A 288,358-nucleotide genomic window follows, 5' to 3' on the forward strand; every position below is an offset into this window, starting at 1 on the left:
TAGAGGTTAATTTATTAAATTGTTAACTGGGGAGGAATTTCTTAAGGTGCTTTAAGAAACCTTTTAGAAGAAGGTTTTGTAGGGGGGTTTAAAATGGAAGAACCTTCTAAAGGTCCTCAATGATCTTGTCCTTTAAACAGTGAGCTGTTGTTGAGTATAGTGCATCTTCTGTATCTAGATCCTGGCTTTAGTACTTGGCAGTATATAAGCTTAGACAGATCTTTGGATCTAGCCTATTTACACTAGCTAGGGGATATTAGAGGAGTGAACAGCGAGGCAGTTCTGTAAATCACTCTGGATCAGAGGATCTGCTAAATGCCATAAATGTTAGCGTAACTGTAAATCCATACTACAAAGAAAATGACAAAACCTAGTACAGCATTCCAGCCTTCATTACTGGGAGGACCTCTTTCCAAGACAAAGTAACCCCAATGTAATTTAGCTCATCCAATCATGCTAATGCAGCTACCAATGAGAGGAGGCTACTGTTCAACAATTACCCTGATGCCATTTGCATTATGTTAATTGGTAGAATTTCACTGTCACTTATCTGTTTTAGCCACAGTAGCGTTTTTAACTGAGCCTCTGCTTTAATGATTTACATGCAGCTGTTACGATCCAAAATACCATAAACATACAGGAAAACATACACATCATTTATTTTACTGGGCACGGCTATACTGAATACCATGTCATATATGCTTGCACTCTATAAAAATTATGTATTTGTGACTACATGCTTTCATTTCAGAGAACCAGCACACCTGACTTGAATTGTTTAATCAATTACATTTATTACATTTAAAAAAAAACTCAAAAATGTAATTTGAATAGAACATTTGTTCCTTGAAAGTTTTTCATTTAGTAAATTAAATGCAGCAATATTTCTTTGCCCCGTTATCATATAAGGTGATTTTTGGGGCACTTGTTTTAGACCAGGGGTGTAATACCGTGTTCTGTAATACTGTACAGATTCTCAAAAATGTAATGATTTTCAATTATTAATTTACATACAGTCAGATCTGTCGGAGTCACTAGCCATACTCTGATGTTCACATTCTCTGAACTCCATAAATCCACACTAACTAAATCCATCTCTTTACCTTAATGACTGCCCACCTGTCCGCTCTGACACGAGTGGAAGACTGTCTGTTGCAACCTGCCCACCCTCCAGCTACTGCTATCTGAACTAGTTGCCCTCCCACTATTACAGAATATGTTGAAGTTTACATGGACTCTAACTGCTGCTACTGTTATTGTGATTATAATCATTATTGTGATTGTAATATGATGTTATCAGCAAACCTGAGCAGAAGAACAGTCTTATGTGGTGGTACGGTGAGTTTATCAATAATTAAGAAATAGTTCTGAATAGTTCTGACCCATCCTCCTCTTTTTTGGATTCAACCAACTGAAACTTCGTCCAGTTTTCTTGCCACTGTCGTCTTTTGGCTTGCTCACAGGGTTTGTTTTTTCAGGTTTTTTATGTTTTGTTGATCTTCTGTTTCATTACTAAGTTCCTGTTAAGCTGCTTTGCAACAATTTCATATACAACATACATAAAGATTGGTGGCAGACAGTTGTTCAAGTTATGAAGCATTTAAACCCTGACCACTAAATGACAGTGTTGTACTCTGTCCTCAGATCCCACTGATCTAATTGCATAAACAATCAACTTTTATATGATGGTGTGTTTTTTATACTATGACATTTTTTTTATTTGACTGAAACAAATCACAGTAAATAGCCTTGCTTACAGTATCGCAATACATTGAATTGTAACCCCTGTATTGTGATATGTATCACCAGGTTCTTGCAGCCCTATTTTAGACTCGGGCTCTGGTTCTATTCTACAATATGAGTTCATTCTTTATGCACAGAGCTGACTTTGTAACATCACGCATAAAGTTATATTCTGCATCATTTGCAAATTGGTGAAACCATTAAAAGAATCTGCTACTTCGCTAAGTAACTATTCTTGTTGCCTCCCCAAAGCCGTGCTGAATATTCCTACACTAATCTTGCAATTATGTACAGATTTTCTGATATTCACATAATTATGTTTCACATATGCTGTGTCAACTCTTGCATGCACACTTAAATAAACTAACAGTCTAAATATGGAAAGTTTCAACCCAGCATTAAAGCTCTGTAAATACACTCTTTAAAATAAAGGTTCTCGGTTTGAATGTGATTCTATGTGAAATTATTATAAAAAAAACAAAACAAAACAAAAAGAAAAACATCCATTGAAAGGTTTAGGGAGTCAAAAGTGGTTCTTCAGATGTTTTATGGAGTGTGTTCTTGATGTAGTCTTAGTAAACCTTGAGATATCTTCCTTCACAGTATCTGAGCTTCCCATGCTTTAACTTCCGCTGCAAAGGCACCCCCTTTGAAATGACGTTCTGTGAGTCAATGCAGGAAGTAAATGGCAAGCCAAATGTGTGTTCATACCCAGACTGTTATTTTCTTGAAGAGAGGTTGATAGGTTATTCTGGATTTGCTGTATAATCATGTCCTCAAGCACTCACACACAAGAGTGAAGAAATCCTGCTCATCAAATAATTACAGAAGCCTTTGGTTCCATGTTTTTTGTGACCCATTCTAAAAGGCAGATCTCTTTAGTTGTGATGTGCTGACCATTGTGGTATTTGTGGCATGCTTTGGAAATCTTGGTGTTAAGGTTAGAACAAAGACATTGTGGGGGTGAGGAGGCAGGAGAAGGCAGAGGGCCCGCCCACGAAGCCATCCTACTCTGCCCTGATGCCGTTCACCTGTGGCAGTTCAGTCTAACGAGCCCCGGTTAACGCTTAAAAGGGTAGGTTCAGTCCTACACAATGGGTGAATGAGGAGAGAATGAGAACTGAGCTGCCAGAGACGAGTAAAAAAATAGTGCATGTGTCTAGAGACTATTAGAGCCCCTCTATGGCCATTATGTTTCATTCGTTTGGGTGTGGTGGAGGGTGCAAAAAATAAAGGTTGGTAAGTCACTTGAGCCCAGTGTTTGTGTTGTCTCTGAGCCTCACTGCCTACCAGGTCAAGGTGGCAAGGCCCTTTCCCCAGGGTCGAGCCACAACATGCATATAGCGGAAATGAGGGCTGTGTGTTGGCAAGAAACTGGTGAGACAATATGTCATGATGCAGAGGTCATCATGTATGCCAGCTAATTGATTGGGTGAGAAGCATTCTATTTTGCCGTATCGGCTCGGTTAGAATGCTTCTTAACCAATCAGCTTGCATGACTGGAACTAACTGTTGCATTTTTGTCCCCAAAAACTATCACTCTTCTAAACACACTGTTCTGTGAATAAATGGGGTTTGTTACTGTGACGTAGTGAAACGTATTAATTAATTTCTTTTCTGACCTGTCGCATATGTAATGTCTCCCCCTGCTGATCTCAGTGGGGAGCTCTTGCACAGGTCATGTGCTCCAGTGTGTATGGGCTAAGCTTCGCCCTTCACCTGAGGCTAATCTCCAGCACACACGTGCTGTTCATAATTGGACTGAATAGGACTCCTCTTAAGCAGAGTTTTGGGTGTGTTGTTGTGGCTCTTTGCTGATTATTCCGACCCTATTTTGACCATTTTCCTTGTATTCTGACCTAGATTATGGATTTGCCAGTATTGTACCTGCCTGCCTGTTTCCTGACCTCTGCCTGTCCTGACAATGAATATTACTATAGCTCTAATAAAGTTTCTCTGCACATGCAGCCTGCATCAAAGTATCATGTAATTTCATAACACCCTCCCTCATGTTCTGTAGCTATAATATATTTCAATATATTGTCATTTTTAAACCAGATTTTTGAATAACTGGGGTATAAGAAGCACATCATATACCTACATGAGTAAAAAAGTTGACTTTTAATCCAATCAGAACAGTGGAATCTCAAGAGCGTGGTTGGTGTGGCGCAACAGGTAACACCACTACCTGCCAGTGAGCTACCACACCATGTGGGAGACTGGGGTTCGATTCCTGGTCTGGGTGGCTGTGCTGCGCTACACCAATAAGAGTCCTTGGGCAAGACTCCTAACACTACATTGGCCCTCCTCTGTAATACGAGTAACCTTGTAAGTCGCTTTGGATAAGAGCGTCTGCTAAATGCCGTAAATGTAAATGTAATGTAAAGAGCATAACACTGCTATCTACCAGTCGGGGTTTCAATGAACCACTGTCTGACCAATCTCCATATGTAAATATTAATGGAAAATATACATTGTATTTTGAGAATGGATACAGTATTGCAAAATATGATATACATGAGAAACCTCAGTGACCTGATGGTGTTGGAAAAATTGATATTGTGATTGTGACTTCTCATAATTAATTCGGTCTTAGTTATTCTGGACTAAAGCTACTGCAGAATGCACAGTTGTAAAGTGTGTCCCTGCCTTGTCCTTGTGTGTTCCCCTTCCTGGTCTCGGTGTCTGTGCTTTGTTTTGGTGTTTTTGATGCTCTGTGAGCATTTCGTCTTGTCTCTGCCCTCGTCCCTCCCAGTCATTAGTGTTCCCACCTGTGTCTCCTTTGTAGCACGGTCCTCTCGTTTTCTTACCTTGTCAGAGTCTGTGTACATATAAAGTCCCTTTTTTTCCATGTTCCTGGTCAGGTGTTGTATCTGAGTACATGTCACTTATGTGTCTCACTGCCTTCATATTTGGACCACTGTCTGTTTTGTTGTTCTTGCCAGTTTGCTTCTTAGTTTGTTCCTGTGTTTGTTTTTGCTTTTTCAGTCTCGTATTTTGCTTTCTGTCAATAAAACCATTACCTTATGTCTACGTCCACCTCATCCCTGCCCGCCACCCAAACAAGACAACAGTGGATAATGTGTCTCCTTTTTATTGTATTATTGTTTGAAAAATAACAAGAACCAATACTACCTACATTACGTGGTGTGTAAACAAGGACAGTAATTTTTTTTGTAAGTGCTTTGTAAATTCTTGCAGTGCTGCACTTTAGGCCATGTTATAAAACCAAAACTGCTTTGAGTTGGCAGCTGGTCCAAACCACAGCTAAAATATTTAAAAACAATATATTTATTTATTTATTTGCAACTGCAAACTCCATCGTCTGTGACCTTTTCTGAACTAATAAAATCTGGTGGACTGAAACGCAGCAGTAAATAAAGCGCCGACATCTTGAAAGCCATTGATCACTTACAAAAATCATCCATAAAATTAGTACCACCTGCCACAATCTGAATACGCGAGGCATGGAGTCAACAAGACCTTGTGGTATCTGGCAGAAAGACGCTATCAGCAGATCCTGTAAATTGTGAAGTTGGGCCTCCATGGACTGCATCAATTAGCCTTGGGTGCCTATGATTGTCTCCGGTTCACCGGTTGCCTTTTCTTGGAGCACATTTGGAAGGTATTGACCACTGCATACCTAAGCAAGACCTCTGAAGGCGTCCTGTGGTATCTGGCACCAAGACACTAGCAGCAGATCCTTTAAGTCCTGTAATTTGTGAGATGAGGCCTCCATGGACTGCATTAATGAGCCTTGGGTGCTCATGACTGTCGCCACTCCTTTCTAGGAGCACTTTTGGAAGGTATTGTCCATTGCGCACCAAAATACCCACCTGCTTGATGTTTTGGAGAAGTTCTGACTATCTAACCATCTAATCATCTAACCATTACAGCTTTTGTCAAAGTGGCTCAGACCCTTATGCTTGTCTATATTACCTGCTGTTAACACATCACCTTCAAGATCTGACTGTTCACTTGCTGCCTAATATATCCACCCCTTGACAGATGCCACTGTAGATGAAGATAATCAGTGTTTTTTCACCTCACCTGTCAGTGGTGCTAATGATATGGCTGATCTGTGCATTTCCAGCACAGAGCAATTAGGCAGCCAAAAACCAAGTTGTTGTGTGACAGTAACAATATTTTTCTATGTGAGCTTCACCAAGAATTTGTGTATTCAATTGAATCAGTTGCTAGGTGATTGCTGCATGGTCCCTAGGGTAAATTGGTTTTTTTCAAGGTAGTTGCTATGTCATACCTGGTGGTTGCTATGGAGTTGTCAGGTAGTTGCTAAGTGGATACTATGATGTTGCTAGGTGGTTGCTAAGATATTTGAGGTGGTGTTGCTAATGTTGAATATTACATTTGTTAACATCTGATGGTCACTAGGTGTACCAGGAACGCAGACTTTCTGGAGATACTAACAGGTTACAGGGTCGGAAGCTTCAGGGTCAGTCAGATACCTAGATTGTAAAAGTCCTAAAGATTGACCATCTGTTTTAAAGAATAGACATTGCTGCCCCTCCTTAATCAGAATCATAATCAGATTTATTGGCCAAGTATATTCACACACACAAGAAATTTGTTTCCGGACAATATACAGCTACTCTACATATTATTTACAGACAAAACAGTAGCTGTAAAGCTGTAAACCAAATATATAGCTGTGTACTGAGACTGAATGAATGAATTTAGAACTCTGGTACAGACAAATTAAACAACTTCATTTCTGAACCCCTAAGTCTCCAGCTCATATTCTTCTTCTCTGCATGAAAGTACAAGTATACACTTACACTAAGCACCAGATTCACACAAGTGTGAGAAACAGCAAAATTGAAGATACTAGGTTTTTGTGTGATATAAATAAATAATGGTACCCTTGGAGTTGTTCAGCTAAGATCCAGGGCACATATACAGCACATTCTATGAATAACATTGAGATAGAAAAGCAGCTATCAGATTTTTGGGACAATTTGTCTTGCATTCATTGCTTGCCTACACTGTGCTTTGATTCGATGTCTTTTTCTTTGCCGTGTTTGCTCTTCTCTGACTTCCAAACAGACCAGCCAGTGTGAAGAGTGGAGAAACGCGTGATTCACAGCAGTGATTATTTAAACATTGTTTTCCCTGATTAATTGTTAGCCAGTGTGTGAATATGAATGCTAATCAATGTTTTACCTGAGGCTCTGGAGGAATCCGTCCTCTGCGAAGAGAATTCGATATTTGTTCAACATCCTTCAGTCTTTTAACAAATCCAAATGGTCACGAATGACAAACTGAAGTATGCAACGGCCACAGCAAGACATTACTGTCTACATCTTTTGTGAATAGTTTAGAAAAGCATCTCATAATGTCTCTGTATTGACTCCCTCTGAATTGGTTGTCCATGTTTCTGAATACTAGGACATGTTTGTCCCAACATTAAATCAAGTTAAAATCAATTTTAATACGGTGGAATACATGCAATCTCAGTGTAGCAGAACCGCAGGCAGTGTTCAAAGCATGTCTTACATATTTGAACAATGAGGGAGCTACAGTACATGAAAGCCCAGCAGCCTTTTCAAGGTCACATGTGCAGCTCTGGATTCCTTTTTACAAATAAATAAAATAAAGTGAAATAAAATATGACTGAATATTCTCCTGCCGCCGACGTGACAGTAAATTCTTCTGGATAATAGTGATTGTAGAGGCAGGAAGACTTTGCCATATTTCCCAAGGCAGTATGACACTGAGGATCACATGAACACACAATGGAAATACATATAGTAGCGCAAATATAAATTACAGTGATTTCCAATTATGGAGCGCTGAAAAACCACAGTGCGTGACGTCGTTCCTTTTCATTTTCAAATGTGAGGGTTCACTGATGCAGGAAACAAAAGGTTATTCCCTCATATCCCCTCTCAGATCATTTTTATGGAATTACCAGAAGCAGTATACTGCATATATATCTATATATACACACATCTCTGATAAACCTTCAACCACAGCACAATGATTAGAAGTGAAAATCCTTTGTGATCTACTTCTAGGTGTCAAGCAAGAGTTCACCCCATCTACTTACAAGGCCAGATATGCAGTGCTTCATCTGGATATCGTAGGTGTCTGTAATTGACTTGGCTTAGCTAATGTGTCCACTTCTCCATTGTCCATTAACGGCCACTGAGGATTTGTTCGCACTAATTTAGTGGTTTATTAGATCAGGGTGCAAAGAAAGTCCTCAGAAGCTGTAATCCTTATTTGTTGTCTAATTTGTATTCAGGAAGGAGTAAACTACCCAGTCTTCAGTTTTTTTAATGGGATTACTTCCCTTTATTCCTATATTTTTCCTGTTTGTTGAACAGATAGTTTCCGTACATTATGCAAAATTGTTAGCATTCATGGCTCGCTTATATGTCCTTGAATTTATAAAATGTCCTTGAAACATATAATGGCTAACTTAATGTAATGGAAGAGCTCACCCACACTGAAAATGAAATAAATAAATAAATAAATAAACACTGAAAAAAATAAAATATGAAATGCAGGCCAACTTGCCGCTGAAATTGATAAAAAAAAATATTGTGGAAGATGTTTAGTCTGCGTTCCCACTACAATCTGTACCACCTCAATTTGCACACTGTTTATTTCCATCTACAGGTTAGGATTACCCCCTATTCTCAGACTCTTGACCACAGAGGGCTGTGGTGTTGAAGGGATTTGTACGTATGATCTCCTGTCTGTTGAGAAGCAGGCAGTTAAACAGTGGCTCCACCCTGGAGCTGTGAAAGTATGCATTTTACATTTCTGTGTCCGAGAAAGAACAGAAAGGTCAATTTACTTGTAAAGAGTGAGGAGATCATAAGTTCAAATCCCAGCAAGGGCTCGGCACTCCATTGGCAAAAGCCTCTCAGACTGGGGATGTCATGTAATATGAGGAGTTGTATCCTGCAGGTGGGAATAACCAGGAAACAGACTAAGGAGTTGAAACAGGCTAAACACCTTACACAATATTTAATAATGTTCAGCTGAAGCTCATTTACTGATGCTTTCAAAGCTTAACTCGGTGTGTATTGTTGACCAAACTGAGATGCAGTAACTTTACAATTTTTACAGTGTACAGTGTACCTAACAACGAGAGGAAACAAGCATTATTAGCAGTTTACTGACTGTGCCATTGCTTCACCTACTTACAGGAAGCACATTCCATAAACAATAGGGCCAAAAGCATATTTTATTCAGGAACCCAGGGACATGTTTTTTGTGGTTTTGCGCAAATAAATTTATGGCTTAAAAGATAAATTTAATTTATTCAGATAGGTTTCCCCAAAGGGACGAGGGGAGGAAGAGCTAGAGGCATGGCATAAGGGCACATTAAATCATATGCTTACAGAAATTGAGGACAGCTGTAATAGATTTTCAGGAAACGGGTCACTGCACCAGCGTCCTGCCAGGGTTTCACCAGCCTTCATAATGCTCACACGAGGCAAGAACCCAACTTGGAATTTCCGCAACATTTTAAAGGTGGCTCTCGGCTCACAGACCCTCGGCTTGGTACAACACCAAGAACACACTTCCAAATCAAGATGCTGCCAAGGGTTCACTCCTATGACATTTAAAAGGCCTTTGTTGTACATTTTGGTTTATACCATCATAATTCATTTTTACATTAACCTTTTTTGAAGCTTTTCTATCCCTTTGAATTAGGCAGGCTGTTTTTGTTGCAGTGTGTTTAAGACTCAGCTTGGTTCTGATAGGGGGCTTATACCATGTTTTATTGAAAAACAGCCTGGGCTGCAATAGTCCTTGCAAGTTCAAGGTGAACCATCATTCATTCATCTTCCTATCTGCTTCTTAGTGGAGTGTGTGTGTGGTACCCTGTGATGAAATGATGCCCAGGGGGTATTCCTGCCTTGTGGCCAATGATTCAGGGTAGGTTTTGGACACACCGCGATCCTGACTTCACCAGAACAGATGGAGCTAAACTGTTGACATATGTCAGTCAACAAAATGCAATAAAAAAAATCAGTGTATGAACTGAATGTGATGTTTTTACAGTGCTACATTGCTACAGTGTTTTACTCTAGATGTGGTTTTCCGTGACATCCATTCATCTTCTTATCTGCTTCTTCCTGGTCAGGGTCATGGTGGCTGGTGTAGTACAATGGCTCACAGCTTGGCTGTCCCATGGCAGATTAGGGTTCGCTTCCACACTGCACCAATAAGAGTCCTTGGGCAATACTCCCAATGAATCCACATTCTCCCACACCTTGAGTAACATTATTCAAATGGAAGTTGCTCTCGATATGAGCACCATCCAAATTGCATAAATGTAATTGGTGGCCTACCCAGAATCATTGAGCAGAAGGCAAGAGTACCCCCTGATCAGGGCTTTAGTTCATTTCAGGGTACCACACACACACACCTAGGGGGTAATGTGCACAGCCAATCAATGTGAGTTTTTGGGAGGAAACCATAGTATCTGGGAAACCCACACAACACACCAAACTACCCCAGGAGTAATACATACACTACCTGCTGGGCCAACATGCCCCCTTTTTAATGATATGGATGCTTTAATATCTTGAATATATCATGTTCTCAAGTTTGCCAGATAAAAAAAATAAACTGATAAGCTGATGTCTCAGAATGGAGACGATCTTAATGATGTCTAATAAAGTGATGGTTTTCTATCATATATATGCACTGACAACCCAAAGTCACACTTAGTCATGCGCCCATCCTTCCAGAAAATAAAAAAAAGCACACTAGATAGACAGCAGTGTGTATATTCTGTCAGTGTGAACAGATTCAGAGCCAGACCTGATACCTCAGCCGTGAAGTTAAGTAGAAGCTCAGGGTGTTAATGATTCTAATGAGAGAGGGTAAAAAAGTAGATTTAGCAACTTCCTCCATCTTACCTTCTGTGCTTTTCTGAACTTCAGCTAAAGCTTTAACGCTATAATGCAAATGAGAAACATCAATGTTCAACATCTTCTCCTCAGATATATACTTCACTTCATCTTCATGCATCCAACACGGCAAGCGTCTCTCTCTCTGTGTGTGTGAGTCATCACTCGACTGTTGGCTTCTATCAGAAAAGAGCAATGTCTGAAGGGCAATATAATTTCCATGTGCTCTGAAGCATCTCTGGTTCAGAAGTTCCGTGCGGCGAGGCAACTGGTTCAGCCTCGCCATTAGCGTCAGGCCGCATTATAGGAAAATACTGAGGATCTGCTCTGCATGCCAGGCCCATCTTCCTCTCACTGTTCTGTCCTTATCGAGTCACAAAGAAGAGCAAGATAAGCACTCGTGTCCAATGGCAGCAAATTACTGTAGCTGCACCCACTTTGTCACACCCCCCCATCAACTACGGACAATTACTGAGCGCAGATATATTTAATGGATTATTCATTTTCAATTTTCAGCATACATAGGATTCGAGGTCTGGGTGAATCACACAAAAATTGAAATTGAACAACTGCATGTGGGGACCGCGCTAGAATGTTAACGACCACCCTCGGCATTAAATTCAAATCTGTCATGCTAGAAGCAGTCAGCGTTTTTTTTTTTTATGATGTGTTCATTACAATGCTGTTGTTTTCATTAAAGGCAGCTAGTTTCCATGCATATAAAAGAGGACCAGAAGGAGGAACCAGATGGAAGCTTGCCGACTTATGAAATATTTTATTCATACCTCCATTTTAAATGGATAATCGTTACTTAACCTATAGTCTTATGGGCACTGTGAAACATCTTGTCTGAACAGAGATACATTTGTGATACTTTGAAGTCTGTCTTTTTTCGGGAGAAATACTGCTGTTAGCAATTTGTCTCGACGAGATTGCTCCCACAGAGATTGCCACACAGTACACGCAGTATTCAAACCAAGCACAAGTGTTCTTCCTCAGAGTTGTGATCTGTGAGGACTTGAAGTGAAAAGCAGCACGATCACAGTCTTTGAGGCGGCTACTCCACTCCTGCACTACTTGCACAGGTTTCCTCAACTCTTTTGGAGGCCCTCCGAATCTCCTTCTGTTTAACCGCTTGAGTTCAGTTCTCACTCACCACAGTACAAATTCTATTCCACAGCTCAGTGATTATGCTGGAAATAGTCAACATGCAACTTTGTCTGTTGTATTTGTATGCAGTTTTAATGTAATTATGTAATTTGACATCTAATTACAGTACTGTAAAAGTCAGAGACCTTTATTTAGTTTTCAGTCAAAAATGGCCACTAAATACAAGTTTTCTATATATTGTTCAGAAGATATTTCTGACATACGAATGGAAAAAAGCAAAAAATCCAGTGCTGTGTAAAAGTCAGACCTTCATTTATTTCATTTTTGACCATTAGGTACATTTATCTTTCAGGAGTTAGAAGGTAAGAAGAAGGAAAATAAGCAAAAAAAATGTCAGAACTGCTCTAGTCTAGTCTTCTCTGGACAGTAGAGACAGTTGTTTCAAGAAAGAAAGAAAGAATGAATTAGCAGGTGTCCCAATACTTTTGGCAATATAGTGTATGTGTGTGGTGTGGATTGATTGTGCTATTGATCAAAAATGTCTTTGTTATTGCTGGTGAAAATGAAGACTTCTGTGGATTAAAACAGATAAAGCACTGTCATTAGATTATATAATGTTATATAGCTTAAATATAAAGTATACAATTTAGCTATATAATCATATAATGTAATTACAAATATAATTAAGCAACATAATGTGCAAACCTGACTGGTTTGTCATGCACATTGCATGCTTTACCTGATGGAAGCATGTTAGGCTGCATAACAGAAACAAGGGCCGGATGGGAGACCCTTCCTGTTGGGTTGAGAACCCGTACATATGTTCAGAATGATCCGAAGAGCTCCGCTGTACCTGGCGAAAAGATTATAATTTATGCATGAGAACTTGAAGTCTTTCAAGCGGTCAGAACCTGCATTCCCTGGTACTTTGATCAGATTGCCTTGTGATCAGACAAACGGTTATGGCAGTGCTAATGTAAAATAACAGTGAGCTTTGAGAAGAATAGGCTGAATGAAAGAGGATCTGACCGGGGGTGCATTAGCATTCCATGAGTTTGCGAGTGTGCTGTCATTCTGCCCGTGCAGACTGCCACTGCTTTTAGTCTGGGAGTAAAAGTGCTGTGGCTGAGGCTCAGAAGGGCCCTATGACACTCAAAGAAGAGGCTCTCCATGATTATCAGCCATTACATAGACGACCTGGGCTGAAGGAGAGGATGCACTGTGACATACCCTTGTTCGTGTTTGCATGCTAATGCTTTCATTTGCATTTGCATTTATGTCTCATTTCTCATCCACGCAAACGGAGTGATTCACGCTGAGTGGTTTAGTGCTACTTTTTCAGCCTTGCATAGAATTTCCAGTCTGCTTTGAAATATATCTAGGCCACTGGTTCTCCGCTATAGGGCTCTGTCTTGTTGCACACATATCTGAATTTCAAATAACGTTATACAGGACGCTAAATAAATCAAACGGCCGACATTATCTGAGTGTTTATGGGGGCACTTAAGCCGGTACTAAATGACGCATGGCTGCACCACTCTGTTCCATTCGTCAAGTCTCCACGGTTGCACAAAGCTGCCGAGCAGCTTAGAAATAAACGACGACGCCCGTCACAAGTGACAAATAGGTGTGGGAAGTAGATATGTTGTTTGATCCTAATGTTAACCTGCTTAGCAGTGGCTGGATGTCATCGTGACATGCCTAGAGTAAAACAGTCAGCTTTAGATGAATCAGCCGTAGCATGCAGTGCGACTGTGAAGGCTGTGCAGGCTGTGTACTTCACATTAGAGAAACAGATGTTTTCCCTCCCTTCAAACCCAACTCTGCGAAGACTAACATGATGGAGCAAAACAGCACAGTCTCACGTCCCACTTCTGTCACGATTGGTGTTTGTTGCCTGTTGCGGGTTTTACGGTTGCGCATTGCAAAAGCAATAGCAAAGAACTTCTCAGGTATATAGTTATCTGACTTCTAATATTCATCTTCCATTTTCCTAATGCCTTAATGCCTTTTATATTTTCCTTTCCACAGTTTTCAAGATATCAAAGAGTTCCAACTCAAATTGCATGATTTCGGCTTGTATCCAGCTTTTTAGCAGATGTATGGTTGGGAATGAATGGAGTGAAAATGTGTGCACTTCCTTATGTGGTATATGAGATACTACAGTAACCTACTACTAACAAGTCTGGGATACTATAGCAACTGCTATAGAAACACCATAGGAACCACCTAGCAATCATTTTGCTAGTATGGACCATACTAGAAGGCTGGATGACCCTGGGAGGCTGGATGGAAGGGCAGGCTTTTGGGCTACAGTTTTGGGGGAGTGTCTAGCTGAGATGAGCCATGGAGGAGAGGAGGGAGGTGCCGGGATGGAGGTGGATGAGAAGTTGTTTATCACAAAGGAATGGAGAGAGAGTGGAAGGTATAAAGTGAGGACATGGTCTATCTTCCAAAATGTAGAAACCAACTAGCTACCAATGAGCAAATCCATTCTAGCAACCACCTAGACAAAAAAAAAAAAGAGAAAAATCATCCTAGCAACAGCCCACCATCTACCTTGAAGAGGGGACCACTTGAACTGCCTTCATAAAATGTCTATAAAATAGACATATTTCTCGCTGTCACACAAAAAGTCGTATCTCCTATTTTTCTGTATTTTGCTGTTTTTAACATTTTGACATAATTTGAGTTTTAAGTTATAAGTTGTTCTTGACATTGGGTCAAAATTTCATGATGAACGAACCAACAGAAATGCTCCAAAATGACGTTGAATAAATACATTTGACTTTAAATTCCTACTTTTGACAGTTAAGACAATTTTGCCTTCTCCTGTAAATTAACATAAAATTCTAAACTGGTCCACAAATATGGCTATTTGGTCAAAATTGCACACGATAGATTTGTGGGCACAATCAGACATTGCACTTCAGTTATTGTCGCTCTGTTTCATTCTATATATCAGGTTTTCAAGATCTTTATTTTTACCAGCCTTTTAGCAGCAGCATCCCCCGGTCCTGTCAGAATACAGTATTGTGAATCTGCAGATCCGGTGACACGGTCCAGTAATGATTGAATGAAGGATGGGTGATTTAAAATAATAAAACTAACGAACATTATTTGTATGGCTAAAGCCTTGCGTAAAACTGGCTTAGCCTATGTCCCATTCATCAGTCAGTGCTTATACAACGTACTGGGCAGCTGGGGTTATAAAATGGTATAAGAATAAATAAATAAATAAATATATAAATAAATAAATCCCTTAACCCCTTAACACAGAAACACTTATTACACACTAACTAACTCACTAACTACAGGGACTTCTGTACAAACTGGTGGGGCTATTCTTTGATAATGGAAGTTTGCAATAACACTTACGACCTCCCTGCGGGACATAGGCTGTTTAAGGGGTTACAAACTGAATTTCACACATAGACTGTAAAGAATGCAGTGTAACATGGAGTGTTTTGTACTTTTCTGGTTCAACTGTTTTGGGCCAGGAAGTAATCTGTGATGGCAAACAGATCAATTCACTGAAAAACCAACTCTAAACACTCTACCCCAGTCATATTCACACTTTATGGCAATTCCTTTCTGCTCTCTCCTTGGCACCAGTGAAGTCTTTTGTAAAATGTCAGTACCCTAGATACCCTAGATTTTTTAAAGCTCGCCTTAATAAACATGTCAAGAGCATGGAAGACCATGAAAGACAGTCCTTGAGCAACTGTGCAGGCTTTTTTTTTATATTCCTCCTGCGTACATTCTGTGTGGTCTTTAAGACGAACAGTTGATTAAAAATAGATAAAAGCTGTAATGATGTAGTTGCCTGCTCAGGATACATAGAGAAGTGGAACAAGGTCCTTATAGTGTGGTGGAGCCTTTGGAATTCAGATGAGAAGAAGCTACGCAAATGTTGCTGCTATCCCTGGCAACGGCTCATTAAGCCATAGCATTCCAATGTGTTATTATGGTTTAAAGTGTGGGAAATGACATCAGGTTACGGGTTTAGCTGTTACAGTACATTGCTGCTGGCTTACTGATGAGCTTTACATAACTTAGCTTGACTAAAGTATTGGGACACCTGCTTGTTCACTGTTTCTTCTATTAAAAATAATTTTTCCTGCTTTTGTTGGAGAATTTCATTGCATTTAAAAACAATTACTGAGGCCAGGACCCTCCACAACCTCCACAACATATAACATATTATCAACACCAAAAAATGTCCCATAAACGAACTCTATTCTGCAAACCTTGTACTGATGTTTTACCACCCAGACTCATAATATGGACACCGCTGTCATGCAGTGGTGTCTTCAAGAAGCTCTAAAACACAGACATTGATCTAAGGTCATTCAGAGAGTGAATCATTCAGGCTGGCTGTCAGTTCTGTGTGCGGTGGACACACAGGCTAAAGTATGTCCGGAAAAAAAGGTCTGTCCATCCATTATTGATTAGAAGTGCCTCTTCATCCACTTCACACTCTGCATACTTGTCAGTTATAGCCTTCATATTCAAATAACTCTTCGTTTTTAAAAAAGCATCAGCTGCCAGTGTTAAATGAGAAGAAGCTGTGGGCTCATTATGCATGTAGCATTACAGTTTTTAGTTTTACATGCTTTTCCCCCTCCCTTGAACCCTTTTGGATTTGCAAGGCATTGTCATTGGTTGCAGGAATACAAACGAGTTACATCATATAAACAGGGTCAAAGCAAGTTTATTTACCAAATGCAAACAAATGTGGCTGATTTACACATCAAGGCGTAAACACTTGAAAAATCAGTGGACGGATGGATATGAATATTTCCCACAAACTTTATCTGACACCCACAAACAAGCATTTACATAAAAATATTGCGTTTAGTTCATACATTGTGCTCTTTGATAACTGTTTTGCTTTCATATTATTAGACCTAGATGCCCTTACACCACCCGGCTACCTTTACAGCATCAACCCCATGACTGAAACATGGTGACATATATATATATATATATATATATACACACACACACATCTGGTGAGACTCTGGAATAATTAAAATGTTTCTGTTATTAAGCTATATATATATATATATATATATATATATATATATATATATATATATATATATATATGCTTACATTTTACATTTAAGGCATTTAGCAGACTCTAATTCAAAATGACTTACAAAAGTGCTTTGCTATTTACCCAAGGATAACCTCAGCTACCAGTGCTGCTGTCCTCTCATGGAGTCCTCTCAGTGCTATGTGCTGTTAGCAAGCTGAAAAGATGGTAGCCAGTTTGCTTTTCGCCTTGAATCTTGAGTCTTCTGATGTGTTTTTAGGTTCTAAGTCTGGAAAGCTGATATAAGTTGGTTGGCTAGCATTAGCTTTTATCCCAGTGCGGATTCATATTTTCTTTCCTGTCATTTTGCCGATTTTGAGCCCCCATTCTGCTCATTCAGTCAGACACTGGCAGAGGAACGTTACAGTCACAAGGCCTGGTTCATGTAGCAACCTAGCTCTCTAGTATCAACTACATCATATTTTCCTGTCGTAGCTGTCAGGTTTTACCACAGTTTTGCCAGCTTTGACTAGGTTTAAGTGGACTGGGTTTATGTAAATTTAGGGGGGGGGGGTACAATGAGTCAAGACTTGAAATTGGCATGTTTTTAATAATGCTGGATTTTCTTAGAAAGGAGGAATAACAGTGTTTGGGGGTTCGCGGATTCTGATTATTCAGCTATACCAAGATAAATACAGTTTAATATTCCAGAGTACCTTTGATGATAACTGCGCTGCTTTCATGCCATTAGGCTCAGATACTCTCACAACCCCTGAAACCCCCTGCAATAGTAGTGTAATTTGTTGGTTATGTCTTCTTTCACATTTACTTGTACAGCTTTACCTGCTGCCATGACTTTGGAGGAAATTTACCACATGGGCTAATCTACATTACAAGAGCTAAACCTTGTTATTCCAGTGTGTGGAGTTTATTTGGGCTGTGCTGTCTTTTTGTGAGAGAGCAGGACAGCATAAGCGTACCCCCGCTGAGTCTAGAATCCCGATTCCGATATGTTGTAGCAGAGTAACACCGCATGTAGTGTCAAAAGAGGAATTTACTCTCCAGAGGCAGGGCTGTGAGGAATTAAATGTCATTCATGTCCCAACTGACAAAAAAAGTCATCATAATCTCCCTAGCTCACAGTAGATAGGAGCTATTCAGGTTGGTTGGCAGACATATTGAAGAATGTAATTCTTGGAGGATTCTGTTAAATCGTCTCTGCCGCTTTATGTAAAGAGCAAGAGTATGAAGCGATTCTAGTCCGAAAGTGAGAGGGAGGGAGAGTGTGTAGAAAAAAAATCAAAACTGGGCAACCTGCATTTACAATGAGTGGTGGGTGTTGTGAAAGACAAAATGGCTTGGCTCAATATTTGTTGTTACAGTCAATTCTTTTGACAGCTATGTCTTCTCTCAGAGCTCAACCAACGGCTCTTCATACGTAGGAGTGTGCTGCAATCCCTCACCAGCTCAGCTCTGCCATTACGTAATTCAAAAAAAAAATCTGGCTTGGGGGCTTCTTTCATTTTTGACTCTTCTTTTGCTTCGGTCAGGGTAGCCGAGAGGGCGTTCCAGTGAACGAGCGGTATTCCGAAACTCCTGTTCCTGCCAGACGCTATCTGAGATGTACCCTCGGCCCTGTGCAAATAGATACTACTGATACATCTTCAAAAGATTCATTTCCCCCTGCCATGAATAAGATCCTTGATGACATTTAATGCACTCATAATTCGCTTTGAAATTGCCCTTTCAAGCCAGCACGCACGTAAAGTGGGCTTATCGATTACTACTTAACAGGAAGCTGATCTGCACTTAAAATGGGCAATTAAATGGCTGGTAATTATATATTGATTGGACGCTGAGGCGTTTGTCAAAGGCTGGCTGTTTAATCCACGTTGGTGGGGGAGGAGGTTGGGCTGAGGGCTGAGGGCTGTGGGGAGGAAGTGGTTGTCATGCACTGTGTGAAATCCCCTCTGTGATCAGAAAGCAAACGCAGTGCAGGGTCTCCACCACCCTCCTTGCTCTGTATCCCATTACATAGACATGGCAGCACTATGCTCTCCCCACAGACGCCAAGACGGAGCCTTGCGATGGCCTTTTTGATACTTTTTTTTATTATAGTTCTGCTCTGGGGTAAGCAGTGCGCGATTACAGGGTCAGGGTAATTGGAACAAGGAGGCCTTCTTTCATTGCGCCATTTAGATGATGAGACAGCAGGATGTGGTGGGCCAAGAGGTCAAAGACATTTCTGGGGTGGATATATTGATTAACATGTGGCTGGACACTACCAGCTATGAGATTTGTCAAGATACTGCCTCGGTAGCCAATTACAACTTCAGTGGCCATGTACAACTTGCTCTGGGTGAAAGCAGGCTGATAGTTTATGCAGTCAAGATAATTCTTTGGTTCATTTAAAGGGCCGATATCATGAAAACCCAAATTTTACTTGCCTTTCTCAGATTAAATTGTTACAACAGATTAAAATCTTGTCTAAGCAGCTAAATTAGCCTATTGAGTCTGCATTGTTGTTGTGATGCCATTAAAACGGAAGCATCCTATTCAGTCTACAGCAGATTAGCTCTACTCATTCATATAGAAGTTATAAGGGGCTTTGCAGACTAGACTGCTGCTTGAATGAGACATAATACATGGCAACCAATGATGACAGTTTAGATTTTTTCACATTTTTAAAGGCACAGTAATGAGCCTAGCCTGTTTAGGGATTTAAAGAGACTGGGAAATGGCATGGGACAATGAACTGTGGCACAAAAACAACATAAGGACCAAAATCAAATACTAGACAAAGGATATGAACCCTTTAAAGCAACATATCTGGAAATCATGCCTTAAAATAGCAGCTTCAGAATCATGCTAATGCCTCACTGGCTGTATTTGGAGAATGACATCTCTGTCCGTGTCACTCCAGGCCAGAATGCTGCTACTGCACCATGGAACTTTGCCAAACTTGCACGAGACCTCTCTCCAGAACTGTGTAACACTGCAAAAACTCGATTCATATTATTGTAAAATCCTTTAATATTACTCTACCCTCTCAGTCCACATACTTATTTCCCTTCAAACATTGGTTCTGTATCCCCCAACTGTCCACAAGGCTCAAATCATGATTTGTATTTACAGCTGTGGTGTAAAAGTGAACTACACTCCCCACCAGGGGGAGCCCAGGAGTAAATAACATAAAATAATGCTGCTTTAAGTGAAGGAACTTGTGTTGAATGACATGCACTGTGATGGAACCGTTGCCCTAATCACTATCCCCTACCTGTGAAAATCCAGATTACATCCACAGTACTGAGCACTATTACAGGATTAACAGAATCTGACAAGTGACCGAATATTGGAGCCCTCATTATGTGTGTGTGTCACTGCTGTGCAACAGTAGATTGTGTTGCATTAGCAATCTGAATGTCCGTCTGCAAATTTTCCAACAATGCGATGAATTATGGGTTTTCCATGTCCTCTAGGGTACATTATTTGTAAACTACTTCCTGACATGCACTGTGGGGTTGTTATAGTGCACTATGTTTTCATACAGCACTACAAAATAGCGAAACCCCAAAAATAGGGCATTTATAGTGAATAGGGCACTGCTATAGCATTGAAACGCTTCAAACGAATCAAATTTGGTGGGGTTTTTTATGACATCATAAAATCCTTTATATCTTTATTTTTAAAAACATAGATAATATCTCTCAGCAATCATAGAGTACCAACCTGTCAAACACCCGTCTAACAACACATGAGGGCAAGTAGAACACTCCTATTTTGTGAGTATGTGTCTTTTACAGTACAGTAAGACTAACAGGATTGCTCAGGCAGTGGGAGTAGTGTGGATCTCTGAAGGCTTCACCTATTTCCCATGTGCAGGCAGCCACTACTGAAATGGATGATAAGAGCATATTTCGCACAGCCCACACTGCCTGTAGTGGGGGAGGATGTGGTCCAGTATTTATGCGGTGTTGCCAAGAGAAATATGACATGTTTCATCTCATTGTTATTTGTTGATTTGTCTGCAAATCTGTTCATTTAAATGGGTGGCACACATGCCTCGGCACACCAGCTGCAAATGGACAAATCATTTGCTCTTATTTATTTCCCTATTTCCCTGACATTCCTGTTTTCATTCTTGCCTTTTATCTGACTAACAAGTGGCATGAACATAATGATTGCTTTTATACCCCGCTATAATAATGCCAATGTAGAAAACATTTGCCTAGTGTATTACCACTTTTTCAGTGCTTTGTCAGCAAAGTGTTTACATAAACATAATTGGCCGAGTTGGGAGGAAAAGATAATAATAAGCACGTATGCTGTGGACTTTTTTTTCCCCCCAGAAAGGGATATGCGCATGAGAGTATGTGGTAAAAATGCTTATGTGTGTGAAGCAAGAGGCTAATATACCACAGAGCCTCACTGCGATGAATGGATTTGTGGTTTGCTCTAAAAAGCAGAAATATAAGTCCTGCTGACACCTTTAGGGCTTTCCGCATGGCCTGGTTTGTGCAAAACACCTTTTTTCGAGGTATGCAGCATCGTGTGCCTATGCAGAATTACAAAGTTTCTCACTGTAAGGAAATATTAGTGCTTGGTATATTATTTTCTAAGGAGAGGCACATGATCCTTTAAAAAAACTACCTGGATGGCAAAATGATATGTTTCTGTTGAGTGAGACGGTATTCACTGACAACAGGTCATGTTCAGATAGGTGCCAACTGTGGAGCAGGATTGGGTTTCTGGCCCCAAAAAAACTCAGGAAGGGAAGTAGTGCCTAGTAATCCTAGCATCCTAGCAAATCCTAGCAAAATGAGTAATGCAATGGTAGTGAAACCGCTAGAACAGTCTGAAAACTATATTTATCAATGTGAAAACAGTAGGGATTTTAAGATTCATGGTCACTATAGAAACCAGAAAACATGCTGCTTTCTGCATGTGCGTGTCTGACTCGTCCCTTTTTGAGGTTGCCAGATTTGCATTTCTTCAGCCAAATTGGACAAATATGAAAGTGCAGTTGCAGGGAAATTATAAAATCATCTTTTTTCTTTCTATTTTCAGATTCTTACTCTTTTCTTATTATAATTTTATCAAATCTTTTGATTTATTTCTTGTTTTACTATACAAATTTCTTGATTTCATTTCAATCCCTTCAGCTACATCCTAAATCATCCTCATTGTATTCCGAGTTTAAATTGTTAAAAGGTTGAATTGAATCGAATAGAATTTATGTCTACACGTGCCATGTAAATTTCTACATGAAAATAGTAGAAATTTAAAATGAATGAACTGATAACATGATAATATTGAGGAGCTAGCAACCTAAGTACAGCAAGGTCTTTAGGTATCACACCTATAATGTAAATATGCTACCAAAAGACTAGACCTGCTAAAATGTGTTTATTTGTACTGGGTTATATCAATATATATATTTATCCTTATAGTAGCTAATATTCACTTATTCTCGAGTTCATTTGGCAGCTAGCTTGAGCTGATATGCTAGTTTGCTGCTCTGTGCTGTTAGTGGTCTGAATGTGCAATTACCCATGTGGAACTTTTGCTCATCGCTTATGACAAGTGGACAAGTGGTCATGTGTGGTTTGTCAGACCCCTTATCAAATGCATAGCGATGCAAATTTACTGATTTGTTGCTGAGCCAACATGCCAACATTTAATCTTGTAGCTTTAGCTAGTTATCTACATTTCCCACAATGCTGCATTGCTAATGTTTTGCAAAAAAAAAAAAAAAAAAAAAAAGAGAGACTAATATTTTCTGTTTGAATGTTTTGCTTTAGCATGTGGTTTTACAAACCGCTTTCACAGCTGTGGGGGCACATAGTGAGTTAAACATAGCCAAGCGTACATTGCAGCCAGTGTGGTCTTTTAGTATGCAGAGAATAAGCAATTTAAGGGAAACCTTTAAAGAAGAAAGGAGAGGTGCCATTACTTCACTTTTGAAATAAAACTCAAAATATAACAAAATGAAATAAATATTGAATGGTTTAAATTATACATTTTAAAGGGCACAGCAGTGGAATATATTTGTCCTACTGAACAGAAAGCTTCTGCACAACAACAGCCAGATCTACTTAAATGTAGCAGACCTTCTGTCCTGATCCCTGAGGTTAAAGAGATTAGAAGAGAATCAGAATAACAGCAGATGCTCAAAGCACAGTGCAACCTTACCACATGCATGGGACATGTTGTGTTAATGTCAAAAACATCCACAAACACAGCTTAAGCCAGGATGATTAGTCTACAGGGTCTTTTCTGAATTATACAGTGCATCTAAGTTTGGTTTCATATTTGGGTTGCTTCCTCCTCTCTTGGCAATTCTGACATTTCTTTACTTGGCTACAAGGGGGCGCTAATTGTCGATTGATTTAACAGAGACATGATTAATCCTTACTTTTTAGTTTTTGTTCCCACCTCCACCTTTCTGTTTACCTGACTGTATGCTCACACATGAAAAATTCAGGACCCAATGTCTTAAGTATCTTCTTGTACATCTTTCTAGGATACTCTGCAAGTTGCATAAAATGGGGGCTTTTAAGGGGGTTGAAAGTGGAGTCGATGCCATGACATCAAACAGAGGACAAATAAACAAACAGTAATGGCAGTGATGAAAGACGTTTCACAAGCAGAAGAAATCGGAAATCGAACATTTGCCCTCTTTGACTATGATTATGAGCTGCGCTGCAGAGTCACTACAGAAACTAAAAATCTAAAAAAAAAAAACTTTTTCGTAGAGTTCTGTTATTTTTAACCAAACTAGACACATTTGGAACTGGAACTCGAACAGTCCTACACTGTGAAGTGAGAACGGGCAACCATGTGACATTTGAACCAATCACAAGATGTCTTAATACACCACTTCACCACTTGTATTTATGGTTTAGAATGGGCTCATATTAAAATCTATAATCACTAAATCTATAATCACTATCTTAAAAACAGCAACTTTACTGAAGAAAAATAAAAATAAAAATCTTCTTAAGTTTCAATAACAGCAATTTCATTCCAATCCAACACATCCAATCCACATTTCTGTTGGTCCATTCATCATAAAATGCAGACAAAGGGCAAAGGAAGAGGTTTTACTAGGATGGTGACAATATATATATATATATATATATATATATATATATATATATATATATATATTGTGATGTCAGTAGACATCACATATTTTCATATATCGTCGCTGTCTAATGAAAAAAACTGTATCTCCAAAATGGTGACTTTACAGGAGAAAGCAAAGCGGTTATTGAGGTTAAATGGAAGTCAATGTAACATAAGAGTTTATTCTAAGTAATTCAGAGCATTTCTATTGGTCCATTTATCCAGACGTATTTACACAGTATACAGAGCAGCTACAGGGTTCAATCCATACAGAAAATTAAAACAGACAGAAATAGAGATACATGTTTTTCTTTGGACAGCAGCGATATATTCAATGCATTCTGCCTATTCAGCTTATACTTCAACAGCTTATATGGGTTTAGTTATATGGCTAAACTGCTGTAGTAGCCCCACCCATCATAAACCATATAAACCCATATAAGTGGACATCAGGGAAAAACAGGCCCCCTAAAATGAACTCATAACGTGTTATCATTGCCAGTGTTGCATGGGGAAGGCGAATGCAATTTTCCTTTCTGTCCTCTCCTTTCTTTCATTAAGTTTCTTTCTGTTTGCTTCAGCTCTTCTCGGCCCCAGTGATTTTCACAGTAACTTTATAAATGGAATGAATACTCGCTTTTGTAAATAAAGCAGCATTTTTGCGCTTGAACGCTGTGGACGTATAAGTGGTGTCTGTATATTTTCTCGGTTTATGTTGCATGCTCTGCCAAGAGTGGCTTATGCTGTAGTCCTCCTCACCTTATTTCTCTGTCTTTAATTAGAAAGAAGCGAATGAATGAAACATTTATTGTCCTGGAAGGAATTTGTGTCGCACATCAAACATTCATTTAAAGATGAATAGGAACTCAAGCCGACTCTCAGCAACAGATAAACTAGCTTTTAACGGACAAAGCATTGAAATGCACGCTACCATCTCGTATATTACACCAACATTTTGATATCAAGTAAATGGTTCTGTTAATACTCAATAAATTGACACCATAGTCATACTGTAGCTAGTTCCTCACTAAGGCCAACATGTTTGCTGGGTAGATGTTTTGCCTCACTTCCTGCCCACTGAGAGAAATAAGGCGTATTGATAATACTGCCAATACAGTCTGCCCTAGCTTTACACAAATACAGTCAGGCAGCAGTCTATCTCAGCATCAGTTGAGTGTTGAGTATAAAGCCAAGTCCTGGACTACATCTTCCTTTCAGTTCAGAATATATCGTAGTCCAGTGAACTGATATTCAGTGTGATATAACAGACTAACCAAACCCATTCAATACACTTGGTGATAAGTTTTGTTTATAAAGGCGTCATTTTTGTCATGTTTTTAATGTAGACAAGGTTTTGCTCCACAGTTTGGACTAAACAGAAGGACCTGAATGCGAATGTTTCAGTTTCTTACTGTTATATATCACATATCTACATAACTGCGCAAACTAGCATATTAATTTGAATAGTTACTAAATTATTGGTATCACATTATCTTAAGGAGCACAAACTAGGGGTTATTCAAGTCTTGTTCTTTGTTCAGTTAAGCCAAAATAAAATGTTCAAAATTATTTATTTATATACATAACTGGAAGTGTGTTTCAATTATTAGTGGAAAATCACAAATAATTGCATTATTAGTTCTAATAATACACAATAAACACTGTTACCACCCTGTTATGCAAATGATTTAGTGCTGTTTAGTCACTAATGAGTGATTAGTAGAACCCATAGCACCTTAAATGTCCATTACACAACATCCAAGCTGGGGAGATTAGTTCATTGAACCCCTTTAACAATCAAATGCTGATAAACTAAACTCTCGTACGGAATATGTACCAACATAATGTGTTTTAACCAAAGTGCTGTAAAATGATACTGAATTAGTAATGTAACTTGACTCATTAAACACTTATTTAAAGCGTATTAAGCCTCTAATTAGTGATGAGTATAACCTCACTTACACTCATCAGTGGAGCAATGGAACACTTCTTGTTGTATTAATGAATTATTAATTAAACTCTTATTAATTCAACAAAATCACATAAATCAGCAAATCTGGAACTGTCTACAGCCCACCCAATTTAAAGTGCTGCCAGTTAGACTTACACACTGATAACAATAATATAGATTAACAGGGTGGTAACAAAGTATTTATTGTGCAAATTACCACTAATGACATTACAGACTTTTAGTTATGTGCAATAAATGATGAATAAAGAATAATGAATAATAGATAATCAATGAAGCTTAATTCACAGTGAATATACAATTCGGAAATGTTTAAATTCAGGCTTTATTGAAAAAAAGAGCAAAACTTTAATTAAAGCCCTAATTTCTGTTCCTTAATATAATGTGTTACCGAATCATTTCTAGTAGTTACTTAAGAGTAATAGCTAAATAATAAGCCTGGCATTGGAAGTGTTAACTGTTTTAGTAGACATATGGACTTTATTATTTAGTATTACATACTTTAGTATCACATGCTGACCCTGAAACATCTCATTAAACTGGTATTAATGTCTGTTGCATATTTAATCATGTTTAAACCGCCCAAACATCCAGATCTTATTTCTTCACTCTATTATGCCGTGATTATTTTACCTTATTAAAGGATATGTTTAATGCATTAGGATTACCATCAGAAAATACAAATCAGGAAATATGTTGAGCTTGTCATTTTAAATGTATGGTAAATTATCCACGCTTATGGTTTCTTCCATTGATATTCATGAATTCATTTCAAATACCCAGAGATAGAAAACAGGTCTGTTTGACATTGCTTTAAATCCAGATATAAACCTCTGTGAGGGCCAGGATGGTACACATATAAACAGATTATATATGAAGTCCCTTTGTTAGTTTGGATTTGGAGGCTCTATATGAAGATTGACATTGTAATGTTGATTCATGCTTATGTTTAAGTCCTGAGTTTTCTGCAGAAGCGAAGGCCGTACTACTGCTCACTCCAAACACAAGCTCACAAAAGCTGTTTTTGGATTTTTATGTATGAAGTACCCAAAGTGACTCACCAAAAAGTCTAATTTAAGCCATTTCTCATTTACAACAAATGTAGGCAATCAGACAAGACCGGTTTAGTCTCTCTTTTTTTGGTTGTTAGTTTGTTTTGCCTTAAAGTCTTTTTTTTTTTTTTTTGCTGACATAAAAGTCTATTACAATCAACATCCTGTGACATATTTCTAAGTGAAGTTAAGTTTCTTCACGATTGGTAGGGGTGGTAAGAGGGAGAACATGTTATATTAAAATAAATGTTAGGTTAAATTTCATATTTACTTATTTGTATATATATATATATATATATATTTCCTTTTTTATATTTTATTTTGTATATATATATATAATTATATATACAAAATTATATAATTATTTCTTTATTTATATTGATATTTTATATGTTAAGCTTAAGGATTATTACACACTAAATCATATTATTTAGTAACTACAGGGACCTGTGTACAAACTGGTGAGGCTATTCTTTGGTAATAGAAGTTTACAGTAACACTTATGGCCCAGAATCTGTTGAAGGGGTAAACAGAACAAATGAACTTGTTTAAAGCTGTTTTAATTCAGAAAAGGAAATAAGTGGAAATCCTCACCATCTGTCACTGGTGGAACTGTGTGATAGCGAGGGAATTACTGTTTCTATTTTGCTTACCTAAACACATGTAATGCTAAAAAATGTTCAAGACGTTTTGTATTAGAGACGTTTGAGTGGGGTGTAAACTGGAGCTCTCAAGTTGAAAAGCTGTGAACTAGATTGCTGTGTAGTAGGTCAGAGACATGAACCTACAAGGTTAAACATTTTATTTCATTTTTTAAAAACTTATTTACATTACAAGTTTATTCAATATTATTTTTTTACATATTGCCAGATAGACATATATATACCAGCAGCACACACCTTTCACTGATGTGTCATTTTGAACAGTCATTGAGCTGTGAGCAGGCTCACTGGATCAGCAGCTGATTAAATATGAAATAACAAACCATTGACACTGTGTCTTCACACATGGCGGATTCAGAGACTTTCCTGAATGCATGAGAGAACCCTGTTTAATTGGCTCAGTGGGGAACAGAATCCACTTCATTGCTGGCAATCTGTTTAGTCAATGAGTGAAATGAACAATACAGTGAGGTATTGATGAGTGCTTGATTCTGAAAAAAAAATACTGTACTTTAGATGCTGATTGTGAAATTCAGGTTTATTAAAAAAATCACTTTTCATTTAATCTCTTTAGTGTATGGTAATGATCTCTTTATCAATGTACATTTATATTAAATTATCTTCAAAAGTGTCCAATATATTTTCCTGGCTTACCAAAACATAAATTCTCTCAAAATAGAAAATAGAAAGCCAGTTATTCAAAATAGTATCTGGTGCATTGACTCATAATCTAGTATAGAGAAATTCCTTTCTGGACAAAATGGTAAATATTTGGTGGGATTCTCAATACAAAGTACGGCAATTTCGGACTGGTGTGCTTGGTAGTACTGACTTGACTGCAAGTTTGACTCGCGAGTACAAACTTCCAAGGACGGGAGGGCGCTGTACGGCCATTTTGCAATTGGAATAGGTGCATGGTGTGTAATGCATTCTGGGATTTTTGGCTGTGGAACTTTTGAAAGGAACAGTAGTGGGACTGCAACTGATGACGTTTCCCCAAGTCCACAGAAACACAAGTAACAGACAAGAATGCAGACTGAGAATCGGCCTTTATTCATTTCAAAATTGTATACAATGTATGTTGCTCCTTGTGGAAGGAGGTAGAAGAGCCTCAAAAGTGTAAAAGGAGGACACCACCAAGTGTAACCAATGAGCTGAGCAAACCTAAGGGTGAACCACAAACTACTCTTTGTGAGCTTGCCAATTGCTTTTGTCACAAAATAAATATGTAAAGATCATGATTTAAGAGCATGGATTTGTCCACAGGCAGTATTATCCAAAGCCTACCACTGGACAATGAGTCTGAATTACTAGGAGTGCTCCTCCTAGAGGCTCTTTGGCTAAGCACAGTTGTTTCTGATAAATCATTCAGTGCTAAAAAGCACTTAGCCAAGGTCAAAAAGGCAGGAAGGAGTGTTGAACAGAGGCTAAATGGCTGCAGTAGTAACACTCATAGGCATAGAGAAATGGAGTCCATGAATATACTGTTTACTGTGCTGTTAATTATAGAGTAAAGAGCTCCTTTGACTCATTGCTGCAGCTCATTTCCAATGGCCTTGGGGTGAGAAAGGGAGCTGGAAAGGCATTGTGGCTCCTCCTGGCTCTATTAGGCTTTAAATGTAAATATGCAGATATGAGTTTCTTCCCCTTCATATATGCAGATAAAGAATGGCTGTCTATACTTTTACATACAACAAGAATTTAACATTTTTAAATGTACAAAATCCTGTCATCAACTGGAAGAAGATCTCATTAAACATCATCATACATACACCATTGAAGTGCAGCCCAAGATATTCATAACATTTCTTACATATTTTATAATTCACAAGGAGCTCCTGTCCACTTGTAGTGCTGTTTGGTAAACACACACAGCCCAGCCAGTCATGTATTTATTTAGTGGACATTGTATGAATCCTAAAATGCTCTTTTAGTCACATATGTAGGAACCTAAGTTACTTACAATACTACACAAAAATATGGACATGCAGAAAAAAAGATATATACAGATATATCATGCAAATATGGACCAGCAGCTTCAGGTAATGTTCACATCAAGCATCAGAATGGGCAAAACATCTGATAGTTGGTCTAAAGGGCTGTTTTAAGTATTTCTAGGACTGCTGATCTTCTGGGATTTTCAGTACAATAGTCTCAGCATGGTGGAATAAAGAAACCCCATGCAGTGAGCATCAGTACTGCAGACTTATTAGCCTTGCTGATGACAGTGGCAGTGGAGATTGGTCAGACCGACTGGAGCTGACAGAAAGTCAACATTAACTCCGCTAACCACTGGAATTGGAATTGTAGTGAGCACAAAAGCATCTCAGAAAGCCCAGCACATCCAGTCTTGAGATGGATGGGCAACAGCAGCAGAAGACCATGTCAGGTTCCATGAAGTGTTTCTAATAAAGTGTTTATTGAGTGTATATTATAGCACTAAATTAAGCTACAGGATTTCATGTAATTAAAGACCTTACATATGGAAATGACAGGAAACTGTCACTGTCAAATGATGTTAAATAAAAAATAAAAATAAGTAGAAATAAATGTGGAAAAAAAAGGTTTGATCTGAGCCTGATGATGTGAAATATACTCTACATAATAACTTTTCCTATTACAGCCAGGCATTTGTGCTGCACATACTTTGTCAAATGAAAATGATGTCATTTTGTCCAGGCCATTTGGAAGTTTCACTTTTACCCATGAGTCCACTTTATGTTTTGAAGTAAATGAAGCATTAGGCCCGCTGCTTTAATAAGTCTGAAGGAGAGGACACCCAATAGGCATATCTCACCCACACAGTTAATCAGAAGCGAGCCACAAGGCTGACACAATGCTCCGCTTTCTTTGAAGTGCTTAAAAAAGTCGAATCTTTTCCTAGAAAAGACATGCAGCTCTGTAATTGCCTGGGAGTTGGATGCATTCGATTGCTTCTTTAAACCTCGTCTTCTATACCACCTTCAAAATGATCTCTGTGGGATGTGAAAGGGAATGCAATTTTGTTTCCAAATAACAAAAGAATGACTGAAAAAGACTTCATGTCAAAACATGCCTGACATGTTTGAGGATTTCTTTACAGTGTTTCATGTGGTTTTCAACCAGATCCACAAATCTACCTATTGTTTTTCCTTTATTCTTTAAGAATTTTATAATCAATGCTTTTGATGTGCTAAAAGCTTCTTTGATATTTTCCCCTCCGGTGTCAGTTTTCTATTAAGGATTTCATAGATTGTGAAACTCTCCCTACAGAAATAGTGTGCCAGCAATTTTGTAGTGTTGTTCAAAATCCCAACTGATTTTTTCACTCTCTATGTAGTTAACTGTTGCACACCCATAATGCACTGCAAAATGTAATGGACTTGGTAGCCTTGTTGATGATAGAGGTCAGTGGAGAATGCTCATAATGGTTGGAGCTGACAGAAAAGCTGCAGTAACTTTGATTGTGAACTTGATTGTATACTAGATGTACACTGGAATTTGCAGTGTATACCATAGTCGGGCGCCATATGGAGGGGAAGAGTTAGGATGATTCTAAGTGCCTATTATGGACAGGGGCCTTAAAATGTGTTAATTGAGTATTTTGGGGCCCAAAAACCAGCAAGCTGATCGGCTCTTTTTACTGAAGGGTGGGACTTTATCCTTAAACAGATGTCATGTTAAACATTATAAGAACTTCCATTAACATTTCACCTAGTGGCCAGTCTCTTTATTTTTAACGTCTCTGGTCAGACGTATCCCAAAGTGGCCCAAGCTGCCAGTTGCAAATACAAAATGAATGTAGATGTTTTTATATAAATAAACAGTGATAATAATAATACTGAATTGACAGTGCCATGAAAAAAAACATCAATTTCTTTTTCTAAATCAGTAACCTAGCTACTGTTCAACAGTTTAACAATAATGCAGTCGTGTTAGATTTATTTATGAGACAGCATATAAATGCATCACACACAAGTTGCTTTTTTAAAAAGCAGTGTGTTCAAACGTAGTGTCTGAAAATATTTGGTCATGCCATGTCAGTTCACTGTGTAGGAAACGCAAGATAATGAGTGAACTCTTCCGAATGCAGCTTAAGAGTTGTACACGTGCTGCAGTTAATATGCATTACCCACAGTGCTGATTGGCTGTCAGTATTCAGGGCTGGGATAGAAATATCTCAGGATTGAAATAGCTCAGCGCTCTAATGTGTTACCACAGCCTATCGCAAACTATTGTGAGTTCGAATCCCGTGGCTTGCTACGCCGCTCTGCTTGAGTCTAAGACAGCGCTATCTACTCTGGGTGTTAGTGCCATCTACTCTTAAGCGATGTTGGCTGGCACAGGCCTCAGCTGGTGCAGTGGAGCTGGGGACCCAGCCCAGCAATGTTCAAAAAGAGATGGCGGCTGGCTTCAGATGTATTGATGGAAACTTGTGTCAAGTCCTTACCCTCCTAGTGTCAGGGGGCACTTCTAGTGCTTGGGGGATTATTGGCAGTACCAAACTGGGAGAAAAACTTAAATATTTGCCAAATTTATGAAAAAAAAAAATGCAAGTGCATGAGCTACCTGTGTCCTTGTCAACATTTGTATGTGACAACAACCCAGCTAACAGAGAAATGTTCTAAGTACATTCACAGCAAAGTTTCAGGTAGCAGGAATGTTTTTGATTGCACCATTACAGAAAAATCTATCTAGAAATGTTCTGAGAGCAAGTGACAGAATAATGATTTGAATCCCAGCATCACTAGAACGTTTCTCACACAGCGCTCGCTGATGGACAAATACTTATTAAACAGTTATTAAATATGGAAATAATGAACATACAACACTACGCAGATATATTCTAATACCCAAAAAAGCTCAAAACATGAAAGAGATTTGACTGCTAATTTCCAGAGAATATCCTGAAAAAGTATTATCTGAAGACCTGCCCTTTCTTTCACTGAAGGAAATTCTCTAAATCTCACATATGCGTCAAGCTATGGGCAGCAAATTCACTAATAGGCTGTTCTTGTTTCCTCCCATAGCGAGAGTCAAGGTTAAGCCGTGGTGTCTCCAGTAAACAATATGGATTGGTGTTGTGAGTGTGTTTACTGAGGCGTGATGCAACTGTTTCTTACTTCCATACAGAAACAAAAGTTGAGAAAGTGCTTAAAAAAGTGTAAGCGCTCTAAAACAGTATCTGACTCTTTCTTTAAACATCCAAGCAGCTTGCAGTGCTCATAGACATCTCTCAGATGTGTGTGTATATTTATGCATACTGACTACAAAGACAGGGTACCAAAGACACAGCAAAGATAAATTCACCTCTGTGTGTGTGTGCTCAGTCAATGCAACTGGAAGCAGTTCACATAAATCTCACTACACTTCTAAACACACCTATAATGTCTACATATGAGAAGTTAAGTGATTTTACCCCCAAAAGCATGTAGAAATTGTTTAACATAAAATTAGTCAGCGACTGATTGTGCAAGTTCTCCTACTTAGAAAGATGAGAGAGGTCTGTAATTTTCATTATAGGTACACTTCAACTATGAGAAACAAAATCCAGGAAATCACAATGTAGAATTTTTAAATAATTTTTTTGTAAATTATGGTGGAAAATAAGTATTTGGTCACCCACAAACAAGCAAGATTTCTGGCTCTCACAGACCTGTAACTTCTTCTTTAAGAAGTTCTTCTGTCCTCCACTCGTTACCTGTATTAATGGCACCTGTTTGACCTCAGTATCTGTATAAAAGACCCCTGTCCACAACCTCAAACAGTCAGACTCCAAACTTAATCATGGCCAAGACCAAAGAGCTGTCGAAGGACACCAGGAAGAAAATTGTAAACCTGCACCAGGCTGGGAAGAGTGAATCTACAATAGGCAAGCAGGCTGGTGTGAAGAAATCAACTGTGAGAGCAATTGTAAGAAAAGGGAAGACATACAAGACCATTGCTAATCTCCCTCAATCTGGGGCCCCACGCAAGATCTCATCCCGTGGGGTCAAAATGTTCATGAGAACGGTGAACAAAAATCCCAGAACTACACGGAGGGACCTGATGAATGACCTGCAGAGAGCTGGGACCAAAGTAACAAAGGCTACCGTCAGTAACACACTACGCCGCCAGGGACTCAAATCCTGCAGTGCCAGGCATGTCCACCTGCTTAAGACAGTACATGTCCAGGCCCATCTGAAGTTTGCCAGAGAGCGTATGGATGATCCAGAAGAGGATTGAGAGAATATCATCAGGTCAGATGAAACCAAAATAGAATTTTTTGGTAAAAACCCAACTTGTCGTGTTTGGAGGAAGAAGAATGCTGAGTTGCATCCCAAGAACACCTTACCTACTGTGAAGCATGGGGGTGGAAACATCATGCTTTGGGGCTGGTTTTCTGCAAATGGGACAGGACGAATGATCCGTGTTGAGGGAGGAATGAACATGGTGATTTATTGTGAGATTTTAAGCCAAAACCTCCTTCCATCAGTGAGAGCATTGAAGATGGAACGTGGCTGGGTCTTCCAGCATGACAATGATCCCAAACACATCGCTTGGGCAATGAAGGAGTGGCTCTGTAAAAAGCACTTCAAGGTCCTGGAGCGACCAGGTGGCTCCCTCATTCATAAAACCACTGCCGCTGGTTTAACCTCATCTGTCATCAAGGGATGACCACGTATGCAGTTCAGTCACCTAACCGCTTGCTCTTGTGACTCTGAATGCTTTGAGTGTAATGGAAATAATGAGGTCTTTGCTGCAGGCTCTGTCCACTGTAGGTCGGGTTTCTAGATGTTTCTCTTGTATGGCATCTGTGTGAATGCGGTGATCAATGCAAGTGAGGGTAAAATAAAGAGAGCAGGGCACCTCCTGTCCGCATCGATCATGCTCTGAGGGGAGGCTCATGGAGCCCGCTCAGTGAACTCTATCGGCATAAAAGCAAAAAGGCAAACGGTCATCACATGCTAACAGCACAGTCATGCTGCATGCAGTTCTGCCCTCAGTGTATGAACAAGGGCAAAATGTACATAAGGATAGATAGACACAGACAGACAGATAGATGGATTTACTTTATTGATCCCAAGGGGATGTTTCTTGATGCAGGAAAGGAACACTCAATGCCATGTAAGGCATCAGTTCAAAGCCAAATGGTTTGTTTGATTGTCATATAAACACTGCAGTTAAGACCCCTCAGACTTTGGCCCACTGTAGGGTCGTAATTTAGGTAGACCCAAAAGTTTATGGACACTCACCAGTTTTGGCTTTCTCACATTTCTTATGAAATTAACTCTGAAATGAATTACTCTGAAAGTAACATCTTGGTGATTTTGGAACATTGCTGTGAACACTTGATTGTGTTCAGCCACAAAGTGGTAGTGAGGTCAGGTATGGATTTTGCAAGATTAGTTCTGGATCACAAGTCATATTAGATGTTGTTATATTAGAGTTCTGTCACTCCAGAGAATGCAGTCCCACAACCTAGGAGGCCTGAAACTCTATGTACTGTATACTATACACCAACCGGCCACTTCATTACAACCATCTTCTTGTTTCTACACTCACTGTCCTTCATATAAGCTCCACTTACCATATAGGAACACTTTGTAGTTCTATAGTCACAGACTTCAGTCCATCTGTTTCTCTGCATTCTTTGTTCACACTAGATGATGGAATCCTTTCACCCTGTTCTTCAGTGGTCAGGAGCCCACAGTCCACCAACCAAAAATATCCAGCCAACAGTGTTCTGTGGGCAGCAGCGTCCTGTGATCACTGATGGAGGACTAGAAGATGACCAACACAAACTGTGCAGCAACAAATGAGCTTCCATGTCTGACTTTACATCTACAAGGCGGACCAACTAGGTAGGGGTGTCTAATAGAGTGGGCAGTGAGTGGACACAGTGTTTAAACACTCCAGCAGCAACACTGCTGTATCTGATCCACTCGTGTTCGGTGGCAGACTAACATGCCACCATTACATCAGTGTCACTGCAGTGCTGAGAATGACTTACCACCCAAATAGTGGTTGGTGTGGCGCAACAGATAACACCACTACCTGCCAGTGAGCTACTACACCATGCAGCACCAGCTGATATAATATACAGTGGGTGTAGAAACAAGGAGGTAGGGGTATATATGAGCAACTGAAATCCTGTCTGCAGTGCGTCCATATCAGAATTCAGCTAAATTATTGAGGAAGTCAATAAAAAACACTTTAAATGGAAGATAATCCAACTTTCCATGTGTTAAACTCATGAATTACATGTTTACATAAATATATCTTGTGGACGCTAAATGCTTCAGTAGATACAGGTCATGAACCATCATATTTACAGCTGTTTATGCCAGACATTTAGACTTAATTTCCTTCCATTTTGGCTAAAACACCTGGAAACAACATGGATTCTGGGGTTAATAAACACAACTTAATGGACGACCCAAGTATCAGACATTTGGCTTTAGACCCATGATCCGAATTACTCACTTTAGAGGATTCCATTGGTTTTCTGCCCTTGTGCCCACAGTCTGCAGTCAATTCAGTGTCTGCTCTTAGGTCAGAACCAGTAATTTACTACTATCTCAGCTAGATACAGGCTACTGCTGTATTGTGTTGCACCACAGACCTGAAGAAATGCCTTCTCATTCCAATATATACAAGCCATAGCACTTCTTCAACTTGAACTTGAACTTCTAGATTCCACAACCCCTGGTAATTTACCTCTATATCAGCGATACTGGCTGCTGCTCGGTGTAGTGTTGTATAAGGTGGTGCTGTATTATGTTAGACCATAGGCCTGAAGAACCGACACCCCATTCAATCTATGGTTCCTATTACCACTACTGTGAAGAAACTTGGTATAGCGTTCGCAAATATGATAAGTAAATAAGTAAATAACACTGAATGGCTCCACACTAACAAATGGTGGAATTCCACCTTTATTAGTGCAGTGCTGTCTCCAAGCCTCCTCCTGGAGAGGTACCTTCCCACACCCCCCCCCCCCCCCATCCACCCACCCACCCACCCAAATCTCTTACGCTAAATCCAGCTAATCAAAATCCAGCTTCTACAAAGAATTATTAGCTGAATCCGGAGGTAGATTAGGCTTGGATTCGAAACACTTCAGGAAGCAGATCTCCAGGAACTGGAGGTTGGCTTAATGGTACAACATAATCCCTGCAATCAAGCAACCAAGGTTAATCCAGAACCGGACTCCATTAGAGACTTTTTCACACCCAGATTAGTCCTAAACCCAGGCTACGAATGACGTTCAGTGGTGCATCCGCACTGAGATTTTAATTGGGTCCAAGAAAGGTCCCATAAAGCAGCACCAGGTGTGTCCAAGTCAGTGCAGCCCTGTACGAGAGCCTGAAACTCCAGCTGAGAGTATAAGTTCACCTCGTGCTGCACACCTGCAGTCCGCCAGGCACCTCTTGGGCTTTGTCCACGATCATTACCGTGCCTGCTTCATGCTGTACCTCGTTTGTGCCATCCGGAGATCCACCCCCCTCTCCCCCTTCTCCCCCTCCCCCTCTCCCCCTCCCCCTCCTTTTTCACGCTCTTGAGTTTTACTCTGGTGCCTTCGCGCTCTGAAGCTGCACTGCGCATGCGCGTCGTGCACCTCGCCTCGGCGCTCCTTGTGTGTCTCTCTGGCTTGTTTTGAAACTGGAGATGCCAGCTGGACGTCCAGAGTAGAAACTGGAGACACGGGATTGCCAGCGTGCGCGCGCGCACGGATTCTCTGCGACGACTCTTGGATTGATTGGAAAAAAAAAAAAAATCCAAGGGAGCTCAATATGGGAATGCAGAGTTGAGCAGGAGCTCGAGCTCAACTGTGGGGAATATCTCTGTCGCGTGAGGCGCGTGAGGCTCGTTTGCAGCCCAACTTTGGAGGGGGAAAGCTGTGCGCGCTCTGCGGGGAGAGGGGAGGCAAGGCGATGCAGTTTTGCCCCACTTGCGCTTGCGTCGATTTGAGGGAATGAAAGAGCACGATGGTCCAGAGCGACCCGGTCCTAAAGGGCGTCTGTGGGAGCGAAGCTGAACGGGACAGAATGGATACGGTTCCACTTATCAAGGTAAGAGCAGCAGCTCTAACGTCTGCGCCCTCGATTTTTTTTTTGGGGTGTGTGTGTGTGTGTGTGTGTGTTGGGGGGGGGGAGTGCTGTTTTTAGCTCGTTTATCATGCTAAAGAGTGCCAAGCAGTGCCAGACGCATCTGAGATCTGATGTTGGCGACCAACAAGCTCGGAGGCTGGAGATAAGGAAAGTTGTCAGTGCTTGAAAAATACAACCTCTCTGGAGGGAGAGAGAGGTGTGGGACCGTGGATGGTTAAGGGTCATAAAAGATGCATTACTGTAGTACGTAGATTTAATGTCCCCTAATCTTGACGCGCAGTCCCACTGGGGTGCAGGCTCCCCATCGCTAGTAAAGTGCGTTTAATATCTGGAGGTGTGCTGTCAATCAGCTGTAATTGGGGTTTATTGGAAGGGTCTACTGAAATAAACCAATAAACCGTCGTGCAGAGCCAGCCTGGCTGCGTTATGAGCAGTGGGTGTAATGTGCGCAAATTGTCTGTTAAAGTGGTGTTGGGTCCGTTTAAGCTTGCCTGCGTTTCGCCTGGATTTCGTTGTGTTTAGTGGCTGTGAGTGTTCAGGTTAATGCATAATCCGCATTGAGTTCATTCTCCTGATTGACGACGGTTATGTGGCTCACTTTTCTCAGACGAACATGGCAAAGGTAAATGTGCGTCTGTTACATGCTGCACCTTTTTTAGGGAGTGGTGTGCGTATGTGTGTGTGTACGGGTGTGTGTGTGTGTGTGTGAGAGAGAGAGAAAGAGTGAGAGTAAGAGAGAAAGAGAGAGAGAGAGAAACGCAGAGAGACAGAGAGATCCTCCACATAGACTTCCATCTAGAAGGTGCTTTGATCAATTAAAAAGATCAAACAAGATCTAGCAAAATGTATGTTTTCCATATTAAGCCTAGCCCTGATTCTAAACTGCATCGTCTACAGCCGTCTAGTGCCACTTCTAATCCACTAGACTGCTTTGCTTGCCTTGGAAACCAGTGCTGAATTCAAGGAGGATTAATGGCACGTCACTGTTGGTTTTCAGGACCACGGACAGCACCAGCCTCTCGCCTGCGTTTTCTCTCAGACAATATATAAGAGTGAAATAAACTGTTTAGCATACTGTTTAGTTTAGAGTCTTTGAGATAAATACAGTATTAATAAGTGGAACTGCTGAGGTGCCAAATGAAACAGCAGGTTCTGTATACTACACATAATTGTTTGATGATTTGAGGCTCATTATTATATTCTCAAGGCCGTGCCATCGAGTCAGATCCAACTCCTGGCAACCATATGGATAGTGTTTAGTGTTTTTCAGATGCTTGTGTCTTCTGTTAGTTGTGGGGCACAGAATAATAGTATTATATCTATAATAAACAGTATATCCAGATTTTTAAGCAGCTATACAGTGATCAGCCATAACATTAAAACCAGACAGATAGGGTAAATAACATTGATTTTCTTGTCACAGTGGCGCCTGTCAAGCAGTGGGATTTATTAGGCAGCCAATAATGGATCTCAGCTACTTTGACAATGGACAAATTGTGACGGCTAGATGACTGACTCAGAGAATCTCCAAAAAAAAACTTGTTTTATAGGATGTTCCTGGAATGCAGTGGTTAGTGCCATTGATGTAAACCATGAAGGCCCAAACTCTCAAGTCAGAGGACTTGAAATATCTGCTGCAAACGTCTTTGTGGACCTTCAGAGGGCTTGTGGGGCTGTTTTGAGGGCACGAAGGGAACCTACACAATTGTTTTAATGTTATGGGTGATCAGTATACAGATTTGTTTAAACTACTACTACGTTAGATATTAATTGCTTGCATTATGGATTGGATTAAATGTATTATTTTATGCAAGAAATACTAAATTGAAAAAACGAATTGAAAATTGACAAAAATGGCATCTGATAGTGATAGCCCTAGTCAGGTAGTATGAGTTTTCACTTATACAAAATACAGTTTAGAACAAAGGCACTATTATAATGTTTACCATTAGTGGAATGTCTTGAATTATTGCCCTGCACCAAAGGTCGATCTTGGTCTTGACCTTGAAGTCTGTACTCTGCTAAATCATAAGGCAGTAGTGTGAATGGAGTACTGGAACAGACTGTTGAACAATTGAGCAGAAATGTACCTTCTCAACTCATTAATGTAAATTGCCCACTGATTGACCCTTCATTAACCTCTTATTAGATTCAAAGCCATTTCAGAGCCACAATGAGTCTGACTGATCCTACGCGTTATGCAAATACATTGGTGGACTTGACTGGTGCAAGCGTTGGTGTTTTTGTCCTGCTGTCTTTTCATGTACTGCTTAGTCTAAAGAACAGACACTATCTTTAGCTAGTGTAATCTCTGTCTCTTAGGCAATTATGACTAAAGCCCCTGCAAAGAACCTTCAAGACCATGGTGGCTGAACTGAATGTTTCCTCAGGAAAGCTTGCTAGAGACCTCTAAGCAACCCCTCTGACACATGCTATATCAGAGGCATACCAGGCCAGGAAAACTGTTGGGCTAATCTGAGAGTCTGGCATTGGAGAGCTTCACTGGCCTGCAGAGGATTAAGGAAATTTCCCTAATGAACTTAGAGTTAAAGCCTTTTCACCCACTGGACCCAATTTACTGAGGCTGCAACAGAGCATGCTGGACTTTGCAAGCAAATACAACTGTCTGAGGTGGGAATTACACTAGAACTGGCAGATGTTCTCTTAGCTTACTGCTGATTATAACTATTAAGATAGGTGGGCTCTGTAAAAAGTCTGTTCTTGTGCTCAGGTGTTTTTGAGATATCTATTTGTGGCTTTGTATATGTATTTCAGGAGGAATCCACCCACATGAGGTTGTATTTGAGTAGAGGAATTTCTGAACCATCAGAACACCATAAACCTAGGGATAATAGTGGGCCATGATTATAGCTTTTATAAATGACATCTTTGTTTGCTAACCTCTGCATTTTACCATTTCAAATGCCAAGAGTCTAAGTCAAGGTCAACCTAATGTTTGCTTATGCTTCTTTATGTTTAACTGCCATATTTGGGATTGCATTTACAACGTACATGTAGTAGCAAAAGCATCAAGGGGCACATTATGACCTGCAAATCCCTCTGCATCTCCCAAGCCTCATATGAACTGCACTGAAGTGCTGAAATATCATGAACATTCAGTCCTGATAACGTTCCCCTTGTCATGGTAGCTTTAAAGGTCAGATAGAAAGGAAGATATGATCTTTAAGGACTACAGAGTCAGTGTAACACCAGATGTAGCATTTACTCAGAGGCATTTAACCCAGAGCAGTTGGAAATAAGCTTTCTACCAGTACATCTAGCCATAACATTAAAACCACTGAGATGTGAAGTGAATAACATTGATTATCTTGTTACAGTGGCACCAATCAATGAGTAGATATTTCAGGCAGGAAGTAAACAGTCAATTCTTCAAGACAATGTTTTGAAAGCAGGAAACATGGGCAAGCGTAAGAACCTGAGCCACTTGGGCCAAACTGTGATGGATCGATGACTGGGTCAGAGCATCTCTAAAACTTTAGGCAAGTCGTGTGGGGTTTGTCTGGTATACAGTGGTCAGTGGTCCACAGTGACCAAAAGTGCTCAGAGTAAGGAAAAACAAGGTCATGAACTCATGGAAGGCCAAGGTGTATTGCCGAGATTCATGGAGGCCCCACCTTAGAATTCACAGGGCTTGTAGGATCTGTTGCTAACGTCTTGGTGTCAGATACCACGGGACACCTTCAGAGGTTCTCGTTGGGTCAGAGCCATTTTGATGGCACACAGGCCAAAATCTGAGCTACTTTGATTATGGCCAAATTGTGATGGCTAGAGGACTGGGTCAGAGCATCTCCAAAACATTAGGTGTTAGAATTGTTCTCTGTATGCAGTAGTTAGTGCCATTAATGCAATCCAAGGAGGCCCAACCTCGCAACCCACAGGTGAGTGCCAAGCCACAGATCTGCAGCAACCATCTTGGTGGACATTCAAAGGTCTTGTGGAGTCAATGCTTGATGGGTGTGGAATTGGTGTACATGTCTGTGTCTGGGCAAGTTTAAGCTAATAATTGACTTATTCGAGCCATCTGTTGGTTTTAGAGGACCATCAGGAGGCTCACCAGACCACAGACTACTTCTATCTGTTCACTGTAGGAAAGTGACTAATGTGTAATGTGATGTTGTGAATGTTGTTCTATGATGAATTACTTCAAATAAACAAATGCTGGCAAAATCCCATTCAGCGTAATGAATCTAGATTAGGAGTTTAGATCTGCTACATAACATTGAGCTTCCAGCTTGAATGCAGCTCAACCAAGTTGGACTGTCTTATTACAACAAATTAAAACTAGCCTGGTTGGAAACAAAAACACATCTGTCACCATGCTAACATTGGCATGAATACACACCACGTGATCTACAATATTTGTCCAAATGTTTGTGGACACCCCTTCTAACAAATACATTTAGCTACTTTAAGTTGCACCCATTGCTGACACATATGTGACACAGCTTGTCTAATCCTAGTAGAGAAGTATTGACTCTCTGGAGCAGATACACATGAACCTATTGGCATCGTGCCTTATGTCAGGTGTAGGCTAGATGGGTATGAAGTCCTCCAGCATTGAGCTGTGGAGCAGTGGAGCTGTGTTCTCTGGAATGATGGATGGTGCTCCATCCAATATTTTGCCATTAGTTAGGGATGAGGTGGGGTGGTGATCATCCAACATCCTGACCTCACTAATGTCTTCCATGGACAGTAGAGACAGTTACTCCAACAAAAGCAGGATGAACTCTTTCTTAATACCCTTTATTTTGGAAAAATGAATGAATGAGCAGGTGTCCCAATACACATTTTTCAAAAGTATCAATTGAAATTAATCACGCATTCTAAATCATTTTTACAAAAAAAAAAAGTGCTTCTCTTATTTATTCGAATGGGCCTTTTTGTGGATCCTGATGAAGGCCCGGGTAGGCTGTCATGCTTCACCACATTGTTTTAAACTTTATATATTATATAAAGTATATATATTTCCTCAGAGATAGAGTGTCTGGGATTATTTTTTGTTCTGGCAGTTATTGTTTATATCTTTTGGGATGTATATTGATTTCTTTACCTTAACAACTCCTAGTGTGAAGCCCTTGCTTTGAATTTGCATCAGCCATGCCAGAGGAGCACCTGTCTTTTCATATTTTTTCATAACTCCCTGCAGGAAATCTTCCCTTCTGTTTTTTTCAGACTTTAAAGCTTTCCCAACCTAGCAACGGCTAATAGAGGACACATTTGTGGGTGGAGCACGGATAGAAATTACTTCTCCTCTTTCATGTCAAATTAAATCTTTGACGGTGTATGATATTGGAGGACCCATTTCTGTTTAAGCTTACGATAATGATGGACTGGATCATTTTTATGTTTCTATTCATAATAAAATTGGTCTACAATTACATTCTAAAGTTTGGACACTCCTGGTAAAATGATATGTCTTGTTGATTTTGTAAGTGAAACTAAGAAAGTGAAAGTTCACACAGATAACATTCTTCAGCACATTTTAATTGGCAAGTATGGTTCATTTTCTTACTTTTTAATATTAGGAAAATAAAACATCAAGTGTGGCACATACAAATGTTATGGCACATGTAATATGCTTTATTGTTCCCTCAAGGCAAGAAGTAAATGAACACTAAATTTATTAGTCAGTTTGTTTCCTGTAGATTTGTTCACCTAGAAAACAAGCTTGTCCAAACATTTGCACAACCTATACAGTTGGTGACATTGCGGGTGTTACAGAGCCATAAGGGAACATGACCACATAACTGCAGTGCCATCACTCTGTAGTGTTAGTGGAGAGCAGAGTTATATTAGTGTGAGGAGTGGGAGTCTCATATGGACACGGGCTGAGTGTAAAAAGAAGAAATCCTCTAGTAAGACAACCCAGAGACATTATAAATGAGAAGACCGGTTACTGGTTAAAATATGAATGGGTCATTCTGGTCATGGATTAACTCCAGCCCTTCAACAAAAAGAGTTAATCAGTTTGCTGGTTATAAATATTTGAAGACTGGCCTGGCCAATATATTTATTATTTTATAGTTATATTGATTTATATTATCTGTAAATAAAAAAAAAAAAAAAAAAAAAAAAAAAATATATATATAAATATATTATCTTAATCGTCGTCATTGTTAGTTAGCAAATGCATTAAACAACTTCAAGCTAATTTTATAAGCTGATACCTACATATGAATAATTTGGTAACTGAGCAAATCATAATCCAAATAATTGATTATTTGTTTCAGTATTACATTTTGTTATTGCAGCCCCTCTTTACAGTCCACTTATGATGTTGTAACGGTTGGATTTCAGGCTTCTAACATATGTCATATTAGCTGTAGCTAATAGAAGTAGAAGGGTATAGAAGCAGGTTTGGGAACAGAAGGTTACTAGTTCAATCCCCTGAACTGGCAAGAAAATGTGGGTGGGGGAGTAAGGGAACAGAGCTTTTTTCAAGGTTTAAGTTCAAGGCAAGGTACCAAACCCCCAGGGCCCCCACTTGGAGTGTGTGTGTACATGCTGTAATTGCTTACTACAATTAGAAACCTACTTTACAGCCACTGAACAGCAGTGAACACACTAATAATCACACTCACACTAGTGAACAGGGCAGTAAGAACCTCAGCAGGAGGTAGAGTTGAGGAGCAACAGAGTTCAAGGGCACTTTCTTCACACCCCCTCCCAATCTTCAATTCTTGCCGGTCCAGGGGATTGAACCAGTGATCTTCTGGCCCAAAGCTTTCCAAGTGTTCACTGCCATGGATGGATAAAATGTGGAGGCTACATTTAGTAGCCCTGATGTTCACTTTCACTACAGTGGTGGATTGCATCAGTGAGCTTTAGGTGCCCATGGCCCTGGCGCCAGTTCACTGATTGTTCTTCCTTGGAGCACTTTTGGTAGGTACTGACCACTGCATAGGATGAACACCCTACAAGACCTGCCTGATGTTTTAGAGATGTTCTGACTCAGGCTCTTGTCAGAGTGGCTCAGATTCTTATGCTTGCCTATTGTTCCTGCTTTTAACACCATCATCCCCTTCGAGAACTGGCTGTTCACACACTGCCTAGTATATCCCACCACTTGACAGATGCCACTGTAGATGAAGATAATCAATGTTTTTCATTTCACTTATACTAATGTTATGGCTGATCGGTGATCCACTACAATGACAACACAAGTCAAGCGCTTGGGCAGGATGCAATTAAATAGTCATGAGTCAAAACTCTGAAGTGCATGGACTGGAGGTTAATAATAAATTGTTGTAGTGGACCGAAGATGACATACATATTGTGCTTGTCTTGCTTGTCTCTTGCTCTGAGGAAGGCTAATGCAGAGCCCCAACACCTAACGCTGATCTGAGGTCAGGCATGCTGTTGTGCTGATGATGGGAATGATGAGGGTGGGGATTGCGAGGGCTGATTCCTGACAAGAGCAGAGAGGAACTGGAGCAATGGCACCTCAGGGACAAGGAACAGAGCAGAGATGGACTGTGCCTGGCAGCCACACACTGAATTAGATGCCCCTCTTGGGATGCTGGAAAATGGTTCTCAATCTTACTGTGAAATATGAGAGTCTGACCATTAGTACAGCGTTTCAGCTGGCCATGTGACCCCGGTGCTCCTGAGAAAACGAAGGCCATTATTCTTGTGTTTAAGAATGAAGCACGGGCCGTTTTTAAGTCATGCAAACTGAAGCTCCGCCTCTGTCGGCTGAGAAGTAATGCCGAGCTTGACAGGCAGATGTGTCATCGTAGGCCTGATGAGAAGAAATATGTGGCTTGGCACTCTAATTTGGTGGCACTGGCTGTTAGCAAATGCTATGCGAGGTGAATGCATTGGTATTCAGCTTACTGTATGCATTATACAAATGTGCTGTTTTAAGTAGGAGTTTTCAAGGTATTTTGGTCAATGTATGCAAACAGTATGCATGTATTCACTTTTTAATGCATTTTTCGTGTGTTTGTTTTGTTGATGCTAGTGTTAATTTCTCCCATAAGTGGTTTTCTGCATCCAGTGGCCTACTTTCCACTCTCAGTGTGAGTGCAGAAAGCCTCTACTCCATGCATAACATCTCATCGCTATTTAGAGGGTTAAATTCAATTCTAAACGCCTTGGAAAAAGTGATTTATCATCTCATTATCACCATGAAGGCTACAAAATAATTGTTTTCTACCTCTTCCAGGGATCTTAAAATGTTTATGTATTCTTATATTTATATATTTATCAATGCTTAGCATATTGCTCCTCAAACATGAAAGTGGCAGACTGGGTGCTTACCCAGTTTTCCTCTATAAACGTTTTAATGCATTGCTCGTAGGCTCTTTGCAGGCAAATGCAATGTGTTATATACTACTGGTGTTAAACATCTTTCATATTTATGTTTAAAACAGGCAAGCCAAGCCTATTGGGGCTTAATTTCTCTGTACAGCAAAAGTCACAGACATTCAGAGCGGCTATTCAGAGACCACACAGCTTTCTTTGTAGCCGTGGTAAGCTCTATCCCCTTAGTGAGATCAGTGTGGGCCGCCTTTCTACCACTGCTTTATTAGTTAATTACATCCAGCTGGCTGAGGCTCTTTACAAAGTTACAGTGGCTGTTGGCTAGCCAAGCTGACACACCGCAAAGACCCCAGTTTTGTTATAAACAGTGTTTAAAATAAAGGTTCTTGGCTTGTATGTGCGGTTCTAGGAAAAATCTTCAAATTGGTATAGAATTGCTATATATGTGGGGGATCATACATCTTGTTTAGTACAAATCTATTAGAATAATAGCCTACTTTTAATAGATTATATAGGAAAACAGCAGTGTTTTTTCTTCACCCAATATTTTTTTAATGGCCCATTTACTACAGTTTTCTTGTATTTTATAGAAGTTCACATATGATGCTTTAATTGGTGAGAATTCAAACTTGTTTTTGCCTTTTTAAATGTCTTTATCCTTTAAAATTAAACAATCTGTATATCTTACTGGAACCTCTGATTAGCGGCCCTGTTTCGTGCCTCATTCAAGGAGCAATCAGGTCTCAAACATTCCTTATAACCCTAATGTGAATGTGGTGATGTAGGCCTACACAACAAGCTCAAGTGTAAAAAAAAATAAATTAAGGGAAGTTAAAATTATATGGGGCATTATTTTGATTGAAACATTCAATTAAAAAATACAACATACTATTATGACTGTATTGTGAGCTACAATATGCATATCCGTCATCTAAGCATTGTCCTGTGAAAATTGAGGTTTCGACTACTTTTGGAGATAACCATGTTTTCCATTCAATTCAACTGCAATTTATTTTGGTCAATTTTCTACAGGCCAGTCTTCAACTACAGACCCTCTGTAGTCCAATTCAGACAGGCTTATTGTAACACTGGATTCTTTTTCCATCTGGATTGGCCATGTTGGTAATTTTCTCCCTTCTTCCCTGAGAAAATTAGTGGCTAAATTACCTTCAGTCTTTCATTGAACTCAGCACTGCTCTCACCATTTGGGTCCTATCCAGACACACAGAGGCAGGAAAAGGGGTTTTTGACCACTGCTACTCACCATATGTAGTCTCCTAACGCACATATCAATATCAATATTTCGGAATTGCTAAACAACAGATGCTTTAGAAATGTCTCTACCGTGCACTTCTAGGTCTAGGTGGTTGAACTCATACCCTGTCCTCTTTACACTAGGAAAGCAGCAACATGAAGGAAAATACAATAAAGTTGACCAGAAAAGCAAAGTCCTCCAGGCTGATTAAAAGTCTGAAAACAAAGGCAACTACAGGTATAAAAGTGTACTTTGTCTGCACGATATCATCAACTAAAAGATATTTCTGATCACATGATACCAGGATCATGGTAAATACCCACCATAAACTCGATTGCCTTTCTGTCATTTTTATTGGTGTTAAAATGTATTTTGTCACTGAGGAAATATCCTACAGATACCTTATTCAGCACAAGCAGGACATGTGCAGTACTATGATTACTGTAATAGGAATTAATACACATTTTCTTTAATCAACTAGGGCTATAATGGTATGCAGAAGTCACGGTTCGGTTCATGGCGGTTTGGACCTCACATTTCGGTACAGACAGAAGCCCAGCCGCTAAGCTGTTTACCAATCCTGGGGATATCCATTCTATCATAATTTTTAAAACCTCCAAGGAGTTGATAAAGCTCAGGATAACATTTAGATGTACTTAAATAATTTGCAGCGCCCTAAGTGAGGAAGAGCGACAGAGTCACTGCTTCCTCCAAATGGAAAGCAGCCGTAACTGACAAAGTTAGCACTTAGCGTCATTCCCAGCACCCAAAGTGTGGGAGATAATCAAAAGATTGAATAGCAGCCAGACTTTACTTTTAGTTAACCAACCCCTAAAAGCTGTCAATCAAACATTGAGATATTCATGCCCTACTACTATCAGCACAACTGAAGACAGTAATCACAGTAATCCCATTGATGGAATTCACTGTAAACTGGGTGGACGTATATGAAAATAGTGGTGGTGTACGGGCTACGTAAGACATCAGTACCTCTATGAATGGTGTTGGGGGGTAATGGGGGGGGGGGGGTGTCAAGCCCTTAGGAAGGTGTTAAAAACAGTCTCGCTCTGTGGTGCCAAAATGGAGAGCTACTTGTGGAGCGGAGAGGTGATAACATTCAGGCTCGGCTGGGGACGTGGGCTCTGTGAGGAAGCTGTAATTTAGAAGGGATCTCAGTCTTATCAGCTGGCGTCCTGGTGTTAGGGAAGAAAAGGCGCAGGGAAAAAAAGAGAAAGAACTCCCAAGGATGAGTCATTTTGCAAGGGGAAACTTGCCTAAAAACATCCTCACCCAACCTCCCAAACCCAGAGAACAATTTCTGCCTAGTTTTTCACGGGTTAACGTCAAGCGCTGGTGGAGGATGCTCAATGGATGAGGCATAGGTCAGAAATGTGTGTACATATGTGTGTGTGTGTGTTTGCATATGCATGTCAGTGTGTAGCTGGGGGAGGTGGTGAAGAGAACGCCTTAACGTCTTCACACTCTACAACACACAACCAGTTATCTACATTTATTTTCCTGTTGGAGGCCTCTGGGTATTGACTGCGCTGGAAAACACAGACAGCATATGATGTATACCACATGTCTCGTTTCAGCAAAGCAAATGGGCTCTCTGGAGTATAGAGCCTGCCATGCTGCTCCAAGTTTGTGCAAAGCTGAGCGCCATGTGCACAACTGCTAATGAAGTATTTAACACGAATGCAAGCAAACACAGCTTCCACAGCACTAGAGGTAAAAGCATGCGAATCTTCGCCTATAAACATACTGTACTGTATGACTCCTCACATGGCACATCTACAAACACTGTTACGGCAAGGAATCTCAGTGGTAGGAAAGGTAGAATGAGTGGGCAGAGCTGAAAGCACTGAAATGTATGCAGTCTGATGGTGCTAACAGTCAGAACTAGATGCATGAGTTCCACTAAAACCACCAACAGACGTCCTACGATGGATATTTTGCCATTATTATGAATTCAGACTCTGGTGTTTCATTTCACATTGTGGAGGTGTCCAGTGGCCCAAGCAAAATATGGAGTGATGGGCCTTTTTTGTCATTTGTGGTGCCCACGTTAAGCCATGACAATCTGAGTTATTTTTTACAATGTATGGATTCTTCTCAAATCTAAAGGATCTTTACCAATTTAATGGTTCTTCACACTCACATCTCTTTTACAAGTATGGTTCTTTATGGAACCCGAAAGGATTCGTCCATGGTATCGCTTTAGAAACCTGAAGAACCTTTGCATTCACTTTATTAAATCTTTGATTCAGGTTCAAGTGTGTCTCTTTAGCAAAAATAGTTCTTTATAGGGCATCAACTAAACTGACTCTGGTGTTTCATTTCACATTGTGGATATATGTCCAGTAACCCAAGCAAAATATGGAGTGATGGGTCTTTTTTGTCATTTGTGGTGCCCATGTTAAGCTGCACACCAAAATCATTGCTGAGAAGATCAATCATTTAAGTCCCATTAAGACATGCATGGGACTTAAATGGTCAACATGGGCATGACAACAGATTTTGTACACTCTTAAAATAATAAAAAAAAATACTAGAACCATATTTGTAAAAGAGATTTGAAAGTGAAGAACCTTTAAAAGATCCTTCACACACATCTCTTTTATAAATATGTTTTTTTATGGAACCGAAAATGGTTATTAGTAAATAACCCTTTGTAGCACCATTATTTTTATAAGTGCCTTGGACTTCGGCTTACCAAAGATTTGTATGTATGTGCGAAAAACCTTTAAATTTTTTTTTATTTTTGTGAAAGTGATGTGAGTGTATGATAGAAGAACCTTTTAAAGGTTTAAAAATGGATGTAAAGGTTCTTAATGGAATTAAAATGGTTACAATGGAGCGTACAATGGACATTTTCACCATTATTATGAATTCTGACTCTGCTTATTAACTTCACAGTATGGACATGTCCAATAACCCAGGCACAATGTAGAGTGATAAGCCTTTTCCCTCATTCATCATGCCTATGTTAAGCTACATAGCAAAATCACTGCTGAGATTTAATATCCAGCACACACCAAACTCAAAATAATTACAATGAGTGAAAAAAAGATAGGCCTACCACCACAACTAGACTTCAACTCTGAACTGGTATTCACAAAGTAGCTAGGAGTTAGAGGACTGTCTTCACTTCTAAAGAGGTAAGCGATTTGCTTTGCAGTAATAAAATTCAAGGGTTCAGTCACATTTTACAGAGCTGTGCTCTCCGGCACCAGTGTGCTGACTCGTACAGGCAGGAGGTAGTTTGGTATATTAAGCTTTTAGTGCACAAGCCCTGCACAACATGTTTTTCCAAAGAAAAAATGCGCTTGTGGCAGCAATATGAGCAACAGTGCAGTCGGCAAGCTACTCTCGCAGTGTTGCAGTGATCATCGCCTAAAGGCAACTGCAAGTTTAACATCTTGCCCAGCCTTGTCTCTGTCAGTTTTCTCTTGCTTACATTGTACCTCATGTCTGACATGTACTTCCTCATTTTTGTTTTGATTCCTAGCTATGTCTGTCTTTCCTTTTGCTTGTGTGTATATATATATATATATATATATATATGTTAGGACTGCATGAGACACTGACATTGCAAAATGTTGTTGTTCAATATATATTGCAATATTAAAAAATACAGGAATTCTTCAGAAGCCAGTAATTCAAATTTAAATATACACTAATCAGACATAATATCAGCCTGGCATTGAGTAACTCCTTCTTGTAACGCCACAACAGATCTGACCATTTGAGGCATGGACTCCACAAGACATCTGAAGGTGTCCAGTGGTACCTGGCACCAAGACATTAGCAGCAGATCCTTTAAGCCCTGTAAGTTCTAAGGTGGGAACTCCATGCACTGCATCAGTAAGCCTAGTTGGTAGGTACTGACCACTGCACACCTGGAAACACCCCACAGGACCTGCCTGATGTTTTGAAGATGTTCTGACCCAGTCGTTTAAAAATCACAATTTGTTTCTTGTCAAAGTGGCTCAGATCCTTATGCTTGCCCATTTCTCCTTATGTAACACATCACCTTCAAGAACTGACTGTTCCCTTGACAGATGCTACTGTAGATGAAGATAATCAATGTTTTTCACCTCACCTGTCAGTTATAACTGATCGATGTATAGATAGATAGGTAGATAGATAGTGTGACAGTGATTATATGTGAGTGCTAATACAGCTCTGGAAAAATCACCACTCATTTTTTTTCTTAAATTTGCATCTCTACATGTATGGCAGCCATTTTATTCCAAGCATTTCATCCAGCAAAGCTGAGTTACCTGAATTAGCATGCTATGAATGGCATGAAGTCGCCCAACAGCAATGTGAAAGACTATTGGAGAGCCGACCAAGACATGAAAGCTTTGATTGGCAGTCAAGCTTATTTCAATATAGTGATTTTTGAATGCTCTCAAAGTTAAAATATTAATACTGTGTCATTTAAATTGAAATAATAACTTCTTTGCATTATAATTATTATAATATTTTATTTGCAGTTGTCATTTCTGCTAATTAATGCTCTAAATAGCAATGCTTGTATTTGGAATTTAGGGGAAATGTTGTCCACGATTTATACAACACAAATGTTAATTTCCCTAAACACATTGCCTAGAAATAGTACAACCAGAGAAACTGATAATGTAGCATGGTCACTTTTCCGGAGCTGTATGTTGATGTTTGCACCAGCAATATGTTCAGACAAATATATCTTGCAGTTGCTGATTAGTAGTCAGAGCTGTGCTGCACAGTCAGAAAACTGTTGTCCCCCAAAGCTACAAACAATATAAATGGACTCTCAGAGGTACAACAATGGTCCTAAAGTTTGACTTGGAACCTTAAATGATTTGTTAAAGTATGCTACAACCCACCGGAGAGGAGCATGTTTATATACTTTGCTAATTGAACTTCTTTCTAGCAGTACAATGAAACAAAAAAGCCGGGGGGTTGGACCAGGTTTATGGAGACAATGCAACTTAAAACAATAACCGCAACATAATTTCTTACAATTATGTTCATTAACTAAACCTACTGAAGATGTGCTCTCGAGGACACCGTTGCATAGACAGCATTGCTTTCAGTTTGTTGACTACTTGTTACTGCTGAAAGAAGAAAGCATTCAGAGATGTTTCTTAGTCTGCGAGTCTGGCTGGTAGGACCATGGCTCAAAGCCTGGGAGGATTTGTACTTTGTGATGTAGTGGAGCAGCTTCCTGCAATGCAGGGAGGGGGGCTGTTGGTCAGTTTGAATGGATGAATCACAGGGTGTTGGAAGGTGTGCAGTGATGTGCTGACTGCAGAATCCACTACTATATGTTTCAGAATGCGCTAATGCTTTAACAGGCATTGTAACTGCACAGTCACCCTTTTGTGTAATGAAATTGCTGTATTATAAATTGGCAAAACCCACCTTTGGCTGTTTGACCTTATTCCCTTCATTGAATCCAATTTGTAAAGCCAGTTATATCCAGTGGGTGGCAGTGTTGTAAAAGGATATCACTGTGCAAAAGCACAGAAAAAAAAACGGGTTCCCCAAAATATAATAAAATGATAGAATTTGATGTTTGATTATTACATTTTTGTTAAAAGACAAAAACAAGAAAATAGAATTTAACCACTCATTTGCATTGCCCATTTGGAGTAAACAGGACGCTACGATTAGCACAGAATAAACACTGCGCAAGCTAATACCACCAATTTTCTTGCTAGACTGAATTATATATGTCTTACCTTTAGATTGTCAAATCGTTTAAAGCCATTTACTCTTTCCACAACATTTCTGCCATAGCTATCTAAGCTGTGCCTCATTAAATAAGACAGCTATCTAGATAAATGTGGACACCCATTCTAATTAATGCATTCAGCTAATCATGGTTAAGTTGCACCCATTGCTGACACAGATTCATACAGCTTGTCTAGTCCCAGTAGAGAAGTACTGTCAGTAGAACAGGACTCTCTGGAGCAGATAAACATGAAACTATTGGCACCATGCCTAATGCCAGGTGTGGGCTAGAGGGGTATAAAGTCCCCCAGCATCGAGCTGTGGAGCAGTGGGACTGTGTTCTCTGGAATGACGGTATGCATCCAATACATTAAATTGTTTTGGGATGAGTCCTGACCTCACTCACTCAAATCCTCACAGCAATGTTCCAGAATCTAGTAGAGATGGACATTAGAGACAGTTACCCCAACAAAAGGAGGATAGAATCTATTAAAATACATTTGATTTCAGAAGAAACTATGAATGAGCAGGTGTCCCAATACTTTTGTCTAAATAGGTTAGGTAGCTATAAACAGTACTTTTTACTCTGACAAATATAACATGTATTCAAGGCTACAATTGAAATGATGCCATTTGTCTGTTGTTTTTTTAGCACAGTAAACGTGACTATTTTCTAATTCCACTGTATAACATTGACTCGTCATCCTAACTTGTGTATCTGCTTCCTGAAAAAATGCTAACCGAGGATCCAGAAACACCATTTTCCCCAAAACTATTTTTTGCAAATGTATTTCTAAGTGTTACTGTTAAAGAGTTCAAATTATTATGGTCTAAACCGTGCTGACATCTAAAGAAAGCATATTAAACAAATCTCTGCAGACTTTCTTCATTTGCTGAAGGATTATAGTTAACTGTCTTAACATGTAGTGAATTAAAAAGCAAGTCAAATGAGAAAGAGACCAGCCTGGCTGACCAACGCTGACAGTTCAGCCTGAAATCCATCCCTGGAAAACTACACGCTAAACCACGCCAGTGTTTATTAAGGTTGTGTATTTTTGTATTAGAAATCACATTATCAGGCTGCATATGGCCTTTTGGTGGTCAAGCTGTAGACACCCACTAGCAGCTGCAGGATTTCTGTGCTTGGGAAGGAAAATGATCAGCTATTTTTCAGTATTTTTCGAGTTATTTTGTCTGCATGAAAGTCTAATTACATCGTAGTTTGAAAATGTTGGTATTGGCTGGGAAAGGCGAGTGTACGTGAGCGTACGCAAGAGTACGAGAGTAGACACCATTAATGTGTTCATCATCAGTTGTAATAAACCTAGAGCTGCTGCTAATTGCCTGTCAAAGAATGAGAGGAACTTAATAGCCTTTTTGGATAATTTACAAAATACATAGATTATTATTCAAAATATGAATAACACCCCCCCCACACACACACACGCGCATGCAAACACACACAGACACAATACACAGTGTCTCTTCTGTCTGTCAGTCTTTCTCTCTCTCTCTTTTCACTGTCTGTCTGTCTCTCTATATTTCATGTTATTTCTGTCCTTGTTCTGTCTCTTGCTCTCTCTCTCTCTCTCTCTCTCTCTCTCTCTACCTGTGTTCTCTGTATGTCTCTCTTTCAGTTCATTTAAATTCAGACCTATCTTTCTCTCACATGCACGTTTACACACTCATGTGCAGTAGTGAACAGGAGTGAGGCCTCGCTGTTCTGCTGCCATCCAGCATGTCTCATTTCAAAATTGCAATTTTTCGCCTGCATGCTCCACAGTCACCCATCTGACTGGCGCGTGGGTCCTGTAGAGGTGTCAGCCCTGTGACAGCGATCGCAAGCAAGTTCCAAAACGTGAGTTTCACACCAATGACTGGTGACGTCTGATCGGCCATCAGGCGCCGTCGGCACTCCATGCATGCATGACTCATCACTGAAAACTCGTCTGTGCATCCGATCCTTTTAAACAGGAAAAAATGTCATTTAACGAGAAGCACGGCAGCTTAAAGAACTCTGGGTTGTCGCTGAGATTCTGTGTTAATGCAAAATATGACAATCTGCAGAACTATGGCTATAAATTATATTATTGCACTATTTTTAGAACGCAGCTTGTGAGCATTACATCGTCTTTCGTCTGTTTCAGTCATGTGACTTTTTATATCTCAGTGGTAGAGTGACGGAGAGTTTTTTTACTTAGTAAAATGTTACTTAGTATTCAGCAAAATACTATCTGAAAAAAAATCACTCCACATGCATCGTAACTTTCCATTATGAATTGCTATGGATACCAGCATCTGCTAAAAACGTAAACACTGGTTACATCCTTGTGTTCCAGTGAAACCCAAACAGAAACGTGATATGTGCCAAAAAATAAAAAATAAGAAATGTCCTGTTTATTTTTTTTTAATATGGAACATATATTTTAGTCATAATTTACCATATATGTTTGTCTGTGTTTTACTATTTGTTTTACTATTTATTTTCCATATATTAAACAATGTATGAGAGAAAATAAAATGATTGTTTACTCGTCACTTTACATAAGAAAAAAAAAACTTTTAACTTTTAATAGAAGAAGTCATTTTAGAGCATTTCTATTGGTCCATTTATCATAAAAAGTTTTAGAATTCCTAATATGTTTTTTGCGATACATTGGCGATATCATATATATATACTAATATGATACTAATACTAATATATGCTAATTATATATACTATAATACTATTATATATACTATAATTGACATTTATTATGTAGTACCTGTATAAAATAGATGTCCTTGTTTGCTAATACAGTCCCTTGTTGAAAAAAAACACAACATGCACAACATTATCACAAGAATATCATGACGATATTAGCTAATATATCAGTTATCATCTCAAGGCTATTTGTCACAATCGGGGGGGGGGGGGGGGTCACCTTTACTGGACCACTTAAAGTGCTCAGAATTAAAAAAAATATTGGGACCAACACTAAAATGATCTAAAAATTAATCAATAAACATTAATACTACTAAAATGATGTAACTAGCACTTCATTTTAACAGTCCCAATATTTATTAATTTAGGTAATCATTGGTTGCACTGTGGTCCATTGACTGGTGACTAGTGTCATCACATCCTCCAATTCCACCTGGTTTGTCCTACAGGGCATTGTTAGATGTGTAGAGAAAATCATTGGTTGCCAGCTGTACCCTCTGTATCCTCCACAGCCTCCAACCTATAGACCTGTTTTTCTCTAGAATGAGGAACAGGACGGGGGAAACATTGACTCACTCCTCACACCCCAGGCCAAGCTCTCTTCCAGCACCATCTCTCTGTTATTCAATATTCGTGCAAATGTAATTTAGGTTCAGGGCATTTGAAGTGTTGTAGTTCCACAACTACAGACATCCTCACCGACAGTTGGCAAAATAAGACACATCGCAGCTCCCTGTCTAATGCAGATCAACAGGAGAAACGCCAAGACTGCCTGAGATCTGATTTCACACTTCATCATGATGCCTTTGTTAGAACTGTAAAAACACTCATGCCAGCTTCTAGTCAACAAAGTACAGTCCAACTCTGTGAGCCTAGCATGAGCTGCGAAAAAATGAATTTACTATTTAATGTAATAATATTTCTGTTTATCAAACTGCTGTAAAATATTAAGATTAAGTAACATGTTTCTAGACATTTTGTCTTGTTTTTTTAAATGCTTATATTTTATGTTAGTTCCCTGAGCTACACTACCAACCTCTCAATATCTCACAGGCTTGAACAGCTTCCTGTTGTGTTTACACCTAAAATATGTAAATGAGCTCTGTTATGATTGTGCCATGTTCAAAAAGCAGTCTAGCCAGGAAGGCTATGATAACTCAGATAACCACTCTGTGCAGTTGTGAATGCACAATATCATGAACCTTGAGATAGATGGGCTACATCAGCAGAAAACCATGTCATGTTCCACTTCTGTCAGCCAAGAACAGAAAGCTGAGGCTGCAGTGGCTCAGCACAGGCTCACCAAAATTGGACAGTTAAACACTGGAAAAATGTAGGCTGGTTTTATGAAGCTCTCATAATTTCTGCTGAAGTTCACAGATGGTCAGAATGAAATTGCTATGGGGTCAGAATTCGGTCTAAACATCATGCATCCAGTGATTCAACTTACCTTGGTCTGGCTTTTTGGGCCAGTCAACTCCACAGCCTATTTGAACATTTTTGCTGACCATGTGCATCCCTTCCTGGTCACAATTGGCCCATTTCATACAGTTACTTCTAGCATGATGATGCACCATACCATCTCAAACTGGTTTCATATAGTTTAATAGTGAGTTCAGTGTCCCTCAGTGGACTCTCCAGTCACCCGATCTGAATTCAATAGATTTCTTTTGGGCAGTGCTGGAACAGGATCTTCAAGACAAAAAGTATATACAGGAATTGTGTGACACAATCACATCAGCATGGTCCAGAATCTCAGAGGAACGTTTCCAGCATCTTGTGGAATCCATGCTGCAAAGAACTGAGCGCTGTCTCACTTTTGTCCTGTTTTGTCCCGTTCCTGTTCTTTCTCTGTGTTTTTCCTCTGCTTGCTTTGCCTCTTTTTGTGTTGTTCTTGTCGCATCCCTTGTCTCCGCCCTAGCCCTTCCTTGTCATTAGTCTCCCTAAGGTGTCTCTCATTGTTAGCCCTGCCCTGTCTGTAACTCTTGTCAGGTGTTCCTCGTTAGTGTCTCTATATATCATAGCTGTCCAATAAAAAACATGCATCTCCAAAATGGTGACTTTACAGGAGAAGGCAAAAATAATCTTCTGAACAGAAGTCAATGTAAAATAAGTGTTTATTCCAAGTAATTTAGAGCATTTCTATTGGTCTATTTATCTAGATGAATTAACACAGTGTATAGATCAGCTACAGGGTTCAAACCATGGAGAAAACTGAAAACAGACAGAAATGGACATACAAACCCAGCTCATGGTGTATGTTAGCTTGACTTTGTTTGATTTTGTATCCAGTTCTTGTTTTATTTGAATCCTATTTGCCTTTTCTTTCATTTCTAATTAAATTTTTACTTGCATTTTTACATCCGCCTCTGCCCCCAAGCTTTACAACCGTTACAGGCTGTGTTAAAAGCAAAGGGAGACCCTGCACAGTATAGTGAGGTGTTCCTAATAAAATGATGCCATTACATCTTGGAAACAATTAATTGCAAACAGGCTGCAAATAAACAGTGTTTTCCACAAGTCTATGAATTGCTGAAGTTTTTGGAGAAATTCCTGAGGAAATCTCTGCAGTGAGAAGTTACAGCCCAACACTTCTCAGCAGAGACCAGCAGTGAGAACCATAAACACTCACCGCCACCGGCACAGCTTCTTACCCCAGGCCATAAATCGAATTCCCACAGCCCTCCACTGTGTCCAGTTGAATTTTTAAATTCAACATCTGCTTTAAACAGCCCTAATGTGGGTACTGTTAATGATTACGCAACTGCTTGTGCAGCAAGCACTGCATATCCATCACTGTACATGTTTATGTTAGCATATTCAACTGACATTCATAATACTGTATTTCCATAACATAATCACTTATCATTATTATTATTATTATTATTACTACCTCCTGCTCATTATATAACATTATATTGCACATCCACTTTGCACTTTTTGCACTTTTGCATGACAACTCATTTCTGCATTGCACATTTTTTTCTATTATGTGTAAATAAAAAGCTGTATCTTCTCTGCTTATCTGCTTATGCTTATTCTACCTTATTTTCAGTCCAATTGTTTCATGTGAGAAAACACTTATCAAAGCATTTCACTGCTAGTTGTACTAACAACTAGTGTGTAACTATGTATGTGAGAAGTAAAACTTAAAACTTAAACTTAAATATCCATATTCTTTATATATGTACTTTATGCACACAGTGTTTCCAAATGTAGTGCTGGAGGACTTTATACCTCACAAGCTGAAGCTTGGCATTGGGCTTGGTGACCTCAGGCGCATGTGTGGCTGTTCCAGAGTGTGCCTTTTTATTTGGCTATGCTTTTCTATGGAGATTAAGATGGGATTAATGGATGCTCCTTAAATAGGCTGAATTCATTCAGCGGTTTTCAAGATATCAATACTGTTCCAAGTCCAGGTTGTCTGGTTTAGGTTGTATGCAGCTTTTTGAATGGCCATTTGGTTCCCATATAGCAACATTTTCTCCAGTTGAAAGAAAGTGGGTGCAAAGGTTTGTGCACCCTTCATATTACAATGATATTACTACATGTGTAACACCCAATCAACTACATGGGGTGCCTACACTGGAACACCATAGCAACCACTTAGCAACAGCACAGCAACCAACTGGATTACCATAGCAACACCATAATCATCACCTAGCAGTACCATAATGACCATAAAGCAACTACTTAGCAGAAACTATTTCACCCTGGTGACCACATAACCAACAGCTGCCTGGAAATGGTAACTACACTGCACACTGCACTTGTATCTGCAGTAGTTGTGGTACTTGTATCTACAGTTTTCCTTACACAAACATTTATAAAATGTTGCTTCAAATATCAGTTTGAAATATCAGTTCAATCTTAACGTCTACCAATATGACTGCATGTATAACATTTATTACCACATTCCTAGATGTTACTAGGATGCACATTCCTAGAGTATTCTAACAGTACATTATTTAATTACCAAAACTCTTATGTATCAGCTTTTAATTTATTTATTAAAAGTGCCTTATTAATAAAATACGGTTTTAATTAACTTTCCTGCTAATATATCACATTATTAAAACTATAACAATATCTAAAACCAAGATTGTGCAAAATAGCAGCAATAAAATCTAACACAACTAAATAGGTTTTTTATATTTTTTGAATCAGCAAAAAAGAAGGAAGACAAAGTGAGACAGTCATTTTAGCTTAGTTTTAAGGTATTTTGTGTTACTGCTTGGTCTGTCTTACAGACTTTTATTTTGACACAGCTTGGCCAGAGCCACAATTACATTAACCGCTTGTGGCATAACCAACAAGCTGATTGCTTCTTTTTGTTAAACAGACGTCATGATGAGCGTTACGAGAACTCCCATTTCTATTTCAACCAGTGGCCACTCTCCTCATTTTTAACGTCTCTGGGTTGACTTACTTCAAGATATTCTCCTGTTTCCACTCAGCCCGTGTCCATAATGAGACTCCCACGCCTCACACTAATACAACTCTGCTCTCCACTCACACACTGGAGTGATGTTGCTGCAGTTATGTGGTCATGTTGCCTTACAGTTCTGGACCAGTTTTATCCACACTCTCCGTTCAGGTGGCAGACAGCTGCTCAGTCTGTGTGTTTTCACTGCAGCTCTGTGTCCAGATTGAGGGTAAAAAGTAACAGAGGCAGTAAAACTGGATTCCACACTGTTATGGATGCATTTTGGTGATTAATCCACGGTTCACGTCTGCCGTGAATGTCACCAACTACAACAACGACTGTCAAATTACTTGCCAACTAATTGGGTCGTCGATTTTAGTTGACTAAGTTGTTTAGTTGTTGCACCTCATGTGCAAATGATGTAAGTACGTAAGTAAATTCAATACAATGTTAGTTTTTATGTGCGTCTTATTTTATTAAGGAGCTCTACAGACTATTTGCTGTCCACCTGTTACTTGTATTGTTAGAGTGTTATTGTCTCGTCTCTGTTAACTTCCAAACAGAGAAGCATTCCTTGCCGTCTACATATTCCGAGTCTGAGAAATGCTAAAAGGAGTGACAGTACGACTTTGTGGCACGACTTAACGTGTTGACAGAGTACTTCTCCCGAGTGTACCTCTGTAGGGATTGCCGTAACTGCCCTCGACACACAAACCGCTATTCTGTGTCAGCTTGGTTTTGATGTCGGCGCAGCTGCGAAACACAAAAGTCCTCGACTGCCCGCGTCCAATTTACAGCCTCTCTGTTGGGCTTTGGCTGGCATGTTTGTGAGGATTAGTTGTCCCAGTAGTATGTCTTACTTTCTGACTCTCTTGCCATTGAGGGCTCGAATGAGAGAGATGTGCGACCCACTTTGATCAGCCGTGACATTCAAAAAGACTTTACAGGGCGCTGCTTTTGCATATTTAGGCATGTTCCACAACTGGCGTTATCAATTATGAAATGCCTGCACTATTGATTTCCGAGGGAAGATGATATGGAGGGTTCATTAGCATATCTGTGTGGGAAGTCTTCTCATCACAAGCGATATTTGCTGCTTTCTTCCCCTTCTAGAGTCTCTCTCTCTCTGTCTCTCTATCTATCTTTCTCTCTCTGTGTTCACCAGAGTGGTTCTTCTGGCCTGCTGCCACACCCCTACGGCACAACCAATTAGACACATGCACAGCTCTCCACACACACTCTCCGTGGTTCATCTGATCCTCAGTTCTTCAGCGATCGTCCTCCCCCCTCGCTTGTAGGGACGGCAACACTGTGATTTGGTTTATGGGACGAGACGTTTTGAGAAGATGAAAGGCTTCTTTATTCCGTTCTTAAACAGATTGGACATGTGAGTAATGTTTAGGTTTCTTCCATGTAAGTCTTCATGCTGAAAAAAAAAGGAACTCTAGCTCTAAAGATGCCGTTCTTCTGCCCTCCCCGAGTGTGTACGTGTGCATGTGTTATTCTTTCGGCACCCACATCTTTTTTTCTGAGGTTTGTGAGAAGCGTGGGCACAGCCAGTGTCTCAAGGACACAACAGGGGGATTCTGCATGTGGGTAGAAGAGCAAGACGCTTGCCAGAAGACTTCCAGGCGCATATGGTGACTACCCTGCGGCTTCATGACACCTTCCAAACAGCAGTGCGTTCTAGAATCCCGTGGTTTTATTTACTAACAGATCACCTACAGTGCAATGCCACGGATGGTGTGAGGTGGTGAGCACGAGGGCTGCAGTGTCTTGCAGAGGAACGTGGACACACACATGCAATTAAGCGTTCATTGAGATGTAGATGAGCGTTTTTTCTTTTTTTGAGGAGTAGCTCTATTTATTGCGGCGTTTATGCACTGGCCGAAAACCTTGTGGCGGTAATTGGCTGCCTGGAATTACTGAAGATTATCTTCAAAGAGCTATCAAAGACACGGCCGGCAGAGCACCTGCAGACTCAAAGGACAATCAGAGGGAAACGAAAGTGAATTCCTGCAAACTGGCATTTCTAAAACCTGCCTGTCTGTGTCCATGTTCAGTTTTTTTCGAAGACATGCAACATGTGGAAGATAAAATCAGCTTGTGTTCCTTTCATTGAGCTATTGCTGTGTGCAGTGCGTAGAAGGCTAGAGCATTAGTTTCAGGTTTGAAGAAACACGCTCGGCCTACAGCGCTCCCCAAAGCCCTATTCCTTACCTGGGGCATCCAGTTTGAAATATTGCTCACAGCTTGTGTTTTCCAAAGAGTCCCTTAACCCACATTCACGTCCCCGCAGGAAAATAAGCCACAAAATGAGATAACCAAAGGCTGCACTGATGCAAGTAGAACAACTTTCAATGTTTGCCTATTAAGCATTTTAGGGCCAGTTGATGCCTTTTAAACTGGTTGACTTGTTAGAATAACTTTATGTAGCATCTTTACCCCAAAATAACACTTTGATGCTCCACGGACCTGTAATTAGTGGTGGGCAATATGAAGATGTTTTATTGAATTGTGATCAATTCTGTTAGCGTGATACACAATATGCTTTAATGAGTATGTCGTTGATATTGTCAGTACTTATTGTCAGTACTCTGTGCACATTTCGTTACATTTCGTTGTGTTTCGTTTCGAGGGTGTAATTAGTTCTGTTTATTTGGATTGAGTTTGGATAGATATTTTTTGAAATCTGCAACTTCATGTAAATTTTGTCTGAATAACAAAATATTGTGATTAAATATGGTGTATTGTGAATATATCTTTAAATATCATGATACAACATTTTTACCATGTCGACCAGCCCTACCTATAATACAGAGAATACTCTTACTGGTATTGCTACTCTGGGCTCAGCACGTAGCACTACATAACTTTGGTGGTCAGGACAGCGCTCGTAATTCATATTTAAGTTCATATGTATATCACTTTTTACAACTAACATTGTCACACTGCAGCATTTCCAGTAATAAGACAACAGATTAATAAAACCTAAATGGCAAGGAAGTGGCAAGGAAAGACTCCCTCGGAGCTGGAGGAAGGAACACTCACAATGGGGACCCATCCTCCTCTGGTCAGGGCTACTAATAATGATTGATAAAGTCACCGTATCACCACATAAGACTGTTCTACTGCTCTCTCTCTCTCTGCTTGCCCAGAAATGCCTGTGTAGAGTGTGTCCTTAAGGGTTGGCACTTTCGAACTGCAGGGGCAGCCCAGGAGCTTTAATGCAGTTGAGCCTAGAAATGACGTCCAAAATAATCAGAAAATGCTGGGTCTGACGTCAGGTGGGAAAAAAAGAATGATCCTGTTACAAATAATCCCGAAATAGTTGACATTTTATTTCTTTATTTATGTATTTATTTATTTAGTCAGTCAGTTAGTTCACAGACAGGTATAGGATTGTAATAATAACTTACCTACTCTGAGTGATCTTAATCTCTGCATGAATTAATTTCGCTCATTTTTTCAGCCTCGTATCTCCAATCAAAGCATGAGTCTTTTTTTTTTTTTAAACAAACGTCTTTATATAACCCTTCATGTCTTTCATTCCATGTGCTCATATACTATATGACTCCTGGCAGAATGTGTAAATTGATCGACTGGATGCGTGCAATTGTTCATCTGATGTGTAAATTATTCATGAGCTGCAATTAAAGGTGTTGAGTTCATCATTTACCTTCTCTTTTATGTAAATCAGATGTAGAAGGGGTAACACTGTAACACAATGAGAACCTGATTAAATGAACACCACACCTTTTAGAGGTCATAGTTCAGAGTGTGACAGATCAGATTATAGGTGATGGAATGAACTGAACATAAAGTGTGGTATATATTTAATATAGGCACTCACTGAGGGCTGCACGGTAATCCTAATGAATGACTTTTAATTATATTCCCTGTTGTAAGTGATACACAGTGTAGTAGTGTTATATCTCACCTGCTATTGTAATTCCAGCTACTGTACTGCTGCTGTAATACCTGATCTTTTTCCCATTTGACTGGCGGTGTGAGCTGTCATCTGTCATATATGCACACACATTCTGCATATGGGCTAATTAGATTTTTTTATTCAGATAGGCAGACATAGTTGGAGGTACATTTCACTTCTTCTAGATAAACCTTTGATTATTATAGTCATATTGGGACAGGAGGGGGCCAAGTGAAGAGCATGAAATTGACCAAAATCTCTCGGTATGCTAAAGAATTAAGAGTTTCTCTTACTAGAACTAAGGGGCCAAACTCAACTTCTGAAAAACGACCCCACAACATAATCCCCCCTCCACCAAACTTTACACTTGGCACAATGCAGTCAGACAAGTACCGTTCTCCTGGCAACTGCCAAACCCAAACTCGTCCGTCAAAGCGCGATCCGTCACTCCAAAGAACACGTCTCCACTGCTCTAGCCCAGTGGTGGTGTGCTTTACACCATTGCATCTGACACTTTGATTTTTCCTTGGTGATGTAAGGCTTGGATGCAGCTGCTTGGCTCTCTGTTCTTGAGCTAATCTGAAGGCCACATGAAGTTTAGAGGTCTGTAGTGATTGACTTTGCAGAAAGTTGGCGACCAATGCGCACAATGCGCCTCAGCATCCACTGACCCCGCTCTGTCCAGTGTTTGTAGAAGCAGTCTGCATGCCTAGGTGCTTGGTTTTATTTTATACACCTGTGGCCATGGAATTGATATATGTATGTGTGTGATTTCAGTTAATAAAAACATATTTTTGTATATAGTTCTGTCAGTCCCGATGTTCTGGTCAAGTCAGTTATCTCTGTTATAAAACTGCATAAAACTCTGCAAATACTTCTAACATAAAACACATGAACAATATTCAGTGATGTTACTTCCATTTGTCCAAAATGTGAAAGACACACCAACTGTCTCTTAGATCTGTTATTGTCATTCAGAATTAATTGAATTATTTAAAAAAAATGATAATGTGTTGAAATTCCATGAAGACTATTTTTTAGATGTACCATGTGGTCTCTGCGGTTAGCACATGGAGTTAACACAGAATTTGCAGAATAACACTTAAAGAGTTTCGTTTAGTAAATCATGTCCATTTGGTTTTAGAATTAGAATCAGAAAAGCATTTATAGTTGTTCTAAACACAATGTGGAGTTATGACATAACTTAATTTTGGGAGATGGTCCACACCTTAAACTCCTCCCACTCAGTTCTATATAAGCCCTCCATTAATTGAACAACTGAACAACTAACTGAAGTCCTCTGCCTCCCTGTTCTAGTCTTTGAGGATATGGGGCATACTAGCAAATGAGTGTTTAACAGGTAATATCAATCATTGTGGTTCTACACTCAGTATTGGTTCAGTGCAAAGTGCCGTAAATGTAAATGTAGTAAAATGTAGCAATATAACCCGTTTTTTTTATATATATATATATATATATATATATATATATATATTATAACCCATTTTATATATTATTTATTTATACTCCTATAAACACTTTGAAACAATAGCAAATTTGATAAGCAAATGGATGAGATGAACAGTTCACTGAAACGCTTCACTTTTAACAGGTAAGTCATAGTGTGCTTACGCTTCCCAGGTTTCGACTGTCTGTGAGTGGCAGATCTTTCCGTGAAATGACACCGAAACTCTGGAATAAACTCCCACAGAGCCTCTCTAGCACCATCCCAGCCTTCAAATCCTTAAGACTTACAGTACCTTTTTACACGGTCCTATCCATCTTCTGCTGCTGCTATCTCACTGAGTTTTGCTGCTTTGTCATTGTCTTTAGCCTGTAGATGTTTCTTTTTTCTTATCTAATACTTTCACTGCTTTCTTTTGTCCTGTTTTCTGGGCTTTGGATTTAAAGGTAACACTTTCTAAAGGCTTCTTGGCCTGGGAGTGTGGTTATGGCAAAAATAGTGTAGAACCTTTCACGTATGTGGAGGTTCTCTATGCTTAACAAAGGTTCTTCACATTTGCACACTTACAGAAAAGGTATTTTAAAGAACCACAAATGTAAACGTCCTTTAGGAAACCAAAGGTGGCTCTTCTATATCATCCTGTCACATCCCTTTTGGCATCTTTATTTTGTTGGGTGTAGATCATTTGCAAGTGGATGGCATGGTGGTGATACAGGTAATGTGTGTCACACAGCTCCAGGGACCTGGGCTAGTCAGTTTGATCGTCACTCGGTGTCTGTCTCCCAAAAAATACATGGTATGTGAATTGGCTATGCTAAACTGCCTTTAGGTGTGAGTGTGTGAGTGACTGTGTGTGTGATCCCACAATAGACTGGTGCCCTGTCCAAGGATTATTCCTGCATTGCAACCAATGCAATACAATAACACTAATCTAGCAACCACTTACCAACACCATAGCAATCACCTAGCAAGACCACATCAAGTCTAACAAAATCAAACCAATATACCAAGCACTAAGCAGCACCATAGCAACTACCTAAAAAAACAAATTTAATGACCTAGCAAGACCATAGCAACTACATGGAATACAATAGCAACCGCCTAGCAAGACCATATTAAGTCTAACAAGATCAAAGTAAATATACCAAGCACTAAGCAGCACCATAGCAACTACCTAAAAAACATATGTATTGATCCAGCAAGACCATATCATCAACTTGGAATATCATAGCAACCACCTAGCAACACCATAGCAATCACCCAGCAAGACCATATCAAGTCTAACAAGATCAAAGCAAATATACCAAACACTAAGCAGCACCATAGCAACTACCTAAAAAAACATATTTAATGACCTATCAAGACCATAGCGACTACTTGAAATACCATAGCAACCGCCTAGCAAGACCATATTAAGTCTAACAAAATCAAAGCAAATATACCAAGCACTAAGCAGCACCAAAGCAACAACCTAAAACAACATATGTACTGATCCAGCAAGACCATATCATCTACTTGGAATACCATAGCAACCACCTAGCAACACCATAGCAATCATCTAGCAAGACTATATCAAGTCTAACAAGATCATAGCAAATATATAAAGCACACAGCAACAGCTTAGCAACTGCTTGGAGGTGGAAACAACTTTGTCTGTGCACCCATTCTGTGCTTCTGTCAGGAAATACACTTAAAAAAATACATAAAATAAAATAAAAATAAATAATAAAATTATAATACCTATTATTGTTGTTGTTGTTGTTGTTGTTGTTATTGATATAAAAGTCATAACCCAAAGTCATAATTAAAGTCTTAACGAATAGGCAAAACTGTGGACTGTCTCATGCACAGGTAAATCATCAGTATGTCTGTTAAAAGGACATGATTTTTAAACTTTGCCCCGACGTCTGCATAAATCAGGGCTTGTGTCAACAGACCACAGGATATTACTTGGAGACAGCTGGAGTCTGGCATCTATCTCTTTCAGCGCTGGCCCAACAGCGAGCAGCACCACTGCTGTCTGCAAGGTTGATGTAACAGCTATAAATAATACAGCGGCGTGTGGCTCTGGGAATACATGTATCTAAAACAATGCCTGTGCTGCTGTGCTGTGACTGCGCACGCAAACATCAGTGCATTACACATTAATGAGGCCCAGGGCTTAGAACCTGCTTTTATTCTTTGAAAGCTCAGATTCATGCATTATTTCAGGATCACTCTTTGGGTACGGGGCCTCTCAAGTGAACTTAGTTTGTGGGGGCGGTTTAATTACTGAGACTCTACAGTCTGCATTATGCCAATAGCTCAATGGCAGTCATTATTACCTACCTCATAAAGGCGTTATCATTAAATTTAGTACTGAAGTCATTTGTAACTGATACATATTTTCATAACGTGAACAGTTTCCATGGGGGCTGTGTGTGCAGGAGCGATAGTACCACTGAAGAAGGTCTGTATGCTGTTTATTATCAGTTTTAGCGTTATTGCTGTCAACGGGCACTTATTAATACATACATACAGACGATCATTTCATGGCAGCTTATAAACTTTGCTCTTAGGAGTTAGTTGAGTAGTGAATAACAGCCCAGAGGAGAATAGTTCAGTTCCTGTTTGGAGTCTTGGTTCCTCTCAGTGTTTCTTCTTCTTGCTCTTTGGGGGTTTCTCCTTTTGAGTCTTGGTTCCTCTCAGTGTTTCTTCTTCTTGCTCTTCAGGGGTTTATCTTTTTGAGTCTTGGTTCCTCTCAGTGTTTCTTCTTCATGCTCTTCAGGGGTTTATCTTTTTGAGTCCTGGTTCCTCTCAGTGTTTCTTCATCTTGCTCTTAGGGTGTTTCTCCTTTTTCTTGGTCTTGGTTCTTCTCAGAATTTATTGCTCATAAGAAGTTTATCCTTTACAGCTTGGTTCTTCCCAGTGTTTCTTGATTTTGCACTTGTGAGTCTTTGCTTTTAAGTGTTGGGTCCTTCTCATATTTTGCCCTCCTGTTCTTTAAGGTTCATCCTTTTGAGTTTTGATTGCTCTCAGTTTGTCTTCATTCTGCTCTTAGAGAAGTCTTTCCTTTTTGAGTCTTGGTTCCTTTCAGAGTTTCTTTTTTATACTGTTATGAAGGTTTTTTTTGTTTAATTTTGTCTCAATGTTTTTTATTTATGCTCTGAGGGAATGTTTGCTTGAGTGCTGGTTATTTTCCATGTTTTTTCCTTCTGTTCTTCTGGAGTCTTTCCTTTTCAGTCTTGGTTCCTCTCAGTGTTTCCTCTTTGGGCTCTTTGTGAGTTTCTGCTTTTGAGTCTTGGCTCCTCTCAGTGGTTCTTCCTCATATGCTTGGAGTTTTTCTTGCCACTCTTCCCCTTGGCGATGCTCATTAGGGGCTTGGGCCTCCATTTCCGTGAAGCAGCTTTGTGACAGTGTTTGTTTTGAAAAGCGCATATAAATGAATTGAATTAAACCGAATGGATTTTCTTTCCTTGAAAATGTGTTAAATGCTCAGATTTTCCTGCATTGAAATGAAAACCATAGGGGCTTAATTTCCATTTCTTTCTGCCCTGTTTTGGAAATAATTTTATGTCTCTAGTTAATTGGAAGCGTTTAAAAGCTCCCCTATTGTAAGCACATGCATAATTGAGGTTAAATAAATTATAGATTAATAAAGCCCATGTAGAGAGAGGACGTGTGTTTGTGAGAATGTTTGGAGCTCGGTATCCTTTCGGCTGTCTCTCTGTGACTCTGCGGCTGAGGATGATCTGAGCATGACGAGAGGATTTGACCCTAAAATAGTGTTATTCTTATCCGCAGTTAATAGGATGCATCTGCACGTTTGCTTCCAGTCCCCTGAACTGGGTTTTTATCTTGGCTTGCTTCCTACGTCAAATCCGGAGTCAAAAGAATTCACTTTAAAAGGCTTCATCTCACATATTTACAGCAAGTTTTTTTTTTAAACCATTAAATACATTTTGCTTATTTTCCTCCACTGTCAGTCATGGCCAAAGTGTGGTCATGTGACTTGGTTTTCTGTGTCTTGACATTAATAGAAGACATATTTCATTAGTGTAAACATCAGTGATGATAAATCTTCTTGCATGGCCTGCACGTAGATGATGCTAAATGATATTGCTAAAAATTAATATCTCAATGTTTTCCAAATATATTATGATAATAGACAGATAGAAGATAATAATTAAGTTCATACTTATTAACTCATTCTTTTTCAGGGATATCTCACAAACTCTGTTTTGAGAGTTATTTTATAACTTGTATTGAGGACTGCCATATTTTTAAGGTCAAAAACATGGTTTTGTATGATTGGAACTGCAATAATATTATATAAAGGGCATAAAATGGTAAATAAATAGTATAAAATATGATACAATAATATATATATATATATTAAAAGATATAATAGTGTAGAATAAAAACAGTGGTTTATTGTTTTAAATCACTTGACTTACCCTTGTCCTAAAGATCTATGAAGAAAGATAGGTGGTAAATCCGCAGTCTTGATTCAGTTATTAAGTATTTTTGCATTTATCTCATGATTTTATTTGTAGCTTTTTTGTTGAAGTCACTAGTATGTCCTACTTACATATTAGAGAATTGTCTATGTTCTTAACTGCTTCTTCCCGGTGGGTCCGGAGCCTACTCGGAATTGATATTAGGGAACTGTAAAAAATGGAATTACATAATTTAGTGAGCATACCATGATTGACAGCATTTGCTTTGATGCCAAGTTTTGTTAAATGCATTTTTAATGAAAATGATCACTGGTTACTGTCACTAGTGTCACCTTCCTCATCTTTAAATAAATACAAAAGATTAAAAATCATTAAGCTGTAATGTATGTGTATTCAAAACCAATGAGCTATGTAATTACATGGTCTACGTTTAAGTTTCCAAGTTGTCACGAAAAGAAATATGCTTGATGACCCTTGCCTGGTTTGTTCCATTACCACTATGTACCAATAAACCTAAAAAAATCTATATTATGACTCCAAAACCAATACACGGATATAAATGATATGTAGCCCAGTGTGCCACATAACCACATTAGACATGTTTCCCTCCCAGTGAGAGGACAGCTGGCTGCACTATTGCAGACCCCCAGGCCTTGGACTGCATGCAACCCCAATCAGACATGACAAACAAGAGGCACATGACACACCAGAGATAAGAGACCAAGAAGTTTGTTTAGAGATAACAATAATGTAGTTGAAGCATGGTTTACAGTGGGAACGTTTATTTTTCCCACTGGAGCAGCTCTCTGCTCTGCCTCTTCAGATAAACTGCATTGTCTGAGTTTCGAGTAGGGCCATTCACATGGAAGTTGTAAATAAACATATTAGACTGAGTGTCTGTTTTTCTTGCTCAGTGCCTGCCATGACATTTACAAGCAGTGCAATGAAAAGGGGAGCTGGCATAATATTTGGTGTAAATAAAATGATTTCTACACTGGAGCCATTCCTCTTTTTAACAAATGGAGGCTTTTACTTTTTGCTCCAAATGATGAATGCGGCTGTGCTGTCTGTGTAAATTGGGGGTTTAACTCGGCGTGGTTGTGAAGTGAGGCCTGAGGCACTGCTGCGTTTCTATAGGTTAGCCTATCCATTCTGCAGGGGCGAGGTCTACTGCACATCAGCAGGGAAATGTCCGTGTTGTTGGTGGAAAAACAACAGTAAATAAATTCTGTAGCTTCTAATTGGAAGGATACATATGTATAAACATTTGACGTATTTAAACAGGTTATGTCTATATTCCTAAGACGAGGATGAGATGTTTCATGACGCAAGTAATAGTGTATTGACATGCTGGTCCTAAAAATAACGTAACAGACTCTTCTGTTCTGTTTACAACCCTGTTATGGTGGCTCCAGAACTCACACTGCATCTTCAGCAGTTATGTCAGCAGCAACACAGGTCTCCTTAAAAACTGTTCATCAAAATAATAATACAAAATATAGCCAGAGGATGACTTTTTTTTGCTATAGAACAGACCATCATTTCAGCTTATGCTGATTTTGGAGAAGACTGTAAGAGATAGGGGAGAACTCTTTAATTTTTGGCTGGAATTTGGCTGGCTTCTGCTTTGTGGTGGAAAGCCAGTCCCCTCTCTGATAAGTGGAGCCAGGAATGATAGATGACAAGGTTAAAAGGGAGGTAGAGATGGAACAAGGTAGAGATGGAATTTATAGAATATTAGATTTGGGAGGAGGGGCTTCAGACATGTTCCTTCTCCGAAAATGTAAATCTCTCAACACCACTTACATAAACAATGTGTGTATGAAAAAAAAAAGTTCATATACCCTGAGCTCTGCCTGACTTCATATTGATGCTTCATAACAATGTTATTAATCTCCAATTTATGTTATTTTAGTATGGGAATTATGTCTCTTATGTCAATACAACGATTCTTTGTAATTCATATACATATACCGGCAGAGCTGACTAGCTTATGGATCCACATGGCTTTCAGATCAAGTAGAATCTAACAGAGAACCAATAGCTGGTTTCCTGCAGTAGTCTGACCTAATTATGGCCTTACTGAACTCCAAAAAAAAAAAAAAAAAACTAGATTTCTATACAAACTGGCCTGAAAATCAAAACATGCACAAAATACGCTTTTATTAACATATTTACTGACTAAAATATGATTTCAGTTTAATATTTATGTTTTAAAATATCTTGCAGTCTCTTGCCAACAGAACCACCACTCTACACAGCCTACGCAAACCACATGCTGAGTGCAGAGAAGCAGATCTCTGCTGGGGTGTCCAACAAATTAATAAATAAATAAATGAATACATTTAAAATAAATGATCTCTGTCATGCAGGGACGTTGCATCTCATTTTTTTGCATTTTTGTTTCATCTGACAGTTGTTCTTCATGATGAATGGACCAATAGAAATGAGACATTCCAAAATGACTTAGAATAAAATCTTCCATAAGCATATTTGTTTAGCATAAACTTTGTGTTCCCCTTACATATATGTTGCTGTCACTGCTTCAGAATTTTATAAAATGCCATGAAAATCACAATTATGAAAATCTGCAGAATGCTACGTTAAGTTAAAGCCATATGTAGATTTTAGAAAGCCACAATACATCACGTGCGACTTCATATTTACACAGAGAAAGGCAGCCAAGCCTAAGGCCAGGTTTCCTGAGCTAACGTTACTATCCTAGCTGTCAGCTCTGTCAGCTTGAAACCAGGCAGTTCACACTGGGGGAAAGAAGCCAGATGAATTAAATGAATTTAACTAATAAATTCCTTATTACCTTTTAACATTCATCTCCAGGGGAAGGGGGGCGGTCAGTCTGCTGAAAACAATCTGAGCGGACTCACTGGGTTTAGGCCACATCCAATTCCAGTCAAATCTGAATGCATATAAAGATTTTAGGAGCACTAAACAGATCTAGAAACAGATCCAGTGGCACTGTATTACACCGCCAGTTTTTATGTACTGTAGGCAGCCTTCGGCCCTTCACCCGTCTGCCAAACGCATAAAAAAGCTGGGTATGTGTCATTGCATAAGCACCGCGAGTGGCTTCACCGTTTCTTTGTCCTTTACAAACTGCTGTGTGCAAGAGTGTGATTTGCCCTTCAGGGCCCAGCCTTTGAATCTGCATTGTGTGTAGGCTTAACAAATGGTGGCATGCAGGTCTAATACGAGCTTGTTCTGAGTATGCATGTGTTGCAGATTTACAGTGCAGGCCTGTGGTGCAAATTGTGCTCTCTGGAAATCCTGTTGTCACACCTCTTCATGCTTTCTAGGGAAGCGGGGGGAAATATCAGATTGCAAGCGGCTGCGGCGCGTCCCGCAGTCAGCGTTAGAGGCTTTGCTGCCAACTACTACTGGTGAATAGGGATAATTTAATGAAACATTATGAGTGCTCTTCACACTCCTTAAACAGATTGCCTCTGCTTCTGCGGCTGCCGGGCTCCACTCTATTTGGCAAAGCCTGGAAAAAGTAAGGGCCAATGAATACGAGAATAAAGAGACTTCCATTGCGGATAGGGGATGTTTAGCAAGAAACGAGCTCATGGAAGACTAGTCTTGAGTGGGCGGAGGGGTGAGCCAGGCTGAGGGATTTAAAGGCTGGATTAGAGATTCGCTGCCACCCGGACGACATTGTCGCTGGCTGGCTGGCTGATGACTGAGTTAGCCATAGCGCTTAGCATTTCTGCCCCACATCCCTCCCCAGATGAGTACATATGGAGAAGGCTGGTGAGTTGGCATGAAGACGTAGAGGATGTGACATTGCTGAAGAGTTGTCAGACATGGTGGGGTGGCTGGAGACAGAGTCTAGCTGTGACAGCAGAGAAATCTGTTGTGCAGGACACCTCCCAGCAAGGCAGCCAGCGGAGCAAAGCTCAGAATCAGATTAATTAGAGGAAGACACATGACTTGTGGCTCACATGCAGGGATGGCAGAGACCTCTTGTTTGCACAATTGTTCTTTGCTCACGTTTCCCTTGTCTGTAGCTCTCTCCCTCTCTCTCTCTTTTAGCTCGGATCATTAGCATGATTTTAATATGCTTGCATCAAAACTAGCTGATATTTGCTTAGATGAATGACTGCATGATTTTGGACAAACTGTGATGGGATTTTATAACAGAAACTTGTAAGCCAGCCATGTGCCATTCCTTCCTGAATTTAAATGCTATGCATGAACATCTGTACATGTGTTAAGCCGACCTACCAGCCTGCCAAACCTTGGAACTCTCTGCCACAATCTCTATGTGACTGTTCTATCCTTTCTCATCCAACCTCAACCTCACATTTTGAAAAAGTTCAAAATTCGAGAGTTTGTAATTGAGCTGCACACTTCCTATGCTACTAAAAATGCTACTAAAACCAGGCTTTGAGAAAGACCTTCTCGTTATAGAGGTATTGATTGGTGCATTTGTTTGATACAGGATGAAATGAAGGTGGCAGAAACCTGCAGTGGCCATCCTAGCTTGTTTGGCACCCTGGGCAAACCCCCTGATCGCGTACCCCTTCCTTAAAAGCACCATTCTGTTACCACTGACAGGTGAAGTTAAAAACATTGTCTTTATCTACAGTGGTACATCTACAATGGGGGTGGATATATTAGGCAGTAAATGAATTAGGCAGTTAATGAATAGTCTTGAGGTTCTTGAAGGTGATTATGATGGCTGGGTTAGAGCATCCCCACAACATCAGACAGGTCCTGTGGGATGTTCCTGACATGTAATGCTCAGTACCTACCAAACATGGTCCAAGAGAGAACAACCTGTGAACCGAGGACAGGGTCATGGGCACCTAGGGCTCATTGATGTAGTCTATTGAGGCCCCGCCTCACAACTTACAGGACTTAAAGAATCTGCCGCTAACATGTTGGTGCCAGATACCACAGGAGGCCTTCAGAGGTCAGGTGGAGTCCATGCCTCAAATACTCAGATTCAGATCTGTTGTGGCAGCACAAGGAGAACCTAGTCAATATTAGATAGTGTGGTGATAATGTTGTGGTTAGAGGTGGAACATTTAGATAAAGATCCACACCAGTTTTGTTCCAGCTAGTAGATTTTTACTCAAATCTAAATCTAAAGTTTCCAACTCCAAGTTATGGGTGATTGGGGCATATATGAGTCATAAACACTAAAAAGAAAGATGAGTAGAACCACATTTTAAAATATAAATGCAAATAAAAAGCAGAATTAATTTAGAAAACAATTTTTAATCCAAATATGCAAGAAGAATTTCACACATATAAAGAGGAGAACCTAATTATTACACTACTGAACTTTAAATGAGAAACACACAAAATAATGTCCCAACTACATTTAAACCTGACCTTTCCTATCTTCTTTTATGCAAGTCAGTAATCATATCATCCCCTCACCCGACCCATCTCATAATTTCCAGTGGGAATTACGGCAGTAGCTCAGGTGTGGGTGGTAGCTCAGGCAGTAGCTCAGGTGCGGACAGGCCATTGGGAAGTTCAGGAGTTGTAAGTTCATTTTCCCGGTGGGCCGATCTTGTGAGGGCTAGTCATTTGTCACCAACACTGGCATTATGTAGCCTATATCTAGCACTCATTTCCGAAACTTGGACAGAAGGAGAAACCCTCGGACGGTGGTGCAGAGAAGGTGTGCCAAAAAAGAAATAAGTCTGCTGGTGTGCTAAGATAACAGCAGTCTCCAGGTGAGGATGAGGACCACCCACCCATGCTTTCCGAATTTTTATTGTGGGCGCCCCATTGCTGCCCGTAGTAGGACTCCATGTCAGCCATATGTAAATCCACCACTGACCTCATATGTAATTCCATGTTCAGTTTAAACACAGCAGTTTATTTGCCATAAACTAATAAACAAATATAGCAAATATATAATATATATTATTGGTCAGTTTGACTGTTGCTGTCATTATTTTGAGATATTAAATAATTATTTTGAGATACTTTCTTTACATACTAATTCATTACTTTTTAGATGTTAAGTCAATATTTTAAGATGCTATGTCATTATTTTGAGGTATTATCTCATTCTTTTGAGATATTATCTCATTATTCCTTTGAGAGTATTTTGTTATTCTCAGATGCTGTCATTATGTTGACATATCAAATCATTATTGTTCTTGAAATTGTACATTACTAATTCATTACTTTTTAGATGTTAAGTCATTAGTTATATTTTTATTATATCTCTATATTATATCTATTATATTTTTCTCAGATATTTCATTATTTTGAGACTCTTTATGCTTTTGAAATGAAAAATAAAAAATGAGAATGGATATGGATTTTCATAGTAAACCAATGGAATTAAACATAAACTGTCTGGCATTAATGTTTCAGAATCCATCTATGGCTGTGTAATAGAAAAGTTATCGTCGAAGGTCATTAATCTCTGTATATCAACAGCTGTTCTTAACTCTCTCTCTGTCTCTCTCTTTCTCTCCATAGCTCAACCCATAGCTTTTCTCGCATGACCATGTGAAGCTACAATACTGCCAAAGCTTCTAAATCCGTTTATCATATATTAGTCTATGCATATATCCCTCAAATACACTCTAACTGACATACCCTCTCTCCCACATACATTCACTCACTCACACTGAGTATCACTCCTTCATTTAAATAATTAAATCACACTAGGTGAAAATTACTCATAATCCTTACATAATATATTGAGTGAAGACTTATGTACCTCCAGGCATCAGAATGAGTGAATATGGGCAGATGCGTTTGTGACAGACTGGGCTGATTTACAGACACCTGTGGGTGGACAGCGCGGAAGCAGGAGATTTAACTTCCTCTAATCAAACTGTTTACAACCACAAGGCACAGTACTTATTAGTCATGACTGTTCACATAAATAACCCTCCAAAGCAATGACTATATATACACACACAGTGTATATATGTGTGTGTTGTGTGTGTGTGTATATATATATATATATATACACATATATACTTATATTTTCCCTTTAAATATATTATCTGTACAAAGATCTCTAAGTACATAGTATGAAACAATATACACTATATAGACAAAAGTATTGGGACACCTTCTAATTCATTGTTAGAGAATTAGCGAGGTCAGGATGTTGGATGATCACCACTCCTCACACCTCATCCCCAACTCCCCAACTCATTCCAAAAGTACTGGCTGGAGCACCAACCATCATTCTAGAGAATAAGCTCAACTGTTCCACAGCTCAATGCAGGGGGCTTTATATCTTTATATTTATATCTGGCTTCCTGTAGCTGCCCGCATCAGATTCAAAACCCTGACGCTGGCCTACAAAGCCAAGAACGGACCAGCCCCTCCATACTTGATGGCAATGGTCAAAAGCCGATCTGCACCCAGAGCTCGGCTCGACCCGACCCGCCATCCCTCAAAATCCAGGCTTTTTTCTGTCTTGGCACCAAAGTGGTGGAACGAAATTCCCCTGGGTGTCCGAACGGCCGAGTCGCTCGCTGTCTTCAAATGCAGACTGAAGACCCACCTCTTCAGAGAATACTTGTACGAATAGCAGAGTACTATGGTCACCTTATTGACTTGTGCTTAGTAATGTCTAAAGCTTAGAGGTATCTTTGAACTATTAGTCTATTCTAACTAGCTGAGGTTTTCTTGGGTTAATAGTAAAGCACTTTTGTAAGTCGCTCTGGAGAAGTAAATGTAAATATCCCCCTAGCCCACGCCTGGCATTAGGCATTATGTCAATAGGTTTATGTTTATCTGCCTGACAGAGTCCTTTTTTAGTGGCAGTACTTTTCTACATGGACTAGACAAGCTGTGTGTGTATGTGTGCACATTTGTGTCAGCAATGAGTGCTACTTAAAATAGCTTAATGCAGTCATTAGAAGGGGTGTCCACAAACTTTTGGATATTGGATTTGAAAGAACCATATTCCCCTTTGGAACAGATTCAGTCTATTTACTGGTGTACCCCATTTTTAGGGTTAAGGAATGAGGCAATGTTGCAATATACTGGTATACAGATCAGACAAAACTGACCATTGTGACTCTGACCCATCGAGGCATGGACTCCACAAGCCCTCTGAAGGCGTCCTGTGCATTTTTGGCACCAAGATGTTAGCAGCAAATCCTTTAAGTCCTGTCAGTTGTGAGTTGGGGCCTCCATGGATCCAACTTGTTTGTCTAGCACATCCTGCAATTCCTCAATTGGATTGAGATCAAGGGCATTTGGAGGCTACATCAATCACCTTTTGATGTTCTTTAAACCATTCTTGATCCTTATGATGTAAAGAACAGGTCAATCGTCAAACCAGACCATCTTTTTTCCACAGCTCCATGGTCCAGTTCTGATTCTCATGGGACCACTGTAGATGCTTTCGAAAGTGGACGGGGGTTAGCATGGGCACTCTGACCGCTGCTCAGCTATACAGCCCCATGCAAAGCAAGCTGTGATAGCCAATAATGTATTTTTCAGCAGTTTGAGCTACAGAAGTTCTTCTGTGGGAGATGGACCAGAAAGGCTAGCCCTTACTCCCCAAGTGCATCAGTGAGCCTTTGGCATCCACAACCCTTCCACTGGTTCAGTAGTTGTTCTTTGGAGCTCTTTTAGTAGGTACTGACCACATGCATAACCAGGAACACCCTACATGATCTTCTGTTTTGGAGATGCTCTTGCCCAGTGGTCTTACCATCATAATTTGGACCTTCTCAAAGTGATTTCTTTTTTTTTTGCTGCCAACTAGAGGTGGGAAATATAACAATATTTTATCAAAATCATAATAAGTGTTGTTATCATGATACAGGCGAGAGTATCATGGATATGTAAGGGCTTAAAGAACACTGACCACCTGCACATTTCATTACAGAGAGTGTAATTAGTGATGTTTAATTAGATAAAGGACAGCAGATTTTGAATGAAAATCACTGTACTCAGTATGGGAGAGTATTTGAATAGATTCATTTTGTCTGCATGTAAAGGACAGCGTTAAGTATTATGTATCGCGAAATTGCTTTAAATATCATGATATATTATATTATATCATGATATTATAACATATCGACAGCCCCTGAATGTTTCAATCGAACCCTTTGACTGGTGCTATTGTAATGAGATAATCAATATTACTCACTTTACCTGTCACAGGTTTTAATGATTTGGCTGATTGGTATATACTGCAATCTACATTCATGGAAAAATAAACACCTTTTTCAAATTCTACTACATTTCATTTGAAAGCCACACTGAAGCATATTTTTAGAGAATGTAATCATTCATAAGGCAGCAGAATGCACAGTGAGTCAGACCGTCTGATGAAAGCGCTCTCAGATTTCATTCTTATTATCAGAGTCTTCTGCATTTCTCTCATTTCGCCTTTCTTTCAAACTGAACGGAAAAGCATTTTCTAATTTATTTTCTCCGTAAACAAACATGTAGTACAATGTTTAAATGCCAGATTTTGTTAGAATCAAACTTAATTAAATCATTTAAGCATGTATAACTGTAATCTGCAGGTATATTATTTTAAAGACCTGCTTTAATATTTACATATATTTGATGTATATTTACAGTATAGAGTAAAGTATACAGTATATGGACAAGGTATTGGGACATCTGCACAATGACCGTATTCCACTGAAATCAGAGCTATTTAAAAAAGAGTTTATCCTGCTTTTGTTGGAGTAACTGTTTCTGCTCTCCAGGGGAGTGTTTTTCTCTAAATTGTGAAGCAGTGCTTCCCTGCTGTGAGGATTTGATTGCATTTAGGAACAAGAGCGTTGAGGAGGTCAGGATGTTGGATGAACCCCACCTCACTCCAATTCATCCCCAACTCCCCACTCATCCCAAATGTGGAGCACATGGAGGCCATTATTTCAGAGAGCACAGTTTCACTGCTCTGTAGCTCAAAGCTGGGGGGGCTTTACACCCCTTTAGCCCACGCCTGGCATTAGGCAGCATGGTGCCAACATGTTCATATTTATCTGCTCCAGAGTGTCCTATTCTATTGACAGTACTTCAATAGAATAGGGACTAGACAAGCAGTGTGTGTGTGCATATCAGCAATATGCATCAGCAATGGGTGTAACTTAAAGGAGCTGAATGTATTCATTAGAGGCTGGAGTGCAGATGTCCCAAAACTTTTGTCCATAAAGTGTATGAAATAATATAGAATACTGAGTAAGATTTCTGAGTAACATCAATACTATTGTTTTGAATTTTAGACCCCAGCTATTAAAGCTAGTCTTTATTTATGGTATAAAGGGTGAGAAAACGTCTATCTACAGTTATGCTAATTTCTTGCATGGCACTCAGCTAACGATGGCATGCAATAAGCATGTTCAGTCTGTGAACTGTGTGTTACTAACATAGGTACTGTAGTACTGAGTAGTCTGCAGTTTTTTTGGGTTTGTATGTAGTATGTTTACTTCCACCTCAGTTCTTTCTAGTTTAAGCCACACTCTCAAAAGTATCATTCAGGCTTTAGGGCTAAAGTCAAGGTATCGCTATAAGTATTGAAAATGGTTGAATGATACCAAGATCTCTTGCGAGACATCTTTCAGATAACACTTGATGTCGGAATGTCTAAAAGTAGGATTAAACAGAGGCGCTCATATCTGACACCACAACATAAAAGAACTACAGAGATGCAAGGCTTCACACTGATTCCTGAGTGAAATACTGAGCTTTCTGGCTCTGTGTCATGCTGGCGTGTCCTGCCGTGTGTTTCTTTCACTCACCTCAAAGCATCTTGAAGGTGACAAAGAACAGTGTCGTTGTTTTGACAGTGTGTCGCCTCTTGTTAATGACTCACAGAGCACTTTGTCATCTCTCCTTCCAGCCAAGCACTGGGTTATTTATTAATCTGATGAATACGTCATATCAGATGGCAAGGTTGAAAGAGAAGAGACAGTGGATGGAAAAGTTTAGAGGAACTTTTGACGGGATGGGGAAGGAGACAGTCAATTAGCTGGGCACAAGAAGTTTCATCTTGAAGAAAAACTTTTTGATGAAACGTGACAGGACTGGGGATTGTTTGCTCTTTATTTGTTTGTATTTTTGCCTTTTGGACAATTGTTTCCAAAGTTGTCACACAGTAAAACTTAAATATTCCACTTCAAAACATTCAGTCATTCATTCACAATGTTTCTTATATTAATATAGAAATAAAACGAAATAAATAAATAAAATGTATCATACAGTTTCTTTATTATGAGTTAAAAACCTTAGTAGTTTCTCTCCACAGTTGATCTTCATCTCTCTGTTGATGTGCTGTCCATTTAAGTGCATATTTAATGTATGGAACTAAACTGTGGTCCCTCTCACGACAAGTGGGGCAGAAAAAGTAGGGATGGGTGAATTCTGAATACACTTTTCTAGATGTCTTTAAACCTTTAAAAGGTAAAGGACTGTAAGTGGGCCCATACTTCAGTTACTATACAGTTACATATTGACATACTTACATACTTTACACATTTAGATGTTTGCAGTAGGTACTGAAAGTAAAGAAGTTTTTTTTGGGTTTCATAAAAAAAAACAAAAATCTCTCTTTTTTTTATCATCTGGTTCAGTCAACTGCTCCTCACACAATCCCCCAATCAGGATTGCTAGTAAATGCTACAGGGGACAAACATTTACACTTTTTGTGAATATTACAGGTCCTGCAACAAAGTTAGAAACACATTTTATCTGGTCAGCACAGTGATTTATCAGTCTACTCAGGCTTTAGTAGAGCTCAGTAACACTGAGATAAATAACTGATCAGTACAGTGATTTATCAGTCTACTCAGGTTTTAGTAGAGCTCAGTAACAATGAGATAAATAACTGATCAGCACAGTGATTTATCAGTCTACTCAGGTTTTAGTAGAGCTCAGTAACACTGAGATAAATAACTGATCAGCACAGTGATTTATCAGTCTACTCAGGCTTTAGTAGAGCTCAGTAACACTGAGATAAATAACTGATCAGCACAGTGATTTATCAGTCTACTCAGGTTTTAGTAGAGCTCAGTAACACTGAGATAAATAACTGATCAGCACAGTGATTTATCAGTCTACTCAGGTTTTAGTAGATCTGAGTAACACAGATAAATAACTGATCAGCACAGTGATTTATCAGTCTACTCAGGCTTTAGTAGATCTGAGTAACACAGATAAATAACTGATCAGCACAGTGATTTATCAGTCTACTCAGGCTTTAGTAGAGCTCAGTAACACTGAGATCAGTAACTGATCAGCACAGTGATTTATCAGTCTACTCAGGCTTTAGTAGATCTGAGTAACACAGATAAATAACTGATCAGCACAGTGATTTATCAGTCTACTCAGGCTTTAGTAGATCTGAGTAACACAGATAAATAACTGATCAGCACCGTGATTTATCAGTCTACTCAGGCTTTAGTAGAGCTCAGTAACACTGAGATAAATAACTGCTCAGCACAGTACTCAGGCTTTTCTGGAGTTTCTGACTCAGATATGCATATATTTGTATATATAAATATATATATAAATAAATAAATAAATAAATATATATATATATATATATATATATATATATATATATATATATATATATATATATATATATATATTGCATAATAAATCTGTTTTGATAGCAATAATATTGCAGAACCAAATCAATGTATGTGATTAATTTAAAAGAACATTAATTATCAAATGAGTGTGTATGTAGTGTATGTATATGAGTAATATGTCTGTTCAAATATTGTGCCAATTACAGCAGTTCAAACTAAATATTGTGGTATCACTTATTTTCATTGTAGATGCCTCTTAGATGCTCACCTGACGTTTAACTTTACAATTCAACTCTCTTAAATGCAACTGAACTCTAACCTCTAATAGACATTAACTTGAAAGTGAATGTCTAATAAATAACCCTACATCTAACCTTGAGCCTAACCTTACCCTTACCCTTTAAGGATTAAGTTTAGGGTTAGATTTAAGGTTACGGTTAGGATTAGGGTTAAGTGCAGTGTTATATTTAATAGACAGTCATTTACATTCCACTTAGAGTTTAGTTGCAGTTAATAAATATTCAGTGAAATGTCTAAGAGGCATCTATAATGGACCATCCAAGTAAAGCAATACCATATCTGTCTATTCAATGCGTATCTGGGTTATACTGCTATTTTAGCACTACTAAAATTATGCGTGCAGTGTTAAACAGATGTTTGGAGGCCATACATTACGTTCCCCACTGATCTGGCTTGGATTATTCTCCACATCTGATGAGGCACTCTCCAATCCAACAAATCTGTGAACAGGCAAAAACAACAGCTGTTCAGAAAAAGAAAGAAAAAAAGACCCCTTCAACTTCATGCTCGGAGTCCAAATGAGATAAAAAAAAAAGGGGTAGAATGGATTCTGATGGGACAGAATGGAAAAAGCAAGAGTCTTGGTTTTAAGCCTGCATCTTCAGTACTTACCTGCGAGCCAAACGGGGCCTAATGAGGGTGTATAAGTAGGCATATCTGTGCTCGGTATAATCCGTCCTGAGAGAGAAAAGATCCGAGTGCTGCCGCAGTGAGCTGTGCTCTCCCCTGCTCTCTGAATGATGAGTGGGAGCTGTGTGATTATAAAGACAGCTCGTCTTGACTGCCTGCCAGGAAGGAAGAAGGTGTACAGTACATCAAAGCCTTGACCATCTTGTGTCCAGAGGGTATTTAAACCGGCCTCTGCCTGTAAATGAGCTTTCTAGGCCCTCTAAACTAAACGGTCAAATCGTAATTTGGCTATAGCTGCTGGTTTGCTATTAGAATGACATTTCTGCTCCTGCTTAGTCATGTGAAAGGGCACAAAGTGAAGAAATAAGCCAGCTGCTTTTGGTTTACCTTTTCACAGTGGCTTCATATGATGTGTATACAGACACAAAGCATGTCGCATTTCTTGCCTGTGGAGGCCTTGCTAATTATGATGTATGTCAGGGTGTTTTTTGCAAGTAGGCATCCAAAATCCCTTGACATGAAGAAATCCTTCATTATGCTTTGTTTACCAGATCACTTCACTTTTTGTCCTTATGTGATATGAAACACGAATCTCTGCAGCTGGGAGATTGCTCCCGTTAGAGATTGGGCTGTATGAAAGAAAACATCCTGCTGCGAAAATCTTGATCAATTATTAATGTCTCCGCTAGCGTTGAAGCTAGTTTTCCTGGATTGGATTTCAACAATTCATATTGTACACGCAGAGAGAGGTACGAACCAGCACCTTCATTTCAGTCTCCACAGGAGCCCTGTGTTCACTTCCAGGGACTCTCCTTGATCCTTGTTTTCGCAAATATATCAGTACAAAGACCTACACCAGTGAACAAGGGGTGGGGTTGTGGTGGTATGTGCCGGGAATAGCAGCAGAGCAGATGTCACAAGAAAGGCTGAGCAACCAGAATGCCCACCATAGCCTCTGCTTACCTGGACTTGTGTACAATACAGCTGACATAACTGACAGCATATAGAATGTCAGCTGAGGGAAATATGAACCAAAGGTGCTTTGGGGATTTGCAGCACCAACACATACCGTTTTAGCTTTGGTCAAGTAAATGGGATTTCCATCAGAATTTATTTTAGCTGGGTCTGGCAATGATGTAGTGCTGATGCAGTGATGTGGAAAACTCAGAGACCACCCTCCAGTCAATGTCTAGGCAAAATGACATTTAGAGCAACACTATGTAGCATTTTTACCTTAAAATAACAGCGTTAAAATCACTGTGATGCTCCACTGACTGTAACAGGGAGAAAAGTGTCTCTATCGCTGCTACTCCGGGCTTGGCATACTGCTAACTGCCTTCTTTAACTTTGGCAATGTGGGCAGGACAGGTGACTTTTTGTCATTTTAGAGTACAATTCTGTATAATCACTCTACCACCTCAGTCCACATGGTTCTCTTACTTCAGATGCTGCTTCTGTACCTTTGGTTTGTCCAGAAATGCATGTGTGAAGCATTCATCTTTGGGAAAGATGAGAAAATCAAGCTCAACTCTCAATTTAGATCTCTTATTTAATTGACCCCCCCCCCCTTTTCTTCTAATGTGGTAGTAAATAAACCCACCCGTTTGCTGCTCCCCCTAGTACTAATATTAGGAGGGTTCTTTTCGAACTGCCACCAATGCAACATTGCCAGGCCGCTGACACACTCATAGCAGTGCCAGGTCCCCTGCTTCACTGCAGCAGCTTACAGACACCTGTGCCAGCCAACATTACTTTAAGAGTGATGTTGTCCATCCTCCCACTGTAAGAAGATGACTGAACACTGTATGACTGAATGGTGTATTGATTGGAGATGATCAAGAAGCTCTTATAGAGAAAAGTAAACAGACACCAGAGAAATATGTTTGTGAATTTAACAAAGAAGCTGCTGCTGTTCTTAGAGCTGTTGACTGTTCACCCCAGAGTCCAGACCTTAACATCACTGAATGTGTTTTGGATGATTTGGATGGTTGAGAAACCCTAAGCTTTTAAGATTGAACTGAGGGAAACATCACTTCTCTTCCAAGGAATGGGAGCTGCAAAGACAAATGATGAACAAACTGAATTAGGTGTAGTGTAGTTACTAATGTCTGTTCTTGCTGACTTTGAGGCCTTTGTATAGTGTTGTACATTTCACTGTACAATATGTCATATAATATGACATATAAATGCATTGTAGCTATTTATATAAATAAATATAAATAAATAGTACTGTCACCATTGCCTCTGTTAGGAATAAAGGAGAGGTGGAAAATTGTTCAGTAGAATTGTGGAAAAAATGACAGTACATCTGATATCACAAATATGTGTAATATTCATTCTTAATATACAGCACATGGCTGTCTTAAATATTACTGATTCATATCATGCATATCAATGACTATTAATATGCACATCAGGGCCCACCTAGCTAGCAGCTGAGAGAAGAGATGAGGTCTGACTGAAACCACTGAGCACCGGCCAGGTTCTGCTCCCAGCTTGGACTCGGCTCTCCTAGCTGCCGGCCTGTGGGAGGCTGACAGGGTGGCGTCCAGAGCCCTGAAGGCAGCTAAGCCATGCTTGCACCATTCACTTTCTGTCTAATGGAGCATTCTGCTCTCTGTTACCAAGCAAACTCACAGATCACAAACAAATGAGTGGGAATGGAAGCAAGCAGTGGGCTGTAAAATAGGCACCCGACTGTTCAGCTAAAATTGAGTAGAGCTGAATCGTTGTGCTGACTCATTTGGGTAAGTGAAATATCACTGCCTCTCCGGAAAGGCTTAATCCCTATGGCAACTGAGAGCTGCGCTTGGATGACGATGCTGTTTGCGTGATTGCAAGAACATTAAATAAATGAATTAAATACATAGGCATATGTACATACATGCACGGGAACCTGAGTAAAGTCTTATGTGTGGGTCGTACAATAAGTGGGAATTCTTTCTTTTAAAAGTGTTGTTTTGTGGTTGTTTATTGTCTTTTACTCTAAATGTGGTAAATCTGAAGGAAAAAAAAATCAACAATTTTTTGTTGATGTTATGATGCAAACAAATCTATCCTGTGACAAGAGATTAATGAAAAAAATATTTGATTAAATATATTATAAAAATATTTAAACATTATAATTGTATATATATATGTTACAATTAACAATATATAACAATCATAGTATATATATTCAACAGTTTTTATTATTTAAACAATTATTATTTATTAAAATAATTCTAAAATAAAATATATAATAAACATTCATTTAAAATTAATCAAAAAAGTAAATAAATTAAAATATGTTAATTATTACATATTTTATTTTATATATTATTAATATTATTTTAATAAATAATAATTGTTTAAATAATAAAATTATTGTTTTAAAATATACTAATTGTTCTAGTTTATTAATGACCTTGGGCATTTTCTGCACATGGTTGGATGGTTTCTGCATAGCAACTCATTCTTTAAAAAAGAAATCCCCATAGGAATGAATGGTTTGCAAAAGTTTTAGCACTGTTGTATATCACTGTGATACAAATACACCGGTAACACTCAACACATAGCACCTGCCACCTGGCAACACCCTGGCATACACCTGAGACACCATAGCAACTATCAGGGATACCACAGAAACCACGACCACCACTATACCACCAATCTAGCAAACACAAGCTACGAGCTACACCTTAGCAACTACCTGGGATACCATAGCAACTACCTGGGATACCATAGTACCCACCTAGCAACACTATAGCACCAATTTAGCAAGCACTTAGCTACACCATAGCAACCACCTAGTAATACCAGTTTGTGCAACAGCTTGTGCAACCATTCTTGCGTTTACTTCGGGACATGCACTTTTACAGTAGTAATCCTAATGCTGTGAAGGCATTAAGCAGAGCATGTGATGCATTAAAACAATACTCATTTCACCTTCTTTAATGATTACTGTAATTAATTTTCTTTTAGGCCTCAGATGTATTTCTAAACTTAGCAGCAGTTGTAGTTCCACTTGTCCACATTTTAATGGGTCAAATTATAATAAACTGAAGAGAAGCATAATTACTTCTGTATCATGACTCAGCTGACCTCTCTGCTTTTTGAAGGATAAAAATACACTCAAGTGCTATCTGCGGGGTTCAATTGGTGTCTTCTCATGCTGCTGGAAATTCACTACAAAGCCACAGAGATCAAGAAATAACTTATTTTCAGGAGGAATTTCTGTTCCTTAAATCATCGCAGAGTGATGAAAAACTGTGCCTGATCACTAATGCACCACTCTTATCCTCCCCATTAACCCTTGCTACTTCAAGTGATGCGGGGAAGGCTCCTTAAGGCTCATTTCTTAAATTACATTTGATTTCATACAATAAACACGTCAGATTCACTGATCCACCATAACGTTAACACCATTGCCTAATATTGAGTAGGTTTTCCTTGTGGCGCCACAACAGATCTGACCATTACGAGGTCTGGACTCCACAAGACCTCTGTGGCAATCTGCGAACAAGATCCTTTAAGTCATGTAAGTTGTGAGGTGGGGCCTCCATGGATCGCACCAGTGAGCCTTGGGGAACTTACCCAGCCGCGGTTAACCAGGAACATTTTTGGTAGGTACTGACCGCTGTAAATCTGGAATGTTCTGACCCAGTCATCACAGAGTGGCTCAGATTCTTATTATTTTGCTGCTTTTAACACCATCATTACCTTTAAAAACTGACTGTTCACTCGCTGATCGCTGGTGCTAATGTTATGGCTGATCGGCATATGTATAAACCATTTGACAGTGATAGTGTTAATGTTTTCAACAGTGTTGGGTGGTCTTGCTGTCATTGGCCTTAAGGTGACAGCATGATCCATACCGGCTTGCAGCTTCAGTGCATTCAGAGCATATGGTAGTGTGTACAGATGTTTTCAGTGCCATTAATAAAGACAATGAGGTATCTTGCAGAGTTACTGTTGGCTAATTACTTGATAAACTGTCAAAATTATGAGAGCCCTAAGTTGTAGAATCATAAGCAATGTGTGTGTAAGGGACTTATATACCTTTTAAAAACATTGTACATTACAACTACATTAGTACATTAACATATACTCATTACCAAATACCAGTATATACCTTTAATAGCCTATATAGCCCAATTATGTTCATAACAACAACAACAATAACAACAACAACAACAACAATAACAATAACAATAATAATAATAATAATAATAATAATAATAATAATTTAAACAGGTTACACTGTTGACAAAAGCACAGCTTCAACGTAACAGATTAAACTTCTGTTGAGAGTGTTGAGAGATCTGCCATTATTGCATCTGTGATTCTAACTCAGCTCTTTTATTCAGTGAGAAAATTGTATATCTTTGCACGAATGAGGACAGAATAAGAGTCTGAATAAAATACTACGTGATAAATGACTCAGTATAGTGTTAAATGCCATCCTTCTCTTCTCTTTATACATCACTGAGCAACTTCATTCAAATACCCTTCATTTAATACATTTTCATTTAATAGATTTTCACTACATAGATACTGAAGCTATGAATAGTATTTCCACAATGTGCACTGTAAAAAGTGTAATTCCACAGTTATCTACTCTAATTCATCAATAGTCGTGTAATAGATGACAAAATTCATGGTTTTGATTGGATTATTTTGGGATCTGCAATAAAACACTAAGACTGTAATTTTAGCTTTATTTGTATTATTAATTTTAATTTTGACATGGGCTGTTTGTATTAGAGACTTTTTTATTTAGATTTATTGATTTTTTATCTTGTATTACAGGCTTTTTTGACATGGTCTGCTTGTTTATTAGTGACTCTTCTGACACTGTTCATTGTTCATTTGAAACAGTCTATTTGTTTGCATTAGTGACTTTTATTTTGACCCAGCCTGTTAGTTGGTATTAGTGACTTTTATTTTGACCCAGTCTGTTAGTTTGTATTAGTGACTTTTATTTTGACCCAGTCTGCATGTGATGGTTGAGTGAATTGACTCCCGTCTTTTTTTCTTTCCTTCCATTCAAAGAGAATAGTGGAGTCTGACGCTCTGAGGTCGACTTACTAGATGATGCCCATGTCCATTCTAGACTCCCACGCCTCACACTAACAGAACTCTGCTCTCCACTCACACTCCAGAGCGATGGCTCATCAGTTGTGTGGTCGTACTAGATGTGTTGCCTTTTGGTAGAGGTAGGCTGCATTTCTTGGCTACTACTAAGGACTTGAAAGGCAACCTCGATTCAGAGTGATTTTGAGGACACGACTGATGTATCCATTCCAGCCCACTGAGCTTTAAGTGCCTAGTTCGTGTACATTTACATACTCATACCCAAGAGAAGGGGACAAAAAAAAAAAAAAAAAGCCTCTGGAGCAGAGATCATTTTAAAATGTTAGATTTGATTAATTTATTAATTATAATTATAGTCTAATACCACAATTGCAAGAGGTGCGACCTTTCGGCTGATCTTTTCACCACTAGCTGCCTGGTTAGACTGTTCCATTTGTGTGACCAATAGGCTACTAAGAAGGAGTGTTCACAGGACAGTCCTACAGAGAACCCGCCCTACCTCGGCTGCAGTCCAGGCTTTTGAAAGCGTCTACAGTGTTTACAGACAGTACCGGTTATATCCACATGCTCCGTCTACGTGACAGACAGCTGCTTAGTTCTGCATCCAGATTGAGGGAATTCTTACACAGTTAAAGTTAAACATTGGCGATTAATCCCTACCCGTGGGGGGCAATCCGTACGGATTACAGATAATCACACCACTGGGCAACAACACCTGAAACACACAATTATGTCGATATTTTAACCACGTAGACATTAGATTCACCTTTGAGACAAGAAGTGTGGTCCGGCCACGCTTAGCTGATGACTGTAGTGTCCCTGTACACACAGTGTCGGCCTTGTTTCCATTCCCTCTAACCTCTCAGATTACACTGTTTTTGACATTTCTTTATTCCCAGGCCAAGAAAAGGCTGGGGCTGTTTAGCAAAGCTGAAGAACAACTTCAGTCTAGATTGAGATAGCGGCATACAGAGTGACGCAGATATGTGGAAACCTTGGAGACAGCGATAGCAGTAACCTAATCACATGTATCTCCAGCTAGATAATAACGTTAAGTCCCTGGGGTTTGGATAGTGGCAGAAAAGTGACTTTCCTCAAGAACTAATATGGATGGCAGCGTTATAAAATAAGCGAGGGAGTGGAGCACTGGACTCGTATACTCACCAGCACTGTTTGTGTTATTATGGAAACAATTGGACCACTTTTCTGGTGATTTCAAGTCCTCTGTTGGAATTGTCCTTAAGGAATCCTTTGGAAACTGTGTGTGTGAGGGCCAGCATGCTGAAAATTTATTGAAGTTACTTGATTCAAATGCATACATCATTTGCACATGAATAAAATATAGGAGTAAGCTAAAACGAGTAAGCTTAAATTGTGCTACTGTCGTATATAGAGATCACCTATAGGAATATTGTGGGCTGATGCAGATGTCTAATTTTTTACCTATACATCTGCCAGTATACACACTTTAATATTAATATGTTGCAGAAATGCAGGTCTAAATCTACCTGGATTAGCGTTACAAAAAACTAGCATTTATTTTTGATTTCTTTTGAGTTACAAACACAGTAAAATGACTAAAATGCAGATACTTTAGTGCAGTAGACCAGCATCCAGTGAGGACTGGTTGTAATATTGGATGGGATCAATTGCTCATACACCGTAGCTTCACATTTGAGCCTTGTTTAATGCAATGAAGCTAGGACTTGAGCTGCCTGGTTAGCAACTGGTCACTTTTCTACATTGAAACCTTGACATCACCTACCCGTTAAACACCAAATGAACAAAATGTCCTATAAGGTCCTATAAGGTGCCTTTTTGGAAATTAGCATTGTTGCATGGGTGTAAATGGAATAAATACTCATGAGAACAATAAAAGTGTGTTAGCATTAAAACTGCCATGTAACCTATTGAATATTGCTTTAAAATATGTTGGTCACATTGAATAATCTGCCCGATACTGATCATGAAATTATGGGGGCAGCTATAGCCTGAAGGTTTCAGAAATGGGCTTGGGACCAGCAACCTGGTTTGATCCCCTGGACTGGCAGGAACATCAGTTTCTCCTTTTTCAATATTCACAGCTGTGGTGTGGTGTCCTTGAGCAAGCACATACCCCCCAACTGTTCCCTGGGTGCTGAAGTGCGTTCTCACCATAGACTGCATGCAAGATGGCTGGCTGCAGTACAACTGTTAACGCCACCCAATCCAATAAAAGTAAACAGAGTAGAGAGGAAACCTTCATTTAAAATTACTGCACATGTTTGGCTCTTCTGCACATGTTCATGGCTCCAATTGCCCTTTAATGCACCAGCACAAACAAGATGGTAGCTTCCATTTTGGCCATCTTTTGGCTTCAAAACCTTACAATGGGCGATACTGTATTCAACCTGTATACAATCTATGGTTCTCACCTCCAATCTACTAGTGTATGTTCACTGCCACGAATGGGTCGTAACGGATGGGTTAAATGCAGAGGTTGAATTCTGTTGTATGTGTTACTGATTTTTTTAAATTCTAACAATATCATTGTTTATATCTTGTACTGTATTTGATTGATGTGGAAAGGGCTTATCTATTTGGATCGAGTGCATTCAGTGCATTACCTTTCTCAGCGCTCAGACACTTGCTCGAGGTCGAGTTTTGGAATTGTACCATGGTCTGAAGCATTCGTCCCACTTTATATTAGTGACACGATTCACTGTGGCTCTGTAAACACCTGTCCAGAGGTAGCCGAATGTCTTTTTTTCTGTCTTGCAGGTGAAAGAGTGACCCAATGAAGTGGAATACTACCTTGTCAGTGTGCCGAAAGAGAAGTCACCTTGCCCCACTCCAGCGCAAGCGGAGGGAGAGAGAGAGACGTCTTTGATTGTTTGTTGCCAGCAGGGAGACGGGAAGGTCAGTAAACAAGCCTCGCTGCATTTCTGCCGCTGCTGTGTGTGTTGTGTGTGTGTCACCGCGTGCCGATCGGTTCCTGTGACTGCACCTCGGCGCGTCTGCATTGCTGCATGATTTATCGACGGAGGGGCTGCTGTCAAGCTAAATATTGCCTTGCAGTGCACTAGTCGGGAAAACAGGGGGTGGGGGGAAGAAAATCCAAGAAACACAACTTCAGATTTGGGTTTAAGGTGCTGCGAGTGGCTCGTACACCCGAGCTGAAGGTGTTGATTTACTTTCTGCGGAGTACATCTCTTTCTTGTCAGGGACTACATTTCCACCGGGGGAGAAGCTAGGGAAATGTGCTTTCAGTCTTTTCTGTCCTTGGAGCCATCGCGAATAGTGGAACCAAATGAAGTGTCCCACGGCCAACTGGAATTGCTGCCTTGCATGTCCTAGGCAAAAGGATGGCAGAGCGTTTATGGCTTATGCACTTGCAGTAGGCCCTGCATTCAAGGTTTTTGTAGTGTTAAATCTACACACAGCAGGATGCTGTGGGCTTTTAATTGCTTCCCCACAGATTGCTGCCTCACACAGAAAGTAGGTTAATTGTGTAGGATGGGAAAGCCATTCGGTGACCTTGATGAGGCGCTGCCAAGTGCAGTTACTGCAAAGTTTCTGTGTTTTCAGGTTAGCCTGTTACAGTGTATGAAATGAGCTGGGTAGCATCCAAGGTGTTCAGGGCCACTATATGAAACATACTGCAAATCAACATATCATATCAACACATTCATCTCATGCACAGTGACCCATTCCTTTGAAAAAGTAGGAGTTTTACAGTCTGTGACTTGCAAAGAAAAATGGGAAAATGCTTTTTTAAATATTAGGCTTGTCCAATTTGTTCCAAATGTAACTCAAACAGTTGGCACAGGTCCTGAAAACCATTAGAAGCGATTTTACATAGCCTTGGAATGGCCCCTCAAATTCCTCAAACAAGCTGAATTATGTATCACTGCAATGGGCCGTGTTTTGCTACGTCCTCAGCTCCTCGGTAAGTCTTCTGTGTGCATCCAGATTGTGGAAATGTTTAGCTTGTTGGACAAAGCATTAGCCAGTGACCCGCCAGTAGAGTGGCAAGACCACATGCGGTCTGCTGACAGACAGTCAGTGAGGCACTGTGCTCTTAGAGTGCCTGCCTGCCTGTCTGTCCACCACCTGACATATTTCTTTTTTGCTTCCACTCTGCCATCTGGCACGCCTCACTTCTCATTCCTCAGACGCGATTAGTCACACTCTTCCGTCACAGGAATGACAACAGTTTCACTCTGGAACAAGAAGAATAGGGAGGGAATAACATAGTTAGATATGATCAGAGAGGCTGATATTGGCTTGGCTCGGTTTTACGCAGCTTATTCAGGAGTAATCTACCGGCTAGGACTTGGTGATTCTTATAGCTTGCTATAGTCTGGAGATAGTACGCTGATACACAGTATTATAGGGGATGGGGATTTAGATGAGGTTGATTATGTAAACTGCAGAAGCTTTTTCATCGCAGGCATGAAGAAAATCTCATAAAAATCACAACGAGAAAAATATCAAAATATCATTGCAGGCATGCCGAATTGAGAGGAAATATACAGTACTGTGCAATGCACTTGAAAAATGATTTTCATCAGCAGTTAATCATTCATCAGCCATAAACTAAGTATTGGATACCTCTCTTTGCTCTCAAAACACCTATTATTATTATTGGATTTCTATTGGATTTAGATCCAGTGACTGGGAAGGCACCCAGGTTGAGATGGCTTTTGCTTTATGACCTATTCATGCATGATCATGCTGGAAGTAACCATTAGAAGATGGGTAAGCTGTGGCCTAGGAGAGGTGCACATGGGCAGAAACAGTACTCAAATAGGCTAAGGCGTTCAGGCAATGATTGATTGGTGTTAACGGGCCCAAAGAGTGCCAAGAAAACATTCTCCACACCCTTACACTGTCTCAGCAGATATTGAGATTCATCAGACCAGGCTACATTTTTCCAGGCCAGTTTTGGGAAGACTGTGCTCACTGTAGCCTCAGATTTCTCTTATTGACTGATAGAAGTTGGACAGGTTTCTTCATTGATCTCTCTCATAAATAAGGCATTTCCATCTGTAAAACTGCCTCTAACTCAATGTCTAGGCTGTCACTCAAACTCTAGGGTGTCTCAGGAGATCAGCCCTTCTGGCACCAACAATCATGCCACGTTTGAAATCATTGAAATCACACATTTTCCCCCAATTCTGATGGTTGATGTGAGCGTTATCCGACACTGCTGGACCATATCTGCATAATTTTGTGCATTGCACTGCAGCCACATGATTGTAGAAATAGATAGATAATTAGTAGATAATTTTGAGAAAAAAAAAAGTGTCCTCATAATACATTATAGACTATATCATCTACTAGAACTATCTGATATATATTTAGTAGTGCATTAGTCATCAGTCGTAAGATGAAATGTTGGTGAAATATAAATAATTTATTAATCTCATGGAGTCACTCTGACGAGGAATAGTTGAAAGTGTAAATATTCATGTTGGGTTCACTGAGACAGAATTTGTGTGAGAACTGAATGCTGCCCTGAATTATATATATAATTTCTTTGTACCAAACACAAACAAAGATCCTGGCCCAGTTTCAGATAAGATGCTTCCAAAAATAGAACAACCAACAGACAATGAACAACATGAGAAAGAAAAACGAGACACCAAAATAGACCAGTCAACTGCTCATAATGCACAAAAATAGATGCGTCTCAGGAAGAAGAAAGATGACTGTCAGTTTCATTCAGCCTCAGCGCAGGCTCGGTCTAGAAATCTTCCTTTTTTTGTTGTTTTGGGTTGGTTTAATGCACCATTCTATTTGAATGACATCATTTGCATCAATTGATAGCATTTGTTTTCTACATAGCCCTTGCTGCAATCACACTGCAGACAGATGGATTGTCAATGGTTAGTAATAGGCCAAAAACAGTGTGGAAGAAGCACATAACAACTTAAAGCTCTGCTTGCTAGTATGCAGTGCCTTTGGCCTGCAAATCTGTACCCTCGGGCCATCAGGACAAAGCTGGAATATGTGATAAGTGATGTCGAAGGTATCTGTAAACTGCACTGGATGTCAGGAGAATACCTGTCTTCAGTGAAACTGTGTAATCCCACTATATTACTGCAAATGATGATGTGCAGAGTGGGCAGTAACCACAGCTGAGTTTTATTAAAGCTGTCAGGTCTGACTGGACCTGACTGATCCAATGACATGAAGGCCTCATTCAAGACACATAACTTGAACCCAAACCTTCTGACTGCGTTTCATCACTCTGACCTATTGTGGTGCAAGTCCACTCGTCCTATTCAGTTTGACAGATGAGTGATTGGAGCACAATGCAACTTTTTTTGTTTTTAATGACTGGGAGTAACATGCATGTAGGGTTAAACTCTCAAAATACCCCGATTCGCCATGTCAGATGGTAATCACACGGAAGCTGGTAGCCTCCTTGAAAGCTACTTGTTACCAGCCTGGCCAGTCCGTACCGCTGGGATATTTCTCACCGCTTGCATCATAGAAGATGTAGTGTGTCTTCACTGATACAGAGTTACAGATGCCTTGCAATTTACATCATTTGTGTTAAGCATATGAGAGGTGGAGAACTGCATGGGCTTGGTTATGATCTCTAAGTGAGCTAAAGCATCTTAAGTAGCATCTTGTGGCGAGTGTTTATTAGCTCTGTATTTTGACATGCACGCCGCTGTGCCTTATACCAGCCCAACACCCACTTCTACGTTGGTGTCACCGCTGTGCTGAGAACAAACTATCATCCAAGTAATATCAGCAGTGACCCTATAGTGCTCCCTTTTCCTTTGATGGATGGCGGAGAGAGGGGGATGATAAATTGTGCAGGAACAGATGGGCTACAGTCAGAAACTATACCAGCAAAGTGCACCTCAAGTCAGAGATCACCCTTCATTTATTTCATTTTCAGTCAAATCAGCCATCAAGAACAAGTTGTTTTTCATTGTTCTTCATGTTTTAGCATATTTTTTTAGCTTATTCGGCTTCACCACTTTCAATGATGTTGAGGTCTGGAGTGGAATGTTTCCTTTTCTCAGTGTGAGCTTCTCGATCAGCTTCACATCCTTTCAGAGGATGTATAGAAACACCAGTGGATTGCTTTGTTGTCTAAAAGACGAAAGCTTTAGCTGCTTTTTACCAGATACGGACAGTTGTGGTGGACTACCAATGGTGGTCTTGCATAGTTGTCAGGAGACCCATTTTCTATTTTTTATTTTTTCCATCCAAAATAAAATCATGTTTTTTCCTCTTAATATCATTTGATGTTTCCCTTCTTAATAGAAGTGAGATATCTTTTATGGAATCTTCCCAGAAATACATTATATGGACAAAAGAATTGGGACACCTGCTCATTGATTATTTCTTTCAAAACTGAAGGGACTAATAAAATGTGATTCTGGAGCATTGCCATGAGGATTTGATTGCATTCAGTGACAAGACTATTAGTGATCAGGATGCTGGAGAATCACAGTTCCACTGCTATGCAGCTCAATGTTGGGACGCTTTTTACTTTTAGCATTAGGCATGGTGTCAATAGGTTGTGTTTATCATGTTTATCAGAGTCCTATTCTATTGGCAGTACTTGCTGTAGGGACCAGACAACCTGTGTGTCTGTGTGCATTTGCTCATCTGTGTCAGTTATGTTTTGCTGAATGTAATAGGCAACACCATTACTCTCCTAATGGCAGACTGGGGTTCAATTCTGGAAAAACCCACTATGCTATATTAGTAAGAGAGCTTGGGTAACATTTCTAATGTTACTTCCTCTGTAACAGGATCCTCTAGAACATTTTAAGTCACTCTGAGTAAAAGCATCTGTCAAATGCCGTAAATGTAAGCGTCTGCTTCCTATCAGCCTCAGTGGGATACCAATTTAATTGTTTTTGAAATGTAAGTATTGATTATTATTGATACTGCTGCTTTGATCTTGTAATCATTTCTATTATGTTGTAATCATGCACCCAGCATAACTGTGCTCAAGCTGGACTTTCACTGTCCAGTATGGTAATTTTAAGCAGGCAAAAATGACAAAAGCACAACACAGTGCATGGATTTTTTAATGAATAACCAGTGATTGCACTGGTGTACTGGCATGGGCTTCAGCTTTCTACTTACAATCAGTTTCATGAGTGGGACAATGGGTGTCTGTAATACTGGGTGTACACCAAATTCCATTGGTCTAAAATGCCAATTAAGCTTTGAAATGCCCAAACTATACAATGTCTTTTACATATATGAATTCTTAAAATTTACATATACATTTATTGCATTTAGCAGACGCTCCAGAGCAACTTACAAAAGTGCTTTACTGTTTACTCAGAAAATATCCTTAGCTAGTTTGTGCAGACTAGGATCCAAAGGTCCCTCTAAGTTTAGATACTACTAAATACAAAAGTCAGTATGGAGACCACAATACTTAGCATTACACCTCGCAAGTACTCTTGGAAGAGCTGGGTGTTTGAAGAGGGGACAGAAAAAAGACTGGATGTTTGTTCTACGTGGATCTTAAAGGATGGCGGGTCAAGCTGGGCCATACTTGAAGCTCAAAGGGCTCTTGGTACAGTTCAGGTTTTGACCATTACCATCCAAATGCGGAGGAGCTGGTCCAGTCTTGGCTTTGTAGGCCAGCATCAGGGTTTGATTTCGCAGCAGTGGAGAAGAACATGGCTGAACTTAGAAACGTTGAAGAAGACCCATGCCGCTGCATTCTGGATAAGTTGCAGGGCCCTGATGGTGCGCAAAGGAAGACCAGCCAGAGGAGAGTTGCAGTAGTCAAGTCTTGAAATGACAAGAGATTGAACAAGCACCTGGTTGGCCTCACTAGAGAGCAAGGGTCAAATTCTCTGGATGTTGAAAATGAGAAATCTGCATGATCGAGGCAGATTTGCAACATGAGTTGAGAATAACTGGTCATTTGATGACAACGCAAGGCTTTGTGCTTCTGTAGATGAAGTGACCAGTGAGTTCTCAAAGGAGATGGCAAGGTCATTGGGAGGTCTGGCAGTTCCAGGGATGTACAGCAGTTCTGTCTTTGTGGAGTTGAGTTTGAGGTGATGAGCTTCTGTGTGTCAGAAAGTGGGAAAGAAAGGATGAGCTGAGTGTCATCAGCGTAGTAGTGGAAATAGGCCCTTTAATATTGCATAATATATAACAGGCAATATGAATTGAATATTAACTGATGAACTGCAAATAGAACGATTGATTTGGGTTTATTAAAAGCATTAGAAGGAGCACTAAAATAAGACACTCAGAGATTAACTTAACCTCCTGGAAGGTTATATGTGTGCCATCTATTATCTGCTTGCAGTCAGCTGACTCATGGGAACAGAGGTATCATACATTTGTCCAGCGGTGGTGTAATTTACCGTTTGCTTTTTGTCCCGTTTTCTTTGAAGGGAGTGAAATCTAATCACAGTCTCTCTCTAGTCAATACTGTCATACTATACTTTTTGCAATTTTTCCATTTATTTTGATTTATTTATTTATTTTCCCCAAACAACCCATATTCTTAATCAGTGCACTGTTTGGCACTCAATATGCCGAAGCCATGGAATATGTCATTGGCACTATCGTGCTGGGCATCCACAATATTATTTGTTTCGTTTTGTTATTGATTTATTTAATGAAAGATGAAGAATGAACACCGCTCCCATCTCTCACGGTTCGCATGAAAAGGAAGAAAGCAGAAAAACAGAAAGTGCAAGAGCTGAAAAGCAGACGCTATTTCCCTGACACAAAAGCTGAATAACATTACCAACGGCGGCTCATAATTGCTATGCGGGTCACAGAGGAAACCATTTGATGGCTGAAACACATCCTCTCTAACTCGGCCAATGGGAGGAAATTGGAAAATTGGATTGTGAAGGCATGTGTCGCTAGAAGTTCACTCCAAACAAATAATTCTTGAATTAGTGCCCCTTTCTTCTCCAAATGTTATATTGATCACTATTATTACGGGTCTTTTAATCGCTCCAAAGGTTCCTCCCTGCATCCACTCACACACATACACACACAGTCTCACAAACACACTCCCTGTACCTATAATGTGTAAATGTAGTGAGAAAATGAGCAAATATGTATTTATAATTTAATTAAAGTTACAAATACATATACCTTGTACCTTCTGACAATAGGAGATGAAAAAAAACCTTCTTAAGTTAATTTATTTATATATATATATATATATATATATATATATATATATATATATATATATATATATATATATAGTACATTACAAATGAGAGTACATTGAACTGACATACTGTGAGCATCAACCACTGTTGTTCCATAACCAAAACAGGGCTGGACACCTGCCCAATTAGAAAACCCTAAAACTGTTACTCGACTGTCTTGACTCGTTATATTGACCTCTAAAATTTAAATAAACTGAACCACTAGCGAAAGCCCTGCTAGTCCTCATTGAAAATGGAAAAACAGTAAAATTATGACTTCAGGAGAATATGGTTTTGTTGATACTGGAGAGCAGCTCATCACCTACAGACTCTGCTAGTAATGGAAATACAGGTTACTATGTGAAACCGGCCTTGTGACTGGTCTTTTCCTGCAGAAGCAAAGTAAAAGCCCAAGGAGGAAATGGGGATCTGCACTAGACTTACGGCTATCCTTTTACCATCACTATTCTCTCCATTGTCTGCGCCCTTGAAAACAAACTGGACTCTATCAGCTGAACCAAACTGGAGCTGAACACAAGTCAAAAGGGAAAGTATCGGCTTATTGTTTTGCAGGTAAGACTCAAAAAGGCCAAACCTGGGGAACCAAGTAGTGACAGAGCTAGAAGCTAACTGGCTACAGTCTTTTTGTGTTAGTGTTAAAACTATGCTATAATATGCAACCATGGCAAGGTCCTACCGGTGCCATTGAAAGAAATAGCAAATAAAAGCAGAGCTTCTGTTTTTCCATAAAATTAAAATAAACTTGTTCATTCAGAGGGAAAATAAACAAGATTGTGAATTAGTGTGCTAAGCGACAACTTTTTACTATTTATACATCATAGAAAATATTAAAATACATTCCTTATCATCTTTAAATGATTCATTCTATATTCTACTATAAAAACCATGTTTTTATAGTATACCAAAAAAGACACCAAAAAGGATCTCACTGTTGTTCCACATCAGTGGAACCCACAAAATATAGAGCCCTTTTTGGCAAGAAGTGGATACTATCATAGTATATCTATACATACTTAAACAGAGTTTTTGATGTGCAAAAAAACATTGCCCTGACATCAGTCAAAGTCAGAAGAGGTTGTCTAGCTCTGAGTCTTGGCACTATGTATTGATCGGAAAGATTGCCTCCGAAATGGAGCCCTGCAGAACAGTCTGGGAGACGCCCACAAAACAAGAAAATAGCATCATTATGATTTTCTTCAATTGGATTCTGCTGGGCTGTTTGGTCTGTGTGTGAAACTCTGCTTCCTCATGTGGTGAGCATCTTTCCAATCATTTTTCATCCTTCCCCACAACCTGGACTTTATCTCAACACAGTGATGAGTCACTTCATTTGATTTGCAATCAGATGTTCCTAATTGCTCCTCTGATATTTCATTAAATGAGGGAAACATGTTGAGCACTGGGGTAATTCTCAGTGTGCTTAGTTTGGCTTTGTTTGAGGAAACATTTAAAATTGCTACATTAAAAACATCTTCTGAGATGTTTCACGTAAATCAGTGACTCAGAAACGGTAAAAAAGCTTATAATTGTGCAAATAAGCATAGAGAGTTATAGGCAAACATAAAGTTGGCTTGTTTTAGCAATGATGATTCCCGTCAATCTGTGAATTACTCGTGCGAGCCACCTCGTAATTACTTCTGCCTTTAACCTCAGATTAGTTTGAACTTCATAACAGTTTGCTGAAAGTTGGTGAGGCTGGAGAGTATAGACCTTCTCATGTCTGTACGTAAGCTGTACTACAACGCAGTGTGATTGAACTATGGCTCATTTTATCAGAAGGCTAATTATACTTCAGGAGGGTATGTTTTTTTATATAAAAACTGGAAACTGGCCTCTAGCTCCTTCCCTGAGGGTAATTTCTTACACCATCCTTATTATTGGAAGGGTATATTAAACGTAATTTTTTTTCTACAGTTTCAATCTTTGAGGAATTTCATACTCTCTTCTTCTTCTTGCTCTATAAATAGCTCACAATGACATGGATTTTCATTTGATGGTAGCTCAATGTGTGATTCCTAACTACGCCATCACCACAGTTGACAGCAAGTTAGGTTAAATTAACCATAAGTTCTGTAGCCGAACACATTCGCACAATCGATTCTTTTTCCTCGTGCTTTTGGACTTACGTTCTGTGTAACATTTGCTCTAACTATGCTCATATTCTCCTCTGGGCTGAATGAGTTTCAGTTCAGTGTTCGTTGGTCTTACCCAGAGAATGACAGTATAACATTCAGAGTCTGAGACTAACTACACAATCATGGCATACACATTGCTTGTTACTTACACTGGAATACATTCTTTGTTGATTTGCCCATCTTTTTTCTCATTGGACCCTCTTCCTTTTCATTTGTGTTGTCACTTTCATGCCAAAGTAATTCCACAAGTAAAGTCTGCTGAAGCCTGCATGCCATGTGGACTTTCTGAAAGATCACACAAAAAGTCTGCATTATCCCCCTTAGGGCCTAGATGAGTGGCGGAATTAGACAGCCCTGCAGCCCTGTGGACTTGAAGTCTGCGAGTCTCTGAATCTGGAGAAGACTGGAGATTTAGATATTAGCAATAGAGCCAGCGATTACTGTAGCTGACTTGAGGATTTTGGAGTAAACTTTTTTAAATAAATGTGCCAAAGAGGTTCTTTGGGCTAATGCCAAAGAAGAAGCACTTTAGGTAACCTAAAGTGGATTTTTGTAAATGAGAGGTGTGAGTGTGAACAATCGTGTTTTAATGTAACAAACACCCTCATAAGGTCTCTGAGTGGCTCAGAGGCACTGTCGTATCGGGGTCGCAGGTTCGAATCCCGAGCCATGCTGCTTTGCCATCAGTGTCTGGAGTATGAGATAGCACAATTTGCTGAGAGATGGCATTCTGCCCCCTTATCAGTCTTAAACAATGTTGGCTGGCACAGGTGTCTGTTAGCTGGTGTGGCGGAGCTGGGGAACCAACACTTTCCTCCGAGCGTATTGTTAGGGAGCATGGTTAGTGCTTGGGGGAGGCACAATGGTTGGGTTAATTGGCAATACCAATTGAGTGAAAAAGGGGAAAATTGTATAAATTTTACCATTTTATCATTATAAGACTGCAAGGGTTGTATACCTAAAGAGTGAATGGACATAAACATTTTTGTTAAAATGAGCTGAGGCTTCAACTTCATGTTCCTAACTATCAGCCCTAGGTCCTTCTCTCAGTAGGCCAGTGTTTAAAATGCACACAGAGAAAGCTTTTGCAGCATGGTATTTATTTGTATTTTCGCAAGGGACCATTATTTATCAAGTACACACATTAAAAAGTAACTTTTGTGCCACAACATGAGGTTGGATGTTTTTTTAATTTGTTTATTTATTTGTTTATTTTTTCTCAAAGGACCTGTAACGCTCATGAATGTAAAACAAACCAGAAGGTTTATTTAAAAAGCATCAATCCAAAAGAGAAAAGTCGATGCCAGGCAAAGTTATAAACAGGAAAATCAAAACACAATACATGGAACATGGCTAATTAGTGTGGTGGGTAAACCAGCTACAATCAAAACCACAGAGCAAGCAGACTAGCAACCAGAGTGAAAAACAAACAAACAAAAAAAAACAATGAGATATCGAAATAGGCCAAAACACCTGAGACTTGATTGGCACACACTAATAACAGAGCCAATAGCTAAGGTAAAACAGACAGGCTTATATAATTTATAAACATAAGTGAAATGCATTAGCATTTAGGTGACGATGTTCTGGAATCAGTACAGTTGGTTGGCTGAGGCATGTGACTCAGTTTTAAGTCCATTAGGTTGTAGGAGGAGTCCACTGTAGGAGGACCAGGAGAATCAGGAAGCAAGACAGAACCATAATATATTATGTACACATACACTATATGGCCAAAAGTATTAGGACACCTGCTCATATGTTGTTTCTTCTTAAATCAAGAGTATTCAAAATATCTGTCTCTACTGTCCAGGAAAGAGGTTTTACTAGATTTTAGTGCTGTGAGGATTTGATTGCATTTAGCAACAAGAGCATTAGTGAGGTCAGGATGTCCTCATCCCCAACTCAGCAACTCATCCCAAAAGTATTGGATGGAGCACCATCCATCCTTGCAGAGAACACACTTCCACTGCTCCACAGCTCAATGCTGGTGGGCTCTGCACTTCTCTAGCCCCTGCCTGGCATTAGGCAGCATGGCACCAAATGCATTCATTAGAAGGGGTGTCCACAAATATTTGGACATATAGTGTATTTAAAAAAACACCTTTTTTATACCACTATGTCAATATGCATACAGTGTGAAGAAAAATAATAACAAGTAAGTTGTGTATTACTTCAAAATGTTAAGTCTGGTTTGGGAGATGTCAAACTACTCTTAAGGTTTTTGGTCAGCTGTATGTTCTTATTAATGGCAATTTCTTGGTTATTATATACAGCCACTAATTTGCTGCTAACTTCTTTTGTTCAGCTGCAGAACTGAAATGTCAGTTAAATTAACCCCCTTCCCCTGTATGTAAGCCCACAATTTGTCACTCGTATAACTACATTGCTGCCATGATTATCATCATCTTCATAGGCCCCAAAATAGACCCCTGCGGGACTACAATATGTGCTAAACCAAACCAAACGGTTATTAAATAATTTACAATGGTTTCTGCATTAGGATTAATAACTTAATCATAAACCTAGGGATAATGGAGTTCACAGTAAGGAATCACTTTATACAAAAACATTGTATGTCCAAAAAATCTACTTTACAGAAGAAAGAAAAATCTTTCCAAAGAAGTCAATGCAAATCAATTTGGTGGAGCATTTTGATTGGTCCACTCTTCAGGAGATTTTGACACAACGAAAGAACAACCAGATTCACAAAAAGTGAAAAATGACAACAGTGGAAGGTTTTAGTGTGACAGTTGCGATGGGTATTTTGCATTAACCCCTTAAAACAGCCTGTAGTGTTATTACAAACTTCTACTACAATTTGTAGGCCCACCGATTTGTACAGGAGTCCCAGTAGTTACTGAGTAATACATCTTAGAGTGTAACAAGCCTTTCTGCATTAAGGGGTTTAAATGATGTAGTCGAATAACAGTACAATTATTATCTCTTTGTGTTTAAGGTTTTATAGATAAGATGAGTATAAATTAGATGAGTCTCCTCTGCTCTGAGGATGTTGTACAGTACATGGCTGTAATTAACACTGAATAAAGTTTCATTTTGAAGGAAAAAAGAAAAGAAATTGTGGCTTTATCATCCCGCTTCCAGCAGCTTCTCTATTCTGCATGTAGCGGTTCTGCATACTGTTGCAAAAGTACAATAAAATCTCTGTCTTTGTGCAAACAGTGCTTATGAGTTTCATACAGAGATTATTTTTACCATTTTGTTCTGACTTTATTCAGTGATAGTTTCAATAAACACATGGTTATGATCTTGGGAAGAGTATTATTTGACTGAATGATAGTGAAAACAGCTAATTTAAACAAATATTCTCTGCTGTAATTTTAGCACTGTGGAGAAATGCAAAGTGGATTGTTGCTGTGATACACATCAGCATACAGTACAGATCTACATTGAATATAGAAGTAAATAGAAAAGCACAGATGATTTTATCTGTGGGTTTATCTGTAAATGGGGTGGGGGGGGGGTGCAGGGTAGAAGAACTGTCGCGTAGAAGGCTATCAAAATTATCCCATCAGGGAAGCTACCCAGCTGCATTACTGCACAGAGTCATTACTGCCAGGGTTTGTGTAGTGGAGCTCAGAGAGTTCTATGGATTACTCAAGCTAGACTGGTAAACACTTGGCACTCCTGCAAGTGGGCTGAGGCTCAGACCTCATGTTCCTCACCATCAGCCCTGGGGCCTTCATTCAACAGTTCAGAATTTAACATGTACACAGAGAAAAATCCCCAGTGCTTTATGAACATAGGAGCAGGAGATGGGAATTGTATGTCCACATTATTTAAGGGACCAGAATGTGAAAGGAGGTCAATGTTTGTTGTATTGTCACAGTAATGATAACCTTGTATCTTCATTTATTTTATATCATTTTTGAGTAATTTATGTACTTGGCAGCCATTTTTATACATTGTGTCAACATTTAATTATGAATGAACCAATAGAATAGAAACAACTCCATTGACTTTCATTGACAGTTAAGAAGGTTTCTCCTTTTCTTGTATATCTTGCTGCTTTGAAGATACAAGGTTCTTGTGCAAAAGTGACCATATGCTATTTCAGACTTTTCAAGTGACATCTTTAATAACCTGTTAGATTTATAAGAAAATTTTGATTTAATTTCTTCAAATTTGCTTTGACATTTTGCATGTTTATTAAGATGGGCAATGACATCAGACATATATCCTCATTGGAATATAATTCATTTATTAATTAATGTTATATATTAAATACTATCTGCAATTTGACCAATATGTAAAAACAAAAAGTGTGTTACTGTGCTAAAATCTGAATTTTGTTCATTTTACTTTTATTTGTCTTTGTGCAAATCCAGGTGAATTCAGTCAAAAACTCTACATTTTATTTATTTTATATGTTTTGTATTTTATATTGCCAAATGTGTGCATGAAAAGTATTGGATATCAGCACAATTCCCATATCAGTGCATTCCAATTTATGTGAACCATCTATTTAGAACCTTCAATTAAATACCCCTACTTGCCCCCTTGATTTAATAACTCTTGATAAATTCCTCTACTTGATCCCTAGATTTTAGAACCTGTAATAAATTCCCCTACTTAAACCACAGGCTTTAGAACCCTAGATGAATTCCCCTATTGAACCCTGGATTTTAGAGCCCCATGAATTTCCATATCAGTGCATCCGTATTGAATGTGATAACAGTTGTTACCCATTAAACCCTTATTAAACACTTATTTGTCACCTAGTAAGAACCAGAATGTATTTTGGTCATTACTATGACGCATATAATAATGCATTTTTATGGCCAATCCCAATTTTAAATTTGTTATGGCTAAACTGACTGTATTAGCCTTTTTTTTTAGCCTGGCGCTCACAGTATTTGGGCTAAATAAGCACATTTACAGTACTTCCTATTAGCCAATGTTGAAACTTAGATAATATTATTTATTTTCTAATACTCACACAAGCATTCAAATAAAATGTTAGTGCACTGATTGCCTCATGTAAGTTACATCACACACAAAAAACAAACAAACAAACAAACAAACAAACAACCTACAGCTGCATTTATTTGGCTCAAACTTCTGCTAATATAAATCTTGGACAGTTCTGATTTGTGCATCCCTAATTACTTTAAAAGTGATGTGTACAGGAAGTGTGGACACCTACTGTACAGACCTTCAGGGTTTAAGGGATTAAAGCAGTGACTGAATAGAAGGGTGGGAGGCAACATTAAAAATGGTCACACTCGGGTCAAGAAGGCTTCTATGCCATTGGGACAGGAACATTTAAGCTTTCCGGATACTATGAATGGGGCTTATATAGTGACTGGATTACTCAGAGAATCGTCCCTTTCAAATTGTCCTGGTGCAGTACGGCAAATTGACTTTTTTAGGACATATCACCCAGATCACGGAGGCCTAGCACCACCACCCCAAACTTCTTTTTTTTAGTATATATCCCCACAGATCAGTTAAGTCCATTTGAACTCCTTCAGAGGGCCTGCTTAATTGAACCGCAAGAGGCTAAAGCCACACAACAATTACTTGATTTTTAGCAGAAGGAGTGTCAGGGGAACTGCTCCCACTGAAGCTCAAGTCTGTTGTAGCTGATGATGTACGGGTTGTGCCGAGCAGTTCTATTCAGACGGGATTACCTTGTGTGCTCTCCTGACAGATGAGTAACCATGGCAATCTGGGCAGTTCTGCAGTGGTCAGAGCCTTTCTTCCTATAGCCCTGGACATGTAACATAACCACCAGCAGAAGCAAGAAACAGAAATGTTCATAACCGCTGTGTAAACCATTGCTTTTGCATAAAAAGAAGCTATACCTGCCATTTAAAGCAACATTATGTCACAATTTTAACTTAAAATAGCAGCTTCAGAATCATGTTGATGCTCCACCAACTGTAACAGGGGAGAATGGTGTCTCTGTCATTGCCACTCTAAAAGTCTAAAACGCTGCTAATGCTCTAGGGAACTTCTGTATCTCTCAGCTGTTCAACAAATACATATTTAAAGCTGTCCAGGAGGGCGCGATCAAAGCTTGATTTGGATTTATAGCAGTGGTGTAAAAGTGAATTACACTATACATTGCAGGGGGAGCCTAAGAGCTAAAAATACCAACTCTCTCATACTGCTGCTTTAATCTACTCTTCTCTTGCAAGTGTGATGATCTAATGAAGCTGAATATTTCTGATTTTTTAATTTGTTTAACTTTTTAACCCTCTGGAGGCATTTTCTCGATTTATTTTTTCATTTACCTTTAAAGGCACATACATGTAAGATAAAACCTACATGTTTTATATCAAAATTGTTCAAAACAAACAATGGACCTGAACCTGAAATACTGAAGTAAGAATTTCTGGACCATCTTTATATGCTGAGATATTAATAGAAAATTTAAACTGTATGAACTGGTGCATTTTCTGATCATGTAATTTACATTAAGTATGCAATTAAATTAGATAGGAATGCTGTCGGACTCCACTGTATCTTATACTGATAACAATAATAATAATAAACAATAATGACTCATTAGTAAAGCAAATTCCATTCTTAATGTGTGTCCACACTCACTCAGAAACTCACAGTGCACCCAACACTAAAGGCAGCATTGTGCTTATTGCATACATTGATAGAAAACACAGTAGTGCATGGAAAGCTCCAGTTCTACATGCTGATCCATTCTACTTGAATGCAACCCTTTAACACTACAAGACTTAGATGCACTAATATGTATTACTCAGTAACTATAGGGACTTCTGTAAAAACTGGGGCTATTCTTTGGTAATAGAAGTTTGTAATATTACTTTCGGACTGCCAGTGGGCCATAGGCTGTTTAATGGGTTAAAGGGACTCTGAGTCTCTAAGCATACGGCCAATCATGTTTGGTTAGGGTTAATCCAATCTTTGAAAATCCTCAAACTATTCAAGAGCGTCTTGTACAGATGGTCATGGTTAACAACCCCCCAAAAAATATGCTAATGTAGTTAATGTACTTCTGGAGCCTTCTATGGGAACTTTGTTAGTGAGGTAGCAGGAATGAAATAATGTCCAGCATCCTGCCCCCGGGCGAAATGGGTAAGTAATGAATACAGATAAATCATGCAATGACTCAGTGGGTTGTTTTTAGGTCTAGGCATATGCAGATACTATAGAGCTCAGCAGATAATTAATTCCAATCCTCTGCACATTTATGAGAGACTGTTCTGATAGTGTTTAATATGTATTAATGATTTTACAAGCTTTTTCGAAGCAGTCCATTTCCCATTGAGTAGGGCTTGAATTTCAGATTATTGTGGATCAACTCTTTCCTTTCACTGCCATTATGAAACGTGCTGCTCAGGATAGTTTTTAGAGGCTGTTTCTTCCTATTTGACAGGTAGATTCATGTGTAGCTGTGTGTGCTGTGTGTAGAAGAGAAAAAAGGAATGTTGAAAAAAGAATAAATTACATTATCTGTCAAACACTCTGAGCAGCACCATTTTACTGTTTTGCGGCACAAATCAAATATGATTGTCATGTACAGAAAGAGAACGCAAATATTCAAGAAGACGTGTCTGGGGGGAAAAAAAAGAATGAAACAAGGGAAGCCCAGCAATTTAGCATGCTGCCTTGAAGCTCTAATTGTTTCATTTCAATTAAGTACCTGTCTCTTGTATCCAGACTGTTGGCCCGAATGCCTACAGCAGAGTATCACAGGAGCAGCTGTGTGTTTCCCCATTGTGCAACCGCCTGAAAAGACATTTGCACACCAAGGTCCATTTTTTTTTCCATTTTTTTTTTTTTTTGCCCACAGAGCCACTAAAGCTGTTTTCAGATGTAAATGATGCCATGTCTGGGGAATTATGGGATGTGGTGTAGGAGGTCAGAGTCTTTACGGGAAATGGCTCCCCGTGGTATCCATGTTCTCTATATCTCAGGTCAATGAAATTCAACACCACCGAATGATGTTCAAAAACAGAATGCATGAATCGCCATGCTGTTCCCACATTCACACACATTCTGCCCCTACTCTCCCTTAGATATTCTCTTCTGCAGATGTTCTGCTAGTTCAGTCCTTGCAAGCCCCTGTGTGAGGAGAGAATTAACCCAATTAACCTTTAAAGGAGCATTAGTCAAGATTCAACAAACACCACCTCTAGTGGTTAAAAGGCAGTGAACACAACAACACTGGAACCATTCTGGGCCATGAACACAAATCACGGCTCTAAAACCTCTTTTTCAGAAAGACTTATCTTGCAATCATGCTCAGCACGTGCTTTAGAGATTTGTCTTGGTAAAGCAGAGTCATTTGGCCAGAGCGGGCATCAAGCTTCCTTGTGTGAGTGGAGTGATGGTGTTAGTATTTTATCCTGGTATGTGGAGTTGCCCACTGCAATGTTTATCTTCCTGATAGTAAAATTATAATCCTATAAACACAATAATTAGGAATTTGACTCATGACTCATGTGTTTTCACTGTCTGATAGTTGTAATGAGCCCTTATTCGTCATTTATCAGTCACTACCTGTGTTAGAATGTGTGCATTATTACCTGCGGCTGACCAATACCAATTACATGCATTTCTCAGATGTAGATTATCTACTCAATTTAGATTCTAATTTTCTCCATCCCTTCTACATCCCTGTCCAAGAGTGAATGTCACTAATTCTGTGTCCAGCGTAATCCCCTTCATGTGTATTAATTCTCTCCATTTTGGAAAAGCACTACCGATGTTAACTCTAACTGTTTAGGATGTTTCTTGTTTTGACGTCACATGGATTCAGGGTGCTTTATGCCTTTGGCCATGTTGTTCTAGTTGAACATATGGAGATGGCTGTGAAGTAATGGGGCACTGCAGAGCATCCTATACAGACTGACAGAAGGTCAATGTGAACACTATCAGGGCTTTGGTCCGGGACATGGTTCTTTAAACAGTTTTCTCAGGCGCCTGATAAATATGTGCTGATTTTATCACAAAAACAGTCATCATTTTATTATTTTCTACATATTTAACAATTTTGAATTAGTAAGAAAATGCTTCTTTAACAGCTGAAGGACTGGAATAAGTTTCTGTAAAACTCTTGGCAGAAGAACAATCATGAATGTGTTTTAGAGACTGCTTAGAGATATACTCACTCTGTAGACCGCAGTGTCTTGGCAAAACAAGCAGCTCGTGGACAGGAAGAATTGATTTTAGAGTTACAATAAAGTTCTTAATTATTTGAAATATCATGACACCAAAGCACACCTTTACTTATTGGTGTGAGTAAGCGGATTCAGCAGAGTGAGTAAGCTAATGGGGAAAGTTCAATTTGGCCTTGTGTGAGTGAAAGATTTAATTTGCGTTGTAAGGATCAAGCTTGTAGAAACGAAATTCAGCTATTGACATTGGCTGCTTTGAAAGTGTGTGGAGGGAAAATGAGTGAAACAGCATGAATGGTGTGAAATTAACTTGAGTGGGACTTCAGTCGAGGCGGAAATGTAAAATTGTCCCATAACGGAGCACTTTGAGTCCCACAAAGACTTGCTTTACTTTGTTTGGAGCTTTGATGTGAACAGCATCTCAACCTTGACGGCGTTGTAGAGAATGCACATATCGCTTACTCCAAATTTTCAAAGAGTGCACAGCTACAGAGCTGTAAAATTAAACAAACCACACAGCGTTCCTCTTAACATCATGCTGTGTGACTGGAGCTGTGGTGCTTGATCATGGAGATGGCTAATTGCCTTAGATGGAAGATTTGTTGGCGAGTGTTTGAGAGGTAAAGGAAAACTGTTATATATCTTCCTATTATTTAAAGGTATTTTAGTCAATATTCAAGAAACACGACCTCTAGCAGTTAAGTAGGTCAACAGAACAACGCGAGGTGTTTTTTTATTATTATTCCCTGTAGATCCACATTTCATTCCTGACCATAAACACAGAACATGCCTCTGAAATCTCTTTTTCAGAGAGACTTATCATCTGACTATCCTAAACATGTAGTTTACAGTCTTTTTTTTGTGGTAAAGCAGCAGAGTTTGGCCAGAGAAGGTGTCAAATTCCTGTGTCTAAGGGGCGTGATGGTGTTAGAATTTTACCCTGAAATGTGATGATGCCCACTGTGAAGTATAGTTTATTTAGAGTAAAATTCTGAACCTATAAACAGTTAGAATTCAGCTTGTAAAACAGCAAGAATAGTCAAGTGCATTCACTATCCGATAATTCTCAGCAATGAGCGCTCATGAGTTTATCAGTCACTACCTGTGTTAGCTAGGTAGTATCATTACCTGCAGCTGACCAGCATCACACACCATGTGACTGAATGTTTGTGGACACCGCTTCTTATGAATGCATTCAGTTACTTTAAGTTGTACCCATTGCTGACATAGATGTGCAACTGCACACAAACACAGCTTGTCTAGTCCCTGTAGAGAAGTATTGCCAATAGAATAGGACTCTGGAGCAGATAAACATGAACCTGTCTAAAGCTAGGTGTGGGCTAGAGGGGTTCAAAGCCCCCCAGCATTGAGCTGTGAAGCAGTGTAGGTGTGTTCTCTGGAATGATGGCTAGTGCTCCATCCAATATTTTTGGGATGAGTTGGGGGTGAGGTGTGGTGGTGATCATCCTGCATCCTGACCTCACTATTGGTCTTGTCGCTAAATGCAATCAAATCCTCACAGCAATGCTTCAAAATCTAGTAGTAGAGACAGTTACTCTAACAAAAGCTATATATACACAATATGTTTTTAAACGATGGGAGATCTGTCAGCGAGTGTTTCCATGATAAATGGAATCTTCTTCCCATTATACTCATGTCTGATGACTCTGGGATGGAACTGGGCAGCATGAGATGCTAACAAGCTCCATGTCTAACCTCAGCATTGTTAACCTCTGATTTGATCAGTTTACACGTCGAATCAGGTTCTCACTTGTTTTCCATGTTTTTACATTCCTCTACCGCAGAGCTTGTGTTCAGCTAGTATTCGCAGCTCAGCGGACACTAAAGAGAAAACATCCACCTGGGAATTTCTCACCTGTATCCTTAATTGCTGCCTTGGCAACAGAGAGATGTAGGTGGTAGTGTTCTCTCTCTGGCGACATGTCAGCTCGCCTGATGCCCTCAGGCCAGATGACGCAAATAACTCTGCTTTCTCCACAGTGGTGTCATCCCACCTTGTTAGTGGGCACTCGCGTTTCTGCCACCTGGTCTTTCTGCACTTGTAGTTCCAGCCTGACCAGCGGACACCGAAATGTTTTTTTTTGTTTTTTTTACCCAGTGAGTGCTCACGGAGGCAACAGTTTCTGCGGCATCTGTTTTGTCTGAGGTGAGGCAGTCCTCGAGGATGTGCTGCCATTAAGCTAAGCTTCACATAAACATGAGCTGGATTTCTGCACTTTTTAGAATTCTTCACCTGAATGTTAAGTGTTGGCAACTTTAGGGCGTGAGACTTTTGGGCATGTTGTGAAGAAGCTCTATTGTGCTGTGCAGGATACAGCTATTTATGGGTTTTTAGATGTACTCTAACTTTTAAATTATTGTGCAGTCAGCCATGTGTCATATGTCAGAGCATAGGGGTTGTCTAAGATGCCATATGCTATGTTTAGGCAGCATGCAGCAGTGCTTAAATTGCTTTGATGTCAAAGACAATGTTCTTGCCCCTGTCTGATTTTTTGCACAGTAGCTAAAGCTTCTCTCAAGGGAGTGCTAAAACAGTTACCTCTGGACTAGGCCCAAACTGAGGGATACTGCATATATTATACAGTCATGTGAAAAAATTAGGACACTCCGTGTTAAACACTTGCTGTCAAAAAGACTTAAAGTCTCAATAAATGCAAGACTCAAGTTTATTTATTTATTTAAATCACATGTCTTTCCCCCTCTCTAACAATGTTCTGATTTGCTACACCTGATTAGTTTAGGTTAGTTAGTTTAGGCATTTTAAGTAGTAGTAGTAAATGTGTGGGTTTTATTATCATTTTATTATTATTTGGAGCATTGCGGTGAGGATTAGATTGCATTTAGTGACAAGAGCATTAAATAGTGAGGTCACGATGTTGGATGATTCCCTCTTTACCTCATCTCTAACGTACTAACCCAAATCCCAAAAGTATTAGAATGAAGCACCATCATTACAGAGCTTAATTCTGGGTGGCTTTATACTCCTCTAGCTCACACTTGGCACAAAGCATAGTGCTATGTTCATGTTTGCCTGCTCCATAGAGTCCTATTCTACTGGCAGTACTTCCCTATGTGAACTAGACAAGCAATGGATGCAACTTAAAGTAGCTGAATGCATTTATTAGAAGGGGTGTCCACAAACATTAATGTGTTTATGTGTACATACAAATGGAATAGCAGTTTCTTGGAAGAATAACTTCATTTGCTTCATTTGTTTAAAAAGAGGCCTCCAAGTTGTAGCATCTCCTGATTGGCATGTTGATATTGAGTGGTTACCCAGTTTTCTTCACTACTTCTCCTCGCTTCTGAGTTCTGGAGTTCTGGATGAATTTCCATAATCTAACACACCTGTATTGAATATTCAGCTGCTCATGAAGACCTTGATTAGCCTGATCTCTTGTGTGATATTATGGTTGGAATTGATATTCAGTGTGCTCCTAATAGCATTTCATCAGGTGTGTCGGGGAGCTAAGCTCTGCAGGAGGGCGGAACTCCAGCAGCAGCTTGGAGCACACTAGCTCTGCAAGATCTCAGGTCTGCTCATTTTTTATTAGTTGCGAAGAAGACTGTGGGATTTCTATATCCGGTTCCCCAGCATCTGTTGTGAGAAGCTGATCAAATGGAAGTCGAGGTGACGGAAGTCAGAGTCGGGATGTGCTGGCCTTTAAAAATGTCACCCTTTAAATAGCCTGAAATCTGACCTTCATAGCAGAGGAACATGAAGGATGAACAATGGTGCCATGCACATACCAACACACATGAGAAAGGGTGGAGGAAGGTGCCATAGAATGCATTTATTCAGCATTAGTCCTTGTGATTTGATGTATAAACAGTCTGTATGTGTTGGTCGGGGTGAGAAATTCTCACGTGGTTAAAAACCCTCTTATTTAGCCTCTGGATAAAACACACTGGTATTAAAAAAGAGTTTATCCTGCCTTTGTTGGAGAAGCTGTCTCTGCTTTCTAAGGAAGGCTGTCTACTAGCTTTTGGAGGAGCATTGCTGTGAGGATTTGATTGCAATCAGCGACAAGAGCATTAGTAAAGGCAGGATGTCGGATGATCCCCACCCAGCTTTATGCCCAACTCCCCTGCGCATCCCACCATCATTTCAGAGTACACAATTCCACTGCTTCACAGCTCAATGCTGCTGGGGGGCTTTATACCCCTCTAGCCCATGTCTGGCATTAGGCATGGTGCCAACAGGTTCATGTTTATCTGCTCCACTGAGTCCTTTTGTATTGGCAATGCTTCTCTACAAGAACTAGACAAGCTGTGTGGGTGCATTTGCCCACCTGTGTCAGCAATAGGTGCAACTCAAAGTGGCTGAATGTGTTTATTAGAAGGACTGTCCACAAATATTTGGACATGTATTTAACCTTTACATCAGATTTAGGTACTTTAACCGGTTAGTTTTGCTGGGCTCTCAGTTTGGGGTTTTTGGAATTGGCCCCTTTTACAGCTCTTTTTATCTTGTGTGGGCTTTGCATTTGAAGGAGGAACAACAGTGTTTGGGGTTCAAGGTTTGTCACTTGCATGTACCAAACTCTCATTTTCCAACTATGCCAAGATAAATGCACAGTAATATGCAGGTAAATTGCAGGGCCCATTTAATCTAATGATAGATACACTCTTTCTATGACAATATTTGTAAAGAGCTTTCTACAACCTCTGTAGTTGAATGGCCTGTCTTTGTGAGTGGACATGTAAATAGACAGCATATTGCCATGCATTTTTCTTACAATTGTTTTTAAATTAGTATTTTAATAGCATTCATCTCTCTCTCTCTCTCTCTCTCTCTCTCCTTTTATCTATTCCACTGATACATTTGATATATTGTGCTGTCAGCAACTATTGGCACTGTTTACAGTAATAGTCACAATACCTAAAACCCCTCACTATTATTAGATGGATTGTGAGCTGGTGTCAGACTCTATAATTTTAGACTGCGTGTTTCCATCACTGCCAAATGAATAATGCATTGGGTACCACTCTGCTAATACAGTGGCACCGGGCACAGGTAACCTGTGCAGCTCCAAACAGCAGGAGGCCATTCGCTGACCCCCTCTGGGCAGCACGTCCTCTGCTTCACTCATTAAAGCAGACTGCGGAAGCAGCATGCGAACGGCATGTTCTCGGTGCTGTTCAAAGAATACAGATTAAATCCTGTCTCACCATAATATTCATGAGTTCTCAGATGTATACATGGGTTTTTTCTGGTTTTCTCCGGTTTCCTTGGTCCTAAGTGTGAATATACAGTGAGGCAAGCTTAAAGGAACATTGGTTAGAAGGCAAATTGGATAAGTCCCTTCAGACTGAGCTGACATGAAGTTATCCCCATGACCATTTCACAAAATCGCTACTGGTCCCTTTCCTAAGCATGGTTTAATATGGTGTGCAAACATATGCGTTCCATAAGGCCTGCACTTTGATGCCTGCTTAGGGCACACAACAATAGGCCTTTGTCAGTAAGATCACTCGCCACGCCATAAGGTGACTATTGGGAGCAGCCTCTTTGAAGACGTCAGCTATTTGAATTCAAAGGGATGGACGATGCCTTGCGCTGCTGAAGCTTCAATCAGAGAAGCAGCCAACAGCCTGGACGTGCGTTGCATCCTCAGAGCCTTAAGTCTTTGAGATAGCTCATTTGCACCCATGATACAATATTTAAATTCACTTTGATTTAATGGAATAGGATCCTCAGCAAGCTGCTGTGTCATTATGTTTACATTAAGAGATTGAATCCACGCTCGTGCTTTTTATGCCAGCCGTTTTTCATTGGCTATGGGTTTGCACTAACTGAAAGTGGGGCCTAAAGAAAAACAAACACATGAACTGATATGAAAAGTTGGTGCAAACCTCTGTATTTGCCACTACCAAGCTAAACAGGACATCAGTGTTTGCTTGCTCAGTGGCCTTTGTTTCAGATATTCTCTGAAGTGGCTGTCCTTCTTAACGTCTCTGAATTCTCCACCCATTCAATTGCATAAGGACTACAAGGCATCCAATATTTATTCTAGTTATTTGATTAATTTTTCCCCTTCTTCCAATTTGCTACTGCCAATTAACCCACCCCCTAGCAATGCTCTTGGCACTAGCAATGCTCTTGACACTAGGAGGTTAAGGACTTAACCGGTCTCCTCTGGTACATGCATAGCCAGTCACCGCCTCTTCTGAAACTGTCGGGCAGCTGACACACTCTGAGGAAACCACGGGGTCCCCAGTGCCACCGCACCAGCTAACAGACGCCTGTGACAGCCAACATTGCTTGAGTAATGAGGGGAGAGAGTGTCATCTACCCATCTGACCCCATCGGGCCATAGTGTGAGCACATTGGACCACTGAGTTTTTTTTTTTTTTTTTTTTTTTTTTTTTTTTGTATTCTGATGAATAAAAAGCTCTATTTATTCATTTATATTCAGAAATGACACAACTACCATAAGTGTTGTCTAATCATGTTTAGTAACCATAAGTAGCTTGTCAACATCAGCTGTCCTTCTAGCAGCAGCTGCCTGCTAGCCTACAATTTTCATTGTGTGTGTGTATGTGAGTTGATGTGCTTTGGGCTTGATGGGACATGTACCATATCTGATTATTTAATTACTGCCATTATTTTAAGTCAATTTTCTTGTGTAGGGGATGCCATGAGTACATTAGATCACATATATGGGGGATATAGATAGAAACTAGACAAAGCTACACTGCTGACTTAAAAATGCCTTCTTGGGCTCTGATTGGTTCAGCATACTAAGGTGTTGACACCGTTTCCTGCGCCTGCCATCATCAGCCAGAGTCAGAGAGAGCACAATTGGTCTCTCTCTCCCCGCATGACTTCAGTGTGCTGGACGGGTGTATGCTAGTCAATGCATCAGAGCTGGGTACTGGTCGCTTTCCTCCGAGTGTGTTGGTTGCCCGGTGATGTTGCATCGGCAGCAGTTTGTAAAGAGGCTGGTTGTGTATGTGACGGAGGAGTCATGTGTCAGACCTCACCCTCCCAGTGTCTGGGGCATTACATGTGATAGGGGGAGAGAGGGTTGGGTAAATCTATTCAAATTCCAAAACAGCTGCTTCCAATCAAAAGTTTAGACACACATACTTAATGAACATGGAACTTCTTTCCACATTAGAATAACAATGAAGACCTCAAAGCTATTAAAATAACACATATGGTAATTAAAGCTATTTTAGAACTTTAAGTCTTCACATTGTCCTCTCCCACACCTTGTTGTAGCTTTGGCATTCTCTCAAGCAGCTTCATGAGCATGAGGAGCCTTCTGGGATTGTTTCCAACAGGAATTAAGAGGTTCCTTTAGCTGAATATTGCATGCTACATATGCTGAGCCAGAAGTGTTGGCCAGAAAACCACTCTTTAAACTTAACATTTCTGTTTTAAATGTAAATCTGACAAACATTCAATCAGACATTTTACTTGTAGAGTTAAAATTTCATAAGATTAATTAATAGAAAACAAATCTTAGAAATTCTCACATTTCTAATTTTATATTTGGCAACAATGTTACGTAAAGATGTGAACAAACAGTCCTCCAAAGTCCTGTACTTGATTACACAGTTAAATATGATGTACTAATAGATGCGTTTTCTCCTGAGTGGAGCAACTGTCTAAGTGTTACTTCTAGGAGTGCTTAGAGATCCATAAATTTGACTACTGGCGTTACCATTTTAATGTGTGGTAGAGAGTCTGAGAGAGCTTAATAAGCCTCACTTTCTCTCTGTGGCTAGGATGGCCCTCCTTCTCCTCATCACTGACGATAGCTAATATAGGTATCTGCATATTTCTGACTATACAAAATTGGCAGCTAGTGCTCTCCTCCAAATGCACTCAGCTGTTAAATAAAGGTGTGTTAGTAGCAGTTGTGCTGGCTTTAAGTGACCTAAAGGTAAGGAGCAGGCTAGCTCTCACCTTCCCAGTTTGGGAATGTTGCTCTAAGTAATGAGTAGTGAATGGGACTGGACATGGCTAAATTGCAGTGAAGAATTGGTAACAAACAAACAAATAAATGAGTATGTTTGTCAGATCTTACAGATTGTCCTCCAGATTCAGCAGCAGTACTCTGTTGTTGTATTGTATTTACTGCATGGCTAAGAACACTGCTTTGGGGTAGCACATGCTGGCAGCAGTTCTTGTTTTGATTGTTTCACATTTGGGGGTGACTCAGCAGGATGGCAGAATGACTGGTCAGTCATTAGCCCCTGATATCATAAAGTCAAATGCAATCACACCTAGATGAGGCAAGCGAACCTTCTTTATGTGGTGTTTATAGTGGCAGTGGTTATATTACCCTGCATCACAGTGTCACTTTGATTCGGTGATCAGTCACTCACTCACAGTCGATGTGAAAACAAACCACTCTTTGGCCATTGTGCAGCCATCATTGGATGAGCAGCACTGAACAATAGCATTGCAGTGCTGCTTGCAGTCTTTGTAGATGCCTTGTTTGTTTAGGGCTGGAAGTAAAGTGCCTCATTATCTATCTATTTGCAATTTATTTGTTTAGATAATTATTTCATTAATCATCAGATGTAATGGTGCTGTTCCCTATACAAGACCTGATGTGTTGGCATGCACAAGTGGAGCTATTACCTTCTTTTTCCCCTAAGCGTGCATAATAATTCAGTTGTATTTTTGCAGGTGGTGGAAGAGAGCTATGGGACTATGAAGTGGTACACTGTATGTGAATGGCTTTAGGCAATTAAATTCATTTTTGCAGCTTAACACTTCTAAATGAACCAAGCAGTGCAATAAAAAGGGATTTATGCTCTTAAAACAATGACGGTTTCTCTGTGGTTCTTCTCGTACATACAGTCCTAGATTATACCAATTGAATTGCTTTAAAGCACTCCCAGTATGTGGAAGTTCTTGAAGCATTTAAAACATTCTTCGGGTGTCTTTTACAAAAATTGTGGTTTGAAGAACCATCCATTGAAAGGCAAGTATGCTGTGAACCCTGGAAAACTTAGTTCTACACTAGTAAAAACACACTTGACTGAGTAAATGAAGACATTCAAGAGTATATGGTCCAGGTGTGGCTTTAGGGAAGTGTAGTTGTAGATCTCCTGGAACAGCCCTGGTCTGTGGGACCACTCCAAGGAACCTGTCTTTACACCTTCCCCTTTAACAGTGTAGCTGGAGAGCACTGGTCTGGAGAGTTGCTGGTCTTCATGGTGTTCATGGCCTTGCATTTGGTAAGCTGGTAAATGGCCCACATGGTCATGTGATTGATAGTGTGTGACAGGGATTCTGTACACAGGACATAGTGAGCCTCAGCTTTCAGTATTGATCGCCTGTGAAAATATAAGAGCTGGAAAAGCCCATTATTAGATCTTACGGTCGTAGTCTCCCAGCAGTACTTCTCTTGTTCCTAACTGTGTTTAATCTGATGGTTAAACCATAATACGCTTCTCCTAATGGGTATTAATTTTCGTGTTTACAAGTACATACCTTGATGTGCTTGTGTAACCTCAGGCAATCAGTATTCAGGGTAATGGTTTACCTCAGTGCAGCCGTCGAGTCAGTGATGAAGAAGGATATTAAGTCGGCTGCCTCCACAGATTGCTGATAAACCGTAGCTTCTGGCCTCTGAAATAGATTCGCACAGCACATTTCTGACCCCGTTTAAAGGGGCAAGGGAAACTTTTTCCCAAAGCCATTATTCCCAGGTCAGTTAAACATGAGAACCTGTCATCTAAGCCAATGTTTCCATTCCTCATCCCCCCTTTAACAGAGCCCATTTACTGATTGGTTTGCAGCTGGCCATCATACTGACAGTCCGCTAGGATTGGATGATATGAATCAGCCCGAATCAGCGAGAACACTTGAGTCAGCAGAAGTGACAGAGTTCCTTGCTTCTGAAAGTTGGATGCAGGCCTAAGCTATCCCCCCAGGAGCCCGTCCTGTTTGAGAAGCATGCAGAGCCTTTTAAGAACAGCCTACCTCTGGGACTTGTTTTCTCCCCCTGGCCTGGGAAACAAAGCCAGCATGACATCGAGCTAATCTACCTGTGTTTCTTTTTTTTTTTCCTTTTTTTTCCCTTTCATTTTTTTTCCTCTCTTTTTGTAAAAGAGGAGGGACAGATAAGAGACTGCAGGTAAGTGAGAGAGAGAGAAAGCTATGTGCACCCTAAGGAAATTGGTGGTTGAAATGGTCTGATTGTGGATGCTTAAAGAAAGATAACAGAATTGGGTCCACAGTGTGTGTACGGTAGATTGAGAGATGAAAAGTGACAGCAGGAGAGGTACTGAGTTTGTCGTGACTGAAGTGTGTGGAAGGTGATAGACTGAAAGAGGTTATGGGTACAGTATTTCAAACAGAAATTGTCCAAGGGAAATATACGGACAGCAGCAAAGTATTGCATTTGAATAATTCAAATGAATAAAAAGTCTGCCTATATATATATATATATATATATATATATATATATATATATATATATATATATATATATATATACACACACACACACACACACACACACATACATACACACACATCAACCATAACATAACATTACATTAACATTACATAACATTAACACCACCTGCTTAATGCTGAAAGATCTGACTATTCGAGGCTTTGACTCCACAAGACATCTGGCACCAGGATGCTAGCAGCCTGATGGGGCCATGACCCTGTAACCGTTTTAGTGTTCATTGTCTTTCCTTGAACCCAACAAGATCCAATACAGTCCAAAAATTTGACCAATGTGGTTGTTTTTCCACCTGTTTACTGATAGTGCTGGAAATACTCACAAACACTCACACAACCTGTCTGGCATGTACTTGAAGAAGAATTGGAAAAACAGTGCTGGGGGAAAATGCTAGAGAAAATCCTACTGTTTAACTTTTTGGATCTCGTAAAAAAGAAATTCATGGGCCGACATCAATGAGATGTTCCCAGGTCTTCCAGAAGGGGAGACAAAAATGTTTCTTCTTATGAATTTGGTCCTACCATTGGAAATCAAGACATGTTTACATCCTGATGAATCTAACCCATAAGGCCTTCAGTCGAGGTCCTGAAAGCCGTAACCAGTGGAAGAGCTGGTTTGGTTTGCACTAGAAACTATCCTGACCAGACTAGATTGTGCTGATGTTTACTCATTGCCTGATAGGTATACTGTCATTTTTGTATTACATAAAAAGACAAAACTGAAGCCATAAAACTGACTAGATATTGGGACCTCTGTCATATTTCTCTTGTGCTCATAAATTGTATTATGGGACTGATGTCACAGCTATTACATCCACGCCCCTGGCTGCTCTACCTACTCCACCTTCACTGAATACTAATCACTGGTTTTCTATTACCTGTTAATCAGCGTATGCTACATATTCAATGTGTTTCCTCAGGCCTCAGGTCGTCACATCAAGTTCCTTTCTCTACTCTGTCTCTATTCAAGCTTTTTTATGAACCTTCACTGCGTTGAAGTGTGTCCCAAAGCCATGTGCTTTGAAGGTGAAGGGGAGTGTTACACAAACCACTCCAGAAGCTAGTAGCATGGGCTGCACTGGCTCCTGAAGCTGTGGAAAAGGATCAGAATATTACTCAAATAAATAAATACATGCAATAGTCTATTTCTTGCAGTGACAGACAGGCGGGTGAAGAAACGGGGTCAAGGCTGATCCAAACCTTTCATGTTGAAACACCCTTAGACTTTTTCAGAAAGGGATTTTCAGAGAGAGAAACGTAACGAGAGTGCACTTTGTAACACAGGTGCAATGGTGTGAGAGTAGGCTGGGTTAAGTCTCAGTGTTTACTCGAGTCTCACTCTTGCTGAATGCTTGCAGGCCTAGCCGAGGTACCTGTTCTCGTTTCATAGCTGTCAAGTCCTGTGGTTTACCCATGAGACACACTGTTGTACTTCTTCTTCTTCTTCTCCTTTCACAGCTGCAAATGTAAATTTAATGGGGTGTCCCCAAACACTTAAAACAAACAAACCGTTTGTTTAACAGAATGGCTGGGGTCCGAATGGATTGCTTAGTTGGACTGAAGTCAGAACTGGGAGAACAATATGCACTTTGTTTGTGTGTATGCTTAAATATTTCAGAATCAGGGTTATCTGGCATTAAAATGTACCTTAAAACCAATGCAAAAAGCCAGTACAGCTATAAGTGACTCCATATATCTGTGAGAATGACAACTGCTCAATCTAAATCTCCAGCCTTTCCCAGACTTACAGACACATGGACTCAATGTACCTGTTACCAAGTATGTTCACAGGGAAAGAGGGCTGTCTAATACTGCCATTCCTACAGTCTGTAACGCTGACTTTCTGAACACTTCCAGAGTGTGTGCTGGAGATGCAATTTTAGAAATGTGTAGAATTACTCTAAATTCAAAAAAGGGTTATTCAAGGATTATTTAGTGAAAACAATGGGTCAGTAATGGTTCTATGCCATTTCAATGCTTAAAGCAGTATTGTATAGAATTGTTACCTTAAAATAACAGATCCACTGACCTGTAATTGGGAGACTAGTCCCGCTATCATTGCTACAACAGAAACTGCACTACGTAACTCTGGTGAAGCGGGCAGGAAAACACTAGCGAGAACAGAGTGATTCGTAATTCGAGTCATATTCTTGTAAAAAAGAACTTCCACATGCTTCTTTCACTTCAGATGCCAGTTTAAGCATTTCCCATAGGGGTGGCTCAGGGCACAAATTCCATTCCCTGCCTGTAGAGGGATTTCTTGCATAATAGTGCTTTAAAGCAACATTATGTAGAATTTAAGAAGGCGATCTAATACTGCCATTCATCCCATCTGTAATGCTGGCTTTTTGATCACCGCCAGAGTGAGTGATGGCGATGCAGGTTGTGTGGAATAAAATTAAATTCATAAAGAAATGCATGTGATAATTAAAAGGCTATTCTTAGTTAAAAACTGTGGGTCTGTAATGGTTCTCAAATAACCATTTTAGTATGAAGCACAAAGCATAAAGCATTTTTGCCTTAAAATATCAGCTTTAAAAGAATATTGATGCTTCACTGACTGTAATTGAGAAAGTAGTGTTGACATCATTGCTACTGCAGTATGTAACTCTGGCGAAGTGGTCAGGATACGCTTTGTGAATGTTGTAACACTGCCTAACGAGTCATATTCATGTAAAATAGTGTAATATTACTCTACCACCTCAGTCCACCGGCAAAGGCCTGTAAACAGCATGTACTTTTAGGGAGGCATGAATTCCCATTCCTGACTATTGGGGAAGCCCAGGAGCAAGAAATGCCAACTCTTGCATGACACTGCTCTAAAGCAACATTTTCACACAATTCTACCATCAAATAGCAGCTTCAGAATCATGTTGATGCTCCACTGACTGTAATAGGGAGAATGACGGCTATGTCATTGCCACTCTGGGCCGGGGTGCAGCACTATGGAACTGCAAAACTGTAAAAAAACAAAAACAAAAAAAACCCTGCAAAACTGTAAAAAAAAAAAAAAAAATGCTTACATAGTTGCTTACAATGCTTACACAGAACTGCATAACACTGTATAATATTTTAAAGTCATATTATAAAGTCATATTTTAAAATTCTGTAGTATTACTCTACCACCTCAGTCTACATGCTTCTTCACCTTCAGATGCCGGTTTTGTATCTCTCAGCTTGTAAAATGCATGTGTCTTCACTGCAGAGAAGTAAATTGCACTCTCCATCTGTAGGGGGAGCCCAGGAACAAGTCCTATTTTCCATAATGCTTCTTTAAATTGTTTTTTCCTGGTTAAATGGCTCTTCACATTGGATGGAAAAGCATTTGTAGATGGCTCCATATAGAACCTTAAAAAGTTAGCCTTGTAAAGGTTTTCATGTGATCCCAATTATATATATCACTTTTATCACCAGTAAACACCATTGAGCATCTGCACACTACTCAAAGTGTGTTTTCTCTCTCCTAAAGATAACTGATGCTTGTAATGGCAATGTGGGCTCTTTCGCTGGTTCTCCTGTGAAGCTGAACACCTGGTTGTAGGCAGTGACAGCCTTTAGTGCCACAGCAGTGAATCTATTCAGGCTTTCTACTGAGGATACTCTTAGATTTCTTCAGCTAGAGCCCAATCTGGTTTCACTAATCCCTCTCATTACGGCCAGACGTCAGCTCCAGTTTCTCTGCATCAGTCTGCAGGAGATACATCAGATCTGGCTCACTTCACTCCCTACAGAGCACGGCCTCATGAATATACATGCAGTATGTACTGAGCCGCAGAAACACATGTAAAAAATAAGTAAATAAGTAAATAAATAAATAAAACACTGTGCCTATTAAAATATTGATGTCCTTTTCATCTTAGATATGGACATGATGACTAGTGTCATGTATGAACCTCGAGGGATTTGTATCACCTTTCTTTTGTGAAATGCATCTGCAGGCCTCTTGTAAACAGCCTTCAGAACAGTGCCGCATGCAACCTTTGGGGTCAGTTCTCACTCTGCTGAGGTGATTTGGGTGTTTTTTTGCTACTTGGGCTTCAATTGATCGTGAACTCAGGTGTATTTTAAGATGTTTTCCATATCTGCTCTCCACGTTCTTGAACTTCATGTGAACTGTGGCATTTATTCAATCTGCTCAATCAATATGAGAGAGTAGACTCTCTGTGTTCATTCAAGCAAGAGAACTTGCCCTTAAAATCGCCACTTTCTCTACTTGTGAAATGTAGCGATTTCCTGGCATGAGGTCAGGGCATGTTTTTGGAAGCTACTCTACTTCCCCCTTCTTTCATCTTGGTGTTCATATAGTACTGTTACTTAGTTCTGTACACACACTATTTACGGTTTCAATAAGAAAACGATATTGCTCTACATAATTAACAGGGATCATTTCTTTTCTGGGAAGGTGCTTATATTATTGCAGACTGAAGCATATGGGAGGTTTCATTGGATAACTCATTGACAGTCAGGAGAACAGCAGACAGAATTGGATTTGGTACGTTGCATTTATTAATTAAACAGTTAAATCCGGAGTTCTGGCCGCAGTTCCCTTGGGGTTAAAGCTGTCTATGCTGTGATTTTGAATGAGCCAGTTCGCTAGAAGAGTTCAGGAGGCTACATGCCTGCATGCCTGATGGCTAACATTCACTGGTGAACGCAGGGGGCTGTGTGTTATACCTCTGCCAGAGTAGTTGTGCAGATACAGCTGTTACTGCAGTAAAAGCAGGCCTTATATGTTAAGGAAATGCAGTATATGCTAACATTAGGGGTAGGTGATCTCAGATTTAGGGCTTTTCTACTTACTGGACAAGAAAAAGTATAATATTATCGTTACGGTGTGGTGTGGGGTTTGGACTCAAGTGCAGTTAAACTTTGTTTTATTATTATTAAATGAAACTACCCCTCTTATGGTGTGTGCTTGAACTCCCAACACTGGTAATGGGAGCTCAGTGTATTTCCACTGTGCCACCACAGCTGTGAGAGGTGGCAATGTAAACACTGATCATAAGCAACATAGAAAACGGCGGGAAAAGAAACAAAGGAAAAGCCAGGAGTGATGTTTACTCAAACTAAAGACAACAACTCAAATGCTTTTCTCTTTTAACTTCAGCTTTTCTTCACTGTTTGCAACTTAAACCCACTGTTACCGTTCGCCCCTCTACAAAGGTGCGACGGGGAATTGTGTTTGGCTGGGTGTATTTATACCGTGCCACACAGGTGGGTCTGGTCAGCGTTGATTACCGCTGGGGATTCTGGGGCTTGGAGTTCTTTGCTCCAACCCCACCAGCTTTCATACTTTGCTGGCCGGGCCCCCTGCTGGTGGCTGATGGTACATGCTGCCTGCTCATAATTATGGTATGCAAAATATTAACAATAACAGTTAAAAGGAAGCGGCAGTACCATCAGGGCCCTCTACACATTCAGGGACTTCATAATGATTTCTGGGAACTAAAAGCAAGACATTTAAAAAAAAAAAAAAACTGTTGTGGTTGTTGACTGTGGTATTTACTTTAATTTATTTTACTTTTATACTAAGTACTTTAATACTACTTTTACTTTTAATACTAAGTATTGTAGTACAGCTCTTACTTCATAGTTAAGTTTTGTTTAGATTAGGTAAGCATACTGATTTACAGTGTGTAGAACCAGTTTTGTGAGAAAAAAAAAATCATGTAACATTTAATATGTATGTTATTATATGGCATAACAGCCAGATATTCAATAAAAAGTGTGAACTTAATAATGTAATAACTTTTTATATATTATAATGTATATATACACTACAAATATAATGGTATAATAAAGGCTCTCAACCATTGATGTAATGTCATTTTTACCAATAATGTATTACTTGTTTTGTTAAATACAAGTTAATAAAATTTTGACATTTTGAGTTAATTATGTTGTTATATATATATATATGAGTTAGTTAAATTGTTTTGGAAATTATTAAAATTTTAGTATTGCCTACAAGTAGTTTTTTTCTCCAAGACATTTGCATGGACCTAACACGTCATGGTTAACCACTAAAAATAATATTATGGGCTGACAATTTAAATAAATGTGTATTATTGTACACATAATTTAAATTATGTGTAATATTGTTTTGTTTATTTATGATGACATACTTTCACAGTGTAAAGAACAATTACACCCAACAAGCCATACACTGGCTATAGGAGTACAGCAGGTTAGCAGGAGTCCAGTAGCTGTAGAAAGCATCCACTCAGTCCGTTCTAAATCTGTTTAGGTGGTTGGATAGGTTGTGTTCACTAAACAGCAGCTAGGATAGCTCTTGAAATTGTCTGAGAACAGTAACTAGCTCTGTGTTTTCAAACACCGGAGGACTCTGTCATACTCTTTTCAGATCTAATTCTACATTTCAGTGGGTAAATGAGCAGTTGAGAAGACTGAGGTTGAGTTTGCTGTTCTGATTACTATTAGCACTATTAGCAACACTGCTGTTGCTCAGGTAACCAGCAAAAGTGCCGAATCCTCTTTTAGAGGCTGTTAATGTGACGTCAGTACGTAAAGACATAATGTGACCTGGAAAACTCTCAGACCACTAATAAAATTAATCAGACCACTCGTTTTTATTATATCTAATATAATATTTATGTATATTAGTTGTGTTGAAAAGGTTTAATTGTGTTAATCACAGCAATATTCTGAGATTAATTCTGAAAAGGTAAAATGCTAGCTAGCATATCCTTGAATTTTTGGGGAGGAGAGCAAATAATAAACTGTCTAGAGGAATCTGTTATTTTTTTCTTATAATATCTCAGCATAGTTTTGAGAACTTTAGCTTTGAACATGACGAAGCTCTGACACAGACGCTTTAATAGAGAAAATGCTTCACCAACTTTTTAAGAGATAAATGGATGATCAGTCATTGAGCTGGATTAAGCTATGAGTTAAAAGAAGAGCAGCTGTGTATGTCTGTGTGTGTGTGTGTAAGAGAATGAGAGGTAGTTATGAGATTTAATCCATATTTCATAACAAATAAAGTGTAATCTACCCTCTGAGCTCAACAGTAGCGACACTGAGTTTACATCACTAAAGATAATCACTGATACGTAACTAGATGATTAATTAGTGTTATATATATATATATATATATATATAGATAGATAGATAGATAGATAGATAGATATAGATAGTGTTATATATATTAATTAATTAGTATGTGTGTATATATATTTATCGTGATATATTATTATTATTATAATTATAATTATTATTATTATTATTATTATAATTTTTTTAAATTAATTAATTAATTAATTTATTTATTTATTTATTTATTTGTGGGTTATCATTCTTGGGTTGTCTGAGAATCCCCAAGATGGAACAAATCATATCACTGAAAATCAACATACCGGTACACTACCCACCCCTGTGTACTAGGGTTTGCTCTAAACAGTTATCATTTCAGTACTGAAGGCTGAGAGTTTAGTCTTGGTTTTATAATAAATTACTCCAGACACCTGAATGTCTCGTAAAGCTGCTAGGGCATTATCACTGTACGCACCTGGTGAGATATTGAAGAGGAGTGCAGATTGATGATGCTGAAGAAAAAAATGGTGAAATTGCAACAGTAGGGTGGCTGGTGGTGGGGAGAGCTGCTCTTAGTGAGAGAGAGCAGAGCTGAACTAAAGCTATCCATCTCACTCAGTGTTGAGGACATTGCTATGCATGAAAGGGGAAACCATCTCAACAAAATCTTGGGAAAACATGCCTTTCTCAGCAGTTCCCTTTTTTTTTTTTAATCTAGCTGGAGGGCTGTGTTGATATTCTGATACGCTACGGCCGGAGATCTGTGACTTTTCCTCCTGTGTCTGACATTTCACTTGCTGGTGTCCAAAGCACTGCAGCTGTGCACTCGCTGATGTCTCAAGGCAGTGCACATACAGTGTGAAGCACAAACATAGCATGGTTACAGTGGAGGAGTTAATCTCTCTCTCTCTCTCTCCCTCTGTCTCCCGCTCTCTCTGTCTCCCTCTCTCTTTGTCTTCATCTATCTGTCTCTTTGCTTCACTGTACTTATACATACCGTACATACAGTCTGTCTACAGCAGATTGTGTGCTCCCCAGAATGCAGCGGCACGGGTCGTCTTCAACATTCCTAAATTCAGCCATGTCACTCCGCTGCTGCGTTCTCTTCACTGGCTTCCTGTAGCTGCTGCCCGCATCAGATTAAATACCCTGACGCTGGTCTACAAAGCCAAGAATGGACCAGCCCCTCTGTACTTGATGGCAATGGTCAAATGCCGATCCACACCAAGAGCCCTTCCAGCTTCAAGTACGTCTCGACTCAACCCGCCATCCCTCAAAATCCACGGAAGACAAGCGTCCAGGCTTTTTTCTGTCCTGCACCAAAGTGGTGGAACGAGCTTCCCCTGGGTGTCCAAACGACAGAGTTGCTCGCTGTCTTCAAACGCAGACTGAAGACCCACCTCTTCTGAGAGTACTTGGGTGATTAGTAGAGTGGTCTTCTTATTGACTTGTGTTTAGTAGAGTCTAAGATTAGAGAGATCTTTGAATTATTAGTCTATTCAAACTAGCTGAGGTTTTCTTGAGTAAATAGCAAAGCACTTTTGTAAGTCGCTAAATGCCTTAAATGTAAATGTATTTTCATGGGGAAATATAATCTTCATGGTAAATATGAAATGCAGTAATTTCTGAACACTTATTAAGGCATTTTATTGCCGACATAATACTGCCTAGTGAAATTATCATATTCCATTGGCAGAAAATGTACTTAAAATTTGCTTCATTCAGTATAATTTAGCTGGACACAAGTAATATTATCTGCAGGTGCAGGAAGTGTGTGTGCCATACAGCTCCAGGGGTCTGGACTTGTGGGATCGATTCTTGTCCCTCGGCCTTTGCTGTGTTCTCCCAGAACAGATCCTCTTCCAGGTTTTTTCCAACCCCCTAAAACATGGTAGTATGTACACTGGCTATGCTCATTCATCTGCCTCGCATATAATCCTTGTGGGTTGGCTCTGGAACCACCATTATGACAGATATACTAATTACACTTAAGATTACATTTTACTTGCCTATATATGCATCAATGTAACTAACATTAAAGCCATAGCCATAACAATAAAACCACCTGTCTAATGCCTTGTGGGTCATCCTAATGCCACCAAAGCAGCTCTGACCCATTGAGACATGGACTTTTTCAACTATTTGGGCTACAACAGCTCTTCTGTGGGATTGGAGCAGATGGGCTAGCCTTCCGCATGCGTCAATGAGCTTTGGCTGCCCATGACCCTGACACCGGTTCACCGGTTGCCCTTCCTTGGAGCGCTAGTAGGTACTGACTACTGCGTACCAGAAACACTCCATAAGACCTGCCTGATGTTTTGGCTCTTGTCAAAGTGGCTCAGATTCTTATGCTTGACCATTTTTCAACACATCACCGTCAAGGACTGTTGACTGGCTGCCTGGTTCATGGCTTTAACAGGCATATCAGGTGATCCGAGCACAAATTACCAAAGGGTTTGGCTGTTCACACCTGCCATTTAAAATGCATCTCATATATGTGCTTGTGATTGGATGTCTCACATCATGTCCGCTGGAGGAGGGCCATGGCACAATTAATTCATCAAGATGAGGCACCTAGTTTCGCTTGCGCACCATCCACAAGTTTTGTCTTTATCCAATAGGTAGTTAGTTAGTTATTGCAGTGTGCTCAGCTGACTGGTGCGGATGGTGTGGTCTCGTGGATATTAGATATTTTTCGTCTCACAGTTGATACAGGCGGTGCTTTACTGTCGGGGATGCTTTGAAACTCGTGGCGTTTGGTGTTGACTAAAATTTTCAAAGGAAACAAACAGAACAAAACAAAAACAAATTAACACACTACAAACCAACATGATCATGCCCACATGCACAAGACCAGACAAAAGGAGGCTGAAACAAAGGGCTACTTAGAGGAAGGATAACGAGGAACACCTGGGAGTAACAAGGGGGCGTGGTTACAAAGGAGACACAGATGGGAACACTAATGGACAAGCGGGGCTAGGACAGACAAGACACAAACAGAGCCATGTGCTTGAGAGCACATGGCAACACAAAACTGAGGCAGACAGGACAGAACAGGGGCAGGCATGACACTATAAATCATTTTTACATTTTTATTTATAACACTACATAATTCACAACACTGCTCTGCCCTACAAATAAGCCAGTATTCTGTCATGAAAAACAGTATGTTGATCTTTCAGGGTTTGTATTGTTTGCTACACCTTGCCTTGCTCTAGCAGGTTGTGGATCCTCAGAGAACAGTGTCCTCAGATAATGTAATATACAGACACTACTAGTTTGACTAGTATTAGCAGTAGTGTGCATTGGCAGTAGTGGACGTCGCTACAAGTGCAAATCATAAACTCACCCTTTTGTCCCATTTGTCCAAACTCTCCTTCAGATAATGTCGGCTGTAATATTCAGATCATCATTTTAGTAGGCCAAGAAATTAAACTTTGAGATAATTACATATCCTGATGTTGACAATCAGAGCAACATTAGCTGCACCTGCTCACTGCACATCCCCAGCACAGCGTGGAGAAGCGATTTCTCTGCCGTTCTCCAGACTCCTTCTCTCTCATCAAAGGCCCAGAGAGCAGGGCTTTCTCAGAATTCATGTTTCTTATATGTCTGTGGTCTTTGCTCATCAAGAGCTGCTTTGCAGGACCACGTTTGATGCCTCTGTCAAGACTCAGCCCACACAAAGGCAAGTAGAAGGAGCTTGTGGAGATTTTTGGCTCAAAGGTTTTTGCTGCATGTGTTACCTTTTTTGTGGAAGGTGGAAGGTATACTCTTAAAAATTGCCTCTTTAGTTGATCTTTAATATAACGTAATTAAAAGCAGCTGTGTGCGTAACACTGAAGCAGGGAGGCAAGGTGCAAAGGTTTAACAAGCAGGAATAAGTAGAATACGAGACAAAGACCAAAAAACAAAAAACGCATGAAGACAAAGGCCACAATCTAAAAAAATAATGAAAGAGGCCATCTGCAGCTAACAGCAAACTAAGCCAAGTAAAACATTGGACAAGGAGGAATACAGTATATTCAGAGAACACAGAGGCCCTGTCCCATTATTTACATTTGCACACTAGCTCCTCTCGTTTATGCATGCTCACCTAGGTGTGCAAAGCTGCAGGGTGTCTGATTTCTTTCATTTCCCCAACAAAGGAGCCCACAAGCAGCCCTTATGAGTCCGCATCAGACCACACTTCTGTGAAGGCAATTAACCACGTCCCACTGACCCAATGAGACACTGAGGATTTTTCAGTACTTTGTGCTACAACAGCTCTTCTGTGGGATCGGAGCAGATGGGCTAGCCTTCCCACATGCATCAATGAGCCTTGGCTGCCCGTGACCCTGTCGCCGGTTCACCAGTTGCCCTAGCACTTTTGGTAGGTACTGACTACTTCATACCAGGAACACCCCACAAGACCTGCCTGATGTTTTGGAGATGCTGGTTCTTGTCAAAGTGACTCTTATGCTTGTCCATTTTTAAGCCAGTTAACACACCAAAAAAATCGAATTTGTTTGTCATCTGTACCCAGTTTAGATGCTCTTGTGTTCTGGGTTTTTATCGCTGTAATGATTCTCTGCCACTGACCACTTATCCACTTAAGCAGCAAAAATTACAGCAACTGTTGTATTTAGCAGCAGTGTCGTCTACACAGGTGAAGGGACGTGAGGCAAAGTGTGTCCCAACTCTGCTCTAAACTCCCTGATACTATGAACGCTCACATCTTTTTTACCCACCCTTTGAAAGCCTCATTAAAGTGTACACTGCAAGGAAGGGCTTAGGGCAAGATTGGGACAGGGTCAAATAAGGAACACCTGGGATTAATAAAGAGAGGGTGGGGCTACAGATAACAAAGTTGTGGAGCAGGGAATCAAAGCTAAAACAAATACACAATGAAGGCAGTAAAATGATTAGCCAGACAAATAACCTGAGCCCAAAGGTGAGGACTCTTCCAGAGGCAATGTCCTACAGCTCTTGTTCTAATGGAAAAGGCTAGGCTTAAGGTATTTGGCTACATTGAGAAACTGCTTTGTGAAAGACCCCCAATGACAATATGGAATCATAAACAAACTCAACGCAACACTATGGAACATTGGTATTTCTTGCTCCTGGGCTCCCCCTACAGTTAGGGAAAAAAGGAAACATTTTTCTGGCAGGCTAAACAATATATAGAACAGTCAGTGAAAATGACATAAGTATGTGGACGGAGGTGGCAGAGTAATATTACAGGTTTTTACAGTATGTACAGTATGTGGCTATGCCAGGGTATGCAATTCTCAGCAGTGTGATCCTGCCCACTTCTCCAAGGTTACATACTGCAGTTAGCTGCGTGCAGAGACCGGAGTAGCAACAACAGTGATGCTTTTCTCCATATCAGTGGAGCATCACAATAGTTTTAAAGCTGTTATTAGAAGGTAAAAATGACACATAGGGATCATATGAATGCTTATGGTCCCTCCAATTTAGGATTTTGTCCTTTCATGTGTAATTCTGCTATTGTAAAACCATATGGTTTTAATCAACGGTATATTGTCTGTAGAATACAGAATTTATTCATTTAAGTTTTCAGCACCTGAACAAACTGCTTATTTATGTAGGCAGCAAGTGGGCTTGTGCTTGCAAAACACAACCCAAACAAACATAAATGCAATGAAGATTAACTTTAACTTCTTATTTTTAAAAATAAGTTTGATCTTATTTTTAGATAACTTTTGATCTAGGTTTGGCTCAAAATCTTGTTTTTGGTCCTTTATAGAACCATTTTTTGAATACTGGAAAAAATATATCTAACATGCCATCCACTGTGGTGACATAGGAAATTGGCAGCACATTGCCAGTAATCCATGCCAGGCTATCAAATTGCTCAGGGAGATTAGATGATGTATCCCAAACATGCTTAGAGTGATGAGATGAACCATTTATATGCTTATATGTTGCTCGAATACAAGCTTTCCCCATTCCACTGAAGGAGAAGGGGATGAACGGAGTAGCTTCAGATTCCACATGGTAATACTCCCTGATCTGAGGGGGGTTCAGCAGGAAAGCAAGACCAGGCATTAAACTGCAGAATAGCAGAGGCTTAGAAGATAAACTACTAAACATTGACATCAATATACCTCCCTCTCTCATCCCCCATGCTGGATTGAGCTTATTTAGTGTACATGTCATTTTTCAAGGTTTAAATGGTTTACACTGAGTTGGAGGAAGTGTGTGTGTGTGTGTGTGTGTGTGTGTGTTGGAGGGTGGTAATAGATTGAAAGCTATTGTGTGGTTGTCTTATGAAAAAAAAACACAATTCCAAAATGTCAACATAATGCTACATGTGGAGAAAGCACAAAGCCTACCTTGCCGGCACATTTCCCTGATTGTTTGTGTGTTTGTTGCCTGGGGCCAAGTGCGAATCCTCATCCCGGAGCCTAGGCAATTTCCCCAACCGAACGAACAGGTAATGTGATTATTTGTACATCTCAGTTTTAACAATGCCTTTTAGACGGAATGTATGTCAAAGTTACAGCTTAATGAACGTTAAGAAAATATTCCACAGCTGCTGTAGGGTGATGAGCCATGCACTGAAAATCGTTTAGCCCATTCTGACCTTACTATTCAAATCTTCATGTGTGCATCCTACCCATGAAGTAAAAGCCTTTGTATTTCAAAAAGCTGACCGTGCAGGGTAGGGAATTTCCTTTAAACCAGTTTACACACAGATCTCCATCAGAATAGCAAGCTTTCAAAAAGGCATATATTCCCAAGCTTCTACAGATGCGGTTTTTACGGGCAGTCACCTTGAAGACAATGCCTTATAAACAGAATCTATTGATATAGGCTCAGAACTTCAAATAGAAGTGCATGTTAAAGGAGCATTAGGTAAGATTCAAGAAACCCCACCTCTAGTGGCACATATCGATTTCCTGCAGTGTAAATTGGTGATTGTATTTGCTGTCTGGTGGTTCTTTGTTAGCATTGCTAGCTGTAGCTGATTAGTATTACAATTTCTTTCTCTGAAGGAGGTTCACCAAAAGTTTTTACTTTGCTCAACTCTCTAAATGATGAAAATAATCTTGATTTGTTATGGAAAGTCTGTCAATCAAACAGTTCAGTGTATTATACAGATTTACAGCGTTTACAGACCTGTCCAGGATGAGTGTTACTAATTCTGTGTCCAACTGTGTGTAAGAGTTCTCTCCATTTTGGAAAAGCACTCTTGTTTTAGACTGTCTCTTGTTTTGTATTTTTGGCATGATGTGTTTTATTTGTTCACAGCAATGCAGGGCACCTACTGGCTTCCAGCCTGTTTCTATTTCTAGCCAAACAGACTAACATAGGGGTGGAGTAATTGGGTGGTGAGGAGATGGAAGTGGAGTAATGGGTTGTTGAGACTGGGGTGGAGTAATGGGGTCTTGAGGAGATGGAAGTGGAGTAATGGGTTGTTGAGACTGGGGTGGAGTAATGGGGTCTTGAGGAGATGGAAGTGGAGTAATTGGGTGTTGAGACTGGGGTGGAGTAATGGGGTGGTGAGACTGGGATGGAGTAAGGGGGTGTTAAAGAGATGAGAGTGGAGTAACTGGGTGTTGAGATGAGGGGAGGGGAGTAACAGGGTATTCAGGAGATGGGGTGGAGTAATTGGGTATTTAGGGGAGATGAGGGTGGAGTAATAGGGCTTTGAGTAGTGTGTAATAAAGTGACTAGGCAGGAGGTTTGTGTAAACGGTCCATAGCATAGTTTTTAATACAGGTTTCCTCACTTACCTAATACATACCTGCTGATGCCATTGCTAAAATAATAATTATTTCATTATTTTAATTCTGTAAAAGGACAGACAGCACCCTGGTTCAGAACCTGGGTTCATCAACACCCCTTCAACTAATGTTCCTGACCTTGATACCTCATGAGTTTAACAAACACTGTTTTCAACACTATAAACAACATTAATTTATTAGTAATTTACATTTACATTTACTTTTTTTTTTACATTTAACAGATGCACTTCATGCTATTCAGAGCTGTTTAGTGTTTCACTGTTCACTCAGAAAATCCCCTAGCTAGTGTGAATAGTCCAAATGCACAAGATGCACAATACTCAACAGCTACATACATACACCACACTGCACCTGAATGTCAAGACATTTAAGTGCAATCACAAGCCTTTAATATCTGCAGAATTAGAGTTGTGGTAAGTGCTCTTGAAAGAGCTGGATCTTCAGTCAGCGTTTGTAGACAACAAGCGACTCAGCTGTTCGGACACCCAGGGGAACTTCATTCCACCACCTCGGCTCCAGGGCAAAGGGAAGTCTGGATGCTTGTCGTCCATACATTTTGAAGGATGGTGGGTCGTTGCAGGCCGAGCTGTACTTAACCATTGCCATCAGTTAGGGAATAGGCTTCTATGTTTCTGGCTTTGTAGGCCAGCATCAGGGTAATGTTGATGAAAGCATTAATATGAAGAGCTACACCTTGTATAACATTATATAGCTTGCGATTGCTGTTCTGTCTCTTTTTTCTGGAAGTTTGTGTTGAAAAAGTTCGAGCTAGCTGTTCTGAAATTGCATCAAAACGTAGCTATACACACTGTGATTGCTGTTTGCAGTTTTAGTGGCTTTCAAAGGAACAGGCTGCAGTCCGGCCTCTGTGATAACAGCCACAGTCAGGAGCAAGAAATTGGCTTGATTTGTCACTTACCAAGGAAAAATAAAGAAACTGCAAAATGGAGCCATAAAGGTAAAACCTTGGTAAGGATAAGAACAGCATAGAACCCAAGCATGCTCCTTCTTTTTTCCCACATTTACCAGAAATGGCCAGTTCTGCAGAAAGTAGAAGCAAGCCTCTTGCATTACTGCAAATATGATTATCCAAATTCACTATTGAACTGTGTAGTTACACTTAATGTTCTTAAACTGGCCTGCTGGATTGTCATAACAGCTTACAAATGTGACTATTCTTTGAATTTAATTACACTGAGCCTTCAGCAACTGCACCACAGCAACACAGTGTGCTAAGGCCTTGTAAAACAAAAACCCTCCTATATGAAGTTTACAGCTTTTTACGACTGCAGCAATGGCCTCTTCTTGAAAACATCTTCTTTCTGTTTGTCCAGGTAGCCTAGGTAAGATTGAATAGTATCTCTTTTAGAGACTCATCTCATTGGAAGAGAGGATCGACAGGGCACTTAACACACCGGTCCCTCTCAAATTGCCTGGACCAGATAAGTGGACATGCCTTGGGCCAAAGAGCAAGGGCCGCGTAATGACAGCATGGAGAAATATGATAAGCTCTTATCTTGGGGCACTCGTCCCTTCCCTACTGGAAAATGTGATTACACATCTCCACAGGCGAATCACATAGGTGAGCTAACAGAAAAAAGACAGCAAATATGTCTCATGCCAGGACAGTGTTATAGGCTGTCATGGTTTTGGAGGTCAGATATACCTTTTAGAGAGCCCTGTGAGGGTGATGGCTAGGTGATGGCAGTTGTGGATAACCAAACCTGCATGGTCGGTACTAGTGACAAACTGTTAAAGGGACAAGATCCTTAAGAAACTTTTGAAGGTTCTTCAGATTAGAACTGTGGAGGGACCCCTTAAGGTGCTCTGAGGAATCTTTAAGAAGGCATTCCTAGAATAAACTATTCTTAAGGTTATTTGAGGAACCTTTTAAAGCTCTGTGGGGAGCCATTTTGTAATAACACTATTGTTCATTATAAAATTAGTAATTATAGATTAACCGATTAGTGTGTTTGGGGCAGGTCATCTTTTAGCTCAATCACCCTATCGCCGATACTGTAACGTCCCTGCAGTGTCTCTCAAGTTGAAATGTACATTACATTTTTTACATCAACCACATTTAAAATACATTTAAATAAAGGCCTGTGAATTCTAAAAAGGGCTGCTTGTCTAGCGCTTAAACATTCCTTACTTTGAATGCGATTCCCTTAGCTTTCCGACTGTTACTGCTTTCCGATTGTTACTGCTGGTCTTTTGGCTGTGACCGTGGTAGAGGAAAAACTGCCAGACTGGCGAACACAGCACACAGATCCGAGTACAACACTGGCTCTAATGGGATTCTGCAACCATGCGCAAGCTCTGTAGTTCCATCTAGCAGCTGAATGAAGAAACTGCAGCTCTCAGGAACAGAGATTCTCAGGAATTTATAATTAATCTTATCTGGTAGCACATCTGGTAAGACATTATATGATGAACGCCTTTGCAAAGAGCTAGGGTTTATTTTAGTGAGAGAAATTCAAGAGATTTCTCTTAGTTGGCTGTCCAAATATAGTAGCCTGAAGATGCTCTAACCTTAACTCAAATGGGTTCTTTAAGGAACCAGATTTCATACTGAGGAATTCTAAAAGGTCGTTTGAGTTTCGGAGGATCCCCTAGATTCTCGAAATCATTTTTTTTTTTTTTTTTACAGTGAGTAGTTGTTTTTTAGTTATACTGCTAAAGTCAACCAACAGCCTGATATTCCATCCATTGTTTTGAGCTCCACATGTTACCTTATAGCAATATCAGTGTTTTTTAAAGCCACCAGAAGGTCATGGAGGAAGTAATACTCATAAAAGATGATAGTCTAGACCAATGAACTTGATGACATCGATTGTGTTTCGACAGCTGGCTTTATAGAAAGACCAAAGTTTATGATGTTGAAGATACAGTATGCCGCTCAAGTCATGCTAGGCAGTGCTCACTGTGCTCAGTATATTTTTAGACTTACTGTTTGTCGGGTTGATGTAAAAAAGTAAGACATTTCATTTGCTCAGTTCAGCCAGAAGACCTTTAGTGAGGCGACACCAAGGTCAGCTCAGGTTCCGTCTCTAATAAGAATGGGTTTGCTTTTTGTTGGGTGGCTACGCAGCTCTGATTTGGTATTTGAATCTCAGTTCGCTGCATGCTCCAGAAGCGCTGACCCTAATAATATCCCTGCATTGAGATGGTGGAATTGAGGCTGGCTGTGGGGGAAAAGACTGTTCTTTCACTACATAGTCAGAATGTTCTCATCTTACTCAGGGTTCATAATTCATATTCTGTCACTATAGTGACTACCTATTTTTGGATGATTCTGTTCTTTTGCATGCTCTTTTCTTTTTGTTTTTGTTCAACACAGTACTTTTCAGAACCCACCTCCATCTCTCATAAACTGTATGACACACTGGAGGAATACAGAACTGTTGTATTGAGATAGGTGTTCATTAGAAGACACCAACCTACACAGTGAGCCTTTTGTGTGAGCTTAAATTCTTTCCAGTGTAGTGATGATATTTCTTGCAAAAAGAATGCAGAAGATGTCTTTAGTTAACTCAACTTAGTTCAGTCATAAGTTTGTCAAAATCAAATTGGGAGGCCTTCCTATGATCTCCTATCCTTGACAAGCAACAGTTACTATCAGTACTATCAGTACTATCAGCACTGTGTTTTTATGTAGTGGAACAGCTCCAGACCGGCCCTACGGTCTAACTGCTGCTTATCAGGTATGAGGAGATAAGATAAAAGCTAGGGGTCAGAGCTCCACTGTCAAACAACTCCCAGTCTGAGGAACGTGATGTGATAGGGGGAGTCCCAACTTGCAGATGGGAATAAAAAGTAAACCGATTGAGGGGGAGGAGCCACAGATTAAACATCTTACACAGTATTTAATCAGTTTCAGCTGCAGCGGATGTTTTTGAGGTTCAATTCAATATGGATTATTGACCAAACAGAGATGCAGAAGTAAAAAATCAGTGAACTTCTGACTTGAAGTTAAGTTTGCTCATAAAACACTCTGTAACCAGGCTTGACAACTGAGCACATCTCAAATCGCTGCTACCCAAAAGAGGTAGTGTTTGTTTATATTAAATGCAAATGCCACTGCAAAAATCACCACGTTGAGTTCATTCATCTCCACAGAGATTCTGAAAAGGTCAAGGCACTCAATTAAGTTTGATTTTGTTTTCCCTTTTAGCCCAAAATCTGTTTATTAAACCGAGCTCAAGCAGCTTCAATTAAAACCGTTTTACCTTTTGGAAATATTTCCTTTTGGAATTTTATTCAATTCCCATCAAAGCATTCTTTTCAGATTCAGAGTTCCAAGTCATTCCTCTTTCAATAGCTTTTCATACCCTGTCTCATTCTGACTGCGGGAATAAGGTAAGGAGATATTGAAACTGAAATGCGACTCTGATGTGTAGATGTAAACCAGGGTATGAGAAGTAAGGGAGGAAATAAGTGTGACTGGCTGAGCTTGAGAAAATGTGTGATCTGTGTACTACTTTCAGCTTATGGAAATGATGGAGTCGGGCCTCAGAGCAAAGAAATGCAAATTGATTGTTGAGGAAACTGCTTTGCACAAAGTCTTGTTTTTGTCCCACCCTGCGTCCTCTTTAGGATTCTTCAGCAAACTGAGATCATGTGGTTATTTGCACACATATGTTTGCATACAGCATGTTGAATTTGGTCCCTATAAAGAACTATTATTGATGTATGAGTGTGAAGAGACTTTTTAAAGATTTTAAAGACTTGATAACCCTTCACTTGATGTAAAACATCTCTGTAAAACATGTACACAGAGAAAAGCAGCCAGTATTTTGGTAAACAAACCAATGTTAAGGCCAGGTTACCTCAGCTAGCATTGCTTTCCTAGCCCTACACATCAAGCCCTCGTATGTTTCAGCTCAAAAACAGCCAGTTCACAGTGGAGGATTATGGAATGCCATATGAATGAATGGATCTAAATAAATGTGGTGGGGTTTAGGGTCTTGGGTATGCTTTTTTTTTTGGAATGCTGCTACTTTTTTATTTATTTATTTATTTATTTTAAATATACTCTAGATCCACATTAAACTCTGAAAATAATACTGTACCAGAACACGATCTGCAATTTGCAGAACAGCTCAATCTTCATTTACATTAAAACACATACCTTTCCCTCTCTTTTTTATACTGCACACCTTCATCTTTGTCCTGGTAGCCTAAATAGTGCAGAATGCTGATCTAAATCTAATATGGTCTTGGTGTCTATAAATGGATGTCCCTCTGTGGACCTTATTGTTGGTAAGCAGCAGTGTGATGAGAGCTCTGCCCTAGAATTGACTATTTCAGTGTGGAAGTGATGAGCATTTGTTAGAATTTATTAGATGTGTGCCCCACTTAGCTAGAGAGAGCAGAGGCGCGAGCATGCTTTGGTTTTCAAGCTGAAAATAAGGTGTGGTAGCGCATTGGGGCTGGTGTGTATGTATGTATGTATGTGTGTGTGTGCTTGTGGCACGGAAAGGTGAGACTGAATTGCAGAATGAGGACAAAATGAGAGAACGTGCATGTGTTCCATGTGAAACAGGACGGTGAAAGAGAAGCTGGGAGATGGAGAGAGATAAATAGCGACAGGATATTACCCAGCTTTCCCTTATTATTCGCCCTCATCATTGCCGACGCCCTCTCCTTTTCAGCACCCCTATCATAAGAACATTTCTTTGGAGTGAGGGTGAATTTGTTTGGGCAGCTGTGACAAGTGATCACACTCTGCTGAGAGAAGCACAGATTATACATCATCGCTGTGAAAGCACATGCTCGCCGAAATACAATGGGAAAAACAATCCAGTATGCTTTGGCTGGATTCTTTTCTCATTCCAGAATTCCCTATGAACATTCAGACTAGAAATGCAGTGGCATTGCATTCTCCTTTGTGAAAGATGTTACCCATTAAAAAGCTGGCCCGTTCATTTTTATGTGCTTTTTGAATGAGTGTGAATGTAACATGAATTTAATTTATATTCCCATCCTTTATTAACAGGTTTGGGTCTGCACTCCCAACATTTGTTCCATTTGTTTGTATAAATTATAAGTAATATGATTATCTTATTTCCACCAGTGAGTCTACTAATTACTAATAATGTGTTGTATGTGGGTTATAAATTTTTTGTATGTTGCTTTTACCTGCCCCTACTAATTCTAACCTAAACCTACACCTTAACTTTACCTACTACACCTAAACCTAATTCTAACCTAAACCTACACCTTAACTTTATCTACTACACCTAAACCTAATTCTAACCTAAACCTACATCCTAACTTTACCCACTACACCTAAACCTAATTATAACCCAAACCTACACCCTAACTTTGCCCACTACACCTAAACCTAATTCTAACCTAAACCTACACCATAACTTTACCTACTACACCTAAACCTAATTCTAACCTAGTACACCTAAACCTAAACCTAAACTAAACATCTACACCTTAACTTAGTACACCTAAACCTAAACTTAACCTACTACACCTAAACCTAATTCTTACATTAACTTAACCTAATCTTAACCTAACCTGCACTTCAACCTACACCTTAACTTTACCTACTACACCTAAACCTAATTCTAACCTAGTACACCTAAACCTAAACTAAACATCTACACCTTAACTTAGTACACCTAAACCTAAACTTAACCTACTACACCTAAACCTAATTCTTACATTAACCTAACCTAATCTTAACCTAACCTGCACCTCAACCTACACCTTAACTTAAAGTTAACCTACTGCACCTAAACCTAATCCTAACCTAATCCTAAACTAAGCACTTTCCATCCCACAACCTTGTCATCTATAGCCCCGTATTTTATTGCTGCAGCACCCGGGAAGCAGAGAGGGTTAAGAGCCTTGCTTTAGGGCCCAACAGTGGTAGCTTGCCAAACCTGTGCTATGTCACTGTGTGTGTTTGCTCACTAGTGTGTGTGTGTGTTTGCTGCACAGATGGGTTAAAGACGTAGGCCAAATTCCATCTGTATCCAGCACTGATGGTGAATGTGATTGTCTTCTCAAAATAATGAGTAATATCAAATTACAGTGTGATTCTGCTAATCCCACCAATAAGTGCACTTGTAGCCTATTTTTGGATGTTGCTTTCACAGGCCCTACTATTTGAGACCTGGCTCTCAGTGGGCTTGTTCCTAAATTAGCTGCAGAATGTTGGCATGAACAGTTAATACTGAATGTGCTGAGCCCTGTTATGACTGAACTTCTACACTGCAGTGGTTGATAGTGAAGGCTTATAGTTCATACAGTATTAATATTCAAAGAGCCCTGTCTTCATAAGGCATTCACAACAACCCGCCCTGCCATTGTTCCATGGTGTAGCGACATTATGGAGTAGAGGTCTGTGCAGACTTCATTTGTAATATCCACACCTGCCTGGTTCAACCACGTCATGCCCGCCCACATCTGCCCGCTTTGCGCGGTTTAGTCCTTGTGCAGTCCCGCCCCCGTTTGGCCTTCATCATCAGTATCTTTACCTGCCTCCTTTGATGTCTTCTTTCTCATGGGTTCATCCGTCCTGCCAAGTTCAGTACACACATGAAGTAAATCAAGGTTGTCTTTTGACTGGTAGTGTTTTTTTGTTTTGTTTTTTTAAAGCCAAGACATTTTCAGTGTAGGTTATGCAGCTTAATTTCACACATGCAATATTTTGCATATAATCTAACCGCCCAAGACCACCTCTCTGAGTGGCGCTGCAAATTTGATCCCACCCACTAATTACTTACCTGCGGCAAACCCACTTTTTTATAAACTCAGTTTTCACTGATGTACGCCTAAATGTAGTAGGTTTAAAGAAGGTATGTTGCTTGATTAGGATCCTCTCAGCCAATCGGAGGTATACTACATGGACAAAAATATTGGGACACCTGCTCATTCATTGTTTGTTTTTTTTAAATCAAAGATATTAAAAAGGCTTTACCCTGTTTTTGTAGGAAATAAGGAGTAACTGCCTCTACAGATATTTCAGGGAAGGCATTATACTACTGGAGTAAGGTTGTGAGGATTTAATTACATTCAGTGACAAGAGAGATCAGGATGTTGGATTATCTCCAACTCACCTCATCCCCACCTCCCCAACTCATCCCAAAAGTATTGAATGAGGCGTCGACCATCATTTTAGAGAATACAGTTGCTCCACTGCTCCACAGCTCAAAGCTGAGGGCTTTATACCTCTCTAGCCCATGCCTGGCATTAGGCATGGTGCCAATAGGTTCATCTTTATCTGCTAGAGATAAAGTCCTATTCTATTGCCAATACTTCTCTACAGGGACAAGAAAGGCTTTGAGTGCATTCGTACATCTGTGTCAGCAATGGGTGCAACTTAACATAGCTGAATGAATTCATTAGACGGGGTGTCCGCAAACATATAGACATTGACATATTGTGTCAAGAAAATCATTCCAAGAGCTTTACAAACGAGGAGACGGAAGAGTCTGATGTCAAAGTACAGAACAAAACCAGGAACCACACTTGAACAAATGATTTATACAATATAAACAAGATATAAGGTAGGATAAATGAAGACTTGTCTAAATGTCTTTCTTCAAGGCTGTGACAGTGGCAGATGTATGAATCCATGTTAGCAGTCTGTTATACAGGAATCAGTTTAGATAGCAGAGGAAGGAAAAAAGACAAAAGCTCAGTAAGGTTGGTGGAACCATGAAAAAAAAAAGTGAAAATGAAAATTAATCCTAAGAAAACTGTAGGAGAGAACATAAAGCTGGTTGGCCTGTAGGGACTATAAGCTATAAAGTCAAATAGGCCTCTTATCTTCAAATCCGCATGAACATGACAATCCTGATCTAAAGCCATTCCATATTATATTACATCCAACCTAGAGCTGCACATTTACAGCATGCGTTTTGTTTGTGCCTGCTGGTGGAAATACCAAATTATCCGATTGCTCTGGGTTCAGATCTTGGGCTGCGTATATACTATATGTGGCCTTTGGGAGCCTTATTGTAATTACTTAATTTTCACAAAAATCCTATAACCCTGTTTCCCCATTCATTGACTTAACTTGTCAAGTTTTTTATATAGCACTTTTAACAATGGCCGTTGCGCAAAACAGCTTTACAGAGATCCAGGCCCAATATTGGGCAAGCCAGTGGCTACAGTGGCAAGAAGGACTCCCTCAACCCTCCAGCATTGAGAGGAACCAAGACTTAGAAGCCTCTTTTGGTTGAAACCAGATAGCAAAACATTAAGAGATAATGCATAGATATACATAAAAGGCATAGATATAATGGAAAATACATACAGCAATAGAAGTGAGCCTAACACTCCACATAGGTGCTCAGATTTAACTACTGCAACCAGAGATTAATGCTAGGCAAATGTAGATCTGATCAATAGAAATAAAGACCAAATCTATAATTGCAGTGTTTATATGCATGTATACAGAATAGTGTATGTTAGTAATACCTGCTTTACTAAGAGTCTACGTAGGGATGATCAATCTTATCAGGAGGGTCAGAAGAGTGGAGCAAGCTGGTGGGCTTCTCTGGTTTCGGCCAAAGGGTGAATAGCACATGCTGGCAACTCCATGGCGGTCAAGTTGATCTGGAGGACAGGCAGCAGCAGGGGCACCCAGTCAATGTCGGTCTTACACCAGCATCAAACCAGACAAGAGGGCAGTTCAGCTTGGCAAAAAAGGAAAACCCAGACAGATAGACTATGTGTGAGGGGACTAGACACAGAATGTATAAAATAGAGGAGTGCGAACAAAGACTCCTGCAGCCCTCACTATAACAGCCTAGCTAAAAGGGGGAGCCAGGAGGAAGCACAGACATGAGGGTTCCACCCATCCACCCCACCATTAACATGCTTGAATAAATACATTTGAGCAGTTGGTCGACAGCATTGACATCTCATATTGCGAAAAATCTCCATGTCCACAAACTCTCTTATGGGAAAATTGACCAGAATTTGAAAACGGGGAGGGAGGTTTTCAGCCTAGACATAAAGATTGAGACTGTATCTGAGTCCTGAACAATAATTGGAATATTATTTGGGTCTGTGTGGGTCTGACTTAGCTTTCTTAATTCTATGCATTAATAATGTCTCTGCATTGCGATAAGGCTAAAATCCTGATTAAATTATTTATAAATTATTACAAGATCTTTGACATAAAGGGAAGATTTGCAATACAGCAATAGTGTAAGACATTGCAGGTCTCAAAATTAGTGGTGTAATTACTGCTTATTGTGAGTTTTGGTGTGTATATATAAGACTCACAGAAGTTTTTTATTGGTAAAATGTATTGGTAAAATTATTTCTGGCAGTTTTTGTGGAAGCTTGTTGGAACTGGATGGAATATATATATATATATATATATATATATATATATATATATATATACAGTCATGCCCGAAAGTATTCATACCCCTGGCAAAGTTTGACTTAAATTTACTTTTATTTAACCAGAAGTTATATTTTTGCCTTGAAACGACACAGGCATCTCCCAGGAGATAACACGATGATGTACAAGAGGCATCATTGTGGGAAAAAGTATTTCTCAACTTTTATACACATTTGAACAAAAAGTGGCATGTCCAAAATTATTCATCACTGTGTTCATCATTAGAACATCTCCAAAGTTCTCTTCATGGAGTCTAGTATTATTTAGAGTTCTCCTACAACACCTGGTTCGGTAAATCAGGTGAGCTGCTGCTGCTGATGGAATTGAACACATCTACTCTGTGCTGGCTGAGTTTCAAGATAAAGTCTATTAACAGGTTAACAGATGTTATTTGTGAACAATGTGTTTTTTTCATTGCAGGCTGACAACCCAGGAGACACTGAGGTGTGAACTTGAAAATATATGTGGTGTTTAAAGGCTGAGCAGGACCTTATGGCAGAAAACTACAGTATCTAGGTAAGAAGAAGATCTTTTGTTGTTGACAGTTTTAGAAGTCTGCTTCTATAGGGTTTGCAAGGACGCTTTATAACTCCACTAATTCTAATAATATGAAGAGAAATCAATATAGTAAAAAAAGAGAACAGTTCACTGGGCCCACTATTGCATTAATGATTCCACTTTTTCAGTTCTGGGCTTTGTTTAAAGAAATGCCTACTGGGCCACTGCTTTGTATTCTGTTTGAGAGGACGACTCACAGTCTAGTTTCTATGGTGTAGAGAAATTCAGAGCTGGCTGTTCGGAGCTTATAAACCATTTATTGGCGTGCAAGAATCAAGGCAAGCTGATTTATTACCTAGGGGTGCACTGGGGGCTCTCTTTTGTCATGTTAGGGAATTCCAGTTCTATATAAATATGCAGTGGAAATAAATGTGATCTTAATAAACGCTACCATTTGGATTTATCACAGAGTTGTATTAAATATAGTAAAATACACTTTCAGAGTTATTGATGATCTGACACTATCTGTCCAAATATTTGTGGACAACCCCTCTAATAAATGTATTCAGCTGCTTTAAGTTGCTCCCATTACTGACACATGAATCTTTTGGTACCATGTCTAATGCCAGGCATTTGCTCCGGCATTGAGCTGTGGAGCAGAAGAACTGTGTTCTCTGGAATGATTGTGCTTCACCAAATACTTTTAAGGGTGAGTCAGATGAGGTGGGATGGTGATCATCCAACATCCTGACCTCACTAATGCTCTTGTCACTGAATGCAATCAAATCCTCCCAGCAATGCTACTTCACAATCTAGTAGAAATCCTTTTTCCCTGGACAGTAAAGACAGTATTAACTGTTTTTAACACTCTTAATTTAGGAAGAAACCGTGAAAGAACAAGTGTCTCAATACTTTTGTCCACAGAGTGTCTTTTATTGGACTAAAACTATCTTGTATTTGTACTTTTCCTGTACTTTTCTTTGCTCACGGCTAGAGCCTCGTTAGCGCATTGCAGCCAAAGTAAACAGAGGAGCTTTCTGTGGATTTAGACCGTCACGTCTGTCTGCTCACAGACAAATTTGCTCTCATGATTCAGTTCAATTCTCAGTTACTTTTGTAACGGCAACAATAGAAATTACAGCTCAATTTGTATTTAAATGGCATAATGGCTTAATTTGTCCACTTCTCACATGTCTGCTAAGTGATTGCGATTGTGCCGGCCTCTTTCTCTGATAATCAACATGACTGTGGTGACATTTTTTTATTCTTTTTTTTTTTTTTTTAATCTACACAACTTTCCCCGGCAGCTCAGCAGCAGTAGCTGGGAGCACACCAAGATGTTTGTGATAGGAAACCTAATTTATTTTTCATATACTCTCAGAGATTGAATTCCGCATACAGTATCATGCCACACTGCTATTTTGCACAGGCCCCCCGACTCACAAAAAGATGAAAGAATAGTGATCAAAGATACGCAGGCAAAGTCGTCAGGCACAGAGGCAGCCGAGATTGCTGCTGCCAGCCAGAACAATATAGACAGTGTTGAGTGAGTCACTCTGTCTGCTGTCACTGCTTAATTCTGCTTCGTACAGAATGACATCAGTGAACACAATTATAACAATGAATTACAAGCACTTATCCATGTTTCACTGTCTTTGTCGCTAACTCAATTACAGTATGTGCAAACCCAAGAGCAGGGCCCCGCCATTCATTTCGGCAAATACTGTTCTGTACATTGTAGAAAGGATGTGCGCAGAAGTACTTATCTGTGGGATTAATGGAAGGATGTTCTGTAAACTTTGTCTCGTGTCTTAGCTATAATTTAGTAGCCTAATCTATTTGAGAATTCATGGTATTGTTTGAGTGCAAATGTATGTAACCAATACTGAGACAAGTCCCGGGGAACCCAAATCCATGATTGCTTTCTAATTAGGTTAATGTTGGTCTTGTAGGCACACGCTATGCATGTGCAAAGTAGGCTGTGTGAATAATTAGCCAGTGTCTCCATATACCAGACTGTGCAAAAGTCTTACTTTAATGAAAACTATTTATCTGAGCAGTGCTTTTAGTGTGTCTGGCCTGTAAAAAACAAAAAAAACAAAAAACAAAAAGCATCAGAGTAAATTCAATAATTTCAAATATACAGAAATACAGTTATGAATTAAGGAGAATGTCTTGGTTGTCAGTAAAGTTACTGGTATTTTGGTTAGAAGAATACAGTTAGAAGATCACAGGTTTGGTTGCTGACTTTTCTGTGAACTCCAACCACTTTGATCAGTTCCACCAGCAGCTGATCTGATTTACCTTCATGAAAAACTACAATAAGTATTGGATTGTAACTCTAAATATCAGGCTTTCCCACTGAGAGCTTTGGGAGGGTTAGGCTATGGTTAAAAAAAATGCTATTTATTGTATTGCACTGTTGAAATGGTTTTGAAGTGGTGTTTATTGTAACAGTATTAGTACAGAATATATACACATTAACTTATATATATATATATATATATATATATATATATATATAGATAGATAGATAGATATACATTATACACACACTAGCTCTCTATGTATTCAAGTGGTATTTATTGTAATGTTAGTGTTTATATTTAGATGATATGTTTAAGGAATATTTATTGTGTTTATATGATTTTAAGCGGATGATTATTGTAGGTGATGTTTAGGATTATGAGGTACTAAAGTGGTATTTATTGTACTGTTAGTGTTTATATTTAGATGATATTGAAGTGGTAGTTATTGTAGATAGTGTTTAGCAACATATGTATATATGAATAATTATTTGTATAGTGGTATATGTATATGTATATATGAATAATCATTTGTATAGTGCTATATGTATATGTATATATGAATAATCATTTGTATAGTGGAATAATCAGCCATGCTTATATGCATATAGTGCTTTATCATCTTCTTGTCTTTTTTTTTTTTTTACTTTACTGGATGCATAATATAACACTCAACATTGGCATAATACAGTGTTTTCATTCTTTTATTTTTGAATAATATTATATCTTTATCTCTTTCCCCTTTTCAAATTCAAATGTACCAGAGTAGCCACAACAAAGATCTGTTGAGGCAGATTATGGATGTGAGTCTGCCTCACACATGGTTGCTGTTTAGTTGACAGATGTTGAACAGAGCAGCCTGTGCAAATTCTGTTCATCTTTAGACTGTCAGTCAAAGGCTCAATTGGGGATTTGTGAAGCTATTTTTCAGTAGATTTGGTACATTCACATTGACTCATTTTTTTATTTATTTATTTTAAATACACTGCCCTGCTGTAGGCAAAGTAGCAAACAGCTTGATCCTGTTGTTTACAAACAATGCAAATAAACAAATCATTTAGAGCCTTGGATATGCTTCTTTATGCAGTTGACTTGTCTTTTCAGTTAGAGCTCTTTCTACGATTTTGCTCCTAATCCCTTCTTTCAGTGTTTCACAACATGAATCTCAGAGTTTACCAATTTGTTGTGCTGGAGCCCCTGGGGGCAGCTTTAGAGGAGACATATCAGATTTTTTTTATTGGAAAAAATTGTATGATAAATTATTGTTTATTCAGATTTCCATTTTTTTTTACATGCAGTAAAAATCATTCAGAGCTCTGATTTATTAAAGTTGAAATTGGAACATTTTGAAATGTATTTATAGGCGTAACATATACACAGCCATAACATTAAGGTAAAGTGGTGAATAACAGTAATTATCTTAATCTACTAGTATATCTGGAATGCAGTGGTTAGTACCTACCAAAAGTTAAAAAAAGGACAACCGGTGAACAGACGACGACGGGTCATGGGCACCCAAGGCTCATTGACCATCACAGTCACGCAAAAACTTTGTCTCCTGTTCGTCCATTCATCCAGTTTTTTATGTGTAACCTCAAACAATACAATCAATTACAGTTTCTTCCATAGCCCATTTAGTGCATCCAGCTGCAGTCCAGCACTGCACAATTTCATGTTCTCCTGCTCTGACACACCTGATTAACTCATGAAGGGCTTAATTATGAGCTAATTATGTGTCTCAGGTCAGGTAGAGTGGAGAGAGAGCGTTAAACACGCTGTGCACAAGGGTTTTTGGAAGTAGAGCTTGGAAGCACTTTTATAGGAAAACTTTGATCTAATCAGGAGATTAAGAAAGCTTGTCTAATTTATTTTCATCTTTTTTTTTAGTCAGTGGCTTTCCACACTGGCCTATAAGTGACACAAGGCCACTTCTACTCCATTCCTTTCTCCATCTTTAGCATCGCTGAGACAGTTTTTGCTCTTTTAGTCAGTTGTAAAGGTCAACCAATTAACAGTGTAATGCAAACTATGAGCATTCAGGGTACTTCACTTTCAGTAAATGAGAACCTGCAGTTGGTAAAAATGAACTCTGGTAATGTTATCATTTGATCTAGAAGCCAGATGGCATGATTTCTAAAACTTAATTAGAAAAAAAGCCAGGAAATCTAATACATCAATCAATTCAAGGTTTTGAACATATATGCATATTTCACAAAAAATAATATACAGTCTTACAGTGCTGTTCTTATTTACTGGTATTATATGTAGAAACAGGGTGGTAAAAGAGGGTAAAAGACACCTCATCAAAATCCTAGGAAAACCGTTTATTAGTATCACCCCTAGATGTCTTATGTTTTTAGCGTATACCTATTCACTTACTGTATTATAAGTGACATATATTATTAATTGTTTTATAATATATATATATATATATATATATATATATATATATATATATATATATATATATATATATACCCTTATTCCCACAGTGGATTTGCATGTTGTGGGAATCTAAATGCTCTGGGAACTTGTTAGGAAACATGGTATTGTGTATCCCATCAAATACCAGAAGACTTCTCATCAGAATCCGTGCAGCTCTGTCAGAAGGCTTATACTAGGTCAAGGCTGAATCTTCCTGCTGGACAATGATCCAAAGCAGACCTTTAGATCTACACAAATAAATGTTTCACTGACCACAGAATCAAGCCTTTGCAGCGACTTACCTAGTCATACCTTTTTACTATCCCCCTTGAACCTCTGTGGGCTGAGATGAAAAGGAGAGTCCAAACGTGAGAACCATGGACTCTTAAAGGAATCTGGAGAGGTTTTGTGTGGAAGAATAGCTCTAAGCTCGGTTTATAGGTGTTCTACAACCTCATTCAGTGCTACAAAGGGAGTGTATACAAATTGCTAAATCCAGAAATGCCAATCACTGAGACATTTTCCTGAGGTTTTATTTGCGTATGTTTTTTTTCTCATCACTTAATAAGACTGCCAGTAAAAGGCACTCACTATAGGTCCTCACAGACATATATAGTAGGATTACTGACTGCAAGTTGTTATTTATATCTATTTTGATATCATGGTTAGCTGACCATCTAACCATCACATGTTTTGTGCTCTGTTCCCTCAGTCTGGAACGTTTGCATTCGTATTCAAGCTGACATATGTTACTGCAGATATAGGATTGTATTAGATATGGGAGGCATCTCTAATGCTTTGTGCAATCTGTTGAAGCACAATGGTCGTGGCCATTTGACTTGGAGCTACATGCCTACTTACTACACACACAGTTTACTCAAGCAAGCAGCTAAACCATGCAACCATGAATCAGATGCAAACCAACGTATGTCCTGATGAAACACAACCATCCGAGCAAGAATTGGTTATGAAAATCAACAAATGCTTGTTTATTCATTCAAATATAGCAAAATATAGCTTAAATATAAAAGCGCTATAAAGAATAAAGAAAAAATATAGACTTAAATTAATATGCTTTAAAATGTTTTACCTGTTTTTATTATTAAGGGGTTAATCAAGGGGTCTTCACACCCCTGATAAATGGGGCTCTTCAGTGTATTTTTATAGAACCATGATGGCTCAAAGAACCATTTCAATGCAGCAATGCTTTTCTGCCTGGTAAAATGGTTGAGTATTATAACAACCAGCACTTGTGTCTACTGCTGCCAGACACTACTAACTTCCAAAACTTCAAACTTCAGCAAATAACCCACCTCAGAGATGCAGAGATGGACTGAGTTTAGAGACAGCTGCATTTTTGTTTTATGAAAACATGCTTGACAAACAGCACCCCGGATGCCAATGCCCACTGCCATTCAGCTGGACAGGCTAGTCTTGTTTTGAGCAGACAGGAATGCCGATCTGTGTGGCAAGAATCGAGGAAGGATGTCAGTAAGCTTACATCAACACTTAATGATGTAGGAACCCTGGACAGGTGCCTAGTTGCTGCGTGCCACTGGTGGAGATTCTGACTAATAGATGCAGGTCTTTTATTTAAGCCACAAATTTAACACCATGCTGATAATAGCAGTGTACCACCCACCCCCTACACCCCCTTACAAATGTTAAGGACACCAGCTCCATAGCCACCAAAGCCCAGGAGTTTCTCTACCTCTTGTGCAAACTGAGAAAAGCTCATCCTCTCCTGCCATCCTCGATCCTCTAGCCTGTTCTACAGATGGACTGTATAAGGCATGTCTAGCAGATGCATCACTGTCTGGTTTTGGACATTTCCAAATACTGCAAGACCATACCTCACCTTAAAGGATACTGGGGACAGCTGAGATCACTGCATTGTCTCCCTTCCATTATGGGCTTTTTACCACATACTGCATCCACTCACAAAGCCACCAGCACTGTGGATGACCCAGCCCTTCCCTCACACAGACTCTGTCTTTGCTGCCGTCTGGCAGAAGGCGTCCATAGGCATACCATAGCATCCAGGCCATTACTATCAGGCTTTGCAACAGCTTCTTCCCCCAGGCCATCAGACTTCTCCACACTCTCACGTGAACTAAATTGACACCTCCTACACCTTGCACACTTTCTCAGTGCTGTTAAATACAATATTAACAGAATTACTGTATTTCTCTCTCAGATATGCTGAACATTGACTTTGAAATAGCTCATATTCATATTCATCTGCAGCTTTGTCATCATCACTTATATTCAATGCCGAGTGCAGTGTTGGTGCTACACTGTCCTGTCTGTTTATTGTGCGTACAGTCTATTGTATTTGTCATGCTGTATTTATTGTATTGTTCTTTTTGCTCAAACAATAAAGCTTTTTGAACCTTTTCAGCACTATATAAAACCCTTTTTGCCAAAGAGTGCATGAATATAGATCAATAATGTAAATGGATTTACATTGCTTACATACCATATTTCTAAATCCATCCCCAACAAATCTCCCAGGAAAATGGCATTGATCACAGCAGCCACTTCGAAGGAGGCGAATGTACCGGCCTGTCACTCACATATGCCCTTTCAGGCCTCTGTGTTTTATGGGGTAACAGGGCATTGGATGTTTGAGGACTGTTGAGATAGTGTTGTCAGACACCTGTCAGTCTGCACAGTACAGGCTGCCGATCATGTTCCTTGGGGGGCATCACCATCTCTGCTCCATTTGTTCCATGCTCACCTGCCCCCTCCCAACTACTCCCCCCAACTCTCCTGACCTTCACGTTCCAGCTTTACCTACCTTTGCTACAGGCAGTAGAACCGTGTGATTGTGTTTATTTAAGGTATAGGCTAAGCAAATGCCAGAATGGACATCTCTGATCACGCATTTCCTCACAGAGCTGCATCAACTACTACAATATTCCTTGTTCATCGATTTTGCAGTGTATAGGCAGCATCATACATTTTTAAACGCTGTTGAAGCAGTGATGGGATCAAGTTCACACACAGTCAATTAGCATCTGTCTCTGTTTGATATATGAATGAATATCCAAAGCTGCTGCATTGTTCCCAGATCAGCAATTTTCACCCTTGAATTATTTTTAAGCCTGGCTTTTATTGCCGATCGCCAGCTTTGGTTTACCCTATAACAGGATTCTGACTCTGCAGAATGAAGAGGAGTCATAAAAGGGCCTCTGTCATACCTCGGCAGGATTTCATCGCCCATTACCGCAAGATTGCTCAGTGTTTTGGAGTGATAATTATTTCACATGATAATTAATTATGCAGAGAAAACAATTCCTGCCATTTTTAAACTCCTTTAGAAAAAGGGGACCCCATTAGTTAAACGACTGTGGTAGGAACAATCGCAAAAGTAGGACACCTCTGATGTTTCTCGCTGCATTGCACACAATGCAAAAATTCCCCAGGAGAAGCGGCATTGATCTAGCGAAAGCTGCATAAGTTTTCTATCCCTGAGAATCGGCGTGACAAAACCGTCAGCGTGGAACTAATACGCTAGAAATGCGGCAGCAGCCACCCCGTCTCTTAGCGAGAACCTTTGTTCGCTGACACTGAACTCCAACAAAAACAGGAGTTACTCATATGGGGACAGGCAAGTGAGTCACAAGCCCAAGTTTCGCTTTCTAATGAAAATATAGTGCGCTGGCTGTTTTGCCTTGCTCCAGGTGAGTGTCGATGCTTTCGCAGGCGCTGTGGCAGCTTTCGTTCACATTGCACTTCATTTCATGCTCCTTCACATATACTCACCAGACCACCAACTGTTGTTGTTGTTGTTTTTGCTGCATTGTTTGGGGGGGGAAATAACAGTATCCAATACAAAGTCACGCTGACATTGAGGTGTATGTACAGTGTGTGTTCTTTAGCTTCCTAGCAAAAAAAAGCTGAAGCGCTGTAAAGATACAGACCACACCTGTATTATTTACCAGCATGCAGCTGGTAATAATCCCAATATGACATACAGTAACTGTTCAGTATTAGCTTAACTCAGTGGGATTGCGCTCCATGGCTTACTGCAAAATAATAACTGGAAAAGGATTCGTGAGATTTGAGCTTATTTTTACCTGCATACAATATAATCCACTGTCTAAGCACAGTCGGCTCATTTTCAACCTGCTAAATACCACTGGGAAAAATAGCAGACAAATCCAATAAAGTGCCCTCGAAACACTAGATATGCACAAAATCAGCCAGTTCAAGCTCATTTTCATGGCCTGCTGCTGTTTTTTTTGGATGGAAGGAAACTGTCAATATCCCCCATGGAAATGTCAGCATTTGCATGATACTAGGATAATTTAGGGGACTGAAAAATAAACAGAGGTGCCATCGCAAATACTGTATGATATACAGCTTGAATGCAGCTTAGGTAGTGATTCACAAGGTCCTGACACATGACATTCATGAGACATTATCCACTTATTTCACCAGTGACTGTCACTTCTCCATAGCCGAGCACAAGCACATGACTGGTGGAGTTGCTTTAAAAATTAGGCCAGTAGAGATTACTGATTACCTGTTTAGAAATGTCCTCTGTAATCTAATTCTACGTACAAAGGGACACTACTTGAAAGTAGTTTAATTTGATGGTTTTACGTTACTTTGGCATCGACTGTCTATAGTTAAATGATACATCAAATTATACCAATTGAAATTCCAGAAGTCTCCCGCATGTTGATGACAAGAGGTTGCAGAGGCAGGGATGATTTTCAATGGGTGCGATGACTGATTCTGCACCTATTGGTTATTAAAGAAGGACTCTTCATTCATATGAGCAAAAGACTGACGGAATAGCCCCTTTGAGTATTTGCCAAAGATTTAAGAACAATGAAAGCCCCCCTGATCTATATCCACGGCCTGTTTGTCCCCCTTTAAAGACTTGCATAGCTTCTAGCATCTGCAGCATCAATTATATAACCGTCTTCCCCCTTTGGGCTTGCCTATCCTTGTGCATAAACGAACAAATCTTGCTGCACAAGTACACACGGCCTGCAAATGAGAAACAAGTGCATCTGCTGTAGATGCCAGGCGTGCTTTGCTAGCATGGTGCAGTCTCAATTAAGGAGCTAGCGGCTGTGATTTGGCAAGGCAACTCTTAGTAAGAGGCTCCTTACTCGAGTGTGTGGAAGAGGCTGTTTTGATGCACGTAAGTAACGTCCGTATAAAGGACATTGCTTCTTCTATTGCGTTGTTTTTTTGTTTTGTTTTTTTATTTCCACCCCCCTTCTCTTGGTCTTTCCTCTTCACTGACACCAATTGTTATTCATCCAGTTCACCCTTCTGTTCCTTTAACCTTTAAGAGTCTCTCGTCTTCTGTCTCAGCCCGCGACAGCCTCCCCCCGTTTCTCTAGCGCGTGTGTGTTTGTGGAAAGAGGAGTACTGGCAGTGGCAATTGCCTTCATCTGCCTGTGTGTTAGTGGGAGTTGGATGAGTGCTCAGCTTGCAGGGTGGATGCTGGAATGACTTGGCAGACAGTGAGTTTTACGAAATGGAATTTTAAAGGTGTCATTTCACTGAAATTTAAAGGCTAGTCAAAATACGCCAGGAAGTGAGTCTGAAGATCTCTCACCCCCCTCTCAATGTCTTTTGTCACTCCCCTTCCCCACTGCTCTCTCTGGCTCTTCTCCCTCCCTTCTTTCCTCTTCCTTCCCTCTTCTCCTCACTCATTGGGCCTCATTCATGAAACGCCAGCAGACCGAATTTGTGTGTAAATTGTTTGTAAAATACTCTGAAATACTCAGATTCATTCAAATGTTGTAGTCTCCAAATGTTCATTTTACACCTGTTCCAGACCACACGTATAGTGTGTGTAATGTCCAAAAGGCACTGAAATTGTCATTTAACATGACTGCACTTTAATTAAAATGAATAAAACCAATAAGTCACAAGAGGCAGTTCGTTATGCCGATTTTACAGAAATTTTATCACAGGGAAAGAAGTTTGAGGCACTCTGCTTTTTACGTTATGCCAAATACACCCTTCCCTGTGATATAATCGCAATAACGCACAACTTCGAGTGGCTTATTGCTTTTATATAATGGCAAAATAAAATATGATGAAATTAACAATTAACAGTGAGCACTGTTGCTGGGCAACATGAGGATTAGCTATAATAATGTGCTGTAGCCGCTCTATGAAACAAAAAAATATGTTCATGTATATTAATGACTCTTATTCTAAAGTAGTCGTTGCTGGAAGTATAGGGCTGACCTGGGCCTGTGTTTTCAGCTTTTAGCTCAAGAAACTGATTGAGTAGCATTAGCTTAACCGAGCGATCTATAGCCCTGTATTTCTCTCCTGATATCTGATGCTGTTTGAGGAGAATTAAATGAAACAGTGACCAAAAATGTGAGACATCCGTATTCTACTAATACATTACATATGTAATTAATATTCACAGTAACCATTCCATCATCAGTCAGTGTAAACTCTGGTAGTTGGACAATGATTACCTTAAAAGTTTCCATCTGTACTATGCTGGGTTTCAAACAGTAATGCGTTAATATTGTATTCAGAAGCTGTGAGGTGGTCACAGGTGTGCATATGTTGTGTATTTTAAAACAGGTTTGAAAGGTGCTCAGCCATGTTGTCAATTGACCTAATTAGTGTTAATTGGTCTTCCAGCTGTTCGTTATATGCTCAATTTCCTTTTTCCAGCCACTTATTGCTACTTGTCCCAACTTTTTTGGGATTTGTTGACGCCATGAAATTTTGAATCAACATATTTATTCTTTAAAATGTTACATTTACTCAGATTAAACTTTTGATCTGTCATCTATGTTCTATTACGAATTAAATATTGACATTTGCCATCTCCACATCATTGCATTCAGTTTTTATTCACAATTTGTTTAGTGTCCCAACTTTTTTGGAATCCGGTTTGTAATACAAATAAAATAATAAAAAGAAACATAAAAAAATAAGCAACCAGAATTATGTTCAACTATCAAACAACTCTCAAAACTTTGTTTTGTTACACATGTGGTGAATTAGTTAGTAATTCAGGTGGATCATTTCACTGTAGAATAGTCTAGGGTCTGGTATATCCACCAGTGGTAATGGCTGCTTCTTTCAGAGGTCGTACAGATGTATTCCCTTCTAACTCACACATAGCTTTAGGCATGGTGCCAGTAGGTTCATGTTTATCTGTTCCTATTCTATTGGCAGTACTTCTCTACAGGGACTAGGCAAGCTGCGTATGTCTGTATGCATTTGCACATCTGTGTCAGCAATGGGTACAACTTAAAGTAGCTGAATGCATTAATCATTAGAAAGGGTGTCCACAAACATTTGGACATATATTAACGTGTCACTATGTTAGAATTTCTCATTGTGTAGATGTTAACACTGTGAAGTTTAGCAGATAATGGGTTTTAATGCTGGCGTTTTAGGTCAATGTGACATTGGCATGTGATGTTTGGTAGACGTTGGGGTTTAGTTGCTGAACATCACGATTTAAAACCAACAATAGGTTAACGTCAGCTGCCGTCACTATTTTACGGTGAATTGACGATGGCATTAGACGTTGTCCTGGCGCTGATTATCGGTCATCTGACGTCACAACCTACATTCAACCAGATAACGATGTTCGTCGACATCAGTGGCCAGCTAGGCCGCTTTCTCTGTCTCTCCTCTCTTACATTCTCACTATCAGTCTCTCACCCCTCTAATCATTCTCTCTTTCTCTCTCACTCGTCCTCTATTTCTTCTCCCTTCCCTTCTTACACTCGATCACACTGTCTCTCTTTCATCTTCACTTATTCTCTCTTTCTCTCTCTCTCTCCATCTTTCTCGGTCCCATACACTCTCACCCCCTTCTCTCTCTCTTCTTACACTCCGTCAGTCTCAGTCTCTCGCCCCATTCTCTTCAATTTCTTCCCCTCTCTCTCTTTCACTCTCTCTTACTCATTCCCACCCCCTCTTTCTCTCTCCTTCCATCTCTCTCATCCTTCTCTCTCTTCTTCTCATCCTCATATTCCCATTTTCACTCTCTCTACCGTCTTCTCTCATCCTCTCCACCTTCTCTCTCTCTCTCTCCCTCCCTTCACTCTCTGTTCTGTTCTTTTCGCTCGCTCTCGCTCTCTCGCTCATGCTGGATGCTGGAGGCGTCTGATGTTGGAGATGTATAGGGAGTGATGGATGGAACCTGTTAGCTTTGGCTGATCTGCATCTTTACCGTCTGTAAAGGGGTGTTCCAGACCCCGAGTGGCAGCCATAAATCAGCCTGCTTTAGAGTGTAACTCTCTCTAACCCGACAGTCTCTCTGCATTAGGTTAGTGGAGTAGTAGGAGGCGGGCTTGTCACGTCTTGAGCTCAACAAAGACGTCTGGCGAGGAGAGATTTTAACTTTAGCATTGAGAAGAGTGGGATCTAGGAGAGGAAATTTTAACTTCGGAACTGAGCTGAATGATCTGACTGGGTTGGGTTGGGGTGGGATGGCTCCCACTGTTTGACAGCATGAAGTCTGTGTGACTGTATGACCTCTGATAGTCTGCCCTTTAACCAAGCCCCCCTGTCGAGCGACGAGACGAGACGTACACTTGCTTTGCTTAAGTTTTGGGACACCTGCTTATTCATTGTTTCTTCCAAAATCAAGGATATTAAAAAGAGTGTATCCTGCTTTTGTTGGAGTAACTGTCTGTACAGTCCAAGGAGGAAGGCTTTCTGCTAGATTTTGGAGGAGCAGGAGGTCAGGATGTCGGATGGTCCCACCCCACTTTATCCCCAACTCCCCAACTTATTCCGAAGGTATTGGATGGAGAAGCAACCATCATCCCAGAGAACACAACTCCACTGCTCCACAGCTCACCCCTCGCATGGCACTATGTATGGTGCCAAAAGGTTCATGTTGTTCTGATTTAGAGAGTCTATGCCTATTCTATTGGCAGTACTTCTCTAAAGGGACTAGACAAGCTGTGTGTGTGCATTTGCACATCTGTAATGTAGCTAAATGCATTCAACAGAATAGGTGTCCACAGGCATCTGGACATATGGTATAGCTTGCTAATTATCTTGGATCTAAAATGAATGAAGCATGTTTGGATAAGCACTCCCCACACAAATATTAGGAACACAATACCAGTACTGTGAAGGGCCTCCCTTTGCTCTCAAGACAGCCTCAGTTTGTGGTGGCATGGATTCCATAAGATGTTAGAAACATTCCCACAGATTTTTCTAGAACACTTTCATTCTCTGAGTCTTCTGTTCATCCCTAAAGCGTTCTGTGGGGTTCAGATTCAGTCACTGGGGAGAACATTGAAGAACCCATTGTCTTGAACTCATTGTTGTGATTCATCAAACCGCTTTAAGGAACTTTAGCTTTGAGACATGGAGCATTACTATGCTGGAAGTAGCCGTCAGAGGATGGGTAAATTGTGTCCATAAAGGAATGCACATGGTCAGCAACAGTACTCAGAGAGTCTGTGGTATGTAAGCGATGATTGATTAGTGTTAACAGGCCCAAAGTGTGTCAAGAAACGACCAACTGTTGACACAAATTAGGTTGGGTCGATGGATTCAAGCTACCAGTGCCATTCTGACCCCAGAATTCTGACCCCATATCATCTATGATCCTTAGCAAAAATCAAGATTCATTAGACCAGGCTATGGTTTTTCACTTTGTTCCATACATATATTGCGAATCTCCAGTTTGCCTTTTTTTAAAGCTGGCAAGTTATTTATTTAATTATATGATTTTAAAAAGACAAGACATCCCAAAGTAATTAGATTCCATTACTCTCACATAGTAATTATTTGAATTAGGTTACAGATTGCATCTTTAAAGTATCTGTATAAACACTGTAAAAACTATATATAAGGTTTGTCCATTGAACCTAAACTACCTTAGTTACTTTATGTGGTAACATGCAATTGAACTGGGTTTATTGTTAATTCATCTAAATACTTTGAATGAACCATAATTTGATTAAAAGTATTAATTTTAGTTGAATAAACCCACTTCAGCTGCTGGTTATTCCTGGATTTTAGTTTTAGTTTTTCACTTTTTACAGCGTAAAATAAGTCCAAGCTAAAAGCTGACTAACCCCCATGTCCACCATCATCCCTCCACCCAGCGAAGCCTCTTCCTGGGTGAGTACTGTTGCTGTAACACTCTTTTTTTCCCCGACACCGGCACCAGCTCTCGCGCTCTCTCTCAGCTTTGTTCTCGTAGGGGTGTGATGCCTTCATGTCGAGGCATGTCTGCAGGCGCTGCGCGGGATCCTAGCGCTGGAGCTGATGTCTGGCACTTTCCGATAAGAGTAGGACCTGGTTCTCTGGATTGCCGGAACCGGAGGTGGGGGAGGAGAGAAGTCGACCACATCAGGGACCTTTCTTTCCTGGCATGCTAGAAACGTCTCTCCAAGACTGTGGGCGGAATAAACTGTAGCCGGATAGTTGTAAAGCGGCGACAACAGAGCCCCTGGGATGTAATCTTTAAAGTACCGTTGCACAATGCACATGTACTGCGTGTCGTAGAGGAATGCTTATCGATCGATTTACTGGTTAGCAGTCCCAGTGAATACACATCAGTGGCAGAAAACGTGTGGACCACCATCGCTCTCCAGCCCGCCCCTGAGCATGTGAGGTTCTGGCTTTTAAATCGGTAGGGAAGGAGTCGAGTACATTCTGATATGAGGAAAATGAGCCTTCAGAGGCATAATCATTCCAGCGGGCCTACACACAGCCTTATAACCACTGCCATTAAAAAGCTCTTTCTCTTTGCGCGAGGTTTATAACTTATTCATCAATAGACGACGGCCACAAGCCCAGGGGAAGAGTCAGAAACTAAACAAAGACAGATAACGCTGCTAATTATGGGTAATGGGTTCCTGGAGAGGCCTTGAATGGCGGCATTATGGGTCACTGATTGGCCCGTGTGCAGGAGCTGGCGGTGAGCCGTGGGACATTGCGCTGTTGTGTGATCGTGTGTGACCTGCCATTCACCTCCTGCTGTGGGGCTGCTTAAGTCATGTTTAGTGGTTTTATTATACCTCTCATTATTAAGCAAATGGAGTCATTGTCCGAAACGCAATAAGGGGAAGGATTATTTTCCCCCACAGTGCAATTTCTGCCACGGATGATGTCTCAGTTCTCCGACGAGCCTCAGGAGTTGGACTGGAAGAATGGCCGGAACTATAAAGACACTTGTTCACCTCCTCAGACTGCACTGATTATGCACTTGATGGCACAGATGATCCAAAATTCATTGATCCATTAAGATTCTATTGATCCATTAAAACCTCACTGATCCGCTGAGACTGTTCGTCAGTGCTGCCCAGTGTCTACTCAGAGCCGTGCCGAAAGGAAACACCACACAGACGGTGTTCGCATTTACGTTTGACGGTACCTTTTCCCCGACACTTAGAGTGCTGTGACCTATGCGAACATAGTGTTTCTCTCTCTTTCACTCCCTCGCTCTCTCGCTTTCTCTGTCACTCACACACACACACTTCACGATGTGCTTGAGTGGTCTGCTACTCTCCACGTCTCTGCTCGCTTATGCTTCAGAGCTTCCTGAAGGTGTTGCTGGAAGCTCACTGATGTGAAGTGGGTATATGCAGAGTGCATGTAGTATCTGCACCGATCCTAAATACATATGAATCATCCTCATGACTGGACAAAAGGAACACGTTCAACACAAGACTGCACATTTGCTGCGCTCTGCTGCACGCCAGGGAACAGATGCAGAACTTTGGAAAATGCTTAATTTGATTGCTATAAATAAGCTGCACACAAAGCTCATCGGTTGTGTATGAGAGACTCATGACCTTGGGAGATTTGTTGATTTGAAGTGGAAATGAATTCAATTGTTTTTCAGAAATAAGCAGGAAAAAAATATTTAAGTACGTAAAGAAATAGCTTGGATGTATAGTAGCTTACACACATTTCATATAAGCTTTTTCCCCTAATATGCTTCAAGAAATACAATTATAATAAGTAGAAACATGCCATATTTAAAGATACCATATAATTTATCTGCATAGAGTGTTTTAACTTGGTCTTTTTATATAGTATAAATGCTAAGTATGTGGCTTTGTTTGGAATAGAAAATGTTCCAATATCAATTAACAAGCTTATTTATTTAGCTTCACAATGAAACACGCTGCTTTTCCTTTTACGGTGGTCTTGTGAAAACAAACACACATATATATAACATATAAATGCTCTGCTTTTATTGGCTGTTTTACGGCACTGCAGCAGCTCACAGGAGCCACATATTAAAGCATAGGTTTAACACTGCAGTTAGTACAGAGTCTTACTGAATATTGTTGTTGTTCCCTCGTTGTATCCTCTTAGTGTGATATGCTGTTAGCAAGCTGAAGAGATTGTGGCTGGTTAGCTTTGAACCTGCCCCCCCCTCCCCCCCCTTTACCTGTAAAATAAGCCGGTGCTTGTTTTCGTGAGAGTAGAGAAGGAGACATTGGAGAGAAGAGATGGTAAAATCTGGATGACAGACTGTTTGGTTTCCCAGCCTTTATTTTGTTAAAGTTATGTGCAATGTCCAAATGTCCAGAACCTTTCCTTTTTGTGGAGGATTTAACTTATACATTTACAGATACCCTTTTATTTTAAAGGTTCTTCAAATGGTGTTTTGTTGGAAATATATTTAGGGAGCAACATCATTTAAATATATTAATAATTAGTTTAGATTTGATGATTCTCTGTTCTCAACTTTTCAACTGACTGTGAAAAGTCTGAATTCCAACAGCAGAAAACTAAACAGTTTTTCTCTGTAATTTAATCATTATGTTCATTCTCATGCTGTTATTACTGCTTTAAGTGTGCTTTAAAGTCATGGCAGTGTTCACAATTACTGTATAATAGACATGAGCATGTGGTGTCAGTACGACTGGTACTCTCTGTAAGGTCTAGCATTTTATCACTGCCATGCAAAAACCTTGTATCTCAAAATGTCAACTTTACAGAAAAAGAGAAAATCTTATCTTTCAATGGAAGTCCATTTTGACATTTCTATAGGTCCATCCACCGTGACATTCTTATGATGTAAAGAACAACTGCAAGATTCATGTTATGTCAAAATGTTCAAATGGAAAAAAAATGAGATTTTGCATGACATTTATGATATAAAATTTCTCACATCAGTGGTGTCCATAGTAACATTATAATGGTTTGCATCACATTGTTATTAGGACATTTCTTACACAACATTTCCAGTTACACAGAATATTACATAATAAATAATTTACACAAAATGAGAAATTATGAGATTATGAGATAAATAATGTTTAATGAATGTGTCCTAAATGTTTTCCACTTAATTTTAGAATTAGAGCATTTATTTAAATATTATATTTTCTGTATTTACTCTGATAATGAAAATGTGAAAAGCCCATATTCAGTTGTGACAATAAATGCATAAACATCAAAATAAAAATAAATAAATAAATAAGTCCAGAACATTCTCAGAACCAAAATGTGTAACATTCAGAGTGTTTACGTAACTAAATGTCTCTAGCTGGGCAGTGGGAAAAAATCCCCAGCACATAAATATTGGCTGATATCAGATCTTACTATACTGTATATCAACCTGTGCAACCAACAGACACCCAGTCTATGATTCAGATCAGTTCAACTCACCCAGTTATCTTGTTTTTTCACTGCACTTAGAGAGTAGACCATGTTGATGGAGCACATCTGCACTTTTGTACAGCATTAAAATATTGGTTAGCATCCTTCTTGTTACATATTCTCTACTCTTCCAGTCGTCTGTTTTTCCATTATGTCTGGGCTGGAATGGAGCGAGACAGACGGAACGCAGTAATAGGAAATAAAGGTAAAAACATTATTAGCTCCCAACGTCCAGCGTGCAAAATTATCTCATTACTGACAAGCAAATGTTGCACCGATGCCACACTTAAATGGAGATGTGAAGTACACACATCCACACACTCGCACACACTAACAGCCCCCCAAACAATGAGCACGAGGCCGCCGATTAGAAGAGTGTAGACACAACATAAGCTGTTAAGGTTAATTAGCCTGCTGTTGAGCAGAGAAGCAATCTCATTTTTAACTTCTGCATCCTGTGGTGAAAATTAATTTGAGCGCCTCGTGTGATCCACCCTCTGCATCTCCTGGCGTCGCCTTCCCCTCAGCTCCATCCTCTCGTGAGGGCTTTCATTGCTTCCAGATAAGCCGGTGCGCGAGGCGACGCCTGCCCATTCATCAAAGACTGAGGAGACAGAACGAGTGTTTGTGTGTGTGTGTGAGGGTGGGAATGATTAGCACCAGCAGATAGCAGGCCAGCGGTGGGGGTGTGAGAGGACAGAGGTGGGGGGTGGGGGGGTGGAGGCTGATGGAGAGCGAGGAGAGGGAGCTTTTAATAAAGCTGACCTTTTCCATGGTGGGCTTGTTATGAAAAATGCTGCCACAGAAGATAAATGAAAAGCGAGCCGCAATGAAAACATTTGCATGCCAGCACAGAGATGGACCGGCAGTGTATTGAGCGTGGATTTTATCAAGCTTGCCATGTTTATAATATCAATGTAATTGTTCAGGGGCACAACGTGTGGGATTAAGGAATGCCATTAGTTGGGATTACAGCATCAGTGCTATTAGTGTTTTACGTCAGAGTACCGAGGGACAAGACAGTTCCCCTCCTTCTGTAAAGGCCTCTGTTATTGAAGTTGCAGACATGAAAGGCTGCAGGGGTAGGGCGGCAAGGTGGCGTCTGATCCGTACTTGATTTAAAGACACAATATATTAATTATATATTGTGTACTAGAGAACCTCTGGAGAGGTTCTAAACCTGGGTGGTCTGGAGGATGCAGTGTAGTTTGAATAAGCCCCTTCAAGCAGACTATGGTGGCTTTAGAAGCTAATGCAATCACCTGTTAGAAATGTATGCACAGAATTACAGCACAATACATCACAGGTCCAAATATTTATGGACACCTCATCATTTAAGTTGTACCCATTGCTGACAGTCGTATCAGAATATTATGACCACCTCTGGTTTGGGGTGAACTCTGCCCATTATATCAGCTCCACTCACCATATAGGTGCACTGACAGTATCCATCGGTTCCTCCTTTCACCCTGTTCTACAGGACCCACCACCACCGAGCAGGTAGCATGTGGGTGGTGGGTCATTCTCAGCACTAGAGTGACACTGACATGGTGGTGGTGTGTTAGTAGTGTGTGTTGCGCTAGTGGTATGAGGAGTTGTGCTGCTGGAATTGTTTAAACACCCCAGTGTCACTGCTGGACTGGGAACAGTGGACACTAGAGGATGACCAACAGCAACAGATGAACTTCTGTTTCTGACTTTACATGTACAAGGTGGACCAACCAGGTAGGAGTGTCTAAAAGAGTGGACAGACACTGCTGCACTGCTGTGTCTGATCTACCCATACCAGCGCAACACACACTAACACACGCGCCACCACGTCAGTGTCACTGCAGTGCTGCGAATGACCCAATACCCAAATAATAGCCGCTCTGTCTTGGTCTTGTGTGGTCCTGACCATTGAAGAGCAGGGTGAAAAAAGGCTATTTTAATATATGAAATATGAAATAACTTATATAATGAATATACAGCAATTCCAAGCTGTTGTTTGTTTGGCTGTGCAGATGTTATTGTTACATTTATTTGTGGCCAGTGATGCCATCTTCTCCGCTGCTTTAATTAACCGTCATGTGTGAGATATAATCAGAGGCAGTAGAGGCAGCATGTGCTTGCAGGTGCTTGCAGGTTTGAGGTTGTGTAGGCTAAGATGGCAGCTGTAATATGTTCACAGTAACCCGGGGAGGGGGGGGGGTGGATTTCTGTGCTACATGCAGTTAATTATCTTAAGTTAAATGTAGAGGATGTAGACATTGCCTTAATTGACTGGACGGTGTCAGACATGTTGTCTAGCAAAAACACGGTCAACCAGTGAATCCAATGAAGCACAAGCACAGTATCTGTAATACTTCTCACTGAAGGCTGCTTACAGAGGGTTGCTTAAACATCTTCAGTAAATGAGATGCTGTCTCCCTATCTGTTCCCCACAGGACACCTCCAGTGGTGCTAAGTCTCCTGCAGCCTGAGTCCTCAGTGATGATTTGATGGAAACTTCATGGTTTATCATTTGTCTCTAAATCTGTTCAGATGAGGATGTTTTACCATACAGATCAAGCCCAATCCACTAGAAACACATTCTTACTCAACCAAGAACCCACTAATCCACTCTCGAACAAATCCTGGATTCTTTGGGAGTGATTAATATGTGCGTTCAGAAATTGGCATGATTCCAGTCTTTGAGAACTTGGATGAACTTGGGTTACTTAGGCAGGAGCAGATTAAGTTTGATGGTATTTGTGTAATGAATACGATCAGCATATATCATCTCTACATGTCTGTAAAATAGATTAGAACTTCTGCTGAGCCATTTTAGTCCTAGACCTGAAAAATATACCAAATATTCAGAGCTGTGCAAAACAGTTAGACATTGAAAAGCTCCTTATCTGGGCAGTGAGTGTTTGCGTACCTAGTAAATCACTAATTTTAGAATAGATCCAAATGACTTTAGTACAAAAGTAGTGATTGTACACCACTGTGTTCATTGAAACATCTCCAAAGGCTTCCTCATGGGAGTCTAATATTATGTATAGCTATCATCCAACATCATCCTGGTTTGGTAAATTACTGCTTAATGATTCTGAGTCAAGTGGGCTAGCGATTGGATTGAGCACATCTCCATTAGTCATTTCTAATTTTACCCCTTTCTCTACCCAATTTGAAAGGCCACTTACCCAATCTTCGTTCATGTGAACTCTCCCTATCACTAGGAGAGTGAAGACTAACACATGTCTCCTCAGACACATCTGAAGCCAGCCGCCACCGCTGATGCAGCATCAGCAAACCCTCTGATACAACAGCTTACAGACGCCGGTGCTGACCAGCATCACACTGGGAGTAATGTGGGAAGGAAGTGCCGTCAACCCATCCTTAAAAAGCAAGGCCAGGCAGCGCCTTAGTCCATTAGTCCACTGGAACACTCAGAGCCCCATGCAGGAGAACCCTGAATTGTTTACCGAACTGGCTTACAAGGTCTCAGCTACTTTCTTCAAAATGAGAATTTCCTTCTGTTTTGTTTACCTGCATCTGTTCTAATGTGATTTCATCTGTTTCTTATTGCTGAGATAAACGGTTTTAAATAATGTGCTAAGGTGCCTAAAGCATCCGCACAGTCTAATAACTTCATGTTTTTCAGTGACAGTCATCATCTATTACACAATCAAAATGTTAGAGTTCCCAATTAATATGTATGCAGGTGAGACAGCCCACCATACTGCCTCACTTGCTTTATCTGATTGTTATTCCAAGGTTACTGTGTGGTCCATGACCTGAGCTGGAAAATGCAACATGAATATGAACAACAAACAGGCAATGTAGGACTACAGCTATATGCATGCATTACCATCACCCCACTCCATCGTATCCATGTTTGCAATGTAGGATTTCATTACTGTGCTAGTGTATCTCCTAGTGGTAAAGTCTGAAGTATGTCTTGTGCATTCTACCAGCTTCTTATTTACGGATCCAGGAGGAGGGGGGGGGGGGGGGGGGACAGCTGCAAATATTTCCTGAAATAGTTCAAGTGAAATCCCGGATGAACTGCTGTAGTGGTATTTGATAAGGGCAACCTAAGAGTTTTTCTTTTTAAAGCCCCATAAGTGTTTGAAGGTTGAATTTGGACATATCTAAGGTGAATTATTTTTACATTGAATGATTACCACAGTAATTAATGTGGTGCCCACTATGGGCCAAAGTACACATTCCACTCAGAAGCCCAGAAGATCATCAATGTCCCAGTGCTCATTAGGGGCGCTCCATATCAGTGATGTGCAATGATTGATGAGGAGCTCGTTCTTCACCTGGGGAAGAAAGGAAGAATCCTTGGTGTTCCTTCTGATCTCTGCTCTCTCCTGCCCTATACCTGAATCCTAGCAGTTCACAGCAGATGGTTCTGCAGCTGTGTTCTCTTGTCCAAGTGAAGGTTATTGTCTAACTACTCTCCCTCCTCTGAGTGTTCCATGTTAGGTTTCACCTTGCTCCCATTGCTTTTTTGCCCATCTCTCTAGCTCATTAATTACCACACAAAATGATTGCTTTCCTGGCATATGTGGGATAACATTGTGGTGGCGATGACAATAACAATGGGTGTGAAGCGCAAAAGAAACCTGGCTCAGTTTTAACCCAGCTCATAACCCCATAATAATCAATTACCGTCTGACTGAGAAACTGAGGACTCAGTGACAGCACTCAGTGTGAACCAGCACTCTGGTTATTTTTGCAGTGCTTCATAATGTTGCCACCTGTAAAAAAAATCATTTTGATTCATTTGAAAATGCCAGGTTTCTTGTATTATGTGTACAGTTCCAAAAAATATATGAATTACCTGAATTTCTGTTCACAATTACAGACAAACACAAGCTAACTAGATGAATAACATGCAAGCAGATTGAGAGAATAGCCACAGAGCAGGCTAAAAAAGTAAGTGAGCCTCTTTCCTTTTGCTAATCGGCGAAAGATGCATCAATTGAGCAGATGAGATTGAGACTGAGGGTTTCACAGGTGCTTTGCTGGGTAAAAATAAAGGCAGACTAAGCCTGAACGTTCAGAAAATCCCAAAAGTATGTGTTATAGAGACATATAAAGCTGGAAAAGGCTACTAAAGCATGGATAAAATCCTGGCTGTACATCCATCCACAGTTAGACCAGTTGTCTACAAATGGAGACAATTCTTCCTAGGAGTGGACGTCCTGTTAAGGTCACTCACAGAGCACAATGGGCAATCATAAAAGAGATCACAAAGAACCCAAGGCTATCAATAAAAGACCTACAGAAGACTATATAAACTGCAGAAATGTTTGTTCATGTTTTTATAAAAAAAAAAAAAAACACTCAACAAGAATGCTAGTAATGGAAGGACACCACGAAAGAAGGCCCTTTCTATCATGTCCGTCTCAAGCGGGTCTAAGACTATCTGGATGTTCTGCAGCGCTTCAGGGAAAATGTTTAATGGACAGATGAGACAATGCTCAATGCTATGTGGGGAGGAATAAAAATAACACTGCACACCAGTAACAAAACCTCATCCCATTCGTGAAGCATGGTGGAGGGACCATCATGGTTTGGGGCTGCTTTGCTGCTTCAGGGCCCGGATGCCTTACACTCATATCAGTCATTTCAAACATTTTACTGGGGAAAGCAGGAGCAGCAGGCCTTGATCTCAGGCTGAAGAGACACTGGGTTATGCAACAAAACACACAAGAAAACCTAAATCTAAAGATGCATAAAAAAGATGAATACTTTGTTTTAGAGTGTTTTGGAATCCTGGCCTCAACTCTTTGGAGATGCTTTGCCATGACCTGAAGATTACTGCTAAATTGGGATGTACAGGTTATTATATTCATGGGTACACTTACTTTTTCTAGCCTGCACTTTCGATGTTTATTTCTCTGGTCCTAATCAGTTAATGAGTTTGTTCACTTGGAGCATTTTCCCTTGGTTTGGGGCAGGAAAGCAAATACAGTAAGAAGGTCCTGTGCACTGGACTAATGCATATTTCAACTAATGCATAAGTTCAACATGGAGCAACAACAGAGACAGCATTTTTTTAGAGCTAGTAATGTTAATTATTTGGGCAGTATACCAGGTTAACACCTAGCTATGGGAGCCATTTAGCTCAAACTTGTGGAAAACACCTAATAGTTGGGGTCGGATTGAGGACAGATCACGTTCATTATTTTATTGATTACTATATTCACACCTGCCCAAACGAACCGAGGTCTGATTTAACCAGACTAAAAAGTACAGGTGTGAAAATGCCTCAATATAAGTGTGAAAAAGTCTCAAATGTTATAAATATGTATATATTGGTACTGGCATCATTCTCAGCAGATATGTATGTGAAAAATACCAGATATCTGCATCAGCCCAGTTTCTACATTGGTGCATCAAGAACCACTGGTAGGCCAGTATCTGGTATCTGCAAGGCTGAACAAAATGGAGACGGAAGTTTTTGAAATGTGGTAAGAGGTCATATCCCACTGGGTATCTCTAAGCAATGCTATGCAGTAGGGGGTCAAACGATTTTTACTGGTCACTCTGTGTCTCTGCCTGTGCATTACGCTTTTGCCCCTTTGCTCTTAGCATTCAATCAGGGGTTCAGAGGTTGCATTGGGCACTTCCTGTCTGGGTTGCAAGTAAATGGACGACCGTATGAAAGTGCATCTACCTTCATCTTGCACAGTGATTGCGCTACTCTGCTTTTTAGAAGGTTTGCCCCCCTTTCCACCTTTTCAAGCTTGTGCAGATTCTATAGCCCCCCTCTCCCCTTATCCGGATAAAAGACTTTCTGATGTGCTCCGGCACTCACCTATTCATTAAGGGGCTCTTTGGCCTTTATGTCTGCCGAACTATAAAAAAGAAAGTTTTCGACCCGGCATGCCTTATCCTCTTTGTTGGTCTCCTTCGAGTGAGCTTGGAGCATGCTAAGCTCCTGTTTAACAGCCCCTCTGACAAATGAGAGGAGATTCTTGGTCTGTTTGATCATCAGAGGAGCCAAGCTCACCTCCATTTTCTCTCAAACAGGCTCGTAGATTTGAATGAAATCTGTGTACATGCACAATGCTTCTTAAAGAAATGGGGGTGGGGGGAGAAACAAAAAAACCTTGGGGGGCTAAACAGTTCCGAAGTACTCTACTTTGTTAGGGATGCCTTTGATGGTTGCACCCTTAGTGGGCTGGATTGGGGTGAATACAGATGAGGACTGACAGGCAGTTATGAGAGAATTGGTAATGCAGGATAGGAGCCTGAAAGGCATGGGGCTGCTAAAGGGCATGCTTGTGCTGTATTCAGCCTAATCAGGTTCTAGCTGTCAAAAATGACTTATATCCTGATGCCCTAAACACACCCTTAATAATTCCATACAACAGGATGGAGTCTTAGTTGTGAGTGAAATCCATGCTAATGCTTTTCAGTTCATCAGATATCAAATCTTTAAAGCGTACGACCGTCGTGGAAATGGTGGAAGTGCATATTGCGCCATATTTCCTTTAGTGCCTATTTAATGTTTGGCTCTCTCCTTATTGTTAGTGTGCTTTCCCCTGTGGCTTTCTCCTCCATTGTTTGTGTCATAGCAGGCGTTCATTTTTCCTCTCTCCGTCTTGCTTTTTTTCCTGTGTTTTTTATCAGAGTTCCCTAAGTGTGCACAGCATTAGCAACATGTCAAAATACAAAGATCAGAGAGAACGGTGGACTACTTTTCCCCCCATTTTTTTCCCCACAGATGCTCAGTGTGTGAGCGTAAATCGTGTGGGCTTTATTCAATATCATGTGTCTGTCACAGTAACTGACACATCTTCCCAAGCTGCACAATGGCGTATGAACTATGACTGCAAGAGTGGGTCACCGTGCACCAAAGCGAGGGGCAATTATTCAGCTGCTGTGACTTAAAATTAATAGAGTGCCACATTAATGTAGAATGAATGTCAACATAGCTCAATGTGACATGACTGATAGTCGTGGAGTAATAAGTCAGTGCCTCAGAAGACGCTAACCCAAGTAATGCTGCTTTATGGAATTAGCATGGTCGCTTACAGCTGATTGCTTTAACTATAGAGGCGTTGGCTCTTTATTAATAAGCACTGGACATGTCTTGTTCAGTCGGCTTGGGCAAACGCGCTGCATATTAAACGTGTTGCGAGTCTATATCACAGAGTTCTTGGAGATACATGTCATTTTGAAAGGGAATGCTAGGTATTCATTCTGTCTGAGAGCAATTTTTCCGACGTGTCACAGCACCACTATGTGATTTTCGGGTGCCGCAAAATGTAGTCTTGGCATGAATATCTGGATGCGGAGGCTGACTGAGTAAAACTCAGCATACAAAAGGCTCACTGAAAACCTTTCATCTATTGTGTCTGGGTTTATTTGTTTTGACTCTGTTGGTTATGATTGTATGGTCTAGGTAATCACCGTACTCACTCTCAAAATAACTTTCATATACTTTCAAATAGCATTGCTGACTCCCTTTGGTTTAAGGCCAGTCATTGTCTATGCTCTTAAAAACAAAGATGCTCCAAAAAGTTCCTTGAAGGATGCCATAAAAGAACCACTTTTAGTTACATAGAGAACCATATTTGTAAAGGTTGTGTCAGTGTTTTACAAAAATGCTTCTTTAGGGATTCAAGAGTGGTTATTTAATGGCATTACTCAAAGAACCTTTTGGCGCACCTTTATTTTTAAGACTGTAGGCTAGGCTTGGCAGTATTACAGGAATACTGTATACTGTGGTATCTCAAAATGAGGACGATACTTCAATATTACTGTTTCTGTTCTGTGTCTATCTAGTACATGGCCAAAATAGCTCATTCCCCATGGGAATTTAAGAGAGCCACAGGGTGAGGGTGTTGTAGGAACTTACTGATTGTTGATGTCACGCTCTGAGAGCAGGAGGGGAAAAAAATAAGCCCTCCCGTAATTGCAAGTTTAGCGACAGTCAAAAGCACTCCTCCTAAGACCATTTATTCGACTTCATGCTCTCAGATGTGAGGATTTATCCTCTAAACATGTGTGATCAGCTGGGCTGTGCTGATTAGCCTGGCAGCTAACTTATCTGTGCCTAGCTAGCTGGCTATGAGTCCAGACACAGCAGAACCGGCCTTTCATTGCCTTTTTTTTTATTCCCAATACCAGTCGCTTGACTTCGCTTTCTCAGAGACAAGTTTTTATTCTTAACATTTGTGAGGGTAGCTCAGCAGTTAGTCAACAGCAGCTGCGCTGTGCTGTTTGATACTTGGTGGAGCTATAGTCGAGCTAGCTCAGGCAAGGCTACTTTAGGGAGAAGGCCATAGATCCAAAGAAAATGGTAAATTTAGCTTTCTGTCATTTCAGCAGCAGTCGCTCAATCATTAGTCACAAGTCGCTCGAGTCATTCTCGTCTAAATGTTTGTAAGTGAGCTTTCAGACTTGAATTTGTTCTGTGGTGAGCAGACTGTTAAGCTGCTAACTAACAGTATGAAAAAATTGGATACCACCCAACCCTAGTGTAGGCCCACATACTAATAAACAAAATCCCATACCAGTGGAGTTAAACGTTAACTTGGCACATCCCTCGTTTTTTTTTTCCTCTACATTCCTCTTTTGTAGCCTTACATTCTCATTTTTTTTCCCCTACAAATGCTCATTTCTGCATGCTGGCTCAATCCAATTATCTCTCTGTGACATGCAGTCAAAATGCATCAGCTCTGCACGATGTAATTGCAAACTTGTTTCAGAAAGGAACGAGCCCGTCGTGCGTAATGTCACTCATAATTATGAGTTATTGGAAACCCACTGTGTTTGTATAGGAGGTGAGAGGAGATCCAGACCCAGATTTAAGACATTGATAAAGGCCAGTTTCTCTTATGGGAGGTGTGCTGTAGGATGTGAGCACTATTAACCCGGGCTTTAATTCTTGGAAATTAAAGTCACTCAGTCTCTTTCTCGCTTGGGATGTCGCAGCCATCAAGGCAGTTCCCCTGCTCTTCCAAGCCTGACTTGTCATTAAAGAATCGCTCCGGTGGAAAGCTGATTAAAATTGATTTAGGTTAGGTAAGAGCGTATTTGGAATTAATGATATAAATGTCCTGGGGAATAATGGGCTGTTGCCTGAGGGTGAGTCTGCCCATCTATTTCCTTAGTGTACAGTGATGGGTGGGTCGGTGTTAGAGCTGCTCAGCTATTCACAAACCAACACAGATACCAGCAGCCTCGCAACACAGCTGACTCCTCCGGCACAGAGCCGTTTCTCATCCTTTAGCAGTTTCTCAATAGTCAGACAGTGAAGGAGGTTGAATGAGAGAACGGAGAACACTGGTTGGGGGTGGAGAATTGAGCACTGAGGGCAGACAGTGGACTGCCATGTCTTAACTAGGCAAAGACTAAGGTTTTTACTTCCAGTGGTCACAAGTCAGCCATTGGCTTTTCTTAAAACATTTTTTTAAGTCTGTCCTCCAACCTGTCAAATTTGTACAAAAGCCCCAAAAATTGTATTGCCACCCAATTGTCAATTATTTTATGTGTGTGTTTCAGTTCCACATCTCTTTCCTAACCGCTGAACTCAAAACCATTGGATTTATCTCTTGTATGCTACATTTCCAATCATGGTTGCTTTACTAAATTTTAAATGATGCATATATATATATATATAGTTGGGAAAATGATGCCAGTGATTCATCATCTTTCCACCAAACTTGTCCAACCTCCCCGCATTTGTAGAGGTTTTCCTTTCCAGAGTAATGGATTCTACAGATCTTCCATGGATCATTAAAACTGAGAAAGGTTGAAAAAATTGGACACAGTGGAAAAAGAATTGTGTGGTGTCCTAAGCTTCCCACAGTGACAGAAGAAGAAATCAGGAGGCGTATGCACATGCCCAGTGTTACATGTATGCCTGTCTGTTTGAGTTAGTCCTGCCCTGAAGGGTGCAAAGATGGGATTAGCTCATAATGAGGACTGTACATTCTACAGACAGGCTCTGCTGAGGTACTGACACAAATGTAATTGCTGCATGTTAGTATGTGTGTGTGTGTGAAAAGGGTGAGCTGACCGTTGTTTCCTCCTTGCTGTTTCAGGCTCGTGTACATGCTCTACCATGGCCAAAGTGCTCTGCAGCCTCCTGCTCCTGGGAAGTGCAGTGATGACGGCCATTGCCTGCCCTAAGTACTGCGTCTGTCAGAACCTGTCAGAGTCTCTAGGCACGTTGTGTCCTTCTAAGGGCCTGCTCTTCGTCCCCTCTGACATTGACCGACGGACTGTGGAACTGCGGCTGGGTGGAAACTACATAATCAGGATTTCGCAGCAGGATTTTGTCAACATGACAAGCCTGGTGGACCTGACACTGTCAAGGAACACCATCAGCTCCATCCAGCCTTTCTCGTTTGTGGATCTAGAGACTCTCCGCTCGCTCCATCTGGACAGCAACCGACTGACTGAGCTTGGCCCGGATGCCCTGCGGGGCCTGGTCAACCTGCAGCACCTCATCTTGAACAACAACCAATTGAATCGCATCTCCGAAGAAGCCTTCGACGACCTTCTGCTCACGCTGGAAGATCTGGACCTTTCCTACAACAACCTGCGGAGCGTGCCCTGGGAAGCCATTCGCAAGATGCTCAGCTTGCACCAGCTCAGCCTTGACCACAACCTCATCAGTTACATTGCTGAGGGTACTTTCACGGACCTTGACAAATTGGCTAGACTTGACCTCACCTCAAATCGACTCCAGAAGCTTCCACCGGATCCCATATTCGCTCGGTCTCAGACCAACGCAGTACTGACTACGCCATATGCTCCTGTGCTCTCCCTCAGCTTTGGTGGAAACCCACTTCACTGCAACTGCGAGGTGCTGTGGCTGCGACGGCTCGAACGTGAAGATGACATGGAGACTTGCGCCTCCCCTCCTAGCCTGAAAGGACGGTACTTCTGGTATGTGCGAGAGGAGGAGTTTATCTGTGAGCCGCCTTTGATTACTCAACATACACACAAGCTTCTGGTGCTTGAGGGCCAGACAGCTAGTCTGCGTTGCAAGGCAGTGGGCGACCCCATGCCCTACATACACTGGGTGGCCCCAGATGACCGGCTCATTAGTAACTCATCACGGGCCACCGTCTACGAGAATGGAACCCTTGACATCATGGTCACCACCTCCAAGGATTATGGCACATTCACCTGCATTGCTGCCAATGCTGCAGGAGAATCCACAGCCTCAATAGAGCTTTCCATTATTCAGTTGCCTCATCTGAGCAATGGGACCAATCGCACCTCGCAGCCCAAGTCCAGGCTGTCCGACATCACCAGCTCCACCAAGACCAGCAAAGGGGAGACCAAAGCCCAGCCGGAACAGGTGGTGAGTGTATCAGAGGTCACTTCCGTCTCTGCTCTGGTCAAGTGGACAGTGAACAAAGCAACTCCCAAGGTGAAAATGTACCAGCTCCAGTACAACTGCTCAGATGATGAGGTCCTGATTTACAGGTAAACGTTCAAAGTGTCTTGACCCTCTTAGCACTTGTGAATGCTAATTACCCTGTAAATAAGCTTGCTTTCCTCTCTTATGTAATATCTCTTTATTTCTCCCACCTTCTGCTCTCTCCCTTTCTTGTCTTACTTGCATTAGTCAGCCTAAGCAATAAACCTTCTGAATATTCTATTATTGCTATACCCATATACAATACATACATACATTACATACATACATACAGCTCCATTTCTGTTGATTTCATGTTTGTTCTGATATTCGTCTATGATATCCTCCCATGTTATTGAGGCACTTGTCACTGACCAGAACTGACCAGAACTTGGAAGCAGTGTCATTTGGTGGTCATGTATCATGCATTTTGTTCTCTGACCTGGCTTTTACTGAGAACACACTTATGTACAATCTAAAGCAAACTTACTGTTCATTTGTTTAACCCTTTAACACTCCAAAGCTTATAACACACTTAGGTTTTATTCAGTAACTACAGGAGCTTCTGTACAAACTGGTGGGGCTATTCTTTGGTAATATAACTTTGTATTAACACTTTTGGCCTGCCGGCGGCCCCTAGGCTTTTTAAGGGGTTAACCCTTAGAGCAAGTAGGCTGTCTACATGTGTTTGTATTCAGATTTCATAACAAAAGAATGGTTTACCTTACAGATATGATCACATATCTCATCACTCAGCAGGACTTCATCAAACTGACTCTTTCTGCTTTCTAAATACAATCTTCAATCCGCCCATCTTCTTCCTGGTCGGGGCCGCAGAATCACTGGGATACCACACACACAACCATTCACTCACACCTAGGGGCACTTGAGCATGACCACTTCACCTACATTGTGTGCTTTTGGGAGGCGGTAGGACGCTGGAGCAAACCAGCTCGGACACTGGGGGAACACACTCAGACAATGACCTGAGCAAGGATCGGGCCTGCAGCGCTACCTTGCTGCCACATTTTCTTTCTTTTTCTTTTTATTTTTTTTATACTTTTGTTTCCAAAAGTGTGTAGTTTGTTGCCAAAGCCCTAAAAAACTGTACAGATATTTACTCAGTGGGGGAAGACCTTTTAACTGTGATCAGTGCAGTAGGTTGGATATGAAGTAGTTAATAATAAACAATTAAATTAACTTCAGCTGTTTATTTTATTATATTATGAACAACTGATAATAAATATCCATGTTAATCTAATAATATACAAATAATAATAATAAAGGATAATGTATGTTTTAATAGAAATATTGGTTCTGAATAGAATTCGTGTTAGCTATCAGAGTTACACCCTCTGGCTCTGACAGAAAATAAATAAAAAAAACATGCCTTCCTTATGCTAACCAATACAGGCAGCTGTGGCATAAAGGTTAGAGAAGTGGGTTTGGGAACGAAAGGTTGCCGGATGTACTGACCTCATAGACACTTGAGTCTAAAGAATTCTAACAAGATATCTGGGCTAACATTAGTTATTGGTATAAAACAACTTACAGTTGCTTAGTAAAGCTACACTATATGTCCAAATGTTTGTGGACACCCCTTCTAATGAATGCATTCAGCTATGTGAAGTTGAACCCATTGTTAACGCAGATGTGCAAATGCACACACAGCTTGTCTAGTCCCTGTGGAGAAGTACTGCCAATAGAATAGCACTCAGATAAACATGAACCTATTGGCACCATGCCTAAAGCTAGGCGTGGGCTAGAGAGGTATAAAGTCCTACAGCAAAGAACATGAGGGAATGAGGTAGGGTGGTGATCATCCAACATCTTGACCTCACTTGACAATGCTCTTGTCGCTGAATGCAATTGAACTCCTCACAGCAATGCTCCAAAATCTAGTAGAAAGCCTTGCCTGGACAGTAACCCTTGTTTTCAGAAGAAACAATGAACGAATGAATCCATTTAGTGTTCATTTATTTTTAAACTAACCGCTTGCACAGGAAGCTGCACTTCGTGATATTCTATTATTGTCGCGACACAGATCATCTAATTACGTGCCTTTTCATTGACTCATCCTTTACTAAATTAGTCACCTCCACTGGCAAACCGGAACCTATCAACAGCACACTCCAGTCTAATCTATACTTCCCTCATGGAGTGGTAGCGGGTGGTTGAGGGCTGTTATGGGGATTTACAGTCAGGGTTATGTAAATCACAGTGTCTTCGGCATGGAAATTGTGTGGGAATCGGCAAGGCAGAGATAACGCCACTGTGAAGTGCAGATACAGTGAGTTATGTGTCAGCCATAAACTGTATGAAACACACCAATGAACCCTGTTAGCCATTCTTTATGCTAGGACCGTTCCTGTGTCAAAGCAATATGTAATATATTGCTAACAACTGAAATAGCACTCATGATGAAAGGGGTAGAAGAGATATCTTTGCCAGCTATAGTTTCTCTGCTCTTTCCGGCCCTCTTTCTCTATAAAATATGTAAATAAATAAATGAACAAGCTTATACTTCAATTTGTTATCTTGAATCTTTATTTATGAGATTTTGACAGCCAGATTATAGCCTATGGAGAACCAATGATTATATCATGGAGCTTAAATTAAGCATTAAGCCTTTTAGACATATAGCAGAGGGGGGAAACTAAGTATTCAGAAAAAACAGAAACAGAAAATTAAGTATTTAACAAAATGAAATGAAACCTGGTTACTCCAGCTAATAACATATGCTCTTTTGTTTCTGCTTGTAATTAATGATTATTTTGTGTCCTCAATACACTGGGGTAATTTGCATTAACAGGATGTTCACAGTAATGCAAACATACCATCAGCAAATCAATACAGCCTTTGCCAAAGAGGTCTTCTTAGAAATCGAGAATTCTAATGGGATCCTGGACGTTTAGGATCATAGTCTAGTTATTTGTAGTTAAAGCCTAGACTCAAAAACAGTATTCCATCAGAAATCTCCATAAACCTCCTAAATGTCTATATGATCTATATGATCTCCTAAATGTCTATATGATCTATATGATCTCCTAAATGTCTATATGATCTATATGATCTCCTAAATGTCTATATGTGTCACATGATCTCAAATGGACATCACTCTGCATAAGAGCATCAGACAAATGTCATGAATGTTAATACAATCAATGTAATGGATACAGATTAGGTAGTGGCATGTATAGAAGGGGTCTTGGAGTATGAACATTTTTAATAACAATGGCTACGCTAACATTTTTTGTCAGGTCCAGGGTGAAAGCTGTTTTTGAGCCCAGGAGAGGTGCAGATAACCAATTTCTTGTCTTCCTAAAATTGGGGGTATGGGATTTGCCTTTGGCGAGCATTACATGTGGTCTGCTGCGTGGGTGGAAGCTTCCGGTGCCACGGGTGGGGTTGCGTAGGGTTCGTTCATTTAGTCATGTGACTGTTTTAACTTGCATGGCTAAATATCTTCGCCTATAAGAACAGCTCTATGTTTGTAGGAGTTCCTACAGGGTGAAATCCCATGATTGCAGAAAGCACTGTTCTTCGCTGCTTGAGTGTTTGTATATAAGGAAAATTTAAAACTGCACAATCGATCCATGGTTCAAAAGAATTCTTCTGTGTGAAAGCAAACAAGTGACAATAAGGCCCAGAATCGATTGTGGGTGTGGACTTACAGGCCTAGTAAATACAGGCCTAGTGATTTAGTTGGATCACTTCCTGCACTTTGACAGGAACTCACTGTAGCCTCTCTTACTGTACTCTCTAATGTCTACAAAGAGATAAAAAAGTATAACACTTTATTTGAAGACTAACTACATAAGAATGGCATTAATAATATAATTGCATATTTATATTTATCTTACACCGGTAATCGCCAAGGTGACACACAATAAAGATGTTTTATAATGACACAGCATTGGCAGAAGGGGCCTTAAACTAAAGCAACACACATTATACACTGTTATGCAGCTCAGTCCTCAAGTAATGGATAGTGTAAGGCAGAGGCCTAGTCAAGAGCACCATATATCCGTTTTACAGACGCTTTAAAATGTGCTTACATATCAAAACTAGAAGTACTGTAAGTGATTACTGTTATATCACTATAATGACCATGTTCTATTAAAGAAACTGTGGCTGCAGACATGAAAAACTGAGTTGGCTGTTCTGTTCTGCAGCTACGCAGGTCTGCATAATTTTGTACTTTAACTCAGTAGAAATGCACAGAACTGATAAATGGTATTTTAACTAGGCCTTTGCCTAGTTGCATTACTTGGCACCGATGTTTCATTACAGTGTTATAAATGGAAAATCTAGCACTTGATGTCAATGCCATTACAGTAAACTGCCTAATGATAATGGTAATTATAGAAGATGTACATATTTAAACAATAAAAGTAATGTGTTTATATATATATAAGTATAAAAGTGGTGCATATATATCACTTAATTCTCTTTGAATTCCATGGTTTTGTGTATCAGGACAAAACAAAGTACATCTGGTGCTTAGGAAGTCTTACCATTAGGTAAATACAACCTCAGATGAACAACACCACACAACAGATTTAACAATGTCATTATGTATTTAACACAAAAAAAGCCAAAATGGAAAAGCCATGTGTGAAATATTAAGTACGCCCCTTGAAACAGTCTTGTAAAACCACCTTTTGCAGCAATAACTTGAAATAATCATTTTCTGTATGACTTCATCGGTCTAACACACTATTCTGGTGGACTTTTGGCCAACTTTACAACTTTGCTTCAGTTCATTGAGGTTTGAGGGCATTCGTTTATACACAGCTTTCCTAAGGTGCCTCCACAGCATTTCAGTTGGGTTGAGGTCTGGACTTGCAACACCTTGATTATGTTCTTTTTATGTGCAGCCTTCTATTGTAGATTGGCTGCTGTGCTTGGATCATTGTCCTGTTACATGACCTAAATCTGGCAAAGCTTTAGCTGTTGGATAGATGGTCTTACATTAGACTTTATAGCTTTTGCTATACAGAGGACTAGACTCATGACTCAATGGTGTGAGGTGTAGCTTTTGAGTTTTTTGCAATTTCTCTGAGCATAGGAATGAGTTTGCTACGATGTCTACTCCTCTAAAGATTGGCAATTGTCTTAAATGTGCCACTTGTGAATAATAATCTTTCTCTCTGTAGATGGATGGACTTCCGTTTCAATTGCCTTATAACCCTTCCTAGATTGATGTGCAGCAACTAAGATCATTGCTGATGTCTTTCTTCCTTGGCTTGTGTTAATACACACCTGAATCACTTGAAGCAGAAGAAACACACTTCTGCTTTTGTAGAGGTCACTTGCTGATGATCAATTAATTAATGGCATTTGAGTAGCAGCACCTGACTGTGACTAACCCTCTCAATTCCTATGGAAGGGTGTTTGCTTTTCACATGACTGTAATAAAAACATAAAAACACGGAATAAAACCATTAAACAGAATAAAATAAAATATTTAAAAGTGCTGTAGTGCAAGCAGTAGAAACAGTTAGCAGCAAACAGTTAATCTGATAAGAGCTAGACACCCCTCCTTCCCCTTAATTGCTCAAAGATCTTTAAGAGCCCTCAGGTCATCAGGAAGAGAATTCCAAACATAAGAGCCGTAATGGAAAAAGGCTGCTTTTCCACTGAGCAGGGGAGCAGTTACAGCCAACATGTGCCTGTTGGATGGTCTGAGGGCTCTTGAGTGAACATACCTGATAATCAGATCATGGTGGTATTGTGAAGAAAGACCACAAGGCATTAAGTAAACAGATCTTAAACTCAATTCTAAATGACATTGACCCACAAAGAAGCTGTTTGAGGATAGGTTCATCATTACTCCTAATTTTTTTTACATTGTTTGTATGTTTACTGTTGTTTTGTACAGTGACCAGAGTTAAAAATGGCCAGGTTGTGGTCAGAGCTTGGTTTTACAGATCTAGTAGGACGAGAGGGGGCCTTACAAGTTCAAAGGTTATTAGAAAGCAAACATGTTGTTCATGTTATTCATGTTTCTATACTGTGCTTGGTAAGTACACTCAAATAAAGCTGCTTCAAATGGAACCATATATGTAGTTGAGATGTGTGAGTGTGAAGAACCTTTAAATTGATAAAGAACCTTTACCAAAGAAGTGATGGTTCTTTAGACCTTCAAGGGCCCCTTTTTTACACTAGAGCTTTTTTTGGAACCCAGGTCTGCTTTCTCCGCAGTACGCTTGGTCAAGAGTGAAAGCTGTTTTCAAGCCCAGGAGCAGTCTAGAGCACCAAACTCGGGTCCTCCTGAAACTGATGGACTGGGTTTCCCCTATAGTGAACTCTGGTGCGGTCTGCTGCAGGTGTGGAAGCTATTCGCTACCAATGCCGCATGTGGAGTTGCGCGATTGGTCCATTTTATCATGTGACTGCTTTGATTTAACGTCTGCATGGCTAAACATTGACTCTAACGACTCCTTGTTTGCAGGTGTTCCTGTATGGTAAATGCCATGGCTGCAGAAAAGTGAGGTTGAGTGTTTGTATTCAAGGAAAATAAGGAAATCAATGACCGGTTAATCCTAGGCCTGCTGTTTTCCAAGAATGTGCTCAGAAAAGTGCTGTTCTCAATTCCACAGTTCGTATAAAATTCTTCGGTGTGAAAACGAACTGCCGATTATGAGCCTGTCCCCAAACAAGCCCAGATTCGCTGCTGGGTTCGGACTAATGTATTCTGGAAATGTGTGAAAAACACTCTAAAATGTTCTTCACACTTACATATCTCTATTATAAACAAAAAGTGGTTCTTCTATGGCTTTGCTCAAATAACTATTTGTAGCGCCATTATTTTTAAGAGTGCAGTTGAACATACAAAGAGTCATGTGTAATTTTAGAAAAAATAGCCAGTCTTCTATTCATTATCGACAGTTTTCTATTCATTATCGGCATGCTTATTCATTATCGCCATTATCCTACTGCTTCCACTGTGTTGGATGAGAAAATGTCTATAGTTTCAATGTTATTCAGTGCTTCTGCATGGGTTCTGAATTCTCTTTGAAGGTAGTCTTCAAATAAAGTGTTACCATAAAAAGAAAATGATGCACTGAACACATGACCCAGACCCTGACTACAGTGGACTTAATTAATGAGCTGACCATGAAGATATGTCCAGGGTATTATCCTCCTGCAGCAACTAGCAGATGATGCAGATCCAGAAATGAAGACGAAACAAAAACAGTGAGAAATACACAAGTAGAAAAGGGTTCTTATAAGGACTCTTATAAAGCTACTGCTCTGGAATGAAGCATCTTCTCCTGTCACAGAATGTAATTATTAAAAAGAGTAAACATGGAGGCTTAGCGTAGCCAAAGTCATACTACCATGTCACAGCTGATGATTGCTTGATGTCTGTTGCTTAGTAAAAACAGCTAATGCAAGACTGTAAATGATACAGGAATATGATGCTGTATGTATATCATTGCTCTTGTGCTGTTTTGTTTTGTCTGGCAGTGGTTGTTTATATCAAATTGTCCTGATGATCGGATCAACAGAAATACTCCAAAATCTCCTGGAATAAAATATTTAAAACTGACTTCCATGGAAAGTTACAATGGCTTATATATGTACACACCAATCAGCCATAGCATTATCACCACCTGCCTAATATTAATTAGGTTCCCCTTGTGCCACCACAACTGATCTGACCATTCAAGGCATGGACTCCACAAGACCTCTGAAGGTGTCCTGTGGTATCTGGCACCAAGACATTAGCAGCAGATCCTGTCCTGTCCTGTAAGTTGTGAGGCAGGTGAGGCCTCCATGGATCGCATCAGTGAGCCTTAGGTGCCCATGACCCTGTTTCTGGTACACCAGTGGTCCTTCCATGGAGCACTTTCATAGGTACTGACCACTGCATATAAGAACAAAATGTTGTTTTGGCAATGTTCTGACCCGGTCATCTGGCCATCACAATTTGATCCCTGTCAAAGTGGCTCAGATCCCTTATGCTTGACCATTTTTCCTGCTTTTAACACAATCAGTGCCTGCAATAACTGACTATTGTCTAATATAACCACCCCATGACAGATACCACTGTAGATAAAGATAATCAATGTTGTTCACTTCACCTGTCAGTGGTGATAATGTTATGGCTGATTTCTGTATACAGTCTATACTGTTAGCTTATCAGTCTTATTACAAGTTTAATGCAAAAGTGCCAGAATATCATATGTAAATTAGCACACGCTTTGCATGTGTTCTACTGCTCAGTTCTGTCCACTTATCTGTCCAACTCACCTGTGACAGTGGTGTTCCCACCAATCCACCAGTTACCGATCAGGAAATCAACTCCACCAGGAAAGAACATTGCTTCTCCCCCCTAAGTGCTTTTTTGTCTGACTAGCTTTGCTGGAAATATACGAGGAGAGCTCTCAGAGCAGCATGCTTGGCTTGTCAATTACACCTTAATTAAAATTTTCTGTCTATTTCACCACTCAGGAACCTTCAAAGAATGCACTGGATGGTGATATTTAGGCCTGATGACTGCCTGTGATAATTACTTTGTCTTGTTTCTTTTTTCAGAAGCTCGAAACACTTTGTTCGTTTTGTTCCCCAGGCTCAGGGTGGGGTCATGAAACATACACTCCATTCCTGCTGAAACAGTCAAACTTTGGCTTACCTTTAGTTTTTAATTAACCCACAGAAGAGATTCAGCTTACCATGTTTGATGCTGGCTTTGTGGGAAAAAAAAACCTTTTTGACTTAGCTTCTGATGTACACAGACAAACCAAAACATTAAGACCACTCATAGATGAGAATGAATAACATTTATTATCCCAAAACAACATTTAACAAGGGCTAAACTGATAACCAGATGACCAGCTTGAATCATCTTCAAAACAGCAAGATTTGTGGGTTCCTCCTGGTCAGCTGTGGTTAGTAACCTGTGGTGGTCAGAGGAGGGACAAATCAAAAGCCAGTGGCAGGGTGCTGTCTAGGCCGAACTGGCAGTTAAGTTAACAGGTCTTTTTTGATGATGGTTATGGGAAAAATACCCCACAAAACTCAGTGTGCATCAGGCCCCACTGTGCAGCTACAGACCAGTCAGAGTGCCCATGCTAAGCCCTGTTCACAGTCAAGAGTGCCTACAATAGGCACACAGATGTCTGGGCTGAACCTTGGAGCAATAAAACAAGCCTACCTGGTCTGATGAGTCCTGTTTTTGTTATATCATCACTGGGCAGGATGGCCTGGTACATGTGCCATGACAGGAACGAAAAGTTCTGATGCTAACGTTTTGGAGCCAGATATCACAGGGCACCTCCATACGTCTTGTAGAATAAGCTGTTTTGGTGGCATGTAGATGACCATCAGCATACAGCGGGTGGGATTTTCTGGTCCTTATTTTTTTATTTAAGGACCTGACTCAACTCACCTGTTAAATGCCAGGTTAAGTAGGTCTTTTAGACAAGGGAAAGCAGTACACTGCACTGGACTCCACCACCCCAGTGGGTGTATTAGGCAGGTGTTCTTAATGTTTTGGCTTATCACTGTATAAATGCTTGAGGCAATGACTGAAACAGTCTGTGTAGCAGATATGGTGTTGCACAGTAACGAGTCTCAGTGTGCCAGAGGCAGATTCAATTGAAAATGCATGGCAGACCTTTTGAATGCTAATGTTAATGGATGCTAATGGCTCACACACCCGTTTCCAACTGTTTATGGTATACGAGATACTGTGCATATATTAACTTCATAGTATTTTGTGCAAAGTGTTTACATTTTTTATTATATGCTCATAAATGTAATGGTGTGCAGATTTTCGCTTTTCATTTTCTTATTTTCCACAGGGCTAAATTACTGGTGAATGATGATTTGTGGGCTCTGTTGAAACTCATTCAGATGTTTGGTCAGAAAAATAGCCCTGGAATGCAAATGAGGCCTGCATTAAATGCAGTTTAAAGAAAATCATGATAAAATCACTGTATTATCTTACTGCTTACTTACTGTATACTCCTTCACACTGTGTTGTGTCTACGTATCTGCCACATTCACATGATTTATTTGCATTTTTGAAGTAAAATTCATACTAACACTAAAACTAAAACATTCTCTTGGCTACCTTTGAGTACTGCTTGCTGTTTGGCTGTTTTGGCTAGAAAGGCATAAAAACCTAAGCGCTGTTCTTTCCACTGATAAACTGTTAGAAGGGTTCTTTGGGAGTTGTTGAAACATTTATTCATGTTCTCTGGCAGTGTCCCCCAGTGAGGCACATCTGGAAGATAAGAATTCCTCTGATATCTTCTTTTTTAGAAGCAGATCTTTCTTTTTGTCCTACTCTGTTTCTGCTCAGAGATATTTCTGCACTTCATTTGAAAACTCGTCAAATTAAAATGATTTTAGCTCTTTCAACTGCAGTAAAAGGAATCTTGAGATTTCATGGAGAGCAATATATCAAAATAAAATCAAGTTTCTTCAACAACTTAATGCACGTACTGATTTTGGAACGGGCCACTTCCAAACTACATTATGCAAATATGACTACAGTAGTCAGGGGCTATTGATTATGTAAGGAACATGTTTTAACTTTAACTTTTCTGCTGTATTTGTTTGTTTGTCTAGTGTTTTTCCTCCTGCTTTTGACATTGTTTGATATTGTTAAAATTCCCAATCAAAATATATTCACAAAAACTCTGGTGGGTCACGAAGAACTTATTAGCTCACTAAAAACATTCTGATATTTATTTAGAATTGCTTCTGATTAAAAAAAATGACTGAATTTTGGGAGGACAACCATGCCTGAAGCCCCTCCTCCCCATCCAAAGTCCTATAAATATCATCTTGAGTTCATGTGTTCACATGCCCCCAATTCAGTTTTCTCAACACTCCACCACCCCATCACATCCCTATTCCTACCTCCACTTATCAGAAGGAGGCTCTGGCCACCCAAGCCGAAGCCACCTGAACTCCGAGCCTAAAGTTCTTTGAGTTCTCCCTCCTCTCTTACAGTCTCCTCCCATATCCTCATATACTGACAGAATGGTCTGAACTCCAAAACAGTGATAAATCTGAAATGTTGCCACATGTGTACACGTGTTACATTGATCTATAGCAAGTTTTATAAGAGCAATTTTCCACCATTTTCTAGTATTTTAATGATGCTCTTTTAGGTACAAATGCTTTGGACATAATTTCTCTGTCGTTGCCCATTGCAAGCATATTAAACGTCCTCATCCAACAGAAATTTGATACCGATCAGATATTTCATTCCTAATTAAAATCACACCACAGCAAAAGGATCCCTAATTGTTTTTCGCCAAGTAGCAGAACATCATGCATATTGAATCAAACATAAAGCCCCAAATGAAGTAATCTCTCCAAACGACTCTGTGCATTTTAATAACTACTTACTACTGTGTCACACTTGGTAGTGGCTTTGATCTCATCTCATTTTTGTTCAGTGAGTCACGGTTATTGTCGATATGAAAAACTGCTTAGACTTTGGTTGAACTCTCTTTGCTGCAAAGCTTGTATTAAATGCTGTACTGTTTTCTTTCTTGTTCCAAGGATGATCCCTGTGACCAGCAAAGCCTTCGTGGTCAATAATTTGATGCCGGGGATGCAGTACGACCTGTGCGTGCTGGCCATCTGGGATGACACGGCCACCACGCTGACAGCCACCAACATAGTAGGCTGTGTGCAGTTCGTTACCCGTGATGATTATCCTCGCTGTCAGTCGCTTCACAGTCAATTCTTGGGAGGCACTATGATACTGGTCATTGGCGGCGTGATTGTGGCCACTCTCCTAGTCTTTATCGTCATACTCATGGTGCGTTACAAAGTCAGCAGCGGTTCCCAGGTGGCTAAGCTGGTTACAGTGAGCAACACTTACTCCCAGACCAACGGCGGGGCGCAGGCGGGTCAGCGGCTCAACGGGGCTCCTGCTCCCCCAGCCCCTAAAGCCGTCGTCGTGATGCGGAATGAGGTGGTGGAGTTTAAATGCGGTTCCTTGCAAAGCAGCATCTCCTCCTCTTCCTCAGCGGACTCCCTTGGCAGCGGAAGGGTAGAGCGCTATGACCTGCAAGCTGGGTCTAGCACTTTGCCCAACAGATGGAGGCAAGCTCCAGCCAAAACTCGACCCAACCTGGACCACCTGCTAGGAGCCTTCGCCTCGCTGGATTTGAAGGCCCCAGCCAGGGATTTGGGTGGTCCCTCCTGCTCAGGAGCCATGACAGCAGCTATGGGAGCCGCATCTGACAAAGAGCCGCTGCTGGGCCGCGGGGACTCCAAGCTGGGTAGGTTGCTCATGCTGCCACTGGAGAGCAAGCCCAAGCGCAGTCATTCTTTCGACATGGGCGACTTTGGTGCTTCGCAGTGCCTTAGCTACCCGCGACGCATCAGCAACATCTGGACTAAGCGGAGCCTATCGGTGAACGGCATGCTGCTGCAGTGTGATGAGAGCGAAGGGGAAGGTGATAAAGGAACTCTGAGCAGCAGCTCGGAGTGGGTCATGGAGAGTACAGTCTGATAAACGATAAGGCTTGTGTCTTGTTTTCTATCAGAAAAGGCCAGACAGTGGACACCAGACGTAACTGGTTAAGAGCAAATGGACCAGTGACTTTTTTCACAGCGAGAAGGACCCTTAAGACCACACTGAGAGGATAGCTGAACGAATGGAGGTGTGAATGACTGTGTACTGCATGAATCCCCATGTTAATGATATCGTCCTTCTGTCCATTTGATCACATTACAGCTTCAGGTTGACATTCTGTACGTGAGCGAGGCAAGCAGCCAAGGCAAGGGCTGGCCCTCATCGCTGATGATGGCCTGAACAGGACACCGCTTACTGACTGCCTTTAACGACACGAGGGCAGGTGCCGACGGATGCCCGCTCTCGACTGATGTTGGAGTAGCTCAGAGTGAGGGAAGTGAGGGAAATGAAAGAGAGAGGCTTTCACAGGCTGTGCTCTGCACATTGCCAAGAGGATTTATCCCGGCTAAATGGATGTGCATTACAATAGGACTGAATGCACGCATCAGATGGGAGTGCATTTTTACTAAGGGGAGAAATGGGAAAAAAAAAAAGAAAGTAATGCAAATGAAATGAAGTACGGTATTTTTTATTTTCTTTTTGTATCATTTCTATCTCATATTATCTACAGTGTCAACCCACCAAACAGTTCCTTTTTTCATGAGAAGAAAATAAATGGATTTTTCCAAATAACATTCCACCATAACAGCCTGTCCAGCCCTGCAACCTGATTCATTTATGTTACTAGGTTTGGGAAAGAAGAAATAGCATGTAGAATGCAGACTTTTCTTTTAATAAGCTGATGATGGGCATATTTGGAAAAAGGGTAGGGAAGGAGTTTGAACACCTCATTTTTATATGGAAAGAGTTCATAACACTTTTTGACATTCTGTGCCTCTCTGTTTATTTCATTCATGTATTTAAATATTTATTAGTCATTTTTATATTGGCTCTCCATGTGCACATTTTTAATAAAAATAAATAGTATTAATGGTTTGTCCAGTTTAGCTGATGGAAAGTAATTGTCATCACTGGGTGCAGTGAAAGAAACAACAGTAAATCAGAATTCAGCTATAGGCTGGCAATGTACAGGGTTATTTACTTGTGATGCACTGCAGCTCAGTTATCCATTATTAATATCTTTCCACATTTAAATTTTTGAATTTTCTAGAACTAACAAAAAAAAAAGAAGAAAAAGGTTAACCTTATTCCAAATTAGAAAGTTAAAGACGTTAAGACTCAGTCCTCCCAATCCAGGCAAACAAAGGCTGACACAAGTTTCATAGAATAACAGCCCATAAATTTGTCTTGAAATCTAAACAGTGCCAAGCAACAAGCAACACACACACCAATCAGCCATAACATTAAGAAGTAAAGTGAAGTGAATAACATTGCTTACCTCATTACATTTGCACCTGTTAAGCAGTGGGATACATTAGGCAGCAAGTAAACAGTCAGTTCTTGAAGGCGATGGAGGTGTTATTAGCAGGAAAAAAGGGTCAAGCTATGCTAGATGGCTAGACGACTGGGCTGGAACATCTCCAAAACATCAGGCAGGTCATGTGGGGTGTTCCCAGTATGCCGTGGTCAGTACCTACCAAAGTTGTCCAACTGGCAACAGGGTCATGGGCCGCGATGGCTCATTGATGTGAGTGAAGAGTAAAGGCTAGCCCATCTGGTCTGATCCTGCAGAAGAGCTACAGCAGCACAAACTGCTGAAATGGTTAATGCTGGCTTGTGGATGTCTTGTGGAGTCCATGACCAGACGGGTCAGATCTGATTTGGGGTACGAGGAGGACCTACAACAATATTAAGCAGGTGATTTTAATGTTATGGCAGATCAGTGTATATAAAAATAAAAATGTTCCTCCCCCAATGACATAGAAATCGTGTTATGTCTGGTCATCATTTCAGAACATGTGAACAATGTTTATTTTTGTTATTTGGAAAAGGTTTATTTTTATATTTTGCACAGATACAAGAGTTTTATTGCCTTCGTCGCATTCAGTTAGTCCACATTTATGCCATATCATGCCCTTTACAAGTGAAGTAAGAAAAGACACACATGACCAACTAACAAACACATCACCATGACGATGATGAAATTAATCCAAAATACGCATTTCTGTTTGGGTCCTCATAATATTTTTTACATATTAATTACAATTCAGTATTCAAATTGGGGGATTTCTTTCATTGTTCCACTGTTTTTAATTCGTTACTGCTCTTGGTGTACGATTCTTTCTATTGAATTTTTGTACAATATAGCTCTGTGAGAATGTATGGAAGCGGCCTGTACAGTGATACTTTTCTTTTCCTGGTCAGCAGCAGTGGGAAGGTGCTTCAGTGTGTTGTCATGACATAAAGCGTGTATGTGAAGTTACATAGACACATTTTACCCTTGATTTGTAAAAAGGAAGAAAAAACAAAAAGTCTTATGTAAAACATTTCTGTGTTTAAAGATTTATTTGCTACAAAAGAAAAAAAGATAAACATGAATTCATAAAATCAAACACGCCACTGCTTTCTTCTTTTTGTGTTCAACATTTGGGTTTCGTTGTTGCATTGCTTAGTTTGTCCACACTAGGCTATCAACATTTTTAATACCATCATACCAAATGTTAGTATGTTTTACTGCATTAAGGATAATTTATACCTCCTTTACACACAAAAATGAATACGTCTATTTCAAATGATGGAATTGTCACTGTCCACATACTTCTGTGCATCCTTTACATTAAGCAGTTCCTCCACTAGAGGGCAGTTAAGAGTCTCTGACAAGTTTCTGACAACAGCATACAAGTAGGAGGTCGATGGCGGAGGAGGTCATGATCACGTAAAGAGGCACCAGTGTAAAACATGAGTGTTTCTAATTATGTAAACAAACTTTTTCTTTGTCAGTAGTCATGTTTCATTTGAACTACGGACTACACTGCCCCCTCGATTGCCATTGGTACTGCTCTTGTCAATCATATAAGCCTAACCTTTTAGAGAATGTGCACAAACATGAATAAAATGAACGCAGAGTTACGTGAGAAAGTTAAGCTCAAAGAAGCTTTAACTCGCTGAACTAACCTTAGCTTAGCTAGCTCAGCTACAGATCGTCCAAATACCACTAGCTCAGTGCAGCTGCCCTACTGACCAACTACTGTGCTGGTGACGTGAGTATATACGAAGTCAAGTGACTGGTGTTAGAATGACCAATAGGCAAAATGCATGAGTATCGGCCATGTTTGAACTAAGCCGGCTCAAATCACACACTTTTATAGGATTAAGGCTCATACCTCTGAGCACAAAGTCGGATGAGTGGTCTTCAGAGCAACTTTACAGCCGATATGGAACGTGCACCAGCTCAACGCATCCATGGGGACCATGTAGCGATAGAGAGTGCTTCATTTGTAGATAGAAGTGCTTGTCGAGTTTCCATCTCTGACTGTGACTGTCTATGTTTTCAGGAACATTTAGCACACTGGTTCATCCAGGTTTGCCTGCTCTCTCCCTTTTATTTGGCATGAATCCAGCAGTTTGCTAAACCTGAAGCTACTTTGGCTTGTCAGTTGTCAGTGAGCTCCCACAGTGCTCACAAAATTAGACACATTATACATGTTATTTTAAAATGCCATTCTCATTTGAAGATAATGCCATAATCTTTAAATACTGCAGTTTACCATATTATCATTATACCACCGAACCCTTGTCCATTCTGTTGATGGCTCTCACTGTCTGAGTTTAAAGCCTGGGGCTGTTACAGGCATGAAAAGACAATTCTCAGTTGTCCCACATCGCATTATTGATTATAACCTATGGACAAGATTAAGGTGGTTTAAGTGAATCAGAGGAAGACCCTCATAGGACATGTATAAAACACAAATTGCCTAAATTAATTTGTTCATATGCGTTAAATCAGCAGCAGAGCCCCTGAGACACAATGATTTTTAATGCTTAGTCTGACTTTAAACACAGTGTCATACATCACGGCATCAGCCAGCTCTGGAGACACTGACGCCGTTTTAACATTTCCACACTGCTTGTCTGAAGCACTGTTCATAATCTGCAGTGCTCCGTGAATCCGGAGATGACTGCTTAAAACCGCACCCCGCCATGTTTACATCAACAAATGACATTTATCTGTTGGGTTCGGAAGGTGCAAGGAATTAAAGAGGATAACAGCCGGAAGGTGGGGAAGGTGGGGGGTGGCTGAGGTTTACCACCGATGATTAGCGCAGGGACCTAATCAAGGCCTTCAGTGCCCACTCACCTCAGCACTGCCCTTATTAAACCAAGGAGACAAGCGATTGGTGGCCAGGCCACACAATAAGACTGTAATCCGTGTAATCTGTCAGATAATGTGCTTACTACTGCATTGTACAAATGTAATCTTCACAAGCTGCGTGCAGGTAGATTATCGGAAATACCTATGCAGCTCCAGGAGCCCAAATTACAGTGTGGTTCTGAATGTCTGCACTGCTTAAATTGTCTGAGTTTTACATCTAATTGGAGAGACTTTCTTTCCGAGTTGTCATTTTCCCCTGGAAATTATCTGTACCCTTTGACTCCTTCCACTAATCATTTCTTCACTTCTGAAGCTAGACAGAAAAAGGGACATTTTAAGTACTAATTGTACATTGAATGAAATAATGAGGTACAAGGACACAGATGGGTGCCAAAAAGGTGGTTCTTAACACACTGGATTATTGGGTAGAGCACTAAGTAATATGAAAAGAGGACAATGTGATATTATCAAGTCAAATACTAGAATCTTGCACTGGCATTTTACCCTATTTGCATTGCCAACTAGAGTGTTGTGATTGGGAATACAATCAAGCAGTTATTGGCCACAGTGTGCATTGTTCACTATAGAAATGTCTACCCAATGACCAGAACTAAATCGGTTAATGCCATATCCATTGAAACAACTCTAACATGATGGCACGAGGTGAGGTGTTGCACAGTTTTCGCTCACTAAAATGGTGTACACTGTACACTGGCTGTCCAAAATTGCTTTAATGTACAAACAGAATGTGATACACTGTTTATCTACTGTTTTCGGTGTGGTTGGAGGGACTGATCTCCTCTTTCTTGGTGGATAACCACAAAAAATGACCAAAACAACTATTGAAATGACTATTACAAGACCAAATACCACTTAGCTCATCAAGCAATGGAGAAAAAAAAATCATAAAGAACTATTTCATCAATTTCAATTTAATTCTTCTTTTAGTGACTGTGTTTGGCTACAGAAAAACACTGTAAACAAGATAAACCAGGCAAGTCTAGTTTTGCCGGAGCACCATTGGCTGCATAGAATGGCATTTCAACAATAGGGGGTTTGGGACCAAAATATCTGCTATTTATTGCTGAAAAAGGTTCTGTTGCATAAAATGACCTCTATTATATTCCATGTAGCATTTCATGTGACCCTGCCCGGTAAAGGATGCAAGCCTTGGCCTCTGAGCCTTAAGACGTAGACCACATATTTACTAGTTTTTAGATGTGAAGGCCTCAGGACCTCATGCACATGGCTTGTGACTAACACTGTGGTAACAATGCTGGGTGAGGTCGCCAGCCGGTGCGCTAACCTAAGATTACATCTTCTCTCGGCAGCACATATACTTGTTAGCTTTGTGGTGAAATGTATTCCTCAGACTGTCAGTACAAGAAAATGTCTTTTCAAGGCAAACAAGAGGCAGTCCTTTCAACAAGGCTTGTCAGTCAGTCATGCTCTCAGCCAGTCAGTAACTCAAATTGTGTGAAAACTCTTCTAGGCAGGCCGGCAAAAAGTGTAAAGTCAGGTCAATTTCAAATGAAGCAGTAACTGATTACAGAGTATTTTTGAGTTAACTCAACTTAGTTTAATCAAAAGTTCACCCACATTTACAGTGGGGCCAAAAAGTATTTAGTCAGCCACTTCTGCTTTACTTCTGCTTCTCAGTTTGGTCAACAATACATACAAAATCATCAGTAAATGCGCTTCAGCTGAAACTGATTAAATACATGTAAGATGTTTAGTATGTGGCTCCTCCCCTCAGTGTGTTTACTGTTTATTCCTATTGGTAGGCTACAAGTCCCCCTGTTAAACTGGGGGAGGCCTTCCTATTCTGAGGCTACTGATCATAGAGGGCAGTGGTGCTGATGGGATTAAAACTTATGATCTCCTGTTTCTTGATAGGCATGCAGTTAGACAGTTGCACCACTCTACAGCTGTTAAGCCATGTACAAGGTAAAGGTTAAAGGTTAAAAGCAAATTTACTCAATTTCACAGCTGCTGCTCATCCAAATATTAAGAGATCATTAGTTCAAATCCCAGCGAGGGCTCAGAGCTCCAGTGTCAAAAGCCTTCTAGTCAGGGGATGCCATGATATATGGGGAGTTCAAACCTGCAGATGGGAATAAACAGTAAATAGATTGAGGGGGCGGAGCACTCATCAATTTCAGCTGCAGCTCATTTACTAATGTTCTTGAGGCTAAATTGAATACGTATTGTTGATCAGACTGAGGTGCAGAACTAAAAAATTTGGAGAGTTAGGAGAACTTTTGACTTTGAATTTGAGTTAACTAAAGAAATGCTCAGTGATCTGCTGCTTTATTAAATGAAGTGGGATAAAGTTGTTGATTCCACCAGCAGCACAGTGCTGAGGTTTAAGGTAAGTATTGTCTTATTACTGTCTTATTATTTATTTCACTTAGTCTTAACTCCAACTTAGTCATGTCTAAGGCCTGGATCTATATTCTACCAACATTGCCTGTAGCTGTAAATGTGTGCATGCACAGAAAAAAAAACACCCACATATACAGTAGGTGTCTTGTGTTTGTGTGTGTGTGTGTGTGTGTGTGTGTATGCATGTGTGTTTGCTGACTTTTAATCTCACCAAGAGTGCATAAATCACACCTCCTGTGCCAGTCTACATCAATAGATCTTTTAGGAGCATAAACAATGAGACAGAAAATCAAAAGGCTTCCATCTTCATGAATAGTGTGGTTCTACTGCCAAGCTGCAGAGTGTAATAAAGCTGAGCAGTAACTTCCGCATGCACCTGTCTTATTCATTATGATCACTAATACCTGTTTTATTGATTTACTATCAGCGCTTTGCATAACGGTCAAAACACTTCCACTGTCTCCTGTTTATTCTCCGCTAATAAAGCTGGCAATTATTGTGAATTACGCACACACTTTCTAAACAATAAAGAACTCTCGCTAAGAATAATTATAGTATGCCTCACCTCAGCTCAACCTCTGCAGAGAAAGCTACAAACAGTTACTTGGATGTGCAGTCCTGGTGATCAACTAAACATCTAAACTTTTTAAATTTCTCCATGGAGCAGTCCAGCCAACCAAACTGAGGGTGGCAAAAAAGGTGAAAATTCAAATTAATCAAGTTAATCAACAAATAAAAACTTTATATATAAAATGATTTAATAATTTAAGTAAAATGAGTTAAGAATTATTTAATCAAATAACAGTTGAAAGCTGACTGGAGGTGGTTAGGGATTAGTAGAAGTTGTTAAGTGACACCAGAGAGTTTCAGAGCTTCCAGTAGTGAATTCCAGTCTGCTGGTGTGCTTGTGCTTTTCCCATCCAGCAAAAACTCTCTGAACCTGACAGGTGATCCAGTCCTAATTACCCTTATTTATGGAAATCATCGATCACCAACCCTGCTCCTGACATTCAACCTTCCTGGAACCTTCTGGTTCCTTGCAGACTTTATTTATTTCCAAGCTTAATGGACCAGACCTGATCAATCTAATTATTGCCTTCAGAAGTCTGGAGATAAAACCTACAGGAGGGTTGACGTCCAGTGGTCTTAGGTACATACTTTAGATATAGTTTTTTTTGAGTAATGCATTTTTGGTTCCCTAAACAGTAGTTCTAAGGAACCCTCAGAGGAAACAGGGTTATTTAAGACATCTTGGCTCAGATGGTCCAATTGGAGAATCACTGTTTTAAAGAACCATGTTTAAAACAAACCTTCTATACAAATTCCTTTCTGGGACCTTTGCATTATGTGTAACTTCTTTAAACTTTGTAAGGATTCTTGCCTCACTCAAGTACCCTATCTGGTTCCTTCATCAAGTGAATGATGTTATATGTATAAGTAAGTCTATAAGTATAGTCTTTAGTATTTGATTGCAGTAATTGGACATTGAAAATCTATGTGATTTAAAAAACACTTAAAAACAACCTAGGACACAAGGCCTAGGACACAAACTGCAGGCTTCAGGTCTAAAATCCTCTGCATAAAGGCTGCCTGTGTGTAATTGAAGGGGCTGATGTTCATTTGCTGATATGCATCATGAATATTTTATGGGACATTTTCAAACCACAACTGAGTGAGGAAATGGGTTTGGTCCAGCAGTTGCATTAAGCTGAAACACATTTTTTACAAGTTTATCTGCCAGGTAGGAGGAAGTTAAAATTGTTTATTTGATATTTATAGTAAATGGCCAGGAAAAGGAGACCATATAATATCCCATTGAGCGTGAAGCTGACAAGCTGTTGAAATAAGATAAGATAAACTAGATATGACCTAAAGCATCTAAAGGACTTGACTTCAACCAAATAAATATTTTATCATGAACTCAGATGGATGCTATGTATCTATATCTTATTGCAGATTTAGACTTTTTCAGTATTCATCAACTTAAAAATAACTCTAACTCTAACCAATCTGTGCAGTGAACACACACATACACACACACACACACACACACTAGAGGGTAGAGAGCATACATGCCCAGATCAGTGGGCAACCCTAGTTTAATGTTAGGCGCCTTGGGTTAAGGGCACTTCAGTCAGAGGTACAGGGGAACAAGCAACCTTAAAGCAGAAGTGGGGGACTCGAGTCACATGACTAACACTGATAAAAGACTCGACTTGCTAGTCAAACATTAGCAAGAAAGACAAATGAAGACATAAAAACATATGAATTATGGTTAAAGTAACGTCAATTTAGTACCAATGTCCCACAATGCACTCTGATCCACCTTCCACTGAGGAGACCAACGATGTGCTCTAGAAATCAGATTTCAGAGTGGACTGTGGGAGATTGTAGAGGCTCGAAGTCAGTCTGGAATTTCAGACCAAGACCAGAGTGTCAAAAGCACAGTTTCATAAGTCCAGTTTTTTGTCTTTGGCAAATTTAATTTTAATCTTTGCTCTGATGTTGTGGGTTTTGTTCATTTAAGGATTGTTAGAGACCTCTTTACGCATCTTGTGGTCTGCTCTTGGGTTGAACTTGCAAGGACAACCTGACCTGGCCATGTTGGTAGCTGTACATTGTTATGTGTACAGTGGAACAGCTGCTGAGAATTTTTTTTTAAATCCTTTCCCAGACCCCTCTCAGAGAGGGGGCCTCTTCTCTAATCTTCAGGCCAGGGCTGCCCCATAAAACTCATGCTTTATGTTGGTTCAGACTGTGCTAGGTTGAGATGCCCACACATGAAAAAGCACAAATGGTACTATTTTAAGTGACCTTATTTCTCATTTTTTACGCAGGTTTGCTGGCACGTTCTTGCATTCTTGCATTCCAAGTTCACTTCCCCAATGCCATCTACTCATTTGATTGCCCAAGTGTCCCACATCTTTATCCAGAGCCGCTGACCCTTCTCTATGGGAAGCTATGGGAAGATCTTTCACTGCTTGGTGATTGTAGGTCTACTCCACTGCATCCACTCATGGCCTAGCAATGTACCTAACGTTATTTACCAGATAGCAAGATAGTGCAGATAGCAGATAGTGTTTATAATACTATTAATGCTTACTCCTGCAGGAATAGTAAAGTGTCAAGGCAGCGCCTAGTCAATTTTCAAGAAACTTGTGGGTACATTCGACCTTTGTCAAACTGACCAAGGTCCTGGACTGTACACATAAAATATTTAAATGATCAATAAAATGACTAGTAAACAGTAAGAGCTGGGTGTTTCGTGTAGTTCATTAATTTCAATGACTACCACTAAATCACCTTGTAATTAATAGACTTTAATAAGACTGCACATTACCCTTGTCTGGTATGACCGTTTAGATCAATTTGCAGTAACACAGTAATACAAGAGGTACTGCTGCAGTCGTTCTGTGGTAATGGTGTCAGTGTCATTGACATCGTAATTAAACACCTGCTTGAGGACATGGGGGTTAAAAAGTTGTCCGAATGCACTGGCTTTTACATTAAGAGGCTTTAGTCCTCATAACCAAAGGACTGTCAACACCACAGCATAGCATAACATAGCAGTTAAAGGTTCATTAATCTGTTATTCTCTCCCTGTTTCCTAATCCAAATTGATCAAATATGAAGATTATAATATTATTTTAGCAATGGTATCAGCACATGTGTATTGGGTGGGTAAATACACTGACCTCCTATTAGTCACTGTATGAGACACTCCCTCAACTTCCTCAACAACCCATTTCTCCACTCCACCCCATTAATAAAGCAACCTTTATCTAAATTATTATGACATGAAATGTGCTAAATAGGACTTAACATTGAAAGAGCTTTTCCAAAATGAAGATAATTATCACATGCAAAATTATCACATGCAGATAAGGTTGGGTGCAGAATTAGCAATGCTCCTCCTGGACAGGTATGTAAATAATGTACATCTATGTAATGCTCTAAACTGTTTGAGAGACGTACCTACATAACAAATCAAGTAGATAAAGCTTTATAACTTAGACAGCTGAATAAAGTAAAGCTGGAGGTGAAGCTGCTTCAGAGAAATAGCTGATCAGCTGCAGCCAACCATTCTAACCCTCTAACACAGACAGTGACTGATAAACACATTGGAGCTCATTGTAAAGAACAGTACATCAGACAGTAAAGCCACTCGAGTGTTCTCACAATAGCTAATCATTATGACCTGAATTCTAGGTGCTTATAGGTTTATATAATTTCACTATAAATAGGCTAAAAGTCGTAGTGGGCGGCACCACATATTGGATATGAAATGCTAACACCATCACACACCTTTGATATGGGGTTTTGAAGCCTGCTCTGGCCACCTAGAAGATTTTGTAGAGTGTGTAAGTAGCATGATTAGACAGTAATTATCTCTAATGCATTAGAGGCCTGCTTTAACCTCTAGAGGTTGTGTTTATTGAATCTTGACTAAAGCTCCTTTAAATCTTCCTACTCCCATAAACATGTCCTCAGAGTTGGGCTTAACTGTGAGTACTTGTTCAGGGCAGCCACCAAGCCACAAATCTTTTAGCAGTTCATGTTTGTTCCCTGCCCATGCACTCTGCAAAATGTGTGAAAACACTCATGGCTGTTGCAGACGTGTTAATAATTCAGTTGCATTTATTTTTGAATCGAAGGTGAAGCTAACCAGCATGAACTTAATGGAGAAAGTAGAAGGGAGAAGTCCATTCCTGGAAGGCCACAGAGCGTGGTCTACTGTTTTCCCTGCTCTGATGCACTTGACTGAACTTGTTCAAATAACAGCCCTTGCATATTATTGAGAGGACAAAATAGTAAGTTGTGCAGTGTTGTGACTGGACCTATCCTACTTCTCATTCAGTTTGGCCTATGCACATGAGTCTTACGCAGAAGTAATGCAAACTTAGTAGTAAACAACATCAGCAACAGGAAGACAAAACTACCAAAACAGGAAAACTGATCAATTCTACCCCAGTGGATTCGAAGGTAGGACTGAGGGCTTCTTGAACACACGCCATGCTAGAATTACACTCCCAGCATTCTAAGATCGTTCTGTTTCAATTTCAGAGCCCTGGAGAAAATCCATGTCAAATTAGCATGCATTGGTGTTTCTTGATGTCAGCGATCAATTTTTGGGAGCTGCTGGGGGTGCTGGTGGAGGTCCTGTACTGGCTGGTAATGAGCTTAGGCTGGAAGGCAAGAGGAGATGTGAGAAGTGCTGCGTTTCCACATTACCTAACCTCTCGCAGCTCAGGGCTCAGCTCGCATACTATCAGATAAGGCAGGTGTTTCTCTCAGGAGCAGTTTTTCACTTCCGTCTCAATTATGATAAGAGGAGTTTGACGCAACTACTTAAAAGTCTAACAGAATTCTGTGTTTTGCTCTGTTTGCTAAGTTTTACTTTTAAAAAATCATGCAAACTAATTGGCTTGGGAAAAAAAAAACAATAAGTTATTAAATAGGTTCAAGATTATTCCCAGGACCTATCGTTGAGTCTCAATGTTTATTACACCCTTCTATACCTTAAGAATAAGTCAGCTCACTGTACTCACTCACTGTAGTCACGAAATAGTAATTCAACGTGTACAGCCGACGTTTTGGGACACCTGTTAATTGTTTCTTCTGAAATCAAGGGTATTAAAAAAAGAGTTTATTCCTCTGTTGTTGGAGGAACTTTTTCTACTGTCCAGGAAAAACTTTCTTTCTGATTCTGTGGCATTACTGTGAGGAATTGATTGCATTCAGCAAATTGAGCATCAGGGAAGTCCGGACATTGGATGGTCATCACCCTAACCCAGCCTTAACTCATTTCAAAAGAATTGAATGGAGCAACAGAAAGTACCAGAAAGTAGCAGCTCCACTGCTCCACAGCTCAATGCTGGGGGCTTTATACCCCTCTAGCCCACGCCTGACATTAGGCAGCATGGTACCAATGGGTTCATGTTTATCTGCTCCAGAGAGTCCTATTCTATTGGCAGCACTTTTCTTTACAGGGACTAGACAAGCTGTGTGTGTGCACATATGTGTCAGCAATGGGTGCAACTTAGAGTAGCTGAATGCATTCATTCAAATATTATGTTTAGATTGAGCTTATAATACCCAACTGAGGTAACACAATGCCCTAAAATTGAGGTTAAGCTTGAATTTAAGTAAGGTGCTAAAGATGTGAGAGTAGCAAAGCCTTGATATGATCAATGCTGACACATGATGAACATGAGGCTGTGTCCAAATACACTACATTTCTACTGTTACTTAGTAAACTAAAAAGTCTCTCCCTATATAGCGCAGTACTAATGAGGGAGTTGGGATCCATTCTGGTCATAGCCCATGATTCTAATATTTTAAGGTACAGTTGCTGCATAGTGTTTCTTTAACTTTCAGTGGAGGTCAACGTTAAAAAATATAAATTTCTTGCCATGTTGGACAAATTAGAGAAACAAGGTTTTTGCATGACAAATCCATGATTCACACTGTGATGGTAGGTTGTCCAACTCTTGGGAATACAGTGCTTAAAACCTACAAGTAATACATGATTATTTTTCAATAGGGACAACTGACCTTTAAAGACATGCTTGAAACACAATAAATGTATGGATTTATAACATACCAACAAGGAGATATGGTGGGAGGATATTAGGTAACACACATGCTTTTATTATATAACACACAGGTATTACTAGAGCTGGGCAATATGACAATATTTTATCGTATTGTGATTGATTTTGTTATCGTAAAAATCACAGTATGGGAGAGTATTTAGATAGCAGTTTTTAACATTTGTAAGTTTGGTGCATTTTGTCTGAATAATGTAATATTGTGATTAATATCATATATTATGAAAAATGTCTTTAAATATCATGATATTTCCCAGCTCTTAGGTATTACAGATTATTTATTTGTCTTACTCGTACTGTAAGAAGAGATTATAAAATACATGAAAGGCAAAATTGCTTATGTAAATACTGCTTTTTTCAGTATTGCTTTGAGCTCACTCACCCCCTCTTCCCTTCATTTAGATTTCTTATGTCTTATTATTGCAATGATTCTGTGGGTGGTTAGTATTATTTATGAGGGAACGTCTGAAGAGCAAATGCTGAACATAAAGTCTACAGCCCCCTCCAGCTGGCTGCCTGGTGACATGAATACCTGTGACCTGGTAGCTGTAATAACTAAAACATGAAGCTGTGGTGGGGGTGCGCAGCAGGATGGACAGCGTCAGTATGGTGATTGACAAGACTACTCCAGCAGAATACTGATGGCCAGACTAACGGAGAGCACAAAGCTCATGAGGTGCACGCTGGTTGTAGTTGCTAAACAGTCAGGTTTTGATGATGATTCTTTTGCTGCTTAACCCTCCTCTGTTGTGCTCTGGTCAAATTGGACCAATTTATCAGTTTTCTTTCTTTGAAATGTAATTTATTTAATCTGATAATATTAAGCTCCGATGACCAGTGGTAATGCTGGTCAACCTCCTTGGTCATGCTGGTCAACCGACTTGGTCATGGTTACCCAGCTCTTGACCAGCGTAGTGTATACTGCATTAGATTTTGGTCATGATTGGCCATGTTGGAGATGCTGATCGACCAGTGCAGTATTGCTGGTCATGCTGGTCAATCTGCTGAGTCTTGCTGGTCAACCTCTATGGTCATGCTGGACGGCCAGCTTGGTCTTGCTGGTGTTGCTGGTCGTAGATGATGGTTGATCATGCTTGTAGACCAGCTAAACTATCAAACCATAAACCTATTCTAGTCCAGATGTACGCTGGTCAACCAGCTGGTCATGCTGTTGTTTTGTTTGTTTGTTTGTTTGTTTGATTGTTGTTTTTTTTCCAGCAGGGCTATCACAACATGTGATAATAAAGGTAGATTATTATGTTTTTTAATCAGTTATAATAGGTGGTTCCCATTATTGACCAGGAACACAAAACTAGTTAACATGAACTCAACACAACAGGAGAGTTCAGCTCTAAATATTGATAATGCTGCAATCTATACTGTGACTGAAATCCTCTGAGTAAAGCCATGTTGGAGTCGTGCACTAAGCATTCATGTTTATCTGCTAAGTCAAGCAGTTGACCCATTTGCCATATGGCTCTGTTCTGTGTCAAGCTGCACAATATGCCACCACAATATGTTTAGTTGGGTTCCATTCAAGCACTCTAAAAAAAATATAGATATTCGTTTTCCAGCATTTTTAAAGGTTCTTTCTGTTAAATAACATGACTTGAAAGCTGTATGCTCTTTATTCTGTCAAAGCCTCATTTTCCATTAAATATACCAGAAATGAAAAGTCTGGCTCTGTGTGTGGGGAGCGTGCTAATGGCGGTATCCTTTGAGAGTCAGTCTGGGTCTGAAGGTCCGGGAGACAGGGGGTTGCCTCATTGGCACTTGTGGAGCTGAATTAAGCTGCTTTTACTCAGAGAGACTGGTCGGGATAGAGCGCGCCTGATGAATCCTCTAGAGATTGATCCGTTGACTTGTTAGCTTTCCCGCTCGCATCACTGTCAGCTTTACCACTTTGATCTCCACACCAAAACTCATTTCACACGTCTGGAGCTCCATCTCTTCTACTGCGATACACGTCAGAGGGAGGCTTCTCACTAATCGCATCTCTCCACTTCTGACCTCCGCCACCTTCTCTTCTCGGCTTGTGTGCACCATCGCGCTCTTTGATCTCTGCTTGTGTAGCCTAGGTTAACTCGTCTGGTTAAGATGCCGGCGTCTGATGTCGATCCTGGATCAGATGAGAGATGACTTTGTAAAACTGGTTGGGGAAAAAAAGGTAATGTCTGGGATTTGGAGATCTTGTTAGCTCAGGGGTTCATGAAAGGGTTGACTGGCCGACTCGCAATCAAATTCAGACCTGATGTGGTCTTTGCCTTTAGGTAACTTCCCACCTGGAGCCAGCCTTCTAGGTGTTGGAAAGGGGGGAGGTTGATCACAGGTCTCACTCTATAACTGTCAGAGCAAGAAGAAGTTTTAAGGTCAACATTTCAAAGCTGTAGGCTCAAAAAGGAAATGCTTACGCTCTACACCAAAAAAAGAGCTCTTCCTGAGGTCTATTCAATTGAACTGGAGCCCTCACAGCATCTATCTCTGCCACTCTGGGTTTAGGTTTATTCAGCTATTATAAATAATGGAAAAGCTGTACCTGACAGTTTCAGTGCTGTAAGTACTAAACATTTCCTTTGTTGGTAATGTAGAAAATAGCATTAGATGGACAACATCAGATAGAATCAGACCTTGAGAGGAATCCAGACCTAAAAGGGGAACCCATCCTCCTCTGGTCAACACCAGTTAGCACAACAAGTAACAGAGACAAGAATAACTGTACGAAAATAATAAGATAGGGCTGTGGCAAATGTGACATCAAGCCATATACTATGAGAATGCAAGTGAGTGTAGGACACTTGCTCAGTGTATATGTGAACGTCCATGCAGGTTAAACAGTCATATGAACAATGAAGCATGAAGGGCTCTTGGTACAGATCGGCTTTTGACCATTGCCATCAACTATGGAGGGGTTGGTCCATTCTTGGCTTTGTAGGGTTTTGAATCTGACATGGGCAACAGCTACAGGAAGCCAGTGAAGAGGATGCAGCAGAGAGGAGAGAAATATTACAGGGGGATGATAAAACCCTGCACCTAACAACTGGGGTTACAACTAGGGCCCAGCCCAATCCCTTCCCCCATACTGTAATCACTTACTTTCTCTCAAGCTTTATCAGGCAGGCACCTCCCTTGCTGTGCTGCTGGGGCTGTTTAAGATCCAATCAGCAACTTTTCCCATTATTACGTATTTGGTCCTACATCTACCAGTTAATGTAGCTGGGGCCATTTATGATCCCACCAGCAACATTTCTGCTGGGGATGACAAGAAGACCCTACACCCTCCAGTTAAGGTTACACATAACCTTTCCTTCACCCATACGCTAATCATCCGCTACATCACAAGCTCTTCACAGGGGTCATCAGGTAGGCACCTCCCTTCGTCAGTGTTTCGCTTAATTAAGCCCACGACACCTCCGGAAGGCTCAACAGTGGGGTCTGGCGCTCCCCTCCAAGCTCAGAGCAACCGCAGCCTATCTTAGCCACAACCACAGGCTAGATTTTTCAGCTACTTCTGACTGTTACATCATGGGTGCCCTCAGGACATGACCTCTGAAATTAATAAAAAGAAAATGCACTGGCTTCCTCTTCCCTCCTGCTGCTCTCTGCTTATATGGCATAACTGAAATGATTTCATCAATTTAAAGACAATTAATTGCAAAATATTGCAGGAATTGTTTTTTTTTTTATAACAATAATACAAAGCAAGATGTCAATAAATTCTGTATTATTTAGGCCTTATTATCTAAGCCTATATTGTCATTTGAAGCTTTACGATAAGTAATTCATATCCCTGTAGGGGGCCACAGACATAGTCATAAACAAACCATCAAATAAACCAACAAATAAAGACATTCTGAATGCATGGCAAAACTACAGTAAACTGGATGACAGAAGACATTTTTAGTGCAGATTTGGAGTCGAGTAGATGCAGCTATATAACAAGGACAACAGGCTGACTTCACACTCAAATCAGTAACAAATGGCTTTGCACAAATCAGAGGTTCTGATGAGAAAACAGAAACCAAATGAAAGGTGACCATTAAAATTGTGGGCAGAGAGAGAGACAGTTCAACAGGTGAGAAAATAACCATGAATAATGGAAATGTGAGAGGATGAACTCAGATGATGAGACACTCAAAACAACAGGCAGCAGGATGGTAGACCTAGCGGTGATAATGAGGGAGATTAGAAGTTGTATAATGATGGAAATGATCTGGAGATGAGTGCCAGGACACCAACATTTATCAATGACAATAATAAATGATTAGAAAACTGCAGAATGGTTGTGCAACTTTAGAGGTTCCCACTTTCAGGCAGTTGCTAGGCAGTTGCTAGGCAGTTGCTAGGCTGTTGCTTCATGGTTACCGGGGTGAAAATGTTCTTGCGAGGTGGTTGCTATAGTATTCCAGGTGGTTAGTATGGTGTTGCTAAGTAGTTGCCTTGTAGTTGCTATGATGTTGCTAGGTGCTTGCTTACGTGGGTGTTTAGCGGTTGTAGGTGGTTATGATGTTGCTATATTGTGTTGCTAGGCGGTGGCTTATGGAGTTGTTTAGTGGCTGCTAAGTGGTTGCTATGATATTGCTTTATGCTTGCTGCAGCATCGCAGGTGGTTGCAGTGGTGTCCTAAGTATTTGCTTTAATGTTGCTAGGTGTTTGCAATAGTATTCTTGGTTGTAGCTATGGTGTTGCTAAAGGGATGCCTGATATTTCTGCTGGTGTTGCTGGGTGGTTGCAATGGTATTCCAAGTGTTTGCTCTGGTGTTGCTGAGGTGTTTGCTAATTGGTTGCTAGATTGGTTCTATAGAATCGCTAAGTGGTTGTTGAAGGTATTCCACGGTTTTGCAAGGTGGTTGCTTATGGGGTTGATTAGTAGCTTGCAATGGTGTTGCTAGGTGGTTGCTATAGTATTCTAGGCTATTAGCATGGTGTTGTTAAGTTGTTGCCTGTATTTTGCCAGAACATTAGGTCTCTCTTGCACTATCCATTCGTAAAAGAACAGGCTGGGTCAGCGCTGGAGGTCGTCCACTGCTGCCAGCACGATGCTGAAGTCTGTCATGGTTTTGGTTTTCAGGCACAGTGGCCTGAGAATCATATAGTTGTCTGCTGCACTGGGGCAAGATGCTTCTTCTCTACTGTGATCTGAAGCATTCGAAATAATACATGAGCTGCATGGCAATCATGTGAGTGCCAGAGGGGACTTCCACGCACAGATTCACAGGAAAGCTGCTGCTTGTGTCTTATGCACCATCTCCCACAGCTGAAGGGCTGAGGAACACTTAGATCCCCACAGCACAGGCTATCATCTGCTTCCACAGTATGGTGGGGGATGTTACTGTAGGCTAGTACTCAGCCTCAACTCTCTTTCTCTTTCTCTCTCTCTCTCTCTCTCTCTCTCTCTCTCTCTCTCTCTCTCTCTCTATTTCACACACCCTCTCCCACACACGCTCTCCCTCTCCAGCTTTCTCTATCATCACATTCAGGCACTCATGGGTAAAGACAGCTAATCAATAGCCGCGGCTCAGCATCCCAGCTCATATTGACTTTGTTTTCAGGAAGACTCTATAAAGAGTCAGTGGGGAAAATTCTGTCCCTTTGAGTTCTCCCTTGCAGCAGCGGAACCATCTCTGCTAAAATAAGCCACCGTCCACCACGTTCCATAACACGCCCTGGGAACCGACATACCTGGCTGGGTTTAAAAGAGAGAGACAGAGCTAAAAAGAGCACGAGAGAGAGAGAGAGAGAGAATATGTTCGAGGGTGTTACCTCATTTCCTTGGCAAAAGGGGATTTACATGCACTGCTATGTCTGGCTTGAATGACAAATGCACAGAACAATTGTGTAACTGATGTTTAGTTCAAACTAGTGCATGTTATTTTGGTCCCTGGGTGATATCCAGAGACGGGAATACACTTTAGTGTAGAACCAAAGCACAAGATGCTTTCACACATATGACTACAGTCAATGTGTTTTGAGAGCATATGGAGAAAACTATGCAATATTAAAATGGATAACTGCAACCAACATCTCCTCAAGTATCACACTCTTCACACTGTTATGGAATTTTATTACAGTCTTCCTTGCAGAGCAGTTATGAGTGCCAAACCCCCCCCCCCAATATGGTACTGCCAACTGACCTTTACGTTTATAACTCCCCCCAGCACTAGCAATGCTCCTGACACTAGGAAGGTAAAGACTTACTTGGGCAGCCAACATGCTCAGAGGAAAGCACCAGGTCCCCAGCTCCACCACGCCAGCTAAATGACACCTGTGCCAGCCAACATCGCCATCTACCCACCTGGAGAGAGCGCCGCTAATTGTGATCTCTCGAATTATAGATGGCGAAGTCGCATGGCTCAGGATTCGAACTTGTGACTCCTGGGCCTTAGTGATAGCCACAGTGAGCAAACCACTGAGCCACTCAGAGCCCCAAACTGCTTGTTTTTAGTTCATGTCAGAACACTGACTGGGCCTTTTATCTGCCATTTCAAGTTGAGAGCCATTTTTGGGGTATTTTATGGTGCTGTTCTGTTGTCAGCTTAGATGTCTCTTCTTTTCGCTAACATTAGCAGCTAACATTAACCATATATTCAAGTGCTGTTTTGGACTAAATACGCTAGAAAACAGACATCCAGGCTAATCTGGTCTTGTCAAGACTGTCAAATGTCATGCAGTCCTCAGCTTTTATTGAAGGACAACAAAGGCATGTGACTGACAAAAACTGACAAAGATTATCCTTCAGCTTCTGTTCATGGCTAGATGAACCTACTGAATCTACTTAAGAATCCTCTGAATGTTGGTACAGTGTTCCTGCCTTGAAATGCAGTTTTAGCTTTAAGCCATGTGAACTATATGTGCACAAGTATCCAGAAACTCCAAAACCCAGAAGCCTAAAGTCACTATGCCCCTCGCCATCCAGTAGACAGAAGTATATAAAGCCCTGCTGCACTGGCCTGCGGAGCATTGAAACTGACTTCTCTAGAGTGCTGGAACTCCAGCCAATACCTCTGGGATAAGTTTGAGTGGCATTTTAGATCTATAACTAATCATCCATTATCAGTACCTGACCTCACTAATGCTCTCATGGCTGAAAACCATTAAATCCTCTTGTTGTATTGTTCCAAAATGTAGTGCAAGGCCTTTGCAGAAGAAGACAGGCTGTTACTGCAGTAAAGGGAAAACAAATTCCCTATCATTACCCTTGATTTCAAAGGCAGCTCTGGAGGAGCAGGTGTCTAGAAACCTTAGGACATAGAGTGTATAAAGGGATTGTGTAGTCAAAAATTTACACTGTCAATAGAATATTATCCTAAAATGTTTATGGATTAGAGATGGTCTAAGTGTCCATTTTTGCTAATGAAAAACACTATTTCTATTGGTCAGTGTTTTCTGCCCTACGACTCTCCCATATGCCACTTTTTATGCTGTGGGTGGCCTAGGGTGCATGGTATAAACATCATGAGTGAGGTTTATGGTGTGGTTGGTGTGGCGCAACAGATAAAACCACTAGCTGCCGGTGAGCTATTACACCATGTGGAAGACCGGGGTTTGATTCCCAGTCTGGGTAACTATATGCTGCGCTACACCAATAAGAGTCCCTGGGTGAGACTCCTAACACTACATTGGCCCACCTGTGTAGTACGAGTTACCTTGTAAGTTGCTCTGGATAAGGGTGTCAGCTAAATGCTGTATATGTAAATGTTTACATTCAACATGGCTGTGTTCAATCAGCTGCATTTGGAAGAGACTTTATTCCATAAATGAATGAAATCCTAAGCTCTAACACTATTGGATATTTCACTGGTGTTCATTGGAGATCCACAACCTTGCACTGAGACTGGGCAACACTTGAGACTAATGTACTGACCTGCTGAATACAGAGATTTAGAGTAGAGGTTCAAGTCAAGAGCAACTCTCATTTTGAATCACCAGATTATAGTAGGCCTTGTTTTTTATGGTCTATTACAACATTTAACATAAATGCCCTTTTCTTAGGTCCAAAAATGATAGAAAACATTTCCTGGCACAGAGTAGTTTTAGATTGCTATATAACAACATATTGAGCAAATGGTTGAATAATGGTTGGAATAAAAGTGTGTAAAGCTCAATATCTAGGAACTAGTGGACCATTTCTTGGCAGTAACCTCAAACAAACTCTTTCTGAAGCTGTTGAAAGGTGCTCTGGCCCGTTCTTCTATTCAAACCCGTTGCAGTTCATGTGTATTTTTGGGTTGACTTCCTTGAACCACCTGCTTTGGATCACCTCGCAGCATTCCAGTGGGATTAAGGTCAGGGCTCTGACTTGGTTATTGTAAATCTCTCAAAATCCATTCGTGCTGACTCACGCTGTTGTCAATTTACTCACGCTCTTTTGAGTTTTAGATCACAGATAAATGCCCTGACATTCTGCTGTGGAATTTCCTGATACAAATGAGAATTCATCTGTCCTTCAGTGACTGTAAACCATCCAGACCCTGAGGTTGCAGAGCACTGTATCATAGTCCCTCCACATTTCTTCATGGCTGAGATCTTGATGTTTTCATGTTGATATATGAGATTTTTTGTTTAATCTAACATCATGTACACTGCTGTTCAATAGTTCAATAGTCAATTATATCATATACAGTAACGATTTAAGTACTATTAGACAGAAATATCAGTAAGAAAGTAATGAATGATAAATATGTGCTGTAATATTCTATTTCCAATATGTTCTTGGAAGGGTATCTGCCTTAATATCTGATCACCACGCGTGAGGTATGAGGCATGCCTTTTATTCCGTTCATCATCTACAGCTTTGCCCATTCTGGACACTCTCTTAATTTTTTTACAAACCTTCATACAAATTAGTTCACTTTATTCATTTGTATAGTAGTAGTATCATAATCATGATCATCAGCTTCATATTATGGAAACAGTATGTCCAAACTTTTGACAGGTTTTCCCAAACTTTTCAATGGTGAAGTCAATTTAACAGTGTTTGCTCCATCTGTCCACGAACATTGCTCCAGTAGTGCATTACTCCTGCATGAACACATAGTAGTAGGTGATGATTGCACATCTTAATTAAATTTTCCCTCCCAGGGAGAGTAGTTGAATTCTTCCACATGTATAAAATATGCCTGTCTGTTATGCATTGACAGAGAAATGATCTTTTTTCCAGACTTATATATAGACTATATAAATATATATTTATTCTTTCTATCTGGAACCAAGATCCTTTAGATCCTGTAAGTTGTGAGGTGGGGCTTCCATTGATCACATCAAAGAGTCTTGAACATCCATGACCCTGGTGCTGGTTCACAGGTTGTCCTTTCTCTGAGCACTTTTGGAAGGCACTGAACACTGAGACCTGCCTGATGTTTTGGAGATGTTTTGGCCCAGTCATCTAGACATCACAAGTTTACCCTTGTAAAAGTGGCTCAGGTTATTACGCTTGTCCATTTTCAGTTTTTAACACATCGCCTTCAAGAACTGACTGTTCACTTGCTGCCTAATATGTCCACCCCTTGACAGATGCCACTGTAGGTGTAGATGATCAATGATTTTCACTCTTACCTGTCAGTGGTACATGTTAATGATTGGTGTGTGTGTGTGTGTGTATACACTGTGTGCAGAATTATTAGGCAAATGATTATTTTGATCACATCATCCTTTTTATACATGTTGTCCTACTCCAAGCTCTATAGGCTTGAAAGCCAACTACCAATCAAGTAAATCAGGTGATGTGCATCTCTGTAATGAGAAGGGGTGTGGTCTAATGACATCAACACCCTATATAAGGTGTGCTTAATTATTGGGCAACTTCTTTTCCTATGGCTAAATGGGTCAGAAGAGAGATTTGACAGACTCTGAAAAGTCAAAAATTGTGAGATGTCTTGCAGAGGGATGCAGCAGTCTTGAAATTGCCAAACTTTTGAAGCGTTATCACCAAACAATCAAGCGTTTTATGGCAAATAGCCAACAGGGTCGCAAGAAACGTGTAAAAAAAAGGTGCAAAATAACTGCCCATGAAATGAGGAAAATCAAGCGTGAAGCTGGCAAGATGCCATTTGCCACCAGTTTTGCCATATTTCAGAGCTGCAACGTTACTGGAGTATCAAAAAGCACAAGGTGATGACAAGATACATAAGATAAAATGTCCAGACTGGGCCAAGAAATATCTTAAGACTGATTTTTCTAAGGTTTTATGGACTGATGAAATGCGAGTGACTCTTGATGGGCCAGATGGATGGGCCCGAGGCTGGATCAGTAAAGGGCAGAGAGCTCCACTCCAACCCAGACGCCAGCAAGGTGGAGGTGGGGTACTGGTATGGGCTGGTATCATCAAAAATGAACTTGTGGGACCTTTTCGGGTTGAGGATGGAGTGAAGCTCAACTCCCAGACCTACAGCCAGTTTCTGGAAGACACCTTCAAGCAGTGGTACAGAAAGAAGTCGGTATCGTTCAAGAAAAACATTGTTTTCATGCAGGACAATGCTCCATCACATGCATATCCAAATACACATCCAAATACTCCACAGTGTGGCTGGCCTGTAAGGGTGACATGGCCCCCTTGTTTACCTGATCTAAACCCTATAGAGAACCTGTGGTCCCTCATGAAATGTGAGATCTACAGGAAGGGAAAACAGAACACCTCTCTGAACAGTGTCTGGGAGGCTGTGGTGTCTGCTGCACGCAATGTTGATCGTAAACAGATCAAGCAACTGACAGAATCTATGGATGGAAGGCTTTTGAGTGTCAGAATGTCAGAAATGTTTATTTCTAAATTTCTTCAAGCAGTGGTACAGAAAGAAGTCGGTATCATTCAAGAAAAACATGGTTTTCATGCAGGACAATGCTCCATCACATGCGTCCAAATACTCCACAGTGGTGCTGGCCAGTAAGGGTCTAAAAGAAGAAAAAATGATGACATGGCCCCCTTGTTCATCTGATCTGAACCCCATAGAGAACCTGTGGTCCCTCATAAAATGTGAGATCTACAGGGAGGGAAAACAGTACACCTCTCTGAACAGTGTCTGGGAGGCTGTGGTGTCTGCTGCACGCAATGTTGATCGTAAACAGATCAAGCAACTGACAGAATCTATGGATGGAAGGCTTTTGAGTGTCATCGTAAAGAAAATTTTGTGTTATATTGGTTTACATGGTGAAAATGAACAAGTGAGATGGGTATATATTTGTTTTTTTTTATTAAGTTGCCTAATAATTCTGCACAGTAATAGTTACCTGCACAAACAGATATCCTACCAAGATAGCCAAATCTAAAAGAAACCCACTCCAATATTATGTTATAATATTTATGAGTCTTTTAGGTTGATTAAGAACATAGTTGTTGTTCAATAATAAAAAAGAATCCTCTCAAATACAACTTGCCTAATAATTCTGTACACACTGTATATACAACTACATTTACATTTAAGTCATTTAGCTAATGCTCTTTTCCGGAGTGACTTACAAAAGTGTCTTACTGTTTACTCAGAAAATACCCTTAGCACTTTTTACGCTATTACACTTCGCCCAAGTACTCTTAGAAGAGGAGGGTATTAAGTCAGCGTTTGAAGACAACAGGCGACTCTGCCGTTTGGACACCCAGGAGAAGTTCGTTCCACAACATCGGTGCCAGGACAGAAAAAAACTGGAGGCTTGACTTATGATATAAGTGCGCCCATGTGTGTATGATCATCGTTGTTATGCAAACACCTTGTATCTTTTGCCATTTTTCACCTCTGAGATAATGAATCTAACAGTTGTTTTTTACATTGTGTCACTATTTGAGGAGTAGATCAATACAAATGCTGCAAATTTACTATTAATATAAATTTACTTATAATATAATAATAATAATATTTTTTAATAATATTTGTCATGGCCCAGTGTGTTTAATACAGGTTGAATATTGTGTCCTGGATTAACCCAAGACAGAAAACCCAAACCAGTTTTTCCAACATTCCTACCTACCAAAAAGGCTAACGGACAACCAATTATTTCACAAAAACAAACAAACAAACAAATAAACAAAACAATTATCTGGTTAACATGCACAATAAACACAGAAATCTTCACAGAAAAAATTCAACATCAACAACATCTAATCCTATAAATGATGCATTCGCTATCATTACCTTCTTCTGTGCCTTCAAGCAAAACAATAAATAAACTGTATTATTTAGTATTTTTGCGTAAGTCTAATAGCAAGCAATAAAAATAAACTTAAAACACAATGGTGCAGAACTGATTGAATTTAATCAGTAAATTAAATATTGTTTATACACATCTTTTATACATATTCAGCAGTGTAGATACTCTTTTGTCACCATGTCTGAAAAAAACAAAGGCTGTATGGATGGGTAAGCAAAAAACAAACAGAAATAATAGTTACAAATCACAAGAAAACAATAGGCTTTGATAACCAGAGCAGCCACACCTTTAAGGGGAGACCACATTTGCATTCAGGCTGAGAGTTCACTGCAGTGCGATAATGGAGCCTCAGTTTTAATTCACTCTTGTGTACAGTGGTCAGTGCGGCAGGCCACGCCCAGCTACGCACATCTGTGTTCCCTCGGGAATTAAGGTGTGACTGTTTGATACTCCAATTCTTTCCGAGCTGTAAACACAGCCCACAGCAGTTTCTATAGTGCCTTCCAATAACTGCTTTGACCCCTGGCCTGCTGCACTTATGAGCTAGTCATCTGAGGTCCTCTGAAAGCTCTTTTAATCACCCCATTTGGCACTTGAGCAGAATTATTTTGTGAGGAGCAGGTTACTGGAATTGCTAGGTGTGGGCAGGTTAAACCCACAGCTGAGCTGATTGGAGCACTTAATTTCAATTACCCTCTTCACATACTTTTTGCATCAGTGAACTTGATTGTTCAAACCGTTTGCTCAATAAAGATATCCGGGTGCAAAATAGGTTTATGAGGCTTTTTATGTTTATGCAAAAAAACGATGTTCAAATCAAAATCATATTTCAGGAGTCATATTTCATAAACTCACAATATTTCCTGTAAATGTTTGCTGAATGCACTTCATGGTTATAATTAGGTAGGCTTTAAGTATGACATCTCTTTAACATCTTATTTTAGCCGTAATTGAAAAAATGCATGTCTAGATATTATAACTGACTGCATCAATTAATCGTTGATCCAAGCTCATTTTTTCCCCGTGCATGGGACTTCAAATATTCCCCAAAGCAACCAGGCATAATATTTATGCAGAGTGAGCAGTTTTGCACGTTGAACAAGCAATATTTCTTCTCATAAACCAGCTGTCTGACTCAGATAACACCACAACATCCTGGAGGAATGTTCCAGTGGACTCGGTGTATTTGCCTATGTTGTTTGTTGACACCTGAAGGTCCATCATGCACTCAAACCTCACTATCCCTTACACTTTTTTCTGGTGTAGATTAAGGACATATACATATTGAAATTCTTTACACTTCCCTTGCTATCACTGGAGACATAAGTGCAGTCAGTCAGTTCACGCTGTGCCTGATTTGAGCTTTAAATATACAGTACAGTACTGTGCAAGAGTTTCAGAGCGATTTATCTGGACATTTACTGTGTTTTTACTTAAAATATATGGTACAGAACTAAAATACTTATACATAAACATAAATACAGTACGAGGTAACAAACTGACTTAACACTTAACAAACCGTGTGGCCAAAAAGTATGAAAGTCAGTCTCATCTCAAGAGGAGTTCATACATGTGACTAAAAGACCATTTCAAGATTGGAACAATGTGTACTACATATAGACTCAGAAACCAAACCATTTAAACAGAGAATGTTACAAAGCACCCAGTGCTTATTACTTCAACCTACACCTCAACCCAAATCTACTGCGCCTAAACCTACTCTTAACCTCAACCTAAATCTACTGAACCTAAACCTACTCCTAACCTCAACCTAAATCTACTGCACCTAAATCTACTCCTAACCTCAACCTAAATCTACTGCCCCTAAACCTACTCTTAACCTCAACCTAAATCTACTGCACCTAAACCTACTCTTAACCTCAACCTAAATCTACTGCGCCTAAACCTACTCCTAACCTCAACCTAAATCTACTGCCCCTAAATCTACTCTTAACCTCAACCTAAATCTACTGCCCCTAAACCTACTCCTAACCTCAACCTAAATCTACTGCCCCTAAACCTACTCCTAACCTCAACCTAAATCTACTGCCCCTAAACCTACTCCTAACCTCAACCTAAATCTACTGCCCCTAAACCTACTCCTAACCTCAACCTAAATCTACTGCCCCTAAATCTACTCCTAACCTCAACCTAAATCTAAATCTACTGCACATAAACCTACTCCTAACCTCAACCTAAATCTAAATCTACTGCCCCTAAATCTACTCCTAACCTCACCCTAAATCTAAATTTACTGCACATAAACCTATTCCTAACCTCAACCTAAATCTAAATCTACTGCCCCTAAACCTACTCCTAACCTCAACCTAAATCTACTGATCCTAAATCTACTCCTAACCTCACCCTAAATCTAAATTTACTGCACATAAACCTACTCCTAACCTCACCCTAAATCTAAATCTACTACCCCTAAAGCTACTCCTAACCTCACCCTAAATCTAAATCTACTGCGCCTAAACCTACTCCTAACCTCACCCTAAATCTAAATCTACTGCGCCTAAACCTACTCCTAACCTCAACCGAAATCTACTGCCCCTAACCCTACTCCTAACCGCAACCTAAATCTAAATCTACTACACCTACACATGATTCTAACTTAAACGTAACCTTCTACACCTAAACCCAATTCTAACCTTAACCTTAACTTAACCTACTACACCTAAACCTTAAGTTAATCTACTACACCTAAACCTAATTCTAACATATCCTAAACTTAACCTAACCTACACCTCAACTTAAACCTAAACTTACCCTACTACACCTAAACCTAATTCTAACCAAACATTTAGCTCAAATATGCACAGAATACATGATTTTTTAGCTTTTTTTTTTGCAAAACACCTTAAGCTTTAGCAAAAGAAAAGTATCATGCAGTAAAACCTATCATCAGCCAACCATTTTTTTTGGTTGTTTTTTTTTTCATGTCTGTAACTGCAGCTTAAATAAATGATCTCCTGTAAGGGGTCTATGATGAACATGCTCTGTCAGGTATTAACCTTGTACAACCTATTCCAGGAGAAATGCCATAAAACACTCAAAAACATCAAAACATGTAATCAGAACCACACCATGACTACTTATTGGACTGTATCTTGCCCAAGGCTATTGATTGCATGTTTAGAAGTCGGCACACATCCTTGATAAGGGGCCTATAATCTAAAGAGGGGCTGCTATTCTGAAGTATGGTCTGTAGCTGTTCTCCAAGGTCGTTGCTGTTTGGAAACAACCCCACTTCAAGACACTACAGTTGCTCTCCTATTAAGCTCATGAGTGGAATAAATGACACCTTGAATCATAATGTCAACTTGTGCTACGATGCTAAGCACGGTGCATTGTACTGGCGTGACATTTGGAATCTTAAGCAACTGAGCTACTGCAAATCAGCTCAACGACTCACCGCTGAGGCACTGCTCTGAAAGGCTTTCGTTCCAAACAGCTGGCCAAGCAGTGCAAATACCAGACTTTCAAAGTGTAAAACAAGCTTGAGGGGGTATTGTAACTCACTAGGCTGTTCACTTTCTGCGTTTGCTTGTGTAAAACTTCTAATTCTGAAAGGTACTTCTTCAAAACCTTATGAGTGAAAGAGCAACTGCTCAAGAAATAATAAATTACAGCTGAAGTGGGATTGCATGCTCCAGTGTTCAGAAAAGGTTTTCACCCAGATGAACCAGGCTGAGGGTTACAGTGAAGCGAACTGGATCTGTACATTCTCTCAGAATGCTGCAAAAAGGCAATTTGAGGGCTTACAAAGTGAATGATCAGGCCCTATTTGTCTGTTATTTGCTCTTTGCTGATAAGATTCAACAGGCAACATGCCAAAAGGCAACCGAGGATATGAGAAAAGAAGAAAAAGGTGATGTTTATCAGGGTTTGGAGCAGAGAAAGATTAAACTCTTTAGCTAGCTTTATTTCATGTTTATGCTGTATGTGTTAAGGGTTCTTTGTTCAGAGCTTTTGAAGCACTGCAGGAGATCCTGGAGATGTTAGTTATTTTTAACACGATGTACAAAAGCACCACATGCATGAAGTGGAAGTGGAAGTGGAACTTTTTTCTTGACTTTTTTCTATCCCAAGTGTTGAGTTGATGACATCCAGGACCTTCTAGAAATGAAGGGCAATATAAAAAGAAACATCAGTTGTCAGTTGCCATTGTGTACATATCATATACATGTATTTATTGTGTCAGTTTATAATTATCTGAATAGTCACAAAGCAAATGTGTTGGAAATGCACTGAAGAAACACTGTGCATTTTATAGAATTGTCAGATGGCTGACCATCTTTTATCAGCTCTCACTGAGTGCATTTCAATTACTCAACATCAGGGGTACTCAATAGGTGGGCTCAGGTCCGGGTCCGGATCTGGATCCAGATCTGAATAAATTTGTTTGTGAGCCCAGTATAAAATCTCTGAGAATAAAATACAATTATAATCCATCTAAATGCCGTGGGATCTGCTTTTGTTTCCTGCTGTCCAATCACAGAGAGAAAAATCCATGAAAACAGTGACATCCTCGAGACTCACAGTGACAGCATCTGTTTAAAAATGTTTTACTAATCAACAACATAAGGCCACAGGCTGGTTCATATAATACTAAGTTGGGCTTCCCAAATGGGCCCCATCATTACAGCCCACCCTAATCTCACATGGGTGCCATCTAGGCCCCAAATGCAGTGTACAACCATGTTTAACCCCTCCTGGTCCCATCACTGACCCTGGTGGGCATCTACATGTGGAGCCAAGATGGACATGGAACCCATGGACAAAAGCCCACATGGACATGTTGGCTAGGGTTTTCTGTAAAGCTGTCATTTTAGAGACACAAGTTTTTTGTGTGACAGCAATGATATGCATTGTCTTATATATTTCAGAATAATACTTTAGCATTTATGAACAAATGATGTATATTGTGTCTTGGCCCACTCCCCCTAGGTATCTTAAGACAACGGGTCTTAACTGTGGAACAGGACAGAAGGTCAGGTTTCTAGGTTTATCAATATATATATATAGGGTTTTTTTGGTTTGTTTTTTGTTTTTTTTTACAAATAGTAGATCACATAAGTGAAGAAATTTCCTTGTTATGTTAAACATACAAGACCTGATTAAGTCTAAAAGAAATTGTCAATGCAATTTATTTTTTGCAATTTATTTCCAATGCTTTATTGGTGTGTATATATATTGTGCACCTGTGTGAGTGGGTGCATTTTCAAAGGCAATAACTATTGTCCCGCCTGTCTCATTTCCTTCCTGTGGTCTCTATTGTTATCACAGTAACCCTGTCCTAGATACAGTAGCCTCACTTTTATTATCTGCCAGTCTTTCTCTCATTCACTGACCTTGATAACGCTACCTTATGCTAACAGAGCAACAATAAATCACTCCCACTCTCTGATAGCCAACCACAACCTCATTCTCAATTTGATAACCCAGAGTTTGCCCATGTCCATCAAGACTGGTTATGCGCCCCCCCACCCTTTTCAGAAAGTCTGACCCACGCAGAGAGGTGTCATGTGGACTGCGTATCACCATGCAGGTCCACTCACTCTCCAGCCGAGACCTGTTGTGCACTCTACCAAGCCGTGGCTTCTATTTGAAGTAAAAGCCTCCGGGATAACAGCAAAGCAATTAATCTTTCCTGTAACAGGCTGGAGGCTTGAGGATTATTGTGCTGATTGGAAAGTTCAGTTCAAATACTTAATTAGCTTTGCAGGTTTTTCCAACAACTAAATCTGTCTTGACTCCTCATTTAATGCAATTCTTAATGTAATTATTATGCATAGTGCCTATTATCGATTGTCTCCGGCCACAAGGTAGTTTGTGTGGGGAAATGCAACCTTTCCTGTGCAGCTCTTGTTTCCTTGACATTGGAATACCTTTTAAATTTGATTTACAAGACCCCATCTGCCTCTGAATTTTGCCTAGCTACACTAATTTGTCAGAAGGAATTGTTGCGCAGGGACGAAATGCATTTTACATGAGGGCAAGCGGGCGGAGAGGAGAGACGGATGGGATTAATTGGGCCTGACATTTGGCAGATCTTGCGACGTGAAGTAGGCAAGCAGGTCAGGTTATTGTAATTGATTCCATCATGGGTGAACATACATTCGTGGCCCTGCTGAGACGAGTGCAGCCATTTCTGTGTGCCTGCAGGTAACAGGTTACTTCCACAAAGCCAACATGTCAATCCATTTAAAAAAATGCCTCTTGGCCCACTCCCCCTGTGTGTCTCAATATAAATGGTCTGTTTTCTGCACATAAATGTTAGACCCACTTTCAAAATGAGTCATTTCAAATTTCCATTTCAAAAAGTCAACCACTTTAAACCTATGGAGAACTAATCAATACTCTTTACCAGCGGAAAAAAGCCCCACCAGTTTGTACCTGGTGTTACTGAATAATACACCTCAGTGTGTAATAAGCCTTTCTGTGTTGAGGGGTTAAAGGAGCACTGGAATGTCAAACTATTTTCCTTGGCATAGTTGAATAATGGGAGTTCAGTATGTGGAACTGACCTCAAAACACTGTTGTTCCTCCTTCAAAAGAACATCCAGCATAACCAAAAACAGGCTGTAAAACGGGCCAATTCCAAAAAACTGTTACGAAAAAGTCCTGACTTAATTTATGCTCTTAAAAAAGGGTGGAAGCCTTGTCTCGATGGCAATTGTGAGAGAATATGCTGTTGTTGATACTGGAAAGCAGCTCATTAGCTCTCTCCAGACTCTACTAGTTATGGGAAGATGGGTTGCTACATGAACCTGGCATTGAGACTGCAGCTTTTCCTGAGCCAGTGTCTGCAATAGGAGAACTTAAACAGCATGCAATGAGCTGAGTTTTGACAAAGCTGGGAGCAGTAAACAAGGATCTGTTCTAGGCTAAAAGCTAAAGCTAGCCTTTAACCATCGTGTCTCTCCAATGTGCGCTCCCTCAAAAACAAACTACCTACAGACTACCTAAGCTGAGCCAAACTGGAGTTCAAAACACATCTGAGAGGAAGGCACTGGCTTATTATTTAATGGTAAGACTCAGGAAAGCAAGTGGGGACAAGAAAAAGCAAAAAGCTAACCTGGCTGTAATCTTGTCAGGACAGCACATCGCTCTGAGAGGACACAATGAGAGGACAGCAGCACTATTCGGTAAGCCTAGGTAATTGTATTTGTTACAATGTTAAAACTATGCTGATATAGGTGAGGTCTGTGAGCCTGTCATGGTGTGACTAACCAGCTTGTAAAACTGCATTTGAGCATTTCTTTGACCAAACGTCCTATTTATACATCAAAGAATAACCTAAAATACTCAGTAAATGCATTCTTTGGCACCTTTAAACGCTTTATTCAGAAATAACATGTCCCCCAAAGACTTCATGATTTCCTAGAATCTGACTCATATTTTTGCCTGGCATTATCTAAATACCATGTGTGACATAGGAACAGTGCCTCCTTTAGCAGACTGCGAGACTCTCCTTTGGCAGAATGCAGAAGAGCCTCGTCAGAATTAATTAGAAATGAGTAAAGTGGAATCTTCTTGTAGTTAATTGTCTCTCCTGGGCATATGAACCTGTTAACTAAGGACAGTCAAAGAGCAAAATGTAAGTAGTTCCCTTAAAATGACTGGTTTCAGCTATATAAAGCGATGGACAGTCATTTGCATGACATGTCTTGGGAAACAGCTTTTATTTTGCCCACAGGCATGTGAGCTGTTGAAAGATGAACTGCTCTTCAATAATGTGTCAGACGGCACCATTTGATCTCATGTTCGTAGGCATTTCTCTTAAGACTTTGTTTGGCCACAGACCTGGAACCGGAGCATGTATACTAATATGCAGTGCCAATAATAGATGCCTGGCTTTGAATCGAATAACTAAAAGCTAATTAAATGCAAGCCGTGCCAACTTTTTTGTGGCTGTTTTAAACAAAAAAACTAAAGGGCATGCAGGGTAGCATCAACATTTGAAGCTGATCAACATGACAGAAGATTATGGCTTGAGAAACACGAGTGACAACAGTGAACATGATGCTTGATTCAGAAATGAATCATCTGTGCTGGTTAATCCTCAGAATGCATTCAGAGTAGTTGAATTGTAAGTAGGGCAAATTTAAAGTATATGAACTTTAGCTTTTTCTACTCTTAACATCCTCCTTGTATCACAATCACATACACTCATTGGACTTCTAGATAACATGAACACGAAACAGATAAGAAATCATGCTAGCTTGCTCTCAGCTCTCATTTCCGTGGGAGCCAAGGGATTTCTGGAAGACTGTGAGTACGCCACTGTTAACGTGGCTAATTGTAAAATCCGGGGACCTAATGAAAGATGTGGAATACGCACAAGGGACTCCTCCAAACGTCCCTGTAAAGCAGCTATTGAAAATTCCTTGTGTGCCAAGAAAGAGTAACACATCTCGTCAGTATCGCCTGAGCATTAAATCTGATTTGGGCAATGAAAAATCATGCAGTTATTAAGAGAATAGCAAGCTGAATTCTCAAGCTGTTTTAGAAATGTTAGGATTCGGCTTAAAACTAAATGCAGCTCCATGCCTCCTTGGCTAAATTGAGATGTCTTTCATGTTCTCTGCTGCAGTGGAAGTCAGTCAAATGTACCGCAACAGTATTCCCAGCTCATGAAACACAAATATGCCTGTCTGATGGATTTTGCTGTGAAATTCCTTGTTGGGAACCCACCAAACTGAGACGTACACACAGAGCTGGCAGAATAAAAGAACATGTTCGACATGAAGATGTAAGGACATGTCCAATAAAAGGACATTCACAGGCTACACAGCTCATTACCGTGGATCTCACAATGAACAAGCGTTCATTTCCTTTTCTTAATGTGTGCTCAGGGTAGGTCCTTCTGGTCACCTTTCTTAAAGGTGCCAAGGAATGATTTATTGAGTATTTAACATAGTGTTTTGATGTATAAATAGTAAGTATGTGACTTTAATTGGGGTACAGAATTTATTGAGAGCTTTCCAGACTGGTTTTTGTACAGCCTGTGTTCAGAATCAGATAGAAAAAGCCTTTCCTCCATGCTGGAGAGAACTACCAGGCACACCACGGCTCTCCTATTGGAAAAGTTTGAACTTTACACGACCCCTTTGCACTTGGCACAGCGAAAATCTGCATCTGCGCCGTACATCCCGTTGAAAATGATGTGTTTGGAAGGGCAGTGGTGAATTTTCCATGATCAGTGTAAAAAACGGCTTCAGACCATGTACAATATGAACAATTTCAGACACAAATTTTGTTGATGTAACAAAAAGTTATGGTCTGTAACTTGAGAGATTGAGGAGAAAAGAGGTCAGACTTCACAGGGGGATGTAGTGGTTGGATTTTCTCCTCTACCTGTGTTGGTTCAATCAGAATCCCCGTTTTCTTTCTCTTCATTTTCAATCATCACATTACCAATCCTTGGGGGGCAGAAAATCAATAATAATATATATCCTGTCATTTCAGCCCATGACTTTGAGAGACTCTGAGCAATTGTAGTGTAAAGTGTAAAAGACAGGTTGTCCTCTTAGATTTTGTTAGCAAGAGATCTCATGGTCAATCTGTACCGCAGTCATCAAAATGAACTGTAATATCATTCAGATGTTTATTTTTGCATCAGTAAAACCACTGTCACTGAGGTGCGTCAGCAAATTTTATATAGAAGTTATATATGTTTGTCTTATTGTCTTACTAATGATGCTATGTTTGCAATAATAATGCCTAATTATTGATTTGTTAATGATATATTTATCTAGACCTTGCAGTTGTCTTTACAAGCCGTGTAATCTCAGTTCATGTTGCCAGCATTGTCCAATAGCAGAGCTGTTGTTTTTTTCTTTCTTAATGTTCCTTAAGAGCCCAATCCTCCAGAGTCAGACAGTCAATCACAATGAGAAGCATCATAAATTGGCATGATGGGAACAAAATGATAGATCCTGGTGCAGATAGGCTGGACGGGGAGAGATCTAATCAATACTGGCTTAAAAAAATGTGTGAGCAAAGTCCATTTGTATGCATGGTCTCATTAAGGCAGACCTGATTGCATCTCTCCTGCAACTTCCCATCTCACAATGAGAATCGTAATCAATAAATAAATACCTCCCCTACAAAAAGTTGAGACAGAAGACTGGCAATTACACCAAGTCTTGAAACGTAGGGATGGAGCCCTTGAAATAGACCAAATTTGAACTGAACGGTTTAAACTTTCAGACTTACCTTCTATGGATTATTAATCAGCAGTTGCATGAAAGTGGAGGACAATTCATGAACTTATAAACTTTCATGCATGCGGCCCTGTTTAACCCCCACCTCAAATGGAATTACAGCATTGCCCAGGGCTGGGGGGGAGGTGGTCAGTCAGAAGATGTTAAGTTATGGGCACCTTGGACTGTTATTTAGCTCATTAGCCCCGGTATGAAACCCCACACTTCATCACTCTCATAACTACATTCTTGTCATCTATAATATCAGTTTCATAGGCCCCAAAATAGAAACTTGTGGGGCTCCACAAAATACACTAAACCACACAGTTGCCAAATAATTCCCAAGAGTTAGGGATTCTTAGGGATCGCAATGGTCTTCTTCCCTGCTCTCTCTCTCTCTCTCTCCCTCTCTCTCTCTCTCTCTCTCTCTCACACACACACACACACACACTCCCTCTCACTTTCTCTCTCTCACACTTTTCTTACACTCTGAACCTTCCTTTTATACTCTATATCGACCAGGTCCTATGTACATACTTTACAGACAGTATTAATGGGTTATTCATGTGTGGTATTTGCCTAATTTACATGACACAATCTGTGGCACAGCCTTATTTCTGTATTCAGCATCCAACTGTATCATGTAATTTAGGCTATTCCATCTGTGTGACCTTAACCCAACATGCAGTTTAACCTATTGAACTGCCGTGTTATTATTCTAAACTGTGCTCCATGTTAAAAAAAAATAAAAAACATCCTGGTCAGCTCTGGCTGGTCAGGCTGGTCAAGCTGGTTGGACCATCTTAGCTCTTGGCCAGCATAGCCTACAAGCATGACCAAGCTGACCAAGCTAGGTTGACCGGCATGATCATTATGACCATGCTGGTTGACCTAGCATGTCGGCCATTGTACCAACCCGTTCGATCAGCTTGACGATGATCTTGGTCAAGATGGTCATGCTGAAAGACCAGCTAGTCAATCAAACGCCAATGAAACTATGTACACTATGCTGGTCAAGAGTCAGCTGGCTTTCCAGAATAGGGTATGTTTTAGCTTGGATGGCCAGATGTTCAACCATCTTGACCAACAAGAACCAGCTTAGACCATCTGAAAGCAGCTACCAGCATGCATCCTGATTTGATTGATTGATTGAGCTTCAAGAAATCAGACTAAATCTATATATATCCTCTCAATGAATACCCAATCCCTGTCTTTAAGTCTCTGGGCATCCGCTGGGGTTTAAGGGGGTTAAAAGAATATTCAGGAAAGTTAAATCAGACACTGCATTAACTGTGTATTTTTGAATATACTGTGAAGTAAAGTGGGTTCTGTAATTAGTCTCTGTGACTCAGTCTGATTCACCCTGGTTTGCTACAGTGGTGATGCATTTCCATAAGGATTTGACAGACTGAAGTCTGAATGCCGAGCATATCATCGCTTGAGTCATTCTGAAAATGTGGCTCTCCACACTGCGAACTACTCACTCACGGGCAAAACAGCTTCACTGCATCAAAACTCGCTGCTGCATCTTGAGCCTGCCAAGCTGGATATACCCAGCTAAAACTGGCTTGCTGTATCAAAGGCAGTTTCCCACAAACCCGACAAGCAAGTTTAGAGAAATGCATCACACAGTTACGGCACAGTCATGTGTTGTTTAAGCTGATTTGAGAGGAAGAATGAAATGTAAAAAGGTGAGAGAAAATTGAACAGCTTTGCCTTCGATTATTCTTTTTGCAATCTTGTATAACAAACTGAAGACTAAGTGGAAAGTGGGAAAGAAATGAATCAGCAGATGCTGCATGTCATGTAGGGCCCTATAATTTCCACCATATGGAGAGCATTTGTCAGAAGCACAGAATGGAGACATAACTACAGAGATATAAACACAATTATTAAAACATCTCTGAACAAATTAAATCTTTTTTTACTCATTTTTCAATCCAGACAATAGTTCACGTTTGTACTGTTTAGGCCAGTGACTGTAGAAAACATGGGCGACACGGTTCCATTCCCCCTACGTTCTACAGAAATGAAGCCTAAACGGTCTTCCATGTTGTCAAATTTGCAACCAGAATCTCAGGGGAGCCCAGACCAGACCAGTTGTGTTTCTCAGACTGCCTTCACTGAGCTTCCAGCATAAAAGCAGAGCTGATTCTTCCCCTGGATTCCCAGTTTATCCAGTAGATGGAAAGATTGAATAGTAAAAGTGTAGTTCCTCTACAACTCCGCTACTCCGCGGATGCAGGACCTGCAGATGAGCGGCCTCTTCCAATCAAACTGTAAATCACTTCATTCCTAAGTGTAGCTTGCCTTCTTACGACATAGCTGATTTAAGGTGGCGCAGTATTAGCACAGGGAAAGCTAACTGTTGCAATTATAATCCAAGCCAGATCAGTGGGAAACACAATATACAGCTTCTAAACATCTGTTTAATACTGCACACATCATTTTAGTAGTGCTAAATGAACGGTATAACCCAGATAAGCATTGAATAGACAAATATGCTATCACTTTACTTGGATGGTCCATTTCTAGTGATAGAAAGAAAGTTCAGAGGAGTAACATGAGGTGAAATTTGACTTTTTTGTCATGGAAACATATGGGTGGAGCTGCACATCATACTGCAACTGGTCAGCAGAGGCGCCAGACCTGTGTTTGCTGTACTTTTGCGAGAGGTTGAGCTGTTCATGTTTTCTACAGTCTTTGGTTTTAGCAAACGCTGTACTTTACATTAACCCTGCTAATCACAGCGCTCAGCTGACTGTGGAAATTAGCATCATATTAAGAATTACTGGTGCATTTGAACATTTCCTTAACATTGTTTCTTTGATTGAGTTAACCTTTCCCATACTTTAAGGGCAACAGTATTAATTTTACTGTATTTCTGGGTACTTATTTACTTACTCTCTAGTATAACATAACAATGTCTGTTGGCGAGCACTGAAACACTGTCTTTGTAATGAATTATCTCAAGATAATTATCCCAAGATCATTATCTTAAGATATTTATCCTGAGATAACTATTTTGAGATAATTATCCTGAGATCAGTCATTTTGGAAGTCAAGTTTTTCTATTCATAATAAACCCATGCAACTCCCCTCATGTCCTCTCTAGTACTCTTGGACGAATAGAGTACTATGGTCAACTTATTGACTTGTGTTTAGTAATGTCTAAGCTTAAAGGTATCTTTGAACTATTAGTCTATTATAACTAGGTGAGGTTTTTTTGGGTAAATAGCAAAGTACTTTGTAAGTCGCTCTGGATTAGAGCATCTCCTAAATGCCTTAAATGTAAATGTAAATGTCCTTTCAGGGGCTCTGTGGTCTAAAAGGCAGAATATTCAGTAGTTTATTTTATTAATAGAGTTTGGTATGGCAGATTTAAGCAGGTGTCTCTTATTGTATCTCTGGGTATGTGGGTCTGTCTTGGTGCAACAGGTTGAATGAAGCCAAAAATGGGGGAAGAAAATGGAAAAATTGGATTTCATAGGACACTAGTCATGTCACACATGTCACAGATTTTCTGGACTGTGTCATCTCCTCAGTCTTCAGCCAGTGTGTTCCAGCCTTGTACCCATTGTTCCTGGGTAGGCTCTGGACTTACCACTCTGTACAGAAAAGTGGATAAGAAGATGAATGGATGAATTTGGTATAGGGCACTTATTTAGACCTTTAAAGGAGGTTTTTAGTTAGTTAATTCATGCCAAGTTATTTCAATACCAGCTATATTTTAAACAGTTAAAAGTTAAATGGGACTAGCTATGGCCTTAGTCACGAGGGAGGCTAGTGTGAAGTAATGTTGATGTAGTACGGGTGTAAATCGTGGTGTACGTTTACCGTTGTTGGGGTAGTGTATAGAATTCTCATGGAACTGATGGAACTGCACATGCATCCACTGTGCCAATGGGTCTAGGTACAGCCTTAGTCAACAGGGAGGCCAGTGTGGTTCTACAGTTATGAAGTTGGCTAAGTGATAGTTCTGTGAAGTGAGCTTGGAGGGGAGTGGATCTGGGATGCCAAACCTTCGGAGGTGTCATGGGCGAAACACTGACGAAGGGAGGTGACAACCTGATAACTCTTGTTTGGAATATGGGTGAAGGGAATGGGCTTTACTCTGTATGTATCCCCAAGTTGCATATTTCACTAGAATCATTTAATGGAATCTTTACTGAGAAATATGTAAGAAATTAAGAAATGAGTGATGTGTAGAAAACATTCACATTAAACAATATTTCAGTTCCCAGTTATGTATGACAATAATTGAGTTGACGGTTGTGTTGTGTAATATATTTCATTCACGTGAAAAAAAATGGACACATTTGAATCAAGTCAATTGAGTTTATTACTTTGTCATCATCGAGCTGACAGCAGGTCTCTGTTTATTAGTTTGGTTTGCTTATGGTACTTCTCGTATTTGATGTGTTTGCATTAGCGGAGGCCTGTTTTGACAGGCAGGCAGCAGTCAGAAGGAAAAGAAAGCCTTGAAGGGAGAGCCGTGCTACTCCGCCATGTCGCTCTTGGCCTCCTACGCTAACTCCCTCTGGTACTCATCCTATTACAATGATAATAGGATTTGGGGCCTTCGTTATTGATGTTGTCTCCACCTCTGCGGAGGCCTGTTGATAGCCCTGTCCATGGTGCTGTATTACCTTGTGGCTTGTGTGTTGGCCAGCTGATTCATAGGCCTGTGGGAAGGTAGGTATTCGATTACTGGCAGTGGCGAGTCATTTGTTTCATTTTTTTTTCTTTTTTTTTTTTTTTTTTTACATTTTCACATAAGGAATAAATAGCTTTAGCTTTGGGCAAGCAAGAAATGGCCCCGAGTGATACAGTTCTAGACGACTGTGTCTTAACAATGCTCATGCTAGTATTTACACAAGAAACATTTGGCTGAATGTGAGGTTTTTACCAACTAGTTTCTGTTATACAGTTTCCTTGAATATTACAAATAAAAGTCCTTGGACTCAACTGGATAATAATGAAATCCTTGATGCTCATAATAATGGCTGCAAACATCAATATCTTTAATTAGTACTCCAAAATAGCCCACAGAGTATAAAAAGAACAAGCGCTTTTGGCTCAAATCTATCAGCCTGCAACTTGGACAAGAATTCTTTATCTTTTGCAAACCTCTGCCAAGGTAAGCTGATAGCTAATGCACATAACAAAGTTAGTCAGATCAACAAACAGATTACATTACAAGGTCATGCTGCATTCACTGTTGTAGGACAGATTTAGAGCACGACTCCATCAGAGGAGCTAAGCTCTGCTATTTTTGACAGACATTCAGGGAGCTAGTTCAGAAACAGCCTTGCAACCATCACAAAGCCTGCTGCGATGTTCATTAAAGATTTCTTTTCACAATGTGTGGCATCTGGCTTGCAATGGAAGAGCAAAACTAACTGCCTGGATGAATTTGTCTGTTGCAAACCAGAGTATGCATGCATGTATGTGTGAACATTCAGTTGGGGCTCTCTAGGCCCCACAACCTGACATATAATAGATCTAGAAATATCACCAAGTGTTTTTAGTTGCTTTTAATATTCTCAACACTCTTTTGTAGAACAGTGTTCAAGGGATTATCTGTTATTACAAAGATGAAGGAAAACCTTGTGAGGAGAATTGATGTCTCTGATGTGAAATCATTTCAGAAGCATAGCTCCAGCATTTCTCTCAACTTAAGCAGTTAATACTTTTGAGTTTGCGGTCATTTTTTATTTATTCTGCACTTTTCCTGTCTGCAGTTAGTCTTAGTTCCCCTTCTACACCCTGAGGTGGAACAGGAGGGCGCACCCAGAAGTGATTTGGTTAGGAGGCCGGGTTGGCTTTTCTGTGGTCTGCATGTGAAACCTGCCCCCAACATGTTGTTGGTCTGAAGAAGAGGAAGGTGCATTAAGGTGCATTAAGTTTGTTTGAACAGGGATGGACTGTGAGGTGTGGGTGTATAAAGGAGATGATGTCCTGATGAAGGATAAGATAAGGTATACCTTCATTAGTTCCACAGTGAGGAAATTCTCAATTGGTTAACACTCAGTTGGAGTGGTTAGCGGTTAAGGGTGTGGTTCTTCTCACAAAATTAAGTAAAATTCTAAACTTCCACTTTTGGTAAATACAAATGTGTGTGCCACATAACCTATAGTAAAATCCTAAAATTACAGGTGCAGTAAAAAGTACGTAAAGCCTTACCTAGAGTTCTGCTTTGATTCCTAATAAAGCTAAGTCACAGTCATAGACAAAACCAAGTATGTTTTTGAGAACATTACATAAACATCCACAGTGCAGGCTACAAAAAGTAAGTGAACCTTTATGTTAATGTCTCTCCAGGAGCTAATTGGAAAAGAGGTGTTTCAATTGAGGAGAAGAGATTGGAAGTGTGGGTTTCACAGGTCCATTAAATAAAGGCACACAAAGCCTGCTTACTAACAAATCTGCTATTCTCGAGAACAGACTGTTTAGTGTGAACCATACCTCAGTGCAAACGACTTTCAGGAGACCTGTTATAGAGACACAAAGCTGGAAAAATCAGCAAAAGGACTGCTACAGACCTCGCTGTTAATCAATCCTCAAATTGCCTACAAATGGAGAGAATTCTGGACTGTTGCTACTCTCCGTGGGAGTGGGTGTCCTGTTAAGATCACTCCAAGAACACAAAGAGTAAAAGAAAAGGAGTGAGAAAGAACCTAAGGGTAACATCAAAATACCTACAGAAGATTTTACAAGCCACAAAAATATTTGTTCTGCTGCTGTCCAAAAAATCAACTAAATCAACTAAAGAGTTGTTGAAAAAGAAAATAAATTATGCTTGAAAAGGCCAAGTAAAAGCCCTGACCTTAATTTTGTAAAGATGCTCTGGCATGAGCTGAAGTGATCTGTGCTTCTCACATGGAAATTCCAGAAATATTGATGATCTGAAACACATTAGCAGGGAGGAATGCTTTTCCATGCTTTACAAATCTTACGACCAGCTGTAGGGAATGTTTGAAGGAGATGTTTGCTCTTAAAGGTGGATCTACAGGTTACAGGCTACAGTTCAAGTGTCCACTTACTTTTTCTAGCCTGCATTGTGGATGTTTACATGTATTCAATTAAGGATATGAACTGTACAACTGTTTGTGTTATTAGTTAGAAGCTAGATTGTGTTGGTCTATAATTGACTTAGGGACTTAAATCAGCCCACATTTTATTAGCAATCACTGTAGAAATCCAGGTCATCATTCTGAAGAGTTCACTTACTTCTCATGCAACCATAAATGAAAATACAGAAGAATAATGCACATTGCAATTGTGATTCCCCTATTACTTTACTAAGGCTTTACAATTATACAGTCATGTTCAATTCCATCTGATAGAGCAGCGCAATTTCTTTTTCTTTTCCTTTTTTTTCTTTTTCAGTACACTGTCTCCATGGAAACGCAGAGAGGACTACTATAGCCGCAATTTCTCCAGTGCTCTCTGAAGCAGTTTGGACACAAGGTGACTTAGAGGTTCTCACGTTTCTCTGATTGGAAATCTCATCCATCAAGCAAACCATTTTTTTTGCTGAAACTGAATGTCTCCTGTAATTCATATGACAGCATGAGAATCAATGGCAATAAGCATGTTCAGTGTCTTTTGTTTTAAATTCATCAATTTTGCATCACCATCCTGAAACCCCATCCCGTTCCGTCCAATATCATTTCAAATCCCATCTATCTTAGACTTTAGCCAATTTGATTTCTGGAATGTCACACTGACGTTACAGTAATTACTAGTTTACTGTTATGTAAATTACATTTCCTAATGGCTTGCTTTGAATGTCCTTTTTGCTTCTTTCTGATTAGCTATGGCAGTACAAGAATCAGCACTTTCTCTTGAAGGCACCGTTTTCACACAATAACAGTCATTCTGTCCTCAACTGTAAGAAGTCATTGTGTGACCTTCAAAAATATATATATATTTGTGAGAAGATGGAGCTTTTCTCAAAATCACCATCGTCACAGATGGCTTCCACTAGAACTAGAGTAGTTTTTTTAAACATTTTTGTAGAAGCATTTGTGCTATACTGGTTTCTGGCAGCTAAGATACTGCATCCTTGACTACATACCGTAGAAAGCTCCTACGTTTTTCCATAACCGCTATAATTGAATAAAAAGCATGCTGTGAGTAAGGCAGAAGTAACAGCAACAGCAGATTTTATGCTGCGATCGCCATGTTAAAACACACAGGGCGTCTTAAAGCCAAAACCTTTCCCAGAAGAAAAGGAATGAATGTAGAGATGCATGTTTTTTCCACTATACTGCTGATATTATGGCTGTACTACTGTAATTTGTTAAACAACTCCTAAGTAGTTAATATTACATTACTTTAATATTTTAGTTCCTATGGATTGACTTAGCAGGGAGGACCTAGTTAAGAGACTCGAGAGAGAGAGAGAGAGAGAGAGAGAGAGAGAGAGAGAGAGAGAGAAACACATGTTTTTAGCAGTGCTCGTGCTAATTACATTGTCCAGAGCCAATCAGTGGGAAATAACAGAAAAGTTCAGCCTCAGAAGTTTAACCCGACTATCCATCCACCCCTCAGAGTAAGAGGACTGGAGTTACACTGCAAATACATGATAAATTGTAGGGTCCACACTACCAGCAGCACCAGCTTCAAGTGCAGAACTGTTTACTTCCTCTCCAGCTCTTTTCCCTTTATTGGTTAATGGGTGATGATGGCCTGCTTCAGCTTCCTGTAATTGCTTCAGAAGTTCAAACGATCACAAAAAAAGTGTTTTCACACTGCAAACGAACAGAACTATGGTTGAGTTTGAACCAGACCAAGACCACCTCTTTTTTTATCACATTTTGGTACGTTGGTTCCCGACCTGCTATTTTGGTTGGGACCAAACTGAAAAGTCAGAAGGTCCGGACCAAACAAGGTACGAGTGAAAGCACCTGTTTTCACATTGGCACTTTATAGTACCGGGTTGTTTTTTTATCCTTGGTGCAATTCGCTTGGGCAGGTGTGAATTCACACTTGGATGTGATCCAAAACAACCACACCAAGACAGGCAGCGTGTACCATCAGCCACCAGCAGGGGGCCCGGCCAGCACAGTAGGAAAGCTGGTAGAGCTGGAGCAAGGAACTTCACGCCCCAGAACCCCAAGCAGTAATCAAAGCTGACCAGACCCACCTGTGTGGCATGGTATAAATACACCCAGCCAAACATAATTCCCCTCGCACCTTTGTAGAGGGGCGAACGGTGGTTCTAAGTTGTGAACAGTTTTTGTCTTTGTTTGTTTTCCTGCCCTTTTTTCTTTATGGCTTTAAAACAGTTTTAATAGTGCCCCGTCTCACAGCTGTGGTGGTGCAGTGGAAATGCACTGGGCTCCCATTTCCAGGGTTGGGAGTTCAAGCCCCACCACAGCCACAGGCTCACCAATCTTGTATTGACTTAAGCCATTCACCATCTGTTACACACACCATAAAATAATACCCCCCAAAAATAGTAGTATCATTAAATAAATCAATTAGCTGCACTTGAGTCTAAACCCCACACCATAACAGTTCTGGTCCTTATCAACTATCAGGTGTCCTTCTAAATTTGAGCTGAACAGCTCCCATTCTGGAATACTGTCCAGAAAATTAATGTTACTACAGCTCTAAACAAATGCCTTCTATGCTGTTGCTCCGTGAACTTGAACTTACAAGAAATATGGACTTTCTTCCTGTATTTACTTTCTTGATTCCATCACAGACAGGTCTAATCAATAACCAGAATGTTTCTGCATAATTTGGCACATTCTAAATTTTCCCTGGCATTTTCTATGGGTCATTTATGTTAAACGGACCTGATTCAGTCAATTCTGATAAAATTGTTGGATAAATGGGATCAGATTTGTTCATTTGGTCATTTGGTCAGCTGTTGTAGGATCTTCTTTTATGTGGGAATGAATATGGTTTGGGAAATTAGCTGTTCTGTGTATGTTGTTAGATTGATTAAATATTTGGTGCTTCGCATATTTACAGTTTTACCACTTTTCGCCTTAAATTCACATAAATAGTTTCTTTTTTTTTGAGTGGGTGTGTTACATGCAAGAATGTGGGTTTTCCATTTGTGTCTTTCTCTTTCTCTGGCTCTCCCTCTGCAGGTGTACCTGGTTAGCTAGCCAGTGCACTCCCAGCTTTAATTTTGCATGCGACTCTATCTCTTGTGTTTGGTGTGCTTATTTTCTAAACTGGAGAGATTTGATTGCACCACCTGGGGTTTTAAACAGGTAAGGGAGGTGCACCTGTGCATTTAATGACATGTAGGGCTCTGTTTAGTTTCCTAGGCTATAAGATGGGTGCCACCCTATGTATTTTTTAATTATTGGCCAGGGACGATTAGAGTAGTTAGATCTAGTCTAATTTATTGTTCTAGGTAGGTAGGTTCATTTAGGCTTAAAGTATAGAGGTTTGGTTTAGTACTGTTCTCTCTCTTTAGTGCCATCAATGGTTAGATTTTTCCCAGTGTGGTACTAGCTGACAGCTGTTTACTTGCATGTGCAGTTTTAATACAGTGGCTTGAAGTTGAAGCTCTTACACCTGTTACTCACTGCTTTTACCTGTCTTCATTGACCTGAACAAATGCTGATGATCCACAGCACCATAGACCAAAGGTGGGGCTTTAAGGTACTGATGGTCTCAATTTATCATTTACACAGGACTAATCGAAATATGAAGAGATATCAACCAAGTTTAAATGAGTCAATATAACAAGCATCATTGCATCCACACCACAGAGAAGACCTCCACACATGCATACGTTCCCGTACCTCTGGGAATTCCTGGATTTTCATTGCCTTGACTCTGTGTTCTCATGTCTCTCTTGTGCTCTTCACCCTTCAGTTGTTGTGCAAATGCAGCTCTTGAGGATTGCGCTCTTCAGCAACAAACTCTAATCAAACTGTTGGAAATGTCTTCCCTTTAGGCCCTGTTTACACTTGGCATTTACATGTGAATCTAACACAATGCATCACATCCTGCTGGGCTACTATTAGCATGTATTTACAGTTTTATCACTTTTCATCTTAAAAAAAATCACATCTATAGTTTCTTTCTTTTTTTGAGTGGGTGTGTTACGTGCAAGCCTGTGGGTTTTCCATTTGTGTTGTTCTCTGGCTCTCCCTCTGCAGGTGTACCTGGTTAGCTAGCCAGTGCAGTCCCAGCTTTCATTTTACAGGAGACTGTATCTCTTGTGTTGGATGTGTTGATTGTTTTTTGTTTTTTAGTTGAGATTACTTTGCACTGTCTGGGGTTTTAAACAGGAAAGAAAGGGTCACCTGTGTATTTAATGACACATAGGGCTCTGTTTAGTTCCCTAGGCTACTCGGCTACTATTAGCATGTAACACTACAGTCTAGCTTTACATGGGCTTCACCCACAGCTCTTTATTACTTTTACTACTTTTTTAACTGTATTATTCTTTATTTGATTTATTGTTTAGTGTACTTTTCTCTCTTAGTGTCATACTTACGCTAAGAGAGATAACAGAGGGTTAACAGTCTGTATAACAGTCTTCTTATATGTCATTCTTGTATTGCTCTCGCCAAGTAAAATTCTTGTATGTGTATCATAACAGGCGAAATAAAGAGATTCTGATTCTGATTCACAAGGACCTGTAAAGGACTATACAAAGTTCATCACTCCTTTCAAAGATCAAGACTTTTATCTTTTGACTCGCAGAACTTTTCCGCTACCTATTCTTTCTAACTAGCCTAACTTGAACTCTTAGCACAGCGGCTACAGAATGCCTACTCATTCATGTTCATCTGATTTAAATATGTAAATACCTATGTTCTTCAAAGGCAGTAGAGGCAAAGCTTAAAGAACCAGTATTCACATTGGTGGATGTGAATCTTTTGTAGGTGGATGGCACCAATGAGTTTTCACCAATGAGTTTTTTTGCAGCTGCATGACACAGATGAGTGTAAACATGCTGTGTCTTGAAAGCAAGAAAGATCTGATCATGATGATGAAGACCTTCTTGTTCTTGGAAAAGATTTGGAAAAGACTTAGACCCTGTTTATACCTGGTCACCTCATGCATTTTGAGTAGCAGGATCATATCTGAATGAGATCGAGCCATATAAAAATGAAAATATAAACACTCCTAAGACACATTATAAACCAGATAAACCAGATCCAAATTCGATCACTCAAATCACTTGAGGAGATGGTCTGAGATGCATTTGAGACATGTTATAGCAGTGTAAAAGCATCTGTCTCTCCAAGACGCATTCAACACCTTAAACCCCTTCCAGTGCAACCGAAACACCAGTAAAAACTGCCGTGAGATTACGACAAGCGAATTTGCATATTCCGTCCCTCACAGCAATCGGATTTCAGTCTGACTAGACAAGTGTAAACACATGTGGCTAAAATCTTATCAGGATACAATCCAGTTACTAGTCACAAGAAGCAACCAGGTGTAAACAGGACATCATCCTTTTTATACATGTTGTCCTACTCCAAGCTCTATTGGCTTGAAAGCCAACTACCAATCAAGTAAATCAGGTGATGTGCATCTCTGTAATGAGAAGGGGTGTGGTCTAATGACATCAACACCTTATATAAGGTGTGCTTAATTATTAGGCAACTTCCTTTCCTTTGGCAAAATGGGTCAGAAGAGAGATTTGACTGACTCTGAAAAGTCAAAAATTGTGAGATGTCTTGCAGAGGGATGCAGCAGTCTTAAATTGCCAAACTTTTGAAGCGTGATCACCGAACAATCAAGCGTTTCATGGCAAATAGCCAACAGGGTTGCAAGAAACGTGTTGAAAAAAGGTGCAAATAACTGCCCATGAATTGAGGAAAATCAAGCGTGAAGCTGCCAAGATGCCATTTGCCACCAGTTTTGCCATATTTCAGAGCAGCAACGTTACTGGAGTATCAAAAAGCACAAGGTGTGCGATACTCAGGGACATGGCCAAGGTAAGGAAGGCTGAAAAACGACCAACGCGAGTGACTCTTGATGGGCCAGATGGATGGGCCCGAGGCTGGATCAGTAAAGGGCAGAGAGCTCCACTCCGACTCCAGCAAGCAAGGTGGAGGTGGGGTACTGGTATGGGCTGGTATCATCAAAGATGAACTTGTGGGACCTTTTCGGGTTGAGGATGGAGTGAAGCTCAACTCCCAGACCTACAGCCAGTTTCTGGAAGACACCTTCAAGCAGTGGTACAGAAAGAAGTCGGTATCGTTCAAGAAAAACATGGTTTTCATGCAGGACAATGCTCCATCACATGCGTCCAAATACTCCACAGTGTGGCTGGCCAGTAAGGGTGACATGGCCCCCTTGTTTACCTGATCTAAACCCTATAGAGAACCTGTGGTCCCTCATGAAATGTGAGATCTACAGGAAGGGAAAACAGTACACCTCTCTGAACAGTGTCTGGGAGGCTGTGGTGTCTGCTGCACGCAATGTTGATCGTAAACAGATCAAGCAACTGACAGAATCTATGGATGGAAGGCTTTTGAGTGTCAGAATGTCAGAAATGTTTATTTCTAAATTTTGTTATATTGGTTTACCTGGTGAAAATAAACAAGTGAGATGGGTATATATTTGTTTTGTATTAAGTTGCCTAATAATTCTGCACAGTAATAGTTACCTGCACAAACAGATATCCTCCTAAGATCTAAAATAAACCCACTCCAACTTCCAAAAATATTAAGTTTTGATATTTGAGTCTTTTGGGTTGATTGAGAACATAGTTGTTGTTCAATAATAAAAAAAATCCTCTCAAATACAACTTGCCTAATAATTCTGCACACACTGTAAATACACCCAGCCAAACATAATTGCCCTAGCACCTTTGTAGAGGGGTGAACAATAACAGTGGTTCTAAGTTGTGAACAGTCCGAAAAAAAATAGTGCTACAAATAGTGAAGAAAAGCAAGAGCTAAAAAGAAAGAGTTTAAGTTGTGAACAGATGAAAAAGACTTTGTTGTAATCAGTGGCGAAAAGAAAAACTAGAAAAAGAAAATAGTTTGAGTTGAAAAAAGGTTTAGATCATCCATTGAGTAAACGCCACTCCTGGTGTTTTCTTTGTTTGTTTTTCTTGCCCTTTTTTCTATATAGCTTTTTACCAGTCTTTATACAGCCACAGTCTCACCAAACACCAATCTTGTATTGACTTAAGACATTCACCATCTGTTGCACCATAAAATAATACCCCCCAAAAAGGGGTAGTATCATTAAATAAATAACTTAACTGCACTTGAGTCCAAACCCCACACCACATTGTAACAGTCTGTATGAAAACCCAGGTGTAAACACCCCCACGATACATTGTTTCTTGGATTATGATCAGATCACTCAAAACACATTCGGAGGTGATGTAAATGGAGTGTGCTTTCTGTGATTGGATTCCATCAGGCAAGCAGAAATACATCTGTCGAAAAAAACGAGTGTGTGCTCGTGCTCGTGCTCGTGCTTACCCGTAGATGGGAGCAGTATTACAAAGTTTCCTTGTGGTTTAAATAGTCTATTTAGGCTATTTCTGACAGAGCCTTTACAGGAATGTGAGAACCATCTATTGTTCCACAGCATTGTAGAACCCCCACTGTTCCCATAAACTGTTCAGTCTGCCGGAGCAAGACAGTTTTGATGAGAAAGCATTGTTTACAGGAGATAAAATAGAATTGATGTACATATTAGTGAGCTTTTTCCATGGGGAAGACAAAATCTAATCTCATCTGGTCACACTGGGAAAGCATTTTAGTCACATGTATAAACAGAATCTGGTCAATTACTATCCAGATACAAAACGCATGTTCACGCCAGGTGTAAACAGCCCTTAGACTAATTTGTTAATGAAGACTATCAGTTTATCAAGTCAAGTCAAGTCAAGTCAAGTGGGTTTCATTGTCATTTCAACTACATACAGAGTGCACAGTGAAACGAAACAACGTTCCTCCAGGACCATGGTGCAACATAAACAGTGCATACAGACACAAGTGCAACACAAGTGCAGACAGACAACACACAGTACAGACAGAGAATAATAAATAATTGGCGGTAGTGTGCAAATTATGCAGTGTGTATAAATATTGAGTCCAGTGAGGTAGTAAGGTTATTAGTGCAAATACTTTGTGCAAAAAAATGCTTCCCATTTTATCTGGGGTAAATGGTTGAAGAGAGAGAGAGAGAGTGTGTGTGCATGTAACAAAGAAGACATCAGTTCAGAAGTTGAGTTGAGAAGTCTGGGAGAAGACTTGGGAGTCTTGGGAGAAGAAGCTATTGCAGAGTCTGGTCGTGTTGGACCGGATGCTGCGGTACCTTCTTCCTGATGGCAGGAGGGAGAACAGTCTGTGTGAAGGGTGGGTGGAGTCATCCACAATGCTGGTTGCTTTGCGGATGCAGCGAGTGGTGTAAATGTCCATGACGGAGGGGAGAGAGACTCCGATGATCTTCTCAGCTGTCCTCACAATGCGTTGGAGGGTCTTGCGGTCAGAGGCTGTGCAGGTCCCAAACCAGGCAGTGATGCAGCTGCTTAGGATGCTCTCTATAGTCCCTCTATAGAAGAGGGTGAGGATGGGTGGAGGGAGACGGGCCTTTCTCTTGGCTGTAGAGCTGGTGTTCAGGGACCAGGTGAGGTTCTCCGCTAGGTGAACACCAAGGAACTTGGTGCTCTTAACGATCTCCACAGAGAAGCCGTTGATGTTGAGCGGAGAGTGGTCGTGTCTTGTTTTCCTGAAGTCAACAACCATTTCCTTGGTTTTCTCTACATTCCAGTGAAGGTTGTTGACTGTACACCAGTCTGTCAGCTGCTGCACCTCCTCTCTGTATGCTGACTCGTCGCCTTTGCTGATGAGACCCAGCACAGTTGCATCATCTGCAAACTTTATGATGCTGTTAGAACTGTGTTTCGCAACACAGTCATGAGTCAGCAGGGTGAACAGCAGAGGACTCAGTACACTGCCCTGGGGTGCCCCAGTGTTCATTGTGATTGTGCTGGAGCTGCTGTCCCCGAACCGGACTATCTGGGGCCTCCCTGTCAGGAAGTCCAGGATCCAGTTGCAGAGGGGGGTGTTGAGGACGTAGGTGTCCTTCTTCTCCGGGTGGGTAAGGGAGAGATGAAGGGTGGTGGTGATGGCATCGTCCGTGGAGCAGCTGGGACGATATGCAAATTGCAGGGGGTCTAATGAAGAGGGCAGTTGAGTCTTGATGTTCCTCATGACTAGCCTCTCGAAGCACTTCATGATGATGGGCGTGAGAGCAACGGGACGGTAGTCATTGAGGTAGGACACCGTGGACTTCTTCGGCACGGGGACAATGGTAGTGGTCTTGAGGCATGTTGGGACAGTGGAGCTGCGCAGGAAGACATTGAAGATGTCCAAGAGAACATCTGTCAACTGGTCTGCACACTCTCTGAGCACTCTGCCGGGGATGTTGTCTGGTCCTGCAGCTTTCTGTGGGTTGACTCTGTGCAGAGTTTTCCTCACATCCACTGCAGTCAGGCACAACACCTGCTCGTCTGGCTTGGGCAGGATCTTGCTCACCAACGTGTTGTTCTGTGCCCGTGCATAGAAGTCATTCAGGGCATCAGGGAGGAAGGCATCATTGTCACAGGACGGTGGCATTGTCCTGTAGTTTGTGATTGCCTGGATGCCCTGCCACATGCGCCACGTGTCACCCGTGTCCTTAAAGTGGCTGTGGATTCTCTGGGCGTGTGTGCGCTTTGCCACCCACTCTTAAGGCAGAGTTGCGGGTCCTCAGTAGCGCACGCACCTCAGGAGTCATCCACGGCTTCTGGTTTGGGCGTGTGGTGATGGTCTTGGAGACAGTGACATCATCAATACACTTGCTGATGTAGCCAGTGACTGATGCTGTATACTCCTCCAAGTTAACAGAGTCGCCTACAGTTGCAGCCTTCCTGAACATGTCCCATGCAGTGCACTTAAAACTGTCCTGAAGGGCAGAGATGGCTCCTGTCGGCCAGGTTTTCACCTGCTTCTGAACTGGTCTGGATTTTTGTGCATTTTCCAGTTGTAGAGAAGATTTATTAAATACATAGTCTGGCAACTCCTTAAAGAACAATAATTCTCCATTTGACTAAATTAAAACCATGTCAAAAAGTCCCAATACCGGATAAGCCCTGCTATAGCGATGGCTTTGCATATATGTGCAAGAGTAATGAAGCCAATAAAAACAACTAAAGTAAAGAAAGATATCACATGTGAATATTACCAAACCCTTCTGTCTCTGACGAGCCACAATTTTGTTCGTCTACAGTGTACTGTGAATAAGGTGTACATTAGCCATCCAACTAATTAAATTCAATTAAGTTAGAGGCAGCAGTCATGTGAAAGGCTAATTAGTTTAGCCTGGCAGACTTTTGCTCCCTTGGGGAGGGAGCTGTGTTTCACTTCCAATTAAAGCTTGCACAATCAAACAAATGAAGCTACTGGTGGGCATACAAGGCTATTACACGGCCTGAAAGCCCACCTCTAGGGAGAACACAAAATGTACGTCCCTTGTGGAAGGACCAGGGGTGGACAACCAGATCTCCTGGGTTGGATCGACAGGACTAATACCTGTTGAGGTCAGCCAGGTGATAAGTGACCTGTATTGTGTTTGGGGCTACAGTGCATGAAATGGTGCTCTATTTTTTTTCCTGAGGCAAAACATGCAATATTTAGTAGTACTTTGGAACTCGATAATATCTGTACTCGTGAGAGCTCAGAAGAACCTTTATAAAATCACAGATGTGTATAAAACGCATAATCTGCAATGCAATTATGAAATTTCAACTCAACACTAACTGGCCCTCTTAAGAATAAAGGTGCTATGGGGGTTCAAAAAACCCTTTGTAGCACCTTTTACTTTTTACAAATGTATCTAACTAGTAATTATTACAGTCAGATGTTTATGAAAATAACAGCATAACTATAGCAGTTTCAAAAAGACAATTCAGACAAAATGAATCATTTCATCATCAATAAGTACATAATATATGTCCAAATATTTGTGGACACCCCTTCTAATGAAGGGGCTTGTCTTGACCCTGTACTGCCATATTACAGATCTCTATTGGCACCATGCCGAATGATTTGATGAACACAATCAAATCCTCACAGCAATGCTCCAAAATCTAGTAGAAATCCCTTCCTGGACAGTAGAGATTCTCCAACAAAGGCAGGATAAACTCTTGATTTCAGATAAAGCACTGAATCAGCAGGTGTCCCAATACTTCAGTCCATGTAGTCGTCTCTAGAGGCTTTCCAGGTTGTAGATTGAAACCCCCCTTGTGAAGAAAGAAAGGTTTTAGCCGGTGTTATTGCTTTGTTTTAGCCTCTACATCAAAGTCTGCACCAGTAGTTAGGGCTTCTCTGTCACCATGGGGGGATTCCCTATGGTTGTATGATATATTTGCATAATGAATTCTGGGTATTATAGTTATTCTGTTAGACGAAAGAGGCTGAGAAATGCCATGGTGCGTTATAAAATATTACATAACATGATAAATTACATATGAAATGCTAGTTTAAGGCTGGAATGGTCCTTTAATCATGATTCACAGTGTCTGTCAGTAACTAGTCTTGATCTGATTTTGGGGGGAGGGGGGTGTATTGTGGTAAAAGGAACCACAGTCAATCAGTTAAATTTTCTTTGGGATTATTTTATTTGCTTTGACTCTGTGTTTCCATACATTTCCTTTATGCTCATTTTTAAAATATCAGTTTTATCAAATTCAATTCCATAAAGTAGGTTAATGCCAATATGGTCACCTCCTTTAATGTGGTACAGTATACAGTCATAGATCATATTGTGACCACCTACCTAAGAGTGGGAATAACCACCCTTGGCCCAGGTGACACTAGCAAGATGTTGTGGCATTGGCTGTATTAGATGGTGGAAGGTGTTCATTATAGAGATTAGCTGCTTCACAATGGCGTGTTGATTGTACTGTACCACTCACTGGAGTCACCATTCCCCTCTGGCATCAGTAGCCTGTGGGACACCACTGTTTTAAAGTTGGGCGGTACTCAGTCTACAAGAAGTCCATTCTCGGTACACCTTCACTATGGCGGCTCTACAACATCCTGCAAAGTTTCAGCAGTTTGAGATCTTATCCCCCCTTAGCCCCCTGTCACAGTCATATCAGAATATTATGACCAACTCTGGTTTGGTATGAACCTGGCCCGGGACATCACAGGGTTGGCTGCATGCATAAATAAGCGAGCACACCAGTCAGTTGTCGCAGAGTGCAAAACAATGGTCATGGGCAAAGGCCGTGATTTGTCTGATGTCCAAAAGAGCATGATAATAGGGTACCAGGTGAAGTACGGTAGCACCTTAGAAACTGCTAACTTTCTGGGATGTGTGTTCCGTAGTGAAGGTGTACAGAGAGTGCCTACATGATGAAAAAGCACACCGGTTTACTTCTCAAATATAGTCATATTTAGAAGTAAATAGAAAATAGAAGTCATATTTACTTCTGATGGTGTCGCTCTCAGCTCTTCGGGAAATACAGAAGTCCTCAAAGATGATAGATGCTTACAGTTAGTTTTCGTAACCTGACACCTCAGCCTGATCGTTCATGCAACTAGATGGTGAGATTATGTGGGTGTTTAATGAGAGAAATATTATGCTTCATCAGGAATGGGTGACTATAAGCATGGTAGGCTTTTCAATCGTACTGAACTTAGGTTTTTGTTTTATATAAGAGTTTCAGTTAATTTGTGTTTCCCATAATCATTTGAAAATACACTACATGTCCAAATGTTTGTGGACACCCCTTCTAATGAATGCATTTAGCTCCTTTAGTTGCGCCTATTGCTGACAGAAAAAGGGCGGATAAACTTGAAGCTATTAGCACCATAATGCTAGGTGTGGGCTAGATGGGTATAAGGGCCCCTTGCATTGAGGTGTGGAGCAGTGGAACTGTGTTCTCTGGAATGATAGCCTTACCACTGTGATCCGGGGGGTTGAGAGTTCGAATCCCGAACCATGCCGCTTTGCCATCAGCAGCCGGTGTATAAAAGAGCACAATCAGCCGTGCTCTCTCAGCCAGGTGGGTAGCTGGCTCTCTCTCCCCTTATCACTCTTAAGCAATGTTGGCCAGCATAGGTAAGGACCTGGATCTTTTCTCAGATTTCTAAACATAATGATGGAAGAAATGGGAGTTGAAATTTAGTCGCACATTTGAATCATAAAGTCTTCTCAGCAGAAAGACACACATGCTTATGTGGTGAAACCATGAATATTACAAAACCGAAGTGCTTTGACACAGCAGGGAAGACAGTCTGGAACAGTTATTACACACCAAGGCAGTACATAGTGATCAAAAAATACAAACAGGCCAAAAGTATATGCTTTTAAAGACATAGCTGCTCAGCTGCATTGTACAGCTTTGCATTTCAAGCTTTCACTACCATTGCGAGACTATATTAAAATTAAATGACCATGCTTTCGCCATGAACTTCAGGTTTCAGGAAAAAAATGCATACATTTCTGTGCAAAACAAAATACAAAATGTGATAAATGGTGTTGATGAAGCAATGTATCTCTTACATGTATCACTTAATTAGCTTTCAAACAGTGAGGAATGTTATTTACACATATTTGCAACTATTTTAAGGAACTATTTAAGGAAATATTAGGAAAGCCTGTTAACAAGATATTGTCAACCCAGGGCATAGTAAAGTAGGTGCTAACAGCTCTAGCATACCTTTCAGAATACCGCAGAAATGGCTTTGTCTTAAAGGGAACGTCTCTCTGTTTCATTTCAGTAGTTCTCCTTTATAACAAATGGCATACCTACCCATAGGTCATGGTCTCAGAGTATCATCTTTTGGCCTTCAAGCCTTGTTTGAAAAAGGAGGAGCTATCCATCTGACAGACACAGGGGGCAGTGTTATGGTGGAAAGGTTTTTGCAATGACCTGCATAAAAGGAATATGAGAGACACAGACACAAAGTTTAAAAAAACGGGTATTTGTATCTCCCTGAGAATTTACTTCTCCATGTAATGATTTACTTCAGATGCAAAGGTAAAAAGAAGCTGTTTTGGATGATTTGTTTATTTGTGAGAGAAACAATGTAATGCCACAGTTTAAGCTAAGCTCTTAGAAATGAGTCTAAGTGACAGATTCTGAAATGCCGTATTGTAATTAAACAAATGAGAGTGTGATCCACTCTTACATAATTATTCTCGGCATGGGTGTTTGAAGGACAGAAAAATACACTCCTCATTTTACTGTACATACTGTTTTAAATGAAATATGTAAAATTGGCACCAAATACTAATGAAATGTATTAAAACTTTTGACTTTGAAGAAAAATTCCCTCCCTCATTTTTCTTACATTTAGCAAATAGAACCTAAAGACTAGACTAAAACCTAAAACAGGAAAAGACGAAAAAATGAAAATGTCTTTTTATATAGTAAATGTAAACTTCTGGTTTCAACTGTGTGTATTAACATATATATATATATATATATATATATATATATATATATATATATATATATATATATGCACCAACCCAATTATGAACTGATCAAGTAACCAACCAATCATGTTCAGGTTTTCAATGGGTGGGACCAGTCACATGGACTGCAGCAAATGAAAACAGTGGCAGCTCTGTGCCAGCACTCCTTTCAAAAGAGGCCCTGTAAGACTGCTACATCAGTAGTGCTACTAGCTACTACGTGGTACAATTTAGCATTATCATAGATGTGTTGGGTTTTGTTTTACCTCATTTTTAACCAAACCTTGACACCGCCTTCCAGGAAAGGTTTAGACCTCCGTTCATCTCTTTCCATTAATGGACTTAAGTCTTGCAGGAGAACTTGGGCCTTGATTTCTCCACGCTATCAAGACCACACTGCTCTGTTCCAGGGCTTTGATGCTTAATTTGTCAGATATTAGTTGTAAGTTTATTCTGCTGGATGCTTGCACGCCTACAAGGGAATGCTGACTGCCAGTAAAAAAACCCTAAGGCTTTCCTTCAAAAGCTCAAATGCTGACCTGTGATACTCTGGTTGCTTCTAGAGACTCACCAGTGACTATTTGATGAAAAGTTTATTGTTAAAAAGTTCATACATTTATTGTACGGTATTTTACACAGAGAGCACAACTGATACTGACAACTGATAGAATTACTAAGATAACTGTTAAAGCAGCATTAGGTGACAATTGGTATTTTTGGGCTCTTGGGCTCCCCCTACAGCAGGGGAGTGCAATTCGTACTTTGAGCTACCCCTAAATGACATGCATTTCTGGACAAGCCGAGAGATATGGAGCAGTTCTCATGAGTGTTGTACTCCATTAATAAGCTACCTTGTGGAAAAATTGGTTTGTACTTCACCTGGAGCACTCGTTCCTTAGTGGCTGGCGACCACCTGGGAGAGTCACAACACAGAATCTGCTACAAGGCATCAAACATCAGCCGTGATGTGGTATCATCTGCAAAGGTCACGGGTGACTTCTTCTCACTTTAGAGAAGTGTGCCATGCCAGAGGGGAGACATCTGGTGAAAGTTTTGCTGAGGGGATAATAAGGGGAACAGTGCAGACGGCTGCGATCAAGAGAGGCCTTGAACTGAAGCCAGGAACTGCCAAAGAGTACAAATCTCAATTTCAGACACTGCCTCACCCAACCAGGTGCACTGTGGCTTTTAACCCAATGATCTGCTCTGTGGAAGATCTTATGGCTTTTGTAAGATCAAGTGCCCAGATGCATGGATCTACACGCATTCCATATGTTGAGCAACAAAACAGTAGCTGCTGGTCATAGCACACTATACTACTTTGCATAGAGCTGGTTATAACAACTGTAAGTAAGAAATACGGATCATGGAACATGGAACTCATTGTCATGTTCATGAAATCACTTCATGCTTGAAGTAGGTCATTAAGGGATGTGCATAGTCAGCACCAATACTTAAATAGTCTGTAGTTAAGTGATAATTCCCCACACATTACACCACCTCCACTAGTCTGGACTGCTGACACAAGGCAGTTTGAATCCATAGATTCGTGCTGTTGGCACCAAATTCTAACCCTACCATCTGTGTACCAGCAGAAATCGGCATTCATGCAGCCTCAGCTTTCTGTTCTTGGTGGACATAAGTGGAACCTGACATGGTCTCCTGCCTCAAAGGTCAACACGTTGTGGTTCCAACAATCATGCCACGCTCAGAATCACATATTTCCCCATTTTAATGATCGATGTGGACATTGCACAAAGCCATTGGTCCGCATCTGCATAATTCTATGCATGGCACATTGCTGCCTCATTAATCACTGATTAGATGATTGGGTCAACCATTTTATGTATGTTTGTCATTGTGTACTGTATGCACAGTATAATTATATGCTGGGGCCTCAGGTTGTGGGTTCAATTCTCGCTCCAGTCACTGCCTGTGAGGAGTTTGGTGTGTTCTCCCAGTGGCCATGTGGGTTTCCTCCACCCCCCCAAAAATGCACATGGTATGTGATGGCCATGCAACAATACAATTACATGTACAGCACTACATATTGAAATATGGCATTGTACAGCACATTAATTTTTGGTGTTTTCATTTATTATTATTATTAATAATACATATAATGTATACATGTACTAATAAAAACACCTGATCTCCATATCTGTAGTGATATCTGTAGTTGCCTCTCTTTAGAAAAGAACAGGAAACCAGTTGACGTAATACACTTTAAAGAAGCCACCGTTACTGCAAAACAAACAAACTAAAGGTTTTGGTTTATTTGTGTACAGTTGACATATGAATAAAATGGACAGACAAATGGACAGATTTACATAGCTCACTGCTGTTTAGTCTGCTAGTATTTTTATAGCTCAATGCCTTGCGTTAGAGCTAGCCCAGCTGCTCAACAATTCAAATGTAAAAATTTGCATGTTTCACACCAAATATGCTCATTCTCCCAGCCCTTAGAATTGACCTAACTTCCCCCCATATGGCGCCCCTGGCTATTCCACTCAAAGCTCAAACACATTCCACTTGTCACAACAGATAGCGACATGAGGCACATACCCTCAACCATACCCCCAACATGTTTTCCTAAAGAAAAGCAAGGCAGTATCAAGCTACCTGAAGTAGACAGTGAAATAATAATAATGTCTATCCAGAAAGAACACAAGCTTGAAACTTTGGCTAAAGGATGTAGCAGCTTAAAAACAACCATAACATCACTTTAAGACGTTGTAAGGCTTTTAGACTATATAAAAGCACAACAGCTATCTAAGGGAACGAGAAAGCATCAATGGTCCCTTACAGAAATGGGTCAGACATAAAAGAGAAATGTAGTTTAGATGAACACAGTTAATGCTCAGACTAAGATATCGTGGAATGAAAGGATTGCAGCTAAGCTGCTGGAGAGAAGGTTGCAATTGAAAGAGCATGAAGAAGGTGAAGTGGCTGCAGCTGTCTATGTGCCATCATTGTATCCTAGCCTCACAAACATTGAGATAAAAGATCTCTGGAGAGGGAAAAAAACACTGGTCTGGGTGGGAGTATGTTTTCAGAATGTAATAAGGGGACAATTGGCCTAGAACACAGGTAGCCTTCCCAACCCTGGACATCTGAGTTGCTAACTTGCTTCAACACACCCTCTTCAGCTCAATGAAACGGTCAGTACGGTCAGGTGTGTGGGTGTAGGGAAGCCTCTAAAATGTGCAGCTCTGGGCTGGTCCAGGATCAAGACTGAGGATCACTGGCCTAGAAAAAAAAGTGTCTTATGGGCTATCTCTGCAGTGATCATGTGCACGACCATTTATCATCTGCATGTACTCAGATCTTGGCAGTAAGATAAGTAGGTAAGACAGATTTATCATCTGAAGTGAAAGAAAAAGGTGTTGACTACATAGCTGTGGAGGAAAAGCATGGAAAACTGGTGAAGCATGGTGACTTGCCAAAATAGAACCCTGAAATCCATGGGTGCTTCACCAACCGTCATACCTAAATGCTTAAGGAAAAATGGTGCTACGAAGGATTCTTTTAGTGATGCTATAGAGGAAGCATTTGTGGTACCGTAAAGAACCATGTTGTAAAGAGTTGTATGTGTGAGCAACCTTTTAATGATTCAAAGAAGTCCATGTTAAGGTTCTTTACCGATTTAAAGGCTCATCACACTCACATCTCTTTCGCAAAAATGTTCCTTCTATAGGAGAGCTGGATTCCTGCACAGTTTTGAATCTTTCCTGCTCAGGCACACCTGATCCAACTGCCAGGTTTAGCAGGTCTGTTAGAGCAAGGAATCCATCGCATCACTCAAATAACCTTTTGTAGCACCTTTATTTTCTAGGGTGCACAATGCATTGGGTCACTCATACTTGGTGATTCAGCACATCCAGTATTTTTAACACATACTGATGTACAAACTGCCGAGTGTAAAACTGTCAAAACATCTATTGCCTAAATACGTGGAGTTATGACATTGACACTGAATTTTGGGAGAAAGACCACGTCCAAAACTCTTCCTCCCGGCCCTCAAGCCCTTTATACAACCACACTTCTCAGTTTAACCCATCTCCTCCCTTTCTTTCATCAATCACCATACCAACATAGTGGTTCTTGGGGTCCGGCTTCACACACAGACCACAGGAAAGCTAACCCAGACTCCAAGTCAAAAATATTCCAATAAGTCCACCTTCCCGTTCTTTCTCAAAGCATGGTCCGTACTAGCTAGCCACCTAAACGAAAAATTAAATACATAAGTATATGTTCATAATGTGATGTTTTGCTGGTCATGTATCTAACAGATTGTGCCGTAAATTGCAGAGCATTGTGCACAACATGTATGCTAATGATTTGTCATGGAAAATAGGTCATATTAAACACACTGAGCCCCACATAGCGAACACTGTTCATAACTGATCACTCATCAAAGGGAACTGCACAGCAGAAGGCATCTGATGGTTAATTATATACCAATATTTTGTTGGGTAATTATGGGACACAAATTGCGCTACAATTTACAAATGCTGCTTTTAAACCACTGTACCATTTTGTAGTATTTTTTCAGGTATGGAGCACAAATGTAGTCCAAAAAGATAATCCTTCTTTTTGATCACTGCAATTGCACAGTCTGATCACAGCAGTCCAGGACTAAGCAATGATGGGTCACCAAATGTCACCAGTTACTCTTTTAACCTTTCAGAAAACCGGATCAGGATCCTTTAAAACAGTAAAGGAACATCTCCTCCAGGAAACATTGCGTGAGAATATTGATGACGATGAACTTTTACATGATGAACTTTTACAGAGGATGTAGAGCCAGAACAGCTCTAGATTAATTGGGTGAGATGACAACCAAGACAACCAGGAACCTAGAAGTACAAATTGCAGCTGTACAAGCAGAAACATAACTTGGCAACTGAGCAGGAAAATCATCTGAAAAGCATCCAGAGGGACCTGTAACAGCTAAAAGCTAAAAACTGTAATACAATAAGACATACCGTAGAACTCGCAACAGAGAGGGCATCCAGATCCGTCTCCTGATGCCTGAGAGGTACCGCCTAGAGCAATACAAGTAATTGTCACCAGAGCGTGATACAATGACAAAAAACTAATAGAGCCTTCTCTCCCTTAGTACAAAACAGAAGTAATGGACCTTGCCACTGGGCTTCAAAACATCAACTTCCTGTGACAACCAGCGCTCTGTTCCATTTAGGACCAAAGTGTATTTCTACAGTTTTCTGCAGTAACAAGCAGAACTAGTGCTGGGCAGTACGACACTTCATTCAGGCATACTGTTTATAAGTCCGTGTTTCTAACATGCAACAAAAAAGTGCAGAACAAAGTCTTTAAGCTGCATAATTTAGATGCATCTCACAGCACAAATGCTTAGCACTGTGCTGCCAGTGACAGAGTCCCTACTAAGATTTGCGTCCCCTGCTTGATTTGGTCAGAGCATGCGAGCACATGCTGTGGTGGGGTTGCCTCCCTTGCCTGCTAAGCTAACATTAGAATTGTGACTTTAATCATTTATTTAAATATAAACAATACAAAATGGCTAAAAATTCTACTGTTTAATGCACACTGGTTCCTTCATATGTAATCATTTTGTGGTTCCATTATTTATTTTTAGTACTAAAAGCAAACAAATTAATAAATAAGTAAGTAAATAAATAAATAAATAAATACAAATCAGTGTACTGACAATAGAATGAGTATTAGATCTATATAATGTTTCAGTTGTGGCAAAAATAAATAAATATCTAAATAAATAAAAACATTCAGTAATTTTAATTTATGCAAAGTCTTAACAAATACCGTAATACACAAGTTTGGTCATACCGCCCAGACCGTAGAAGTAGAACAAAGAAAATTCTGTTTACGGTATCTCAGATTATATGTATCCAACAGTGTGATTTTAACTGTACATAGGCCTGCTTCTTCCTTTGGGGTCCTCATTTGAATTCAAATAGGTGAAATTAACTTGTAATTTGAGATAGAAGAAATCTAATTTGGCAAAACATCTATGCTACCAATCTATGCTACAGTGCCCACTTGCACTAAGTGACTAACCCATTAGCAAAACATCCATTAGGGCATTATTTCAGTAATTCATCAGCTAGAAGAGGGATGAACACCACAGCGACTCTAAGAGAAACCACACTGAACCACATAGCTTTGGCAAGTCCTGATTTTTGTGTGTGACCATTGACCTCAGACTTTTTTTAAAAGTCCTTCAGCTCTGATAATCGTGTTGGGACACCCGTTCATTCACACTGTTTAAAACATTGTTTGTTCTGGAGTAACTGACTCTACTATCCAGGGAAGATATTCTGCTAGATTTTGAAGGAGCTTTGCTGTGAGGATTTGATTGCATTTAGCAACAAGAACTTTAGTGAGGTCAGAATGTTGGATGACCACCACCCCACCTCATCCTCAACTCCCCAAAGTATTGGACAGAGCACCAACCATCATTCCAGAGAACATAGTTTCACAGCTTTATACACCTCTAGCCTACACATGGCATTAGGCTAGTGCCGATAGGTTCATGTTTATCTGCTCCAGGGAGTCCTATTCTATTGGCACTATTCTTCTCAAGGACTTGACAAGTTGTGTGTCTGCACATCTGTGCCAACAATGGGCACAGCTTAAAGTAGCTGAATATGTTCATTAGAAGGAGTGTCCACAAACATTTGGACATATAGTATGTCATGGTTTGTTAAACCAAAATGTAAATATATGAGTTACAGTACATCGACACATTCCCCGCAACAATCCCTGCATCTTCCCGGGACTACATTTCACTGCCAGATCGTCTGGGGTCTTCAGAAGTACAAGTCATGGATACATTTTTACGCTATCTTTTCAAAATGTCCACTGCACAAAGGGGCTCGCCATGTCACAGTGACTCACACCAGGGATCCCATTTCACTTAAACAAGCTGCCAGGAAATCTGTTGCGTCAGGGGAATACAATGGTCTTTCCACTCCCAACATCCCTCATGGTTGTCTGGTAAGGCAGAATGCATGAACTGAGTGACCAAGAACTGACTTCCAAATATCAAGAGAGTTTGCCCTGGCTGGCCACAAGCCCGGTGTTAGGTTACATCATAAAATTACTCACGCCTTCCTGGTACCACTGTCTTCAGAACAGCAGACATTTGTCTAGTTCTTCTGTGAAGAACAGTTGCTGGGCTCAGACTTCCATTCCTCACTCTCATAAATATACACCTAATGTGGTTTTCTTAGTAGTTACTAAATAACAGATCTTTAATAACAGGTAAGAACAGACACCTGTGCTGACCAGCATCACACTAGGAGTGAATTTGAAATTTGGGAGGCAGTGCCATCAACGGACCCTTGAGAAAGCAAGGCCAGCTGTTCTCTCCTAGACTCCGGCTGCTGATGACAAGAGGGATTTGACCCAAGAATTGAACCAGCGATCCTCGGATCATAGTGGCAGCGCCTTTTGGATGACCTAATGTTTCTTTGTCAAGGTAAAGGGGTTCTTCACGTTGGTGGAAAACCTTTTATAGATGGTTTAAATTAAAAACTTGTTTAAGTACCACCCAGTGGTATTTATCATTTACCCTGTAACATACAGTATGTGTCAAAATGTTTGCGGACACCTCTTCTTATGATTGCATTCAGATACCTTAAATGACACCCATTGCTGACACATGCAAATGCACACAAACACAGCTTGTCTAGTGCCTGTGAAGAAGTAATGCCAATAGAATAGGACTCACTGGAGCAGATAACCATGAACCTATTGGCACCATGCTGCCTAACACTTGACATGGACTAGAGGGGAATAAAGCCCCAGCATTGAGCTGTGGGGCAGTGGAACTGTGTTCTCTGGAATGATGGATGGTGCTCCAATACTTTGGGGATGAGTTGGAGTGGGGTGGTGATCATCCAACATCTTGACCTCAGTGCAAAGCTCTTGTTGCACAATGCAATCAAATCCTCACAGCAGTGCTCCAAAATATAGTAGTAAGCTTAACCAGAGTAAAAAAATAAATAAATAAACTTTTTAAAAAATTGAAAAGTAATTTAATAATCTTGATTTAGGAAGAAACAACAAATGAGTTTCTGAATAATAAATCTTCACGATTAATAATTCATTTCAAGGGTACTTTAGCAAATGTATAGAACCATAAAAACTTAGCAAACCATTTAAATGCCCTAGTTTTTCTTTGCCAGTATATAGTGGTTCTTCACGGTGATGAAAAAACACATGTGGTTCTACATAGAACCTTAAAATCCACTATGGTTAACCCCCTCTTTTCAATACTACATACATACAACATAGCTTAGAGTGTTGTTTAGGGAAAAATAGTTAACAAGTATGAGCTGCCTTGGCGGAGCATACTGACTGGTAATTTTGATTCCGGGTGAGTAGGTATTGATTACAAAAGCATCTAAGGTTTGAGTGCGCAGTAATTGGAAAGGCCCTGCAACTGTTAATCCCTAACTCAGCAGTTCCATCAAAAAAACTGCATTAACTGTATTTCACCCATGGTAATTGTCCTTCTTAAACTAACTCACATACTTGTGATATGCTGTAATGTGGTTGTAAATACCACATTACAAAAAAGGTGACTAATTTGTCCTAGTTCTGAAATGTCAACAACTACGCTTCAGCAGTCGCCGTTATGCATGAGAGTTTGTACAAGTTTGTGATCCTCTGGCCCAAACATTTTCCATTAATCCACCAGTGTAGAGTTTGTACGCTATGCATCTTTCTTTTTTAATGGCTAGCCACTGACAGCTTCTGGAGATATCTTACTCCACGGAGGCTAACTTGTGTTATTATGGATATAGACTGGTATAGCTGTAATGGTGATTGAATGATGCTGAAACCTTGGTTTATAGTTTTATTACCTCATTGTTAGAAGCTAGACTATTGTAATTCCTCTTACAGTGACATTTCTGGTGACTGATGCCGTCGCACTTTGGTTAAAACTTGCTCAGAAGTTGATAAAAGCAGTGTATCCAGGTTTTCCTTATTATTATGCATGTGTTTTCTGAGCTCAGTTTTAGGCTGTTATTGTTATTTGATTACTTAGATAGAATCAACGCTAAATCAACAGAAATCCAATTTAAGATGACATGTGCTTTTGTATAAGACAGAGAAACTAGCTCACTTAACCCTTCCAGGGGAAGACTGCTTCATGTAGGTGCAAGCTCCAATTAAAGCAGCATTATGCAGTTTTTTATTATTCAAATAGCATAGAGCCTTTATCGTTTCTGTGCCAGGCTTGATATGCTGCACACTGCACTATGTAACTCTAGTAAGGTGGGCTGGACAATGCTTGCAAGAACTGCATAATGCTGCATAAGCCAAGTTATATTTATGTAAAATAATGTAGTAATTCTTCTGCCTTCTTAATCACATGCTTCCTTCACTTCACTAGTGAAGGTTCAGTATCTCTCAGCTTGTCCAGATATGCAAGTAAAAAGCATGTTACTTAGGTGCAGCTAAAACCATAAATACCACTTTCAGACTATAGGGGGAGACCAGGAGCGGAAAATAGCAATTCTCGCACAATACTGCTTTAATCCAGAATGCTTCCAAAAACTTGATTGCTTCTTCACCTCTATTGTAGAGGATTACCAACATTACCACCCCTCTACACTCTACCCCAAGGCACCTGTATGTCCCTACCTCCCATTTAAAGCAAAATTTAAAATGAAGTAAGAGCAAAACTGACAAACTGAGTTAAAATGGGGGCAGTGGTGACTCAGCATTTAGAGCTCCAGGCTATTGATGACAGGATTGTGGGTTTGATACTCGGGTTCGGCAAGCTGCCACTGTTGGGCCCTTGAGCAAGGCCCTCACCCTCTCTGCTCCCTGGGCCGCAGCCGGAGCAATGGCTGCCCACCACTCTGGGCATGTGTGTTCCCAGTCACTGTGTGTGTTCACTGCACGGAAGGGTTAAAGGTGGAAGCTAAAGTCCATCTGTGTCACAAAAATAATAAAATGTCATAAATGGTGTATATGGTTGTCTTGTCTTGCTGTCTTAATAACATAAAACAAATAAATAAATAGATAAATAAATATATAATTACAATCAAATCAATATGCCAACAAAATATAATTAAAAAACACATATACACTTTAAATATTTTATATTTTAGATTAAATTTATGCATAGAAAAGAAGGAAAAAACAACAAAATGACCAGTCCAGTGTAATAAAATATATAATACTATTAATTTATTAATTTACTAATGTGATATACAATTAAATATATTAAAAATCTCAATCAAATTTCTGCAAACCTTCAAAGTATGTTAGAAAGGGTAACCAAGTGATCGTTTTAACCCCTTACAGTGACCAACTTTATCATTTCCAGTTGAATATACACCATTACTTCATTAATCTGGTTATTGTGTGTGTATATGTGTGTGTTGGCGGGGGGTGAGGGAGGGCAGTCCATTTGCAATTTGAGAAAGCAATAACATGACATATGTTTTGAATTAGAGTTAACTGTCAGGCATGGTACCAAATAAGACAAGAAGGGGATGTGGATCAATCTGAGCACTATAGGTGTCACTATGAGACCTACCTTACGTCTGCTCCATCATTAATACTTTGCTGCCGGTTAAATTAATTTGCTGCATTAATTGCGAAATATTACTTCTGCCACATACATCTCTAAACAGTCTTGTCCCACAATGCAGTGAACTGACTACGCATCATCATCCACTATGCCTGCCTCAATCTCAAGGTGTAGAATCTTTATCAGCACCTTGGAATGCCAATTACAGCAAGGTTGTTTCTTACAAAGCCCCCAGCTACAGAATAACCTTCCTGTCAGGGTTACAGACCCAAACACAATCTCTAAATTCAACGTATTTGGTCAGACTTCAGACTTTGATTATTAGATTTTGTTTCTCCTTATATAAAAGTCCAGCTATGGGTTTCATAGGCCTAGATTTATGGAGCTGCTATTCTGCTACCCATATGTTCTCAGGGAGGTTTGACATGACAGTGGAGGGCTTCTTTCTGGTTCTCTTCTCTTAGATCGGTCTTAACAGAGTTAATTGTGACCAAATACAAGACTAGTTAACATCTGTATGTTAACACCTGACTGTATGGGTTTTTCCCTTCTAATAAAATTCTCCTCTATTATTTCCATAAAACAACGAGGGAGCTTTTTTAGCTTCTCATAGCAGTTTGAAAAGTGTCCCAGGTGACTCCTTGTGAAGCAAAGGCAAAAAGGGATTCTACTTTTGAAGACAGTTTGCATTTGTTTGATACAAACAGTTCACTTATTCCTTACCTGCAATCTCTTGTATCTTTGATTGGCTCTACATGCACTCCTGCTATATGAAATGATGCTTACCAAAGATCGGGATCTGGTATTCCTGATGGTTCCATCAGCCCTCTTGACCTGCTTGGAAGCATTAGCATGTGTCATTCACCCTCCTGCGGCAATGGAAAGCCACACCTGGATGCTCTAGAGATTTTTCACTGATACTCTAACGTCGTATTCGTCTCGTACTTGTGATTGTCATGATTTGTAATCAGCTTCACATCTGTTGATCCTCTCTCTCTTAACCCTCTTCTTGATTAGCATGCCATATGATCAAATTCTGCATGGGCTATACGACAGGCTACACAAAGGAACTTCAGTAACTTCAGTAAAAAAAAATATTTTACACTTTTTGAGTGTAAAAACCTTAGCTGCAGTTTACAATCCTATTTACAACCCTGTTATTTTGCCTCCGACTGAAACATGCTACTTTTTCTTTTATGGTGGAAGAAAATTAAATATAATCAAAAATATTTTTTGATTATATTGATAGCTGATAATAAGTTTTTATTGGCTGGTTTATGTCACCACGACAGCTCACAGTCACATAGCAGAGACTAGCCTAGCCTAGCCTAGCATTGTTTTTAGCACTATTGCAAGTTGTAACATCATGAAAATTATAATATTTTTTTTTATTATTTCAGAACAAGGGATTCAGAACAGTGGTGCTGTTCTCACAGTGTCCTCTTAGCAAAGCACCTCCGAGCACTCCCTCTGCTTCCCTGCACATGATACCTGTTGAGGTGCTTTCTCCAGTCGATTGTTCGTTTTTGGCCTTTTTAGCCTTTTTAATCTCACGTTTGAATTTTGGCCGTTGTGTTTAGCCTCAAAAGACTTTTCCTAGTGGATACATGAATCAAGAAGTGATTATTTCATCAAGCAGTGACTCAATGAGCTTAAATTCACACACACACACACACACACACACACACACACAAGCTAGGCAAAGCCACTACCCTGGTGAAACATCCAGCTCAAGACCAGTTTTTGCTGGTAGCTGGTTTCAGATGGTCTAAGCTGGTCTTCGATGTTCAAGGTGGTTGAAAAGCTGCTCATCCAGGTGAAAACATATCCAATGCAGGTAAGCTGGCTGGTTACCCAGCTCTTGACCAGCACAATATATGGTGCATTTGATTTTGGTCATGCTGGTCGACCACCTTGCTTATGCTGGTCAGCCAGTTAGGTATTGCTGGTCATGTCGGTCGACCTGAGACTCTGCTGACAAAGAAACAGGTGTTCAGACTATGACATTTCGCAATCTGTAGAGTACAGAAAATCTCTGGACTCTTCAGTGCTGTCGGTTTTACATAAATTCTTAATTCCAGCAGCTTGTCAACAAAGCTATTGTACAGTGTCGCTCTGTTTGCACGGCCCTCTGTGTTTATTAGGCACTTGGTGGAGAGCAAACAGTGCTATATCTGTGGAAACTATATTAGCTCATTTGTATGCACATGGTTCATTTGCCTGCATGGATGCCCAAGCCACTCAACGATAGACGCAAAGCCGAAACAGCTGAAAGCAGCTGCAGGTCCTGTGCAGTGCTTCGTCTTGGTAATGATACTCTTATATTATAATGTTTTCCAACTACGCTTAACAGCATAATGCTCCAACACACTGGATAATCTTAGCAAAGCCAAAGCACTTCATTATTCTTCATATACTTTGAATCTGGCAGTTGTTCTTTACAATGTGTCACAATGAACGGACCAATAGACATGCTCTGAAATGACTTGGAAAAAATCTTTCCATTAAGATGTTTCTTTCCTTCATCCTGTAAAGTTGCCCTTTTGGAGATACAGGCCAAACACAATAATCCCACAACAGTGTGGTCAAGTGGAGCTCTACGGATTTACGTTAGGAACACAAGAAGCAGAAATGTGCCTTTAATGCAGTCTCGGTCTCCTTTACTGAGTCTGTTGTTCTGATTAATTTGGTAGGCCTTTTCCAGCCAGATCTAATGAGGTGCTCAGTAAATTACTAAGAGCACAAAAACAGAAGGACCTCGCCGTGGAAGTTTTTCTGCTCATTTAGCTTTGTTCCAAAGTTTCCCAAGCTGCTAAGCTTATAATAATGACACTCCAGCCAGCTATCAAGTTTCAGAGAGTAGCATAGTGTTTCCGAACCGCGTTTGTACTTAAAATTCATTCGTAATAATGCAGCTGGGATTTGATGTGAATATCTACACTGGAAATGTACTTAAAATCCAAGACCGGTCGGACACATGAAGACTTTTTTAGTGAGTGATGTTCACTAAGAAATAACACCAGTAAATTGGAGCCTTCTTTGACTTCATTACTTCCTGGAATTGTGTTGTACAAGTTGTGAACTCGGTAATTTTCTGAACAATGTAAAAGAAAAGGGCTCCTTCAAACCATTCAGTTTTTTTGCAAAAGTATTGAGACACATACACATTACGCCTACAGCTTTTATGCCATTATAGGCATTAATATGGAGTTGGTCCCCCTTTGCAGCTCTAACAGCAGCAGGTCTGGAGCTCTGCAGTTATTGAGTCAGTTGGAGACTTTTCTGCACTACGCTCTGAGCTCAGCACTCGGCCCCAACCCAGGTCTGTAACTTTACGTGGTCTGACACTCTGAGCTGAGCTGCTATCTGTGGTTCCTAAACGCTTTTACTGTTCAATAATAATACCACTTACAGCTGATGGTGGAAGATCTAGGAGGAAAGAAATTTCACCAGCTGACTCGTTGTTGTTGTTGCAGCGGTGTCTCCTATTACATACGGAACCACGCTGGAGTGTCTGCCGCAGTGAGCTCTTTAGAACCACCCAGTCGTTCAGTAAGGCAGACTGTACGGCTAGGGGCTTGATTTTATACACCTGTAGCAATGGGACTGAATGAAACAACTGAATTCAATAATTAAGAAATGTGTCCTAATATTTTTGTCTTTATAGTATAGTTTGAGCTTTTGTGGCCTATTTGGAAATTTCGTAGATACCTAGTGTTTCTTATGTACTCATATCTCCAAAGACTGTCAGATTATTATTATTTAATCTTTAAAATTTCATACATTTAACACTTTATTAAATTATTTAGTTCAGTGTTGAAGGTTTTTTCATGTAATATTTCTATGACAGGCAACATCTGTCACCACCATGAAGAACCAAGTATATTATTCTGTTGGAATCACTGTCCTGCATTAGCTGGTCATATTTACCTGTAGTAGCAACTCATCGTTCAGATCACATTTCTTCTCATTAGTTACAACAAAAATATTAAAAAAATGTTCCAACCCTGTTAAAAACTGTTTAATGTGATTCATTAAGACATAATTCAGCTCTAGCACTTTATGGAGGAGCCTGCTTGGAGCAATTACCTGTCAAGCCTGAACTGTCTGTCTTTATGAGATGTTCTGAATCACCTGGACAATTAGAACAGGTCAGTCTGCTGACCTGCCCCCATGGTAATGAATGTTACAGTACATATCTTTTCTCTAACAGGGATTCAGTAGCCTCCAGAGCGGATGGTAATAGGAGGGTGTGAATCAGAAAGGATGTGGGACAGACTGAGGATGTGCTCAAAGAGGCTAACTCCGAACTGCCCACAGAGTAACCATCCAGCAGCTCCCACCCCCTTAGCCCGACCCTGGGGAGCCAATGACATTTAGACAAGCTACCGTGTCACTATCGTTCAGGTTCTCTGAGTGAATAATCTTTCACCCTGGCTCCGGTCTCACAATGCTGAAGTCTATGTGCATGAGAAAAAATGTACCTCAAGGTGTCAGGGTGTCTGCATGTCCTTAAACAGTCGTTAATTGTCTGAAATACTATTTTACCAATTAAAGGCCTAGTGCTGCGTATTAAATTACATCAATTGGGACATCAATATGTAGGCTTATGTGAGATATATTGAATGGTGGCATACTGTGACTGCAAATTGGGTCTTACATATTACATATTACACATTACACCCTACACTCTTAAAAAAAGAAAAAAATTCACGTTTCTTTGAGCAGTGCCTTAAAAAAACAACAACTTTTGGTTGCATAAAGATGAAGTGTGGACGCAAAGAAGCTTGACATCAAGGGAAAGCTTCTTCAAACCTTTAGAAGGTTCTTCACTATTACATTCATGGTTCTTTATGGAACCAAAATTGGTTCTTCTTCAAGTCAAGTCAAGTCAAGTGGGTTTTTATTGTCATTTCAACTATATACAGAGTACACAGTGAAACGAAACAACGTTCCTCCAGGACCATGGTGCAACATAAACACAGTGCATACAGAATACAAGTGCAACACAGTACAAGTGCAGACAGACAATACAACACAATACAGACAAAGTACATGTAGCACCTTTCATTTTCAAGAGCGTAGAACCCAGGTCTCCAGTTTCCAGTCCTGGATTTTGTTCTTGCTGCAAGTTAAGAGACCAGTTAATGTAACTGATTGGCCACACAGGGCCTGTTTACAGCATGCCTTTTTTTATCCAGATACTATCTGGATCTACTTTGACCAGATTCTGCTTATACCTGTCATTAAAATGCGTCTCCAGTATGATCAGATGAGGTCAGATTTTACTTTCCCATGGAAAAAGCTCACTGACATGTACATAATTTCTATTTTACTTCCTGTAAACAATGTTTCCATCAAAACTGTCCTGCTCAGAGATCCACAGTATTCATGACTCATAATAATGATGTTTGTGCGGACGAGATCTGTCTCTGATCCTCATAATCAGATCACAGTGCATCTTGGGGGTGTACATCTGGCTTTTCATGCGGACAAGCAAAATCCAATCACCATAATTGCATGATAATGCCGGGTGTAAACAACCTCTTAGTGCCACACCTACCAAGGATGACAAAGTCCAGGACTGGAAACTGGACTCAAGGTCCAGATTTGAAGTTATCTATATTTTGGAGAACACAGGCTCTGATAAGAGCCAAAACAGAGGCGACAGTTTAGTCCTGGGACCTTCAGTTTGCATGCATTTCAGCTTCTGTAAGTTTCCTTAAATGGTTAATCTGCTCCACCTCCCACATGAGCGTACTATTTGGATGTTGTTTGATGGATACACGCATTAAGTTGTCTGAATATATTTTTGTGAGTGGGAATGCAATTCTTTTACTTGTCACTCATCATTGAGATGTTTCACAACAGCATATTACCCAAGATATTTAGGCCAATTTTAGGAATGTGCATATCTCAGTAGAGGCTTGCAACAATGCCAGCATGATTGTGGCATTCATTTCTGCAGACGGGGGCTGCGGTGAATTCCTTCTCCAACAGCGCCATCCAGTGTTGTAAGCCAACCTTTTATTTCCAGGTTGGAAGATAAGAAAGCCAATCAATTTGTTAAAAAAAAATGGAATCAAATAGACAAGTGGCACCTTTATAGAACTGGCAGACAATCAGTAAATGGACATTTGGATGTTTCACCGTGTTAATTCGAATACCTATACAGTGCAGCCATGTTGGAAATTTTAATGAATAATCAATCACCATTCAGTTATAACAAACGAATGGAAGAAATTATTTATCTAAAAAAAACAAAAAAAAAACACTAGAGTAGAATTACATTAATGGACATGCAGCAGCTCTGGCCTTGCAGTGAAGCTGATATTTGAGCCTTTTACTCCAGAAGGCTGTCTTTGTTGGTACTGCATTTTAGTTTTGTATGCAGAGCATGTGCTTGTATTGTCAAGAGAGTTCTGTGTTCAGAGGGTGCTTGAGCACTCCATGAATATAAAACCTGTTGGCTTGTACCTCAGCCTGATACTAATGAGGGTTGGCCCTGAACACTGCAGTGATTGTAATGGCTTCCAGTTTGTGATTCGTGAAGCCTAGGTTAAGTATTTGGTGTAGAATTTTATCAACATACAGAAGGTAGTGGACTTCAGTATTTCCATACAAGGTCATTCTCACATGTCCTTCCCCTTTCACTAATTCAGCATGGAAATATGTATTACATAATAAAGTAATATTAACAACCACATCAGCACATGTGGTTTTAGTGCCTGAGAAAACCTGGAAAATAGTGCAGAAGACCAGTGTATTTACTGGTCTTACTGGTTTACAGTGTATTACATCTTCTGTCAGTCTGTATTAGACTGTTTTAGACAGAATAAGCGACGTACCTTCTGGAACATGCATGTAAACGCTGTAAATCTGTGTAATTCGCTGAACTATTTGAGTCACAGGCTTTACATAAGGAATCAAGTGAAAGAAATCATTATCATGAAGCAAAGCTTTGGGTGAACCTCCTACAGAGGAATGTATGCAATACTGGTCAGACGCAGCTAACTAGCTAACCCAAGGAGATACTGATAAACTCATGGGAGCTCATTACAAAGACATACCAGACAGTGAATACTCTCAACTTTTCTCACAGCAGCAAATCATCAGTGTTATGAATTCTGAGTGTTCTGAGGTTTGTAATTTCACATTTCAATATTAAGAAATGTTCAATATCAGGAAGCTAAATGATGCAGTGGGCAGCACCACTGCATCATGACACAGGGGTTTGAAGCCACTCTGGCGAAACGCTGCCTTTATCAAAACGAGTATGAGGTTAGATGATTAGACGATAATTCTCTCTGAAAAAGGGAGAACTTTTAGAAGCTTGCTTAGTGATCATGGCTGATCAACACTGTATCCAGTGTTGTTGTGTTCACCGGCTCTTAACCACTAGAGGTCATGTTTCCTGAGTCTTGATTAATGGCCCTTTAATTAGTGTTTATGCTGTGTTTCACAGTCAAGACTTTTCTGCCAAACCAATCACTGTACATCATCCATAACGTGGCTGTCAGTTAGCATGAGATATTGATGAAGGCTAGAGTGAATTTATACATTCACAGTGGTGGAGGTGATTTGGAGGACATGACTTTTACATTTACGGTATTGGGCAGATGTGCTTAGCTGTCCGGTCAGGAAATCGCCCCAGCTGGTTTGAATACATAGTTTAAGTCTGAAGATATCTGTAAGCTTGGATCTTGCAGTAGTGCAGTGGTGGCTCAGCGGTTAGAGCGCCAGGCTATCGATAACAGGGTTGTGGGTTTGATTCCTGGGCTTGCTGGGCCCTTGAGCAAGGCCCTGACCCTTTCTGCTCCCCAGGTGCTGGAGTTGGATGCTCACCGCTCTGGGTGGGTGTGTGTACTCACTGCCCCTAGTTCACGTCTGTGTGTTTACTACCACAGAAATGCGTGTTAAATGCGGAGGACACATTTCACTGTACAGTGACAAATACATGCACCTTTAGCAAATGTGCACATCTCCCAACAGCTAGATGCAGACCTTGCAGAACTTATTCTGACAGGTCAGTCAACTGTACCTGCCCCCATCATAATATGTCTTACATGTCCTATTTCTGATGTAGTAGCCTCTAATTTTGTATAATTATACCTTTCATGAATTTGAGTGTTCATGGTATTTATTTAGTTATATATTGGTAATTAATGCTTTTAATGCAATTAGATTTTTTAAACAGTCTCTTGTTACCAAATGATCTGCATTAAACACATGTATTAAATCCTAAATATAAAAATATGATGAAAATATTGCATCAGTGCGACCAATGTGTCATAGTGTCACACGGTGTCACCTCACCGGAATGAGGCATCCATAGTTTTTAAAGCCAGGCGCTGCAGTTCTGTGTGTGGAGGAAGATCTATCTGTTGTATCTACCTGCTTGTGGTATTGCTTTATAATGCCAAACTCAAATACATTAACCTCACTACATCATCAAGCTTTCTCCATCCGCTGTCTCAATACAAAAAGCACAGCCACAGCTATAGATGCAGCCACACCGATGCCCCTGGTCATAGCTAAACTTGCCATCATTCCAGTGTCAGTGCCCTTGCTGTCACTTGAAGGCACTCCAGCCTTGAACTCCAGCCCACAGCTGAAGACATCGGCGCTGAAGTCTGCATGTCTGGGTTTTGGCCTGCAGCTGAAAACATCATTGCTGCTCCTGAAGCATGACAATGCTGTGCCGCCCTGTCTATGCTGAAGGATGTCATCACTTCCCAGACCGCAGCCACCCCTGAGGCCTCCATTTGCCCCGCAGACTGTCTTCTCGAGACCTTCAAGAAGGTATTTGTGGCCGGGACTTCTAAATGTCCTGCTCATTCAGGTTCCCTGCTCATGAGTTTGTCCAATCTATGTGTATCTAAGGCAAAGGTGCACATACAGTGGGGAAAAAGTATTTAGTCAGTCACCAATTGTGCAAGTTTTCCCACTTAAAAAAATGAGAGAGGCTGTAATTGACATCATAGGTAGAGCTCAACTATGAGAGACAAAATGAGAAAAAAAATTCTGAAAATCACATTGTCTGATTTTTAAAGAATTTATTTGCAAATAATGGTGGAAAATAAGTATTTGTTCACCTACAAACAAGCAAGATTTCTGGCTGTCATAGACCTGTAACTTCTTCTTTAAGAGGCTTCTCTGTCCTCCACTCATTACTTGTATTAATGGCACCTGTTTGAACTCGTTAACAGTATAAAAGACACCTGCCCACAACCTCAAACAGTCCCACTCCAAACTCCACTATGGTGAAGACCAAAGAGCTGTCGAAGGACACCAGACACAAAATTGTAGACCTGCACCAGGCTGGGAAGACTGAATCTGCAATAGGCAAGCAGCTTGGTGTGAAGAAATCTACTGTGGGAGCAATAATCAGAAAATGGGAGACCTACAAGACCACTGCTAATCTCCCTCGATCAGGGGCTCCACGCAAGATCTCAGCCCGTGGGGTCAAAATGATCACAAGAACAGTGAGCAAAAATCCCATAACCACACGGGGGACCTAGTAAATGACCTGCAGAAAGCTGGGACCAACGTTACAAAGGCTACCGTCAGTAACACACTACGCCGCCAGGGACTCAGATCTTGCAGTGCCAGAGATGTTCCCCTGCTTAAGCCAGTACATATCCGGGCGCATCTGAAGTTCTATAGAGAGCATTTGGATGTTCCGGAAGAGTATTGGGAGAATGTCTTATGGTCCGATGAAACCAAAGTAGAACTGTTTGGTACAAACATAACTCGTTGTGTGACAATGACAATGATCCCAAGCACACTGCCAGGGCAACAAAGGAGTGGCTTCGTAAGAAGCATTTCAAGGTCCTGGAGTGGCCTAGCCAGTCTCCAGATCTCAACCCCATAGAAAACCTTTGGAGGGAGTTGAAAGGCCGTGCTGCCCGCCGACAGCCCCAAAACATCACTGCTCTAGAGGAGATCTGCATGGAGGAATGGGCCAACATACCAGCAACAGTGTGTGGCAACCTTGTGAAGACTTACAGAAAACGTTTGACTTCTGTCATTACCAACAAAGGATATGTAACAAAGTATTGAGATGAACTTTTGTTATTGACCAAATACTTATTTTCCACCATTATTTGCAAATAAAGGGCCCAACAGCGGCAGCTTGCAGAGCCCGGGAATCGAACCTACAACATTGTTATCAATAGCCCAGCGCTCTTTACAGTTACGGTATTGGGCATATGTGCTTAGCTGTCCAGTCAGGAAATCGCCCCAGCTAATTTGAATACATAGCTTGATTCTGAAGATACCTGTAAGCTTAGATCTTGTCAAATATGAGGATCAATAGCCCAGCGCTCTAACCCCTGAGCCACCACTGCCCCTGTCAAGGTCCCCAAGACAGTCCTGGTGTTGTCTGCTTGAGTCTCCTAGCCCACATTCTTTCCCTTAGCTTCATTGCTGTGATTCTGTTCTTCAGGCTTAATGAGTAAGGATGCTGTAGTGGAATGGCTCATTCTTCAGAGCAGATCCTGCACTCATTCTGTGTGGGACAGCAGTGTAGACTGAGTAAGCCTACTCTGGGTAAGTGGACCCAAGTGCAGAGCTACTCGAGAACATGGGACTTGAGGAAAGAACAACTAAAAAGCAATGTAAAGCTGACAGACAGGCTCGTAAGAATAAGCAGAGACTATACCCCTGAAAAACAAGGGTGAGCACACAGGAAAGAGTAGCTGCAAGCAGGGATGTAACCACTAGCCGCCGGCACAATGCCAGAGAAGGCAAATATCAAGGAAAGAAAAGCGCAAAAGGGACTGTCAGGGGAAGGCTGACATGTTTGAAAATGACGAGGAGGAACAGAACGTAGAGAGCACAAACAGGTGGGGAAAAAACATGGGTGCATTTAGATATCTTGTACTGGAGCACACATGGAATTTAGAGGGGCACTGCTGTATCTCTCTGCTTACCTAATAATATTACTAATTATGATCAGATTATTTTGTATTACATTATACTTATTAATTATATTACTGTCACACGCAAGCATTAAATATTTCATTTGCTGCGTAAAACTACATGAAACTGTAATTTTGTCTTTGCATCATCAATTTGTGTCAATGAATGATGCTAATTCTGCTAGCTTGTGTTATCAATGCCCCTTTTACTAGCTAGCATAAATAAAGCATATGCTAACTATGATAACCAATGTCTTTGCTAGTTTAATGAATGCCTTTGCTTTAGTGGTCTAATGGATATTTTGGAAGGTTAGATGGTTAGAAGTAGCCTTGTCTGTTTCAGGACTGAGTCTCTTTTAATTATGTATTAATGTCCATTTAAAAAAAAAACAAAAAAAAAATAAATAAATACACTGGCTCTGACTGAAAGCCTTAGCTGCTTTTTTTGGGAGAGAGGGAGCATTATGGGACATGTAGTGCCTGTAGTGAAGTCACATGGTGTGTCCTGTAGTTCTGCACAACAATCCAGGATAAAATTGACTTTCTACCACCATGATTTTAGTGGGGCACAGCAACAGTAGGGTCTAATGACACCCCTGGAAACAAACCAAAAATGTCCAGAAAGGGAAAATGCCTGGCGTGAGACCCAGGGCCTTGTGTTTTTCTCTCTGTCGTCTTTTATTATTTTCTTTTATTTTGTATCTACATATGTTTTCTAAAGAGAAACACCCAACTGCAAACACTTTACTGGTGGTGTAAGGTGCTCATGCACAAGGCAGCATGAACACCAGACTTAATCATCAAGGTGCTGTCCTGTGCCGCCCTCTGGTGGTCAATGTGGGCCTAACAGACAACCTAGCCATTGGCTGGGCTCTTACAGATGCCTACAGTTTCCTTTTGCAGCCAAATGTACCCTGGCTTGAGGGTTACTCATCTTGCAGTAAAGGTACTTTGACTGAAAATACCCTTGAAGAGTCAGTCCACCACCACTACAGTCTCCATGTCCATGACTAAAGCCTTCATTGTTGCAGTTCTCCTACAAGCAGATATTCATAGCTCATGCCAGCACTTAAGGGTGCTGCCAAATTAGTGTTCCTGCTTACATATGAAGATGACTTGACTTCAGTATCTATGCCTGTAGCTTAAGGCATTACTGCTGCTCATCCTGCATCTGCTCCAAGGCCCCCAACCTAGCCAGTAGGCATCCTGTGAGATCCCAAAGGCTTCAGCCTCTCTATGGCTGCACCTACAAAGGCACTACTCCAGAATTCCCATTTCCAAGTCATTGTGTAGTGCAGTCTTCACCTAAAGGCATTCTCACTCCAGTGCATCTGCCCAAAGCTGTATGTGTTGTCCATGGCTTTTCTCCAATGCATCTGCATGTGGTGGGGGGCAATGCCCATCCAGTTTCTGTGCCTGTGTCTGAAAGGACTTAAAGGATTAAAGGTACCATGGTTTTAAAAAGTCCATATTGTACCTGACAAATGATTTACATTTAGGGCCAAAGAAAACTCATTAAAAAGCATTAAAAAAATAAAATTAGTTACTTTTAGACAAGCTCAGAGTGTTCTTCAGTCTCTAAAATACCACAGTGATTTGTACCCTGTGCTCTCTGAAAAACAACTGTGAAGACAATAGAAAGGATGTGTTTACTCTGTAATTTACTTCACTGTGGAAAAAAGGCAATTTTGGTTATTTTAAAAATAAAATTATTACTAAATTATGATCATCAGCCGACCAAGCACTTCTTTGCACAGTGATTCTTGGCACAGAAACCATGTAACTGTCATTAGAAGTGGCTTATATTTACCCAATAGTTAGGGTGACCAAAAAAAAGGAGACTGGGAGCAAACAGGTGACCGTTGTGGTTAGGATGTTGTTGCTCAGGGGCTTTAAGTAGAAGTAAGGTGTGGAAGAATCGTGTGTGTGTGTGTGTGTGTGTGAGGGTAGGAGGGAGTTAAATATCTATAAGATGAATAATGAACAATAATTCATACAAAAATGACTCATTTACCAAAACTAATAAATAGCCATAATAGCCTGTATTGCTAAATCCTCTCCTTTCACCTTTTACAGAACATTTTTTTTAATTGTCAGTGTCAAAAATATCTATTAATAATACCTCCATCAAATAAAAAGTCAGGTACCGTCAAACTGATTTGTGTTAATTTATTTTTGAGTTTTGTCATTTTCAGGCTGTGGTCAATCATCTGTGGTGGGAAGCAGTTTGACCAATGGTTGATTGGGATGCAGGTACATGTATTCCAACGCTCACTGTCTTCAAACCCAGACTGAAGACCCTCCTCTTCTGAGAATACTGAGGCGAAGAGAAGAGTACTATGGTCTCCTTATTGACTTGTGTTTAGTAGTGTCTAAACTTAGAGGTATCTTTGAATTTTTTTGCCTTTTCAAGCTAGCTGAGGTTTTTCTTGGGTAAATAGTAAAGCTCTTTTGTAAGTCCTCTGGATTAGAGTGTCTGCTAAATGCCATAAATGTAAATGTAATGTAAATGAACGCTTGCCAGAAACAAAGGGCTCACCATTTTAGCTAAAGTACTTCTCAAGCGGGTGAAAATGCTCAAACTGTAGCAGTGTAATTCTAATGTGTCCTCCATGTGACGTAGGAAGGGGAGCTAAAGCTCAACAGTGTGATAAATTCTTTGGTTTCTCTTCTAGGCAGCTGACAAAAAACTCTGGGATTGTTTTGCACTCACGACCAGCAGAGCATTGTTCCCCAACTGGTCCTACAGCCACACAGCGCTGACTCGGGTTACATGGGACACCTGTTTGGATTTCAGGTGTGCACCTTGGTGATGGGAATCTCTGATTGTGCTATACTGACAGCATAATCAGCCTGGGGGTGAAGAACCTTCAACTACTTTTCAGAAGCTTTTTTATTAGGTTACACCCACACATCTCTATTACAAACATGGTTATTTAAAGAACTGAAAGTGGTTCTTCTGTGGCATTGCTCAAAGTTGCCTTGGTATCGCCCTTATTTTTAAGTAGGCAAGAGTGCTAATACTAGGTCTAGAGCTGAGTCTGAATTGGCACGTAGAGTTTGGTGTTTCTGAACTTCAGGTCCAAAGATATACCTACTGTCATCTGTGCATGTGCTCATCAAATATATCTGAGGAACTCAAGTCGTGTTTTTCACTATAATGATGTTCCTGCTACCATAATCTTTATGTCAGTATGTACAGAATACAATACAACACTGAAATGCCGCACATGGAAATGTTCACCAAGTCACTAATACGCCAGTATTTTTATTAATCCAAAAAAGAAACGGCCTAGTTTTTTTGAGTATTTTACATCTTAAATTAATTACTGTATTTAAAATAAATCACTTTTACTATATTGTATAAATTAACAAGCAGTTTTGAGAATATGTAAAGCCATTTATGCCACTGCATGGCACTGACTACAACTGTATCCTGTTAAAATGATTAAAACACTAAGCTTATTAGGATGCAATTTGTAAGAAGCATTACATGGACAGACAACAAAGTAATAGAGCAGAAATTAAACCATTCCGAATCTCTGAGTAATTCACCTCAGAGCAACTGTCTGTAGGAAAGAGCTCCTTTTAGTTGGCAGAGGGTCTTTCTGCAGATGTATTCTTCCTAGCCTTTCTTTACCATGCCTTTCTAGTAAACAAGACTCTCCATTCTCAGGAGAAGAGAGTAGCAGGCGGGGGTGTGGTCTACCATGGATCTGTGGGAGGTAGCAGTCAGGGGTGTACGGTAATCAGCCGGTTTGCTAGCCTTGTTCCTCATTCTTTTAGTTTCTATTCATCATTTTTCCACAGTTGGTTTCTGAAGCCTAGGGAGGAGATCTGTTGATTTGGCCATGGTGAGAAAGATTAGCTCAAGATCAGATTAGGTGCCATCTGCACTAGTAATTAATAAAGTAGTATTTTGCCATTAATAAACAACATGTATTCCTACAAAAGAACATTTCTATAAATAAGTAATAAATAATCTGTGAATAGGATGTGTACGTGCCCTTTTTAAAGAATCTCTACACAGTGTGAAGTTCTAAACGAATTAAGTATTTTCTTCAGGATTCGTACAATGTATTACTCGTATACTCGTATAATTCATATTACTGACACAACCCAGACACCCCAAAATCAAACAATTTGAACAGAGAAAGTAACAAAGCAACCAGTTTAATATTATTACCTCAACCTAAACCTAAACCTATCCTACTACACCTAAACAAACAGCCAAACCGGGACTGACACAAGCGATTATCTGCTCAAGTTAAAGGCAGTTAGACTCGACAGCGAATTTACTAAAGAACCAATAACCAGTCCATAAAGAACCAGTCCAGCAAACTGAGGCTCAAATGGTGTCTGTTTATAGGATAAAACCTCATATCTAAGTCGAGTGAATGGTCTTTTTGACTGTTTTCAGGCTCATTGAGTAGAGGTTTGCTTGCTTTCCCTCTTGAACTTAGCATGTCGCTAAATTTGCAACCGCAGTGGGTTTGTTTTTTTTTACCCACTGTTTTTTTTTGGGGGGGGGGTTACATTTAGGTGCCTGGATTCCACTTGTTTCTGTGAATTGCAGTGATCCAGTTTCTCTTCACTTCTGTAAAAGAAGAGCTCTGAATTCCTGTTGAAGCAGTTTGTACAGTCAGTCCCACAACAGCTCTTTCTCGTTCTTGTGTCACACTGAACGCCAACTTTGCCACTCAGTGGGCGAGTCGGCATTGAGATGAGCTTTGACAGTCTATTTCTTGCATTATCAGATATCAAATGTGATTATTTTGCATTAGAACATAAAAAAAAGAATTACATTTTTGAGGAAATGCATAAATTCCATTTAAGGCAGAAAAGCATGCCGACATCACTGCGTAGTGCTTAGATTTCGGTTTGGACGAAGCTTAGACACACAAGTGATTCAGGCAATAGTGGTGTGGTATTTTTATTTGCACACCTAGTGGTATAGTATAGCTGTGATCTATTTTAGCTTTAAGTGTGTTACTGCTTGAAAAACCTCACTCTGTCCATTCGTACATAAGATTATACATTCTAAACTTAACCAGAAGGTAAAAATCGTACCATTTCTGCAGGAGTGTTCATCCATTATTCTCTTTTTGCAAAGTGCGGATTATACTTGCTTGGTTGAGGCAAGGAAGGAGAACTCAAAAAACTTGGGCTGGAGTTCTGGGGGGGGCTTTGAGCTGTTGGGACACGAACCCCCCGCCAGGCAGAGGTTGAGCATACTTGGACTGTCAGGAGGAGCAGGGCGGTGATGTGAATATCCGTCACAAGAAGGAACAAGAGGGGAGAGGAGCGGTTTCATTGTGCGTAGTAATGGAGGGGAGGAGTTTTGGCGTGGTTCTTCTCCCAAACTTTTAGTTATTACATAACTCCATTTAGACGCTCCAAATAGCTGCCTTCCTTTTTTTCAATTTTTCTTCAAGCACATGACAGGCTGGGTTGTGTGTATTTGGTGAAACAGCACCACCAGTGGACGGGAGCTCCATATAAACCCCAAAATATGTATAAACACGTTTGTGCAAATGTTATGCATTTCTTGAGGTGCACTTTAGTGGTATATGGTGTATGTCTCAACTTTATATATATCATTAACATTTGAGCTATGACCAATTTTGCATGTGAATAGTTATGAATGTCAGAGAAGGTGAGTAAACTCTCTGTAACTCACAGTAACATACCTGGAAAAACAACTTTACTCAGACTGACAAAGGCCATTCATTTCCAGATAATAGAGTCTTTGTGTGAGACTAGTTCCAGCGTAGTGGTTAAAGTTATGTCATGCATAATACTGAAGGCGAAGCAATGAGGAAATGATGATTAGCGGGAAATAAACAATGAATTAAAATTAAAATGCAACCAAGTCTCATTCTTTTAGGAACACTGGCAACTCCTAAGTTTCATGGCTGATTTTTATCACTGTGGAAACTTTCACACAAGGTGCAGTTGTGTCCTGGAGCATGAAAATCACAATTGCTGCCGTAAAGCTGAGGGTGCAAACTGTGGAATCCACAGTAAGTCTTAAAGAGACACTTAGAAGTCTGCATGTAACAAGAGAAGGGTATTTTGTCCATGCACTGTCAAGAGGATAGTTTGAGTGAATCAGGAGGTGATTTGATCTATGAAACACTACAGTTAGATGCCACCTCCATGCTTGTATGCCAATTAATGACACTGATAGCTGGGTAGAAGCTGTTATTTTAAATCTCTTATGATCTAAATCTCTTTAATCTCTTGTGATTTAAAGTTATTAAAAAGATTTCTTTAAAGCTTCTTTATTAATGGCAATGGCTCTATGTAGAACCAAAACAACCGGATGCCTAAATGGCTCTGCTTAAAGGGTTCAGACTGGTTAAAGCCTTTTCTTGTAGATGGTTCTACATAGAATCGGTAAAAATGTTGCTATATAGCACCATAAAGGGTCTTTTTTTTTTTTGGAGTCAAAGAACCCTTATTCAGCACTATTTAGAACCCCTTTCACCTTTTCAGAGTATATGGAGTATAGGATGTATACTGTATAAATAGGGCCAGGAGTAGGTCTTCGTCATCTGTGACATATAGAAAAGAACCTGGTCCCCACCCTGGGCTTCATCAAATAGTCTAATACAGCATTTTAGACCAATGTCTGGCTAAGAGCCTGTTTGAGCATACAGACTGAGTCAAGGCCACAGGTTAGGACCAAACACTCTGAATGACTGAGAGATTTTGTATGAAGGAATGGTCTCAGTTCCCCACTCCAAGGTCTTCTTCCACTTTATCCAGCATTATAAAAGAAGACTCTCCTATAATGTGCTGTTATTTTAACATATACTATCTGAATAAAAGTATTGGGACAACTGCTCATTCATTGTTTCTTCCAAAATCAAGGGTACTAAAAAAATGTACCTTCATAAACTTCATACTGCTTTTGTTGGAGTAAGTGTTTCTACTGTCCAATGAAGACTTTCTGCTAGATTTTGAAACATAGTTGTGGGGATTTGTTTGCATTCAGTGACAAGAGTGTTAGGGAGGTCAGGATGTTGGATGATCACCACCCCACCTCATCCCCAACTCCTATGCTCATCCTAAAAGAATAGGATGGAGCCCCAACCGTCATTCCAGAGAACACGGCTCCACTGCTCCACAGCTCTATGGCTAATACCAATAGGTACATGTTCATCTGTTCTAGAGCATCCAATTCTCTACAGGGATTAGACAAGCTGTGAGTGTGTGTGCATTTGAATGTCAGTGTCAGCAATGGGTACAACTTAATGTAGCTGAATGCATTCATTTGAAGGGGTGTCCACAAACATTTGCACATATAGTGCATTTTTGTCAAATGGAAGGATCCCAGATGATTATTACTAGCTGATATTAAATGCAGGTGCCAATATAAGTGACAATGTACATTTTATTTACAACCAGAAATTGAAAGACAAACAAGTAACTTGGAAAAAGTATTTTACATTAACATTTGTGAATTTAAAAAAGTGCACAACCCTGTTTGAAAAAAAGTGCAAAAAAGTGCAAATAAAACCAGGAAACCTAGTGACAGTAGGTGGAAAGAGGTAGCACCAGTAAAGAAGCTTTCCCAGTGTTAGTCATTCCCCCTTCCCAAAAATGGCCTTAATCCCACCTAGGCCTGCTAATCTATAATCCTGCCTGCTCCTTCTTCAGGTCTGTCGTTCGCGCTGTAAGGCCTGACCAACAATGCACAGGTCTGGATGCGAGGCAGAGCGGCTTGCCCCTCTGAGCTCCGTGTGCTCGCTCCACGTCTCCACCTCTCCAATTGGACCATCCTCCAACCTATAGCATTGGACACACAAGGATATTAGCATAAAGCAAGATTAGAGAACTGGGTCAGGACGGTCTGAGGATGCAGCAGTGAGTCACTGAGATTTTATCTATAAGGAATTGGCAGTTCGCATTCGCATGTTGCACGTTTTGCATGTCACACATAACACAATAGTTATAGATGGGGTGGTGATTCATTTCATTTCACACTAGGCAATTACAAATACAATGTAGTGCCGTATACAATTACTTTTTGACATACTTTGAATCTAGCAGTTCTCTTTTACACTGTCTCATAGAAATGCTCCAGAATGACGTTTAATAAAACCTCCATTTGCATTCACAAAGAGTTATACCAAAGGGGACTGATTTGTGTAGGGGACCTACTTTGGGTACATGGCAACCATGTGTGTTGGTATATGAATACACAATAGTAAATTAGATATGGTTTGTGTTTAATTAGGGCTGATGCCTAATGGTTATATTTTGGTCTATGGAAGTCCACTTTATGATGTTATGTTCTCTGAATGTGTCAGTGGACACTGTGTTTTTAACTTGTAGAGTTTTAGATCAAGGACTACAATTTCCATGATTACAAGTTCAGCTGACTGAAGCATGTCTTAAAGCTATAAAGTGATTTTTTTTGTTACTGCAGAAACATTTTTAACCAATGCCTTGAAGAAGGTCTCTGGCAGAAAGATTGCAGATTCACAATTTCTAGATTTTGCATTGACCTCCATTGAAAGTAAGGTTTTTCTATCTCCTGTAAAGTTGCCATTTTGGAGAAACAAGGTTCTTGGAGATATTTTGGAGAAAATATTTAGAACTGTAATTCTTTATGAGGACAAATTTAAAGTATGTGGTAAATGGAGTCTATGGATGTCTATGAATGTTTGTGTTATATAAGGATATGTGATGCAACAGTTTTATGTAGTACTGAGTATAAACAAAATGTATTTATTCTATTTATATCTGAGATTCTGGACACTATCTTCCAGGCCACGTCCCTCTGATTGTGTACCTATAGTGTAGTACAGAGGAGTCATACAAATCTGAATCATTTTGGATGTTTTGTCACAATAGACCTGGAGCTAATGACGCATGGTGGTGACACTCAACTGTCATTCGATTTGCTAAGACACTGCTGTTACTTTACTTTAATTCTCTAAAGAGAGTAGCTGCTATTTTGTTTTTGTCAACAGAATCTAGTTGTCTACCTAATCCACAAGATGTCCTTTTCGACCAATGGGAATTATAAATAGCTTAAATCAGAAGAACATTCGATGTATTGTACTTTGAGGCCATTTTGTACACAGTGGTACATTCTCTTGCTTTTTATACTTAATAACGAAATGTATAAATCATGTCAAGCTGTGTCCTGTGACATATTTTCTTTTTCCCGTAACTCCAGCTGTTGTCTTCTATGTTTTTTTTTTTTGTTTTTTTTTTATGAATGCTGGTCTAAACCGGCATGAGGAAACAAGTCTGACTGCATACCAGGACAGTAATAGAATATCTTTATCTGAAATGTCAAGGTAACTTTCAGAAAGCACCTTACCTGCTGTTTGTGGCCCCGACATTACAGTGAGCCTGATGTTATTTCACAACTTGGGCTACTTTAGTGTGTTTTGTATCAGTTTTGTCCTTGTGAAATATGCTACAGTAGCTCTGTAGATAACTACAACATCCCACTTAAACCTGCTTACACACAGCTCACCAGTAGCAACCTGACCTGCTATCTGTATGATAGATACTTTATGAATTACGTTATTGGTAATGTGTATTATTATAATTACCCATGTTGGAAGCCCATGGACGTTTCTTTGCTTTTACTAAGCCCACAGTGTGACCTGCATTTATACAATAGAGGAATTTCTTAGTCGATAAACTCTTAGAAATAATGATGCTGCAAAAGATTCTTTGAGCATCGCCTTACACAAACCACTTTTGCATATGGTTTGCAGCATGTTTGTGGGGTGCCGAGTGGACTGAGGCACTGCCACCATGATCTGAGGATCGCTGGTTCGAATCTCAGGTCATGCAGCTTGCCATCAGGGGCCGGAGTCAGAGAGAGCACAATAAGCACCTTGAGCACCTTGCTCTCTCAGGGGTGGGCCGATGGCACTTCCTCACCACATCACTCCTAGTGTCATGTTGGTCAGCACTGGTATCTGTTAGCTGTTTGTATTAGATCTGGGGAGCTAGACCTGATGCTGCATCAGTGGAAATTTGAAAAGAGGCCGGTGTCGGAGGGGACATTTGCTAGTCTTCGCCCTCCTAGTGTTGTGGACCTTGCTAGTGATTGGGGTAGGTCACATGAATGGATAGTTGCATAGTTGACTTTTCAATTAAAAATATATAAAAAATAGGAAAATTAGCATGTTTTCTTTTAGAGATGTGAGGGTGTATGAAGAATGTTTCTAAAGAATGTCTCTTGATGTAAAGGTTTTTACAAACTTCTATTACCAAAGAATAGCCCCACCAGTTTGTACAGAATTCCCTGAAATTACTGTGTAATACACCTTAGTGTGTAATATGCCTGTAATATGCCTGTGTTAAGGGGTCAAAGGTTCTTCACACCCACACCCCTCTTTATTACAGACATGGTTCTTTAAAAGTGCATCGCCCATAGAACCATTTGAAGCACCTTTCTTTTTAAGAGTGTAAAAAAAAGAATATCTAACTGTGTCCATCTTAAATATTCCAAATAAATGAGCTGAAATTTCAAGCATGAATGGCACTCTTTTCAGTAGTCAAATGGCCTGAGAACTGGGGTGGGCAACAGGGGCCAGAGTCCATCACAGTTTGCTGACTTCCCTGCCTTAACAGACCTCTTAGACCTGTTGGGCGAGGTAAATCAGGTGCGGTTGAGCATGAAAATCAAAAGTCTATGCAGGAATTCAACCCTCCGGGACCAGAATTGGCCACCCCTGTCTTAGATGAAGATGAATAAACAATACACTGAGTTTGTCATCACGATTGATGCAAAAGAGTTTACAGATCATGAATGCAAGCTAGCTTTTTCGACAGGTAATATACAACTCTCTCTGAAACTCCTGCATCTTCTCCATTCTGTCACACAGCAAGTGATGGTATGCAGATGTGCCTCAGGGAAGACATTCTCACAGAGAATGAAGGGGATATGTTGAAGTCGTTTTCTGTCTTTTGTGATTTTGTCATTTGAAGGAAGAGTAGTTTTAAAAGTAGTTGTTGCAGTGGTGGATCCATATCAGCCAAACTGGTAAATGTCCAATGTGAACAGAAGAGCATGTAACTAACTGTAGCAGCATCTAGCTTTACCTTCTGCAGTGCTGTTCATAAATGTGTGTATTAGGAAAGTGTGTTAGTCACCTAATACTCTTTAAAGGACAATTCCACTAGTTTTACAAGACAAGACAACCACATTCACCATTTGTGCTGGACACAGATAGAATTTGGCCTCTGCAAACACACACAGTGACCGTGAGCACAAAAGCCCAAAGAGGTGATAAGCCATCACTGCGGTTCCTGGGGAACAGAGAGGGTTAAGAGCCTTGCCCAACAGTGGCAGCCTACTGAGCCTGGGTATCGAACCCACAACCCTGTTTTGCATAGTTATTATTATTTGCAAGCTAAACAATGTTATGCAGAGAGGTGAGGTATGAGATGTTCTGTTCTAGAGAGATTTACAGAGCTGTTACAGTGGTGGTGACAGAAACCGGATCTACAAAGGGGTTAATACCCCATAAGTTTCCCTTACAGAAATGTAATAAAGGAACTATGCTGCCTGTTAAGTTTTGGCATAAGATTTGGCATGAAGAGTGTTTGCTTTTCATTTTTTAACCCCTTAATGCAAAAAAGGCTTATTACACGCTAAGGCGTAGTACTCAGTAACTACAGGGACTTCTGTACAAACTGGTAGGGCTATTGTTTGGTAATAGTGTAGTAGTTTGGTAATAGTTTGGTAACAGTGTAGCAACACATTCTGCCTGCCGGTGGGCCGTAGGCTGTTTAAGGGGTTAATTATCAATCAGTATATGCAATTTAAAAGCTGCGTAGCTTCACTGATCATTTTGGACAGCAAATAAAACTGCTACATTTGTGTTTCTATATTGTCCTGGATCTTACCACAGCCATCATAAAGAAATCGGAGTCTATACATTTCTCTACAATCCACCTGAAACCACCCCGGATAGCTTTGTTTACATGGCAATGACTGAATTAGGCCATATTGAAATTAAACAACTGAGCAGTTATTTGTAGGCTATTGTAAATAACCAGAGGTACTAGGTATACTACTGATTTTAGATTAGAGAGGGAGAGCTACTGCACTACTTTGAGGTTTGTGTTGGAATCTCTCCAATAGTTAGGTTGTACTTAAGTCTGTCATTGCCTGGAGAAAATGAAAGATATATAAAAAAAAACCTTACCCTTGGGTGCTAATGGCTGGCTCACTTCCACAAGTCTGTGCAACAGACACAACTGCTGCTCTTGGTGGAAAGCTCAGACTAGGTCTTCTGTCAGACTGGCTCCGCCGAATAAAAGGCTGGGGCCCTCGAACAGACGTAGGCAGCCTGCCACGCTCACCCCAAGGCCGAGGCAGGATGCTGCTACCAGTGGAAGTCCATGCCAGTGGGGGCTTAGGCACAGGAAAAGGTTGTGCCTCAAACATAGATGGTGAGGCTGGACAAAAGACTGAACGAGCATTGCTAAATACCCTTGAAGTAGAGTCCTCTTTACTATTCTCTCGAGACCAGCGCTGCACTTTTGGTGAGGCAGGGGGAGATGGTGCCTTAAAAGGGAAGGTGACGGCAGACATAGAACTTGTAGAACTTGGGGTGACCTCTTGCCGCATGTTAGGGGTGGTAGGAAGTGTTCGTTGGCCAGCTGGTGGGGGAGTAGGAAGTTTGCGAAAGACTGGTGGACTTGAGTTGGAGTGGGCTGGCTGCTTTTTAAAGACAGGGGGGCTAGGCAGTCTCCTATGTAAAACAGGTGTGGAAGGTAACATGCGGGCTCTGGACACAGGTGGAGTGGCAGGTGGTTGACTTCCGGCCAATGGAGTGGAAGGCACTGTTTCGGGGCTGCTTTTCTCCTCCTGTTTCCTTTCCTCGTTGCGTTGAGTAAGACAAGTTTTGATGCTGCCATTTTCACACCCAGGCTTCTCTGTTGGAGAGTCAGTAGAGTGCCGCAAGTGGATTATTTTCCGTGCCTGTTTATAAAGGGAGGCGGCCTCCTCATTCTCCAGATCGGCCTCAGGTTTGGAATCAAACTGAGTGTTTTTAATCACTGCACTGGGGTCCTGGGGAACAGTACGAGCAGGTGACATACTATGAGAGCTCTTTCGTACATTTCCCTTGCTAGGCAGCACTGTAACAGATTGCATTGTGGCACGAAGCCTCTGAGAAATGCTTGTCTTCTTTGAAACGGTTGAACGGCCCCTTCTGGCCATACTTTCATCTGTTTTGCTAACATCAACATTTTCAAAAGAATTATCCATGAGGACCTCCAGAGGAGGTGGTGGCAGGTTGTCCAAGTCAAGATCATCAGTCCTCTCAGAGGTCCTCGTTTCCTCTCGGGTTATGTTGTCATTGTCATTGCATATACTGCCTAAACCTGGAATGATGGGGACCCCACACTTCCTGACCCCTTTAAGAGGTCCAAGCACTTTTGTACTGTCATGGATATGTTTACTGTCCTCCATTCCCTGACTGAAGGTGTCAATCAGCTTTTTGACAGAATTCCCTCCCATTCCAAGGGGATGTGGCGAAATCGGTGGGCTTGGCGGAGGTGTTGGCTTCAAGGGTACCTTTACATTTTTAGACTTTTTTGGTGTCTTCTTTTCATCCTCCTTTTCTGTCCCATCCTCCTGCTTTCCTAAGGCTGTCTTTGCACCAGCAGCCTTTCTCTGAATGTTTAAAGGAGCTACGTTCTTAGTCAACGGAAGCAATTTTCCAGGGGTTTTAAGTGAGACAACAAGTGTTTCCTGTTCAAGCAACTGCTTAGGAAAATCTTTCTTTATGTTTCCTTCAAACCTGACCTTCCTCATGTACTCCAACCTCTGGCTCAGTTCTTTTTGTGTTCTTTCCAGCTCAAGTAGTGTAGGGTCTTCAGCTTTACTACGAACAGATTCTGCTGATCTTGAACGACATTGTTTAGGGACTGTGGCTTTCTTCTTAGGTGTTTGAGAAGAAGCTGTTTGTGGCCTTTTAGGGCTTTTTTCTCCCTCTTCAGTCCACTGCTGGTCACTGATCTTTGGGCTTCCAGTCTTTCCGGTCTTCATTCCGTAGCGCTGAGAGGGAACAAAGTGAATCCGGCCGCTGATGGCATCTTTCATCTTTAATGTCATTTCTACATTTTGTGGATTCTCGATTCGCTTCGCAGGCAGGCGCCGAGGTTGGTGGCCGGGGACAGGAGGAGAAGAACTTGATCGCTTCCTGGATTTAGTCTCACAGTGTTCTTCCTCACTGGCCTCTTCATTCCCCTCTTCTTCATCACCCTCACCATCGTCCATGGAGGTGGAGCCAAGCAGTGATTCTGTGTCTCTTGACTCTTTACCCGTAATGGTACAGGTTGAATCTATGGAATTGAGAGAGCTGCTTTTGCTCATTTTTTTGCTAAGCAGGCGTCTAGAGGAGCCCTGGCGGACTGGTGTCGAGCTTCCAGGACTGCAAAGAATTGTGCGATTGGAACCAGTTGACTCACAGCTTTCCCTACGGTGGCGTTGTCTGTCTGATCCTGCTAATGACTCACTCTCCACCCCAATGCCACTATCTTCACTAAACAATGCTGAGTCCTCTGGTCCAGGTCTTCGTAGCGAGGCGGCTTCAATTCTAGTCAGCAGCTGCATTAGCTTAGCCTCATATGCCCGTTTGGTCTTCAGTTTTTCCTCCAGGACTTCAGATATAGATGAAAAATAGTCCACTGCCTCCTCAAGGGCTGTGTCTCCAATTCCACTCACTGACTGCCCCACAACACGCATCCTCTGAACAGTGTACTGAAGTAATTGTTGTAGCAAGTCAGGAGGGGGTTCGGTGGAAGGCGGCTTGCTTTTGGTAGAGCTAGATGAAGAGAGATTTTTCATATTGCAAGGCCAGGCCAAGTGTTCACCATTCTCTTTTAGAAGCTTTTCCCCCTCTCCAACCATTTCCTCCAGCCCTCGGTTTATCTCGTCATAGCGCAGTGCCATGAATGCCACCATGGGTTGTAAAGAAATTTGGGTCTGAGCTGCATGGTCTAGTAAACTCAAAAGAATTTCATATTTGGCAATGCTGGGATTGAGATAGCCATATGCTGCTTGGTGAGCTTTCACAAGAGGCTCTGGAAAGTCCACCTTTTCCTCAGCGGCAGATCTTTTGTCCTTCTCCTTCTTTTTGTTCGGTTTTGCACCTTTAAGACTCTTTTTTGGCTTCTTTGTGCCCTTCTTCTCATCCTTCTTCTCATCTTGTTTCTCTTTTGCTTGGGTTACTAAATTAATCGTAATCTCTTGGGTGCCCAGTTTATCAGAGGTAGTCGTTGCTGCCCCGACTTCAGCTAAAGGAAGTTTCTTTCCTGATGAAATCAAATTTGTTTCTCCGTAACTGTTCAATTTCTTTTCTCCTCCTGCCTTCTCACAAGCCTCTCCATCTGTCTCACCACCACCAGAGCTTCCACCTCCTCCGTCATCAGACTGTGAGTCCCCTGGGCTTTCCTTGGTCCCAGGCAGCAGCGTTTTCCCTTTCCTGAACGGTCCATATCCTCCATGAACATTATTTCCCCTTGATGGGGAACAGCCCATTTCAAAAGCAACCTCTATTTACAGTTTTTCAAAACGAAAATGTAGAATCCAACAGGGGTGAATTGATGAGGAGCTCCATCTGAAAAGAGAAGGGTTTAGAGCTTTACCCGACAGCTGCGCTTGTCACTGAGCACACGTTTGCATTTGACAGTTTGTTTGTGTCCTTGGTGATCACGGTCAGCAGGAAAAAGAAAGGGACAGTCTCCAAACAAAGTCACTTCTTTTCTGTATAATCCAGAAAAAAATACTTCCAAAATGTACGCAAAACCGTCTTCTTCCCTCTTGAAGTGGCAGCATCAAGCTGTTTGTGCAACAAGGTAGTGTCCTTGTGGAGGATGAGCAGCTGAAAGGATTAGAGTGGATTTGAGCGTAGACCTCGGCATGCACATATGTCACATTAGAACAAATAAAACTCACACACTTGCAAGACCTTAAGCTCATTAAGGTAATCAGGGCTGTTTTCAGGTAGCTTTTTATAGCCCAAACAATGCCCCCTTGTTTACTTCTTTCATAATACTGGAAGTATGAAGAAATAGACACAGAAACAACACTGAACGATAGTAAAACTACACGAGTATAATATTCATCCGTATAATTCATTAATTATCTAGCTCTTGTTAACCCCTTAAAACATGTATGTAACATACAGTGTTATTACAAAGTTCTGTTACCAAAGAATAGCCCCACCAGTTTGCACAGAAGTCCCTGTAGTTACAGTGATAATAATAAAAGTACTGAGTGTGGTTGGTGTGGCGCAACAGACAACACCACTACCTGACCCTGAGCTATCACACCATGTTGGAGACTGGGGTTCGATTCCCTATGCAGCGCTACACCAATAAGAATCCTTGGGCAAGTCTCCTAACACTCCATTGGCCCTCCTATGTAATAAGAGTAACCCTGTAAGTCGCTTTGGATTAGAGCGTCAGCTAAATGCCGTAAATGTAAATGTAAATAAACCTTTCTGCATTAAACAGTTAAATGATCAGTCACTGATGCCAGAACATTGTTATTATTTCCAATTTGCCATCATTATCAATATGTTATTCAGTGAATGAACTGATTGCACACCGTTCCTCCTGCCCCTCAAACTTTGTTGCATTAACACAGTGACTCAAGAGCTTGCAGCACAGCTTGTCCCACTACTCCGCCAACCTGAATACTTACATTAAGCCTGGTGTAGCATGTGCTGTGGAAAAGAAACCTACGAGAGCTTGCGGCATGGATTAACAGAAGGGAAATTCTGTGACTGTCATTGCTCTCCCCTGTTCCTGCCCCTGTTCCTGTGTTATTAATATATATTTGCTTTCAGGGATTAATTCAGTTTCTTGTATTCTGAGTACAAATATGAGAAACTCTTTGTGGATTCAGTTGATGTGCTCTTCCAGCTGTTTAATGCTTTATGGAATTCGACCCTTCCTCTCTAGAGAGGCCGCCCAGGTGCTTGTTCAGTCTCTCGTCACTTCCAGACTTGACTACTGCAACTCTCTTCTGGCTGGTCCCCTCTGCGCACCATCAGGCCCCTGCAACTCATCCAGAATGCAGCGGCACGGGTCGTCTTCAATTTTCCTAAATTCAGCCATGTCACACTGCTGCCTTCTCTCTTCACTGGCTTCCTGTAGCTGCTTCCTGCATCAGATTCAAAACCCTGACGCTGGCCTACAAGACCAGCCAAGACTGGACCAGCTCCTCCGTACTTGATGGCATTGGTCAAAAGCCGATCCGCACCTAGAGCCCTTCGAGCTTCAAGTACAGCTCGGCTCGACCCGCCATCCCTCAAAATCTGCGAAAGACAAGCGTCCAGGCTTTTTTCTGTCCTGCACCAAAGTGGTGGAACGAGCTTCCCCTGGGTGTCCGAACGGCCGAGTCGCTTGCTGTCTTCAAATGCAGACTGAAGACTCACCTCTTCAGAGAGTACTTGGGCGAATAGCAGAGTACTATGGTCGCCTTATTGTCTTGTGTTTAGTAATGTCTAAAGCTTAGAGGTATCTTTGAACTATTAGTCTTTTCTAACTAGCTAAGGTTTTTCTTGGATAAACAGCAAAGCACTTTTGTAAGTCGCTCTGGATAAGAGCGTCTGCTGAATGTCATAAATGTAAATGTAAATGTAAATGTAAATGTTATGTGTTCAGTCAGATTCTTTAGTGAATATAATGATGTGGAAATCAAATCTTTTGGCACTTCTACCAAGAAAAACTTCTTTACATGTACATGTTGGAGGACAGCAGCTGTAATGTGTTTGCTTAACTGAATGATTGACAAGTGAGTGGGTCATCTTGTGTGTGGATGAGAAGCAGAGTATTGAGGATGAGCAAGAAGGTATTAATGTAATCTCTTTCCCTCTTACCATTAGTCCCACAGCCACTGGGTGAAAGCACGTAAAGAGACTGGGGCTGTTTTGTTTTGCATGTACAAATGTGTTTAAGATCTTTGCTGACTCTCAATTTCAATGTGCTAACGCTTTGAAGGTCTATAAGTGTGCTGATATCATGTATAAAGACCAATTTTCAATTAAGCAGAGGTAAATAAAAAAAAATCATAGAGATTTTCTAAATGTAAATGGTCAAAGTTTATCATGAGAAGGGGGTCTCACGTCTTTATTAGGAAATACACATGTGAAGATACATAACAGTATATGCATATATTTACATTTTTGCTTTCTCATGTAAAGTCATTTTGAAAATCCGTTTTTAATTGGACAGTGACTATACACACACACATATACACACACATAGGATATATATATCCTGTAGACCCAGACCCTGTATCTAAGCCCACACATCACTTTTATTCTCATAACTACATTAGCTTCATATGTCCTAATATAGAGCCCTGTGGGGCCCCACAAGCTATGCTTAGGCAAAGGGTAACCAAATAATTTACAATAGTTTCTGCATTAGGATTAATAACAGAGTAATAAACCCTATGGCTGAATGGGTTCAAGAGTAAAGGTAAAAAACCTTTTGTAGAGGATTCTGTACAGCACCAAAAAGGGTTCCACTATCGTCATGAGCCAAATGACCCCCCTTTTCAGTTTTATTTACCACACACGTTGCTTAGAATGTACTGATTTGATGGTAATACTGTATGTATGTATGCTCCAGCTATATGAAAGAAATGACTGGTGGTTAGGAATATCAACAGCAAATTGGAGCTACTGCATTATCCCATGGGTCAATATTTTCCACATCTCTTGTGGTCATGATATTAATGTAGAAAAGCAGTACAAATAGACTATCAATAAGAGGCTCTTTAACGGTTATATGTACCACATTTGGCAGTTATATTTGTCTTGTAGTTTATTTGTAGTGCTTTGGTGTAGACCTAATTTTCTTCTTCAAGTATGCTTGAAGTTAATGAAGCGAATTATACCACCAACCCATGGAAGTCTCATAGAAATCAAGACAAGCTATAATGCACTTGGTAGTCAATCATTCGGTGCAAAACACAGCATTAATTTGTAGAGCTTTACAATCTGGTATTGGGATGGGGCGTAATAGTTTAATTCTCATTAAGTGGATGCATTTACATCCATTAACTGAATATCAATACTCACTGCTACAAAGCTTTACAGACTGTTAAATTGATCTTCTCTGCCACCTTCTCCGCATGGTGGTCTGCTTATTACTGGAATTCTCGATATCAACAATGTACACAGGAGATTCTGTGCTGCAATCATCAGTATGAGTTGATGAGATTATGGTGGCCTGTGACCAGGTCTTTGACTTTAGGATTTCTATCCCAGAAATAACAGAGAACCCCGAGTCGACCGAAGCTCTGTTACTACATGCTCTTGCAATGTATGCCTCCATGGTCACCTCCTCCTTCTTTTTGCAGAGAGCCATGTACCACTTAGGTGTAAAGTGGCAGAATATGATGCCATACGTGGAAACCAATATGGCAGCAGCCTGAATTAAGTAGCGCTGTGGTATTTTAGCAGCATATATCGGAGTGAAGCAAACCCATACGAACAGATAGATCAGCATGCTGAGGATAATGTGTCCTGTCTCGTTGAAACGCTGAGGAACCTTCCTCCCTTTGAAAGCCAGAGCAAAGCAGATGAGTGCAAGGAGAGCAATGTAACAAA

At 40.3% G+C, this 288,358-nt stretch overlaps 3 protein-coding genes across 4 annotated transcripts in view; 1 reads left to right on the forward strand and 2 right to left on the reverse strand.

The window, feature by feature from the left end:
• The first annotated feature begins 37,208 nt into the window (after positions 1 to 37,208).
• LOC140564053 (leucine-rich repeat and fibronectin type-III domain-containing protein 2) lies at positions 37,209 to 192,692 on the forward strand. 2 transcript variants are annotated; one of them, XM_072689114.1, is made up of 5 exons: positions 37,209 to 37,633; positions 92,183 to 92,320; positions 146,934 to 147,029; positions 176,386 to 177,781; positions 189,246 to 192,692. In XM_072689114.1, exons 4-5 carry the CDS (start codon positions 176,406 to 176,408, stop codon positions 190,204 to 190,206), a joined length of 2,337 nt encoding a protein of 778 aa, XP_072545215.1. In that variant the 5' UTR covers positions 37,209 to 37,633; positions 92,183 to 92,320; positions 146,934 to 147,029; positions 176,386 to 176,405; the 3' UTR covers positions 190,207 to 192,692. The 2 variants fall into 2 exon arrangements, with proteins under 2 accessions (XP_072545215.1, XP_072545216.1); XM_072689115.1 differs by lacking the exon at positions 146,934 to 147,029.
• Positions 192,693 to 276,397: 83,705 nt separating this feature from the next.
• Positions 276,398 to 284,271, reverse strand: pcare1 (photoreceptor cilium actin regulator 1). Its single transcript, XM_072690196.1, has 2 exons — positions 280,928 to 284,271; positions 276,398 to 276,530 (listed from the first exon to the last, which is right to left on the reverse strand). The coding sequence occupies exons 1-2, from the start codon at positions 284,269 to 284,271 to the stop codon at positions 276,398 to 276,400; spliced, it is 3,477 nt and encodes a 1,158-aa protein (XP_072546297.1).
• Positions 284,272 to 287,849: 3,578 nt separating this feature from the next.
• The window catches only part of LOC140564671 (G-protein coupled receptor family C group 6 member A-like), a 3,655-nt gene continuing 3,146 nt past the window's right edge, over positions 287,850 to 288,358 (reverse strand). Inside the window, exon 6 of the mRNA XM_072690281.1 lies at positions 287,850 to 288,358. This exon is cut by the window's right edge and continues 588 nt beyond it. Within this exon, the coding sequence (XP_072546382.1) occupies positions 287,850 to 288,358 (509 nt within the window).

Source organism: Salminus brasiliensis, chromosome 10, assembly GCF_030463535.1.
Source record: "Salminus brasiliensis chromosome 10, fSalBra1.hap2, whole genome shotgun sequence".
Classification (NCBI taxonomy): Eukaryota; Metazoa; Chordata; class Actinopteri; order Characiformes; family Bryconidae; genus Salminus; species Salminus brasiliensis.

Excerpts from the sequence above, each read along its gene's own strand:
- pcare1 (XM_072690196.1), bottom strand. The coding sequence starts at position 284,271 with ATGGGCTGTTCCCCATCAAGGGGAAATAATGTTCATGGAGGATATGGA. Across the intron at positions 276,531-280,927 it reads CCAGCCATTAGCACCCAAGG|GTTGGAGGATGGTCCAATTG; the intron begins GTAAGGTTTTTT and ends CCAATGCTATAG.
- LOC140564053 (XM_072689114.1), top strand. The coding sequence starts at position 176,406 with ATGGCCAAAGTGCTCTGCAGCCTCCTGCTCCTGGGAAGTGCAGTGATG. Across the intron at positions 177,782-189,245 it reads GATGAGGTCCTGATTTACAG|GATGATCCCTGTGACCAGCA; the intron begins GTAAACGTTCAA and ends TCTTGTTCCAAG.